General features: G+C 52.1%; 12 protein-coding genes and 2 long non-coding RNA genes across 27 annotated transcripts in view; 8 read left to right on the top strand and 6 right to left on the bottom strand.

The window, feature by feature from the left end:
- The window catches only part of SAMD4B (sterile alpha motif domain containing 4B), a 43,838-nt gene extending 4,604 nt beyond the window's left edge, over window positions 1–39,234 (bottom strand). Inside the window, exons 1-11 of one of the 3 annotated variants that reach the window (XM_021094367.1) lie at window positions 39,085–39,234; window positions 22,367–22,766; window positions 12,264–12,734; window positions 5,849–6,088; window positions 5,237–5,346; window positions 4,991–5,077; window positions 3,751–4,093; window positions 2,969–3,054; window positions 2,092–2,210; window positions 1,064–1,262; window positions 746–869 (exon numbers count right to left, since the gene is read on the bottom strand). In XM_021094367.1, coding sequence (XP_020950026.1) covers window positions 746–869; window positions 1,064–1,262; window positions 2,092–2,210; window positions 2,969–3,054; window positions 3,751–4,093; window positions 4,991–5,077; window positions 5,237–5,346; window positions 5,849–6,088; window positions 12,264–12,734; window positions 22,367–22,562 — 1,975 coding nt within the window. In that variant the 5' untranslated portion in view covers window positions 22,563–22,766; window positions 39,085–39,234. Of the gene's footprint in view, window positions 1–745; window positions 1,263–2,091; window positions 2,211–2,968; window positions 3,055–3,750; window positions 4,094–4,990; window positions 5,078–5,236; window positions 5,347–5,848; window positions 6,089–12,263; window positions 12,735–22,366; window positions 22,767–39,084 lie in introns of all 3 variants that reach the window. The other 2 variants (XM_021094366.1, XM_021094368.1) reach the window with 2 other exon arrangements.
- Window positions 44,628–51,719, top strand: GMFG (glia maturation factor gamma). 2 transcript variants are annotated; one of them, XM_003133210.6, is made up of 7 exons: window positions 44,628–44,734; window positions 45,150–45,246; window positions 45,360–45,409; window positions 45,867–45,916; window positions 50,729–50,811; window positions 51,293–51,366; window positions 51,540–51,719. In XM_003133210.6, the coding sequence occupies exons 1-7, from the start codon at window positions 44,732–44,734 to the stop codon at window positions 51,609–51,611; spliced, it is 429 nt and encodes a 142-aa protein (XP_003133258.2). In that variant the 5' UTR covers window positions 44,628–44,731; the 3' UTR covers window positions 51,612–51,719. The 2 variants fall into 2 exon arrangements, with proteins under 2 accessions (XP_003133258.2, XP_013845962.1); XM_013990508.2 differs by having other exon boundaries at window positions 44,706–44,734; window positions 45,074–45,246; window positions 51,540–51,718.
- On the bottom strand, window positions 60,366–78,343 carry LOC102160572. 4 transcript variants are annotated; one of them, XR_002344655.1, is made up of 3 exons: window positions 78,264–78,343; window positions 67,914–68,082; window positions 60,366–60,450 (listed from the first exon to the last, which is right to left on the bottom strand). It is a non-coding gene; the product is annotated as an uncharacterized LOC102160572 (long non-coding RNA). The 4 variants fall into 4 exon arrangements; XR_299472.3 differs by lacking the exon at window positions 60,366–60,450 and adding an exon at window positions 64,941–67,589; XR_002344654.1 differs by lacking the exons at window positions 60,366–60,450; window positions 67,914–68,082 and adding exons at window positions 75,236–75,600; window positions 76,370–76,484 and having other exon boundaries at window positions 78,264–78,334.
- On the top strand, window positions 60,428–70,690 carry LRFN1 (leucine rich repeat and fibronectin type III domain containing 1). The gene is given in 7 exon segments (XM_021094364.1): window positions 60,428–60,876; window positions 61,605–61,680; window positions 63,040–63,094; window positions 63,493–64,130; window positions 64,133–64,207; window positions 64,210–64,933; window positions 68,961–70,690. Coding segments are annotated over 4 exon segments (2,301 nt in total). The 5' UTR covers window positions 60,428–60,876; window positions 61,605–61,680; window positions 63,040–63,094; window positions 63,493–63,529; the 3' UTR covers window positions 69,862–70,690.
- IL28B (interleukin 28B (interferon, lambda 3)) lies at window positions 88,678–90,035 on the bottom strand. The gene is made up of 5 exons (NM_001166490.1): window positions 89,850–90,035; window positions 89,511–89,585; window positions 89,064–89,207; window positions 88,865–88,948; window positions 88,678–88,776 (listed from the first exon to the last, which is right to left on the bottom strand). Exons 1-5 carry the CDS (start codon window positions 90,033–90,035, stop codon window positions 88,678–88,680), a joined length of 588 nt encoding a protein of 195 aa, NP_001159962.1.
- LOC102161030 (interferon lambda-4) lies at window positions 93,250–95,281 on the top strand. The gene is made up of 5 exons (XM_013990503.2): window positions 93,250–93,436; window positions 93,858–93,929; window positions 94,024–94,167; window positions 94,417–94,482; window positions 94,642–95,281. The coding sequence occupies exons 1-5, from the start codon at window positions 93,266–93,268 to the stop codon at window positions 94,738–94,740; spliced, it is 552 nt and encodes a 183-aa protein (XP_013845957.1). The 5' UTR covers window positions 93,250–93,265; the 3' UTR covers window positions 94,741–95,281.
- On the top strand, window positions 100,706–102,254 carry LOC110255217 (interferon lambda-3-like). The gene is made up of 5 exons (XM_021097830.1): window positions 100,706–100,891; window positions 101,156–101,230; window positions 101,534–101,677; window positions 101,793–101,876; window positions 101,965–102,254. The coding sequence occupies exons 1-5, from the start codon at window positions 100,706–100,708 to the stop codon at window positions 102,061–102,063; spliced, it is 588 nt and encodes a 195-aa protein (XP_020953489.1). The 3' UTR covers window positions 102,064–102,254.
- On the top strand, window positions 108,555–110,930 carry SYCN (syncollin). The gene is made up of 2 exons (XM_003355892.3): window positions 108,555–109,652; window positions 110,764–110,930. Exons 1-2 carry the CDS (start codon window positions 109,252–109,254, stop codon window positions 110,771–110,773), a joined length of 411 nt encoding a protein of 136 aa, XP_003355940.1. The 5' UTR covers window positions 108,555–109,251; the 3' UTR covers window positions 110,774–110,930.
- Window positions 111,999–116,081, bottom strand: NCCRP1 (non-specific cytotoxic cell receptor protein 1 homolog (zebrafish)). The gene is made up of 7 exons (XM_021094363.1): window positions 115,732–116,081; window positions 114,791–115,168; window positions 114,140–114,202; window positions 114,004–114,055; window positions 113,263–113,358; window positions 112,726–112,864; window positions 111,999–112,596 (listed from the first exon to the last, which is right to left on the bottom strand). The coding sequence occupies exons 1-7, from the start codon at window positions 115,904–115,906 to the stop codon at window positions 112,456–112,458; spliced, it is 1,044 nt and encodes a 347-aa protein (XP_020950022.1). The 5' UTR covers window positions 115,907–116,081; the 3' UTR covers window positions 111,999–112,455.
- LOC110260985 lies at window positions 114,211–127,322 on the top strand. 2 transcript variants are annotated; one of them, XR_002344652.1, is made up of 3 exons: window positions 114,211–114,855; window positions 118,250–118,365; window positions 126,444–127,322. It is a non-coding gene; the product is annotated as an uncharacterized LOC110260985 (long non-coding RNA). The 2 variants fall into 2 exon arrangements; XR_002344653.1 differs by having other exon boundaries at window positions 126,197–127,322.
- On the bottom strand, window positions 127,775–172,356 carry PAK4 (p21 (RAC1) activated kinase 4). 5 transcript variants are annotated; one of them, XM_005664597.3, is made up of 10 exons: window positions 172,147–172,356; window positions 139,332–139,405; window positions 137,787–138,042; window positions 134,635–135,096; window positions 133,990–134,421; window positions 133,109–133,242; window positions 132,848–132,974; window positions 131,526–131,651; window positions 129,519–129,653; window positions 127,775–128,749 (listed from the first exon to the last, which is right to left on the bottom strand). In XM_005664597.3, exons 3-10 carry the CDS (start codon window positions 137,988–137,990, stop codon window positions 128,594–128,596), a joined length of 1,776 nt encoding a protein of 591 aa, XP_005664654.1. In that variant the 5' UTR covers window positions 137,991–138,042; window positions 139,332–139,405; window positions 172,147–172,356; the 3' UTR covers window positions 127,775–128,593. The 5 variants fall into 5 exon arrangements, with proteins under 5 accessions (XP_005664654.1, XP_020950020.1, XP_005664655.1 ...); XM_021094361.1 differs by lacking the exon at window positions 172,147–172,356 and adding an exon at window positions 149,871–150,109; XM_005664598.3 differs by lacking the exon at window positions 172,147–172,356 and adding an exon at window positions 147,657–149,704.
- On the bottom strand, window positions 181,331–202,456 carry ACP7 (acid phosphatase 7, tartrate resistant (putative)). Of its 3 annotated transcripts, XM_003355900.4 has the most exons (13): window positions 201,707–202,254; window positions 200,729–201,004; window positions 193,021–193,221; window positions 192,537–192,719; window positions 191,537–191,660; window positions 191,226–191,288; window positions 191,003–191,117; window positions 190,810–190,917; window positions 190,662–190,719; window positions 190,511–190,578; window positions 190,304–190,375; window positions 184,850–184,987; window positions 181,331–183,192 (listed from the first exon to the last, which is right to left on the bottom strand). In XM_003355900.4, exons 2-13 carry the CDS (start codon window positions 200,844–200,846, stop codon window positions 183,127–183,129), a joined length of 1,314 nt encoding a protein of 437 aa, XP_003355948.1. In that variant the 5' UTR covers window positions 200,847–201,004; window positions 201,707–202,254; the 3' UTR covers window positions 181,331–183,126. The 3 variants fall into 3 exon arrangements, with proteins under 3 accessions (XP_003355948.1, XP_020950019.1, XP_020950018.1); XM_021094360.1 differs by lacking the exons at window positions 181,331–183,192; window positions 184,850–184,987; window positions 201,707–202,254 and adding an exon at window positions 202,285–202,456 and having other exon boundaries at window positions 189,946–190,375; XM_021094359.1 differs by lacking the exons at window positions 181,331–183,192; window positions 184,850–184,987 and having other exon boundaries at window positions 189,946–190,375; window positions 201,707–202,257.
- Window positions 238,203–238,685, top strand: LOC110261353 (F-box only protein 27-like). The gene has a single exon (XM_021097542.1). It carries the CDS (start codon window positions 238,203–238,205, stop codon window positions 238,683–238,685), a length of 483 nt encoding a protein of 160 aa, XP_020953201.1.
- On the top strand, window positions 250,105–254,669 carry LOC100518491 (F-box only protein 27-like). The gene is made up of 7 exons (XM_021097541.1): window positions 250,105–250,111; window positions 250,382–250,753; window positions 250,886–251,003; window positions 251,082–251,177; window positions 253,414–253,673; window positions 253,727–253,761; window positions 254,214–254,669. Exons 1-7 carry the CDS (start codon window positions 250,105–250,107, stop codon window positions 254,388–254,390), a joined length of 1,065 nt encoding a protein of 354 aa, XP_020953200.1. The 3' UTR covers window positions 254,391–254,669.

The raw sequence follows: 278,751 nt of genomic DNA, 5'->3' as shown, positions 1-278,751 counted from the left end.
CTAGTCGGATTCGTTAACCACTGTGCCACGACGGGAACGCCACTTTTTTTTTTTTTTAAGGGCCACACTTTCAGCATATGTAAATGACCAGGCTAGGGGTCAAACTGGAGCTGTAGCTGCCACCCCAAGCCACAGCAACATGGGATCCGGGCTGCATCTGCAACCTGCACCTCAGCTCACAGCAACGCTGTATCTTTAACCCACTGTAGAGAGGCCAGGGATCAAACCCACGTCCTTGTGGATACTAGTTGGGTTCATTACCACTTAGTGGCAACAGGAACTCCACACTTTGCCCTCATTTTGATCTCCCATCTCTAGGCTGGTCTGTGGGCAGAGGGAAGACAGCCCTTCCACCTCAAATACCCTTTAGTGTAGAACCAATCCAAGAATTGAAGTCTACTGGTTCCTGCCTGGTCACCTGGCTTCTGCAAGAATGCCAGTGGATGGATAGCAGGACTCCCCTCCATAGAAACCTGGCTACTTGTCTCATCCTCTCCATCCCTTCCAAACTGAGTACTTAATGATCCTTGAAAGAGATGGTGACAGAGACCAAAGTGAACACTAAGATTCCGACACAGGAAGGGAGAGAGAGAGAGAGATGGGTGGGAATAAGAGGTGAGAGGAGATGGTGTGGCAGAGGGGGAGACAGAAACAGAACATAAGCAAAGACAGTGTGTACAAGACCCAGAAGAGAAATGAAAGTCCAGCTAAGGATGCTATTCAGGCACAGTCCCAGAGTCCTTACCTGGAGGGAACATGAGAATGGCCTGGGGCGATGAGTGGACCGGGAGCGAGTGGGTGCGCTGCACAGAGCTGCGGCTCTGGCTCGGCATGCTGTTACTGCCTCCGGGGTTGGCGAACCACAGGTTCTGCATAGGGCACGAGGAGAGAGAAAGCACTGGGTGAGTGGGGAAGATGCCAAGACCCAAGAGTGGTGGCGTTGGCAGAGGAGTTCCCTCCCCTCCAAGCTGGGCTCAGACACAAAGAGATGGACACACATTATCTCAGGCACCATCACCCCCAACCCCAAAAGTACCAGGCCCTCTGCTTCCAGCCAGCTCACCTGTCGGCCCTGGCCCCCAAGGCTGGGGCTGGTGAGGGCATGTCGGGGGGAGATGCCCCCAATGCCCGAGGGGCTCAGAAGGCCCATCCTGCCAGGTGGAAGGGCCCGGGGAGGCATTGGGAACTGTCGCTGGGTCCGCCGGGCCACCCCCATCCCCACAGAGCCAGCTATGGGGAGTGAGTTGGAGCCGAATGCCCAGCTGTGAGAGAGCAGAAGGCAGGGTATCAGTTTAGGTGGATGGGGCCCATCTGATCACCTCTTCCTCGTACCCTTCCTCCCCAATCCCTCATGGGTAGGACAGAACACAGATCTGCTCTGAGCAAGGATTTCCTGTTCAAGTCCCTGCACTGTACATTCTGTCTCTTCCTGCCCTGAAGGTACTCCCAGGAAGGTTTCCTCAAGTCCACTCAAAGCAGTTCTGCTAACTTCAATTCTCTCTTTTTTTTTTTTTTTTTGGCCTTTTTCTAGGGCCGCTCCCACAGCATATGGAGGTTCCCAGGCTAGGGGTCCAATTGGAGCTGTAGCCGCCGGCCTATGCCACAGCCACAGCAATGTGGGATGCAAGCCATGTCTGTGACCTACACCACAGCTCATAGCAACGCCAGATCCTTAACCCACTGAGCAAGGGCAGGGATCGAACCTGCAACCTCATGGTTACCAGTCAGATTCGTTAACCACTACACCACGACAGGAACTCCTAACTTCAATTCTTGAGTGCAGTATCTGCTATTTGTTTGGGGTGAGAAGGGACTTCAGAGCCCTCTGCACACAGGTGAGGAGAACAAAGGATAGGCAAGGGGCCAGCTATTGGGATATGGGCTGGTTTTGCCAGCTCAACACTCTATGGTAAGAACACCCTAATTTTCTTATGGGAAAGTCTTCACTGGGTGACTTACATAAGGTAACCCAGTGACTGAATGAGTACAACTGGATTCCCAGCTCAGAAAGCAATCACTCCTCTAAGTACTACCTGTCAACCAACAAAGGCCTAGGGAGGGAAGGTCCCTGTGCCCCAGCCACCTGCCTACCCTTTTTGCTGCCGGTAGTTCTGCATCTCTAGTGCAGCTTTGCGTGGGAAGGTCCGGAGGAGCTTTAGCACTTGCTGTTTCCAGGACAGCAGCCGTTTCTTCTGCGTCTCCGTGAAAGCCTAGAATGAAAGGGGTGAGGGGGTGTGTGTGCTTCTTTCAAATCTGCCTTCCATCCATTCATTTTTTTTTTTTTTTTTTTTTGCCTCTTAGTGCCACATCCGCGACATGGAAATTCCCAGGCTAGGGGTTGAATCAGAGCCGCACCTCCTGGCCTATGCCACAGCCACAGCCACACCAGATCAAGGCCGCATCTGTGACCTACGGCATAGCTCACAGCAACATCGGATCCCTGACCCACTGAGCAAGGCCAGGGACTGAACCTGCATCCTCATGGATACTAGTCAATTAACCTGCTGAACTGCAATGAGAACTCCTCGCTCACATTTTTATTAACTGCCTGCCTTGTGCTGGGCAATGTCGGGACACAGAGGTGACCTATGCTCAAGGAGCTTACAGTTTAGTTGGGGAGAAGATACACACTCAATCCTGTGACAAGTGACGTGAGGGAGAAGCACAGGAGGCATAAGGAACCTGATGTTTGAGAGGGCTGGGGAAGGCATCCCTGAGATACAGATATATGAACAGAGAGCTGAGGGGCCAGCAGGAGGGAGGGGGACTTATTCCCCAGAGAAGGATTAGGGACTTAGGCTCTGAGGACGAGAGCTCAGCACATCCACTGAACCAAGAGTGGTAATGATGAGGGCTGGGGAAGGGGGCAGGTGCCAGCCAGGCAGGGCCCTGTTGGTCACATAAGGAATGCTGGTCCTGAGTGATGGGACAGCCTTTCCCTCCTTGGGAGCCCTAGAGAAGGCCTCACCTCATGAGTCAGGCACTTTTCGATGAGCTGGAGGTAACTGGTGATGTTCTCCTCGTCTGGTCGGGACACCAGCAGCTGGGTGCACACTTGGGGACATGGGAAAGGATAGGAGGTTAGCATGTCCTCTGCCATGTTCCAGTTTCCCTGGCCCCAGCTGGGTGGCACAGAAGGTGGATCAGGAAACTCATGCTGGATGAGTATTAGCTATGTGCCAAGCAATATACCTAGCTTATCATGAGGACATAAAGTGCCCACCATAGTGCCTGGCATAAGGCAGATATGAAGTCAATATCTTTTCTCCCTTTAAGTCTTGCAAGTCTCATCCATGGAGGCATTTTTAGCCTGAGGAGCCTGAGGCTCAGAGAGGTTGAGTCTCTTGTCTCAGGTCACAAAGCTAAAAGAATCTAGACCCAAGTGTAAAGGTGCCTATGCCATGCTGCCTGAGTAAAGGCCGAGCCCATTCACCATCCCCATCTCATGGACTTCAGTCCTCTCTGAAAGAACCAAGGGATATGTCTTATCTGATCCCTCTTTATGCATATAGTTTCTTTTGCTCAGGCTGGAGATGCTTTGAGGGTAAGGATTGTCTCCTACCATCAGCCTGGAGACACCTGAGGGCAGGGGTCTGGTCATTCTGTCTTAGCCACTCTGTAGTGCTCTAGTCTCTGGGGTGCTTTATAAAAAGTTCTGTTCCCATCGCTGAAATTGGACTTGACCTTTGATGCCAGGGTTCACTTGAGGTCCTGCCCCAGAACTTCTTGCTAGGCCCTGGGTGGTCTCACCTTTGCCCATCACCCGTGTAAACTGGCTGGGGATGTCTCCGTCAGCGACGGGAGCCGGGGCTGGCTCACTGCCATCAGTGGAGGCTGGAGCTGGTGGAGGAGGGAAGCTCTCTGCAGCTGGAGGGTCCTTGGCCTCACTGCCCTTGTCTGTGCCGGGGTGAGCCAGGGGAGACTCAGCACCTGGCAGCGGTGGCTCCCCCCGGCCCCCATCCTTGGCAGGAGGGGTGGTGGTGGCACCAGCAGCCACAGTGGCCTGGAGGACACTGTAGGCCTTGATCGGGGTGATGATGATCTGTTGCAGCTCCTGCAGAGCGTTTCGCAGATTTCCACCTTCCAGCACATCCTGAGTGGGGAAGACACAGCCTGGGTCACACACCAACCCCCAAAGCTATGTAGAACTGCACAAGTGGGATCAGACAACCCTTGTGAAGAGCTGGCAGGACCCAGGGTTCCAGGTGGTAAGAGCACTGCCAGAGCATAAGCGCGCGCGCGCGCGCACACACACACACACACACACACACACACACACACACTCTCTCTCTCTCTCTCTTCCCCTGTTCAAGGTGGAGTTCCATGGAGCTCAGGAGAAGGTAGCCTAATGCTGGGGGCCTCGGGGATCCCATCAAAGACAGACCCAGATTGGAGTTCCCATCGTGGCGCAGTGGTTAACGAATCCGACTAGGAACCATGAGGTTGCAGGTTCCATCCCTGGCCTTGCTCAGCCTGGGAATCTCCATATGCCGCAGGTGCAGCCCTAGAAAAGGCAACAAGACAAACAAACAAACAAAAAAACAAAAGACCCAGATTCAGACTCAGAGATGTGGACTAAGATACCAAAGGGGGCAAAAACCAGAAGGTAAGCAACAAGGAAAGGGAAAAAAGAATGCAAATCAAGGCAGATATGGGAAGAGAATGAGTAGTTGAGAAACAACTGGAAGAGAGAGAATGTACACTGGGGAGATAGCCCTTCTCTATCAGAAAGACCTGTTAGAAACAGAACAGTGAAAAAGAAGAGAAGGAGCTGAGTCAACAGATTCTGGAGACACAGACCAGAACCAGGACAGACAGGGAGGAAAGCCTCTTAGTCAGCCCTGTGATCTGACTTGTACTTGGTCCCTGGAGCCCGGATCCCCAGGGCTGGGGAGGCCCCTTGGGCAGCAAGGCCAACCCAGAGCCTTCAGCCACTGGCACTATTGGGCAGCCAGCTGGTCTTGGGGATGCGGATACCAGGTCCTCTCACCTTTTCCAGGGATTTGAGGACGCTCTGCCTTTCACGCAGCTTCTGGATGCTCAGGGCTATCTTGTGGCGGGCACCTTTGGTGACATTCTGTGGTGGGGCAGAAGGGGACAGGAAGCTGGAAACGGGAGGCTGAGGTACTCAAGGTGCCCCAACAAGGCCCGAAGAGATGGAGGAGGCTCAGGCCGAAAGGGTATTGTCAAAATGGTGCTGCTGCCGACCCCGCCATGAAGGTCCCCTCGGCTTCACCTGAGATTCCAAGTGCTGCTCAGTCAGTGTCATCATCTCCTCATAGCTCATCTGTGAGAAGAGGGCCGCGTACTTGTGCAAGCGGAGGCTCTTGAGCCACGAGGGCACGTCTGTGGAAAAGAAGGAAGGACAGAAGCTCAGGAGTCTAGCCCTGGTGGCAGCTGTGAGGAAGGACTAGGCATAAGCCACTGGCTGTAGAAAACTGGAAGGGGGCAGGGAGAAGCCGAGGGTCCACAAGCTACTTTTTCTTCTGCCCAGCTGCTCCGCTGGAAGTGTACTAGCATGACCACTGATGTCTTCAAAAGTGTTCCTGGAACCTCTGCGTTCCATCAGTTACCTCTGTGTCCTGGCTTTCTTGTCAGACAAGGGTGTCTGGGGACAGGGGATTCTCCTCAATCAGACCGGGGCCTGTAGGGGTCTCCTTGCTCAGTCTTGAGCCCTAACGGCAGGGACTGTCTACTCTCCTCAGACCTGTCCCCCTTCTCTGCTGGGGGCAGGGGGGAGAAGAGTCGGTTGGGGAAGGACAGGACAGATGGGGTGGCAGCTTCAAGTTCCCTTCTGGTCTTTCAAGCTCTGCAGAAGCCTCTGGAGGAAGGTCCTCCCCTGCCGTACCTTTCATGCCACTGCCGTCCTCCTGGAAAGTGTTCCGGCTGGAGCCCTGCTCCTCCGTCTGCTCACTGCCAGAGGAGGCCACGCTGCTTTGGGGTGAGAGAGGCGCGTGGTCTGGCGTGGTGAAAGTAGCCCGGGCCACAAGCTCCTCTGGACTCGGCCACTCGCCAGGGGCCTGGGGGCTCGTGGGGATGAGCGACATGGAGCGCTTCAGTGGGCTTGGGTGGATTTGGCAGGGGAGACCTGGCCAGAGGGGAAGAGAGGCAAGAGGTCAGGCTTGGGGATTCTGGCCACAGGAGACCATGGCCCCCGACCCTTGTCAGTGCCAAGGACGGCAGCTCCGCTCTAGACTCCAAGGGGAAGGGACCCTGGGGGTACTGCTGGTTCCCTCACCCTCAACATCCCTAAACGTCAGCAAGCTGCCCGCCACGTCTCTGAACCTCTCTACTTCCTCTGCTAACACCCTGGGCCAAGTCCTTGGCATCCCTGGCTGGAATTACTGCCACAGGTGCCTCACTGGTTTTTTGCTGTCATTTTTGCCCTTTACAGTCCATTTACCTCACCAAAGCCACACTTAACCTTCTTAAAATGCAAATCTGACCCAGTCGGTCCCTGCTTAAGTCCTACCTGTAGCTTCCCTTCACACTGAGAATACAATTCAAACTCTTCTCCCTGACTCCCCCACCCCCAAAACATACAAGGCCTTATAGGACCAGGGCCCGACTCATCTCTGATTTCTCATCTTCCGTAACTCATCCTTTGGTTCAAGCCTTTCTAGACTTTGCTGCACTCCACCCTCAATTTGTTCCTGGAACACTCAAGCTTGCTCCAGTCTCAGGATTTCTGCTCCTCCTTGTTCTCCTAATCAGATGGCTCCTCCAGGTCTCATCTCAAGCAAGCATCCCCCTCTTCTGAGGGCTTTTCTGAACCCTCAATCAGAAGTAGGTGCCCCCTACCAACCCTGGTTACTCTTAGCATTTTACTGTCGTATCTTTCTTACAGCACCCAACACAGCTTGAAATGACCATATCCACTTATTTGTTGACTTGCTTACTAACTGTACACTCCTCCACAAGATCTGGGACAGCAGGGCTCTGTCCTGTCTTAAATATCATTGAATCCTCAGCAATTACAGTGGGGCCTCACTAGGAGATTCTTCACACCTACTTTTTCAAATTTTTTCTTTTTTTTTTTTTTCCCCTAGGGCCGCACCCACGGCATATGGAGGTTCCCAGGCAAGGGGTCAAATCAGAGCTACAGCTGCCGGCCTACACCAGGGCCACAGCAATGCCAGATCCTAGCCACGTCTGCGACCTACACCACAGCTCATGGCAACGCTGGATCCTTAACCCACTGAGCAAGGCCAGGGATCAAACCTGCCACCTCATGGTTCCTAGTCGGATTTGTTAACCACTGAGCCATGACAGGAACTCCTCAATTTTTTACCTTTTACAACCGCACCCATGGCATATGGAAGTTCCCAGGCCAGGGACCGTGAGCCACCGCTGTGACCTACACTGCAGCTGTGGAAACACCGGATCCTTTAACTCACTGCACTGAGCCAGGGATTGAATCTGCATCTCTGCAGTGACCTGAGCCTCGGCGGTCGTATTCGTAACGCACTGCGCCACAGAGGGAACTCCATTTTCATGACTATTTTTAAAGTAAGTGAAGAAGTACATAAACTTCTTTCTCAATATCTCTGTTATCGGGCTTCACTACCTCCCAAAGATTGTTCCTGTACTGAGTCCAAATCAGGGTGAATCCATCCTCTTCCACGGGATGTTTCATATCCTCCATCCATCCCATTCCCAAGAAAGAAAAAGGGATCCAACCAGATTTTTTTTTTTTTTTTTTGGTCTTTTTTATGGCCACACCCATGGCACACAGAAGTTCCCAGGCTAGGAGTCAAATCGGAGCTGTAGGTGCCGGCTTATGCCACAGCAATGCCAGATTTGAGCAGCGTCTGTCACCAACACCTCAGCTCACGGCAATGCTGGATCCTTAATCCACTGAGTGGGGCCAACAATCAAACCCCCATCCTCACGGATGCAAGTCAGGTTCGTTACCACTGAGCCACAATGGGAATTCTCCAACTTGATTTTTAACCATTTTCAGGACAGGGCAGGTTCCCATAAACTTCCAGACCATTACACATGCTATTCCCCCTGCTTAGCTCACCTGCCAGCCACTTCGGCCTTCACTCCTGGCTCAAGTGTTCCCTCTTTTGTCATACATTTTTCTGCATTCCCTGAGCCCCTGTGCTTTTACTGCAAGCCCAGCACTTACTGCCACCTTCACTAGCCTGCCTCACACTGGACTCAGGGCTTGCGGCAAGCCTGTCCTATCATTTCTGCATCCCCAGCCAGGGCATGATACACAGAAATCCCAAGTTTTCATAAGTCCAAATGGAGGGCACTCACCAGCCTAAAGGTGCTAAGGCGGCCTCTGAGCTGACAAAGGAAATCTAGAAAGTTTTCCAAGTCAAAAAAGAAAAGGAAACAAAGCCAAAAAAACCTCACCTTGGGTAGGTGAGAACATCTAGGCCCAGGGAACAGAAGTCCTTCGCCCCAGTTCCCACAAGGAGTTGGGAGACAGAGACAGAAGAACCCCAGCCTTATTGTTGATGGATTTTTTTTTTTTTTTTTTTGCTTTTTAGGGCCACACCCACAGCATGTGGAGATTCCCTGGCTAGAGGTCTAATCAGAGCTACAGCTGCTGGTCGCCACAGCCACATCAGATCCAAGCCACCTCTGTGACCTACACCACAGCTCATGGCGACGTCGGATTCCTTAACCCACTGAGCAAGGCCAGGGATCAAACCTGCAATATCATGGTTGCTAGTCCAATTTGTTTCTGCTGTGCCACGATGGGAACTCCGGCTATTTATTTTTTGCCTTTTTTTTTTTTTTTTGTCTTTTTAGGGCTGCACCCACAGCATATGGAGGTTCCTGGGCTGGAGGTCTAACTGGAGCTACATCTGCCAGCCTACACCACAGCCACAGCAATGCCAGATCCGAGCCGCATCTGCGAACTATACCAGAGCTCACAGCAACACCAGATCCCCAACCCACTGGGCGAGGCCAGGGATCAAAATCTCAATCTCATGCTTCCTAGTCGGATTCGTTTCCACTGTGCCACAATGGGAACTTCTATTTTTTGCTTTTTACCTTACTGCTGATGGAAAGGCTGGGTTTCCCTGTCAGTGCTACACTGACATCCTGCCCTGGAAGGATGACCAGCCTGGTACAGGCCCCAAAAGCACCTTCCTTCATCTGTGACCAGCATCTATTCTCCTAACCTAGAAGTCACCTGAAGGACAGGGCAGTACACTGACCCGCCCACTAAGGCCAGCTTCCACCCCTATCTGTGATCTCTGGGGTCCTCTGCATAGGGCTTCTCCCCAAGCCTCTTGACTCCCAGAAGAAGAGGGCACCTTCCACAAGGCCTTTTTTGGCCTGTCTCGGTGCCCTGGCCTCCTCCTTCCTCCCTTCTCAGCCAAGAAGGGGGCAGGCGAGGCTGAGAGGGCAGGAAATTACCCTGATTGGAACGATTGTGCAGTTCCTGAAGGAGCCCTGCTTGGCCCCACACTGGGGTGGAGGCTGGCCACAGCAAGAGAACTATGAAAACTGGAATGCCAGCCAGAGATCCAGGGCTGCACACTCTCCAAGAAACCCTGGTCTGTCCTTGGCAGCACCCCAAACCCACCCTGCCTGCCCTTACAGGCCAATCCTTGCTCCCCACTCAAAAATATTTTAGTGGTTTCCCTTTTCCTGAAACTGCTTGAAATTGAAAAGCTTCATCTTATTCTTCAAGCGCCCCCCTTCCCCAAATGGCCCTAACATACTGAGATCTGAGAGTTAAGACAGACCTGAGTTCAAATTCTGGCTCTGTCACCTATTAACTTCATGATTCTGGGCAAGTCACTTCATTTTATCCCTCTGCCTCCACTTCCGTGTTAAGTCTTTGGCACAGGGGCAGACAAATGGTAAACATGAATATTTGTTACTACTGTAACTCATTTAAATCCTTGCTCCTCTCCATCCTAGCCAGACCTGTCTACATACTGTCCCCTCCAATTTGAAACCCCTATACCTTCAATTAATGCTGTGCCCTCAATCTGGAACATCCAATTCCTTTCTCTCTTCTGGTTCAAATGCCCTCCCCAACACTGCTGCAGTTGGTCTTTCTTCCTTTTTTTTTTTTTTTTTTTTTTGTGGCTGTACCCATGGCATGTGGAAGCTCCTGGGCCAGGGGTCAAAGCTGTATCAGAGTGGTAACCTGAGCCGTAGTAGTAACAACACTAGACCCTTAAGCCACCAGGAAATTCCCCACCTTGGCCCTTTAAAAGCCACTGTCCCATCACAGGGAAGAAAGAATGTATGGGCACCTGCATGGGTGACCTCTTCCCTTGACGAGGTCTGAGCATCTTTAGGAGGGTCACTTTTAGGTGGGGGGCAGTGTAGCACAGGAGTAAAGAACATGAGCTGTGGATTCAGACTGCCTGGATTTTAATTCTGGCTACACCATCTTGGGCAGGTAACTTTTCTGTAACTCAGCCAATGAATTTACAGGTATAAAATCTGCAGAATGGCTTGTGGTAAAGATTATGCTGAATTACATCTTACCTAGAATGATCATTATTAATATACCCTCCCAATCTGAATCCAGAAACTGTCTCAGAGGAGACTGGAAAATCAGGCCCAAGACACCCTGGGTTGCTAGAGTTCCCAGAAATGCACCTCTATCCCTCTATCTTCCCCGATTCTGGCCAGCACCTGGGAGGGAGACAGGTGACAAGGACATCCATATTCAACTAGGGAAGAAAGAGGCTTGGGGATGACTGATATGTACCAGGTACCACACAGCTGGGTACCAAAGACCCAAGGGTTACTCCACCCACTGGCACAGAAGACATTTCACTTTCACCTGCTCCTGGCCTGCTTTAACCAGTGCCTGCAGAAGAGGGGCAGCCACCCTGACATTAAATCTTGGAAACCTCTTGCCTTTTTTCTTTTTTGGCCATACCCGAGGCAGGTGGAAGTTCCCGGGCAAGAGATCAAACAAGTGCCACAGGAGCGACCCGAGCCACTGCAGTGAAAACACCATATCCTTAACCACAAGGTTGCCACAAGGGAACTTCCGGAAATCTTTTGTCTTGAGTCAGGCCACGTCACCTCATCAATCCTTGGAAATGGCACTCTCCCTTACCCTCTTCATTTCAACTAATTCAGAAGCTCACTGGAATACCAGTTTCTCCTGCTCACCCCAGCCTTTGGGGGTGCTTGTTAAGAGAGCCCTTTCGAGATGACTTAATTGGAGGATGGCGCAGTGGTCAGAGGCAAGCTTGATATCAGACTGCTTAGGTCTAAACCTTGGCCAGTTCTATTACTTGTTATGTGACCTTGGATACATGACCTTATCTCTTGGTGTATCAGTGCCCTCATCTGCAGAATGGGGCTAATGATATGGTTGTCATGAGTTAAATGAGATCCTGTCTGAAAGGTGCTTATAAAAGAGTACCCGGCCCAGTCAATGCTCAACAATGTTACTACTACTAGTGCCTTGCAGCAGGAGTTCCATCTTACATGAACAGGCTAACAAACACACGTTTCTCAGAAATGAGTCTGTAAAGTGAGGCCAGATACAAGCATTCAGAATGTCTGAGCTGGAAGGGACCTCAAATTATGGTCATTAACTCAATGCCTTCAGAGGTCAGGCAGGTTTATCACACATGCCCAAAGTGGGGCGGGAGGGGCAGAGGCAACTGGGACACGTGTGCAGGGTCTAAAGGCGGTGATCAACACTCAACTCCACATTGTTGCCACCAGGAATACAGGCCTTGAGCTGCCAGATCTTTTGACTTTTCAAGAGAAGCTGAAATCTTGATTTTTAGGGAAAATTTCCGATTTCTTATGTTGCTGAATTTATTTAAAAACATAACAAAACAGTTTTGTTAAGTCTGGGATCAATATATAACATGTGCACAGGTCAGAAATAGCTCTGGTGGGAGCTCCCATCGTGGCGCAGTGGTTAACAAATCTGACTGGAACCATGAGGTGGTGGGTTCGATCCCTGGCCTCGTTCAGTGGGTTAAGGATCCGGCGTTGCCGTAAGCTGTGGTGTAGGTCACCGATGCAGCTTGGATCCCGTGTTGCTGTGGCTCTGGCGTAGGCCAGCAGCTACAGCTCCAACTGGACCCCTAGCCTGGGAACCTCTTTATGCCCTAGGAGCGGCCCAAGAAAAGACAAAAAGAAATGGCTCTGGGAATGCCAATGTACAACTTCTGTACTGCCTCATAAAGCTGAGACCCTGGGAGGCTATGTGATTACCCAAGGTCATAGAGCAAGTGAAGAGAGAGAGCCCAGTCTGACCCTTTTCAAGTAGGCATGGCCTCCGGGGACTCCCACCTCCTCACCTGCATTTGCGTTGCTCCCAATACTGTTGATGGCTGGCGGCACTGAGCTGGGTGGGTGGAAGGGCACGTGTCCATTTTCCCGGGGTGGTTTGTCCTGCCAGCCTGGTCCTGCCTCCCCAGGGCCCAGCTCTGCAGGGCCCCCCCACTCATCAGAGCCCTGGCGTGAGTGGTAGCTGGGCTCAGGCCGGGTGCGGAAGCCGCTAGCTAGCCGCTCTTCCAAGTGGCTTAGCCAGAGGGCCAGAGCATTGCGGTCCTCCAGTGTGGTGGCCGGGTGGATGAGGGCATAGGAGAGCAGCTGGCGGCTCTCCTCGATGAAGGCATTGCTCTCAATCGAGTAGGCCAGCACCTTCTGCAGCAGCCTCATGTACTCCGACTTGGCCTCTGTGTTGCCCGGCTGGAGCAGGGGCAGGTGGGACAGCAGGAGGGACACCACCTTCTCTTTGGACTCCTGCTGCCACTGGCTGACGATGGCTGCAGAGGGGACAAGAGGGAATGTCAAGGAAGCCGGGCTGGGGGTCTCCTATAAAACCAAGAGAGGTGCCCATAGCCTGCTCCCTCAGCTCCAATCTCACTTCTCTTCTCTTTTCATGACCCCGACTTCATCCTTTACATAGGTGATATCAAACACACCCAGCTTGCTTCCAGAGTCATTTTCTCTGGTTCCATCACTCCCACTCTCCGAAACCTGCTACACTCTGGAGTCTGAGCTCCTCCTGCTGTCCCTAGGCCTGCTCTTTGCGCTGTATCCCCCCTCTTTATCATCATGGCCTCTACCCCCTTCCCCCAACTATTAAACCAGGCTCTTTCCTGACTTGGAGGACAATAAAGTATAATAGTTAAAAGCTGAGGCTCTGGAATCAGATGGTCTGGACTCTCCAACTTACTAGCTAGACCTTAGAAAAGTCACTTGAATCTCATAAAGCACTGATTTCCTCACTTGAAAAATTCTGAAGATAATTACAGTACCCAATTCACAGTGCTGCTCTGAGATTCAATGAGTTAATAAAGAATGGAAAAGTGGAGTTCCCATCGTGGCTCAGTGATTAACAAACCCAACTAGCATCCATGAGGACGCAGATTTGATCCTTGGCCTCGCTCAGTGTGTTAAGGATCCAGCGTTGCTGTGGCTGTGGTGTAGGCCGGTGGCTATAGCTCCGATTAGACCCCTACCTAGCTTGGGAACCTCCATATGCCACGGGTTTGGCCCCAAAAAGACACACACACACACAAAAAAAAAAAAAAAAAAAAAAGAATGGAAAGTAGCCTAGCATATAGAATATACTTAAAATCTTTTTGTTGTTTTTTACTGGACTCAGCCTTTATCTTCACCCCTCCCAATTCATCCCAAACATCCAGATGGATTTTTCTTCCTAATGCACACCAGGATAACATTCTCCTGACCAGAAGCTTACAATGGCAACCAGCGCCAAAAGACTCACGTTCAAGAGCTCCTAGCCTAACATCACCTTCATTTCCAGGGCACTCCTCTACCTTCCTTTCCTCTACATAAAGACTCGGTTTAGGATAGCCCCATTTTTCCTGGAGCTCTCTCCATGCCACACTCACCCATGCTTCTACACTCAGGCTGAGCTGTGATTCAAGGATTGCCTGCAAGTCTCCTTCCTCCTATCCAAATTCGAAGTCTTTGATGGACTGCTAAACCCGCCCTTCTCCGGCAGGTGTTCTCTGGCTATTTATTCCATGCCCTGGTGATGTGGCGACATCTTCTTCCCCTCCCATAGTGTGAGGGACTGTCTGTCTTGTGAAGATAAGTGAAGCTTTCTCTCTCTACCCAGAAGTATATACCCCAAGAATAAGGCCCCATAAAGGAGGCCTCAGGAAGGAACTGTTACAGGTCGGATTGTCCTCCTTGAAAATCTTACCACCTCCACAACTAGCTCGATGGAGTGGTGGATGATGGGTAATGCTGACGGAGTAAGGGAAAGAGACAAAGAATACTAATATTTGAGAAAAGAGACAATGATCAGTGACTGGGGCCAACACTGTCCTTACTCTTGAGCAAGTGAGCTCATTCTTGTAGCCACGGTGACTACTGTTTTTTTTTTTTTTTGGCTGCACTCAGGGCACATGGAAGTTCCCCAGATAGAGACTGAATGTGGGCCACAGAAGTGATGATGCTGCATCCCGAACCTGCTAGGCCACCAGGGAACTTCATGGTGATGATTTTTGAACACCTAACAAGGGAGTTTTGAGAGCTGAGTTACTGGGCTGTTGGTGAGGTCTTGGTAAGGGACAAAGGAGCTGGCTCTAACCCAACAGAGCTAGGACCCCAGAAGGGTGAGTGATGAAAAAGAATAGGCAAAAATGTGGCTTATGTCCCTCTCTCCCACTTACTAATGAAATATGGTCACTTCACTGGGCTCAACTTTATCTGTAAAGTGGTGCTCAGAATCATTCCCACCTGGCGTGGATGCTATGAATTGATACCAGGCACAAAGTAGAGCACAAAGTTAAGTCCTCAGTCAACATCACTGGCCATCATTTTTTTGGGGGGGAGGGGCACGCCCACAGCTTGCAGAAGTTCCTGGGCCAGGGATCGAATCCAAGCACAGCAGTAACAACACTGAATCCTCAATTGCTAGACCACCAAGGAACTCCTCAGCTGTCATTTCTAACACCATGGATCTTACAGTGGCTCCTTCCTTTTGAACAGCCCCAGAGATTCTAAAGGCACAAACCAACTCCTGGACTAGGAAACAAAGAAGCTAGGAAGAGGCATATATATAAGGAGGAACTTAGAATTCTAGGCATCTGGATTTCAAGTGAGCCCTGGTCTAGATCCCTCTGCCTCTGATGGTGGCTCGACCCAATTTCCTTAAGGCTGACATTCCAAGGACTTCTGGTCTCCTCTGCCCACACTACAAGTGGGACGCTGGACACCTGGCCACTGGAAGGCTTGCACAAAATCCTGAGGAATACTTTTTTTACACATCTCTTCCTCTTTATGACCTGTTTGGAAATCTATGACCTGGAATTCACATAAACTTCTAATTCCTACACTTACAGCTCTAAGAAAACGAATTACATACAACCCCCAACTCCTGGCCATGTAAGTGCACATTTTCTTGGCCTGGGTCCCTCTGCCCCAAGCTTCCTAGAGAACCCCTATTTAAGTGCTCAAGGGCTGATCCATTTAGTCATAAATTCATGCTATGCCCATAGTACTGGCTAAAACAGGACAATAATATCACACAATCATAGTAACAATGGGTAGTATTTATTGAGCATTTACTATGCACCAGACACATGCTAAGAACATGATCATTTTTCATCCTCACCTCAGCCCTGTTTTAGCATCTCCATCTTGTACATGAGAATAATAGATTTGGGAAGATGATATGACTTCTTTAAAGTGACAGAGCCAAGATCTGAACCCAGATCTCTCTGCCTCCAGAATTGGGAGGAACTTTTATCTACAACCCCCACCCATCTCTCCAATGCCACAGATCTTCTTCTCCCTGTCCCTGGATTTCCAGATCGCTTTCAGGACCTTCCACTCAAAGCTAGGAAATCTCACCCACTCCATCTTCTCCTGAACCAGCTCCCCGTGATCACAAAGCTATCTCTTAGGTCATCTCCATATTTAAAGGGGACAAGCCTTACTGATTCCAGGGAGCCTTCACCTTTCTATCTCTCCCACCCCCACCTGGCACTAGATCACGTGGAAAGGAACTTCCTAGTACTCCGTTTCCCTGACTTAGTCCCTGAGTTTTTAGTTCCTGATGAGAAGGAAGAATACATATGAGTGATTAAGGTTAGGGACAGAAAGTCAAGGACTTGCTGTGTAGTTCAGGTGCCTGGGCTATGTGCTTCATCCTCTGTAAAAAAGGGATTACAGGGCTGCTGAGAGGATTCAGGGAGACAATGCATGTAAAGCACCTGACAGAGTCTGCCCACAGTACGCACTCAGTATGTGACTCGATTGGTATTCTTCTCCCTTCTCCAGCAATAGTCCTATCCCTTTAGTTCTACCCTGATGCTCTCAATTGCTGTTGTTTAGGCCTTGCAGGGTAGCCAGAGGCATCTGGGACAGAGAGAAGCCTTGTCTAGTCCCTCCCCCACCCTAGAGTACTGCCAGGACCCCAGGGCTAAGGGACACAGCTTCTCCTATGGTACTGCCAGGGGATGTGACAGAATAGCCCCAAGGGTTGGGCTCAATGAAGGACCTTATTCTACTGCAGAGAAAGGGGAGAGTGGTTTTGGATGAATGGAGGCTGACTCCAGGGAAATGTGTGTTCATGTGTCTGTGCAGCGGTGTGCTGGGAAGGGTGGGCCTCTCATGACTGGGAAGCATCAGTGAGCGCTGGAACTGATCCAAGAACTCTGCACAGCCTCGAGCCCCTTGGGGTGAGTCCAGCTGTAGCTGCAATGATGGGTGTGGATGAAACTTCCACTTTCCTGCCCAGATCAGAAAAGTCTGGCCCAGAGTTGAGGCATGGCAGAGGCCCACTGAAAACCTGCACAACTGAACCCAGAGGGTCCCCTGGAATGTAGTGGTATCTATGTGTGTATAACGTGCCCTCTAGGATCCCTTGGCCTCAGGTCACCCTAGCTCATGTCCTAGCAGAGTATACTGAGTAAGAGCACAAATTCAACAGGTAAACTTGCCTGGCTTTGACATCCAGCTCTGCCTCCATGACTTGGGCCAGTCCCTTAACCTCGCTGAGCCTGTACAATGGGGGTAGTTAAAAGCCCCTACATCACAGGGTTGTTGTAAAGATTCAATGAGACATGGAGTTCCCGTCGTGGTGCAGTGGAAACGAATCTGACCAGGAACCATGAAGCTGCCGGTTCGATCCCTGGCCTCGCCCAGTGGGTTAAGGATTCGGCATTGCTGTGAACTGTGGTGTAGGTGGCAGATGCAGCTTGGATCTGGTGTTGCTGTGGTGTAGGCCAGCAGCTGTGGCTCTGATTAGACCCCTAGCCTGGGAACCTCCATATGCTGCAGGTGTGGCCCTAAAAGCCAAAAAAAAAAAAAAAAAATTCAATGAGACAATCACGCAAAGCACCTGTGTTAAGCACACCATGCATTTCAACTACTATTGTTGTTACTCCTGGTTAAAGATCTAGACCCTGAGCTATCTCGGGGCTGGAGGGAGCAAGTCACATAGGAGGGCACATCTGGGTCTGCCCCTTAAGATTCCTGACAAGGGTGGGGAATTTCATGCAGTTATTTACCAAAAACAGACACGTCTCTGGTTCCTCTGAGCTACAGGCACAAGCAATGATGAAATTCTAGAGGTGGGTGGATGGGGGAGGAGATGAGGGAATGCCATGACGCCAATGACTGCTTCTCACCAAGCTGCAAACCCAGACTCCAGAGAGGACATAGGAGACTGTGCATATGAGTGCTCTCCTTGGCCCGGTGACCAGAGCTAAGTAGGTCATGACCCCGGGTGCTGGCAAATCACAGGAGCCAAATATATATTGGAGATTGCCACAAGAACAAACCTATTTTTAAATGCTGAGCTGTTGCAACAATCGTGGCAGCCTTAAGGCACCAGTTAGAGGGGTTGGGGTTTGGCTCCAAACATGCCCCTCTATGCTCCACCCCAGCTTACACAAAACACAGGGGAGGGTTGGGGGCTCACATTTTTGTTTGATGAACCGTGTTAGCAGAGCTTGAAAAGGGAGGGTGGAGGCACCAGAATTGAGCTCCGGTGACTCACTCCGCCATAGCCCACTCTTGACCTCAGTTTCCCCACCCAGATTCAGTGAGCCAGAGAGGGAGGGGCTTAGACCTGCTGGATGTGGGGACTCTGACTCAGAAGACAGGAGGGAAGATATGCAGGAAATGTGGCCCAGGAAGCTTTACGACCAGGGAGCGAAGGGGATTTCAGCTTCCTTGGACCCACCCTTCTGGTCTAAGTCAGCATTGGGGGGGGGGGGGTTAGAAAGGGCCAGGATTACTATTACAGCTCCAGGCAGGCCAGGAAGATAGCACTGAGGGAAGGAACAGGGATAATGACTAATGACAAAGGGAAACCTGTGGTTTCTCTCTCTCTGTTCCAGAGCCCCTTGAGGTGCTGCTTCTTATTTCCAGGTGTTGTCTCAGACTCTGCTTCCACAAAACCAACGCTGGCTGCCTGGCCTGGGGGACTTCCCTATACTCTCCTAGCTACTTAAGAGGAAGGGACGGCCTAGACCAGAGCCCTCTTCCAAGCCCCCCACTCTCCACTCCCAGTAGGGTCATGTGATGGTACCCTCACCACCTTCCTGGGTCCACCTAGAATCAGTATAAGCATCAAGACCAGTAGTTTCCAGTGGATGCACACAAGAGCCAAATAGAGAGCTTTAAAAAAAACCCAACGAAACCCAAAAAATTGCTAGAATCTCTGGAGATAGGACTCAGGCTTCAAGTTCTTTTTATAAAGTGATTCTGACATGAAGCCAGTTTTGGGACCCACTCACCTAGATGGAGGCTTACTGTACCCCCTGCCCTTTCTGGGAAGGAAATGGGTAGGTGGGTAGCTCTGACCCAGACCCAAACCTGAACCCAGGGTCCTCCTGGGATAACAGAAGGAAGTAGCAAGGTCGGGTAGATGGGACAAGGAGTAAAAACCCAGAAAAAGGCAGAGAGAGGATCTGCCTCATTGTTTTGTCCTCCTGGCCTGAAGGCATCTGAAAGGCTGAAGAAGAGCTTCAGACCCTGTAACAGGCTACCTTTATCCATGAATAGATGGATCGACTGAACTCAAGATGTGGTTTGGGAGGTAGGGGTGCATCTCGGTGGAGAGGAGGGACAGATTCTCTGAGGGGCCCATCCCATAAAATACTAAGAATTACTGCTGTACCTGGAGAGTATCTCGAACAATCCCCTCATTGTCTTGATGTGAATCCTCAGGCCCAAGAGGGGTGGGGCTAGCCCAGGTCACAGAGGTATGAGTGGCAGAGCTGGATCTGAACTCCTGGGTGTCCTGATTCCTATTCTCATGTCCCATGACAAATGAATCATCCAGTAGAGCACCAGCTCACAAACTGCTTGGTCAGCAGAAGAACCCATTACCAGGCCTCTCCTCTCAGGAGTCTGATTTAGTGGGTGTGGGTCAGAGGCTCAGGAATCTGAATTTTAGGTCATATTCACTCCCCACCAGATGATTCTGATGAGGATGATGCAAATGTGGGAAACACAATAGAATGGGAAAGCCGTAATGAACAGAGGAGGCAAAAAAGAGGATGCAGGCCTCCAGACGCAGGAAGCAGCTCCGTCCTTCACAGTAGGGTGGGACAGCTGCTCTACTTGAGGGTAGGTGTGTGAAAGGAGATACAGGCCTCCTTAGTCATGGAGCCCTGATGTCTATTAGGAAGAAGCAGTCAAGGCCCTGGAGAATTTACCTCTGTGATCATTTCTCTCTCCATTCATGCTTTTGCTCTAATCCTGGCAGGATTTCTGCTAACTCTGGAACAGACCTCCCTCTCTTTCCTCATTCAAAGTGTTCCCATCCAAGTACTAACTTGGTTTATTCTTACCACCTAACATGGGGCTATGGATAAAGACCTCGGTTCATACATTCATTCGTCAGGTCATTCCACCACAGTTCTTAAGGACAGGCATTATCCCCAACATCTCAAGTCTGAGATGGGTCTCAGGTTCTTGGTATAAGGTGTATGATGTCTTTCAAGGGCAACAGGGTAACAGCAAGTGTTTTAAACATGTATTAACTTCACACTAGTAGTTCCACAGAATTCTAGGAATTTATCCTAAAGATGTTTAAAGGGTACTTAGTAGAACACTACTTATAAGAGTAAGACCAAACATAACAAGTATTAAAGAACCCCAAAGTCAAATTCCAGCTCTACCTCTGACCAGCTGTACGACCCAGGGCACATCACTAACCTCTGCAGACCTCAGTCTCATCTGTAAAATGGGGGAGTTATAAGAACTTGCTTCCAGAGCAGAGGTGAGGGTTATAAGTAACAAAGGTAAATCGTTACTTGACAGACAGGGCAGGCTCTCTGTTACCTTACTGTTCCATCAAGCAGTCATTAACAACAATGAGGAATATATATGTATGTGCTGAATATGAACTGATCTTCAAGTTATACTGTTAAGTGAAAAAACCAAATTGGTCAATATGCATGATGTTCTGCTCTGTGTGTTAAAACAATCAAAACAATAAAAAAGCTGGAGGGAGAACGTGTGTCTGTTCATACGTGAACAGAGTATCTCACAAAACGTACACAAACTAGGAATGTCCAAGTCTAGAAGGGAAACCTCACTTTTCATCTTTCATATGCTTTTATTTTACTATAAAATTTGAAAACAAAAGCAAAAAATCAAACTGCTTTGATAAATAAATAGCAGTAATTATCAGTGGGACTCTGATATACAGCCAGGATCAGCAGCCAGTGCTTATCCAACTGCCTGCTCAGGATAGGGTGGTGGGATACGTAACCAAGATGCATGAGACACGGGCCTGACCCAGAGGAGCCCCCCAACTCTGGAGGCACAGCCATATCACAACCTCAGAGCCCATGCCCTGGTGCCAGAGCAGAGGGGAGCCCTTCCTGGTGCGGAAGATGGGAGAGTTGTGAAATGGCTGAACTCTGAGCCTGCTGTAGCCAAGCTGGGATCCTGCTGCCTACTGTCTATGAGACAGGGACTTAAGCTGATGGGACTCCTGGCCTGAGGAACTATCTTCCCTACAATCATGGCATTTCTGTAAATTGTACATAAAATTTCAGAAAAATAAAGGTGACTGTTGCTAAGGCAGGTTGGCCTGAGAAGATGAGGGAAGCAGCTCTGGGGGTCCCCAAATCCCAATCCTAGCAGCACATGCTGATTTCCTCACCTACAAAATGGGGACAACACCACCACCTCCCTCATAGGGTTGCTGTGGGGACTAAATGAGTTGCTGACAATAAAAGTAACTGACATTTCCTGAATCTTTACCACATGCCAGGCACTATTCTCAAAGCTCATAACTAACCTAGAACGTCGGCAGCGTTACTGTCCTGACGATAAAAATGAGGATGGAGTTCCTTGTTGGCCTAGTGGTTAAAGGATGTGGCGTTGTCACTGCTATGGCGCGGGTTTGATCCCGGCCTGGGAACTTCCACGTGCCACAAATGCAGCCAAAAAAGAGGCACAGAAATAAAGATAAAGAAACCAAGGCTCAGAAAGGTTAAGGTACTTGGGTTATAGAGCAAGTGACAGAAGTGGGATTCAAAACGAGTCTGACTCTAGAGCCACCAAAGAACACCGCTTTTAAAGTTACTACACCAGTACCTGGCTTGTTGTAGGGACTCAACATGAACTGTTACCACACGGAAGAAGGTGGGAAAGGTCTGGACACTCCACAGTGGGTCCTGGGGTTCCCTCCAAAGCTAATTTTCAGGTACACATACCCCCCTCTTCTTTGGCCTCCATCTCTCCCTCCTGTCACCGAGGTCAACAGCTTCGTGAAGGTCCACAAGGCCAGAATGGCTTCAGCAGTGCCTCCTGGAGAGAGTTCTCTGGACTGACTCTTTTCTATGCCTGGGGCCTGAGCTAGAGGTTCTAGAGAAGCCTACCTTACCCATCCCAATGCCAACCTCATGGGACAAAGAGCACTTCTCTACTGAGTGCTCCAGGAACCGACAGGGACCTTATCTAAATTTTAAAACTCTCTTGAAGCTGTTTATGCCTAAGACCAACCTATCTTTGGGGGAAGGGGTGGGGGGAGGGTGTAGAATAGTAGATGATTTAGGAATTTGGGGAGAATTCTAAAATTCCTTTCCAGCTCTGAAGTCCTGGAGCTTGAGAAATGAATTAATGCTGATCTTTCATTCCTCTTTCACAGGTAATGGCTTTAGTCTGTTCCTTTCAGCAGCCCAGACAAGCCACTCTATGTGATGGGTGGTTTCTAGTTTGCACTGCACTCCCCCAGGATTCCCCCATCCCATGTCTGAGAATTTCTGGCAACAAAGCCCCAGGAAAGCCATGATGATGACCTGGGAGATCAAGGACTGCCCACCGACAAACAAGCCTAGAACCGCATTTCTTAGCACCCTGCTGGGGAGGCCTCCTCAGCCACCTGACACCTGTTCCTGTTCCAGGTTTCCCTCCTGTTGTGCTCCCATCTCTGGGGGTGGAGACTCACCAGCACTGTTGGCCTCCGACTCCAGCAGGTGAATGTCATTGCAGTCTGCCAGTGAGTGCTCCAGGCAGAGCTGCAGAAAGCGGGCCTGGGTGCGGGTGACTCGCTTCAGAAGTGACAGCAGGGCCACTGTCTGTTCACACTCATTCCAGCCCTTGAACCAGCCAGCAAGGATGCCCACCTGGTCTCGGAACATCATGGTGCCGGGCCTTGGGCCAGGGTGGGGGGGACGGCGGTGGCAAGGGCCAGCGCCGTCACATGGTCTCGGCTCCGGGCTCTGGTTACCTCTCCCCTGAGGGCCAGGGCTTGAGGACGTTCCCTGGCGTGGTGGCAATGGGTGATGGGGGGAAGACACCTGCTCACATCGGGAGAGGTCTTGGTCCAGCCACACCTCTCCAGGCTCCTAGAAAAGGAAGAAAGGGGGTCAGATAGAGGGAAGAGGCTGGAATTAGCCTGGTGAGTTTGGGTTGAAGGGCTAAGGAGGCCTCATAACTTCCTCTTTTAGGGTACATTCTCTGCTGAGCTCCTGGGAGAAAAATGAAGTCAATATCAGATACTAAACCAACTCTTCCTCCAATCACCAGATCCAGAGAAAAGGCTTGACTGGGACTCAGAAACCTAGACAAAGAAGAGAAAATGCTACCCCTCAGGTCTGGCTGTCATAGGGCCAAAGGAAGTGGATTTAAAGCAGAGAGTAAGTTGTTAAGATTTTTCTAGAAAGGGGAAACAGGAGAGGCTGCACACAATGGGAAAAGATCTGAATTAATGGAGACCAGGCCCTAGAAGACATGTGATCCTGACCACATGTCCTAACCTTGCTGGTCTTCGGCTACTGCCTCCGGAGGGCTGGACGGAATGATTGCTCACCTGCTAAAAGGACCCTATCGGCTCTGTATTATAAAATCCGCAAAGCTAGGACATAGGTGAGTGGTGATCCCGGTAAAGATCTCAGGCATGACCAGCAATTGTCTGGGCACTTAAAGGTAGGGGCAGAGGCCCTCTCAGAGGTATCCACAGGCTGCAGGGAATCTCATCTCCTCCAGTCCAGCTCTTCCACTCTGATCTCTAAGATCCCACCATTCTCTGTATCTCTCTCAGCTTTCTTCCTCATTCCCTTGAAGGCTACTCCTGACCCAAGTCCCCTGGGTTGGGAAGTCTCCTTGGCTCCCAGAAATGCCAGCCTGTCATTTAGACTCATAAAAGCCAAGAGGATACTAACCTGAGGAGAAGGGAACTCATTAATGTCAAAAACTCCCAAGCAAGAAAGCATCCAAATCCTCCTCTTAGGCAGGAACTACACAGGAGCTGTGTCAACTGGGCAGACAACAGGCCTTCTTCAACTGACTGGTTTCTGGACACTATTCTGAGCCTTTTTCTAAGTGCCTCCTGCTCCAGGTCTCCACTCATATTTCCCATCTGTCTCTCTCGCAACCAGTGCTCTTGGCTCCCATCCCCAAACCACCACTCGGCTCCATGCTCCTCTGGCTGCCAAGAGGACTGAGAATTCCACACAAAGACCCATTGAACTTGCTGGGCTCAGGTCTTAGGGAGCTACTGCCATCTTCCTGAACGTCCACGTTCCTGCTGAGGAGGGCTGAGAGGCGCACCTGACAATGGCTGTGGCTCACCTCACATCCTTGGTGGGACACCTGAACAAAGCAAACTAGCCTGGTTGTCAATCCCTTTGGATCTAAGAAACGAGGAAAAGTGTGGGGAGAAATGAAACCTTGTGCCCAGGTAAACAAGCCTCCCAGAAATCTTTTTTAAAAGCCAAATCAAATGTTGCATCCCTGGCTTAAAATCCTCCGATTTCCCACTGCATTTAAAGAAAATGCCTATAGGGCCCCCTACAACACTCCTGTGGCCTCTCCAACCTCATTCTGTTCCAAGTTCTTTCTTGTTCACTGGACCTATCCATGGCTTTCCAACCTACTGCTGGCTCCTACTTGTCACTCAAGTCTCACCTCAGTCCTTATTCAGATATCTTCCCTGATCATCTACCAAAGGAGTTTCTTGCTTTCATTTTTTTTTTGCTTTTTAGGGCCCTACCTGCGACATATGGAGGTTCCCAGGCTAGGGGTCAAATCAGAGCTGTAGCTGCCGGCCTACACCATAGCCACAGCCCTGCCAGATCCAAGCCAAATTTTCGACCTACACCACAGCTCATGGCAACACCGGATCCTTAACCCACTGAGCGACGCCAGGGATCGAACCCACAACCTCGTGGTTCCTAGTTGGATTTGTTTCTTCTGCGCCACAACGGGAACCCCTCTCTCAGTCATTCTATTATATTAATGCTATTTCATTTATTCTACATAATTAGGCACCTTCAGATATCATCTTATTTATGTTTGTTGATTCTATCTTCCCATAAAAATGCAAACTATACAGGTGCCCAGTGCTGGGAACAGTGACTAATACACAGAAGGTACTCTCACTCTCTCAATATTTTTTTTTTTTTTTTTAGGGTTGCACCCATTGCATATGGACATTCCCAAGCTAGGGGTCAAATTGGAACTACAGTTGCTGGCCTACACCACAGCCTCAGCAACCTGGGATCCAAACCGCGCCTGTCAACCTATACCACAACTCAAGGCAACACCAGATCCTTAACCCACTCACTGAGGCCAGGAATCGAAGCAACATCCTCAGGGATACTTAACCTGCTGAGCCACACCAGGAACTCCTCAATATATATTTAGTGAGTGAATGAATAAAGAAGGTAAGTATGGAAGCCACACTCAGGACTTCTACAGCCTTGGGGAGAAGATGATAGAAGAAGGAAAGGCCTAAAGGATGATAAAGAGATTTGGAAACTTTGTCCTAACAGAAAAATTTGAAGGTACTAAGGAAACCTCCTCTGAGGAAGAGAGGATTCAGGAAGAATGGCATAACTGACTTCAAATATCTGAAGAGGTAGCACAGAGAGGAATCAGACTTGTTTACTCCAGAGGAGAACGAGGTTATGTGGCTCTAAGAAAAGCATCATGAGATATGGGAAATGTTGAAAGTCAAGAAAATTCAGTTCTAGTCCTGCCCCAGCCACTATTTCACTTTAATCTTTGAGCTAGTCTGTTTCCCTTCTAGAATGTGTAAGATAAGGAGCTAGACTGGATCAGACATGACAAATGGGTTTTACCTCACAGGCTAACTCCAAATGACTGGTAGTGGATGCCTGGAACACTGTGGTGAAAGGGACCCTGAAGAAATGAAGCAATGGGGAAATCCTGTTGTGGCTCGGCACTAACAAACCCAATTAGTATAAATAAAGACGCAGGTTCAAGCCCTGGCCCCACTCAGTGGGTTAAGGATCTGGCACTGTTGTGAGCTGTGGTGTAGGTTGCAGACATGGCTCAGATCCCGAGCTGCTGTGGCTGTGGTGTAGGCCGGCAGCTGCAGCTCCGATTTAACCCCTAGCCTGGGAACTTGCATACGCAACAGGTATGGCCCTAAAAAATGAAAAGAAAGAAAAAAGAAATGAAGCAATGGAAATACCCACTAATGGAGAATGATTAATAATAAATCGGAGCATACCTCTCACAAGGGGATATTATGTAGTAATTAAAAACATGGCTGACCCAGATAGCAGAATTCAAATGATATATCTATACCTATGTATGGTGCTTTAACTACCAACCTGGAGGAATGTCCATTAAGTACACAGTAAATTGTACAATAATGGCATTTTTGTAAAATGGAAAAAAAAGAGCCATATACAAAAATTCTCATTTATCTTTTTTTTTTGGCTGTGCCCACAGCATGTGGAAGCTTCCAGGCCACGCATCAAACCCAGGTTACAACAGCGACAACACCAGATCCTTAACCTGCTGCACCACAAGGAAACTGCTATATATCTTACATATGAATGCCTACATATGTATATAGAGAAATGTGTAGAATATACACCCTATGCTGTTCACAATGGTTACCTTGGAGAGGAGGAGGAATTAACACTCTTTATATAACTGGCTGTACCACAAGGAACTCCTACTTCAGTCATTTTTAAAGATAAATGAAAAAAAAAAAATTAAGGCTGTATTCTACTTTCTGGCTCAGTGAGAAAGAGTAATGTGATCAATTATCAATGTTTGCCCTGGATGCAGCACTGATGAATGGCAGTTCATGTGCCTGAAAAAATCAGTTTCTCTTCCTAGCTCCAACATTTTGTGGCTTTTAGTCCCAAGGAGACAGCAGCTGCCTCAACATAAGGAAGAATTTTTAAATAATGTATCTCTCCTAGAATGGAACTGGCTGCCATGTGAGGAGGTAATAAGCTCCCTGGCTGCTGGAAGTGGTCAAGCAGAGGCTGGATGAATATCCCTCGGGAGTGGGAGGGATTCCTCTACTGGGTGGCAACTCATAAGACAGGACACGTTACTATTTCGGGGGAACATTTGTGACGGGAGGTCTGCTATGCCAACAGCATTTATGGCAAAAAGATGACCAAATCCATAAACAGACTAAAGTTGTGCATACTCTTTCCTATAAACACTTAGTGGGTTGTTACTTTTCCTAAGCAACAGCACTGTGTCCCCCAAATAAACTGCTGACTGAATACTGACCCAGCTTCTTCAGCCAAGCCAAATGCTAGAAGCAAAGCCCTGGGACACAGCAGGATCTCAAACATGGTGTTTGCAAGGCCAGGGTTTGAATGGAGCAGACTGGTGAGGACTACTGTGAGCTGGAAACACATACCCTGTCTAAAGGGAGAAGTTACTATGCTTTAATCAACTGCTGCCATGTGAGAATGTGGGTCCAGTATGGTTAGATCTTAGAATTTTTTTTTTTTTTGTCTTTTGTCTTTTTGTTGTTGTTGTTGTTGTTGTTATTGTTGCTATTTCTTGGGCCGCTCCCGCGGCATATGGAGGTTCCCAGGCTAGGGGTTGAATCGGAGCTGTAGCCACCGGCCTACGCCAGAGCCACAGCAACGCGGGATCCGAGCCGTGTCTGCAACCTACACCACAGCTCACGGCAACGCCGGATCATTAACCCACTGAGCAAGGGCAGGGATCGAACCCGCAACCTCATGGTTCCTAGTCGGATTCGTTAACCACTGCGCCACGACGGGAACTCCCTAGAATTTTTTTTGTTTGTTTCTGCCTTTTCTAGTGCCGCTCCTGCGGCATATGGAGGTTCCCAGGCTAGGGGTTGAATCGGAGCTGTAGCCGCCGGCCTATGCCACAGCCACAGCCACATGGGATCTGAGCCATGTCTGCGACCTACGCCGCAGCTCACAGAAACACTGGATCCTTAACCTACTGAGCAAGCCAGGAATCAAACCCGAAATCTAATGGTTCCTAGTCGGATTCGCTTACCACTGAGCCACGATGGGAACTCCAGAATTTTTTTTTTTTTTTCCAAGAGGAAACAGGAGTTGCCTTTCTGGCTCAGCAGAAATGAATCTGACTAGTAACAGTGAGGACACAGGTTCGATCCCTGGCCTTGCTCAATGGGATAAGGATCTGGCATTGCCGTGAGCTATGGTGTAGGTCACAGATGGGGCTTGGATCTGGCATTGCTGTGGCTGTAGTGTAGGCCAACAGCTACAGCTCTGATTAGAACCCTAGCCTGGGAACCTCCATATGCCATGGGTGTGGCCCTAAAAAGATACACCACACACACACACACACACACACACACACGAGGAACCAGAAACCTGGACTTTTAAGAAAAAATCCCGTGTGTGTATATATATATATATATGTGTGTGTGTGTGTGTGTATTTTTTTTCTTATTTTCTTTTTTTGGGGGGCGCCCACACTCAGGGTATATGGAGGTTCCCAGGCTAGGGGTCTAATCAGAGCTGCAGCTGCTAGCCTACACCATAGCCACAGGAATGAGGGAACCGAGCCGCATCTGCAACCTATACCACAGCTCACGGCAATGCCAGATCCTTAACCCACTGAGCGAGGCCAAGGATCAAACCCGCGACCTCATGTTTCCTAGTCAGATTTGTTTCCTCTGTGCCATGACGGGAACTCCTTTGTATTTATATATAAACACGTTCGCGCAGGCGCGTGCGCGCGCGCGCACACACACACACACACACACACACACACACATTTTAGAGCCATACCCACAGCATATGGAAGTTCCCAGGCTAGGGGTTGAATGGGAGCTGTAGCCGCAGGCCTCCACCACAGCCACAGCAACTTGGGATCTGAGCTGTGTCTGCAACCCACACCACACTTCAGGGAAATGCCAGATCCTTAAACCACTGAGTGAGGCCAGGGATCCAACCCGCACCCTCATGGATACTAGTCGGGTTTGTTACCGGTGAGCCAGGACAGGAACTCCTTCCCGTGTTTTTAAATGTTGGAAAATAATTCACATTAAAACAGCAACAATGAACCACTACACAGAACAAATAAAGCCTGTAGCCTATGGTCCTTAGATCAGCTAGGCGCTAACAGGAAAAAGACTAGTAAGTCCAATAACTATTCCTCCCCAGGGCTAGAGAAGGTCTTATACTTTCAAACATGATTGGTAGAGAAGATTTAGTGCCCAATGGTGGCTTGGACAGTCCTCAGGAACGACCTGGGCTTTAGGTAACAGCCACTTTTAAGAATATATTATTAGGAAAGGGATAAACTACAAGTTTGGGATTAGCAAATACAAACTATATACTAATTAGATAAACAACAGGGTCCTACTGTAGAGCACAAGGAACTATAGTTAGAATCTTATAATAAACCATAATGGAAAAATATATGAAAGAGAATACATGTATATATAAACATAACTGAATCACTTTGCTATATACCAGAAACCATCCCAACATTGTAAGTCAACTACCTTCAATGACCATAAATAAAAATCATCCCTAAAGGAAGTGTTCCTATGTTGGGGCAGAAGAAGGGTGCTGGATATTTGGTCTGGATGGCAACTGGAGAGGAAGACTGGATGGCTTCTTCCATCAAAGGGCCAGAGGCCCCCAGTTTCCTCCTGGGTGCTTGGCAACAGTGAGAAAGGAAGACCTGGCTTGGTGAGACTGGCCAGAGAAGAGGCATCAACACCATTTCAAGGCATCTTACTATGACAGATTCTGGTCAATTTGCCTGCCAAACATTCATGACCATTTTCTGATACCAGGACCCTAAATTCCTTTGGAGAATTAACTGTCTTTCTTGGATCCAGGTGTAGACATGGAGTAAAGCCTGGCCAAGGAAAAATTATCCCTGGACTTTTGCTGAAACTAATGGGAAAAATAAGTTCTTGGTTAGGGTTGCTCAGATTATACATTTCCTGATATTTCTGGTTGCCATGTCTGCTACCTCGGTCAGAGCCCACTTCAGAATGAAGTCAATACAGATGAAAGCAGAGTCAAAAGAGGGAAGAAAAAGGGAGATTTGTTCACATCATTTGAACACCAGTCTCCAGCCAGCCTGAAGCCTCCCACCCTACCTCCCCATCCCAGACTTTTCAGTTATACAGACCAGTAAACTCCTTTTTGATGAGGTCAGTTTGAGTTAGGATTCTACCACTTTCAACTTTAAGCCTTGACTGCTCCCCTACAAGAAAATTCACCACTGCTCTAGTCTCTTTATCCTCATGTGATCAAAAATGACTCCCCACCTTTGAGAAAAGATACTAGAGGGGAAACCCTATGGTAAAGTCTCTCAAAATGCCTACCAATGTGGCTGCCATATTTGGTCTCTAAGAGACCAAGTAACCTTCTTTATTTATTTATTTGTCTTTCAGACATTTCTTGGGTTGCTCCCGTGGCATATGGAGATTCCCAGGCTAGGGGCTGAATCAGAGCTGTAGCCACTAGCCTACACCAGAGCCACAGCAACGCGGGATCCAAGCTGCATCTGCAACCGACACCACAGCTCACGTCATTGCCGGATCCTTAACCCACTGAGCAAGGCCAGGGATGGAACCCGAAACCTCATGGTTCCTAGTCAGATTCGTTAGCCACTGAGCCACGACGGGAACTCCGCAAGTAACCTTGAGAAACACCTTCCAACCCTAGAGGGTGGGAAATGGAATAAAAAATCGGCCAAGAGGTTCCAGGAAAAGCTGTCCATTGGGTTCTTTCCTTGGCTCCAAATAGACCTAAGGTACCTACAGAAGCAGCAGCACTGTGAAGTCAGTTTGACCTGGCTGAAACCTGAGCTCCCCTACTGATGCTTGCTGTGGTGACCTTTGGCAAGTAATTCAGCTTCTTCCTCAGTGAAGCTTGTTGTAAGAATGAAATAAAATGCAACAATGTATATAAAAATACCTAGCATGATGCTTTGCATGTTTTCACACAGTCTATTGTGTCTGTCAGGTGCCAGGCTTATGCTAACAGCTTTCCAGGGATGAGATCATTTGCTCTCAAAAACTATGGACAAACACCGACAGACACATATGTATATGTGTATATAGGTACTAATATGAGTATATAACAATATCCTCATCTTTCAGATGAAGAACCTGAGGCACAGAGACAGTTAAAGTTACTTACCCAAGCTGGGATTTTCAAGGCCAGGCAGTCTGGCTTCAGAGCTCATACCTGTTCCTGAGAATAATGCTACAACCTCTTGTAAATTCCCTTCCACTGCCTAGAAAGTTGGACCAATTGGCCCTTTAACGCCAACATTTCTGTACAGATAAGGGAGGTGGGGTGGGGTCTTATTAGCCTTCCCACCTATTTATAGCCCTTCTAGGGCACCTATCTAAGCCTTTGAGGAACTTGCTCACTTCATGAACAAGGTAACAGGCTAGTTATCTAAGTTTAACTCACTATCCTGACTTAAGAAGAACAAGAGAATATCTAAAGCCAAGGGAGCCCAACTTCGCTCTTGTGAAAACCATTATTTGCTGTCACTGCATGGCTCTGGTTGCTGCTGTGGTGCAGGTTAGATCCCTGGCTCAAGAGCTTCCATATGCTGCAGGTAGAGCCAACAAAACAAAAACAACCATTACTTTCAGAAACCCCTGAAATACATATACAAAATATGTGTATTATTGCCTCGGCTAAGAAAGAGGCTTTTGTATGAATGGTTCTAGAAAAGGGAGCAGGGGAAGGGAGAAGCTAGGCAGGGAAGATAACACAGCCGGGAGCTTGGGGAAACTTGCATAATTCGAGACAAGTGTTTTCACCTCGCTGTGCTTTTCATCCATAAAATGGGTTTAATAATAATACCTACTCACAGTTGTGAGGCATAAATACTCTCATAGAGCTGTTAGCTAGTATCATCATCCTTGATTCCCTTCTCTAACCCCAACATCAAGTCCTGTTTTCTCTATACCCAACGTGTGTTTCCATTCACTCCATTTTTACTTCCATCATATTCAAATCTCCACCCTTTCTCATTTGGACAAATGTACTGCCTCCTGCTTCCATTTCTGCCTGTTTTCCTTGCGGAAACCAGTTCTCTCTCTTTAAAAAGAAACAAACAAGATCATGTGACTGTCTTGCTTTAAAAATCCTTACTCTTTAGTGAAAATGTAAACTCCTTACCTTGGCCCACAAGGCCCCACACGATCTAGCCTGTGTCAACCACTCCAAGCCCCTGTCCCTTCTGCCTCAATTATGCTTTAGTCACACCCATCTCCTTGCTGGTTCTTGAACACATCTCAGGGTTTTGGTTCTGGCTGATCCCTCTACCTGAAATGCTCTCCCCCAGATCATCACTTGGCTGGTTCCTTCTCATCAATCAAGACCTGGGTCATGTGGGCCCCAATCTTCCTCATCTCCACAGCAGGAAGGAGTCTTTGCTCAAAGGTGTTTCTACAAAGGCTGCAAGTCTTCCAGAACACCTCATCTGTAAGACCCATGAAGGAAAGGAGGACTACGGTTGTATTATTCGCTGCTACATTTTCAATTCCTGGCATCGTACATGGCACACAACAGACCCTCAAAAAACATCTGTGAAAACCTTCCCCACATTGCAACCTTCTCTCTTCACATGTAACAATGCTTTAGATTAGAAATGCCCAGATCTTCTCACAACTGGTGCCTTCTCATCCTTCAGATAGTCAGGCTCAATTGTCACTTCCTCAAAAAGGCCAATCTGACCACCATGTATACAGTGGCCAACCCCCCAACCCTTCACACTGTTTTAATTTGTTCATAGCACATATCACTATCTGATTTCTTTTGTTTGCTTATATATTTTTCCTCCATCAGAATATAAGCTCCAGGGAGTTCCTGTCGTGCCTCAGCGGTTAACGAATCCGACTAGGAATCATGAGGTTTCGGGGTCGATCCCTGGCCTTGCTCAGTGAGTTAAGGATCCAGTGTTGCCGTTAGCTGTGGTGTAGGTTGCAGATGTGGCTTGGATCCCAAGCCTGGGACCCCTAGCCTGGGAACCTCCATATGCCCTTGGAGCAGCCCAAGAAATAGCAAAAAGACAGAAAAAGAAAAAAATATATATGTAAGCTCCAAGTGTTCCAAGACGTTGACTGCTTCATTCATTGCTGTAACTCTTGTACCTAGAAAAAATACCTTCATAAACTGTTTAACTGCTGAAGACACTTGAGACATGCATACTCTATACATTGTGGTTCTGTTACTTGCCCTCAATCAGACCCTATTCAACAAATTTACCCTAAAATAAAACTCTACTCATAGTAATCTACTTAATCCTCTTCTAAAGTTCTGAGCCCTGAAAACCCAAAGCTGAGGTAGGGAACTGAACACCAGTACTCCTGGATTTCACTACCCCAGGGCTACAACCAACCCAGGCCAGTCATCTGATTCCTGTCTCTTCCAGTGAGATTGCAAAAAAAAAGTCTGGTTGGGTCAGACCAGCCATAAACTCTCTCTGGATCCAAACAATCATAGAGAAGAGAATGACTGGGTTTAGGGAACAGAAAGGTCCTGGGATGGAATCAGTCTTATCTGGTTCAACAAGCAAAAGAGTTTCAGGGTGAAGAACCCAAAACATATCTCTAAGAATCTTTTGTCACCATTTCACTTATTCAGAGAAGAAACTTTTTTCAAGCTGGGGCTTTCAGGAAAGGGTTCTCTTTCCACTATAGCTACTAAGGAGGTAGGGTTTAAGCCTAGGGGATTGCAGAGGGTCATCTGTTGCCACAAAGCAGAATCCACTTGAGGATGAAGCTAAGTCAGTGGAGAAATTACTGGCAAGATTGTTTGAACTCCTGGATGCAGCTAGGTCTAAAGCCATACTAGTTCTGGATTTTTCAGTACATAAGCCAATTACTTTTCTTTTTTAAAGTTTTAATTAAATCAGTTTGAGCTCAGGTTCTGTCACTTACACCTTTATCTAGAGTCTTGGCTGATATGAGCAATATTTTTTTTAAGTTTTAAAAATTAAAAAAATTTTTTTTTTGCTAACACTGAGTACTTACACACAGGGGATTGTTCTAAGCACTTTATACATATGGGCTTATTTAATCCTTATAATAATTTTATGAAGTAAGATATCATTACCTTCATTTTTTAGCTCTGGAAACTAAGGGCCAGAGAAGTTAAATAACCTGTCTTAGGTCACAAAATGGGTAAACAATGATGTGGGGTGCAAATCCTGCCTGGTCCCCAAAGTCTGCATATTTAATCACTACACCACAATGCCCCAATGCACCCAATCCCATATGAACAGAAAATCCAACATTGATTCCAGACACTGTCATCTTGGGATGGACAGAGCCCAGAGACCTTCTATTTGCGCCACCTGTCCTCAACTTCACCCTCTGTAAAATGAGGATAATCATAGTTTACCTACCTCATTGGATTCCCGTGAATATGAGACCTGACAATACATGTGAAGCACTTAGGCGGTGACTGGAAGATAATAACTACTCAATAAACGGTGGTCATATTTAATATTATTACTCTTTGAGTCACTAAAATGCAACTGGCAAATACAATGCAGATGAAAGGATCTGTTTTCTCCCCCCCCCTTTCTTTTTAAATTTTTTTTTTTTTTGTCTTTTTTTTGTCTTTTGTTGTTGTTGTTGTTGCTATTTCTTGGGCCGCTCCCGCGGCATATGGAGGTTCCCAGGCTAGGGGTCGAATCGGAGCTGTAGCCGCCGGCCTACGCCAGAGCCACAGCAACGCGGGATCCGAGCCGCGTCTGCAACCTACACCACAGCTCATGGCAACGCCGGATCGTTAACCCACTGAGCAAGGGCAGGGACCGAACCCGAAACCTCATGGTTCCTAGTCGGATTCGTTAACCACTGCGCCACGACGGGAACTCCTCCCCCCCTCTTTTAAAGGCCATACCCGCAGCATATGGAAGTTCCCAGGCTAGGGGCTGATTTGGGGCCATGTCTACGACCTATACTGTGGCTCATAGCAATGCCAGATCCTTTACCCATGGAGTGGGGCCAGGAATCGAACCCGAGTCCTTATGGATACTGGTCGGGTTCCTTACCACTGAGCCACACAGGAACTCCGAGATCTGTTTTCTTTCATCTCTGTCCTTTAGGTGAAAGAAGAGATGCCATGAGTTTAAGAGATGAAGTCTTTCTTATCTTTGACCTACTGTATAAGCTGCTTTCTCTGCCTGGAAAGCCATTCATACTTGTCCCTACTCTTGTGGAATGGCACAATACCACCTTTTCTATGAAGTCTTTCCAGATGAAGGGTGCCTTCTCTCACTGCCAAATTTCCACAGTATATAATCTGAACCTCACGTCCTACTCACATACCAACCCCTCTACTGTACCGTGAGCTCCTTGTAGGCAGGCCCCAGCATTTACCTTATGATCTGTTCACTCTTCTTACAGAGAAACAAAATCCCTTGAAGAAAGCTGAGACCCTGTGGAGGCCCCAGACCTATACAGGCTGAAGGGGACTGAGAAGCCAACTAGGATGGGATGAGACAGATCACCAGGAATAGGATGTTGGGTTGCTCAGAATCAGGAGACAGCACAAAGTTCCAGACGAGAGAAGGTAAGACAGACAACCTCTCCTAGGAGAGGCAAAGGGGGCTGGATAGAGAGAATAAAGGAGGTGAGAGAAGGGGTGGGGAAGGTGTGGTAAACCTGAATGGGAAATGAGATCTAAGGAACTTAAGAGATTTCTGGCCAAATGCAGGAAGAGCTGCCCATTTACTCCTGATTCCCAATAACTTACAGAGGGCAGATTCCCCCCTTGTGGGATTCAGAGAGGAACAAATTACATCCCAGTACTTTACAAACTCCATTCCAGTGAGGGTGAGTGGGCCAAGCACATGAAAAACAAGGGAGAAGGTGAATGATGCTGTAAGAAGTACAGTGGAGGGCTCTGGGTTATGAGACACAGAGAACAAAAAGACTGGAAGGTGCCTTAAGGGGAGGGTGCTTACGTGGAGAAGGATAGATGAGGAATAATGAGAAGAGACGGACAGGTGTGTTCAGGGAGGGAGCAACTTGAAACAGAAGCACCAAAGGCCAGGAGATGGTACAGAGGGGTGGAGGGGAAGCCAAGAGAAAGTGCTGAGGAAGATCTAAAAGGGAACCATTCAAAGGCAGAATCTGAAGTAACTGCTCAGAAGGTGGAGGAACCTTCTGAAGAAGCCAGAAATCTTTCAAGGAGGGTATGGAAATCTTCTGGAGGGTGGACATCTTCGCAAAGGGGACTCCTGGGAAGATGGGGGTGGGCAGTAGGTCACACAGGCATACCCTGAGGTATCTTTCAGGGGGCTTTCTATAGGGAAAGAGAAATCTCTTAGAGGGCAGTGGTTCTCAAACTTGAGCATGCATCAGAATCACCAGGAAGGTTCCTAAAAACAGACAGCTGGGCCTTACTCCCAGGTTTTTTTCATTCAGTAAGTCTTGGTCGGACCCAAGAATTTGCATTTCTAACAAGTTCCCAGGTGATACTTATGTTGCTGGTCAAGGACAACACTTTGAGAACCACTACTATAGGGGAGAGGAATTCTTTCATGAGGAGGCCCTCAAAGGGGAAAGAAAAGGCTTCTGAAAGGAAAACAGGGAGAGTCGTTAAGAAGAGTCTAAGGAGTGTGCTAAGGGTCTCTGAAGGGAAAATCTACAAAGACGGAACCTAAAAAAAAATGGTCTGAAAGATCTCTGAGGGTTGGGATTTCCAGGAGTGAGGATATCTCTTGAGAATCTTTTCTTTTTTTTTGGTCTTTTTGCCTTTTCTAGGGCCGCTCCCGTGGCATATGGAGGTTTCCAGGCTAGGGGTCTAATTGGAGCTGTAGTCACCAGCCTACGCCAGAGCCACAGCAACATAGGATCCAAGTCGCGTCTGCAACCTACACCACAGCTCACAGCAATGCCGAATCCTTAACCCACTGAGCAAGGCCAGGGATCGAACCCGCAACCTCATGGTTCCTAGTCGGATTCATTAACCACTGAGCCATGTCGGCAACTTCAAGAATCTTTTTAATAAAAGGGGACATAGAGCTCTTGACAGGGGGAGTCTGGAGGATGTTGGAGGCCTATGATGGGGTAATGGGGTAAGGAAGCTCATATCTAAGAAGGACTGCTAAGCTGATTTTAGACGAGAATGGAGGACATGAGAGGGTGTAAATGGGGGTTCTAAAAGGACCCAGAATAAGGTTTCTTGGGGATATGAGAGGGAGAATCTGGAGAGTTCAGAGGAAGTCTCACAAAGTGCTGGGGGCATGTTTTTTATATTTTTTTTCTTTTTAGGGCCGCACCCAAGGCATATGGAGGTTCCCAGGCTAGGGGTCAAATCAGAGCTACAGCTGCTGGCCTACACCACAGCAAATCCGGATCCAAGCCGCGTCTGCGACATACACCACTTCTCACAGCAATGCCAGATCCTTAACTGACTGAGCAAGGCCAGGGATCGAACCTGCATCCTCATGGATACTAGTCAGATTCGTTTCCGCTGCGTCAGGACAGGAACTCCAAAGTGCTGGGGTTACTGATGTACAGCAGTTTTGGAGAAAATTCTCTAAAGGATGTCTGGGGAGGTGTGGTCTTCCGTGGAGATCTTAGATTTACTGAATCAGGATGACAACAGATCTTTTTAGGAACAATTCAGAGAACTAAGAAAAGAAATCTCTGAGTAAAATCCTCAAAAGAATGTATGAGGACGGTGGGTCTTCTGAGGGGACTGTGGGACTATCAGGGCAGAGGGTTTTTCAGAAAGAATTCTGGGACTTTCTAAAAAAGGAGCTCAGTGTTATCTTGAAGGAAGACTGAGTGGGGGGGTCTTCTACAGAGGGTTCTAGAGGATTTGAGGGAAACCCAGGGAGCGTTTTCAGGAAGGGAATTATGCAGGAAGTCTCTTAGTAAGGCAGGAGGTCTCTGAGTGGAGACTGAAGGGGTTCTGGGAGGTGCTGGAGAGGTCTTGGGAAGGATTTCAAGGGCATACCTCAGACTCGAGGGTGTCGCTGGGGTCTCTGAGAAGATATGAGGAGGTCCTGAAAAACTATCTCAGAGAGGTCGTGAAGAGAAGGTCTTAGGATTTTGGGGGGGGGTTATGAGAAGGATTTTTAGCTTATTTGAAAAAAGTTCATATAGGAGAGATTTTTGAAAGGTTATCTAAGGGGGGGGTGGTTCTATAAAATTTCAAAGAGAAACTATGAGGAAAACTGTTGGAATCCTGAAGAAGCAATTTATGGAATATTTCGCGTGGGTTACTGGGAAAGATTCGGGATACAAAAAAGAGGTTCTGGAAGAGGCTTGTGGAATATGAGAAGAGAATTCTCTGCAGATTTCAGGGCATCTCTGAAGGAGAATTTTGGTCTGAGGTAGTCATCAGGGGAAGATTTTAGGGAGGCGTGAGGGTCATCTCCAGGGCATTTCAGGGTGGTGGGATTTGGGGTACATGAGGAGGTCTTTAGAAGAAATTTTGGGGGTCTGTGGAAGGGTCCAAAGGTATGGATGACTTCTGGGATATGTGAGGGGGGGAGCGTAAATGGGAGGTGGATGTTGCGGAAACGCGGGGGTGGGGGGGGAAGTCACCGGACACGGGACCTCCAGGTGAGCTGTGGGGATCCAAGAGTCTCTGAGGAAGATTCTCAGGGGCTATCAAGGGCATTCTGGAGGATTCCAGGGGGGAGGGGCTCTGAGATTTTGGGGCTCTGAGTGGAAAATCTCCAAGGTGATTTCTGGTATGGGGGTAGGTGGGAGAGAAAATTCTTGGGATGTGTGAGAAGGAAATCTGGGGGAGATTGTTGGGACATGCTAAGTAGGTCGCTGGGGGAGATTTCTGGAATGTACGGGGTCTGGAGGGGATTTCGGGGAGTCTCTGAAAGAGATGTTTAGGGCTTATAAGGGAGGCTCCTAGAGACGATATATGACACATATTGTTGGTACATGAGTGGCTTCGGGGAAATATTTTTGGTCACGGGAGGAGGATGGGGGATCTGGGGCCACGGGGGGGGGGGTCCTCTGAGGAAGATTTTTGAGGCGTATGACGGGGTCTGGAGCAGACGTAGAAATACCAGAGGTGGTCTCTCGAGGTCTTTCGCCTCGTGGGAGGGGAATGGAGGAGTTGGGGCAGACTCCGGGGATCTGTGGGCGTGCCCGCCAGGGAGGTGTCGGAGGTAAACCTGGGGGGGTCACGAGAAAGGGCTGCGGGCCGGGCCCCCCGACCACCCCGAGGAGCGAGAATTTCGGAGAGAGCTCGAGAAGCGGCCTGTGCGGGCGACTCAGGAGACCGGTGTGGGGGATTCTCTCGAGGGCCGGGAGTCCCGAGGCCCGCACTCCGCGCCCGCCACCGCCCGGGGTCCCTGAGGGGGCGGGGCCGCCCGCGCGGCCTGGGGCGCCCCGAGGTGAGCCCCGCGCGCCCCGACCCGCCGCCGCCTCGCGTCCGCCCGGCCCTGCCGGCCACTCACCGCCTCGGCCTCTGCCGCCGCCGCCGCCGCCGTCCAGGCCTCCTCAGGCCGCCGCCACCGCCGTCGCCCCCTCTCCAGCCCGCGAGCTCCCCTCCCTCCTCCCGCACCGACCACCGCCGCCGCCGCCGCCGCCGCCGCCGTCGCGCTGCGTCACCGCGCCGTGCGTCACCGCCCCTGGCCCCGCCCAGGGACCGCAGCGCGCCCGCATTAGCTGATGCCAAGGTGATGAACAGCGCACCCACCAATGGGCGGCGAGGGCAGCCCGAAGGGCGGGAGGTGTGCGCGGAGAAAGGCGGGGTCGCGGTGGAGAGGGGGGCCACGGAGGTGGAACGAGGCCCACAAGACCCGCCCCCTGCTCTGTGGGATTGGTCGGCTGCGCGACTGACGGGCAGTCGGCTGGCGGGCGGGGAAGGGGCGGGGCGCGCGCGGCGTTGCTATGGGCAACGGGCCCGGCGGAGTCTGGGATTGGGCCTCCAGGCCCGCAGGGGGCAGTCTCGTGCCGGTCTACCTCACCGGCCGCGACATAAGTCACAATTCCTGATTCTGGCGTTCAAGGACTGGTGGCGCGTCCCGCCAGCGCACCCCGCCAGCGCTCCCTGCTCTAGGCCTGGGCCCGGTTGTGCCCTGACCCTCCAGGTTGCGGGTCGGCGCTCGGGCTGTAGGAGTCTCAGCTCTCTCACCAAACCCTTCTCTGCGTCTGTTGCCTTGTCTCTCAAATGGGATTAGGATCGAAAGAGACGATACATATATAAAGTGCTGGACACCAAGCAGACCATCAGTAAATGGGGGTTGTTGCTCTGACTGTTGTAACCTTTTTATTTCACACACTGTCCTGGACCGGTGTCAACTAACCAGAGTGGGGGCCCTCAGAAGGCTTCCAGGTGACCATGGTTGGTAGAGGAACTCAAAGAAATGTATTCGGAGTGGAAAGTAGAATTTAAGGCAAGGAGTGAAGGGAAATGAGTCACGGCCAGAACTTTGGCCACTTGAGAGAGTTGAGACTCGTCCCCAGGGCACTGAGAAGCCATGGCAGGGCTTCAAGCCAAGGAGAATCGGTGGGGGTTTGGAAAGGTGTTCCCGGCTTCTATATGGAGGATGGATTGGAGGGAATAGAACTGGAGCCATTAGTCCAGGGAAGCAGCTGTGGTGGGAGAGGGGCGTTTGCACTAGGGTGGGACTATGGGAAGGGAAGGGGGCATTGGTGGGAGGGATGGACGCCCAGGAGGCCCGTGAAGCTGCCCTGGGACTGGTTGGCCCCGGAGGGGGAGGGAGGGAGGAATCCAAGACAAGGCCTTCTGGCTGGAAAACTAGGGGGTTTGGGGGCCTTCCCTGAGAAGGAGACCCAGAGGAGAAGCAGGTTTGGAAGGTACTGAGCCCAGTGTGGGCCACCTAGCATTGGAGTCCAGGAGGCTGCATAACCCCTGGATCTAGTGCTTAAGAGAGGAATTGGGGTTGGAAATCAGGATTTGAGGATAAGCAAAGATGGTAATTAGGAGTTCCCACATGGCACAGTGGGCTAAGGATCCGGTATGGCTGCAGCTGTAATATAGGTTGCAGCTGCGGCTTGAATTCAATTCCTAACTGGGGAACTTCGATATGCTGCAGGTGTGGCAAAAAAAAAAAAAAAAAGATTGTTATTGAAGCTGTGGGAGTTAGTGACCTAGCTTGGGGAAGGTTTGGAAGGATGAATGGAGACAAGGACCAGACAGAACCTTTAGGAGGGGAGACATGTAAGGTTGGAGTAAAGGAATTGACACTCGACAAAGATTGAGAAGAAGCAGCCACAGAGAGAGAGGCCATGTCATCTTAGACATGATCAGGAAAGGCCATGGGTGTGGGGATATCACAAACCCCAGACACTACACCTTTCATTTAAACAACTTTCACCTCATATGGAATGGTTATGCTCCAAGGACGCTAGTTCATTTATTCATTCACTGATATTTCTTGAGAGTTTCCACTGTGACACAGTAGGTTAAGAACCTGGTTGCAGCAGCTGAGTTGCAGCTGCAGCTTAGTTTCAATCACTGGCCTGGGAACTTCCATATGCCATGGGTGCGGCCATTAAAAAAGTAGATACACATACTTTTATACCTTTTTTTTTTTTTTTGGTCTTTTTGTCTTTCTAGGGCCACACTTGGGGCATACAGAGGTTCCCAGACTAGGGGTCCAATCGGAGCTGTAGCCGCTGGCCTACACCACAGTCATAGCAACGTCAGGTCTGAGCTGAGTCTATGACCTATGCCACAGCAACACCAGATCCTTAACCCACTGAGCAAGGCCAAGAATCAAACCCGCAACCTCATGGTTCCTCGTTGGGTTTGTTTCCGCTGCGCCATGATGTGAACTCCTCCACTTTTATACTTTGGTATATATATTTCTTGAGTACCTTACATGTGCCAGGCACTGTTCAAAGTGCTAAAAATTCAACAGTGAAAAAGATGGGCAAAAATCTCTTGTCTTCATGAAGCTTACATTCTACTTGGACAGAAAAGAATGATAAATATTTACAGTGTAACTTGGTGATAAGTACTATGGAGAACAACAAAGCCAGCTAAGGGGATGGAGTGATGAGGTCAGCGATATTTTAGGTGGAGAAAGGCATCTTTGATCAAAGGTCAGTTGAACAGAAATCTGAAGGGCGGAAGGGGTAAGCCATGAAGGAAAGAGGGTTCCAGAAAGAGGAACCAGCAAGTGCAAAGGCCTGGTGGCGGGATCATTTGCAGAGCCACAAACAGGCTGGTGTGGACGGAGAGGAGTGGACAAAGCACAATACTGAGAGACAGGATCCAAGAGGTCATGAGGAGGGGTGGTGGCAGGTAATGTGGAGCTTTAAAGGCTGCTATAAGGGCTTTTGCTTTTACCCAAATAATATGGGAACTATAAGACGGCTTCGAGAGAGCGGGTATGTCATCTGACTTGGGTTTTGTTAGGACCTCTTTTATTAGGGTCTAGTCTCTGTGAAGAATAGAGCGTTGGGAAGTTATGTGGTGCAGCGTGTTAAGGATCTGGTTTTGTTACTGCAGTGGCTTGGGTTGCTGCTGTGTTGCAATTTTGATCTTTGGCCCAGTGGCAAGAAAAAAAAAAAAAAAAGAGTGCAGGGAGTGGCGTGGGAGCAGGGAAACAGGGAGAAGCTGCTGTGAGAGTTCAAGCAAGGGTTGAAGGTGGCAGGACCAGAATGTGGGCTGTGGAGGAGAGGTGGGCTGGTTCTGCTTATATTTTGAAGTTCAGAGCAGACAAATTCTGAGGTACTTTGACAGAGGAAAGAAGTGATTCAAGGATGCCTCTAAGACACTCAGATGGAGGAATTCCTGTTGTGGCTCAGTGGTAACGAACCCGACTAGCATCCACGAGGTCATGGTTTCAATCCATGGCCTCGCTCAGTGGGTTAAGGATCTGGCGTTGCTGTGAGCTGTGGTGTAAATCACAGACATAGCTCAGAGGATCTGGCCTTGCTGTGGCTGTGGGATAGGCTGGCAGCTGCAGCTCTGATTCGACCCCTAGCCTGGAAAATTTTAGGGAGTGGCTCTAAAAAGACCAAAAAAAAAAAAATATATATATCCAGATGGAGATAAACAATACGGTCCTACCATAATAGCACAGGGAACTATAGTCAATATCCTCTAATAAACCATAATGGAAAAGTATATGAAAAAGAATATGAAAAAGTATGTATATATATGTATAACTAAGTCATTGTGCTGTACAGCAGAAACTAACACAACATTGTGAATCAGCTACACTTCAATAAATTAATGTAAAATAAATAATAAACAACTGAATAAGACATCCTTATGGAGAAGTCATGCAGGCAGCTGGCTATAAGAGCCTAGAGTTCAGGGAGAGGCCCCGGCTGAAGAAATTCTAGGCTATCCCCTTTGACCACCAAGAGACTGATGCACTCAGGAAGAGGGGAAAGTGGATGGGAGAGAGAAAGGGACAAAAGCCTGAGCCCTGGGCCCCTCAGTGGTTAAAAGGAGGCTGAGAAGGAGCGGCCAGGAGAGCCAGAGGAAAACCAGGCCAGAGTGCTGGCCTGGAAGCCAACGGGAGAAAGCGTTTGGGGGCATAGGGAGCGATGGGTGGTGTCGGATGTGGCTGACAGGGCACAGCAGATCAAGGTTGAGAATTGACCGTCCTCGATGGCCCTGACCAGGTATGTCGCTGGAGAGGGACAGGAGTAAAGGGGCTGGGAGAGGGTCGAGCAAACTGGGAGGAGAAATTGGAGGCAGCAAGTGTGGACAATATTTTCAAGAAGTTTTGCTGAAAAGGGAAGGAAATGAACGGGCAGTGGCTGGACGGAAGATAGGGTTTGTCGTTTCTAAGGTGGAAGAAATGACATCGCCTGTGGACTGAGGGGAAAGCTCTAGCAGAGATGAGGACCCTGGGGGCACGGGGAGAGGGAGAGCCTCGGCACCAATGCCCTTGAGGGGGTGAGAGACAGGGTGGGACCCAGAGCTGGAGCAGAGGGGACAGGAAAGTTCTGCCCGCTGCTATGGAAGAAGCCAGCACAGCGGGCCGACGCCATGGGGCTGGGTCCTGTGAAAATTCTCTCTGGTTTGCTTATATTTTCTCATGGAAATACACAGGGGTTTCTCATAAATTACTTTCCTTTTATTTCTCCTTTATATCACATTTAGAACACTATACTGTCTTGGGGGGGATTTATGTCTATAAGTAGGTTACATTATCTAGGAATTTCATTTCAGGATGAGAACAGGGTGAAGGGGGGCAATAAAAATGCTCTTAATCAAAAAGGAGGTACTGGGAGTTCCTGTCCTGGCTCAGCAGAAATGAATCCGGCCAGTATGCATAAGGATGCGGGTTCGAACCCTGGCCTTGCTCAGGGGGTTAAGGATCTGGCGTTGCCGTGAGCTGTGGTGTGGGTCACAGACATGGCTCGGATCTGGTGTGGCTGTAGCTGTGGTGTAGATCGGCAGCTGTTGCTCCAATTTGACCCCTAGCCTGGGAACCTCCATATGCCGCAGGTAGCGGCCCTAAAAAAAGAAAAAAAAAAAAAAAGAGAGAGAGAGAGAGAGCGAAACAAGGTACTGGTCTGACAGGACTGAACGTCATTGTTGTAGGGCCCATTATAAGGCCCATGAGGTTGAATAATTGCAGGAAAAAATTCACAATTACCTGGGGCACCGTGGTGATCCCTCTCTATCTTCCATATCCCCATCAGTATTGTAAGTGGCCATTTGACCAGGAAACATCTCTAAGCTCCCCCTTTCAGCTCTGGAATTGAAATAGTCCAGATGAGGGAAATCCAGGAGGCCTTCCTGGAGGAGGGACAGAGCTAAAGAATTCATCATTACCTACTGCCTAATGAATGTGTCCACCATGCTGGGAGACATGCGAAGCTATTTTATCATGAATCAGAGAGGTGAAGTTACTTAGCTAGGGTCACACAATAAGGCAGCATCCAAACCCAGTCGGGGTGATTGCAAAGCCTGGAAGGTCTGAGCACATGAGGGGAAGGAAAGAGGGGGAGGAGCCCTCTGTGACAGTTGCCCAGAATGGGCATAAACAGGATGTGGTGTTGGATGAAACCTTCCCCCTACCCCACACCCCGCCCCCAGTAGCCCTGGTCGCCACCCCTAGAAGATAGCGGAACCCAGAAAAGAAGAGGCTCGTGGACAGAAAAGTCATGGTCAGGGGCCAGGGTCTATGGGAAGGGCTAGGGGCTGGAGTGGGGCTGGGGCTGGGAGGATGCCTGGGTGAAGGTCAGGCCGAGGAAGGGAGGTCTGGCGGTGGGGGTCCCACTGTGACAAAGGCCCTGGCTGGGGGAAGAGAGATTGCAGTTCTGGGTTCAGTCCCAGGCAAGCAGATCCCTGGGTCTCCCTGGGCGTTTCCTAAGGGCACCTGCCGAGAAGGCCTGAGCCCAGCCTCTGCTTTGCAAGGAGCAGCATCTCCCCTGAGGAAAGGCTGCCTTTCCCTAATGCTCACGAAGGCAAGCTATGAGCTATCAGGGCCTCCTCTTCATTGCTAGTTGGAGAAACCGATGTTCGGGGAAGGGGGCAGGGCTGAGGCCAGGCGACTCTGCTCTTACTGGGCTCCTCCGGCAGTCCGACTCCCTGGTGGTGTGCGAGGTGGACCCAGAGCTAAAGGAAAAGCTGAGGAAATTCCGCTTTCGAAAAGAGACAGACAACGCAGCTATCATAAGTGAGTGTCATCTTCCCCCGGAAGGATTGGGAGTGGGGACATGCGTTAGGGCTGGGCTAATGTCACTGATGGAAGGCAAGGGTATCTAACTCCTGTGTGCCATCCCTCCCCAGTGAAAGTGGACAAAGACCGGCAGATGGTGGTGTTGGAGGAAGAATTTCAGGTGAGGGGTGGGGAGGGAGGTGGCAATGGGACCCCTGAGAAATGCAGGGTGGAACCAGGAGACCCAAGGGGCTGTGACTAAAAACCTGGCATTGGGGGCCAAAAAGACCTGAGGTCACATCCCAGCTTAGCTATGACCCTGGGTGAGAGACTTGGCCTCTCTGGGTCTCTGCTTCCTCATCTGTGAAAAGGGGATAATGGGACCTTCCTCTTAGTGTTGTCTGGGGATTCAGTGATTTAATCCTGGTAATGGGTTTAGAAGAAGGCAAGTGTCTTAACACCTCTGACCTCAGTTTGTTCACCTATAAAATAGGGGTAATTATAGGACCTACCTCTCTGGGTTTGGGGAGAGGCCAATGAGTTAGTCCATGTGTGTTTCTTGGACCAGCGCCTTGGCACATAGGAAGTGTTCATTGAATGCCAATCTTGCTTCCTCTATTCCTCCCTAACCCCTACAGAATATTTCTCCGGAGGAACTAAAAATGGAGTTGCCAGAGAGACAGCCAAGGTATGGGGGGTGGGGGAGGAAGGGGAAGGTCAGGCCGTGGGGAGTGGGGTGATGATGCAGGAACAGACTGAAGGACCATTTGGGTTTCAGTCCTATTCACAGGCTCAGAATCTATATGTTTAAGGTCAAGTGTTCCTACCCTAGGACTTTGGGTTTGTATACTAATTAAAAAAAGATTTTTTTTTTCATTCTTAGGGAGTTCCCATTGTGGTGCAGAGGAAACGAATCCGACTAGTATCCATGAGGATGTGGGTTTGATCCCTGGCCTCACTTAGTGGGTCGGGGATCCGTTGTTGCTGTGAGCTGTGGTGTAGGTCGCAGACACTGCTCAGATCCCACATTGCTGTGGCTGTGGTGTAGGCTGGCAGCTGTAGCTCCAATTTAACCCCTAGCCTGGGAACCTCCATATGCCATGGGTGTAGCCCTAAAAAACCAGCAAAAAAAAAATTTATTTTTATAAATAAAAAATGCCTTTGAGGAGTTCCTGTCGTAGCGTGGTGGTTAACGAATCCGACTAGGAACCATGAGGTTGCGGGTTCGGTCCCTGCCCTTGCTCAGTGGGTTAGGGATCCGGCGTTGCCGTGAGCTGTGGTGTAGGTTGCAGACGCAGCTCGGATCCTGTGTTGCTGTGGCTGTGGCGTAGGCCGGTGGCTACAGCTCCGATTAGACCCCTAGCCTGGGAACCTCCATAGAGCGGCCCAAGAAATAGCAAAAAGACAAAAGAATAAAAAATAAAAAAATAAAATGCCTTTGAAAGCCAGTGTATATTTACATTTACACACACCTCAGTTTGGGGGCGCCATTTTTTTCTTTTTATGGCCATGCCTGCAGCATATGGAAGTTCCCGGGCTAGGCATTGAGTCGGAGCTGCAGCTGCAGGTCAACATCACAGCCACAGCAACTCAGCATCCTTAATCTACTGAGTGAGGCCAGGGAACGAACCCGTGTCCTCCATGGATACTAGTCCGGTTCTTAAGCCGCTGAGCCACCCTAGGAACTCCTGTGTGCTAACATTTTATTACAGAATTGGACACTAATAGTCATACATGATGTTAGAATTTGCTTTTTTTTTTTTTTTGTCTTTTTAGGGACGCACTTGTGGTATATGGAGGTTCCCAGGCTAGGGGTCAAATCAGAGCTGCAGCTGCCGGCCTACACCACAGCCACAGCAACGAGGGATCCGAGCCTCATCTGCGACCTACACCACAGCTCATGGTAACGCCGGATCCTTAATCCACTGAGATAGACTAGGGATTGAACCCATGTCCTCATAGATACTAGTCGGGGTCATTACCACTGAGCCATGATAGGAACTCCCCAAAACTGGTTTCTTTAGATTTTTCATCTTGACCGGGGTGAATTTTAGGTGCCCTAGGACTTTGAGCCTCAATACCAGGCTCTAGATCTCAGCCAGCACCGCTTCCTGGGCATCTGACAAGTGCAGTCACACAGGGCCCCATACCCAGAAGGGAGCCTCGAATGTGGGGCTTGATGCTGCACAGCTGTCCACTGTGTTGCAGTTCTTTACTGTTTTATCTCTCAGTCTGCATTTTGTGTGAAGTCTGATGGGACAGTGGAGCATGTGCTGTGGGCTTGGAGCCTCCCTCAGCTCACACGTGCCCCCACCTCTAACCCTGCTGGGTTCTCAGCTACCCCCTCCCTGCAGGCCCGGTGATGGCTGCTGCCCTCTGCCCCAGGCCAGGGGCCTGAGTGCAGATTCAGGGAGAGGCAGGCTCAGGGTCAGCACCCACCGCCTGTGTGGCAAGTTCCAGGTGTGCCTCTGAGCATCTCCACTCCCCACCCTGGTGCGTGTCCTTATGCCCACAACAGCATGACTTTAAGTAGCAAAAAAGGTTTTTTTGGCTACACCTGTGGCATGTGGAAGTTCCAGGCCAGGGATGGAACTTGTGCCACAGCAGCAACCAGAGCCACTGTGGTGATGAAGCCAGATCCCTAATCTGCTTAGCCACTAGGGAACTCCTTTAAATACCAAATTTTATTTTATTTTATTTATTTAATTTTTTTGGTCTTTTCTGGGGCTGCACCCATGACATGTAGAGGTTCCCAGGCAGGGGTCTAATTGGAGTTACAGCTGCCGGCCTACACCAGAGCCACAGAAATGCCAGATCCCAGCCGCATCTGCGACCTACACCCCAGCTCACGGCAACGCTGGATCCTTAACCCACTGAGCAAGGCCAGAGGTCGAACCCGAAACCTCATGGTTCCTAGTCCGATTCATTAACCACTGAGCCACAACGGGAACTCCTAAATACCAAATTTTAAAAGACCATGATCAGTCTGGAGAGAGACAGTGAAACTGAGGAAAGAAACTTTCTCTTGCATTGATAATAAGGGGCCCTACATTTTCATTTTGCGCTGGGCTTGGGAAATTATGTAGCTGGCCCTGGTCTCAGCTCAGGGTTCTCAAGCACAGTGGTTGAGCATGTACACTCTAGCACTAAATTTTCTGGGTTCAGAGCTATCCATAGAACCTTGGGCAAGTGACTTCACCTCTCTGGGCCTCAGTTTTTCCATCTGTAGTATGGGGATAATAATAGTACCTACATCATAGGGTTCTTGTGAGTCAACTAAGCACTTGATATTTAAAAAAATTATTATAGTTTATTTACAATGTTCTGTCAATTTCTGCTGTACAGCAAAGTGGCCCAGTTTTTTTTTTAATATATACATATATATATCTTTTTCCTATGTTATCTCCCATCATGTTCCATCACAAGTGATTGGATACAGTTCTCTGTGCTAGCACTTTTTTTTTTTTTTGGTCTTTTTAGGGCCACACCTGAGGCATATGGAGGTTCCCAGGCTAGGGATCCAATCAGAGCTGTAGCCACTGGCCTACGCCACAGCCACAGCCACGCAGGATCTGAGCTGTGTCTGCGACCTACACCAAAGTTCACAGCAATGCTGGATCCTTAACCCAATAAGTGAGGCCAGGGATTGAACCTGTGTCCTCACGGATGCTAGTCGGGTTTGTTAACGCTGAGCCACGATGAGAACTCCTAGAACTATTTTTAAGCCACTTTAATTTTTTTTTTAGATTGTGATATAGTTTACATATAATGTTATATTAGTTTCAGGTGTATAACTTGATGATTGATATTTGTATCTGTCACAAAATGTTCACCACAATAAGCCTAATTAGCATCGGTCACCATGTGTACTTAGAAAAAAATTTTTTCTTACGATGAGGATTTTTAAGATCTGCTCTCTTAGCAACTTTCAAATAGACCATGCAGTGCTATTAACTATACTTACCATGCTGCACATTAGATTCCCTAGGATTTATTTTGTAACCGGAAGTTTATACCCTCCCTTCACCCATTTTGCCCACCCCACCTCAGACAACCACAAATCTGTTCTCTGTATTTATGAGCTTGGTGGGGGTTTTGTTTTTATTTTTAAAAATTCCACTTATAAGTAACTTTCTCTGTCTGACTTATTAGATTTGGCATAATGCCCTCAAGATCCATCCGTGTTGCAAATGCCAAGATTTCATTCTTCTTTATGGCTGAATAGTATTCCATTGTATATATGTTATATATACCACATCTTCTTTATCCTCTCATCCATCAATGGACGCTTAGGTTTTTTTCCATATCTTGGCTGTTATAAATAATGCTGCCTTAAACATGGGGGTGCATATATCTTTTCAAGTTATTGCTTTCATTTTCTTTGATAAGTACCCATTAGTAGAATGGCTGGATCATATGGGAGTTCTATTTAGCATTTACTATTATTATTATTTTGCTTTTTTTTAGGGCTGCACCTGAGGCATGTGGAGATTCCTTGGCTAGGGGTCAAATCGCAGCTGCAGCTGCCAGCCTACACCACAGCCGCAGCAACACACCACAGCTCATGGCAATGCTGGATTCTTTTTTTTTTTTTTTGTCTTTTTGCCATGTCTTGGGCCACTCCCACGGCATACGGAGGTTCCCAGGCTAGGGGTCGAATCGGAGCTGTAGCTGCTGGCCTATTGCCAGAGCCACAGCAACTCGGGATCCAAGCTGCGTCTGCAATATACACCACAGCTCACGGCAACACTGGATCCTTAACCCACTGAGCAAAGCCAGGGATGGAACCCTCAACCTCATGGTTCCTAGTCAGATTCATTAACCACTGAGCCACGACATGAACTTCATGGCAACGCTGAATTCTTAACCCACTGAGCGGGGCCAGGGACTGGACCCAAATCCTCATGGATACTAGTCATGTATACCATCGGAAATTGGGATTTACATTGTGCCTTAGTGGGTTATGAACCCAACTAGTATCCACGAGGACGAGGGTTCCATCCCTGGCCTCCCTCAGTGGGTTAAAGGATCCAGCATTGCCATGAGCTGTGGACTCAGTCTGCCATGAGGTTGTAGACTCAGCTCAGATCCTGTGTTGCTTTGCTATGTCATAGGCTAGCAGCTGCAGCTCTGATTCTTCCCTTAGCCTGGGAACTTCCATTGGCTGCACCTGAAGCCCTAAAAAGCAAAAAATAAATAAAATAAAAATAAAAATAGTACTCACTTTGAGAGCACATATCCTAAAATTGGAATGATACAGAGAGGATTAGCATGGCCTTGAGCAAGGATGATACCCAAATCCCAATTGTAAAATAACTATTCTTAAAAAGAAAATAAAAAGCATTCATTTATTGTGTTTGATGCCAGCACCCTGGGTCTCGGTTGTTAACCCTAGGTTCTCAGACTCAGGCAAGATTGCAGGGTTGTGGACTCAGTTGATGGGCATTGGGCCTGGGCTCCAGGCCGAGTCCTGAGTTTGAATTCCCTTTCACTGCTGTAGGTTCGTGGTTTACAGCTACAAGTATGTGCACGCTGATGGCCGAGTGTCCTACCCCTTGTGTTTCATCTTCTCCAGCCCCGTGGGTGAGACACAGCTCTACTCATCCTGAGAAGGGGGTCTGTGTGAGGGGTGTGTAAGCACGTGTGTTTGACTCCAGGTATGTGTGCATGTGTGACCAGTGATTGTGTGTGTGTGTGTGTGTGAGACTGTGTGAGCGTGTGGCCTGTGTGGCGTGTGGGTGCTGGGAGGGCAATGGGGAGGAGTTGGGAGCTCAGAGTCCTTGGGAGCTGGCCCATCCTCCTTAGTTCTGAGGCATGTAAGCAAGTCCACCTCTTTCTTTTACCTAGAAACCTCCATCTGGTCCCTAAACCATCTCCAGGGACCCTAGAATAAATTCAAGGCCCCAAAGAAACCTGGAGACTTTGCTTATGGCTTCCAGGGACCTCCTTCAAACAATCCCTGGGACCTTTAGAAAACTTCTGGAGGCCTGCAGGACATTACTAGGGCCTTAGAGAATATTCTGGTGTCTCCCAGTTACGTGCCCTTCTCCTCTTTTCCATGCAGGCTGCAAGCCCGAACAACAGATGATGTATGCAGGGAGTAAAAACAGGCTGGTGCAGACAGCAGAGCTCACAAAGGTCTGAAGCTCCAGTGTGAGGGAGGAGGGGGCTAAGGGCCAGGACTCCTGGTCTGAGGGGGGCAGGGAGCTGAAGATCTGGGTTCCTGGGTCTGATGGAGGAGGGGGCCGGAGTCCCTGCCGTTTCAGTTCCTGAGCACAGGCAGCGTAACACCGAGCCCTTCCTCCGTCCAGGTGTTTGAAATCCGCACCACTGATGACCTCACCGAGGCCTGGCTCCAAGAGAAGTTGTCTTTCTTTCGTTGACCTCGGGGATGGAAACCTGATTTCCTGATGTCTGAGTCCCCTCTGGGGACCCCTAGGACCTGAACATCTGAAACCTTAAAGGAATTAAAATGCAAGAACTCAAGAGACCCTCTGTTCTGCTTCAGTTTCTGTTTCTCATTTGCGGGCACAAGGGGGCAACCCTGCAGTACCAGCCGTGAGCCAGCAGAGGGCAGGCAGACCCAGAGGACTCCCGCTGAGTCCGGGGAGGAAAAGGATACCTGTTTCTCGGAAAGGAAAGGAGGGGCCTTGGCGGTTTCCCTCGGGAGAAATGAGGGAGGCCTGGGTCTCCTGGAGGAATTGGGGGAATGTCTGAGTCTGCGGAGGAGCCACTCCCAAGGAGAACAAGGACACCCAGGTCCCTGAGAGTAAGGGAGGCAGGGTGCCTGTCACCCTTCCTCTCCCCTTCCCTCCCTAGCAAGTATTAGCTTGCACCTATGCTAATTTTCTCAGTAAGCCCCCAGGCAGGAACATTTTAAAGGCAGAAAAGTTGTTGAAGTTGTTATAAATGTCAAATATAATAGCTTCAGGGGCTGGGGAGTTGCTGGCAGTGGGTGGTTTGTGTGGTTGGGTTGGCCAGAGGGCCCAGGCCTTGGAAAGATGAAGAGCATCCAGGACTCTCAGTGGACCCCTGAGGAGTATGAGGTTGAGGAGGCAGGAAAAAAACACTACCCGTCCCTGTCTGGAGATTTTTCTTTCTTTCTCTGTCATCTCTGGGCATTTGACTCTCTCAGGCTTTCTGTTTCTGAGGGACATTTATTGAGCACCCCAGTGTACCAGGCTCTGAGGATGCTGAGATGGTCAGGTCTTCGCAGAGATGAAACACTCTCTCTCTCCCTGCTTCTCCTCCATGTCTCTGATTGTTCCTCTCTGCGTCCCTAGATTCAGGGACCTGGGAACTCCCTCCCCCCATGCCTTTCCAGGTTCCCTGTTGAGAGGTGGCTGTTGCCATGGTAACAATGACACAGTGACCTTGGGCCCAGGCTGCCCCTCCCCTAGCCCTGTCGTTCCTGGGGGAGAGTCCACAAGCCCAGCTCCAGCCCTTTTCCCTCCCTCCCAGCCTTAACACAAGGCATACTCATCACCTCATTCTGCCCCATATCTTACCCCCTTGTCCCCAGTCAGGACGAGCCCTTGGCCGGAAGGATTCAAGACAAGAGTCACTCTACAATGGGCCAGAGACATTCCCCACTGCTCTCAGTTTTCTGGGGGTGTTGGGTTGAGCTCCTCTCTTCTTTTTCACCCATGCTGGGGCCCCCTCCCCCTATTTCTCTTCCAGGGATGTCTTTACTCCTCCCTCTGATCACAGCTTAGTCCCTCAAAGCTAGATATGAGAGGACAGGAGGGGTCATTCAATGAAGAGGTCAAGCAACTCCTGGTCTGCAGAGGCCAGAGAGGCAAAAGGACTTGTCCAAGGTCATGAATCTATATGCTCAAATGGATCATAGTGGCTAAGTCTCTGAGAGCTTCCTATGTATCAGGTACATCTATAAATATTTTACAGGTATTAACTCATTTAATTGTCATGTAACCCATTTAGAAGATACCGTTATTATTCCCAGTTTACAGATGAAGAAACTGAGGCACAGAAGCCAAAAAGAATTGCCCAAAGCCACACAGCTAGTGGTCTTTACGGTTAGAACTCTAACCCAAGGCTATCCTGTGGTCAGTGGCCATTTCGTCTTCTAGGCAGGGGATTTAGGGAACGTCCTCTTCTTCACCTCCTCTCCTCCTCTTCCTCCCCCTGCCAGCCACCCACCTAACCAGTAGAAGTGTGGAAATCCAGGTTCAAGATTGCAAATAATCCAATCAGAAAGAGGCATGTACAAAGACTTGCCCAATCAGGAGCAGGGAATTTGACAAGCAGGGACCAATCAAAGAGGGTGACTCTGAGGGGCGGTCCAATGCAGAGTAGGTTTTCTAGAGGGCTTGTGGACAGAACCAATCAGAGAGGTCATAACACAATACCGCTCTACAAGGAAGAGTGGGCACAACAGGGCGTGGCTTTGGGCTTGAGGACCTGTCTTTGAGGGGCGGTACAAACTGGGAAACACCTCCTCTCTTTCCACCAACCTCTCCTCTAGGTTTCCACATATCCAGACTCCCTAGGTTTTCCCTGGGGCACTTCTCCCTGCTAACCTTGAATGTGAACGGAGCTTATGTTGGAGAGGCGAAGACTGGACTTTAGGTTGAAGTTGAGAATGGGGTATTCAAACTAGGCCTGAAGGGCCAGTACCTAGGCTGAAAGCTTGAAGCTTTTGGAATGGAGCGTAAGGTGGAGGGGTGGGGCTGGGGCGGAGGGATTGGGGCAGCCCAAACTGAAGAAGTCTGAATATTAGTTTGAGTCTAAGGTAAAGGGGTGGGGCTCAGGCTGTGAGGGTAGGACCTAGGCTTGAGGGTTGTTATTTATTTGGGTGAGATAGGGCAGGATTTTTGCTGTAAGGCGGGGCCTTAGAGACAGAGGGTGGAGCTATGCTGGGGGCGGGGCCTAAATTACAGAAGAATTAGATTGGATCTCTATTAGCTGGTCTGGGTTAGGAATTAGGGCTCCAGGGAAATAATCACACTCTTATCGACTTCCACCTGCTGCTCTCTTTTTCAGGCCAACTCATTCCTTGAGCTCACGAGGCATTCTCTCTGCCTCGGTGGTACATCCGTCCACTTCTGGTGACCCCAGGCTGGGAGATCATGTTTATTCTTGAGTGTAGGCTCTGCAGTGAGTCTGCAGCAGACCTAGTTCCCAGGCCCTCTCCTAAGAGGCGGTCAAGAACACATGTTTACCGAGCACCTAACTGGGTGCCGATTACTATTCTGGACACTGGAGAAAATTAGTGTCCTTGCCACTTGTCTCAGGTGGCTTACATTTCAATGACTAGACAGGACGCCATAAACAAATGAATAAGGAAACAATAATAGGTAAACAAACAAGCAAACAAGAGCATTACCAAAATAAGGGCTATGAAGGAAATAAAATGAGGTGATGGGATAGAAAAAAATGGTGGGGCCTGTTGGGGCTATTTTTTTGTTGCCTCTTTCATCTCTAGAAGAGTGCTTTGGGTTTCTCCCACTTACATGTATCATGAAAAATTTCAAATGTGCAGCAAAGTTGAAATAATTTTACAGCAAACAGCCATATACCCCCTGCCTAGATTCCACCGTTAACGTTTTGATAGTACTTGCTTTATCACATAGTCCTCCATCTATCCATCCCTCAATCTATTTTATTTTTATTTTATTAAAAAAAAATTATGGGGCTCCCGTCATGGCTCAGTGGTTAACGAACCCGACTAGGATCCATGAGGATTCGGGTTTGATCCCTGGCCTTGCTCGGTGGGTTCAGGATCCTGCGTTGCTGTGGCTGTGGTGTAGGCTGGTGGCTACAGTTGTGATTCAATCCACCGGCCTGGGAACCTCCATATACTGTGGGTGTGGCCCTAAAAAAAAAAGGTAAAAAAAAAAAGAAAAAAGGGCCACACCCGTGGCACATGAAGGTTCCTAGGCCGTGGGTCAAATCAGAGCTACAGCTGCTGGCATCATAGCTCACAGAGTCTTAACCCACAGAGCGAGTGTCAGGGATCAAACCTGCAACCTCAAGGTTACTAGTCGGATTCGTTTCCACTGTGCCATGACGGGTACTCCTAAGAAAAATTTCTTAAGGCCACACACCTGAGGCATGTGGAAGTTCGCGGGCTAGGGGTTGAATCAGAGCTGCAGCTGCTGGTCTATACCACAACCATGGCAACACTGGATCAGAGCCACACCTGGGACCCATGAGGCAGATTGTGGCAATGCAGAGTCCTTAACCCACTGAGCAAGGCCAAGGATTGAACCTGCATCCTCACAGACACTCTGCTGTGTTCTTTTTCTTTTTTGAGGCCACACCCGCGGCATGTGGAGGTTCCCAGGCTAGGGGTTGAATGGGAGCTGTAGCTGCTGTCCTAGGCTGTAGCCACAGCAACATGGGATCCAAGCCGTGGCGTCTTCAAACTACACCAGAGCTCACAGCAACGCCAGAGCCTTAACCCACTGAGCAAGGCAAGGGATCGAACCTGCATCCTCATGGATGCCAGTCAGATTCATTTCCTCTGAGCCACGACGACAGGAACTCCACTATGTTGTGTTCTTAACTGGCTGAGCCACAACGGGAAATCCATATTTTTAAAGTATTTCAAAGCAATTTGCAGACGTCAGGACGATTGGTTGGGGTGGGGGCGTAAATTGGTCAGGGAAAAGGAAAGGCTCTCTGAAGAGATTACATTAGAATTAAAAATCAAATGAAAAGAAGGAATCAGCCATGGAAAGGGAAAAAAGTGCAAAGTCCCAGGGGCTGCAATGAGCTTGTACATTGGAGGAATAGAAAAGTCATTACTGAGGCTGGAAGACAAGAGTGGATGGGAGTGTGGTCTAGAGGTGGGCAGGGCCAGAGCGCACAGGCCCAGGTGTGCCCTGCGAGTGAGCTGTCTCTGCGGGAGGCAGGCTCTTTGTTTCTCCACCTCTGTGTACCTCTTTCATGATCATCTTCTTTTTTTTTTTTTTTTTCTTTGTCTTTCTGTCTTTTCTAGGGCCGCACCTGCGGCATGTGGAGGTTCCCAGGCTATGGGTTGAATCGGAGCTGTAGCCACCAGCCTACACTAGGGCCACATCAATGAGGGATCCAAGCTTGTCTTCGGCCTACACCACAGCTCACAGCAACGCCGGATCCTTAACCCACTGAGCAAGGCCAGGGATCGAACCTACAACCTCATGGTTCCTAGTCGGATTCATTAACCACTGAGCCATTATGGGAACTCCCATGATCATCTTCTCACCCTCCTCTTTTCCACTCCCACCCATCCCCCAGGCCTGCCTTCATCCTCTTTCCCCTGAACCTCCACCCTCTCTGCCATTTCCTATCTGTATGACCTCAGACAAGGGACTCAACCTCTCTGTGGCTCGATTTTCCTCATCTGTAAAATGGGGATAGTAGAAATCTCCTCGTCTGACTGCTGGGAAGAGTGAATGAAGTCATATCTGTGAAGCTCTTAGATCCATTCCTGTTGCATAGTAGTGCTGGACACGTGTCCACTTTTGCTGTTGGTGCTCTTATTCTCCCCCATCTGTCCTCCTGGTCCTGGACCTCCATGTCCCGGCAGGAAGAATCAGGAACCAGAGTGAGAGGTGGGGATGGTGCCTGGGTGGTGGTGGTGATGGTAGTGGTGATGGTGAAATCTGGAGCCTAGGGGGTGGGGTGGGATTGTGAGCATCCTCAGGGGGTATCTAACAGTCGTGAGTGGTTCTCTAGAGGGAGGCCCTCAGAGGTGCCTTGGATCTGGGGGCAAGGCAGGCTCTGTGTGATGATGTGGCTAGGAAGAATTTAGCGAAGGGCTTTAGGGAAAGACCTTGACACAGTGGGATCCAAAGTGGGAGGGGTTTGGGCCACTAGGGATCTGTGGGATTGCAATAAAACAGATTTTGAAGGGAGGACCTGCTGGGTTTCTCTCTTGCTGAATGAATAATGTCAAAAAGAGGTGGAGAGTGGCTTGAGATACTCAGTGGGGTTTGGGGAGAGGGGCTGGGGGTCAGTTATTTCATAGAAGTTGGGCAAAGAGTCTGAACAAGGAAGGAACAAGGAGTCCTGGGCTCCACAGAAGTCCCAGGAAAAGGGACGGGCCTACAGGGTCCGAGAGAGAGAATAGGAACAGGGAGAAGGCAGGGGCCTCACAAGGGGAGCACAGGTGGGAGGATGATCAGGAATCTGGGTCAATTTGGGCCTTCCGGAAACTGAGGGGGCCCTCGGAGGAGAGGATGGTCTGGGATCTAATGGGGGAAAATTTAAGGTCTCCCATGGGAATAAGAGACATGTTTGGGCCCCCTAGGAGTTACAAGTCCTACAGGGTAGAAGGACATAGATGGTCCCCCGGAAGCTGTGGGCTATGGTTTGTTGTCCCGAGTGGTTGTAGAACATGGTTTGGGACCCCCAAGGGAGCAAGGCACGATCTGGGGTCTCCCTGGATTCTGACACATTGTCTGGGTCCTCTCTGAATGTTGGGGTATGATCTGCGGTCCCTGAGGGATGGGGTGTGGTCTAGGGTCCACTTGAAGATTGGGGCATGATTTAGGGTCCCTGATGGGGCCGCTGTGGAGCCCCTTGGATGCTGATATAGTCTGGGGTCCCCCTAGATTGGAGGGTGCAGTCTCGGGTCCCTAATGGGTGTGGGGCAGAGTCTGAGGTCACCAAGGAGAGTAGGACATGGTTTGTAGTCCCGGGTGGTCGTGGAACATGGCCTGGGTCCTCAAAGGAGATAAGGCATGCTCTGGAGTCCCCCTTGGGTATCGGGACCTGATCCCAGGTCTCCACTGGGGGCTTCGAGGGTCCCCATGCCAGTCGGGGCGTGGTCTAGTGGTCTCCGGGGAAGCCTGCTGGGCTGGAGGTGGGGCTGAGGAGGGGTTGGGGGCGGGCCGGCGGCTCCGCAGTGGAGAGGGGTCTGCGGCGGGCCCCCGGGCGGGGGTCGGGGGCGTGTGGCCGCCCCGCCCGGCCCCTCCGGTCGGCGCCCCCTCCCCCCTTGCGGCGGTGGCGGCGGCGGCGGCGGCGGCGGCGGCGGGGCCGGGGCGGCGGGCGGCGCGGAGGGCGGAGCTCGGCGGCGGCTCTGGAGGGAGGGCGGGAGGCGGGAGGCGGCCCCGCGGCACCGCGCCCCCTCCCCCGGCCCTCCCCCCACCATGGCGCGGAGCGAGGCGGCGGCGGCGGGGCCGGGCCCGGGGCCCCCCCGGGCTGGGTGAGCGCGGCCCGCAGCGGCCGGGGAGGCGGCGGGCGGGGGCGCCTGTGTGAGCGCGGGTGTGAGCGTGTGAGCGTGTGAGTGGTGTCCGCGGCGCTGCGGCGGGCCCGGCGTGCGCTCGCGCGGCCCTGTGTGTGCCCGGCGCCGGTGTGTGCGGCGCCCTGCTTGTGTGGCCATCCGGGTGTGTGCCGGTGTCGAGCCGAGGTGCTGTGTCCGGCCGTGCGTGCATGTTCCCCCGAGTGGTTGCCCCTCCGGCGGTGTGTCTGGGGGGCTGTCGCGCACCCATCGAAGGGGCTGTGTGCAGGTGTGTGTGCGTGGGTTGTGTGCTCAGGTGTGGGCCTCCCACCCCCCTCCAGCGAGTGTGTGCGCGCGGCTAGCTGCGTTGGATGTTTGTGTCCGGGTTGGATGTCCATCCAAGGGTCTGTGTAGCCGGGTGTGCCCGCTCGGGTGTCCATCTGTGTGTGTGTGTGTGTGTGTGTGTGTGTGTCTGCGGGTTGTATGTCTCCGAGGGTGTGTGTCTGTGCGTCCATGTCAGGTTCCGGCCTGGGGGCTGGGGCTCAGCACCTTGTGGGGCCAGGCCTCTGTATGGGTTTGGGGGAGGCGAGTTTGCCGCTCCCTCTGTCCCTGTCCGTGTCTATTGGGGGGGGCTTCGGCGGTCCTTGGGGGAGACGGCCATGTCTTCCCCTTCCTGGTGGCTGGTTGGGGGGATGGGCAGCCGGTAGGTGGACAGATGGAGGGATGAGAGGCCGAGGGATGGACAGATGGGCCTTGAGGGGAGGGACACAGACTGGGTCCTTCCCCACCCACCCCACCCCAACCCCCACTGGTCAGATCTCCGCAGATGGGGCCAGAGTTGCCTGCATCCAGACGGCCGGGCTGGGGGACCTTTGGGCTGCTGGTGGGAGGATTGCCTTGAACCAGTGCTCTAGGACTCAGCCCCCAACCCCTGAGATTTGACCTGCTGAACTCTGACCTGGCTGGGGATGGGGGGGCTTGCTGGGAGGGAGGGATGCTGGGATTTCTTTGGCTTGGGAAGTAGGTGGGGCGGGGGTGCCTCAGGGCTGGGAGGGATGTGTTCGTGACTGTGTGTGAATGGGAGTCTGTGCCTATCTGTTGACTGTGCCACTGTGGTTCAATATTTTGTGGTGTTTATAAGTGTGTAAATACCTCCCAGGGCTGTTGTGTGAGCATGTGTCTGTGATAAGTGAATATCTCGGAGTATCTGTGCAAAGGTGGATCTTTTTGTACCCGTGTGCTTGTTGGAGTGTGTATCAGCCTTTTAAGTGTCTTTGCACATTGTAGTTCTGTGTGTATGTGTGATGTGTGTATCCGCTAGTGTGTGCATTTATGCATCTGATGGTGTAGGAATATATCAGCTTTGTGAACATGTGTCCTGGGGATATGTGAGGTTGTAAGAGTGTGTTTGGGCACTTAAGAGCATGCACATATGTATCTTTGTGCAAGTGAGCATGTTATATGTGCATGCCCCTGTGTGTTGGCGAGTGTGCAAGGGTAGATCTGTTATAGGTGCATGCACCTGGGGGTAAGTGCATTTCACTGTTGTGTGTGCATCTGTGTTTAAATGTGCAAGGGAAAAGGCAGTGTTGTGTGGTTGTGTGCAGGTGTGTCAACCTTGAGGGTATACGTCTATGTTGTCTCCATTTGTGTGTCCATGTTGGCCTCTGGGGGGTGGGGTTGGGTGCGTTCAAATATATATGTGCAGGGTGATGTGCACACAGGTGCCTGTGTCCCAGCACAAGGCTGACCCCACTTCTGAGCCCAGTGAGACTGGGGTCCCTGTGACGTGACCTGGGGTCTACTGGGGTCCATGGACACAGTGTGTCCACACCTGGGACAGGAGTCAATGGAGGGCAGGGGACACACAGATCCTGCTGCTGTGTCCATGGAAATCCAGATGTAGAGTCATAGGTTGTGGGCCCATGTAGGTTCTGGCATGTCCACACATGTTGGTGTGACAGAGGTGTGACGGCGAACATGGGAACTTCTGGTCCTCTTCCAGCTCCTGGTACTGTTCAGGTCTTTGAAGTTGGGCGACTGGGGTATGGATTCTGGAAAGAGGAAGCTGGGAGCTTAGAATCCTGGGTTTGAAGGAGAAGGGGGCTGAGGGGCCAGACTCCTGGGTCTTGAGAAAGGAAGGGCCTGAGACCTGGACTCTTGAGGGGCAGGGGGAGGAGGGTGGGTTCTTGCTTCTTGAGCCTCCAAAGGACAAAGGACAAAAGTCCTAGACTCTTAGGTTTTGGAGGGTGAACAACAGTCAGAGGCCTGGAATCCTGCATTTGCAGAAATGACTTCTTGGGTCCACTTTAGCCTGTGGAGAACCTGCAGCAGGAAGGCTAAGAGAGTGATCACACCAGGGACGCCCTTGGCTAAGATGGTCTTTCAGGCAGGTCTCCAGAGAGGAGCCAGAAGGATGCTAACCGTGTGGTTTTGTTCCTTTGCAGGGACTGGCCCAGGCCCTGACTCCCTGAAGAGAGGTGAGTGGGGCCCCTCAAGCTGGGGAGAGAGAAATGGAGTGATTGGGTTTGTTCTGAGCCAGCCAGAGGCCTGGAGCTCTGCCTTGTATGGATTTCTGTGGCCGGTATGGCAGTTTCCTGAGGGGCAGGCGCCCACCCAGGCTGGGGGTGGTGACCAGGTCAGGAACATCATGTTTGGGTAAGGGCTTGATAGAACCAGGGCACAGGGTGGGGGTGGGGGTCAGTGGGGCAGGGGTGTCTCAGGCCTGGAGGTAAGATGGGTAAGGTGGTTGGCAAAGGGAAGTCTCCTCTTTATCAGTAAAGGATGCAAGAGTTTCCTGACATGAAATGAGCCTGCATTTGGAGAGCGGCATGAGGATGCTGTACCATTTAGTGTGTGTATGTGCATGGATGTGGGAAAATCTGATAGTCAAACCTGCTAGTGGCTGAGAGAGAGCCAGAGAGAATGATCAAGCTGATGGCAGCTCACATTTATATAGTGTTTCCTGGGTCAGCAACCACTCTAGGTACTTTCCAGTCTATTATCTCATGTAAGACTCATAACAGCCTTATAAGATAGGTGTTATCACCCCCATTTTACCAATGAACACACTGAGGCATAAAGAGAAGAAGTCACCTGACTAAAGTCAGGCATCAGGGCACTGGGATGTGAATGGGGCAGCAGGGGGGCCCAGGTTCTGGTTCCATTGTTATTATTACTGTTTCAATTTGCCCCCCCTACCCCCCAGCTATGGGAAGATTTCCTGTTTCACAGGTTGCAGCTCTGAACCCTGGAGACCCTACAGCCAAGCAGGTGCAGAAAAGGTGGGTCTCCTAACTCAGGAGCGCCACCTCCCAGACCAGGCTTTTCTGTCCAGCATAGAGTAGTGTCCCCTAGGGAGTGCACGACAGGTTAGGAGGGGGCCTCAGAGCTAGTGGGACACCCTGACTCTGCCTCTGCTTCCTCTCTCCAGCCCCATCCCTGCCTCCCTCAGTCTCTCTGTTGCTTCCCCTCTTTGTCGGTCTCTCTAACACTCGTCTTCACTCTCCTGTCTCTCCCTTACGCCGTCTCTTTATCTCAGTCCCTCTTCGCTGCGTGGGTCTCGTCCACTCAGTTTTCCTGTCTCTCTCTGCTTCGGGCTTGCTCCCCAGTCTCTTCGCCTCTCTTTCAGAGTCTTTCTCTTTTTGTCTCTTTGTCTCCCCCTTGTCTCTCCCTGTCTCTTTACCTCTCTCTCTGCCTCTCCTGGTCCCTCCTCTCTGTGTCCACAGCCCCCCCATGGGCTGAAGGATCAGAGCCACCTCAGGCCGCAGCCCCGCACTGCAGATTCCCAGGAGGTGGGCCAGCAGGGACAGGTGTGGGGTGGGGTGGAAACAGTTTCAGGGACGCCCCCTTCCCATCCTTTCCTCTTCACCCCCCCCCACCCACCCTGTGTTGTGATGGGAGCTGACAGGCCGTGGGCTGCAGCTGCCGCGGGGGGAATCCCCGCCGGAAGGTTTTGCCTGGAGCAGAGGCACAGTGTGTGTGTGTGTGTGTGTGTGTGTGTGTGTGTGTGTGTGTGTGTGTGTGTGTCTCTGGCATGTATGGGGCCTTGTGTGTGCCCATAAATGTGAGCCTGAAAGTCTGCCCCTTGCCGGGGAGCTTAGCAGAGCCCAGGATGAAATGAGGCTCAGAGAAGGAATTCCCAAGCCTGAGCAGGGAGACTGATGTTTTTCTCATCACCTCCCACCTTCAGACCCCTCTGCCATTGCCAAAGGTGGGGGGTGTTACCCTTAACATTTATGGAATACTTACTGCGTGCCAGGCGCTATGCTCAGTGACCCCTATGAATGAGCTCACTGAACCTTTGCAACACCCCAGAAAAGACGGTACAATTACCATACCATTTTACAAATCAGGAAATTATGGCCTATTCAGGAAAAGTCATTGGTTTGGGGTCACAGAGCTAGCAAGTCTGGGAGCCAGGACTTGAACCTGAGTCTGTTTGATTTCAAAACCCTTGCTCTTGATACTAGTGCCCATTTCTATGCCTGGCACATATTGGACCCTTGGTGATGATCATAACAATTACATACTAATATGTATTGAACACACGTTATGTGCCAGGCACTGTTCTGAGTATACCATGCTCATTAATCCGTTTAATCCTCACAGAGGTAATGCCTGTTTTTATCTCCATTTTCCAGATGAAGAAACGGAGATTCAGAGAGGTTCAGACACTTGCCCGAGGTCACACAGCTAGTAAGTGTCAGAGCTGGAATTTGAATCCAGGAAGTATGGCTTTGAAATCTATGACTTTAAACCCTAGTTAGCAGTGATTTTTCAGAATATTTAGTGGGTACCGGAAAGCCCAGGCTGGCCCAGATGTCATCCCTCTGGTTGGGGGATTATGAGAAGTCTGGGAGCTCCTAGAACAGGGGTCGGGGTGGGGGTAGGATGCTCAGAGGTGGGGCAGTGGTCATTTACCAAGTAGCGTTATCTATTAAGTCCATGGCCACAAATGATGGGTCTTGTCACTGTCCCACAGGACCGGGTTGTCAGGAAAGGAGGGATCTGGGTCAGACCCTTAGCAGGACATCCCAGGGTGGCCAGGTTGGTGGTCAAGCCCTACCCCTGGGTAACCTTTTCCTCCCTTGCAGATCTCACCTCCCACTCTCCCCGCCTCCTCCCTGCACCATGGCTCCAGGCCCTTTCTCCTCGGCGCTCCTCACGCTGCCGCCCGCTGCCCTGCCCTTTCTGCTGCTCCTCTGGGCGGGGGCGTCTCGAGGCCAGCCCTGCCCGGGCCGCTGCATCTGCCAGAATGTGGCACCCACGCTGACCATGCTGTGCGCCAAGACCGGCTTGCTCTTTGTGCCGCCGGCCATCGACCGGCGCGTGGTGGAGCTGCGGCTCACCGACAACTTCATCGCGGCCGTCCGCCGCCGCGACTTCGCCAACATGACCAGCCTGGTGCACCTCACCCTCTCCCGGAACACCATCGGCCAGGTGGCGGCCGGCGCCTTTGCGGACCTCCGCGCCCTCCGCGCGCTGCACCTCGACAGCAACCGCTTGGCCGAGGTCCGAGGTGACCAGCTCCGCGGCTTGGGCAACCTCCGCCACCTGATTCTTGGCAACAACCAGATCCGCCGAGTGGAGTCGGCCGCCTTCGACGCCTTCCTGTCCACCGTGGAGGACCTAGATCTGTCCTACAACAACCTGGAGGCCCTGCCGTGGGAGGCCGTAGGCCAGATGGTGAACCTGAACACCCTCACACTGGACCACAACCTCATCGACCACATCGCGAAGGCACCTTTGTGCAGCTCCACAAACTGGTTCGCTTGGACATGACCTCCAACCGCCTGCATAAACTGCCCCCGACGGGCTCTTCCTGAGGTCCCAAGGCCCCGGGCCCAAGCCGCCCACGCCGCTCACGGTCAGCTTCGGCGGCAACCCCCTGCACTGCAACTGCGAGCTGCTCTGGCTGCGGCGCCTGACCCGAGAGGACGACCTGGAAACGTGCGCCACCCCCGAGCACCTCACCGACCGCTACTTCTGGTCCATCCCCGAGGAGGAGTTCCTGTGTGAACCTCCGCTGATCACTCGGCAGGCGGGCGGCCGGGCCCTGGTGGTGGAGGGCCAGGCGGTCAGCCTGCGCTGCCGCGCCGTGGGTGACCCTGAGCCCGTGGTGCACTGGGTGGCACCCGATGGGCGGTTGCTGGGGAACTCGAGCCGGACCCGGGTCCGGGGGGATGGGACCCTAGACGTAACCATCACCACCTTGCGGGACAGCGGCACCTTCACTTGCATCGCCTCCAACGCCGCCGGGGAAGCCACAGCACCGGTGGAGGTGTGTGTGGTGCCTCTGCCTCTGATGGCGCCCCCGCCAGCCGCCCCGCCACCTCTCACCGAGCCCGGCTCCTCGGACATCGCCACGCCCGGCCGACCTGGGGCCAACGAATCGGCAGCTGAGCGCCGGCTCGTGGCGGCAGAGCTCACCTCGAACTCAGTGCTCATCCGCTGGCCAGCCCAGAGGCCCGTGCCTGGCATCCGCATGTACCAGGTCCAGTACAACAGCTCCGCAGATGACTCCCTTGTCTACAGGTGGGTGCTGCAGTCCCAGGGCCTCCTCCCACCCCAGGGGCCCTCCCTCCCCTGCGCCCATGCCCTGGGCCTTCTCACTCAGCGGAAGCTCTCACTTGCCCTGTTTTTCTTCTCTCTTTCTCTCTCACTGTCTTTGTTTTTCATGCATCTTACAAATCTTCCTTGAGCGGCCGCCAGAGCCAGACCAGCGCTGGGCACTGGAGTTAGAAGAGTGAATGCACTCAGTCTGATCCTTGCCCTCCTGGGGCTCATGGTCTGCATCAGCGCTCACCAAAGCTGTTTGCATTCCTTGTCAGTTAAACACCTCAGAGCAGGAAATATACTCACATACATATATATTTACAGTTACAGTTATATTTAGAAATTATATACCAGTGCTACTGTATCAACACATTGGGTACCTTATGGAAACAGAAAACTATGAGAAAAATACATCGATATAAGTCATTTCCACCATCCATTGGGTTCGAAGCCCTGGTGTGGATACACCTGCCATGGTATAGACAGACATTAAAGAGTTAACTTTCTCCCACTATCTCTGTTCGTATCTTGCTCTCACCTCTGTCTCTGTTGGTCTGTACCTCTTTTCCCTCCTGCCCTCATGAAGCTCTAAGCCCCTGCTCTGTGCTAGGCCCTGCTAGGCGCTGGGAACACAGGGAGCTCACAGCCCAGAGGGAGGAGACAGACAGTACATGATGAATAAGATGAATTACTGCCTTGGCCTTGCATTATCACTCCATGTTGGTAGTTTTTTTTTTTTCCTTGCCATACCTGTGGCATATGGAAGTTTCCAGGCCAAAGACCGAATCCGCACCACAGCAGCCACCCAAGCTGCTGCAGTGACAAGTCAGATCCTTAACCCACTGAACCACAGGAGAACTCTGTCTCTTTCTGAATGTGGCTCACAGCCACAGACCTGTCCCACAGTGGGCGCTTGGAAAGTGGTTGTGGGCTCTGTGGCCATTGCCCTCTGCCTGGCTCTGCCTCCCCTGCACACTTTGTAGAGCGCCCGCTGAATGCTTAATCCTGTGTTTGGCTTCACGTGGGGGCGCCAGAGCCCCAGCTCTTGGAGGTGCTCAAACCCACACTGAGAAGCCTGCCTCCTGGCCTCCATCTTCACCTCACCCAGCGTCTGCTGGGTCACAGTCCTGGCACACAGTAGGTGCGCTCCTATTGTTGACTGAATGAGTGAAACGCCTCTTTTCTCTTGTCTCTGATATCCTTGTTTTCTTCTCTTTGAATCTGGTCACCGAACACTGAATAAATGCCCACTGCTTGCCAGCTGCCAGTCTGGGCCCTAGGCCTACCAAGATGCATCAGACACTGGCCCAGTCTTACAAACATCAGGGCAAACAAATGATCAAAAACAGAAACCTTTCTAAGGTACTGCCAAGGATGCTACTCTCCATTCCATATTCCCAACTCTGCTGTGAAGCAGCAATGATCCCCCTCCCATTTTATAGACAGGGAAACTGAGGCTCAGTGGGGGGAAGTCACTTGCTCAAGGTCACACCGAAAGAGGCAGAGTCAGGATTCCAGCCCTTACCCTTCTAACTCCTAATTCTGCCCTTTTACATTGAACACTCATTTATCGAGCACCTACTGTTTGTCAGGCAGGGATTAGGGGAGATGGATAATACATTTCTGTAAATAGCTCTTGGCTTCTGTGATTCTCCACCTCTCTCTTTCTCTTTTTCTTTCTCTTTCCTGTCCATGGTCACTAGCTGGCAGGGTGGTGGGAAGTTCCCAGGCCCCAGTCCCGGCATGTATGCAGATACTGATGGTCCTCTAGCCCAGCTGGGCAACAGACCCTGGGACTCTTCCCTTCCCCGTGGGACCGCAGTTCCAATCCTCCATCGCACACTGCAGACACCTGTGCTACAGCACTGAGGGGGTTAACTTCCTCACTGCTGCCATGGGCAGAGGTGACAGCCAACCAGAATCCAGCTCTGCTGCTTGCTTGGGTCTTACAGCCAATTAGAGACACATGGGCTCTAGCTTTCTTAAGGAGCTAGCCTCTGTCCTTGAAAAGGGGGAGTCCCCTAGCAACTGGTTATTTTGGGGGAAGGAGCAAGAGGAATCCAAGGCTCTTTGAGAGGGGGGAGGTGAGAGGAAGAGGAAGACTTACAGCCAGAGGCCCAAAGTTGGTTGGGATGGGAGCCAGTGGTCTGTGAAACAGGCAATGAGGAGAGTCGGAGAGGTGGTGGGCCTTTATGGGGGAGGGCTGTACTTGAGGGCTTTTTGTGGGAGGGTGGCTCTTGGTGGTGGGGGAACTAAGGTGGGCTTCAGAACCAGCGGGTAGCCTGGCTGAAGGGAGGGAAATGCTTCTGAGAGGTAAGAGGCCTGTGGAGATGGGGGAGTGGCCTTGAAAGTAGGTGGTGCTCCTGCTGCATGGTCCCCATGAAGATGAGGAGGTGGTTCTTGTCTGGTGACCCACTAAGAGCTTTGTAGGAGAGGAGAGCTTTGAGGTTGAGTGCGGAGCCTGCAAATCCATGTGGATGTGGAGGTCCCAGGTTAGCCGAGGCTGGACGTAGACGGGATGTGCCCAACAGAGGAGGGGCAAGGCCTCATGGGAATGGTCTCATAGATGGAGGCAACTGGTGATAGAGTGTGAGCCACGGCGAGGGTGACTGGCCAGCTTCAGGAGGGATGCATGCTATTAATGAAATTAGTAAGTGCCAGGCTCTGGATATGTTAACTCATTCATACTTCACGCCATCTCTGCAGTGTAGGAATTCTTAATACCCCCTATTTGGGGGAGATGAGACACAGAGAGGTTAAGAAACTTGCTTGAGGTCACAGAGCTAGCAAGCAGCAGAAGAGAAACTCAAACCCTCCTGGCACTGTGGCTCTCAGACTTTGTCAGCTTAACCACTTCTCTCCCCTGCCCCAGGAGGGGAGAGGCGTGGAGGGCAGGGGCCTGGAGCAAGAAAGGAGCTGCTTTCTTGGCTACATTTGCCCAATTATGGATGAAACTTACCTGGGTGCATGATCTGGTGACTTCAGTCAGTATGGAGCAGGGTGTGCACACTGAGTGGTTGCCTCTGATAGCTGGGTTGGGAGCAGGACATGCAAAGAATGGACATGGTCCTAGGCACAGTAGGGGAACGTCACCAGTGGGCCACTGTGAGGTGTGGCTTAAAAGGCACCTGTCAATAAAAAGCGAAGTAGCCTTTAGCCTTGGCCCCGCAGTGGGCAGGACTATTTAGTTGAGGGCCTTGGAAATTGTCTTAGAAGATAGATACAGCTAGGAGAAGTGTCTAGTTAAAGGTAGGATATGCAGATGAAGGGGCAAGGTCTGTGTCAAGGTTTCAGGAAAGTGCAGGAATATATAGAAGAGAGAAACCAGAAGAGCATCCATTGCCCCTGTCAGTAGGACAAGGGATTTGGGAGTTCCCTTTGTGGCGCAGTTGCTGTGGCTGTGGCGTAGGCTGATGGCTACAGCTCGGATTTGTCCCTGGCCTGGGAGCCTCCATATGCCACAGGTGCAGCCCTGGAAAAGAAAAAAAAAACAAAACCAAAAACAACCACAAAGGATTTGAGTTGACCTCCACCTCCACTTGAGTGAGGGTGGGGCATGCAATTAAGGGGGCGTGATCTGTAGCGTTTGTCCCTTTAAAGGACGGGAATATGAACGTAAAAGCACTTGAATGGCAGTTCTAATAGCGATGAGAAGCTTCTTGGGGGGTGTGCCCCCTGAGGGCAGGGCTTGAAAGCTGTAGCATTTCTCCCAGGCGGGAGCCAGGGTATGTAGATGAGGGGACATGAATAGCTGAAATTATCTTGGTAGGTGAAGAGACTGGGAAAGGAGGTGGGTCTGAGGGTGGGGCATGCAGATAAGGGGCGTGGCCCATAATAACAATCCTGAGGGGCTGGTGATTTGTTGTTTGAATGGCTGCTGTTGTCTCCGTAGAGGGTAAGATTTTGGTAGGGAGGCATGGTTTGGTCCCCTCGCGTGGGACTTGGAAGTGAAGCCGAGTGGTTCAGAGTGGAGCTAACCCCGCGCTGATCCCTCCTCCTCCCGCAGGATGATCCCATCCACCAGCCAGACCTTCCTGGTGAATGATCTGGCAGCGGGCCGTGCCTACGACCTGTGCGTGCTGGCGGTCTACGACGACGGGGCCACGGCGCTGCCGGCCACACGAGTGGTGGGTTGCGTGCAGTTTACCACCGCGGGGGATCCAGCGCCCTGCCGACCGCTGAGGGCGCATTTCTTGGGCGGCACCATGATCATCGCCATCGGGGGCGTCATTGTCGCGTCCGTCCTCGTTTTCATCGTTCTGCTCATGATCCGCTACAAGGTCTACGGCGACGGGGATGGCCGCCGCGTCAAGGGCACCTCCAGATCGCCTCCGCGGGTCAGCCACGTGTGCTCGCAGACCAATGGCGCAGGCGCAGCGCAGGCCCCGCCCCCGCAGGACCGTTATGAGGCGCTGCGCGAGGTGGCTGCTCCAGCTGCTGCGGCCGTGGCGGTCGAGGCGAAGGCTACCGCAGTCGAGACGGCTTCCACAGAGCCAGAGGTGGCCCTTGGACGCTCCCTGGGCGGCTCGGCCACCTCACTGTGCCTGCTGCCGTCTGAGGAAACCTCTGGGGAGGAGTCCCGGGTCGCGGCGGGCCCCCGGAGGAGCCGTTCGGGGGCCTTGGGACCGCCCGCTTCGGCGCCCCCCACGTTAGCTCTGGTTCCTGGGGGAGCCCCGGCCCGATCGAGGCCGCAGCAGCGCTACTCTTTCGATGGGGACTACGGGGCGCTCTTCCAGAGCCACAGTTACCCGCGCCGCGCCCGGCGGACAAAGCGCCACCGGTCCACGCCTCACCTGGACGGGGCCGGAGGGGGCGCGGCCGGGGAGGACGGAGACCTGGGGTTGGGCTCCGCCAGGGCGCGCCTGGCCTTTACCAGCACTGAGTGGATGCTGGAGAGTACCGTGTGAGCGGCGGGTGGGCGCCGGGACCTGGGTGCGGCGGACCAATGCCCAGCCGCCCAGACTCGCCGGGGTAAGGCTCGGAGAGAATGCGCTGAGCCATCAAGTCTGACTGGAGGGGAGACGCGCTCTTCTCCCTGGAGGGGGCGGGCTGCCTGGGCTGCGGCTCGAGGCCACGCCCCCGCGCCCCGGCGGTTTGAGGGCGGCCCGCGGGGCTCCGCCCCCCCACGGACTTTAAGCCCCACCTCCTGCCCCTCCCCCCGCGCGCTCGCGGACCTCGCTGGAGCCGGTGCCTTACACAGCGAAGCGCGGGGAGGGGCAGGGCCCCCCCGACACTGCAGCACTGAGACACGAGCCCACTCCCCCCCGCCCGGGACCCGGGACCCGGGGCAGGGGCGAGGGGCCCATTTCTTGTATCTGGCTGGACTAGATCCTATCCTGTCCCGCGGCGGCCTCCAAAGCCCCCACCCCCACCCCATTCAATTCCCTGGTCCCGTCGGGTCTGGCTTGGGGTCCCCCTTCCTCTGTTCCCTTCGTTTGTCTCCGTCCTTCCCTCTATCGTCTCTGTCTTGTGTCCTTCCCTTTGTCCCAATTTTCTCTGTCCTGTCGTCCTCTCTTCTCCCTCTGCCGTCCTGTATTTCGTCCAGTCTCCTTGTCTCTCCTGATTCTCTTCCCAGTACCCATTCTCCGGGGCAGGTCCCACTGGAAGGACCAGACTCCCCTATTCCTCTTTCCCCCAAATAAATCCCCACATGAACAAGATCCAAAAACAAATCCCCCTCCCTACCGGAGCCGGGACCCTCCGCCGCAGGAGAATTAAACTTTTTTCTGTGTCTGAGGCCGCTCTGCTGACCTCTGTGTATCGTGTGTCTTGGGGCAGGGGTAGGAGGAGGGTGACCTAGATTACAGCATAAGGACTCTTAAGTGAGACCGAAGGCAGGGTGGCTAACTGGGACCAGGGACATTTGCAGGCAGTTTCCTACCCTCTGAGAGACTACGGAGGTGGAGAATAATTAAAACAGAACAACTCACGAAAACAATAGCTAACGTTTAGTGAGTGCTTATTATGTGCCAAGTGCTTAAATCCTCTAATCCTCAGGACAACCCTAGGACATCAGCACTGTTTTTCCATTTTATAAAGGAGGCAGTTAAGGCCCAGATGTTAAGTAACTTGCCCCAGGTCACATAACCAGGCGGTGAAATTGGGATTTTAAAAGGCCGGCAACCTTTGGAGTCTTTAGTGCTGAGCAACCATGGTATGTTCCCGAACACACAGGCGTTGTGCTGACCACAGCTTCTCTCTCTAAGGTCAGACAGCAGTTTGAGGTAGATACGTTTGGCCCCATTTTACAGATAGGAATCCGAACCAGGGAGAAGTGAAGTCACTTGCCCAAAGTTCCCCCGGTGAAGCAATCAGAGAGCTGGCAGCTGGACCTCAGTAATTCATTCCTCACCACCACACGAAGCTGCCTGTGGTGTCTCTCGAGGCTGGGGGATGGCCCCAAGGACCTTAGTTAGCAGAGTTTGGGTCTCCAAAGCCAGCCTGGGGTGGGGGTGGGGAATGGGACAGGGCTCATTGGTCAGGCTGTCTGGAATCTGAGGGACCTTAGGTAGAGAAGGGGGCTGCAGGGAGGGGAGTTTCTCAGGTGAGGGCGTGGGCTGCGGCTGGGGTAGGGAAGTTGTTTTGCTGGGGGGTGGGCCCTGCAGTAAAAACTCTTTCCTGATCCTGGGGAAGAAGGAAAAGGCTTCATGCCAGCCAGGGGCTCCCTGAGGCCTAGAGAGGAGGAGAGAAAGACAGAAATAGAAACGGAGCCAGAGGGAGGAGGATGGATCTGGGCAGAGAGGGTGGGAGGCAGCAAGGACAGAGGCACCAGAGAATCACAGGCCAGAATCACCCAGTGGCCCAGCCACACTTATCTCAGTCATCACGACTCCTGGGTACTGAGGGCTTCCCACACACCCGGCACGGTGCTCACAAACCCTCCTTGATACATGAATAGAGAGCATGCAACTTGGCCCCTGGAACATAACGCTCACAAAATAGAGTTACTCAGATAGTAAGCCTGATCGCATTTATACTCTGCAACAGATGTGTGCAGTGTGTGCGCCCTCTTTTTCAGATAAGGAAACTGAACATCAGAGGGGTAAGGAGCTTGCCTAGAATCACACAGCCAATAAACGGCAGAGCCATGATTAGGAAGTTTACTGCCTGCGAATCCTGCACACCTAGCCATCTGACTCTGTCTGATTCACCTGGTAAAGCATTATTGAGCATGTATTATGCACCTGGCCCACCTCAGGGGATATAGCAATGAACAAAACAGACAAGGAGTTTTTTGGTGGCACAGCAGTTTAAGGATCCAGCATTGTCAAGGCAGCAGCTTGGTGGTGGGGGTTTAATCCCCGGCCCGGGAGCTTCTACATGCTGCAGCCACGGCCAAAAAAAGTGTCTGTTGAAAATGTCATGTTGAGAATGAAAACAGGATGATGGGACAAGGAATGACTGAAAGGCCAACTTTATTTATTTACTTATTTATTTATTTTATTGTGGCTGAGCTGGCAGCATGTGCAAGCTCCCAGGCCAGGGATTGAACCTGCATCACAGCAGTGACCTGAGCCACTGCAGTGACAGTGCTGGATCCTTAACCCGCTGAGCCAGGCCAGAGATCAACCCAAATCCTCATGGATCCTATTCAGGTTTGTTACTGCTGAGCCACAACGGGAGCTCCTGCTTACTTTAGATTGGGGGTTCAAGAAAGGTGATGCTGGAGTTGAGGAAATCCACTGTGGGAAGAGCCAAGAAAGAGCATTCCTGGCAAAGAAAATAGCACGTGCAAAGGCCCTGAGGTAGGTGTGCTTGGTGTTTTGGAGGTAGTATGTCTCAAGTGGAATAAGGATGTTACTAAACTCAGGTTCAGCTGCTCACCACTCAAAAGCCAATAGTTTAAGAGGCAAGTGTTAATGGAAAGGAAAGGTATAATCAGAAAAGCTGGCAATCTGGGGAGACAGGGTCATGTTCCAAGACCAACTTGAAGATCCTACTCAGTCGTGACAGTTTTAAAAGGGAAACAAGGGGAAAAATCTCAGTGAATCATTGAGGCAGGAGGTTGGCTTCTGCATCATTCTCCATTTTGTGCAGACTAAAGCTGACTTTTCAAATGTTACCTTGCCTGTGTGATCTGTCTGTAGGATTGCTAGGGGAGCTGTTGAGGGTTAAGAGATAGCCTTTTTTTTTTTTTTTTTTTTTGCATTTTTTAGGGCTGTTCCTGTGGCATGTGCAAGTTCTCAGACTAGGGGTCAAATCAGAGTTATAGCTGCTGGCCTACACCATAGCCACAGCAATGCCAGATCCAAGCCACGTCTGCAAACTACACCACAGCTCACGGCAACACTGGATCCTTAGCCCACTGAGCGAGGCTAGGGATCCAACCTGCAACCTCATGGTTACTAGTCAGATTCGTTTCCACTGTGCCACAATGGGAACTCCCAGATCTAGTCATTTTTTAACTGCTGAATTCTTTATTCCTGTTTTTGTTTTTGTTTCGGCTGCACCTGTGGCATATAGAAGTTCCCAGGCCAGGGATTGAATCCGAGCCGCAGCTGGGACCTACACCACAGCTGTGGCAATGCTGGATTATTAGCCTATTGCATGGGGCCAGGGATCCATCCAACCTGATCTGCCATGGAAACAACGCAGCATCCTTAACCCACAGCACCACAGCGGGAATTCCTAATTCTTCATTCCTCTTTTTTTTTTTTTTTTTTTTTTTGTCTTTTTAGGTCCTTACCTGCGGGATATGGAGGTTCCCAGGTTAGGGGTCTAATTGGAGCTGTAGCTGCCATCCTACGCTGCAGCCACAGCAACGCTGGATAGGAGCCACATCTTTGACCTTCACTCATGTGACAACACCAAAACCTTAACCCACTGAGCAAGGCCAGAGATCGAATCTGCATCCTCATAGATACTAATCAGGTTCTTAACCCACTAAGCCACAACGGAGACTCCCACCCCCTATTTTTTTCTGTTTTGTTTTGTTTTTGTTTTGTTTTGTGGCTGCACCCAGAGCATATGGAAGTTCCCAGGCTAGGGGTCAAATCAGAGCTGTAACCACTGTCCTACGCCAGAGCCACAGCAATGCAGGATCTGAGCCACATCTGCAACCCACACCACAGCTCACTACAACGCCAGATGGTTAACCCACTGAGCGAGGCCAGGGATCAATCCTGCAACCTCATGGTTCCTAGTTGAATTTGTTTCCACTGCTCTTTGTTAGGCCTTGGTATCGCCAAACAGGCATTTGCAATCTTAGTTCAATTATAGTCCTTGTACTGAAAAGGGTTATATGCCTGATCTCAGACATATCCTACATGATTAAGATTTTTATTATCATATAATAATTGGCCACTTTTTTCTCTGTGGGTTCTGTGTTGGGCATAGAGATGGATTTTTTTTCCTTTGTTTGGCTACACCAAGACCTGTGAAGTTCCCAGGCCAGGGATCAAATCCCAGCTGCAGCTATGACCTATACTGCAGCAGTGGCAACGCCAGATTCTTAACCCACTGAGCTAACCTGGGGATTGAACCTGCACCGCCACAGAGGCAACGCTGGATCCTTAACCCACTGCACCACAGTGGGAACTCCCCAACACTACTCTTTTTATGTGTGGTAATAAATTCATTTCTGTTCTACCCATTTGAATGGGATTTCTGACACATTATAGGATAAAGCATCCTGATTGACGTAGATTTCCATTTATCCTAGGTGCAGAAATGCTCGGCTCTGTAGCCAGGCCAAAGGAGTAATCCTGGCTGAGATTTGTAAATCAAAAAGGCTACTAGCTTTGAGTTAAAAAGCATGAGTGGGAGGGGCCGGCTGCTGAGCCAGGTTTGCTGACAGGTGTGGGTGGGTCAGGTGAGCCCAGAGCTGCGCCAAGAAGGAAAGAGAAACTGAAAGCCCGGGAGGGAGCGTGGGAAGTTTCTGAGCCTAGTTTAGGAATCCCTGGGCTGCTGGGGAGCCCCTGATTGAGGCTGAGGCCGGAAGAGAGATGGGAAACCGTCGCAGCAGGGCAGGGGCTGGGGCGGGGTGTACGTGGGCAACGCCCCCCCCCCCCCGCCCCCGAGTGGCCCGGAGGGAGCTTCCGCCATTGGTTTAACCGTTTTAGGAACTCATTCATTTTTTGCTCCGAACATTCCCATCAGTAGTTTTTTTTTTTTTCTTTTTGGGCTGCACCCGTGGCATATGGAGGTTCCCAGGCTATGGGTCAAATCAGAACTGCCCCTGCCAGCCGACGCCACAGCCAACGCAACACGGGATCCCCGGCTCCCAGCTGCGTCTGCGACCTACACCACAGCTTGCGGTAACGCCGGATCCTTAACCCACTGAGTGAGGCCAGGGATCCAACCCGAGTCCTCATGGATGCTAGTGAGGTTTGTTACCACAGCCACGAAGGAGCTGCCCATGAGTAGTTATTTTTATGATCATCCTGATTTTACCAGTGAGGAAACTAAGGCATATTAAGGCAAAGCGATTGGCCCAAGGTCCCACAGGTGTTTATTCTATGTACAACCAAAGCGGAAGACGGGACCCTCTGGGACTCACAGAGGCCCAGCTTTCCTTTCTCTCTCTCTGGGTAGCATGAAAGGGTAGGGACCTCTTGCTGGGGACTGGAGGGGCTGCCTGGAAAGAAGGCAGTGAGCAGGGCTTCCAGAAGGCAGGCAGAGTCTGGAAATTTTGCTCTCATCACCCCCTGCAGTAATAATAATTGCGTAGTGAGTAGAGAATTGCTCTGATGTGCAGGCACTTCATATTTTTCATTTTTTTTTTCTTGGCTCTTAGATGCAGAAAGATCACACTCTTCAGACCATAATATAGAATAATTGGCCCATGAAATACTTTCTAAGGTTTTATCCCTGGCCTCAAGTCCAATCCCCTGCCCACCCCCTCCCCTTCCCAGACACCCATTTTATTTTTTGCTTTTTAGGGCCGCACCCGTGGCCTATGGAAGTTCCCAGGCTAGGGGTCAAATCAGAGCCACAGCTGCAGACCTACACCACAGCCACAGCATTGAGGGATCTGAGCCGTGTCTGTGACCTACACCACAGCTCGAGATAACGCCAGATCCCCAACCCACTGAATGAGGCCAGGGATCAAACCTCATCCTAATGGGTACTAGTTGGGCTCGTTTACACTGAGCCAAAATGGGAACTCTTTTTTTTTTTTTTTTTTTTTTTTTTTTTTTTTACTTTTTTGGCCACCCAGCAGCATATGGAGTTCCCAGCATAGGAAGCAGATCTGAGCTGCAGTTGTGACTTATGCTGCAGCTGCAGTAAGGCAGGATCCTTTAACCCACTGTGCCAGGCTGGGGATTGACCCTGCATCCTGGAGCTGAAGAGACACCAGTAGTCCTGCTGCACCACAGCAGAAACTCCAATTTTTTTTTTTTAAATTGAAGTATAGTTGATTCACAAAGGTCTGTCAATTTCTGCCATACAGCAAAGGGACCCAGTCATACATACACATCTTTCAGCTCATTTTCTCGCTCACTTGGACATGTGTTGGGGAGTTCCCACATGCGTTGACAGCTTCTTAACTCTTGAGCCCATATCTGCTTCTCCATCTGAGGTCTTTCTCCTGTCAGTGTGCAGAACAGACTGGAAGTACCAGGACTGATCCCCAGGGCAGTCTTCAACCAATGAGGGTCAGGAGCCTGTGATTAAATACTTCGGCTTCCCTTTTCCTCAGTGGTCCTTTCTTTCTTCCTCCCTTCCTTTTTATTTTATTATTATTATTATTATTTTTTGGCTGCACCTGCAGCGTGCAGAAATGTAAGATACCATGCCGGGGTCAAACCCTTGCCACAATGACAACACCAGATCATTAACCCACTGAACCACCAGGAAACTCCCAATGAGTCATTTCTGAGGTATGTTCCATATGATTCCTCTACTCCTTTGAGGGTCCCCAGCACGAATGAGCTCTGGTTGCTCACAGTGGTTGCCCTTTTGGGGCTGGGACTAGGGTGAGGAGGGCAAGTTCTAGGGTGCAAAGTTTAAGGAGGTGCCCCCCTCAGGTTTGGGCAAGCACCTTTACCTCACTCTAGTCCAGACTCTGCACAATTTATTGGCTTTTTTTCTCTTCCATTCCCAGTTTTCCTACTCACATTTCCTGGGGGTACCTCCCAGATAAATCACCTGTACTCATGCTTTTGGGAGGTCCCAAACTAAGACATTTATTAGGAGTTGGATTTCTGAATCATAGGGCACACCTGTACTGACCTTGTCTACTCGGCACTATTCCACAGAATTTTCTGCAATTACAGGAGAGGTCTATATCTGTAGTGTCCAATAGAGTAGTTACCAGCTACACCTGGCTGTGGAGTGCTTAAACGTTGGCTAGTGCAATGGGGGAAATGAATTTTCTGTGTCTTTCCTTTTTCTTTTTCTGTTTTTCATGCTTTTTTCCTTTAATTTTTTTTTTTTTTTTTTTTTTTTTTTTTTTTTTTTTGTCTTTTGTCTTTTTAGGCCTGCACCCATGGCATATGAACGTTCCCAGGCTAGGGGTCCAATCGGAGCTGTAGCCACCAGCAACCTCGTGGTTCCTAGTCGGATTCATTTCCACCATGCCATGACGGAACCTCCTTTTTTTTTTTTTTTTTCTTTTGTCTTTTTAGGGCCGCACCTGCAGCATATGGAAGTTCCCAGGCTAGGGTTAAATCACAGCTACAGCTGCCTGCCTACACCACAGCCACAGCAACGCGGGATCCAAGCCTCATCTGCAACCTACACCACAGCTCATGGTAACGCCGGATCCTTAATCCACTGAGCGAGGCTAGGGATTGAATCCACGTCCTCATAGATCCCAGTCAGGTTTGTTACCACTGAGCCAGGATGGGAACTCCTCTTAATTTAAATCTGATTGCTCTACATGACTGGTGGTTACCATCATGGGCAGTGCAGTTCTAGATACTCATGTATTGTTCTCCCAAATATTTGCACCTGCTTCATTCCCTTCAGATGTGCTCAAGAGATCACAGCCCTGCAGAAGGTGGCCTCCTCCACACCTGGCTCTGATTAGATGATGGGGCCCCAGACTTTGACTATGAGCCTGATGCAAAATAGATGAGAGTTTTGAGGCCAAGGAAAGAGATGAGTGAATTTTGCATGTGGCAGGAATGTAAATATTTTATGGCCAGAGGGCAGATTGTAGTAGTTTTAAAATATGTCTTCAAAACCTTTGACCCTTTCCCCATCTTGAGAAGTGGGTCCGTCCTCTTCCTTTCAACCTGGGTTGGCCTTTGCTGGGCTGTGCCCTGCAGGCCTGCAAGTCCTCTATGTGCCCAGCCTCAAGACTGAGAAAAGGCTCAGAGTCAGTGACAGAGACCTCAGTGGTTTAATGGATGGGAGATCCTACCTGTCTGAAGCGTGGTCTTGGAGTGACACCCCACTGTGTGCGGTAGATGGTGGGCAGGACATAGCAGCAGCAGTCTTGGCTACTGGAGACAGGGAGGGGGAGGTTACTAGTTATAGAGGGGAATTGATGCTAGGTTGGCTCACAGGTTACCATGGAAACCAGAAGAGGCTCACACCCCTCACCTGGATAAGCCATCTTGGTGGAGACATTCTGATTTAAAGATTAGAATAATCACCAGCTGGATTGAGGGCAAGTCTTTAGGCATTTCCTGATTAGGCTCTGTGATTAAGAGGGGAGGTCAGTCAAGTAGGTAGGGCGTAGCTGAAGCAGGGACTGGTTGAACAGGGGAGGTCCAGAGAGCAAGAGAACAGTCATCTTGGATGGCCTGATCATACAGCCTTAGTGGCTCATGTGTAACCAGAGATGCTGCATGACCTCTGGGTCCAAGTCAGAAAAGTCTAGGCAGCTTTGGGGAGTTCCCATCATGGTTCAGCTTGTTAAGAATCCAACTAGTATCCAGGAGGATGCAGGTTCAATCCCCAGCCTCAATCAGTGTGTTAAGGATCCGGTGTTGCTGTGAGCTATGGTGTAGGTCACAGATGCGGCTCAGATCTGGGGTGGCTGTGGCTGTGGTATAGGCTGGCAGCTTTAGCTCCAATTAGACCCCTAACCTGGGAACCTCCATATGCCATGGGTGCGGCCCTGGGAAAAAAAAAAAGTAACCTGCCTTAGACCACACAGCTCATAGGCGGTGGAGTCAGATTTAAACCCAGGTCTACCTGACTCCCAAGCTCACTTTTGTAACCCTCATGGGGGAGACTCACAAAGCCAGTGGCCTCCTCTCCAGAAAGGTGGGTGCCTGCGACTAGAACTTCACAGTGTGGCAGTCTCTTCAGGTGTGTGGGCCCCCGAGGTGCCACCTGGACCAGGGCCAGACCTGTGGTCCTACCTGTTGGATGGACAGATGGAAGGGGTAAGGACGTGGCAGGGGGAGGGGAGTCAGGGCTGGGCCGTGGATTGGGTGGTTGGATGGATGGATGGGTGGAGGAGGTTGACCAGGGCAGGGAGGTCTGCCTCTCTGAGCTTGGCCTCTAGCTTCTGGCTATGGAAAGAGTCGGGACTTGTCCTCTGTGGGTGTATTTTTCCTGGAGTCTCTGTCTCCCCCACTGGGTAAGTCTGGGCTCGGCTTTTGATTTCTTGGGTCTCAGTCTCAAGTGCTTTGCCGCTGTCAGTTTTCTGGCTCTGGCCTCTATCTTGGTGCCTGCATCTCCATTTCATTCTGATTCCACACTTTTATCAATATCTCCATGGCTCCTGGGGTCCCAGGGGGCAGCTTTTAGGCTTGCTCAGTGTTTTTAAGCCTCAGCGGCACATTAGAAACACTTGGGGAGTTGATAATAATCATAACAGAAATAGCAAATATTTATTTGGTGCATATCCCATGCCAGGCACTGTTACACTTACATTAACTCATTTAATCCTGACTCTGACTCTATGAGGTCGGTATTACTCCTCCCCCATTTTACAGAAGGGGAAACTGAGACCTGAAGAAGATGCTTCCAAGTTTCAGAGTTAATAATAGGTAGAACTGTGAGCTCCCGCTGCGGTTCAATGAGATCAGCAGTGGCTTGGGAGTGCTGGGACGAGGGTTCCATCTGCAGCCTGGCACAATGGATCCAGCATTGCTTTGGCTTAGTTTGAGGCTGTGGCTTGGATCTGTTCCCTGGTCTGGGAGCTCCATATGCCTCAGGGCGGCCAAATAATAATAATAATAATAATAATAATAATAATAATAATAATAATATAGTAGAACGGGGAGTTCCCTGGTGGTCTGTGGGGTAGGATTTGGTACCTTCACTGCCGTGGCCCAGGTTCAGTGTCTGGTCTGCGAACTGAGATGCCGCACCTACTACTACAAGCTGCAGCAAAAAAAAGATTGAACCCTGTACCTGGACCTCCTTAGATTTTAACGTATGTTTGAATCACCTGGGGATTTGTTAAAATGCAGATTTCTTTCTTTTTTTTTTTTTTTCTTTTTTAGGGCCACAAGTGTGGCATAGGGAAGTTCCTGGGCTAGGGGTTGAATGTGAGCCGCAGCTGCCAGCCTACGCCACAGCCACAGCAATGTGGGATCTGAGCCGAGTTTGCACCTACACTGCATCTCACAGCAATGCCGGATCCTTAACCCACTGAGCAAGGCCAGGAATCGAACCCGCATCCTCATGCATGCTAGTCGGGTTCATTCCTGCTGAGCCACGGCAGGAACGCCCAAAATGCAGATTTCTGATTCAGTAGGTTGGGCCTGAGATTCTGCATTTCTAACACTCTCACAAGAGGCTATTAGTTGTCTGTGGTTCACACTTTGAGGAGCAAGAGTTTTAACCATTACGTGTCTTTTCTTTGTCTTTTTGCCATTTTTTGGGCCGCTCTCGCGGCATATGGAGGTTCCCAGACTAGGGGTCGAATCGGAGCCGTTGCCACCAGCCTATGCCACAGCCACAGCAATGTGGGATCCAAGCCGTGTCTGCAACCTACACCACAGCTCCCGGCAATGCCGGATCCTTAACCCACAGAGCAAAGCCAGGGATCGAACCCGCAACCTCATGGTTCCTAGTTGTTAACCACTGCGCCACGACGGGAACTCCAACCATTTCATGTTAACTGCCTCTCTAGAGAGCAGTGGTTCTCAAGGTGTGGTCCCTGGGCCAGCAGCATTAGCTTAACCTGGGAACTTGTTAGACATGCCAGTTCTCTGAGTGACCCTGAATCAGCAATTCTGGGCGTGGGGTCCAGCCATCTATGGTTTAGATAGACCTCCAGCTGGTTCCAAGGCACATTAAAGTTTGAGAACCACTGATTGATAGAATGTGGCAATTTAGGACAATCAAATCTCTGGGACTGCAGCCCAGACCTTGGTGTCTTTAGAGGTCCCCAAGCGATTGTAAAGCAAGCAAAGGCCGTGAGGCACTGGGTTGGACGGAGGGACAATCCCGGTTTATGTAAGTAAACAAACACACACACCAGTTGGATTGGAATTTGCTGGCAGGGTTTGGGCAGGCCAGGGGAAGCTCAGATGGGCAGAGGCTAGGGGAAGACAAATGGGAAATTAAATTTGGAAGAGTACCAGAAGGGAGGCTAGAACAGGGGGGCTGGAATTCATCGGAGAGACCCGACCAGCAAATCCTTAGAACCCATGGGTTGAGGGGAGGGGAGGAAGTTGCCCTGGGGCCCCCCTATTTCCCCCTTTCGAGGGACACAAAATAAGGAGGTAGATGTTTTTGAAGAAATGGGGGCATAGTGGAGGGCTTTCTTGGAATCTGAGGGGACACATGTAGGGTTTGGGGGGAACTAAACCGAACAAAGATGATGGGTTTAGAGGCGTTGTCTAACTGACACAGGGACAGCATCTTGGTCTGTGATGAATCTTCAGAACCTAAAACCATGTCTGGCATTTAAGAATCATAATTTCAAATTTTATTTCAACAGAGACGAGCAGCTATTTTTTTATTTTGTCTCTCATGTAGATTTTTTTATTTTGTCTTTTTGTCTTTTTAGGGCCGCACCCGTGGCATATGGAGGTTCCCAGGCTAGGGGTCGAATCAGAGCTGTAGCCAATGGCCTACGCCACAGCCACGTAAGATCCGAGCCGTGTCTATGATCTACACCATAGCTCACAGCAACACCAGATCTTAACCCGCTGAGAGAGGCCAGGGATCAAACTGGCAAAGTCATGATTCCTAGTTGGATTCGTTTCTGCTGAGCCACAATGGGAACTCCCCTAATTTTTTATTAGAGTATAGTTGATTTACAGTGTTGTGTCAATTTCTGCTGTACAGTGTAGTGACCCAGTTGTACATTTATATACGTACTTTTTCTCATACTATCTTTCATCATGTTCTACCCCAAGAGTTTGAACATAGCTCCCTGTGCTGGACAGTAGGATTCTATTCTTAAGATCTTTTTTTTTTTTTTTTTTTCTTGGCTGCATCCACAGCATGGAGAAGTTCCTAGGGCCAGGGATCAAATCCGAACCACAGCAGCGACCCAAGCTGCTGCAGTGACAATGCTGGATCCTTAACCTGCTGTGCCACAAGGGAACTCCCTGAAGGTCATTTCTTTATTATTATTTTGTTTTCATTTTTTAAAGTTTTATGGAACTATAGTTAATTGACAATGTTGTGATCATTTATTTCTGCTGTACCACGAAGTGATTCAGTTCAGGTCACTTTTTTTTTTTTTTTTTTTTTGTCTTTTTGTTATTTCTTGGGCCGCTCCCGCGGCACATGGAGATTCCCAGGCTAGGGGTCCGAATCGCAGCCATAGCCACCAGCCTACACTAGAGGCACAGCAACGCGTGATCTGAGCCGCGTCTGCAACCTGCACCACAGCTCACAGCAACGCCGGATCGTTAACCCACTGAGCAAGGCCAGGGATCAAACCCGCAACCTCATGGTTCCTAGTTGGATTCGTTAACCACTGCGCCACGACGGGAAATCCTCAGGTCACTTCTTGATTCAATGTGGATGCTGGAGCCCAAGCAGAAATTACATGGAAGGAGGAAAGGGCATTGAGGCACCTGCCAGCTGCCTGTTCCCTTCCAGAAACTTCCCTGGAAGCGCAACACTCTGACATGAGGGGTTTTTGTTTGTTTGTTTTAGCTATCCTCTCTTCAAGAGAGGCTGGTAAATATCTTTTAGCCTGCTGCATTGCCACCTGCAATTAAACTGCAGTTCTGCTCTTAAAGAAGTGGAGAATGGGTATAGCCTAGCCTGGTAGCAGTCTTTGCCACACACTTATAGCCAGATGGTGAGTGTGCTGGTGTGGAGAATGACAAATGTCAGGTTGACATTAGACTAGGTTGACCACCAGGCTGTCGAAGTTTTGCCGCTGCAAGGATTTTTATGTGTTTATTCATCACTGCTCATGGAGTGCTGAGAACAAGGCCTAACACATGATAGGCACTTGATAAGAATTGAATGGGAGTTCCCATTTTGGCTCAGCAGGCTAAGAACCCCACTAGTATCCATGAGGATGCAAGTTTGATCCCTGGCTTTGCTCATTGGATGAAGCATCCTACCTTGCCACAAGCTGCAGCCTAGGTTGAAGATGTGGTTTGGATCTGGTACAGCTGTGGTGTAGGCCAGCAGCTGCAGCTCCAATTCCACCCTTAGCCTGGGAACGTCCATATGCCACAGGTGTGGCCCTAAAAAGAAAAAGTAAAACACAAAAAAACAAACAACAAAAAAGAATGGAACGCATGCACCTCCGGCTAATACTCTAAGGAGCAGGGAAAAAAAAAAGCTCATAATTGTCTGAAATGTGATAGAAGTATTAAAAAATTCTTGTTGACGTGCCACCAATTTTTTTATCTTAAAAACTTTCACTCTGGAGTTCCTGTCGTGGCTCAGTGGTTAGTGGATCCGACTAGGAACCATGAGGTTGTGGGTTTGATCCCTGGCCTCGCTCAGCGGGCTAAGGATCCGGCGTTGCCGTGAGCTGTGGTGTAGGTTGCAGACGAGGCTCGGATCCCGTGTTGCTGTGGCTCTGGCGTAGGCCGGTGACTACAGCTCCGATTCGACCCCTAGCCTGGGAACCTCCATATGCCGTGGGAGTGGCCCAAGAAATGACAAAAAAAAAACAAAAAAACAAAAAAACTTTCACTCTTTCAGAAAGGTTATAAAAGTAAGACAATGAGCACTCACATACCCTTCACCTTGAGTCACCAGTGTTAATATTTTGCCTTCCTTTCTCTCTCCCACTTGAAAGTAAGTTGCATACATCACAATGCTTCCCACCCAGACACTATCTCTGAAGCTCCCAGAAACAAGGACATTTCTTACATAAATCACAATACTCCACAATTTTAATTTTGCAGTAACAGGATCAGCACTGTATTATCTAATATGTACTCCATATTAAAATGTATCCAGTTATACCAGTAATAACTTTGTTCTTGATACATTTTCAAATTCAGGACCCAGTCCAATCGAGGCCTGTCAATTGCATTTATTTATTTACTCTTTTTTCTTTTTCCTTTTTAGGGCGGCACCTGAGGCACATGGAAGTTCCCAGGCTAGGGGTGGAATTGGAGCTGCAGCTGCCAGCCACAGCCACAGCCACAGCAACGCAAGATCGGAGCCACATCTGCGGTCTATGCCGCACCTTGTGGGAATGCTCAATCCTTAATCTACCGATCGAGGTCGGAGATCGAATCTGCATTCTCGTGGATACTGGTTGGGTTCTTAACCCACTGAGCCACAGTGGGAACTCCTGTGCATTGCATTTAGATGTCACTATCATGTCTTCTTCTGGAGCAGTTCCCATGGCCTTTTTGTTTTGTTTTATCCTTTCATGATGCTGACATTTTTGAAGACTTCAAGCTAGTTGTTCTAGCGAATATTTTGGCTTGGGTTTGTTTGATTCTTTATTCATGATTTAAATTCAGGTTAAACGTTCTGGCCAAGAATCATTCAGAGATGACGTGGTGTCATCAGTGCATCACAACCCAAGGAAACTGATGTCCATTTATCTCCTTTTTGGTGAGTGGGTTTAGTTGGTGTCTGCCAAATGTCCCCATGGTAAAGGTTTCTTTCCTTCCTTCTAATAAATAAGTCATCTGTGGGATGATGCTGGAGACTGTGAGTATCCCGTGCTCCAACAACTTTTCATCCAAAGGTGTTAGCATCCATTGATTGTCCTCATCTGAATCAATTATTCCACTGGTGATTACAAAATGCTTCGAAGATTTTGAAATATCAATTTTTGTTCTGGCATAAACAGTACAGATTTTCCATCAAGATGGGAAAATGTTTCAGCAGTATTCTTTGACAACAGCACAAAAATAAACTTTTCTCCCTCTTTTCTCAAAATCTTTTTGTAGCTAGATTCCCCCACATCCTGAATCTATTTGTCTGTTTGTCTCTGTTTCCCATACTTATTTATTTTTCCCTCTCCTGGTTTAGAATTCTTTGGAAAGACTAGCCAAGAGGCCTTATATTCTAGCCTTTGTGGAGAAATTGTTAAATTTGAGTGGGTGATAAATTTTCAGGACCAGAGTTCCCATCATGGCGCAGTGGTTGACAAATCCGACTAGGAACCATGAGGTTTCGAGTTCAGTCCCTGGCCTTGCTCAGTGGGTTAGGGATCTGGCATTGCCATGAGCTGTGGAGAGGGTTGCAACCAGCTCGGATCCCTTATTGCTGTGGCTCTGGCGTAGGCCGGTGGCTACAGCTCTGATTACACCCCTAGCCTGGGAATCTCCGTATGCTGCGGGAGCGGCCCTAGAAAAGGCAAAAAGACAAAAAAAAAAAAAAAAAAGTTTCAGGACCATGGATAGGTGATGTGGGTGATGATGATGCTAATTAACATTTATTGAGCACAGAGGATGTGCCAAGAATTATTCTATGATTTATATGTATTAAATAACTTCAGATTTTCAATAACCTTAGGAGTGAGGTGTCATTTTTATCCTTAGTTCAGAGGAAAGTGAGGTACAGAGAGGTTAGGTGATTTGATCAAAGGCGCACACTACAAAGTGACAGATCTGGGACCTGAATCCAGTGATCTCACCTGAGATTTATCCATCTGACTTACCTCAACTTTAACAAAGAGAGAAAGACTTTGAAGAAGCTAACAAGTATCCTGCGAAAAACTGATACTTACATCAGTCAGGGTTCACTTCTGGAAGAAATAAACCACTCTAGCAATTCTAAACAGAAAGGAGTTTAATAGTAACAACTAGGCATTTATCATGATGGTTAATTTTATGTGTCCACTTGGCCAGTCCATGGTACCCAAGTATTTGGTCAAACATCTTCCTTCCTCCCCCCCCTCTTTCTTTCTTTCTTTCTTTCTTTCTTTCTTTCTTTCTTTCTCTCTCTCTTTCTCTCTCTCTTTCTCTCTTTCTTTCTCTCTTCCTTCCTTCCTTCCTTCCTCTCTCCCTGTCTCTCTCTTTCTTTCTTTCTTTTCTTCCTTCCTTCCTTCCTTTATGGCCACACTTGAGACATATGGAGGTTCCAAGGCTATGGGTCAAGTTGGAGCTGTAGCTGTTGGCCTACAAACCACAGGCCCACAGGCCACCACTACGTCAGATCTGAGCCACTTCTGGGACCTACACCACAGCTCACAGCAACACCCGATCCTTAACCCACTGAACCCGCAGCCTCATGGATCCGAATCTGGTCCGTTAACCACTGAGCCATGACAGGAACTCCTTCTTTGCCATCTTTGGATTTAAGTTCTGCCAGAGAGAGAGAAAAGGAGTGTAACCGAGGAGGACCCTGGGAAGCCTTCCCAGAATAGACCCCACCCTCTGCCTGCCTCTTGGCTGTAGAAGAACTTTAGTCAGAGTATACATTTAATCAGAGAAGTGAGAAAGTGCAGAAAGAAAAAAAACCAGTCAAGTAAGACAAATAAAATACTTCAGCTATTAAACACAATCAATCATGGACCTTTAGTTCTTCCTCAAGGACTATAGGTTGTTTTTTTTTTTTGTTTGTTTGTTTGTTTTTTGTCTTTTTGCCTTTTCTAAGGCTGCTTCCTGTGGCATATGGAGGTTCCCAGGCTAGGGGTGGAATTGGAGCTGTAGCCACTGGCCTACGCCACAGCCACGGCAACTCGGCATCCGAGCCACGTCTGTGACCTACGCCACAGCTCACGGCAACGCCGGACCCTTAGCCCGCTGAGCGAGGCCAGGGATCAAACCCACAACCTCATGGTTCCCCTCATGGTTCCTAGTCGGATTGGTTAACCCCTGCGCCACGACGGGACCTCCGGCTGTAGGTGTTTTGAGACAGGTCTGTGGAGCTGTTTTGCAGAGACGGAAACCCCCACCAGGGGGAAGAAGTGAACTGGACGCTGCTCACAACCCAGTCGACCCCAGACCAGTGGGAACCAGAAGGTCCTAATTCCCTCACCACCCACCAATCAGAGGAATGTCCACGAGTTATCACACACCCCAAACCCCCTCCCTCACCCCGGAAAAACTGGAAAACGAAAAAAAGAAGTGTGTAGGAAGAAGGCGAATGGGACTTCCTGGTGGGGCCAATGAGCCCTCTCAGAGGGAGCGACGATTCTAGTTGGATATCTTTTCAAAAAGTTTTATTGAAGTAGAGGTGATTTGCAATGTCATGTTAATTTCTGCTGTACAGCAAAGTGACTCAGTTGTGCCGATAGATCTCCATCCCCAGATAGGTTACCACAGATTATTGAGCAGAGTTCCCTGCGTTATAGAGCAGGGCTCCGTTGACCACCACACCACGTGCAAGAGTGTGCAGACGCCAAACCCAAGCTCCCAATCCATCCGTCCCCCGTGATCTAGTTAGATCTTAAAGGAGAAAGAAGACTGTCTGAAACTCCATAAGGACAAGAAAGGGTCTGTCTCATCATCGCTGTAACTCCAGTGACTAGTGCAGGGACAGATGCAACCTCACAAATACTTACATAAAAGAGTAAATGCTGGGGAGTTCCCGTTGTGGCTCAGCTGTTAAGGAATCTGACTGGCATCCAAGAGGACGCAGGGTCATCCTGGCCCCGCTCGGTGGGTTAAGGATCGGGTGTTGCCATGAGCTGTGGCGGAGGTCGCAGACGCGGCTCGGATCCCTCGTGGCTGTGGCTGTGGTGTAGGCTGGAGGCTGTAGCTCGGATTCAACCCCTCGCCTGGCAACCGCCAGATGCCATGAGTACCACCCCAAAACCAAGACCAAAAAAAAAAAAAAAAAAAAGGGACTCTGCTGTTTTCTAGGAGGCTGTTTCCATACAGAAAGCAGGCCCGGGTTCAGTCACCAGGACTCTTTTGACTGCGAGTTGGCAAGTAACTGAAAACCCTGTGTCCCCTGGGCTTAGCCATTAGGAGAACCTATCTTGTCACAGTTAAGGAGGCTAAATGTGTGTGCTTCTGGAGGGTAGGGAGGACATTTGAGAAGATCAAGGAAGGATGAAGAGCTTAGATTTCTTCCTTCTGTCTGATCTGAGTGTGGAAGGGGATCCCTCCCAGAGCCCCCCAAACCCTCCCACCAGCCACACTTTGACTCAGCCTTGTGAGACCACCGCAGGGGAACTAGCCCCGTCCACCTGGACCTCTGCCCCACAGCACCCTGAGACAAGGAATCTGTGCTGTGTTAAGACACTCCTCTGGCCAGCGATCGTTATGGCAGCAGAACAAAACCAACACACACACACACACACACACACACACACACACGTCCCACACCACAAAGAGCATCTTTTCCTCATTGTTTATTTGCACAATTTTTATAAAAAGTAGAAAAAATAAACAGTTTCTTGCAACTGAGTATGAGAATGTACACACATAAATACAAAAATAGTGATTTGGAGGCAATAAATTAAGAAGAGGGGTGCTGAAGCATAAATAACATCCAAGACGCTGGGACAGGGTGCAGGCCGGTGTCTGGGGTCAGACACACAGGTCTCCACTGGCGACACATTTCAGGTCCCGGGTGAGGAGGCGGAAGAGGTTGAACATGACAGAGGCTTCCAGGCAGCTCTGGGGCTCCTGTGGGGAGGGGGTGGCTCGGTGGCTCCGTGTCTGGGCTCCCAGCCGCCCGCCCCCAGACATCCGCTCTCCCTCCCGGCTCACTCACCTTCTTCTGGGCCTCCTGGAGCCGGTGCAGCCAGTGGTGGAGGCGGCCCCGGGGCCGGGGGCCTGCCATGGGCTGAGCTGGGACCTGTGGGCAGAGGAGGGTGGTGAGGGGGTGTGAGGCCGGGCCTGGGGCGAGGGGACACACGGGTGGTCAGAGCCCAGCCGAGGCCCGGGCCCCCCCCTCCCCGCCGAGCACTCACACAGGCCTGGAGCTGGGCGTGGATGTGGCGCAGCGTGTGAAGGGGCTGGTCCAGGCTGCTGTGCAGGGATGAGTTCGCCAAGGAGCCCAGGACGCTGAGGGTCAGGGCCACCTCGGCCTCCAAGGCCACGGGGCGCTCCCACACCTGAGGAGGAGACAGAAGCCAGGTGAGAGCGGCGCGTGAGAGAGAGCAGGTGCGGAGCGACAGCGGAGGGGGCCAGGGGAAGGGACAGGCAGAGGCGAAAGCCACCGCCAGGGGGGAGGCAGGGCCAGGGTGGTGCCCTGAGGGGCGGAGGTGGGGGGGTCTGTCTGCTGAGGAGGCCGAGGGCGGGCCAGGCGGGGAGGGCCAGAGCCGGAGGGGCGGGGCCGGGCGGGGGCGGGGCCTGTGGGCGGGGCCAGGTGAGGGCAGGTGAGGGCAGGGGTGGGGGGCCTGGCTCTCCCAACTCACCTGCAGCTGCTTCAGGTCCCTGCTCCTGGGGAAGATGCGGGAGCTGCAGTTCCAGTCCTCCAAGAGGGACTCTTCCTAGAGGGCAAGGGCAGGTCAGCCCGCAGCAGGGGGGACGACGCAGGGCGGACCCCAGAGAGACTGGAGGCTGGCCAACGACGGCGGGAGGGGAGGTGACTCTCCAAAGGGACAGTGGAGGCAGGTGCGCCCCAGGAGGACAGGAGTCACCCCTGGGGGGAGGGCAGAGCTCGGCCCAGGGACCCCCGGGACACCGCGGGGTCGGGGCAGAAGAGGGTTGTGGGTGGAGGTTAGCCCACCGCAGGGGGGCTTGAGGAGACTCACAAAGGCATCCTTGGCCCTCTTGAAGGCCTGCAGCGCTTGTGGGGACAGAGACTTGAACTGGGCCAAGTGGCAGCCCCTTGCTCCTGGGAGGGCCCTGAGGGCTTCAGGGACAGGCACCGCTCCTGTCCTGGGTGGAGCCACCGTCATCAGCACCAGCACCAGCACCAGCGAGCCACCCAGGGCCATGTCTGTGCCAGGGAAGGACAGAGAGATGAGGGGATGGAGCCCATCGGGGTGGTCGGGGGTGGGGGGGGTGAGGGCGGGGCCCCGGGGAGCTGAGGGTCCCGCACAATGACTGAAGGCTCACCCAGCTTCCTTCCTCCTGCCTGGTGTCTCTGGTCTCTGTCAGCAGGTGGAGGATCACGTGTCCTCTCTGAGGCTGAAGAGAGTCTTGGTAGGGGGCTTCGGTCTTGTCAGGCGTCTCTGACCTCAGCCTCCTGGCCTGGATCTCTGCCCGTCGCTCTGTCTCTGTGTCTCTGAACGCCAGGCTCCGTCGGAGGGCTGAGTCCTGCCTGAGCTCCATGCTGCAGCTTTTAGCTTGTGCCGATGGGCAATCCCAGCTGATGTAGGAAAAGTGAAAACCCAGCCAGAGGCTGCCACTGGCCACCAGGCGAGGCCCCAGGCTGGGAAAGCCCAGAGCAGGGCGGGGCCTGTGAGCCAGGTGAGCCGCTGAGGGAAAGAGAAACTGACAGGGAGCCAGCACAGCTCACCTCCAAGAAACGGAGCTCTGGGGACACAATCGGAGCTGGGGCAGCTTCAGCCCCACAGGTGGAGGGGGCAAGGTGGGTTCTTGTGGGACGCCCAGCCTAGACCTAGGACCGGGGTGGGGAGGGGACAGGGGGACTCCCCGTGTGCAGATACACCTGGAGGAGGTGCTGCCAGGAAGAACCTGGAACTTTCAGGAGGGAGGCCATTCAGGGGATGGGGAAGATCCAGGGCTGCTGCTGGGGGTGGAGGAGAGACGGACAAAACACTCACACATTAAGAGAGAAGGAAAAGAAAGAACGAGACTTTCAGGGAGGATACGCCAATGAAAAGTCAAACATTTCCCCTGGTGGCTCGGTTTGGTAAAAACTCAACTACCTAGTCCCTGTGAGGATGCGGGTTCAATCCCGGGCCTCGCTCAGTGGGTTAAGGACCCAGCGTGGCCACAGGCCGTGGCCTAGGTCACAGATGCGGCTCCGATCTGGCGTTGCTGGGGCTGTGGTGTAGGGCTCAGCTGCAGCTCTGACTCAGCCCCTGGCCTGGGAATTCCATATGCCATGAATGGGGCCAAAAGAAAGAAAGAAAGAAAAGAAACAGAAAGAAAATCCAAACATTTCTTAAAAATTAAATCCATACATCAACCAGTAAAAGAAAGTCAAAAATGAAACTCTATTTTAGGGCCATTACAAAAAAAAAAAAAGAAAGAAAGAGGAGAACACGCGAGTTGTCCCGTCTGCAGATGACATGCTGCACCCAGAAAATCCTGATGCCACTGTCCCCACAGCCACAGAGCTCATCAGTGACTTCAGCAAAGTTGCAGGATGCAAAGTCCTCATACAGAAATCTTGTGTTTTTCCACAGGCTGACAATGAACTCTCAGAAAGAGAGAGTCAGGATACAACTGCATTTCTAATCACATGCAACAGAATAAAATACTTAGGAATACACCTACCTAAGGAGGTAAAAGACCTGCACTCAAAAATGTCTAAGACACCGATGAAAAAAACTGAAAGCAGCACAAACCAATGGCATGATAGTCCATGTTCAAGGATTGGCAAATTAATATCGTTCAAAGGATCTTATTACCCAAGACAATTCCTATCAAAACACCACTGGCATTTTTCACAGAACTAGAAAACAGGTGTTTTAATTTGTCTAGAAACACAAAAGCTGCTGAATAGTTAAAACAGGCTTAAGAAAGAAGAACAGAGCTGGAAGGATCTCGCTCCCTGACCACAGAAAGGGTATGACGTTGGCAAAAGACAGGCACACAGATCAACGGGACAGAACAGAGAGGCCACAAATAAACCCGTGCATTTATGGCCAATTATTCTACAAAAAGGGAGGCAGGGACACACAAGGGAACAAAGACCGTCTCTCCAATAAGTGGGGCTGTGAAAACCAAACGGCTACCTGTGAAAGAATGAACTCAGAACACTTTCTAACACCATCCAAAAACATAAACTCAAAATGGATTTCTAACTGTTAGACCAGAAACCATAAAATTCCTAGCCGAGAACATAGGCAGAACACTCTGACATGTATTGCAGCAATGTTTTTTTCCCCATCTGTCTCTTAAGGCAAAGGAAACGAAATCAAAAATAAACAAATGGGACTTAATTAAACTTATAAGCTGATGCACAGCAAAGGAAACCATTGATAAAATGACAAGACAACCTACTGAATGGGAGAAAATGTTTGCCGATGATGTGACTGATAAAGGGTGACTATCTAAAATATAAAAACAGCTCCTACAACTCAACATCAGAAAAACAACCTGATGAGAAAATGGGCAGAAGAGGCGTTCCTGTAACAGCTCAGTGGGAATGAACCCGAATAGTATCCATGAGGAAGCAGATTTGATCCCTGGCCTTGCTCTGTGGTTTAAGGATCTGGCGTTGTGAGCTGTGGTGTAGGTGGCAGTCGTAGCTCAGAAGACAGAATTGGATAGAGAGAAGGAGGCCCTGAATCAGATATTTAGGGGTAGTGATGGCTTGGAGATCAAGCTTTGAAGCTGGACAGTGTGTAGGTTGATCTCCCGTCTCTGCCAATTACTGACTATATATTGTGGAAAAGTCTCTTTACTGTGCCTCAGTTTTCTCATCTGTAAATTGGAGGTAGAGCAATTCCTGCAGTGTTATTTCTTTTGTGCATTAAAGGAGGGGATACATATCAGATACTCACTTTCGAAAGAAGGTGAGAGGATTCAGAAAGAGACAGAGACAAAAACTGGTGACAGAGAATTGGGTTAGAGTCATTGCTGGCACTGTTGCCCAGGAGGGTAAAGTCCTCACAGCCCTGCCTGCCCCCTCTGGGCTGATCAATGGCCAGCAATGACATTGGGAAAGCTTCACCTGCGCGGGGAAGCCCGGCTCTCATCATCCTCAGCTGGGCACTTAAAAGCCACCATGGAGGGTCAGGCACCGCTGTCACAGGTGGACACCACTCCGGACACCACTCAGGACAGTGGAAGGCAGGCCCTGCAACAGCACGAGGCACCAAAGACACATTGCAGGTGAGGAGTGAGGGGAGAGAGAAGATGAGGGGAGAAGGGGGGTCCCGGCCCAGCCCGTGTCTCTCCCCCTGCATGTCCTCTGCGATTGTGCTCGGAGCATCGGTCCCTCTGGGAGTTTAACCAGAGGCGGGGTGCTTGGGCTTGGGGGCCTTCTCCTTGGGCCCCCTGATGTCCGTCGCCTCTTGTAGGAACAGGGATGGGACCACGTGGCACAGCCGCGGTGGCTATGGGACTGTGGGTCTTTGTGACGGCGGTCTTCGCGTTGGACCCTGAAGACGTGGTGGTGCCCGGTCGCTGCGTCCTCTCTCACTACCGCTCCCTGGACCCTCAGGCGCTGGTGGCCGTCAAGGCGCTGAGGGACCACTATGTGAGTGATGTCCAGACGCCCGACCCCCGGATCCTGGGCCCGCCGGGTTCAGAGACCACAGTCTTGATCCCGCGGGCGCTCCAGTCCTAGCGTGCAGCAGGAGAAATTCTCAGGGTCCAGAATAGTGACCACTGTCATCTTCCCGGCCGCCCTGGCCCTCGTGTCACACATGGCCTGGGTGCCTATCACAGAGGGGCGCCCCCTCCAGGTGGACTCGGCTCCACACCGGGGCGCAGGCTCCGCCCGGGGAGCACGAGTGTGTTTCAGGCCTGGCTCACGCCTTCGGAGAGCTGCCTGGTAGGGACACCGTAAGCACAAACGTCCCCGCCCGTCCTGATCTACGTCGAGCAATCCCCGATGTTCCAGAGCTTCGGGGGCCCTGGCGAGTAGGCCCAGGGTCACCCCGGCCCTTGTCCCTCAGGAGGAAGAGACGCTGAGCTGGAGGCCACGCAACTGCTCGTTCCGCTTGAGGAGGGACCCTCCGCCGCCATCGGTGAGGCCGGAGGCCCGAGACCAGGGAGGGGTGGGGTTGGGGCTGAGGCGAGCGCAGGGCGCGGCCCCGTCTGACGCCCTCCGGGTCCCCGCAGTCCTGTGCGCGGCTCCGCCTGGTGGCCCGCGGCCTCGCCGACGCCCAGGCGGTGCTGAGCAGCCTGCCGAGCCCCGAGCTGTTCCCCGGCGTCGGCCCGACCCTGGAGCTGCTGGCGGCCGCGCGGCGGGACGTGGCGGCCTGTGTGAGTGAGGCCCTCCCTGGCCCCGCACCCCCGCCGGCTCGCGCTGGGCCCTCGCGGCCCCCCACCCTCACCCCCGATTGCCCGTCTGTCCCGCTGAGCCCCGAAACGGGCGCAGGCACGATTCGCCTAGTCTCGGTGTCCCCAGCGCCGGCCTTCGCTCTGCAGCGGGGAGGCTGAGGGGCGGGGGCACGTGGCACCGGGAATCGGTTCTTCGCCTTCTTCATCACCTCGTGTTTCCTCCCCATCCAGCTGGAGCTGGTCCAGCCAGGCTCCGGGAGGAAGTCCCTGCGGCCGCCCAGGAGGCGTCACAGAGCTGTGAGTGGAGCAGGCGCCAAAGCGGTTGGACCGCAGGGGGGCGGCGTGAGGTCGAGAAGGGACGCGAGCGGGTTTGGAGCGTTGAGCGCCTGGAGGGGAATCTCTCTTGGGAAGGAGATTCCTGACGCAGCCGCGCTCTGCCTCCTTCCTGGGCTCCAGGACTCGCCTCGGTGCCACGAAGCCACCGTCATCTTCAACCTGCTGCGGCTTCTCGCGTGGGACCTGCGGCTGGTGGCGCATTCGGGGCCTTGTCTGTGACCCCGCCGCGGCTGCGCGGGGACCCGAAGCTCTGAGGATGCCTGGCTGCGGGCGCGGCCCTGCTGCATTGCCCAGAGGACCAGGCGGATCTTTCAGTCTCCCTGCCTGCGCCAGTGCCAGAAGCGCCCTTTTCCCAAGGACCAGAAGGAGTTCCCCTCAAGCAGTGACATTCACGTGGGATGCATTGCCTTACGATATTCCAGAGCCGGGCCTGGCAGGCAAAGAATGCAGTCCGTGTCTGCCTTGTCACTGACCACCTCTTACCTGGAGCAGTTTCTACTTCTGTGGTTCCAGGAACCCCTTGTCCCATGATAGGTTCCAACCCCAGCTTGGAACCTTCGGTGGCCGCTTTGAGATGCCGTGAATATGGGACGCTTTCCACTGGGGAGGGGCTGCATAGTGAAAGGGCCCAAAGTCCTTCTGTTCAGTGGCTTTTGAATTCCGTTACTTGCATGTGTGTTGTTCTTGTGAAGTTCCTATGTATATCTGCTATTCTGTCTTCTGATGTTAATTTATTGCCAGTTATTAAATATTTTTTGTATTTGCATTGGTTCTTCCCCTGTGATCATTTTGAGGGGAGCTGTTCAGCACCAAATAAATGCTCAGACAGGGAAATCTGGTGACCTGAGTTTCAATTTTGCCCCTGCCACCTAATTGTCCCAGATCTGGGCAAATGTCTTCTCTCCCGGCGGGCCTTGGTTTACTCATCTATGGCATGGCATCATTGCCCTTGCCTTGTAGTGAGTAATGCACATTGAAATAGTATTTCTGAAGCTGCCAGCATTCCAGTTACAAAATGGACTTAGTAAATGGTCTCCATGAAATGATCATACACATAAAAGCACAAACAAGTGCACTTTTAAAATTGTCCAAATCTGTGGATGGCCAATATTTGGGGCCACCTGCAAAGCCTGTTTTCTCAAGGTCACACAATTAGGAAGTGTCAGAGCCAGGTCTGAACCCCAGAATCTTTAGCTCTAGATCCCTTGTGCCTAACCAGTGGCCTGCACTTCTTTTCTAAGAGAAACAGAAGGGTGTTGAGGGATTTTGAGATAATGGGTCAATTTTCAGGGGTCAATTTTTGCAATGTCTCCTCCCCTGAGGTGAGGCTCCTGCAATTGACAGAAATTGACCAGGACACTGATAGGTGACTTGGGCACATCCCTGCTGTTGCTTTGGAAACATTATGGAAGGGGCTCAAACTGTTCCCAGCTGAGGGCTTCTGTCTACCCTCTTCCAGGAATTATGAATGAGGTAAAGACGGGACGGAGGAATTGTCAAAAAGACCTGGACACCTCCTGTCCAAGAAGCCTGTCAGCTCTAGGTCCAGGAGTTCCAGCTGCACCAAGATGGGAGAGTATAGTATTTCTCGGTTAGGAGTTCCCCTTGCGGCTCGGCAGGTTAAGAACTCAAGTAGTGTCCATGAGGATACAGGTTCAATCCCTGGCCTCGCTCAGTGGGTTAAAGGGTCTGGTGTTGCAGTGAGCTGCAGTGTAGGTCATAGAGGTGGCTCAGATCTGGTGTTGCTGGTAAAATTCGCCTGAAATCCTATTTGCTGTTATTTGCTGTGTGACCTTGGGCAAGTCTCTTAACCTCTCTGGGTCCCTGCAGTTTCCTCTGTACTTGAAATGTAGGCAAAGCTCAGGATGTCCTTGGTGCTATCATTGGTATTCAGAACCACATTGTGGCAAAGCCTCTGAGACAGGGCGAGACAGAGCCACGCTCACAAAGGAAGGGGCTGTCTCTGTTTTCCTTCTGCACTGACTGTTCCCTTTTTGCGGAAGGCTCTCCCTCCGATCTCCCCCTAGCTCCCTCCCTCACTTCCTTTAGGTCTTCCCTCAAATGTCATTTCATTACTTCATTTACTGGAAACCTCCTCTCCCACTTCGTTCTCATCCCTGCTTCCTTTCTTTCATTTTCAGTTACCTGATGTCACACACACCGCATGTCTCACTCCCCTGTCCCATGCTATCCGGTTCTCCTCTCCAGTACAAAGCTCCATGAAGGATGGTTTTATGTCTTTTTTTTCCAGTGCTGAGTTTCTGGCACCTTGATGAAGATCTGGCCCAAAGTGGGGAGTGAATAAAGCTTTAAAATCAAGTTAGTGGAGTTCCCCCATAGCCTGGAAGTCAGAGGTTAGGGGTTGTTGCTGCTGTGGCTTGGGTTCAGTCCCTGGCCTGGGAGCTTCTGTATGCAGGCAGGAGCTGCCCACTCCCCCGAAAAAAGTTTTCCTCCTCGAGCCTTGCTCATTTTAGTTAAAAAAGTTTTTTAATTTTTTGGAAAAAAAAAAAAACCTTTTTCCCCAGGCATGTGGAAGTTCCTGGCCAGGAACAGAACCGGAGCCACGGCAGTAAACAGAGCCACAGTAATGACAACGTTCGATCCTTAACCCACTAGGGTAGCAGAGAACTCCAATTCACAAATTTTAAAGGCTAATCTCCTTTGATAATCATCTTGAAATATTGGCTATATTCCTCGTGCTGTGCAATAGATCCTGTAGCTTCTTTTATAGCGGTTTGTACCTCTCGATGCCCTACACCTACCCGCCCTTCCCCTCCCTCTCTCCACCAGGAACCACTGCTTTGTTCTCTGTATCTGTGAGTCTGTTTCATTTTTACAAAAATTTGGTTGAAGTACAGTTGATTTACAACGTTGTATTAATTTCTGCTGTATAATTATACATATATATTCTTTTTCATATTCTTCTCCCTTATGGTTTATCACAGGACATTGAATATAGTTCCCAGTTCTTTTTTGTTACATTCACTGGTTTGTTAATTATCTATCTATCTGACTATAATCTATCTATCTATCATGGCCTCACTCAGAGCTTATGGAAGTTCCCAGGCCAGGGATTGAATCCAAGCTGCTGCCCCAGCTGCCACAACACTGGATCCTTTAACCCACTGCACGGGCTGGGCATCACACTCCAGACTCGGCCTTGACCTAGCTGCAGTAGTCGGATTATTAGCCCAGGGTGCCATAGCAGGAACTCCTGTTTTATTTTTGGATTCTATGTATAAGTGGATGTCGAAGAGTGATTTTATTACTCTGACTTATTTCACATAGTCTAATATCAGGTCCACCTATTTTATTGCGAATGGCAAAATTTCTATCTTTTTATGGCTGAGTGGTATTCCACTGTGTGTGTGTGTGTGTGTGTGTACATGCTTTTGTTTTCCTCGGATTTGTACCCAGGAGTAGAATTGCTGGATGATATGGTAGCTCTATTTCTATTTTTTGAAGAACCTCCATGCTGTTCTCCACAGTGGCTGCACCAATTTACATTCCCACCAATAGTGTACCAGGGGTCCCTTTTCTCCACTTCCTCACCAACATTTGTTATTTGTGGTCCTAGGCTAGGGGTCGAATCAGAGCTGCCACTGCCAGCCTACGCCACAGTCACAGCCACAGCCACAGCCACGTGGGATCCAAGCTTCCATCTGCGGACTACACCACAGCTCATGGCAATGCCAGCTGCAACACAATGGGAACAACCTGTGGGCTTTTTGATGCTAGTCACTCTGACAGGTGTGAGGTGATAACTCATTGTGGCTCTGATTTGCATTTTTCTGATGATTAGTGACGTGAGTATCTTTTGTACCTGTTGGCCATTCATAGGTCTTCTGTGGAAAATTTCGATTTGGGTCTTCTGCGCATTACTCATCAGGTTGTTTTTCTGATGTTGAGTTGTAGGAGCTGTTTTTATATTTTAGATAGTCACCCTTTATCAGTCACATCATCGGCAAACATTTTCTCCCATTCAGTAGGTTGTCTTGTCATTTTATCAATGGTTTCCTTTGCTGTGCATCAGCTTATAAGTTTAATTAAGTCCCATTTGTTTATTTTTGATTTCGTTTCCTTTGCCTTAAGAGACAGATGGGGAAAAAAACATTGCTGCAATACATGTCAGAGTGTTCTGCCTATGTTCTCGGCTAGGAATTTTATGGTTTCTGGTCTAACAGTTAGAAATCCATTTTGAGTTTATGTTTTTGGATGGTGTTAGAAAGTGTTCTGAGTTCATTCTTTCACAGGTAGCCGTTTGGTTTTCACAGCCCCACTTATTGGAGAGACGGTCTTTGTTCCCTTGTGTGTCCCTGCCTCCCTTTTTGTAGAATAATTGGCCATAAATGCACGGGTTTATTTGTGGCCTCTCTGTTCTGTCCCGTTGATCTGTGTGCCTGTCTTTTGCCAACGTCATACCCTTTCTGTGGTCAGGGAGCGAGATCCTTCCAGCTCTGTTCTTCTTTCTTAAGCCTGTTTTAACTATTCAGCAGCTTTTGTGTTTCTAGACAAATTAAAACACCTGTTTTCTAGTTCTGTGAAAAATGCCAGTGGTGTTTTGATAGGAATTGTCTTGGGTAATAAGATCCTTTGAACGATATTAATTTGCCAATCCTTGAACATGGACTATCATGCCATTGGTTTGTGCTGCTTTCAGTTTTTTTCATCGGTGTCTTAGACATTTTTGAGTGCAGGTCTTTTACCTCCTTAGGTAGGTGTATTCCTAAGTATTTTATTCTGTTGCATGTGATTAGAAATGCAGTTGTATCCTGACTCTCTCTTTCTGAGAGTTCATTGTCAGCCTGTGGAAAAACACAAGATTTCTGTATGAGGACTTTGCATCCTGCAACTTTGCTGAAGTCACTGATGAGCTCTGTGGCTGTGGGGACAGTGGCATCAGGATTTTCTGGGTGCAGCATGTCATCTGCAGACGGGACAACTCGCGTGTTCTCCTCTTTCTTTCTTTTTTTTTTTTGTAATGGCCCTAAAATAGAGTTTCATTTTTGACTTTCTTTTACTGGTTGATGTATGGATTTAATTTTTAAGAAATGTTTGGATTTTCTTTCTGTTTCTTTTCTTTCTTTCTTTCTTTTGGCCCCATTCATGGCATATGGAATTCCCAGGCCAGGGGCTGAGTCAGAGCTGCAGCTGAGCCCTACACCACAGCCCCAGCAACGCCAGATCGGAGCCGCATCTGTGACCTAGGCCACGGCCTGTGGCCACGCTGGGTCCTTAACCCACTGAGCGAGGCCCGGGATTGAACCCGCATCCTCACAGGGACTAGGTAGTTGAGTTTTTACCAAACCGAGCCACCAGGGGAAATGTTTGACTTTTCATTGGCGTATCCTCCCTGAAAGTCTCGTTCTTTCTTTTCCTTCTCTCTTAATGTGTGAGTGTTTTGTCCGTCTCTCCTCCACCCCCAGCAGCAGCCCTGGATCTTCCCCATCCCCTGAATGGCCTCCCTCCTGAAAGTTCCAGGTTCTTCCTGGCAGCACCTCCTCCAGGTGTATCTGCACACGGGGAGTCCCCCTGTCCCCTCCCCACCCCGGTCCTAGGTCTAGGCTGGGCGTCCCACAAGAACCCACCTTGCCCCCTCCACCTGTGGGGCTGAAGCTGCCCCAGCTCCGATTGTGTCCCCAGAGCTCCGTTTCTTGGAGGTGAGCTGTGCTGGCTCCCTGTCAGTTTCTCTTTCCCTCAGCGGCTCACCTGGCTCACAGGCCCCGCCCTGCTCTGGGCTTTCCCAGCCTGGGGCCTCGCCTGGTGGCCAGTGGCAGCCTCTGGCTGGGTTTTCACTTTTCCTACATCAGCTGGGATTGCCCATCGGCACAAGCTAAAAGCTGCAGCATGGAGCTCAGGCAGGACTCAGCCCTCCGACGGAGCCTGGCGTTCAGAGACACAGAGACAGAGCGACGGGCAGAGATCCAGGCCAGGAGGCTGAGGTCAGAGACGCCTGACAAGACCGAAGCCCCCTACCAAGACTCTCTTCAGCCTCAGAGAGGACACGTGATCCTCCACCTGCTGACAGAGACCAGAGACACCAGGCAGGAGGAAGGAAGCTGGGTGAGCCTTCAGTCATTGTGCGGGACCCTCAGCTCCCCGGGGCCCCGCCCTCACCCCCCCCACCCCCGACCACCCCGATGGGCTCCATCCCCTCATCTCTCTGTCCTTCCCTGGCACAGACATGGCCCTGGGTGGCTCGCTGGTGCTGGTGCTGGTGCTGATGACGGTGGCTCCACCCAGGACAGGAGCGGTGCCTGTCCCTGAAGCCCTCAGGGCCCTCCCAGGAGCAAGGGGCTGCCACTTGGCCCAGTTCAAGTCTCTGTCCCCACAAGCGCTGCAGGCCTTCAAGAGGGCCAAGGATGCCTTTGTGAGTCTCCTCAAGCCCCCCTGCGGTGGGCTAACCTCCACCCACAACCCTCTTCTGCCCCGACCCCGCGGTGTCCCGGGGGTCCCTGGGCCGAGCTCTGCCCTCCCCCCAGGGGTGACTCCTGTCCTCCTGGGGCGCACCTGCCTCCACTGTCCCTTTGGAGAGTCACCTCCCCTCCCGCCGTCGTTGGCCAGCCTCCAGTCTCTCTGGGGTCCGCCCTGCGTCGTCCCCCCTGCTGCGGGCTGACCTGCCCTTGCCCTCTAGGAAGAGTCCCTCTTGGAGGACTGGAACTGCAGCTCCCGCATCTTCCCCAGGAGCAGGGACCTGAAGCAGCTGCAGGTGAGTTGGGAGAGCCAGGCCCCCCACCCCTGCCCTCACCTGCCCTCACCTGGCCCCGCCCACAGGCCCCGCCCCCGCCCGGCCCCGCCCCTCCGGCTCTGGCCCTCCCCGCCTGGCCCGCCCTCGGCCTCCTCAGCAGACAGACCCCCCCACCTCCGCCCCTCAGGGCACCACCCTGGCCCTGCCTCCCCCCTGGCGGTGGCTTTCGCCTCTGCCTGTCCCTTCCCCTGGCCCCCTCCGCTGTCGCTCCGCACCTGCTCTCTCTCACGCGCCGCTCTCACCTGGCTTCTGTCTCCTCCTCAGGTGTGGGAGCGCCCCGTGGCCTTGGAGGCCGAGGTGGCCCTGACCCTCAGCGTCCTGGGCTCCTTGGCGAACTCATCCCTGCACAGCAGCCTGGACCAGCCCCTTCACACGCTGCGCCACATCCACGCCCAGCTCCAGGCCTGTGTGAGTGCTCGGCGGGGAGGGGGGGGCCCGGGCCTCGGCTGGGCTCTGACCACCCGTGTGTCCCCTCGCCCCAGGCCCGGCCTCACACCCCCTCACCACCCTCCTCTGCCCACAGGTCCCAGCTCAGCCCATGGCAGGCCCCCGGCCCCGGGGCCGCCTCCACCACTGGCTGCACCGGCTCCAGGAGGCCCAGAAGAAGGTGAGTGAGCCGGGAGGGAGAGCGGATGTCTGGGGGCGGGCGGCTGGGAGCCCAGACACGGAGCCACCGAGCCACCCCCTCCCCACAGGAGCCCCAGAGCTGCCTGGAAGCCTCTGTCATGTTCAACCTCTTCCGCCTCCTCACCCGGGACCTGAAATGTGTCGCCAGTGGAGACCTGTGTGTCTGACCCCAGACACCCGCCTGCACCCTGTCCCAGCGTCTTGGATGTTATTTATGCTTCAGCACCCCTCTTCTTAATTTATTGCCTCCAAATCACTATTTTTGTATTTATGTGTGTACATTCTCATACTCAGTTGCAAGAAACTGTTTATTTTTTCTACTTTTTATAAAAATTGTGCAAATAAACAATGAGGAAAAGATGCTCTTTGTGGTGTGGGACGTGTGTGTGTGTGTGTGTGTGTGTGTGTGTGTGTGTGTTGGTTTTGTTCTGCTGCCATAACGATCGCTGGCCAGAGGAGTGTCTTAACACAGCACAGATTCCTTGTCTCAGGGTGCTGTGGGGCAGAGGTCCAGGTGGACGGGGCTAGTTCCCCTGCGGTGGTCTCACAAGGCTGAGTCAAAGTGTGGCTGGTGGGAGGGTTTGGGGGGCTCTGGGAGGGATCCCCTTCCACACTCAGATCAGACAGAAGGAAGAAATCTAAGCTCTTCATCCTTCCTTGATCTTCTCAAATGTCCTCCCTACCCTCCAGAAGCACACACATTTAGCCTCCTTAACTGTGACAAGATAGGTTCTCCTAATGGCTAAGCCCAGGGGACACAGGGTTTTCAGTTACTTGCCAACTTGCAGTCAAAAGAGTCCTGGTGACTGAACCCGGGCCTGCTTTCTGTATGGAAACAGCCTCCTAGAAAACAGCAGAGTCCCTTTTTTTTTTTTTTTTTTTTGGTCTTGGTTTTGGGGTGGTACTCATGGCATCTGGCGGTTGCCAGGCGAGGGGTTGAATCCGAGCTACAGCCTCCAGCCTACACCACAGCCACAGCCACGAGGGATCCGAGCCGCGTCTGCGACCTCCGCCACAGCTCATGGCAACACCCGATCCTTAACCCACCGAGCGGGGCCAGGATGACCCTGCGTCCTCTTGGATGCCAGTCAGATTCCTTAACAGCTGAGCCACAACGGGAACTCCCCAGCATTTACTCTTTTATGTAAGTATTTGTGAGGTTGCATCTGTCCCTGCACTAGTCACTGGAGTTACAGCGATGATGAGACAGACCCTTTCTTGTCCTTATGGAGTTTCAGACAGTCTTCTTTCTCCTTTAAGATCTAACTAGATCACGGGGGACGGATGGATTGGGAGCTTGGGTTTGGCGTCTGCACACTCTTGCACGTGGTGTGGTGGTCAACGGAGCCCTGCTCTATAACGCAGGGAACTCTGCTCAATAATCTGTGGTAACCTATCTGGGGATGGAGATCTATCGGCACAACTGAGTCACTTTGCTGTACAGCAGAAATTAACATGACATTGCAAATCACCTCTACTTCAATAAAACTTTTTGAAAAGATATCCAACTAGAATCGTCGCTCCCTCTGAGAGGGCTCATTGGCCCCACCAGGAAGTCCCATTCGCCTTCTTCCTACACACTTCTTTTTTTCGTTTTCCAGTTTTTCCGGGGTGAGGGAGGGGGTTTGGGGTGTGTGATAACTCGTGGACATTCCTCTGATTGGTGGGTGGTGAGGGAATTAGGACCTTCTGGTTCCCACTGGTCTGGGGTCGACTGGGTTGTGAGCAGCGTCCAGTTCACTTCTTCCCCCTGGTGGGGGTTTCCGTCTCTGCAAAACAGCTCCACAGACCTGTCTCAAAACACCTACAGCCGGAGGTCCCGTCGTGGCGCAGGGGTTAACCAATCCGACTAGGAACCATGAGGGGAACCATGAGGTTGTGGGTTTGATCCCTGGCCTCGCTCAGCGGGCTAAGGGTCCGGCGTTGCCGTGAGCTGTGGCGTAGGTCACAGACGTGGCTCGGATGCCGAGTTGCCGTGGCTGTGGCGTAGGCCAGTGGCTACAGCTCCAATTCCACCCCTAGCCTGGGAACCTCCATATGTTGCAGGTGGGGCCCTAAAATGATGGGAAAAAAAGGAATTATATAGAGGGAGTTCCCATCATGGTGCAGTGGAACCGAGTCTGACTAGGAACCATTAGGTTGCGGGTTCGATCCCGGACCTCGCTTAGTGGGTTAAGGATCGGGTGTTGCCATGAGCTGTGGTGCAGCTCGCAGAGCAACTTGGATCTGGTGTTGCTGTGGTTGTGGTGTAGGCTGACTGCTGTAGCTCTGGGAACCTCCTTATGCCACAGGTGCAGCCCCCCCCAAAAAAAGAATTATGTAGAAATAGGAGTTCCCATCATGGCTTGGGGAAATGAAACTGACTAGTGTCTATGAGGACGCAGGTTCGATCCCTGGCCTTGCTTAGTGGGTTAAGGATCTGGTGTTGCCATGAGCTGTGGTGCAGATCGCACACTTGGCTTGGATCCTGCTTTGCTGTGGCTGGGGTGTAGCCGGCAGCTACAGCTCTGATTAGACCCCTAGCCTGGGAACCTCCATATGCCGTGGGACTGGCCCCAGAAAAGGCAAGACAAAAAAAAAAAAAAGAATTACATAGAAATGATCCCCCCCCACAAAAAAATGATCCCAGTCAGAAGTGTAATCCTTTCCAGTTATCCAGTGTGCATTTAAATACTGATCTGAATATTTTCCTGTATTTATGCAATAGATTTAGCATTTTCACTTAAATTTTGTGTCACCTATAATGTTATTTATGTTCAGATTCTAGCCTGATTGAGACAATTACTTTTTTTTTCTTCTAGTGGCAGTTTCACGTGTGTACCAATCTCCTCTTTTATGGTCTGATGAAAAATGTCAAATCAAGGTGTGAGGTCTAAAAAAAGGATTTTTTTCCTATTGTACAAATCAAAATACATCGGTGGATGGTTTTTAAAAAACCTGCTGTTCTTCCCACTGCATTCCCAGAGTCCTTTGCGATGCCCCTGTTATAACTCTTTTCACATTGTGTTCGAATTAGTGACTTACCATCTGACTTTTCCTCAAGGGCAGGACATTCTTCCATTTGAAAAAAAAAAAAAGCAAGGAGATGTTTGTTTTTTGACGGTCTGTCCAGCGTGCACTATTAATAGTGAGGAAATCCTCTCTGGATGAAGATGCCTGGCGGGGGGTCCTTGCCTGGGCGTGGCAGTCCTGCACGTGGGGTTTTGAGATTTCCCGGGTGGGAGGTGGAGTGGTCGAGGACTGCGGTTTGTGGGGTTGTGGGGGATGGTGGGTGTGGGATTCTGCTGGGGGGGTGTTGTCTGAGGCCGGGTTCCTCTGGGGCTGTGTATGAAGCACGTGTCCATACTTGATGCGTGCAGTCTTCTAGAATCCACCAACGAGAATTGGTGATTAGCAGTGGTCATCTGTGTCACTGTGTGAAGGGGTGTCCCGACCCCCCCGCCCATGTGTGTGTTCCTGGATTAGGGACTCGGTGCCCATGCCCCGGGTCCCCGTGGGTTCTCTCTGACGCGGGCTGTGTCCTGTGGCCCAGTGGGTCCTGTGCTCCTGTCCTGGGTCTGCCTCCCTTTCAGGGTCTCCTCATTTCCCAGGTCGCTCACCGTGTGTGAAGCTCATGGCCCTCCTGGGTGGCGGGGGCTCAAGGTGACTGTGTCCATCCCCGAGTCTGCTGGCCCTGGCAGAGCCGGGAGGGTGGGACTCTGTGTCCCCGAGGTTAAGGTGGCCTGCTGGGAAGTTAGCAGCTGCAGATTAGATTTCGCAGGGTCCTGAGAGAAAGGAGGGAGAAGGATCCAGGTGGGGCTGGGGGCGGGGCTGGGCCAGGTCCAGGATCTCAAAATCATTATGGGAATAGAGTTCCCATGGTGGCTCAGTAGAAACCAACCCGACAAGGACCTGTGAGGACGTGGGTTCAATCCCTGGCCTCAATCATTGGGTTACAGATTAGGCATTGCCTTGAGCTGTGGTATGGGTCGCAGATGCGGCTCGGATCCTGCGTTGCTGTGGCTGTGGTGTAGGCCAGCAGTTGCAGCTCCATCTCGACCCCTAGCCTGGGAACCTCCATATGCTGCAGGCGCAGCCCTAAAAAGACAAAAAAAAAAAAAAAAAAAAGAAGTCCTGGAGTTCCCGTCGTGGCTCAGTGATTAACGAATCCGACTAGGAACTATGAGGTTGCGAGTTCGATCCCTGGGCTCACTCAGCGGGTTAAGGACACGGCGCTGCTGTGAGCCGTGGTGTAGGTCAAGACGTGGCTCGGATCTGGCGTTGCTGTGGCTGTGGTGTAGGCCGGCAGTTGTAGCTCCATTTAGACCCCTAGCCTGGGAACCTCCATATGCTGCGGGTGTGGCTGTAAAAAGCAAAAAGCAAAAAAAAAAAAAAAAAAAAAAAGAGGAGTTCCCATCGTGGAGCAGTGGTTAACGAATCCGACTAGGAACCATGAGGTTGCGGGTTCGGTCCCTGCCCTTGCTCAGTGGGTTAATGATCCGGCGTTGCCGTGAGCTGTGATGTAGGTTGCAGACGCGGCTCGGATCCCGCGTTGCTGTGGCCCTGGCGTAGGTCAGTGGCTACAGCTCCAATTCGACCCCTAGCCTGGGAACCTCCATATGCCGCAGGAGCGGCCCAAGAAATAGCAAAAAGACAAAAAAAAAAAAAAAAAAAGAATTCGTAAGTGCTCCCGTTTATTGAGCACATACCATGTGCCAGGCACTATAAGTCATGCTTTATATTTATACTGTTTCTATATTATATTTTCACTGTTATTTATAAATATATTTATACCATAGTATTTATCACAATTAACTATATTTATAAATAATTATGTGAATTTTTCCTAATTTTTTTGTCTGTGCCTGTGGCATGCAGAAGTTCTGGGGCCAGGGATCGAACCTGCCCCACAGCAGTAACAATGTTGGATCCTTAACTCACTGAGCCACTAGGGAACTCTGTTCCTAATGTGTTTTAATGATATTCTATTTACATAGTAATTTTATCATGTATACATTACTATTTATTTAGTAATTTTATTATCGTTTTTCTATTGCTATTATCCTTTTCTATTACCCTGTGGAAGGTAGGAGGAACTTCAGAGAGGTGAGTTCACTTGCCCAAGGTCACTCAGCAAGGGGACAGAGTCAAAATTTGAACCTAGTTCCAAGTGTCTCCAGCCTTTGGCTCACAACAACTGCATGACTCTGGCCAAGGTGGAAGACAGCATGTGGGGGACCAGGAGGGAGGAGGGTGAGCTGAGCGGCTGTGGATAACAGCAAATTGTTGTTGGTGTCTGGTTGTGCTGGTCTATGTTTACTGAGCCCTTACTGTGTGCCAGGCACCATGCTAAGAGCTTTCATGATAATAATGCGGCAAATGCTCATATGGCACTTAGCAAGGGCCCTACTTTAAGTGCTGTTTCGTGGGTTGATTCATTTACTCCTTACACCGGCATCCTGAGCTGGATACAGGTGGCCTTAAGGTGGAATCACATGGGAAAGCTTGTGGAGGATCTGGGATCCGGCTCCAGGCGGTTAGGCTCCGAAGGCCTAGTATCCCTATTATTCCTTGGACTCTTCACAACTCTCCTAGAGTGTACGAAGACATTTCACCCATTTTACAGATGAGGAAACTGAGGCCCATACTTGGAATCACCCACACAGCCACAAACTTGAACCACTGTCTGATTAGCTCATCCACACCTCTGACCCTGTTCTCATTTGGCAGGAGGCCAGGAGCTCCAGAGAGCCTCGGAAGGGCCTTGGCCTGACTCCCAGATGCCAGGGGCCCCATCTCTCCCTCCCCAGTCTCCCTAACCTTCTTGTGCAGCTCCTTAAATTTGCCTTTGGTTTGTACCATTTCTGCCTGCCGATAAGTAAGCACACATAGCAGTTTACAAGAATGGTCTATTTCCCTCTATGTTAGGTTTTTGTTTGTTTGTTGCTGTACAAAAGGTTTAAGGTTCTTTGGTTGTTTGGGTTAGTTTGTTTTTCGTTTTTTTTTTTTTTTTGCCACGCCCATAGCTTGCAGAAGTTCCCTGGGCCAGGGAATGAACCCTCGCCACCTGCACCCATCCCTGCAGTGCCAATGCTGGATTCGTAACCCACTGTGCCACAGGAGACCTCCCAAAAGGTTTAAATTTTACACAGTTCCACAGGTTCTTTGTTTAATTCAGAGATGCAAGATTTCCAATCTTGGTGAAGAGAATTTCCCAGGAGTTCCATGGCACAGTGGGTTAAGGATCCTGCATTGCCCCAGCTGTGAAGCAGGTCGCAGCTGTGGCTCAGATTCCATCTCTGGCTCAGGAACTTCCATAAGCCTCAGGTGCGGCTGATAAAGAAAAAGAAAATATCCCAGCTATTTGGGAGTGGGAATGGGGTGGGGGAGGTTGGCAGCCTCCTCTTCCCTCCATCTCCGTCTCTTTGGCTTGGTTCTTCTTATGGGGTGGGGGTGGGGGTGGGGGTGGGGGGGTTATTTGACATTTTCTTATCAATCTGTAAGGCTAATTTTACTCTGTCCCAAGTGTTGCAAGTTCTTCCCCAAGCCTTTTGTACATTGCCTTGTGATGTTTTTGTTTGCTGTTTTTTAGGGCCTCACCTGTGGCACATGGAAGTTTCCAGGCTAGGGGTCCAATTGAAACTCCAGCTGCTGGCCTACACCACAGCCACAGCAAGGCGGGATCCCAGCAGGTCTGCCACTTACACCACAGCTCACAGGCAACGCAGGATCCCCTGGATCCCAGACTCACTGGGTGAGACCGGGAATCCAACCTGCACCCTCATGAATACTAGTCGGGTTTGTTACAGCCGAGCCACAATGGGAACTCCCTAGGTTTTGCTATGCAAGTACCTCTAATATCTCAGCCTGGCTTAGGAAGCTCTCCTCCTGGGGAGGCAGGGCTCCCCCTCTCCATCTCCTCTACTCCCCTCCCTTCCCTTCCCCTCCAGCGTCTCTATCTCCGATTTTCATTTCCCAAGGTCCTGCCTCCGCGGAAGGGGACCTGCCCAGCCCGGAGGCCCAGCACCCTTCCCTCCTTTGGGCCTCTCTGTATTTAGAAGCAGGTGATTCCATTCCTCGTCCATGTTTAAGAGCTCCTCCTATCTGTACCTATTAACCTACGCTACCCTCTGCATTACAAGCCTCTGGTCCCGTTACGTGCCACATGAAGTCCGAAGCTGCTGAGTTTTTACCAATACGTCTGTCTTTATTCATCGGTTTGGGTTTCCAACCTAAGTGAGGAAGGGCTCTCGGTTCCTGGGGGAGGGGCGCCCTCCCCTGCCCTCCCACCCCTCCCAAGTCCGTATCTCGCAGCTTCTCTCTTCCCACGGATCCGGCGCATAAAAGGCGAGGGTGCGCGGCCCCGCAGTATCACAATGTCCCCGCTGAGCCGACTGCTGCTGGCCCTGGCCCTGGCCCTGGCGGCGGTCCCCGGCATCCTAGGCGCCTGCCCCGCGCCCGCCGATCTCAAGAACGAGGACGGGACGCGCACGTGCGCCAAGCTCTACGACAAGAGCGACCCCTACTACGACAACTGCTGCAGCGGCGCCGAGCTGTCGGTACAGCCGGGCACGGACCTGCCCTACTTGCCCTCTGATTGGACGAACGTCATCTCGTCGCTCGTGGTGGCCCAGCGCTGCGAGCTCACCGTGTGGTCCATCCGCGGCAAGGCCGGCAACACCCACAAGTTCTCGGCCGGCTCCTACCCGCGCCTTGAAGAGTACCGCCGCGGCATCTTCGGCGACTGGTCCAACTCCATCTCTTCGCTCTACTGCAGGTGCCCGCCCGCCCCAGAGCCCGCACATCCTCCTCCCAAGTGCCCAACCCCTGCATCCGAGCCCCAGCCCCACCCCCCAGACCTCTGAGCCTCTGACTGGAAATGGGCGTCCTCAGAACCAGTCCTGGAGTTCCCGTCACGGCGCAGTGGTTAACGAATCCGACTAGGAACCATGAGGTTGCGGGTTCGATCCCTGGCCTTGCTCAGTGGGTTAAGGGTCCGGCGTTGCCGTGAGCTGTGGTGTGGGTCGCAGACGCGGCTGGGATCCCGCGTTGCTGTGGCTCTGGCGTAGGCCGGCGGCTGTAGCTCCGATTCGACCCCTACCCTGGGAACCTCCAAATGCCGCGGGTGCAGCCCTAGGAAAGGCAAAAAAAAAAAAAAAAAAAAAAAAAAAGAACCAGTCCTGGAGGTACCCCCTTCTCACCCCACCCCCAAGCCCACGCCCCTGGATTCTGGACCCGACCCTGGGATTCTCAGACTCAGAAGCTGACCCATTCCTCTAGCCTCCATCCTGGGAGCGCCCCCTCCAATCTTCCTGAGGTGTCCACCCCGCAGTACAGTGGCACTCTCCAGGGAGGGCAGACTAACTCCGGAGTCCCCGCTTGGGGACGGGGAGCCATCAACCCTCTCATCTTGAAGGCCTCTGGACCAAAGCCAGTCCTCCCACCTTCCCCTAGATCATCAGACCCAAGGCTGGGACTCCCAGATTCTAAACTTGACCTGGACTTCAATACCCCAGACCTAATTCTGGGGACAGCCTAGCTATGCATCATACTCCACTCTCCTAAACCCTCTAGATCAGCCTTGGCCTCAGAGTCCCTGTTAAGGTCCTGAAGACTCCAAACCCAACTTCGGAGGCCCCTGGGCCCCTGGACTCACATATCCAAGCTCACCAAGCCTGGGGCCCTGGCCAGAGCACCCTGTAAAGCCAGCCTACCTGCCCCTCCAACCTGAAGAGCCCCCAGCTCCCAGGCCAGGACGCCTGAGACCAACCAGAACTTGGAGACCGACCCCAGTCCCCCCAGCCTATCTCGGGCTTCCAGACCCCTCTGCACCTTACATCTCTGAGGCCCTGGCACCTCTGGGGTCATAATTTTTGATTCTGTTGCAGTTGCTACTGATACCCTAGAGGTGCCTCATCTCCATCCTCCACGATGTGCTGAGCCCCGCACTGGGCCTTGTCTGTGGGATCCGCTGAAGGCCCTGAGACCCAGAAGAAGAGAACTTTCCGCTTGCCCCCACCCTGCCTTCCCTGTAATACAGCCCTTGTAAAAATTGTCCCTGTCTGCCGTCTACTTGTGCTTGGGATTCAAGTCCACACAGATGCAGGTCGGGAGGTAGGAGAGAGCAGGCATGCCTGGGACAATGCCGTGGATGGGGACACATCCGTGGACCCTGACTTGGACTTAGGTGTCCACACATGTGCACTCCCAGGACAGGCAATGGTCTTGCTGGCTGATGGGTAAAGGCTGAAATGCTTCCCAGACTTTTTGGCGGAGAGCTTTTCTCTGACTGCCCCTCAGCTGTTCAGCTCGCCAGAGACCTCGGGACTCCCTCAGGATTCATGCACAGGACAGAAGGAGGACTTCAAGGACGCTGGGTCTGTTTTGTGATCCTGCCAACAGCCCAGGACCTATGGGTTGGTAAATACATTCAATGCTCCCCCTCCCAACACACAGAGAACGCTTTCGTTCTAATTTGCATATTTCTGAAAATTCAAATGTGCAATTTACTTCTCCCAAGGATAAGGGCCCTTGATGGATACCTGAGTTTTAGGGGCTTTGGGGGAGCGAGAAGAGAAATGAGGGATCTTGCAGGGAGAGAAGTAGGGAGCCAGCTCCGGGGGATGATACCTGAGGCTTGGAGGAAGGGAACTGGGGAGATTCTGAGAATTAAGAGATGTGGGGAGTTCCTGTTGTGGCTCAGTGATAATGAACTCAACTAGTATCCATGAGGACATGAGTTCAATCCCTGGCCTCAGTCAGTGGGTCGGGGATCCAGGATTGCTGTGAGCTGTGCAGGTCGCAGATGCAGCTTGGATCCCGAGTTGCTGTGGTGTTGGCTTGCAGCTGCATCTCCAATATCACCCCTAGCCTGGGAACTTCCGTATGCCATGGGTGCCACCCTATAAAGACACACACGCAAAAAGAGAGAGGGAGATGTGGGAGAAGAGGAAAGCAGAGATGCTCTGAGACTATAAATTGGGGCTGCTGTGAAGAGATCAGAGGTGCAGGGAGGTGCACAAGGTTCAGGGCCTGTGAGGTGCTGGAAGATGGATTCGAGGATGTGCAAGTGGGGAATGAACTCGGGGAAGTTCTAAGGCGCAAACACCAGGAAAACAGCATCCTTGGGCACACGTATTTATTCATTCAGTCGACAAAGATTTATTGAGCTCCTACTATCTGTGAAGCACTGACTCAGGAAGAAGTGGCCAATGCCCTCAGGGAGCTCAGAGAGTGCAGGGAAAATGCCAGAGAGTCAGAGTCCAAGATGCGTGACGATGTCAAAAAGAGGTTTCTGCTGGGTCCCAGGCAGGCTTAAGGGGTGGGGGAGGTGGTACATGACCCAGGAGCAGCTGAAGGGTCGTGACGGTGTGGAGGGGGCGGGGAGGTGCCAAGAGAACATAGTGGCGCTTAAGGGTCAAGGAGGGGCTCAGGGTCAGGGCCTTCCAGGGTCAGGGAGCTGTTCTGGGGTTGGAGAGATGCTAAGACATCAGAAGTGGCCAAGGAGCACGAAGATGCTAAGGGAGGTGTCAAGGGCTGGGTAGATGAGACAAGGGTCAGAACGGGCTGGGATCGGCCAGTCACTCCCGGAACTGCACAGACACGGAAGAGTCGGTCGCCCTGGTCCGCCGCAGCCCGCCACGCTCCATCCGGTTCTTGGTCTTGTGCAGGAAGTGGACAAAGCGGACGCCGGGGCCATAGTGGCGGAAGACGTGGGACACCTGGGGCAGCACCAGGGGCAGGAGGAAGACGTCCTTAGCAGGGGCCCATAAACCCTGCCGTCCACCCTCCTCCCTCTGTCTTGGGACAGGAACACATGTATGGATCGAAGCCAGGGTCGGGAGTCTCACCTGGACCCAGCGGCCTGGGGGGCCTCTCCCAGAGGTCCGGGGAGCCACGTGGTGCTGGGCGATGACTGTGCGGCGGTCAGCTGCCAGCAGCCAGACATGCAGCTCATACACACACGTGTCCAGCTGGCTGTCCTCATACCTGGGGGTGGAGACTAGGTCTACAGCCTCGACCGAAGCCCCAGCCTCCTAGGCCCAACCCCTAGCCCATCACCATTCAACACACCCTTGCTGGCACCTGCTCTGTGCACCAGGGCTGGGTGGTGCTGGCAACACAGCAGTGACCAAAACAGCCCCACGCCCTGCCCTCATGGGTTTCATGGTCCAGTGGGGAAGGCAGACATGCCACCAGGCAGTGACAACCAGGAACAGTCAGGGCCAGGCTGGGAGAAATACAGGCAATGGAGCAGAATGCATCTGACCCAGCTTGGGGGTGGGGAGGGCTGGGTCCTGCAGAGGCAGGAGGGTCTTGGGGAGGATGAGGTGAGGCGTGCATGTGCGCAACCTGGCTGGGCAGGTGGGTGGGGCAGGGGTACGCACCAGTCCATGACAGTGATGTGTGGCTGCTCATCATCCAGTAGCTCCTCCCACAGGCCCTCGGCCAGAAGGTCCACACACTGCTGCTTCACTGTCCAGCTGTGAGGGAGCGCACAGGGGAGGCGGGGTCTGCCACCTGCTGGGATTCTCCAGCATCCCCCAGGGTGGCCTGCCCCAGGAAGCAGGCCACCCTGATCACTGCGCTCTCCCAGTGATGTCAAGGGCACTGGCCTTTGGGCGCTGAAAGCTCACTCAGAACCTCACAATCTCGGTTCCCCACCAGCTCCTTGGAGGGTGATGCGTTTTGAACCCTGTGTTGCAGACGGGGAAACCGAGGCTCGCCAAGAGAAGTGATGTGCCAAGATGAAGCAGCAAAGAAATAGCAGAGCTGGGATTCCAGCTGCATGTGACTCGAGCCCCTGAGTTACGCCATTTCCCCCGCTGTGCAGAAGCAGGGCTTGGTTTAATGGAGGATAGCTGGTGACCTGGCTGACTCTCCCTCCCATGGAAAGAGGCTGAACACAGGAACAATATTAACGGATCTTTATTGACCACCTACTATGTGCCAGCTCCTCCTAGCTAGACCCTATGCCTTGAGTTTTATGGACATTCTCTCTTATGACTAATCCTGTTTACAGTGCAGGAGGCTGAGGTTCAAAGAGGCAAAGAGTTTTTCTCGGTCCCACAGCAAGGAAAGCCAGAGCGGGAAATCAAATGCTGGCCACGCAGGCCCTGGCCACTTACCTGAGGTTCTGTTGGAGCTTCTCAGTCCTAATGTGCCACCCGCGGAAATTGCCTGGCGGGCGGAGGAGCAAAGGATTAGAATGTGGCCCTTCTCCAGGAAAACCCCCTCCCCACCAGGCTGCCACCAAACCCTTACCGAGCGTCTCCAGAGGCTGCTGGGTGGGACCAGTAGGGGGCGCAGGCTCATAAATGTTGATGCCTGAAAGGCGCAAGGAAGGAGAGCCTCAGGCAGGGCAGAAGCTGCCCTCCTTCCTCATGCTCCCCTCTCCCTACCCCAGGGCTCGACTGGAAAAGCAGGCATCAGTGCCTTGCCTGCCAGGCCAGAGCAGCCTGACACGGATGAGTGAGTCAGGACCCGGGGAGAGCCCTGAGTATGTCCTGAGAGCAGAGGGACAATGCTCAGAGGGGCTTGGCATTGTGGTGATGCAGAGGGACAGAGAGAAGCCCCAAGAGAGGCGAAATATTGGCAGAGGGGGAGAGGGAGAGGCACAGTGTGAGCCAGAGAGACCCGGGGAGAGTAGACAGATACATGAGATAGAGAGAGACGGAAACAGAGACACAGGAGGGACAGAGAGACACAAGGAGACAGAGGCACAATGATGGAAAAAGACGGAGAGGGATGTAGAGAAATAAAGAGGCAGAGTCAAGGATGGAGAAATAGAAGAGGGAGACAAGGAAACGGACGGAAAGAAGAGACAGACGGTCTGAGAGCGCGAGCCTAGGGGGAGAAGGCGGAGACGTGGCGAACTCCCGGCGGCTCCTGTCTCGCGAGGACCCCGTCGCGCACCTTCGGGGTTGGGCGAACGCAGCAGGTTGCGGTACAGCGGCCGCCGGAGGAAGAGCAGCTTCCAGGTGAGGCGCGGGGGCAGCTCCAGGCTCCCGCCCGGCGGCGCCCACTCCTGCAGCAGCAGCTGCCGTGCGTAGGCTTCGGTCGGCTGCTCGAGCGTGGGGAGCCCGGGGGTCTCGGGGGCCGCGGGCGCCAGCGGCGACGGGGGTGGCGGCGGCGACGGCGGCTCCTGGGGGCTCGCGGGCTCGTCCGCCTCCATCCCGCCGCCAAGCGCCTGTGGGTCCCGCACCTCCTCCATCCGTCGGGTCTGGGCAACTGTCCCGGCTCCTCCGCCAGGCTCGGGGTTAACCCGGGGCGGGAGAGGGCGGAGCCCGTCGACTGGCATTTCAGAGAGGGGTGTGTTGGGGGACGGATCGGGGCCCCCGGGCCCTCCTCCCTCAGACCCGGGAGTCCAGGGCCCAGCCCCTCCTTCTCTCTGAAGGCAGGAGTCCAGCCCCGGACCTGTTCCGTTTCCCAAGCCTCCTGCCCCAATTTCCCAGGGCCGCTGAGGATCCAGACACCAGCCCCGGAAGAGGGGTGTGACACAGGCAGGCACTAATGCCAGGGCTCTTGCTCTCTAATAAGGCCCATCCACCTCGTTAAGATCCCGCATGGCCGAATTAGAGGTTCATTAATGAAGCCCCCTCTTTCTCCCCACCCCCACTCTCAGCTAGGCGGTGGGGGTGGGAGGAGAAGCTCTGCCTCTGCTACTTCCTTCTCCTCCGCCCTCACCTGGGACCCAACCTTGGGACCCTGACGTTTCCTGTTCCGGAAACCTAGTGGGGAGGGGGAGGGGCAGTGGAGGACAGAGAGAGACCTGGAGCCAGAGATGGGGCCTCCCAGAGATGCCAGACCCCAGGGAGACCCGGAGACAGCATCGGAACAGGAAGCGGCTACCCCACCTGGGTAACAGGGTGCCTGGCACCCCTTTCTGGGGCTGCCAAAGCCGCCAGCCTCGGAGGTCATAGGGAGTTTGGGGTGAGGGCTGGAGCGATGGTGGGGGCAGGAGGCCGGGGTGCGGTGCGATGGAAATGGCCTGGCGGAGGAACCTGTAGGGCCAGATGCCCATGGCCACATCCTGCCCAGGCCACATCCCACACTCTGCCCAGGTAAGCACAGGCAGAGTTCCACATGGGTTACTGGTAACAAGCACCACAATAAGTGCTTTCTGCTTGCTGGGTCCTGTCCCAAGTGCTTACAGGTTCATTTCATCCACTAATGGGGTCGGAGGGGTGGTGTGTGGTTTAAGGATGAAGTTGCAGAGTTCCTGTCCTGGTGCAGCGTAAACGCATCGGACTAGGAACCATGAGGTTGCAGGTTCAATCCCTGGCCTTGCTCAGTGGGTTACGGCTCTGGTGAGCTGTGGTGTAGGTCACAGACTTGGCTCGGCTGGCGTTGCTGTGGCTCTGGCGTAGGCTGGCAGGTGTAGCTCTGATTCAACTCCTAGTCTGGGAACCTCCATATGCCACAGGTGTGGCCCTAAAAAGCAAAAAAAAAAAAAAAAAAAAAAGACGTGTTGCTACTGTTAAGGACCTTTTTATAGATAAAGGAAAGATAATATTGAATGTGTGTGGAGTTGGGTTCCATCCCCATGAGCTCCAGCACCTGTGTGACTGCACACCAACCCTAAGTGGGGAGCTGCTGTTACCCCTAATTCACGGATGAGGAAACACAGGCCCCCCCCTGGGAGGCCCAGTCTCCTACTATCCCAAATCACCCCATGCACTTCCATGGGTTCTTCCTGCCCCAGATTCCCAAAAGACGCCAGGAGCCGCCTGCTGCAGGCATTGGGAGTTGAACTCACACCCGAAATTGATGCTCCTGTAATTAAGGGCAGCCTGTGTGCTAGGCATTGTTCTAAATTTCTTTAAGTGGCGTAATTAATTCAATCTCCACATCATCTGTAGGAAATAGAGGCTATTGTTACTCCGACTTGGCAGATGAGGAAACTGAAACACAGAGAGATCTAGTAACTCACCCAAGGTTGCACAGCTGGCACGTGAGCAGTTGGACACCTAGTCTCAAATGAGATACGCAGGGCTACAGATTCAAATTGCACCCCCCCCCCCAGTATGGGGGAGAGTGGCTCACAGAAACCGATAGGGGATAAGGGTTACATTTTCTTTTTTCTTTTTTGAGGGCCGCACCTGCAGCATATGGACGTTCCCAGGCTAGGGGTTGGATCAGAGCTGCAGCTGCTGGCTCACGCCACAGTCATGGCAACTCGAGCTCCTTTAACCCACTGGGCGAGGCCAGGGAGCAAACCCTCATCCACATGGATACTAGGTGGGTTCATAACCTGCTGAGCCACAACAGGAACTCCAGTGGTTACACCTTTTTGAGTGTCTGTCTTTAACTCATTACATCTTACAACCCTGGGAGGGGGGAACCCCATTCACAGGTTGGGAAACTGAGGCAGGAGAGGTGAAGTAAGTAACCTGACCTGGAAAACTTAGGAATTCGTCAGGGGCCTGGGGGGGAAGGAGGACCCATGGGAGGGGGCGAACCAACTAATGCGAAACAGCCCCGCTGCACCTGGAAGCCCCCGGGAGATTCCCAGACAGACACCGGCAGGAGTCCATGACACACGCATAACCAGAGGCACTCCTGCAGCCACTGCAGGCACACAGACCCACACCCACGTCTGGCCGCCTGCCACCTGCCTTCACTGGAGGAGCAGGAGGAGGAAGGGGCAGCGTCAGGAGGAGAAGTGTCTGTCTAGTGGAGTCAGAGCTGTTCCTGGGTCAGAATCCAGGGCAGGGAGTGGTTCAGAGCCAGAGACCTACACAAAGGAAGCCAGTCTGTAGATGGAGATGGACGCCTGTCCGCCTGTCCTTTGCCTGCCCCCCGCCCCCCTGCACCTGCCACGGTTTCTGCATCATCTCCTTCTTGGGATCCTCACCCCCTTCTCTTACACACACACACAAACTCCTCAGCCAGAGGGGTCTTATGAAAGCTGAAACCCAAGCAGTCACTCTCCCACTTAAACTTGCCATGGCTCCCCAGTGCCCTTGGGAGGAAAAAAGAAAACCAGCCAGCTCTTTGCCAGTGTTTGAGGCCCTGGATTGCTGGTCCCTGTTCTCTCTCAGGTCAGGGATTTTGCCCTGGAGGTTGTTTCCACTCAGAATGCCCTGCCCTCTCTCCATGCTTCTGGTTCCTAAACCTTAGAACACATCAGATTCACCCAGGGACTTATTCAAAATGTATATTTTCAAGCCCCACAACTAGGAGTCTAATTCAGTCCCTCTGGGCCCCAGAATCTAAATTTAAGAAGCACCTACCTCATCGCTCTATACTATGAGAACTGTTTTCACTTAAATCCGAGGGATCCCGTTGTGGTGCAGTGGAAACGAATCTGACTAGGAACCTTTGCCCTTGCTGTTCCCGCCTGAACAAACTGCGCTCTTTCCTCCTCTTCAGGTCTTTGCTCAAATGTCACCTCCTCTGCAAAGCCTTCCCTGACTACCAGCTAAAACAGGCTTCGCACCCGCTCTCCTCTTCCCTGTCATCACAGCCTATTCTTCACCGTCAAAGAGGTTAGTGCTGCTTGTCAATTCGTTACTTGTTGAATTGGGTTTTTGTTTTTGTTTTTTTGTTTTGTCTTTTTGCCATTTCTTGGGCCGCTGCCACGGCATATGGAGGTTCCCAGGCTAGGGGTCGAATTGGAGCTGTAGCTGCCGGCCTACACCACAGCCACAGCAACGCCAGATCCTTAACCCACTGAGCAAGGGCAGGGGTCGAACCCGCAACCTCATGGTTCCTAGTCGGATTCGTTAACCGCTGAGCCACGACAGGAACTCCAGGATTGTCTTCTTATCTCAAGATTCCCAGCCTAGGCAAGGATCTGACTTGCCTCTGTGGCATTGCCGGTTTGATCCCTGGCCCAGCACAGTGGGTTAAGGATCTGACATTGCTGCATGTGTGACATAGGCTGCAGATGTAGCTTGGATTCAATCCCTGGCTGGGGAACTTCCATATGCTTCAGGTGCAGCTGAAAAAAATAAAAGATTCCCCAACCTAACTATAGCTACAAACACCCTTTTTCCAAACAAGATGACACTCATAGGTTTCAGGGATTTGGGCAGGTGTGCGCATACATTTTGGGGGCATCACCACTCAGCCCAGAGTGAGCAGGGATCCTTCGTAGGGCATGAGAAAAACTTGGGGAGGCAGGAGAGCCCAGCTCAGTGGTTCTCAAAAATTTTTCCTGGCTCGTTGGAATCCTCTGGAAGGCTGGTTAAAGGCAGGTTGCTGGGCTCCACACCCCCGCGCCCACCCCCAGTTCCTGGTTGGGTAGTTTTGGGGTGTGCCTGACAGATGATGCTGATACTGCTGGTCTGGGACCCCACACTGAGAACTACTGTCCTAGTGGTAAGGCCGAAGGCTGCCTGAGTGCAACGGTCCTTGGGCAAAGGATTCTTCTCCCCAGGCCTCAGTTTCCCAGCCATGAAATGGGGCTACCACCTCCCCACCATGCTGTTGGAGGTGGCCCACACCCTCCTCGCTCACCATGAGTCCCATATTTTTGCTGGTCCTTGACCCTCCAATTTCCTTCCCACCTCAGGACCTTTGCACATGCTGCCCATTCTGCCTACAAGGCCTTGGCCTCCACAGATGCCTCCATCTCCATGCAGATGTCACCTCCTCATAAGGCACACGCCTTCTTGCTCTACTCTACCTAACAATATGTCATGGTGATTGTTCCCTGTTGATTCATATAAAGCAACCCGGCCCCTCCCCCTCCAAGGTCAGTCTCCCACCCCCTGCTCTTCTGTCACTACACCCTGTTCTTTCTTAAACTCCATGTGATTTGCAAATACCTATGAGTATGTGGGTTTGTTCACTTGGTCATGAACTGTGTCACCCGATGAGAATGTCAGCCTCACCAGGGCAGGACCTTGTGTGGGTTTGTTTATTTTTGGTCCCCAGATCCGGGCTGACACAGACTGATTGCTCTGTTTGTTGAGCAGGGAGGAGGGCAAGAAGGCCGGGTCCCCAACAGGAGGACGAGGCTCTGGCGCAAGAACCACATCCAACCTGCCCATGTCTAGCTCCCACGGCTCCTGCTGCCAAACCAGCGTCACTCTCAGGAGCATCAGAGCCTCCCCAGGGCCCAATGAGAGGGAAAGGCGGCGTCCTGGAGGGCAGGCGCCAGGGCTTGGAGGAGCACATGGTGGCCTCTCCATCAGGGCTGCAGGGGAGAGGAAAGCCCGGGCAGGCCAGGAGGAGGTTGAGGGTGGGGAAGGGTATTCGAGATCGAGTGAAACATGTCCCAAATATAAATCATTGGGCTCGGGAGTTCCCTCTGTAGCTCAGTAGTTAACGAACCTGACTAGGATGCATGAGGACTCAGGTTCAATCCCTGACCTCAATCAGTGGGTTAAGGATCTGGCTTTGCCATAAGCTGTGGTGTAGGTTACAGACTCAGATCCGGCGTCGCTGTAGGCCAGTAGCTGTGGCTTGAATTTGACCCCTAGCCCTGCACATGCGGCCCTGAAAAAAAAAAAAAAACATTGGGGCTCTGAGGTGGGGGAGTATGTTGAGTCAGTTTCACCCTGCAGGGGGTGACAGAGAGACAGGGATGAGTTAGAGTGAAGGTGGGAAATGAGAACAGGTAAAGGGAGAGGTGGAGGAGGATGCGGAGGGAGGAAGGCGAAGCATCATCAAGACAGAGGTGAAGATAAAGACTGAAGGAAAGAGAGGTGGGAGATCTAGAGAGGCCGAAGCAGAAAGACTAAAAGAGAGATGCTTACAGAGACAGGGATGGAGCTGACCAGAGCCAGGGAAGGATCCAGAGGGTCAGAGATACCCAGGACATTAGCTGGGGCAGAGGGCAGGCGTGCGTCCAGGATAGGCAGGAGAGGAGGCAAGGCGCATGCATACCAGATAGATCTGCCAAATAGGAAGGACTGCTGAGTTCCCCGGCGGCACAGTGGGTTAAGGCTCTGGCGTTGTCACTGCTGTGGTTCAGGTTGCTACTGTGGCGCAGATTTGATCCCTGGCCTGGGAACTTCTATGTGCCATGGATGCAACCAAAAAAAAAAAAAAAAAAAGAAGAAAAAAAAAAGGGGAGTTCCTGTCATGGCGCAGTGGTTAATGAATCCAACTAGGAACCATGAGGTTGTGGGTTCGGTCCCTGCCCTTGCTCAGTGGGTTAACAATCCAGCGTTGCCGTGAGCTGTGGTGTAGGTTGCAGACGTGGCTCGGATCCCGAGTTGCTGTGGCTCTGGTGTAGGCCGGCAGCTACAGCTCCTATTCGACCCCTAGCCTGGGAACCTCCATATGCCGCGGAGCAGCCCAAGAAAAGCAAAAAAAGACAAAAAAAAAAAAAAGGAAGGACGCGTCCATGGCATTGTTTACAATAGCAAACAACCGCAAGCTTCCTGAATGTTCATCAACAGGGGCTGTTTCAGTGAATCATGGTGCATCTGCACCATGGAATACTACCCAGCCATTAAAAGGAGAGGGAATGCTTTTTATGTACCAACTGGGACTGACCACCAGAATGCACTGTGAGGTCGCAAGAAGCAAGATGTAGAAGGATGCATACATTATGCTAACCTTGCCTCGAAGCAGAACATCTATCAGTGTATGCAAGGAGGTATCTCCTGGCACAGGCATACTCTTGGAAGGAGATATAAGAAACTTGTAGCGAGGTTCCTATCATGGCGTAGTGGTTAACGAATCCGACTAGGAACCATGAGGTTGCAGGTTCGATCCCTGGCCTTGCTCAGTGGGTTAAGGATCTGGTGTTGTCACTGCTGTGACTCAGGTTTGATCCCTGGCCCGGGGAACTTCCACATGCAGTGGGTGTGGCCAAAAAGAGAGAGAAAAGATTCAAGAGCTTTCACACAATAACAGGAATTTCTTGAGGACAATCAGAACATTTGGCATCATTGGACCAAATTCCCCAACGCCAAGGTGCCCTGTGAAGTGAGTACCCTGCAAAGGGGCATGTGTGCGGCCACTTTCCCACTGCCTGATGTCACTTGCCTGGCTTTGGGGCATCAGAATTGGAACCTCCTGAACCAGATATCATGCTCACTGTTGCAGCCCCACCGCCCAGCCCAAGCCTGGTTCAGAAAGCCCCAGAGGGACCCAAGACTTCAAGCCCGGCCCTCGTAGGCCTTGTGACCGTGGGCAGGCCCTTCCCCTCTGGAACCTCAGTCCAGACATCTGTGAAGTGGGAGACGGCATGAGATGATCCCTGGGCCCTTCTCATCATGGGGCCTGGGCAGAAGGCGGGCATGAAGTTTGAGGCTGCCAGTGACTTACTGTGGCAGACAAACTGCCATTCTACCGTTCTCAATCCTGGCTGCATGTTAGAATTGCCTGAAAAACTCTCATTTAAAAAAATAATTTATTTAATTCTCATTTTATCTTTTTTTTTTTTTTTTTCTCATGGCCGCACCCACAGCATACGGAGGTTCCCAGGCTAGGGGTCAAATTGGAGCGGCAGCTGCTGGCCAGCAGCACAGCTACAGCAATGCCAGATCCAAGTTGTGTCTTCAACCCACACTGCAGCCTCTGGCAATGCTGGGTCCCCAACGCACTAATCAGGGCCAGGGATGGAACCCTCATCCTCATGAATACTAGTCGGGTTTGCTATCACTGAGCCACAGCAGGAACTCCTTAATTCTCATTATAAATACCTGTGACCAGACTCCCAATCCACACCAAAGTGTTTTTTGTTTTTTTTTAGATTTGCAAAGCAGGTGTTGATTATTTTGACCACATTCATTTAATTTTGTTGTTGTTGTCTCCTTTTTTTGGTCTTTTTAGGGCTGCACCCACAGCATATGGGGGTTCCCAGGCTAGGGGTCTAATTGGAACTACAGCTGCTGGCCTATGCCACAGCCACAGCAACTCAAGATCCGAGCCGCTTCTGCGGCCTACACCACAGCTCATGGCAACGCTGGCTCCTTAACCCACTGGGCAAGGCCAGGGACCGAACCTGCAACCTCATGGTTCCTAGTCGGATTCGTTTCCACTGCGCCACGATGGGAACTCCACACCAAAGGGGTTCTGCCCTTTGCTTACAGGACAGGTCTTCATCTTGGCCTTCGAGGCCTTTATTCCTCCTAAGACCCCTCCCTTGTTCATTCATTTCTTTCCTTTTGTCCCCCTCCATCTCCCACCCTCAATGAGCACCAGTCTATTATGTAAATTAATTCCCCCCTCCCGCCCCCCCCCCCCCCCGACCTTGCAAAAGAACTTTTTTGGTTGTTTTTTTTTTTTTTTTTTTTTTTGTCTTTTTGTCATTTAGGGCCACACATGCGGCATATGGAGGTTCCCAGGCTAGGGGGCCATTTGGAGCTGTAGCCACAGGCCTACGCCACAGACACAGCAACGCGGGATCTGAGCCTTGTCTGCGACCTACATCACAGCTCATGGTAACGCCAGATCCTTAACCCACTGAGTGAAGTGAGGGATCAAACCCACGTCCTTATGGATGCTAGTTGGGTTTGTTAACTGCTGAGCCACGACCGGAACTCCAAGAACTCTTCTTTTTTGTCAACAGTTTTTAATGTACACACCTGGCCTGGCTCCCCTTTCCCAAGGGCACACAGGTCCCTGGATCCTGACAGCTACACAGAAGCCGGTGGCTTGCGGCCTCAGCTCCCTGCGTAGATATCGCTGGCCACCACCTCACTGGCCTCCCTCACAGTCTGGAGGGAGGGTTTCTTTGGGAGGTCCCTCAGGAGCAGAATTATTAGATTTGACCCAATAGGACTTTTATATTTTTACCAGGTTCATAGCGTTACAATGACAGCTCATTGCTGGGATTTGCTTTTCTCTGATTGCTAATGACCTGTGCACATCCCTGTTGGCCTTTTGGATTTTTTTCTTCCATTGAAAGTGGGCGGAAGATATAAAGAGGCAACTTTTCTTTCTTTTGTCTTTTCTCTCTTCCTTCCTCCCTTTCTTTCTTTCCCTCCCTCCCTTCCTTCCTTTTTCAAGAAAAGATGCCATGGGCAAATGTAACAGGTTTCAGAATGGGAGAAAATATTTACAAAGCCTAACACCTTTAAGATTTTTTTTGGCCGCACCCACAGGTACATGGAAACTCCCAGGCCAGGGATCAAACCTGAGCCACAGCAGTGACCTGGGCAACAGCAGTAACAATGCAGGATCCTTAACCTGCTGCACAAGAGAACTCTGGAAGCACTTCTTCTTGTTTTAAAAATACCTTGGGGTTCTCTTGTGGCACAGTGGATTAAGGACCTGGCATTGTCACTACAGTAGCTGAGGTCACTGCTGTGGCATAGGTTCAATCCCTGGTCCAGGACCTTCTGAAGGTGCGTGGGTGCAGCCAAAAAAAAAAAAAAAAAACTTAAAGGTGTTAGGCTTTGTAAATATTTTCTCCAATTCTGAAACATATTACATTTGCCTATGAGGTCCTTTCTTGAACAAAAATTTTAAATTTTGGCATAATCAAATTGACTTTTTTCTTCATAATTTGTTCTTGTGGGGTTTTAAGAAATCCTTCTCTGGAGTTCCCGTCATGGTGCAGCAGAAATGAATCCAACTGGGAATCATGAGGTTGCGGGTTCGATCCCTGGCCTCGCTCAGTGGGTTAAGGATCCGGCATTGCCATGAGCTGTGGTGTAGGTCGCAGACGCGGCTCGGATCTGGCATTGCTCTGGCTGTGGTGTAAGATGGCAGCTGTAGCTCCATTTAGACCCCTAGCCTGGGAACCTCCATATGCCTTGGGTGTGGCCCTAAAAAGCAAAGAAACAAAAAAAAAAGTCCTTCTCTGCCCCTAGGTCATCAAGTGTTTTCCTCTATCAACTCGAAGTTTACCTTTCACAGTGATGTTTAATCCAGCTAGAAAAACATTGTCCAACAGAACTGACAGATAATAGAAAGGTTTCCTATCTCTAAGCCTCAGCCACTGGCCCAAAGCAGCAGCTGAGCATGTTGCGATGTGGCTTGTGCAACTAAGGGTCAGAATGCTTCATTTTCTTTTAGCTTAAAAGTAAACAGGCACACATGGCAAGCGGCTCTTGCCCTGCACAGCACTGATCTGGGGTTCCCTTTTGCTATATTTGGTAGTGATTCAGTTTTGTTTTTCTACGTAAAATGAACCAATTTCCTCAACACTATTATTATTATTATTATTATTAGTCTTTTTGCCTTTTCTTGAGCCGCTCCCGTGGCATATGGCGATTCCCAGGCTAGGGGTCTCATTGGAGCTGTAGCGGCCGGCTTACGCCAGAGCCACAGCAACTCAGGATCCGAGCCGCGTCTGCGACCCACACCATAGCTCACGGCAACGCCAGATCCTTAACCCCCTGAGCAAGGCCAGGGATTGAACCCGCAACCTCATGGTTCCTAGTCAGATTTGTTAACCACTGCGCCGCGACGAGAAGGCCTCCTCAACACTATTATTAAGCCATCTATTTCTCATCGATTTGCTTCTGCATATACTTGGGTCTGCCTCTGGGTGCTCTGGGGTGAAGCCTGGACGATCTAGTGAATGGCAGGGATGGAGGATCATGACTCTATAGTCATAGAAGTTTAGACACACAGTCCCCGGGGTGAGGACTACATTTCCCAACCTCCCTTGCTGCTGGGTGTGGCCGCGTGACTCAGCTCAGGCCGTGGAGGCAATGGCGAAGCCTTTGGGTCGTGTCCTTAAAGGGTGGGGAGTGCCCTCCACTTCACCTGGGAGGGGCAATAACCCTACGGTGGAGGGGAGGCGAGAAGGAAGGCGGCTGGGATCTTGCTGACGGGGCAGGGCTGAACCCCACGCTCCTTGGCCTCTTCCACGAGAGCAGCCCTAGACCTCAGTGCTCCTCAGACCTGAGTGGGCATCAGAATCCCCTGGAGGGCTTGTTAAAATACAGTCTCTGATTCAGCCTGGGGTGGGGCCTAGGGATTTGCATCTCCAGCAAGTTCTCAGGGATGCTGCCTGTCTAGGAACCACACTTTTGAGAACCACCAGTCTGACTTGTTTCAATCACTCCTTTTGGGTTTCTGTAAACACACCTCTGGCCCACAGCCAAAACATCCCTGACTCCCCTTCCTGGGCGTCTGCAGTTAGACAGCCACCCACAGCACCCCCTGCTGCAGTGGAGGAGACGTTTGGTGCGAGCACCTCATCTGGACAAAGTGCATCCTCCAGGCCACAGGGCTGTGTGGCAGGTGTCACCACACTCAGCTTCTAAGAGATCTTGAATTCCGCAGAGGCTGGAAGCCTGAAAACCCTTCCTGTGCGACTCCCTCGCCAGAGGGGATCCTTAGGTCCTGGCGGTAGGACAGCAGAGGACGGGAAGCAGGGAGAGCCATCCTGCTCTGGAGATGCCAAGACACGAGTGGACCTCCGGGGTTCAGGTTGTGCCACTGACCACTTTGTTCCTCCAGCCCCAAGCGGTGGCAGCCTCCTGCCTTTCACGACTGCTGGCTGGGTCACTGGCCCTCTGGCTCCTCCAGCCTTCCCGGCGCGGTGGACATCAGCTCCCTGGATTAAACCCCACCTCCCACCCTGGGAAACCACTGGAGGGTTGGACCAGGAACCTCGTCTGCCCGCGTGGGCAAGTGCAGCAGGAGGGAGGGAGGGGTCTGGAGGAGGAGGCCCCCGCACCACCCAAAACCATTCTCGAAACTGCAGATGGCGACAGCAGGCAACACGAACAGCAGAATCTCTGTGAAACCAGACAGATGCCCCCACCATGTAAAGTGACCAGGCAAGTGACTCTGCCCCTGAGCTGCTCTAGGCGCCCCATGAGATCAGGGCACCGAGGCTGGGAGTGGAGCAAGAGCAATGTCCTCTCCAATGCCGGCCTTACCTGGTTCTGGTCTCTTGGGCATCCCAGCCTCCTGAGAGGAGCCGGGCAGCTATCCCAGTTTCTGCCACGACGTGTACAGGACAGGAATCACCTGACCCAGCCGGCAGAACTCCTCTGTAAAAGCATTCAGGCTCAAGGCTGCGTGTGTGTGCTGGGGGGTGGGAGTGGGGGGTGTATTTCAGTCTTGTGTTCTATTTCTCCTTATGCCAGTTTTGGCATTTTTTCCCCAGAGACATATCCACTTCATCTAGGCCTCAAACACTCGTCAGATGCAGCAGCAGCTGCCTGCGCTGGTGAGTCTTAAATCTCTGTGATTGTCCATCTAGGTCATACATGTACCTGGCCAGGCTGTGGCAGAAATAGTGCCTGATTCTTAGGGGACTCGGGGCCTGTGGGCATGGGCGTGCTGGGGGCAGGTGCTGAGGGCGGGGAGACAGGACCGAGCTGGATTCTTTGGGCCCGGTCCCCACCCCCCCACCTCCCGCTCACAAACCAGGCCCAGGTCCCTGGTGCCACTGCCGCCTGGAAGGCTCTGGGGAGAGGGGTTCAGTCCTTGCTCTCACAGTGTCCCCAGGAGGCTGCTGCTGCCCGACACCTCCCAAGGGGGCTGGGAAGGATGAAGGCAAAGGGAATGCAGAAGCAGCGCTATCACCTGTCAGGTAGCTTCCTGTCCCTCTGAGACCCGCCCAGGCTCAGCCCGGACCTCCCCTCAGCCTGGAGGGAAGGACTCGGCCAATGGAAAGTTCCGGAGGCTGCCAGCTCCAGGTGTGCCCGCCTCAGCTGACCCCCAGGAGCCCATCTGCCGCCTGACCAATTTCCTACCGTCAGCTTGCACAGGATCAGTTCCTACCCACTGAACACACTCCTGACAACCTTAAGTAAGTTTCCAGCAAACCACGAACGGGCCATCCCGGCACATGGGCTGCTTAACTGACTGCTTCCGGGACCGTGTGTGCGAATCCTGCCACCAGCTTACCGGCTGTTTAGAGCTGGAACTCCCGCCCACCCAGACACATGGCCCTGGCCCGGAGCGGGGCTGGGACCCTGGGTTAGCCAGGCCGCCCTCTCCCAAGCCCAGAGCCCCCCCTCCACCAACCCTCCCCCCAAATGGCGGGGGGGGGGTCTCTACACACACTGCGCGCGGGCACACACACAAAACAAGAAAATGTTTTAATTGTAAAACTAACTTGACGGAGGAGAGGGCGGGGCTGCTCCGAGGGGGCAGGAACCTGATTCTTCAAGCAATAGTTCTGTCCCCAGTGCCACCCGGCGGGACAGGGCCCATCTGGCCCCAGATGGGGGCTCGAGTGTTATAAAATGGCAATATAAATAGACTTCTAGAAAAGAGGAGGCTGTCCAGGTGCAGTAGTCATGGTCTGCAGAGGCTGGGGGTGGGGGGAGCCCCGACCCCCGTCTCCCCATCCAGCCACGGAAAGGGGCACGGGGCGAAGGGAGAAGGCCGCTCTTCAGACATTCATGATCGACCCCCGCAACGGCTCGGGGCGGGGGCTGCGTGTCAGGGGAGGTCTCGGAGACACCCACGCACAGGCGGGATGACAGGAGCTGGACCTTCCGCACGCACACACGCATGTGTATACACACACACACACACACACACACACACACCCCTCTTCTGTAGTGTTGTCTCCCCCCCAACAGCCCCCACTGCAGATTTCCAGTGACGGGAGGGCCGCCTGTCCTCCTGGAGACAGGAAAACACCAGGGCGGGCCTGTCCCAGAGGCGGGGGTTCCTGGGAGCCCCACTTGCTCCCACAAGTCCCTGTGTTTGTTTAAAGTCACAAAACCAAAACTGGAGTTCAGTAGTAGGGTCCCGCACACCCCGCAGCAAGGAGGGCGGTGCCACGCAGAGTGTCTCCCGGGCTGGGAGGAGCAGGGGCAGCTCCCCGGCGGGCCTCTGGCAGGGCGGGGGTGACCCAAGGGGCTCTTTGGTTCAGGGACAGGGCGCTGGGCCTCATCTGGTGCGGTTCTGGCGCATGAGGGGCACGATACTGGCAGGCGGGCCTGCTTTGGCCAGGAACGGGTGCTTGAGCAGCTCAGCCGCCGTGGCCCGCTGTGCCGGGTCACGCACCAGCAGGCGGTCCAGGAAGCCCTTCAGGGAGGGTGACACCTGTTGGAGACAGGGTCAGGGGGTCTGAGTGCCAGCTCCACTGCTCACTTGCTCTGGGGCCTCAGCTTCCTCCTCTGTCAAATGGGCTGATGACATCTACTGCCCAGGGCGGGGGGAAGAGGCCCCAAGCATTCAGAGCTTGGCCCCAGGGGCTCATCTCATTTTTCTTTTTTTTTTTTCTTTTTAAGCCCGCACCTGAGGCACATGGAGGTTCCCAGGCTAGGGGTCTAATCGGAGCTGTAGCTGCTGGCCTCTGCCACAGCCACAGCAACACGGGATCTGAGCTGCGTCTGCGACCCACACCACAGCTCGCGGCAACGCCAGATCCTTAACCCACTAAACAAGGCCAAGGATCAAGCCCGAGTCCTCATGGCTCTTAGTTGGGTTCGTTACCGCTGAGCCACAACAGGAACGCCTCATCTCCTCCCCATTTTTGAGTTCGGCAGCAACTGGGAGCAGCTGAGCCCAGGAGGCACCCGGTTCTCACCAGGCGATTCTCCACCAGGAGGGCCCTCCCCGTGTGCGTCCAGGCAGGCAGCCTAAGTGCCGCCTCTGTGGGATGGCGAGGGCACACAGCTTACACAGACGCTTGAGGCCTGGGGGACACGAGGGCAAGCCCAGCACGCGGCAGGCGCCACCTCAGGGGCCACCAATACCCCAGTCCTGTCCGCACCCAGCGTTCTGCCTGCATCCAGGGCTGGCTGGCGCCCGGCCCCCTGCCTGCCTGTGGGTTGTCTCCCTCACCCCCGCCGCAACGGGAGGTGCTCACCTTGTGCAGATTCTTCAGTCGGGGCGGCAGGTTGTCCCGAATCATCTTCATGGCTTTGAGGGGTGGCTCGTTGAAGTAGGGGGGCTCCCCGTCCACCATCTCGATCACCATCACCCCCAGAGACCAGATGTCCACCTGCAGTGGGGGAGGGGCCGCGGGGCCGAGCTGTGCACGGACGGCCAGGGCTCGGGGGACACCCGCAGAGGGGTGGTCCTGGCTCTCTGCTCCTGGAGTCCTCGCGCCCTGAACACCCTCCGTGCCAGACCCCATGCACGCCTCACCTCTGAAAGGTTCTGCCCACCCTGCACCCAGCCCCTTCTTGGTGCTACCCCACCCCACCCTGGGCTTCCTCTGGGGGACCACCTCCCGCCGACCCCAGTCCATGGAGCATGACCCGGTTGCCTCATCAGCAGAGTAGGGACACAGTAATTGGACCAGGACTGGGCATGTGACCCAAGCTGAGCTCATCACAGTCAACCCTGAGACTTCCACCAAAACAGGGAAACAGCAGTGCTCAGAGGCGGGGAGGGGTGTCCCGGAGCTGCCAGGGTCATTGCTGCTCTGACCAGGTGTGAGGACCACACAGAGAACACCAGAGCCGGGAGCAATAGCGCACACGGAAAGCTGGGCTGAACTGCCACCCGACCCCCTGCCCCCATCTCCACGGTCCTAGGGACCCACATCTTTCCATTTTGCAGGCAATCCTGACTGCAGTGGCCCCTCCGAATCTCACAGAAGCCTCCCTCCCAGTGTGACCTCACTCCTGCCCGAGGTTCCCCCTGAGGATCCCCCAAGATAGGCTCCCAAGGGCACGTGGGCCAGGCACTGGGTCAAGTCTCGTTGACTGATGTGGAAGAATGAACTCTCAGGGCCACAGGCCACAGCTCAGAGACCCCAGGGCCAGGCAGGTAACAGCAGTGAGTAGTGCAGGCAATAGAGATGGGTGGGGACTGTGAACAGGACGAAGGTGGCCCTGCCCTTCCTAAAGTGGAGCAGGGAGTTCCTGTCATGGCGCAGTGGTTAACGAATCCAACTAGGAACCATGAGGTTGCGGGTTCGATCCCTGGCCTCAGTCAGTGGGTTAAGGATCCGATGTTGCCATGAGCTGCGGTGTAGGTGGCAGACGTGGCTTGGATCCCCCACTGCTGTGGCTCTGGCGCAGGCCGGTGGCTACAGCTCCGATGAGACCCCTACCCTGGGAACCTCCATATGCCATGGGAGCGGCCCTAAAAAGACAAAAAGATAAATTTAAGTAAATAAATAAAGTGGAGCAGGCCCTCGGCACCCGCTGACTGTCACAATGGGGGAATCTGGCCTCTGTGGGACCAGATCTTTTGATTTCCCAGAAAAATGCAATTCTTATGTGAGTGTTTTCTTTAAAACATTCCTTTTGCCCTGGCATGTAGCTGTGGAAGCACCAAGTCCTAACCACTAGGCCACCAGGGAAATCCTGAGAGCTCCTTTTTTTTTTTTTTGTCTTTTTGCCATTTCTTGGGCCGCTACCGCAGCAATATGGAGGCTACCTAGGGGTCTAATCGGAGCTGAAGCCGCTGGCCTACACCAGGGCCACAGCAATGCGGGATCCGAGCCGCGTCTGCCTCCTACACCATAGCTCACGGCAACGCCGGATCGTTAACCCACTGAGCAAGGGCAGGGACCGAACCCGCAACCTCATGGTTCCTAGTCGGATTCGTTAACCACTGCGCCACGATGGGAACTCCTGAGAGCTCTTTTTAGGACGCTTGCAAGAACACCCTCAGATCACACCAGCTAGTCTGCGGCCTCCGTGCCAGGCTGTGAGGCAGGGCCAGGGCCACTTCTGCTCAGCCTCCTGTTCCCACTGCCAAGCACTGGCCTGGCCCTAAACTAGAACCTGGGCAGTGACGAGGGCATGCTTGCCTACTTCTCCCCCAAACCCATCCCCGGTGACCGAGGCCGCCGCCACCCCCAGCAGCCACAGCATCAACCAGGGCCGACAGCAGGACAGACAGGCTGCCTCCGGCTCACCTCTGGCCCGTAGGGAAGGCGGGAGATGAGCTCCGGGGCCATCCAGTAGGGCGTGCCCACCAGGGACTTCCTCCGCGGCACCTCCTTGCTCACCTGGGCGCAGAACCCAAAGTCCGACAGCTTCACCTAGAACGGGGTGCAGGCAGTGGGGTCAGAGGTACTGGTGGGGGCGGGGTGAGCAGAAGCATCCACCCATTTCATTCCCTGGCCTGGGAGGCGCTGGGTCTCCCCTGGGCCGCCCCGCAGTTAGAGCCAGACCACTGGGTAGCTCGGCCATTCCCTGCTGGGGCCTTGTCACCCACCCAAGCTCACACCATCTGGCTCACGGACAGGGTCTCGACTGGGCTCTTTGGGGAAGTGGCCCGAGTTCCCTGGGTACTCAGCTGCCTCCCGCTGCCCTGCAGGAACCGTCTTCAGTCGGCAGATGGGAGGTGCACAATCCTGCCCAAGGGCGACTGCTGCACCCCGAGAACCAAGAAGTCACACCTTTTGTCTGCTTGGTGCTGAAACCCTGCATTGATAACCTTTCCCCCCCGCCCCATCTCTGGATGCCCCGTGGCACATGGAGTTCCTGGGCCAGGGATCAGATCCAAGCTACAGTCGCAACATAAGCTGCAGCTGCGGCAACACCAGATCTTCAACCCTGTGTGCCAGGCTGGGGATCCAACGTGAGCCCCAGCGCTCCCAAGATGCTGCTGATCCCGTTGTGCCATGGCAGAGCTCCCGATACACCCTTTTTTTTGAATTGTGGACCCTGTTCAGACTCCTGAGGACGTCTCTGGACCCAACTGCCCCCAGGGAGCGCGCCAGCGCAATGCGGGTGCAATTCCACACTCACACGTGTCTTCAGAACACACCCGTAGAAATCTTCAGGTGTTCTTGGACTCTGACTGAGATGCCCAGAGAAATGGAGCACCTCCCCCCCCGCCCCGCCCTGCACCCTCCTTCCCCGGCCAACTGGCTTAACTTTCCCTGGGGGTGGGGGTGGGGGTGGGCAAATCGCCCAACTAGAATTTGGTGAAAGTCAAGGGCCCTCCCAGGAGAAGCATGTCCATTCTTGGAACATAAATGCAGGCTCTGGAGGCGGTGAGGCTCACCCGTGGACTGGGGTCCACGGCTGCACTACATTTCTCAGCGGCCTGGGCTGCCGGCAGGGCCCCCACCAGTCTGAGCCCCCTGACTGAGGAGCAGGGCCGCCCACTCACCTGGACCCCTGACAGCTGTATACAGAACAAATCACCTTACTAGCCCTCAAGGCACATCACTGGGGTCAGAGCCCGCCCACCAGCGGAGGGGGACCTGCCGAGCCACCCGCTCCTCACCCGGCCATCATGGGTCAGCAGGATGGAGTCGCTCTTGATGTCGCGGTGGATGACGCCCTGGGCGTGGAGGACGGACAAGGCCTGCAGCACGGCCAGGCACACGGCGGCGATCTGCTCCTCGTTCATCCTGTATGGGGGAGGGCGGGGAGCGACTTGAGGCCCCGTGGCCCCAGCCCAAGGGGTTGGCCGGGGATCCGCGCCGTCCTGGGGGGCTGGGGGAGACGGCAGCCTGGGGTGGCGGGGTCAGCTGCCTGGCAGTACCTGGTGTGGGTGACAATGTCGGTGAGGGCGCCTCCCTCCAGGAACTCCATCACCACCCAGAGCTCGTCGCCGACCAGGTAGCTGTTGTACATCTCCACCACGTTCTCGTGCTGGTAGTCCCGCATGATCACCACCTGGGCGCGGGGGCGGGTCAGCGGGGCGCAGGGAGGACCCCCCCACCGCGCACGGCCGGCGCCCTCCCGCCTCCCTCCCTGGGCCCGGTTCCGCCACACTGCAGGCCCGGTTCTGCCCATCACTCCTGCTCACTGGGGTCACCCTGCACCGACCCAGGGCAGGGGCCAGGCCTTTATCTGAGGGCACCAGGAAGTGCTGCAGAGGGCAGGAAGGGGGGGTGGCAGCCCTTTGGCTGCGGTGTGGGGAGTGCCCGGTGGGGGCCAGGGCAGCAGAGCGTGAGCTGTGTTGGGGCAGAGCAAGGAGTGACAGGCTCAGGGCTGACGGGCTGGGGTGAGGACGGGGAGGTCCGGGGCTCTGGCCTGGGGACAGGGCTGGTGGGGCCTCTCTGAGACAGGGATCCAGGAGAGGTGGGTTTGGGGGAAACAGTTTGGGGCCCACTTGGGACCTGGTGGGTGTGAGGGGCCTGGAAGATACGCAGAGGTGGGGTTCAGCAGGTTGAGGGGGCCTGGAGTGGGGGTGGGCTTGGCCAGGAACAGGACAGATGCGGCTGCAGGTGTCCTGGGGACAGACAGGAGCCGGAGCCAGCCCAGGGAGGCTGAGCTGTGAGGAGAGGAGCTGGGCCCGGAGCCCAGCCTGGGGGATCCCCAGCCCCGAAGGGCCTTCGAGCAGCACAGTGGAGGAGCCCTGGCAGGAGGAGCCTGGCGGGGGGTGGGGGTGGGGTGAGCTGGAGGCGGGCGCAGGCCCACCTCATTGAAGAGCAGCTCGCGCCTCTGCTGCTTGCGCAGGTCCATCTTCTTGACAGCCACCAGCCTGCCCGAGCTGCGCACGGTGGCGATGCACACGATGCCTGTGGAGCCCTCGCCGATCTTGATGAAGTTGTCCAGGTAGGAGCGCGGGTCGCCGGGGTCCACCACCAGCTGCAGGGCGGCCCGGAACTGCTCATGGGACACTCGCTGGGGTTCCCGCTGTGGCGATCGAGGGCCAGGGGGCCCAGGGGCAGGGGGTGCGGCAGGGGCGGCTGGGGTGCGGGCTGGAGGGGCCAGCTGGGGCTCGGAGGCGTGGGGGCCCAGCACGCCTGGGCTGGGGGTGCCGCGGGCTCGAGCGGGGGGCCGGGAGGACTGCGGGACAGCCAGGCCCCCCACCGATGGCCCATTGGGGGCCACGTTGTGAGGCTCCCCCTGCAACAGAAAAGAGAGGTGGCTGTTGGTGGAGGGATCAGGGGGCCAGCTCTGCTCCCTGAGCAGGACAAGGCCCCCGGCTGTGGGACAAACACATGGTGGTCAGGATGGAGATGGACAGTGGGCTGGGCACGGGTGGGAGCTGGTGGGTGGGGCCGGGGAAGCTCTGGGCGAGGGGATGGGGGGGGGTCCTGGAGCAGGGGGATGGGTTACCTGGGCGCCCCGGGGTGGGTGGTCCGTGTCAGCCCGCGGGTACGTGTTAAAGGGCCGGCCAGCCGCCACTTTCGCCCCGCTGGCCAGCCCGGCAGGCTGGTCGGGGGTGCCGACGTCAGGCCCTGAGAGGGGGCGCTTGTCCCGGGAGGACTCCTGGGGGCCCCCTGAGCCCTCCCTGGAAGACTTGAGCCTCTTGTCCGGCCCCGCCCGCCGCCTGTCACCACTGTTGCCACCCGTCTCGCTGCGACCGGCCACCCGGCCTTGGCCACCCGCCTTCTCTGGGCCCCCTCTGGCCATGGCGGCCTGCTCCGCGGGCATCCCGTTTTCCTGGCGGGCACGGGCAGGTGGCGGCGGGCTGTCTCTCCGCAGGGAGTTGGAGCGTGTCACCGACATGTTCTCAAATTCGTCGAGCAGCAGCGTGAGGGCCCCATCCTTGGCACCTTTGCTGCCCCGCACGATGGTCTGGGGTCCGGGGCAAAGGCAGGGCAGGGGCCGGGCAAGGAGGAGGGGGACACAGGACGTGTATCCGACACACAAGGACAGGACGACACAACACACACAGAGACAAGACAGAGACGGAATGAAGAAATGCCATGGGGTGATGATGGGGCGGGGCGGGAGTGGCAGGACTAGGGAGGCCCCGCAGCCCCTCCCGGCACCTGGCCACGTGTGGCGGGAGGGCAGCTGCAGGACAACCTCCCCATCCGTCAGGCTGTCGCCCCCCCAGGATGGAGGCCTCCTGCACTCTGAGAGGCACCCCCTGCCCTTCCCTTGCTCTTCAGGCTGGGGGGCAGTCCCTGGCCGGGGAGGGGTGGAGGGGAAGGCGGCCGAGGCCACGCCACCCCGTAATCAGCCCCTGAGAGCAGCTAATTACAGGAGGCTGGGGCGAGGGCCCAGCTTGGCACTTCTTCCCCTGCAGCCTGCCAGGGCTGCTAATCCCAAACCCGGCTCTCTGTTCCCCTGGAGGCTCAGGGTGGGGTAAAGGGAGAGTCGGAAAGGTTTAGGCCCAAAGTAGACCCAAAGCAGAGGGCACGAGTGCCCCAGAAGCCAGGCTGGCAAATGAGAATACCCATGGAAAGTGGGTCCCGAATCCACTCTCATCAGGCACGGCCACCCACCCTGATCCAGGTCACAGCCTCCAGGGTTCACCCTGCCCCTCACTCAGCTGCAGACACACGGGCCTCCTAACTGCTCCTCAAACACACCAGAGGCGCTCCAATCTCAGGGCCTTTGCACTGGCTGTTCCCGCTCCTGGAACACCTCCCCAGCCTTCAGGTCTTTGCTGGAAACTCCACTTCTCAGAGGTATGCTTTTGCTGGCTGCCTGTGGTCTACAATGCCGTCCCCCTGTCACGCTCTGTCCTTCTTTTCTCTGCAGCACTGACAGCCAGCGACTTAGAGCAGGCGTACAGCCGTCCGCTGTGCAAAAAGCCATGGTTTTGTTCCTGTTTCTGCTCTGACTACGTCAGCGCCTGGTATGCAGAAGGTGCTCAATAAACATGTGCTGAACCTGTGAGTGAGGCAGGCTGGGAGGAGGCTGAGGGGAGCAGAGGCTATGGGCCCCCCAGCCCTGTCCTGTCAATGGGGTCCCAGACATCCTAAAGCCAGAAACACGGAGCCCACGAAACCCACTTACAGGCCGCCGTGGCCCTGTGGGGCCAGCCCCTGCCCCCTGCCTCACCCGGGCCTTGGCTGCCAGCCTGGAAGCCTGGCTCTGCTCAGAGACCTGGTAAAGCAGAGGCCAGACTTGGGTGCTGGAGAAAGACATGGCGAGTCCCTGGGGGCGGGAGAGACTCTGGGAGGACTAGGGAGAGGCCCAGCTGAGGGCAGCAGACACAAGTGCCCACGGGGCCCCAGTCAGGACAGTGCCAGCCCATGTGGCACTGTGGCACTTCCTGTGACTTAAGACAAGGTGGCGGACACAGTCCCAGGTAGGGCTCATGGCTGGCAGGCTGAGCGGGGGGCTTGATTTTAGGAGGTGCCAGAGTGGGGACAGAACCAGCAGGCAAGCAGCCATGGGCCAGGCAGGGGATGGAACTGAGGTGAGCTGGGTGGGGCCTGCGGGCCCAGGAGGGTCAGCACCCCGCCTGTGCCTGCAGAGGCAGCCACCCCTCCAGTGGCCCCAGCCAATTTGCCAGAAGCTAGAAATAAAGATCGGGATACGAAGTCACTTGCTTCTTTAAACAGAGGCAGAGATGTCAAAGCATCCAGATGCCCCCTGCACAGGGCGCACGAGCACCTCAGGGGGCCGCCAGATGGAGACGCTGGGGGACAGTGTCCGCATTCCTGTCTCTGCCCACCTTGCCCACCACCTGGGGCCCACCCCCACCAGGCCCGCACTGGGCACCGGGAGAGGATGAGTCAGCCGCAGGCCTGCCCCTGGGCGCTGAGCCTGCTGCCCGGCACGCCCATCTCCACCCCTCGGAACAACCCTGGCTGCGTTCCCCTGGCCCGCAGCCCTTCCTGGTTCCCGCTGCCCTTTGGATACAGCCCGTGCTCCAAGAAGGCCGGCTTCCAGGCTGGGGGCCGCACCCCCGACCAGACCAGCCTCACCAGAGGCCGCACCCGGGAGCTTGGACCACAGAGGCAGGAGGGGGATTAAGAGCATGGGCCTTGGAAGCAGACCTCCACTCAAACCCTGGCGCTGCCCTTTTTGCTCAAGACGGCAAAAACCCCAAAGACACCCCAATGCTGCATGGGGGCTGCTCCTTCCACTAAAAGCCCTGTCTGCCTACCGACTGCCTCAGTGACGCCTCCTCATCCTAGGCTGTCAGGGCTCCGCTAGGGCGGCCCCTGTTCCAACAGGCCAGCCTGGCCCCCAGGGCTGAGTTAGGCGACCTCTCCAGCATCCCCAGCCCAGCCCTGACCACTTGGCAGGGCAGGGGGGAACCCGCCTGTCCCACCACCTGCCATAGGAGCCCTGTGAAGGCCCAGGAGGAGTTGGTGGTCCCGGGGACAGGAGCACAGAGCTCAGGGCGTGAGGTTCCAGGTCAGCATGGGGGGTCAATGGTGGAGGGTGAGGTGAGGGTGGGGGGTGGGCAATGTCTGTCTGGAGGTCGGCAAGAAGGGGAGGTGCTGGCTGCAGGGTCAGGTGTGGGATCGTCCCGGGGGTAGGTGTGGGTTGGGAGAGGTGGAGAGTAGGTGCCAGTGTACCTTGGGGGCCCCGGGCTGGATGGAGGTGATGCAGGCGGGGTCAACAAGGGGCTTGGGCCGGCGAGCCGACTCCTCGATCAGGCTCTGCCACTGGCGGGGCAGCCCCGTGAACTTCTGCTCGTTCTGGTCGAAGCCCGTGTGCACACGGTGTTCAAAGTTCGACGGCGCTGAGATCTCAACCCGCTTCTTCTTCTTCCCGAACATGGCGCCAGGCTCTGTGTGATGAGGGCACGAATTTGCGCTCCTAACAGCAGGCCTGCGGGAGAGGGGGGAGCTCACCAGAACCTGCCCTTTCTCCCCCTCCAGTCTGTCCCCACACGCAGCCCAAGGAGTCAGGTCCCTTGCTCAGAGCCCTGCCCCATCGCCTCCCCTTCTCGTGCACACTGGCTTCCAAACCTCAGGGCCTTTGCACTGGCTGTTCCCGCTGAGGGGAACACTCTTCCCTGGCATCCACACAGGGCGCTCTCCCTCCCCTCCTCAGGCGTCAGAGCTGTCAGCGACTCCTTCTCTGAACGCCCCACACCCCAGGGTACTCCCGTCGCATTTCGGAGCGTGTTTAATGTCCGGAAATCCTCTGTTCGGTCCTGTGCTTATTAGTTCACTGTTTTCACCCCCCATCATCAGACCCTCAGGGCCACGGGCCAGGTCCCATCTGCCCAGCTTTATGGTGTCCCACCCCCATGCCCCTGCACAGAGGTTGTGCTCAGGGGCGGTTCCCAAACGCCCGTGACCCCCGTCCTGCTTTCCCGCCTGGAATCTGGGCTGCAGACACCACAGACCTTTGGTGACTCATTCAACCAGTGGTTTCTAAGCCCCTGTCCTACGTGTGACATCTAGGTAGCCTCACCGCGACCCTCCCACGTTATGGATGAGGACACTGAGGCTCAGAGAAAGGAAGCGCTTCAGCAAGATCAGCCGGCGGGGAAAGACCCACTTCCTAACGGACGCTTACAGACCACACAGTCCCTGTCTGGCTTTTCGACTGAGCCCGTGGCATGCAGAGAAGTTCCCGGGCCAGGAATCAAACTCACATCATGTCCCAGCAGCGATCTGAGCCGCTGCAGTGACACCACTGGATCCTGGACCCGCTGTGCCACAAGGGAACTCCCAACAGTCCCTGTCTTTAGGGTCTGTGGTCTTCCGTCTGCTCCTCAGTACAGTACCAAGCACTAGGTAAATGCTCCATGAAAGCTGATTTGAGAACGAAAGGGGCCGATGGGGACACATGTGATAGTGGTGTCCCACAGGGGGACCAGAGAAATGACGGGCAGGGGAGCCAGGCGGCCAGGGTGCAAATCTCTCAGCCGCCTACTATGTGTGACCTTGGGCAAGTGACTTAACCTGTCTGTGCCTCGGATCAACCCCATAAGGCTGCCAGGAGGATTAATGAGCTCACAGGAGCAGAGCCGGGCGCTGGGCTGGGCACGAACGGAGGGCGTTTGCTCTTCTGATGCTCAGGATTCCTCCGAGCAGTGCCTGAGAGGAGGGACCCTGGGGACTCCCCCCTGTCCCTGTCCCACACATGGGCCCTGGGGTCTCACAGACCTGGTTTGATGCTGGTTGTGCTAGAAGTGCCCTCGGGCAGGTGACGTCTCTTGTTGGGGCTTCGGGTTACTCATCTGCAAAACGGGAAGAAAACATCATTCCCCCGCTCATGCAGTCACTCGCCCGGTTTTAACGCACTCCTCTGTGCCCAGCTTTGCGCTGGTCAGTGCTTGGGACACAACGAGACAACCAACAGCCCAGTGTCCTGGGGCTGGGGGCACAGAACACCAGACTCAGCCTGGAGGGATGGCAGGGTGGGGATAAGGGGGGCTTCCCAGAAGAGGGGCTACAGCAGTGGAGACCCAAAGACCAAAGGGAATCGCACTGGGTGAGGACTTCTGTCTGGTTGGTGGCTGGCTCCCCAGCACCTGGCAGAGTGCCCCGTGCAGGGTCAGCCCCAAGCGCCATAGGTCTCGTGACTGAGGATGCTCATGAGAGTGTCTGGGACTTGGCCTGCAGCCTGTGGTTTTCCTGCTGGCTCTGTCCCTGCAGGAGCAGCTCTGTGTGGTGAGGATGAGGAGGCCATCCCTAGCCCAGAGGTAGGACCATCCGTGGGCGGCCATCCAGCAGAACCAGTCTGGCAGCCAGACCCAGCAGCCAACCAGTCTCAACTGGCCTGGGCCTCCCGGCCAGCAGGTGGCCAGCCCAGGGCTCTGCCAGGGGTCCAGGTTCCCTGCGGCTGCCTAGATGTGGGGCCGAACAGGCCTGGGGGGGGGGCTCCGCCTCCACCCCTTCTCTGACCCCAACCAAGCCAGGAGCCCCTGCAGTGTTCGTCCTCCTTCCGGCCCCCAGAACATGGTCCGGCCTGCCCTCCCAGGGGCCCTCCTTCCAGTGGCCCTGACCTCCCGGCTCTCTCTCCAGGCTCCTCTGTCCGAGGCTCTCCTCCAGTTCAGCTCCCCCGGTCCAGCTCTAGCCTCGCCCCTGCACCCGCCCCTCCCCCATCCTCCCTGCCCCACGTCCTGCCCCCTCCTCACTGTCTTCTCAGGTTTGCCCGCTTGGCCCCCAGCCGGGCCTCGGCCTCGGCCTCGCTCCTCACCTCTCACTGTGCCTGCCCATCCTCCACCCCCAGCCCATGGCCTGCGGGCCCCAAGGCAGCTCCAAGCCCTCTGCAGGAACAGGATTAGCTACATGACCCCTCGTTAAACCCAGGAGAGGGAGGAGCTCAGGACCCAGACAGGGTGGGCAGGAGGCAGCCTGGCAGATGGGGTAGCCAGCCCAGAACCCTCACCCATAAAGCCCCAGACCACCTCTGCACACGGCTGTCGGGCGCCCCTCGCCCCGGCCCCGACTGCAGGGGAAGGGGACAGAGGGGCACACCTCCGGATATTTGCCTGGGGCCACCCCTTCCCTCTGGGCGCTGCTTGGAGGGCAGGACAAACAGAGGAACTGAGCGTGTTTATAGCGATCAGGCGGGAGCCCCACCCAGGGCAGCTCTAAGCGCTGCCCAGTGCTGCCCAGAGCTCCCTTCCCACCAAGGCCCCAAGCTCCTGACTTGATGTGGGCCACGGAGGGGAGGAAAGGAGCTGCTCCCCATGAGGGGAGGGGCCCGACACAGGGTGGGCACTGGGGGTTCCACCCAGGCCGGGTACTTGGGAGGCAATACCGCCCAGGGCCCAGAGCCCCACTCCGCCACCATGCACTGGGGCCCCTGGTTTGCAACTACAGTGCAGGCCCCTCTTCTCGGCACTCGACCTGGGATCCCTCATTTAATCTGCACCCCTGACTCTGGAGGAAGGGGCCATTATGGGCCTCGTGTAACAGACAAGGCACGGAGAGGGCATCCCACTTGGCTGGGGCACACAGCTTGGGAAACAGGAGACGTGAGACTCCAGGCCTGTCTAAGCCAGAGCCCAGACCCCACCACTTATCAGCACTAGAAGCAGCAGCAGCATCCTTGCAGCCCTGCTCCGTGCTGTGTCTAATCGCATTCCTTCATCGCCGCCGACCTGTCATACGGGCCCTCTCGCCACCCCCAGTTCACAGATGAGGAGAATGAGGCCCAGTGAGGGGAATCCCTTTGTCTAGGGGCACCTTAACTGAACCCAGACAGTTAAGGACCAAAGTCTAGGCTCTCACCTGCCTGGCGGCCTGCGGCTGTGCTTTTCTTCTTGTCATCACCACCGTCACCACTATCATTGCCACCATCATGGCCAAGGCTGGTTCTGGCCTCCGTCCCTTTCCGGTCCTCCCCGCCCCCGTCCTCTCTGTCCACAGCCAGACCTTGCTCTTCCTCTCCTGCCCTTCACCCTCCTGGGGGGGGGAACCCCACCTCCTCTGGCCCGTCCTGGTTCCCCAGGGGTAGTGGGAGGCTGCACCAAGTGGGGCTCCGCAGCCCTCACCCGCCCAGGGCTCCCTGTTCACCTTCCCCACGGCCTTTGGCACGACACTGCACGATGGAGAAGACCCAGAACCAGCCCCTGCCAGCAAACGTGATTTACTGGGGCTCAGTCCCACTACTCACACCATCACCACCACCATGGGGGGACCCTCAACCCTGGACACATGCTAATGCTGAGCACGAGGACTCCCCTCACTTCAGTGGAGTGGCTATTCTCACCCCCATTTTGCAGATGTGGAAACTGAGGCTCACAAAGGTGAATCTCTTCCTAAGGTCGCCAAGCAGAGGTGAGCCTGGGAGATGGTCCGATTTCCTGCAGAGTCAACATCCTTAAACCCTTTGCTCGCTCCCCAAGACTCCTCCCCACCGCCCACAAGGTCCCGCACCATCTGCCCTTCGCCTTTCCTCCCACACGCTCCCTGGCTCACACCGCCCCAGCCAATAGGGTTCTCACTGGTCTTCAAGCCCCAGCCACGTCCCCACCCCAGGGCCTTTGCACTGGCGGTTTGCCCCAGTTTCCATTTCTGTTGGAACTTTTCTCACTGATCTGCACATGGCTTCCTCCCATGGCTCCAATGTCTCTGTTCCTGTCCTGTCACCCTCTATGCCCCTTTCCTTGCTTTATTTCTCCTCACTGCACTCCCCACACACTCTACACGTGTGTGTGTGTGCGCGCGCGCGCGCGCAATTCTTCCGTGTCTGTCTCCACGAGGGCAGGGCCTGTCCTGTGCCTTGCTCCTCACAGTACCCCAATGCCATGGACCACAGCAGGCATTCAAGAGCATTTGGTGAACGGACACATCTGTATCAGCCACGCTCACCCCTGCTCGGACACGTCAGACTCTGCCCAGGCAGTATCTGTGAAACTGGCAGAGAAAAGCCTGGAACCCAGAGGCGGAGGGTGAAGCAGTGAACCCAGAGACCAAGGAGGACAGCGTGCAGCCTGTGGCTACCAGCCAGGATGGAGATGCCTCTGAAACTCAGGGTTCGAGCCCCCAAATGCAGGCACATTTCTATCCTACTCCAAAATGTTTATTTCAATTCAAAAAAAAAATTGTTTTTTGCTTTCTTTCTTTCCTTTTTTTTTGCTTTTTTTAAGGCAACACCTGTGGCATAGGGAAGTTCCCAGGCTAGGGATGCAATCAGAGCTGTAGCTGCCAGCCTACACCACAGCCACTGCAACGAGGGCTCTAAGCTGCTTCCACGACCTGACCTACACCGCAGCTCACGCCAGATCCCTAACCCACTGAGCAAGGCCAGGGATTGGACCCGCGTCCTCATGAATACTAGTCAGGTTCTTAACCTGCTGAGCCACAAGGGGAACTAAAAAAAGGACTTTTGATTTGTTTAACACGTGGGATGGGCAGTTTCCAACCTGTCCCAGCAAATCACCACATTTTCCAGTCACCCCCTGCACTCACGTGTCTACCCTCTGCACTCGTCAGAACACAATGGCACTATCTATCCTGCCTCTCCCCCCACCAAGGAAATTAGTGCAGGTGGAAAAGCCAGGGCTACTAGCATGACAAAGCTGGGTGTGCGTGTAGTGCGTGTGTGTGTGTGTGTGTGTGTGTGTGTGTGTGTGTGTGTGCAGGTGGAAAAGCCAGGGCTACTAGCATGACAAAGCTGGGTGTGCGTGCAGTGCGTGCATGCGTGTGTGTGTGTGTGTGTGTGTGTGTGTGTGTGTAGACCGCAGACCTTCCTGCTTCCCACCCGCCCACACAGGCTCTGAATAAAGCTGCCCTGGGGCAGTGGAGGGAGCTGACCCAGCTGAACCCAGGGGCCCAGGGGCAGAGCGGGAGGTGGCAGGGGTCATGGCTGTCCCTTCCCATCCACTGAAAAGACCAGGCAGAAGTGCTTGCTGTCCCCACTCGGCTTCCACCGCTGGCTCCCGCCCTTCAACCCACTCTCCTGCCAGCCAGCCCGCCAGCCCTGAGCCCGGTTCCTCCGAGGAATCCTCCAGCACCTTGTCCCCAGCACCCTGCCTGAAGCTTTGGGACTGACATGTCCCCCAGCCCCCTCCTTGGCGACCACCGACTCTACCCACAAAGGACCCGCCACGCTCACCGGCCTGCCTGCCTATCCAATCGCCAGGGTCTGCTGAGGGCGAACTTCTGCCAGGCCTGGGCAGGGCCGACACAGAGGCCAGGACGGCTGGGAATATCCCTGCCCTTGCAGAGCACATGCTCTAGGGGAAAGGAGTAGCTGGGGTAAATCAGAAAAAGAGCTCGTAAGTCAGCTGACAAGTGCCAGGAGAAAAATGCAGCAGGGAGCAGGAGAGCGCGGGGTAAGGGCCGGTGGGAGTTTCCCATGACGTGGTCAGGGAGGGCCTCAGGGAGGAGGTGCCGCTAGAGTGGGGACCTGGGTGGGGAGAGGAGAGGGAGCCCCACAGGTAGACAGAGGAGCACCCGGGCCATGCCGACGATCCGTGCAAATGTTCTGGGGCAGGACCATGCTTGATGTGGTCACAGGGCAGCAAGGCGGCTAAGTGGCGGGGCAGGTGAGCGAGGGTGAGGGGGGCGGGCAGACGAGTTGGTGCCTGTGGGCCACAGGGTGGGGTCTGGCTTTTACCTGAGTGAGATGGAGCCACGGGACCCTCTGAGCAGGGGAGGGACCTGGCCCAACTCAGGTGTTCCCTGGCTCCCTCTGGCTGCATGTGGGGACAGACTGGGGGCAGGACGGGGCAGAGGGACCCGGGAGGGGCAGGAGGATGGTCCAGCAGGAGAGGGTGGACGGGACCACGGAGGCCCGCGGAGGCAGAGGGAATGGGCAGGTTCTGGGCGCCTGGTGGAGGCGGAGATGGCAGGGGCTGCCGAGGGCCCGCAGCGCCCCTTCTCACAGCTGGGAGGGCGGAGAGTCCTCTCCCCTCCTGGTTCCCAAACTAGGAAACTGACGCCCGGAGAGGGGAAGTCACCGGCCAGGGCACGAAGGCGTCCACTCTGACCAGGGAGAAGGCCTCGTCACCGCCCTCCTGAGGCTCCTGCTTCCCAGAAATCCTGGCTTCAGCCCAAGCTTCTACTCCACACAAGGGACCTCAGAGGGTTAAGGGACAAGAACACGAACATACAACTCTACTTCCCCCCCTTTTTCTGGACTGCATCCGTGTCAAATGGAAGTTCCTGGGCTGGGGACTGAACCTATGCCCCGATAGCAACCCGGGCTGCTGCAGAGACAAGGCCAGCGGATCCTTAACCAGCCGCGCCACAGCGGGAACTCCAAGACCACTCTACTTCTGAGACCAGAACCAAGGTCAGAGAGGCTGCCCTGGGGAGGCGGGAACCTGAAGAAACGTCACAAGGGCTTCCCAGCCGATGAAACGTCCCTGCCACGTCCCTGCCCGGCTCTGGTGAGACCTTGCCTCCTGCCTGCGCCTCCCCCCAGCCACACTGGCCTCCTCCTCCTTAGTCTCGGACACAGCAAGCTTGTTGCAGCCTCCGAGACTTTGCACCCACTCTTCCCTCTGCCTGGGCTGCGCGGCTCCACCTTTCTCGATACTCAGGTCTTAACACAAATAAAACCTGCTCTGAGAGGCCTTTCCTGACGCCCTGACAAAACATGCACCCTGTTTTATGCTTCTCTGTGGCATGCACTACCATGGGCATTACATGTCTGTGGACTGTTGGACCCCCTCTCCCCCGCCCCCCAGGAGAACAGTGGCCTTTTCTTGTTCTTGCCCTACCCCTGGCATCTAGAGCAGGGCCTGGCACACAGCGGGCACCCAGTAAATATCTGTGCAACAAATGAGTGATGCCACTGCCAAAGTGACAGGGCTGGACCCTGAGGAGGAGCAGGGAAGGGTGGTGGGCAAAGCGCAGATGGGAGTCCCCAAGGCCTGTCCACACTGCCTGGAAGTCTGACCCTGAAGCCTGCCAAGGAACCAGGGACCACGTCATTAGAGACTGAACCTGGCTATTTAGTGAATAACCTGGTGTGTGTTCCAAACACCATGAGAGGCGCCCGGCTCCGAGCCCGCTTCCCCAGGCCCTGCCCAGCCTGTGGCCCCCCTGGCCGCCTGAGGAAGGGCGGTGTATCTGGCTCCAGGCAAGGGGCAGATTGGACCAGGCATCGCCGCCAGAGATCTCTGAGTCCCCAGATGAGCGAAATCTCATAAAAAGACACAGACTCGGGGGTCACCCTGGCCTTGGGGAGCAGGGCTCAGAGTCGGCCTCGTGGGGAGGGAGGCGCAGGCCTGCTCTCCGTGTTCTGGCCACGCCAAATGCCATCCTCCCCCCAGGCGGCCCAGGCTCAGGCGCCCGCTCCACCCCCACCCAGCTGGGTGCCGGTGAGTGAGGGACCGGGCCTCCGTGTCCTCATCTGAGAACAGCGGGTAATGATGGTCCCTACCTCCCCAGGGTGACAGGATCGAACGAGATGACCCAGGCAAGGCGGTGAGAACAGTGCCTGGCTGGTCTCCTCACCAGAGACCAGCTGCTGTTATTATTACTGCCACTGCTGTTGTTGCTGCTGTGGAACCAATGAAGGAAAGAGGAGGCTGGCGTCGGTCCTCCCCGGGCCAGAGCAAACACGCCAGACATACTGCCTCGGCAAAGTCTTTTTCTCCAGGGCCGGGGTGGGAGCATAAAGAGGGCCTGGCTCAGAGGACGCTCTCAGAATGGAAGGGCCGGGACACCGGGGAGCCCACAGCTGAGACCCCGATATGTCACAGACCCAGGAGCCTCTCCACAGACCCTGTGAAAACCCACTCACCCCCAACCTCTCTGGCTGGACTCAAAGGACAGGGCCTGGGGCCATCTCAGTGGCCCTGTGTCCCAAGCCCTGCCCAGCACAGGGCAGAGCAGGGCTCAGAGAGTGTGGCTGAATGAAAAGGCAGTGCTTCCTTTACCCACTGCTGCTGCACTGAGCCCCAGGGAGGCCAGGTGGCTCCCATGGCAGCCCCGGGCTCAGGAGCCCCCCTCCTGCCTGGGCAGGCTCAACAGGGCACATGCACAAAGGACACTATCGGTGTCCCTCACCCCCCAGGGGCGCCCAGGGTAGGGATGGATGCCACAACAAACCTGAGAGTGTGGGCCAGCCCCCAGGGACCAAGGAAATCAGATTAGACTCCATTCATTCCTCCTCTGAGGCAGGGCCGGAAGGAGGGAGGGGGTGACAGGCAGAAAAGAGGCTCCAGAGCCCTCCCAGGCCCCCCAGCCTAAGCCCTTCTCTGCCATGGAACCCCCCACCCCCAACCCCGCAAGGAAAAGTCCCCGAGCAGCCTGAGATGGGGCAGCCACCTGGCCCCCACCCCTGGGTACCAGTTCCCACCCCGGGCGGGAAGAAAGTGTGGGGCGTCAGTGGGAGAAGGTGGGGAGGGGGGCCTGGCTCAGGACGCTCTCAGGACGGAAGGGCCAGGACACCGGGCAGCCCACGGCTGGGACCCAACCAGTCATGGATCCAGGAGCCCCTCCACAAATGCTGTAAAGACTCACATACCCCGGAGATGCAGGGACTCAGGAAAGAGAACCCCCCCCATACAAGGATCCTGGGGGAGCCAAGTGACACAATGATACAGACTTTAGCCACCCCCTAGAAACACAGCCACAGGCGTGCACACGCACCCAACCCCACAGATGCTGGACTCACCTAGGAAGGCAGACCCCAAGACCCCCCACACACCTAGGACCCTCCCGAGACAGACCATGAACCCACACACAGCAGATGATGAGACCCACGGCAGACCCACGACCAACTCCAGGGTCCCCCAGTGACCTTTGGAGCCACCCCCATGCAAACCAGACCCGAGGAGCGTGCTCCCCCAGAGATGTTCGGGACCTGTGCCGAGGCACCGGCCAGCCCAGCAGACACACACCTGCCACCACCACCTACACAGAAAGGCATACCGCGACCCCGCCCGGCCCCAAGAAAGGTGTGGCCCCTTGCACACGTGCTCACGCTGACTCAAGGTGGCCAGGGGGCGGGACAGCCCTCCCCGACGCCCAGGCGGCCCTCCCTCTCCCCCCTCCTGCCTGAGGCCTGGGCTAGCTCACCTCCACCATCCTCTTTCCTCTGTCCTGGGCCACCCGCAGTGGGACAGGCCAGCAGAGAGGCTTCCAGCTGGGAGCTGGGATCAGGGGGTTCTCCCGGCCCTTTCTGTGAGCGCCCACTGAGGAGAGCTGGCTGGGCTCTGCGCCCCAGCCTCCCTGGCAGCGGCTGGTGACGCGGCCCTGCTCTGGAAGGCGTTGAGCTTGGCTGGGGCGGAGGGCGGGACAGAGGGAGGCGGGGCTGAGCCTGGAAAGCCCGGGCCACAGGGCCCACAACTGTCCCGCCAGAGGGAGGGGCTGGGCAGGGACACAGGAGCAGGGGATCCATGACAGCCCGCACTTCAGCAGGTCAGCCTCCCACCACACAGGCACACGCACCCCCACTCCCATCTCACTCCCACGCAGGCTGGGGGCCAGGAGCCAGGGGCCAGGGGCCAGGGCAGCCGTGGCTGCACAGCCCGGGGTGGAGCGCCTGAGAGGGCTGAAACATCGGCTGGGGCTGCGGGGCAGGACAGAGCGATGCGGGGGTGAGTGGCCTCTCTGATGCAGAGGGTGGCCGGAGGCCTGGGGCTTGCTGTGTTCCCCTCGCCCCCCTTCACTCAGGCTGTGAGTCCAAGGAGAGCTCCAGAGGGTGCAATGAAGGGGGCCTCTCCCCTCTGCCCCACTCACCCCCCAGGATGAACCTGAGACTTGGGGTCTCACCAGGGGGAGATCACAGCGAACCCCCACCATCACCATCTCTGGGTGTGAAAGTGGAGCCGGGAGATGAGGGTGGTGGGAACTGGGGACAGAAAGGCGGGGAGGGCTGGGACTTCCGCATGCCATGCTGGTGGCCTTGCCAGGGTGTAACTGACCCTTCTGAAAAGAAGTGGCCCAACTTCCCGGAGAACTTCCTCTGGGCCAGGTCCTGCTCTGAGCACTGACACGCGGTAGCTCACCACCGCCCTAAAGGGGCAGGTGCTTCATCAGGCCCATTTTTACAACAGAGAAAACTGAGGCCCAGAGAGCCTGAGTGGCTTGCACAAGGCACCCAGCAGGGAGGTCAGGGGGCGGGCTTCCTAGGCGGGCCATCACCCCAGTACCTGTGACCTAAAGCAGCCACTCTAAGCATGAGGCGAGCTGGCTCAGAAGCCCCGTTCCAGAACAGGAGGAAAAGCTCAGAGAGAGGGAATGGAGAAGCGAGAAGCGCCTGTGCTGCCGCCCCGCCTCTGCCGCACACCTCCTCCCGTCTCAGATCCGGCCCAGGGCAGAGCTCACTGTGAGAAATGCTTTTCTTTCTGTCTCTCCAAGGACAGGGACTTGGGGGACAGGGATTGGGGCTGCCTGGCTCCTCCCTCTCCCCCCGCGGCCCCACTTGAGGCCCCTCCTGCACCCCACGCCTGGCTGCCCCTCAGGCCGTCACAGTCTCTGACTTGTCTGCCCCCCACCACCCATGCACACAACTGCTGAGCTCCCGCACAGACCAGGCAAGCCTGTGGGAGGCCTTGGGAATTCAGCTGTGAACAAACGGAGCAAAACTCCCTGCCCCGGGGCTGTCAGCCCAGTAGCACTGCTCCCTGATGGGGGTCCTGTGAGGTCCTGTGAGCGGCAGTGACTGAGTTCCAACAGATGCCTGGGCCCCGGGCAGGTGCCCCACTGAGAACAGAGTAAGCGGCCTGGGCGGGCAGGTGGACAGAGACACCTGTATCCTCCCACTGCCCCTGGTCTCCCCAGCATGCTGCCCCCACAGCCACCTCCTCCACGACCTCATCACGTGGACTGGGGGAGGACCGACTGGCTCAGAGGGCCTGGAAATACCACCTACCACACCCTTCTGTCCACTACCTGCCCCCTGAGCCAGGGGCTTCCAGCAAGGGGCGGGGCCTCAGCAGGGCAGGTCGAGAGGGAGCTCCAGAGGTCCCAGACCCCAGGCTACCCCCTCCCCCATCAAGGTGGAGCACCTGTCAGGCAACCACCCAGAGAGAAGCCAAATGGGGCGGGCTTCCCAAACCGGACAGGCTGGTTTGGGCTCTGGTGGGGGAGGCGGTCAGGGCTGGGCAGTTCTGCTCCGCCAGGGAAACTAGGTCCCAAGGTATGGGACCGGGGTGATGGGGGGAGGGGAGATGGGGGGCAGCAGGCAACGAGCCCCCTCCTCCAGGAGGAAGTCTCCCTGGAAACAAGAGGGCCTCCCAGGGACAGGCTTCAGGGGCAAGGAAAGGTCAGTTCAAGACCCTCTCTTACCGCGACAGAGCTCCGGGATCAAACTTGAAAATACGCCCCAAACAGAGATGAAGCCGATGACCTATAAAACCCATCACTCAGATTCTCAACTGTTAACGTGCTGCCACCTGAGGGCTTCATCTGCCCCTGCCTCCCTTTCCTTCAGCCTCGTCGCTATAACAGGAACACAGTTCAAAAGCCAATGGCACCAAATGGTAAACAGTGACGGCGCGGCCCTGGAGGCGACCTCTACTAGAGGTTTTCTTTCTGTGTGTGTTGTGTGTGGTGTGTGTGTGTGTGTGGTGTGTGTGTGTACAGAGAGCTTGCACACACATTCAAAGAAAAACATAAACGGCAGCACACCACACACACTGCAGTGCACCTCGCTTTTCTTTTTTTTTTTTTTGCACCTCGCTTTTCTTAACACACTCCTTGGCTCCACCGCGCCGCTGGCCCCGGGAGGAGTCTGGCAGCATCCAGTGGAGGTGAAGACACGCTCAGGAGCTGGCAAGTGCTCTCCCGGGCCCATTCCCAGGGACGCACGTGGGAAGGTTCTCGCAGCACAGTCTGAGTCGGCGGGAGACTGGAAACAACGCAAATGCTCGTCCACTGGACGCTGATAATGACCTGCGATTGACCAGCTCCCCGGAACAGTACAGGACAGGGAGGGTGAATGCCACACGTGGGCGAGTATCAGATGCCACGTTAAACAGAAGCCGCAGAGCAAAAACCAACACAGCCCAGGACTTGGTTCAGGAAAAGTTCAAAACCAGACGAAACGAAATATGCCGTTTAGAGATGCACAAGAGGAAGCAAACCAAAGAGGAAAGCAAGGCAGCGGCTGCCTCAAAACTCAGGGGAGGGACTGCCTCTGGGGGAAGGAGGTTTTCAGAGAGGCCTGGGGCGGGGGGTGGGGGGCTGTGTCTTCACCTGGAGGGAGGTGACGTGGGTCTTCCCTTTATAGTAATTGGTTGAACTATACATTTATGCTTTATACACTTCCCAGCATATAGGCTAATAATTTTAAAAGTATGCTAAAGAAAAGAAAAAATAGGAGTTCCCTCTGTGGTACAAGAGGATCAGAGGTGTCTTGGGAGGGCTGGGATGCAGGTTTGACCCCTGGCCCAGCACAGTGGGTTAAGGATCCAGCGCTGCCACAGCTGCAGCTCGGATCTGATCCCTGGCCTGGGAATGGGAACTCCATGTGCCATGTGCATGGGGCGGCCAAAAAGAGAAAAAGTCCTAGTGATCTTTCCATGACTCCATCTCTCCAAAGCACAGCCCTGCAGCTTTAGCAGCTGTGTGGAAGAGCCATGATGCCTTGAGCCAGTCCCCACGGGGCCAGGTCAGCGGTGTCCAGGCATTTGCTCTTCCAAATGGTGCAGCAATGATTATCGTGTGCAGGTGTCACTTCACAGGTGTGCCGGCGTGTCTGTGGGCACCTTGCCTCGGAGTGGGATTGCCAGGCAAAGTTCAGCACTGCCAAGCTGCCTGCTCTCAGCCCCTCCCTTGGCCTCACAGCCCAGGCTGCTGTCAAAGTCTCTGATCTTTTTTTGTTGTTGTTGTTTTTAAATATATATATATATTTTCATCATTTTTAAAAACTTTTATTGAAGTATAGTTGATTTACAACGTTGTGGACAATTTCTGCTACACATCAAAGTGATTCAGTTATCCATGCACACACATCCATTCTCTTTCGGATTCTTCTCCCGCATAGATGATCACAGAATACTGGGGAGAGTCCTGTGCTGTTCAGCAGGTCCCTGCTGGCCAATCATTCCACAGACCTCAGGGTGCACATGCCAATCCCAAACCCCCAGTCCATCCACCGCCCCCTTCGCCTGTCCCCTTTTCAAAGTCCGTGAGTGTGTTTCTATTCTGCAAATTTCATCTGCAACCTTTTTTAGATTCCACATATAAGTGATATCACATGACGTTTGTCTTTCACTGTCTGACTCACTTCACTTACTATCAGGATCTCTAGGTCCATCCATGTTGCTGCAAAAGCCTGTGATCTTTGCAGGCCAGAGAGGTGAAGTCTGGCCCCTCTCAGCCTGCTTTTCCCATGCAGTTTTCTACTCAGTAACTGCGCCTCCTTTCATATCAAAAACCCCATCAGAATTCCTTTGTTGCTAAATGTGTCTTCAAAATGTTTGCCTACTTTTCTGCGAGGTCAGGAAGACCTTTGTCAACCCACCCCAGCTACTCCCACTTCTCCAGCCTCATCCTCACTCCCCAGCCCTGGCTCCTTCCCACGCCTCTCTCTGGATTCTGTCAACAGAAATGCAATGCGTGTCCACCACCTGCCATCCAGGCTGGGGTGGGGGCGCAGCATGGTCCCTGCCCTGGGGGGCTTGTGGTCCAGGATCACAGATGAGACGCGAAATTCCAGCTGAGACGGGCTGGCTGGAGGGATGAGAGCACGAGGAAGCCAGGCTGGAGGAGGGCAGGAGCCAGGCCACGGGGTAGGTGGGGAGCCCAGGCAGGCACTGGGGACGGACCTCCATTTGGAAGATGTAACTCTGGCTGCCTTGCCGGTGGAGGACGGGATCAAGTAGGTCCCGAGAGGGCATGGGGACAAGTGGAAAGACTAATGTGCTCCAGACAACTGAAGGAGGCGGCACGACGGCTGGACACGGAGAGAGGAGCGCAGACCAGAACTATGTTTGTCAAAAGAAAAAAGCAGCTCCTGCGGATGAGTCAGATACGGGGGCTGAGGGCAAGGCAGGTGCCAAGGGTGACTGTGAAAGTGGGTTAAGCCGCAGTGCCATCTTCCACACAAGGGAGCCTGAGAGGAGCTCCCAAAATGCCACGCCCCAGGCCCCAGAATCTCAACTGTGAAAAAGATGGAAAGTGAGACACCGACAGTAAGGCCCACTGCACTGCTATGGTCATCAGGACAGCGGTGGTCAATACCCTGGCCAGTGAACGAATGGAGAACCCAGACACATGCCCACACAGATGCACCCAAGGGGGTCTGAAAACATTGATTTTTTTCATTGTGGTAAAATACACTTAATGCCTGCCATCGTAACCATTTGCGAGGTGTACACTCCAACAGAGTTACATACACTCACAGTGTCGTACAACCACCATCACTGCCTGTACCTCAAACTCCGTCACCACTTCCAACCAAATCCATGTGCCCATTAAACAACAGCGCCCCATGCCCTCCTTCCCCATGGCCCCTGGGAACCTCGGGAGGTGGTCAGGACATACTTTCTCTATGAGTTTGCCCACTCTGGGTACCTTATATAAGTGAACTCTTACCATATTTCTCGCATGTCTGGCTTATTTCACTGAGCTTAATGCTGTCAAGGTCCATCCACACTGCAGCACACATCAACACTCCATTCCTTTTTAATGGCTGAATAATATTCCATTGCGCAGAGGCACCAAATTTTGTTTATCCATTCGTCTGTTGATAGATACTTGAGTTGTTTCCACTTCTGAGCTATTGTGAATAATGCAACTATGAACGGTGGTGTACAAATACCTGTTCAAGTCTGTCCTTTTTATTCTTTTGGTTATGTACCCAGGACTCAAATTGCTGGGTGATACGGTAGTTCTATATGTAACCAAACTGTTTTTCCCACAGCGGCTGCACGATTTTACATTCCCACCAGCAATGCACAAGGGCTCCAATTTCTCTACATCCTCATCAATACTTGTTATTTCCAATGTTGGGGGGATAACAGCCATCCTGGTAGGGGTGAAGTGATATCTCATGCGGTAACTTATTTTTGACAATGAAGCATAAGCAATTCAACAGAGGAAAGACAGCGTTCGAAACCAATGGTACTGGAACAACTGGACATCCACGCGCTAAAACAGGAACCTCCATCAAAGCCTCACACTTTGCACAAATTAGCTCATGACAGATCACAGACTTCAACGTAAAATGTAAAACTTGAAAACCTTTAGAAAACATGGGATGGAGGGCTAGGTACAGAATTCTTAGACTTGACACCAAAAGCACAACCCCAAAGGAAAATTAATAATGCAGACCTCATCAAAATGAAAAACTTCTGCTCTGCTCTGCAGAAGTCCACGTGAAGAGGACAAAAAGCTACCGATGGGGAGAAAATATGTGCAAACCACGTATCTGACAAAGGACTAATATCTAAAAGAGTTAAGGAACTCTCAACTCTCAACAGTAAAAAACCCAAACCATCCAATTAGAAAATGGGCAGCAGACATTTCACCAAAGAGGATACACGGATGGCAGATAAGCTCGTGAAAGGATGCTCAACAGCATCAGCCCCTAGAGAAAAACAAATTAAAGCCACGATGGGTTATCATGATACGACTATTAGAACAGCTAAACTAAAAAAGAGCGTTAACACCAATTGCTGGTGAGCATGTGGTAAAACGGATCGCTCATACACTGCTGGTGAGAACATAAAACGGTACCGCATTCTGGAAAACAGTTTGGCAGTTTCTTTAAACATGCTTCCCAGCACTTGCACTTGTGGGCATTGAAAATGAAAATTTACATTCCCACAAAAGCCGGTATGAGACTGTAGATGGCAGCATTATTTCTACCAGCCCCAAACGGAAACGCCCCAGATGTCGCTCAGTGGGTGAAGGTTCAATAAACGATGGCACATCCAGTACTCAGCAAGAAAAAGAATGAACTACTGACACAGGCAACAACCTGGATGAATCGCCAGAGAATTATGCTGAGTGAAAAAAAGTCAGCCCCTAAAGGTTACATACAGTGTGATGCCACTTACATTATCACTGCTGAAAAGACAGAATTATAAAAATGGGGAACAGATAGGAGTGGTTGCTGGGAGTTAGGGAAGGCCAGGGGCGGCGGGGGGAATGTGGCTGCAAAGTTCAGCAGGAGGATTCCTGACATGGCCTGTTCTCTATCCTGACTGCATCTACGTCAATATCCTGGTTGTGGTCTTGCCCTAGCTGTCATTTTGCAAGATGGTCCCATTGGGGGAAAAGGGTGAAGGGTCCCAGGTCTCTCTCTGTCTTATTTCTTACAACACCCAGTTAATCTACAATGATCTTAAAATGAAAAGCTTAATTTAAAAGTCACAATTTATTAAAAATGCCAAACCCTTTCTCACCTTAGAATATGCTATTCATTCTCCTTGGCACACATCATCTTCCACACACTAACTCACTCCTAGTTCTCTTAAGAGCGCTCAGCTCAGATGTCTCCTCCTCCAGGAAGCCTTCTCTGATTTCCTAGGCTGGAGCCAGAGCTTGCCACAGTCTTCTGGGCTTCCAACCAAAGTCTTGACACTCTGGCCTGTGCTTTCCTCCAGGTCACTCTGGGCTGTGTCTGCCTCCCTCACTGGACATGAGCACAGGGCCTCGGGCAGAGAGGGCACCAGCCTGTCCCAGGCATCAGCCAGCACAGGGCTGGACTCAGAAGACGCAACACAGTGGTTATGCACAAAATGAATGAGTGAACGGCAGTACGACAACAACACTGACAGCTAGTACTCGCTAAGAGGTTTCTGTGTGCTAGCTCTCTTCGGCGTGCTTTACCGGGATAAAATAACCTTTGTAACAATCCCATTTTACAAATGGGAGATTGAGGCTAATGGGGGTGGGGGGTGGGAGGGGGAGGAGCCACGTGCCTAAGGTCTCCCTGCTAGTAGGTGGCAGAGCTGGGTAGCAAACCCAGGCCTCTGGACCCAAAGCCTTTGACAGTAATCTCTGCCCCACAGGGCCTCTCCGTGAAAGGAGGAGACTGGCTAACAGGAGGGGCGGGGGGCAGGGGGAGAGGAGACCCTCCTGCCCCAGCCCCCAATCCATTCCCTTCTCCAGGGACAGCTCCTCCATGGAACGGACAGACCCGGGATGGTGCCAGAACCCCTGCATCCCTTACACGTGTCAGGGAAGGCCCCTTACATGTCAAAGGCCTGTACCTGAATCCCACGTCAACCTGGCCAGCAGTGCCCTCCCGGGACAGGAAGTGCCCACCTTCACTTGGGGCAGTGATGCCAAACCCGGCTGGCACTAGGGGCTGTGAGCCGAGAGGAGCCCCAGAGCCCCATAGCCACCACATAGCCCTGCGGCTCCACCAGGGCAGGGCTGCTTTCCTCTGGCTCTGGGAGAAGGTGGCGGGGAGCTCTGACCCACGCTGGGGAGCGCTCCTGCTGGCAGGGGACTCATTTACAATCCTACCCCGGGAAACCTCAAGAGCAAAATACTGAGAGCAAGCTGCAGCGAGCGCTGGTGGCCTGGTCTCATTTACATACAGTTTGAAACCTGCAGAACAACACGGATACTGCTTAGAGAAGCAACAAGGAACCGCAGTAAGGCCTGGGTACCTGCGGGAGGGGACCCAGGGGACTTCAACCATGGCGAGCGTGTTTTCTCTCTTAGCTGGGCAGGGGCCCAAGGGAGTCCATCAGATGATTCTCTGATCTCCTGGGGGCACCTGAAATCTCTCCTAATTCACAAATGAAGAGGCAACAGTTAAAAGGAGGAAAAGAGGGCTGAATTTATTTGGTAACGCTGGAAAGAGTGCAAGGAGGAGGGGGCTCCTAGGGTGCTTATCGTCTTGGTCCTTAGAAGGGCGCGTGCTTTGTAATCACTCACTGAACCGAAAAGGGAGGTTTTATGCACTTTTCTGTACACGTGTCACATTTTACAGGCCCGGGCAGGAAGCACCAGGGGTAGCAATTCCGACAGCTGGAAGCTCCCTCCATACCTGCAGGTGCCCGCAGACAGGCAAACTTTTGCTCGCTCTATCACACACACACACAGACACAGACACAGACACACCCACCCACCCAAGCCTGTAATTGCGGCTGGGAGCAGCAGCCCTCCTAACAGCTCTTGGCCTGTTTCCTGCAAGGGAGACAAAGGCCTGGAAGCAGCCAGACTCAGACTCAGCCCAACACCCAGGTCTGTTCACATCCCTCGCTCCGGGGTCCCACGTGCCGCACACTCCCCACGGAACCTTTTTGGCCCCAGGAACACATCCATCCACGGAGGCCCTGTCCTGGGGCGCCCCAGCCCGTCACCCAGAGTGGAAGGAGTTCGTTCAGATCTGGCAGGACGGCAGGGGCAGTCCTGGCTCCCTCGTCTGTGCCCTGTGCTGGAGACGCAGGACGCCAGCGAAGCCAGCGATGGAGGCTTCGGTGTGCGCGAGACGTGGCAGTGAGCAGAGCTGGCGCTGCGAAGACCCCACGTTGCTGAGGAGGAAAGCGAGGCTCACAGGGAGGTGCCAGCCCGAGGTCACACCCCGCGTGTCAGAGCCAGGACTCCACGGCAGGTCTGACCCAAGCCGGAGTCCACTCGCTCAGCCTTGGTCACGCACTCAACGATCCCCCTTTTTTTTTTTGTCTTTTTTTTAGGGCCACACCCGAGCATGTGGAGGTTCCCAGGCTAGGGGTCCTATCACAGCTGTAACCGCTGGCCTACGCCAGAGCCACAGCAACGCCACATCCCAGCCGAGTCTGCAACCTATAGCCCAGCTCACGGCTCAGGGGGTTAAGTGGACCCTTAACCCACTGAGCGAGGCCAGAGATCGGACCCACATCCTCATGGATGCTAGTTGGATCCATTAACAGCTGAGCCATGACAGGAACTCCAAACAATCCTTTACTGTGCACTCAGTGTGTGCCAGGCACTGTTGTAGGCACGGGGGACCCGGCAGTGAAGACAGCCCCTCCTTCCTGGAGCCGACAGTCCTGTGAGGGAGACAACATGCAGGTAAACAAGCAGGACAAGTGCGAGGGGGACAGAGAGTTGGGGGCTGGAGGGGGGATCTGGGGGTGGCATTTGAGCAAGACCAGAAGTGAGGGAGCCACATGGCCTCGAGGGAAGAGCATTCAGGGTGGAAGGAACCACCACCGCAAAGGCCCGAGGACTGAAGTCGGCGGGCACATTCCAGAATGTGCACAGTTGAGGTCAAAGCCATCGACACCAAGTGCAGAGGAAGAGCGCCTCCCGGGGCCCAGGCCTCCTGACCACAGCCCTCCCAGGGAGGTGGAGTGCTTCCCGGGGTGGCCTTGCTGGCAGAGCCAAGCAGGCAGGCGCCCCTAAAGCTTAACCACCAGGCCAGGCGGAAGGACGGGGTGGGAGTGGCGGTCAGGGAAGGCTCTCAGCTTGGGGGGGCCTCTGGTCCCAGCAAAGCAGGAACTCACATCGGGCATTTACGACCGAGGGTCACTGGACGCCTAGGACTCGCACACAGCCAGTCACTCTGCAGTGCAGTCCTCAGGCCCTCCTGGGCCCACTCTGCTAGATCTGGGAGCAATGAAGAATTTTTTTCCCCCAATCTACTCACTTAAAACCCCCCCCAAAACAAACAAAAAACCCCACTTGAATTTATTTTAAAAGTCACCCAGACATGACTGTTGGCCTGATGTTCATACAGAACACCACCTAGGAAAGGTCGGAATCTGACCCGGCAGAGACCTAAGGCTTAATACACAGCAAGCACAGGGGACAGAGGAACACACGAAACTGACACAAGGAGGAGTTCCTGCTGTGGTGCACTGGGTTAAGGATCTGGCACGGCTGCAGCTGTGGTATATGTCGCTGCTCTGGCTCAGATTCGATCCCTGGCCCAGGAAATGTGCCTTGGGTGCAGCTGAAAAAGGGAAAAAAAAAAAGATGCTCGGCCAGATCCTGTGGACAACTCCAGAGGACAGAGGACCTACCGATTGGCTTTTGATAGATCAGTGACCCAACCAGCAAGCAAGGAAAAGAGGTGACGGGAAAACTCTACAGACTACAAAAAACTCAGGGGCCTATTCACCAAATGCAAAGCAGACTTTGTCTGGATTCCAAGTCAAACAAGTTGATAAAAAGGATGATAAGAAAACTGGGGAAATGTGAGGATAAATCAGGAAGTACTGGTTCTTTTTCTCCTGTGACAGTGGTATTGTGTGTGTGTGTGTGTGTGTGGTGTGTGTGTGTGTGTGTGTGTGTGTGTGTGTGTTTATTTATTTATTGGGTGGGGCCCCACCTGTGGCATATGGAAGTTCCCAAACTAGGAGTAGAATTGGAGTGGCAGCTGCCAGTCTGTGCCACAGCAACACCAGATCCGAGCAGCTCATGGCAACCCGGATCCTTAACCCACTGAGTGAGTTGAGGCCAGGGATTGAACCTGCATCCTCACGGATACTAGTTGGGTTTTTAACCCGCTGTACCACAACGGGAACTCCCGTGTGTGTTTTTATTTAAAGACTCCTTATCTCTTACCTGCAAACAATCAGAGATATTTATGGCTGCAGTATATGACGTTTGAGAACTGCTTCCAAAGAGTCAGGGAAGTGGGGGTAGGGTACAGCTGAAAAAAACCGCTAAGGCTGCCGACAGGGCTGGGGACGTGGGGAGGGCATCAGACTGTTCTTCTCATGTGTGTGGACACTTCCATTATATAAAGATATTTTGGGTTTGGTTTTGTTTTTGGCTGTGCCCACGGCGTGTGGAAGTGCTGGGGCCAGGAACTGAACCGGTGCCACAGCAGTGACAACGCTGGATTCTTAACCTGCTGAGCTACCAGGAAACTCCTAAAGGTTTTTGTAAAAGGAAATGTGACCTAGTCATAACAACAAGGAATTATGGATTGCATACCCTTGGGACCTAAATTACTAAATCCACACTTGTATCCCACCTCTGATAACTCAAACAGTAACCAGAGCAACAGTAATGACAATGACGTCATGACGGCAGCCCCGTGCTGAGCGCCCCCCCATACACACTGACTCACTTAATCCTCCCAGCCACCCTGGGAACCAGTGCAGAACTCCCGGGGCTCAGGGCCTGGCCCAGGTCCCCAAGGAAGCTGTGCAGGAGCCAGGCGGGCCCGTGGGGGAGCTGGGTGCCTGGCCTTTGCCCAGAGGGGATGGTGGGGAAGAGGCCAGGGAGTCCTTGGTGAGCGGGGATGCACAGGGGCACTGGACTCTCAGCGCCCCTTGTTCCCATCAAATAAAAACAGTTCCTGCAATGCAATACTCACAAACCTCTGCTGAAATGAAACCACCAGCCATGCCATGGGAGCCTGAAATGGTGACTAGCAACAGATGACAACACCAGATTTGGGGGCCCACAGGATTTGTTAGGGTCCGCCCACCTGGAGAGCCTGCCCCACAAGGTCACGGAGCCCAGTGTCCCGCCGGGGCATCAGCAGGATGTGTGCCCTGCCCCCCACGGCCCCCACTCCAGGTGCTGGGAGCAGCAAGCAGGGTGACACCAGCATCCTTCTTGTCCTCATCCTGGGCCCATAGAAACCAACTCCCCTCTGTAGCTCCAGTGGGATCCTGGTTCTAAACAGGGAAGCAAAGAAGCTTCCATAGGGAGGAGGGAAGCAGAAATTGAAGGAAAGAGGGAGGGAGACAAGAGGCAGAGAGAGAGGGAGGCAGGAGGAAGGGAAGGCGTAGGGAACAGAGAGAAGCTGCCCAGACAAGGGCCTGGCAGCCCAAGGATGGGAAGACAGGACAGGGCAGAGGCCACGCTGCCAGGCACAGTCGCCTTGTGGGCCTCAGTTCCCTCGTCATCATAGCATGGGAATAGGTCCTACCTTCTCAAAGTGTGGCTGTGGGGGTAAAATGACTTAATCACACCATTCAGAGGTCTAGAAAGTGCCCCAAAGTGGCAAAAGTTAATATTCGATTTCTATCATTTCTGTAGGCCAGTGGCTCTCTGTCGGTTCAGAATCCACCTGAGTCAGCCAGGGAGCTTGAAAAAGCCCACAAACCCCAAAGCTCCGGCCCCGCGCCAGAGGTTTGGATTCAGATGGTCTGACCTTGGGCCCCTGCATGTCCGCCTGTACCAGGCAACCCTAACCTGCCGCCACCCGGGGGAGGAGAGGGGGGAAGCCGGACACAGTCCCAGGCCGGAGCCCACCAGGGAGGTGCCGTAAAGTGAGACAGACTGATGGGGGGACGGGGCAGAAAGGGGAAAGGAGGGGAGAGGGCCAGGGTAAGGCCTCCTCTCTGCCTGCCCACCCTCCCCCACCCGGGGCCACCAGAGTCTGGGGCCTGCTGAGGAATGCAAGGAATGCAGCCAGGCCTGGCACGGCCATCTCTGGGTCCCCTCCCCCTCCCATCCACAGTCGGGTCCCGGCCAGGTCACCAACCCAGGTCACCAGCCGCCTCTCCCAGAAGGCTCCAGCAACCACTCAGTCCTCCTGGCCTGAACGCCTTCCCCCCTGGCCCCCTCCTCCAAGTGCCCGTCCTGAACCCCTTCTCCTCTGGGGCCCCCACACCTCCAATGCTGGACCACAGGGCGCAGCCCAGGCATCCCAGCACGAAACCCTTATCGGTGGTGGAGTGAGTGACAATGACAGCCGGCATGTGGCTGGCAGTTTATCACCTGCCCTGGAGGCAGGAATGGCCTGAGACGGCTTCCCAGAGGTGGTGACCTTTAGGCCAAGACGCAAAGAAAAAAGGCAGTGAGAGCCCTAAACAAAGGCCAGCAGAGCAGCAGGAGGTGGAGGGGGGCAGGGCCTTCCGACCAGAGGGGGGTCCGGCCCCCTCCCAGGGCAGTGGGAGCCATGGAGGACTTTAAGGGGGGAAGGGACCCACTCGGACCTCCAGGGCACCAGCAGTCCTCCACCCGGCTCTCTCCCAGGGATGGAAAAGCGGAGCTGGCCCCCCGGGGGGCCGGGGTATCCCAGATCCTGCCCGCCACCGCCACCGGCTGAGGGCCGGGCCCTGGCTCCTTCCTGCCAGGCCGCGACGAGACCCCAGCAGAGCTGCTTCCTGCATCCCTGAGCCTCTTCCCCGATAATTAAACCGTAAGCTGATTAGTCAAGGAAAACCTTTAATTAGCCCTTGAAATCATTCAGGAAAATTATAACCTCCTCTCCGGGCATCCTGCCGCCCTCTGCCAGGGCCTGGGCGGTACCGCGAGGAAGCAGGGAGCGGGGGAGGTGGGCTCCTGCCTCTGCCGGGAGAGCCTCGCAGGGCCGAGCCGGGCCGGGCCAGGCCCGGGGAAGTGAGGCGCCTCGCGGGGGAGGAGGCCACGTCATGAAGTACTTGGGACCAGGTCCAGCAAGAGGCGGGCATGGCCTGGGCTGGAACAGGAGGCTACTTTGCTGAGACACGTCACAAATAAATGGAGAGAGAGACCAGGCTCATGGCCTGGGAGAGGCAATGTCACGTCTGTGTGTGAGGCAAGATGCTCATCTCATGCCTAAATCGAATTACAAAAAGCCAAATGGCCAAGACACCCTGGAAGGCTCTCTACAACACTAAGGCTGAGCAACTGGGGAGACAGTGGGGTGCTGATGCAGGAGCAGGCAAAGGGCACGAGGAAAGAGGAGGACACCCGAAACGGACCCATCACACACACAGGGATGTGTACATGGATGACTGCGGATCTGGACGGAAAATATGAAACTGGGTGCCTACCTCACCACCCCCAACACCACACACACACACACACACACACACACACACACACACACACACACACACACACACACGAACTGCGGATCAAAGAAAGACTAAATGTGAAAAACAGACCTACAAAACGACAAAGGAAATGATGAGAAATGTGACTAGGATAAACTAAGTGCTTCTGCTCATCAAAAGACAGAATAAAAAAAGTGAAAAGACAAGGCACAGACCGAGGGCAGGCAGGAGAACCACCTTAGAAACACTCAGGTTCTCGGCCAGATCTGAGATTTAACTCACAGAAATTCAAAATGAAGATGCAGACAGCCCAGAGGAACACCAGGCAAGTGACTTGGATGGGGTGTCACAGAAAGAAGGGTGTCCCGGGGGCAGAGGCTCAGGGAGGTGAGAAAGGCTGCTGGCACCAGCTGGCAGGCCGGGCCCAGCACTGCCCCTTGGCTCCCCACCCCCCATCTCTGAAATGGGCCGAATCTCTCTAGGAAGGACTGGGCAGAAGCAGGGTGGGGTCCTGTCGGGCACTGGGCCTCGCACAGGCAAACGCTCACTTGGTCTCCCTAGCAATCAGCCTCGGGAACGCGGACTCCCCAGGCCCAAGGTCACTTCAGATCTGGGAGGTTGGGGTGTGGCCGGAAGGCTAAGAGTCCAAGAGACAGGCTCCAACAGGGTCATAACTGGGTCTGTTTATCCACCAGTGCGTCCTGCGAGGCCATGAAGGGCCTGGCACGCCACACTATTTATTGAGAACCAAAAAAAGCCAATCACACTCATATTTCTATGCCAGGCACCGGGATAAGTAGGTTAGCAGCAGAACTTGAGACAGGCCCTAGGGCACCCAGAGTGGCCTCGGTCCTAGAGGGGAAGCAACTGAGACGTGGAGAGGCCCGAGTGGCTGCCACAGCTCGAGTCCAGAGCAGCGGGGAGATCTGAACCCGGCTTCCTTCAGCTCCTCAAAAGCCCCTTGCCTTCTGCACGGAACCTCTACCCAGGCGGCTCCCTCAGCCCACCAGGTGCTCAGCCTTCAAGTGGCATTTCCTCCTCAGGAAAGCCCGGCCCTCAGCCTCGCCTGAACTGGGGGGCAGCTGGGGGGGCTCCCAACATACACTCCAGCAGTGCTGCTCACCACTTACCACAGCTCATTCATTCAGCCCGCCAGCGTTTATTAAGCGACTACGTGATGACACAGCAAGGGACACAGCGAAGGGCCCCCCCCCGCCCCTTGAGGCTACATCTTGGGGGATGGGGAGGACATAACCTCCTCACCCACCGTCATGATGGAGCAGAAGCAGCCAAGAAAACCAACAGGGGAAGAGAGGCAAAGAGAGGGACTTTCACTGCTGTAGACAGGGGCTCGGCAGAGCTGGCCCAGGAGCTTGTGGGGCCTTGGAGGTGTTCCCCCAAAGAGATGAAGCCGCGGGAGGGTCCCCAGCAGACTCACCCCAGTAGGGCCTCGACGTGATCTGACCCAGGCTCCCTCCAGCTGGGCCTCGGGACAGACTGTTGGGGCAGCCAGGGAGGGGGTGTGAGGAGGCTGCCACAAAGGTCCAGGTAGGAGTTGGGGGTGCCTGGAACTGGGGGGTGATCACAAAGAGAGGGAGGCACCGGGTTCTAATCTAAAGGAGGGCAGCACATGACAACGTGGATGTGGAGGAAGAGGCCAAGAGGCAGGATGACGCCAGCTTCCCGGCCTGATCCAGAGGTTGGACAGGGTGCTGGGAGCTAGGCAGGGTGCTGGGGGAGAAGGAGGCTTGGGAGTCTGGTCTATTTTGCCTTTCTCCCCATCACTCTTTGGTCAAGGTCTGGGTCGCCTGCTAGATTGTACTCAGCTGTGTTGACCCCTAGGTCCCGTGGTCCCAGCACAGGGCATATCAAGGAATAAGCACTTGCCTCCCAGGGGCAGGATGGGTAAGAGGTGGCAGGGAGAGGCACCCAGAGAGAGAGGAGCACATGACAAAAGGTTCACCTTGGTGCATAGGTTACCTCTGCAGAAGAAGAGCAGATAAAATGCTCCAAGGTCAATTAAAAAGTCTGACAGACCCAGGGCTGGGGAGGAGGTGGAGCCGCTGCTGGGTGCTGCAGGTGCCACTTGGGACAGTTGTGTGTTCTGATAAAGGTGACAAGACCTGAGCCTCTGACCCGAGCACTGCACCCTGGATGTGGGCCCTGGAGGAGCCCAGCAGATGTGTCAGGGAGACGTGCACACCTGTGCGGCAGGAGCAGAGACATAAGCTATGGTTTGTGTGCACAACAGACACCACACAGCAACGAGGGGGAACGAAGGACTCACCTCCCACCGCACGGGGTCATCCTCACAAACTAAGGATGAGAGGACAGACAGACAGAGGACATGCTGGAAGGGTCCGTGTGCATGAGGTCCCAAAGCAGCCCCGGTGGCGGGCTGTAACTCGGGGGCACACCTGGGAAAACCTCCAGAAAAGCAGGGACCCAGTGACCTCCATGGTCAGGGAAGTGGCTGCTACTGGGGTGGTGATTGAGAGGGCGATGGGGGGCTCCTGGGGTGCTGTGTTCTCAGTCTCGTCCAGGTGTGGCGAAGGGCTGTCACCTGAAAGTGACCTGACAAACGGCCATGTGCAATGATGCACTTTGTGTAGGCATGTTATGATGCACGACTCTCTTTTGAAAAATTTTTTAAAATTAAAGAATAGTTGATTTACAATGTCGTGTCAATCTGTTGTGTCAATTTCTGCTGTACGGCAAAAGTGACGCAGTCCACACACACATTCTTTTTCACGTTTCTTTAAGGTTTAAAAAGAGGTGGAATTACAAATGTACATAGACAGACAGACAGACACACACACACAGCATTTCAGAATCAACTAATCCAGGGCCAGGCTGCTGGGAAGATTCTTCAGAAGAAAGGGGGACAGGGCTGTGGCAGAGGCAGCAGAGGAGGCGTCCCAAGGGAGGGGGGCTGGGGGAGGTGCCCTCACCTGGGGGAGGCAGGAGCCCGGTCTGCTCCCCCATCCCCAGCACCAAGGAGGAGGAGGAGGAGGAGGGCGGGAGGGGCGGGGGAGGCCCAGGCGCAACCATCTGGTCTGTAGGAGGGGCTGAAATCCGACTGGGGCGAAACTGCCACACAACGCGGCTTTATCAGGAGTTTCCAGGGCCAGGATGGGGCGCTAGGGGTGGGAGCAGGGAGGGCCCAGGAGGGGGGCCTGTGCCCCTACCTGCCCAGGTGGGCCCCTCCGAGCTGTGCCTGGCTGCGCTGGGGAGGCGGGCAGAGAGAGTGGGGGGGTCCAGAGCCGGACCAGGCACCAGGGCTCAGCTCCCAGCCTGCTGGCTCTGTGACCCCAGGCCAGTCCCCCGGGATTGTCAATGCCTTCTCCTTAAAAAAGAGCTAATGAGAACATCTACATCTTGGGGTTGCTGGGAGTTTGTAATAAACTGGTTCCCTGAAAACACCCAGAGGTGCGCCTGCTAATCCCAAACACTAGAGAGCAACGCCTTGGGGACGAACCCTAGCAGTGAATGGGCTCTGAGCACTTCAGTGCATTCTGCCCGATGAGCAGGCGTTCGTGTCCTCAAAACAGCCCCGTGAGGCGGAAGAGTATGCCCCACTTTGTAGATGAGGACACGGAGGCAAGAGAGTTGAAGTGACTTGTCTGGGGTCACACAGCCAAGTGTGACAAAGCTGGCTCCAGAGTCTGTGCCCTTGACTGCTAGGGTGTCAGACAGGTTAAGAGCGCCCGATGGGAGCCAGGCAGGCCTAGGTTCGAGTCCCAGGCTGCCACTCTCTCGCTGTGCCTCGGTTTCCTCTTCTTAGGGAAAGCAAAAATGTCCCCAGTGGACAGGAAAGGAAGCCCGGTAGTTTTCAACAAACACAGAGCTGCTTCTCTTCATTCATATTAAAACCCGAACCATGCCGGGGACCACCCGGCACCTCACTGTCAGAGGTCAAAGCATCAGGTAACACCTGTCCCCAGGGCGAGCACAAGAGCAGACCCCGGTGCCACCAGGCACAGGTTCTCGGGCAGGCTGAGACACTCCCGGCAGAGCTAGCGGGACGCACAGCTGGGAGCCCTGAGCACCCCCAGAGGTACGGGGACACGTCACGCCGCTTAACTTCACGCAGCCACGGGAAGCACAAGGAAGCCTCCTACATCCTGACACAGAACTTGAGTGAAAAATGCAGGGGCAGGACAGAATACAAACATGGGAAGTCCGCTCCATCTGAGCAAAAACAAAAGCGGCGGCCGGGGTGGGGTGGGGGGAGCACGTGCAGAACCAAATGCGTAGGAAGGGAAAGCAAGGGGAGCAAGGCCGCCCCTGGGAAGGGGCCGAGCACCGGGTGGGAAAGAGGCTTTATCACGCTCTGCCCTTCTGCGCGGTGCGCGGTTTCTCAACTTCAAATAGGTAACTCATGCAGACGGGGCAAAAATGGGCCTCCCTAAACTGAAAATGCAGGAGAAGAGAAATGAGGTTAATAACACCTTCTCCTTGGGGGCTGGGGCCGCGCCACCGCAGGATGCTCCGAACCTCACATCTGGCGCCTGGCACGGGAGCCAGGGGCGGGCGGGGAGGAGGCTGCAGCCCAGAGGGGACATGGCCCATGAGCTTCCTGTGTGCCAGGCAACGTGCTCAGCACTTGGCAGTACGGTCTCCTCCAATCCTCCCAAGAGCCCATTGAACAGGAGAGGGAGGTGAGGCCCAGAGGCTCCGGTTCTTCCCTGGTCCCCCGCCCACCAGGGGGTCAGGCTGAGGGATGTGTATGGAAGGTGTGGCCCTGGCAGAGAAGTTGCTGTTGTTGGCTGGCAGGGGGCAGTAGGTGACCTGGCACCCTGGGGAAGGGCAGGACCAGAGGGCCCCAAGACAAGGGCTGCAGTGAGGGGTGGCTTCTGCCGCATCTGTCATAGCTGGCTCCCCAGCGACCTGGGAAAGCGCCCTTTCTGACCCTTGGTGCGCCCCCGCCGCCGCCCTCCGTTCCAAGGCAGCGGTCAGATAACAAGCCCCAGCCCCGGATGGGTGGCTGGGGCGGGAAGGGTCCCATTTCCCTGGCCGTGACTTGGAAGGAGTCTGCTTCCTGCTGGCGGCATCTGCGGCCGCCCAGCTTGGGAGATGGGAGAAACAGCTGCTGGGGACACCCCGAGCGGCGTCTGGCCAGGAAGTCTGGCTCACTGTGAGCCAGCACGACGGGGGGCGGGGGGGGGTGAGGTAACCGGCAAGAAGGGGAAGGGGGCTGTGGGGGGGCCCTGAGGGAGGTCAGGACCCAGTGCTCGCCCGGGTTGAACTGGCCCCCAAAGAGTTTTCCATCTAAAGAGGAGCCCGGGTGAGAACAGGAAGGGGCCTTGTCTTACCCAAATCACTCCCAGATCCTTGCAGGGCCACTGCAACAAGCAGTGACTCTAGAGCTCAAAGTCCTGGCGTTCAAGTCCTGCCTCTGCCATTTGCCTGCTGTGTGACCTCAGGTCAGTCACATACCTCTCAGGTCTCAATTTTCTCATCTCTAATGTGGGGCTGATAATGGCACCTACCTCACAGGCTGTTGGGAAGATCTAATGAGTTCACGCGGGTGAAGCACTTACAACCCCGGCCAGCACACAGGGCTCTCCTGCATCACTGCCACCCCCTTCTGCGTGGACGATCCCAGCAGCCCACTCATGGGTCCCCCTGCCGTGATCTGTTCCCCACATGGCAGCCCAAGCAATCGGTATAAAAGGGAAAGCAGACGTTGCCCAAAGCCCTCTGATGGCTCCCTCACACACAGTGAAACCCACACTCCTGCCCATCCCACAGCCTCCCCACCTCCTAGACCCCACCACCTACTCTGCCCATCAGCCTCCGAGACGGGACTTGAGCATCTCAAGCCCATCTGGCCCTCAGGGCTTTGCGCTTTCCATACCCACGACCTGATCTATTCCTTCCACCGAGGCCTGACTCACTCCCTCCATCAGACGTCTCCTTCCCCACAAGGCTCCCCCGCTGGTCAGGTGCCTCCCCATCCCAGCCTGACCATTCTGGGCTGTCACTGTCTGGGGACAGGTCTGTGTCCCTCACTGTACTGTAACCCGGTGAGGGCGGGGCTTGGGTTGTGCTGGTCCCCACTGGGACCAAGGGTCAGACACACACGAGTGTATCAAGGCTTTGCCCAACGCTTTCTGAGCTGCGCCTGCTTCCTCTTCCCCTCCTTCCTGAGGAGGTTCAGGTCAGTACCGTGCCCTTTCCCAAACGCCAGCCCAAGGAGAAGTGGGCCTAAGTTGTACCCACTGCCCTAGATGCCCTAGAGGGCAAAGGTCAAGGCCCTCCTCAGCCTGCCTTCTCTTCTGGGTGTGGGGGCTCAGTAGGTGGCAGGCACCAGCCAAGCTCATCATGTGAACCATCTCCCTGCTTCCAACCAGCTGGGGGGGCAGCAGGTACAAAACCTATCAACTTGGGGCTAAGGACACCATTTCATCAAGGGCCGCCAATGCCAGAAGCAGGATGAGGAGCCACGGGAACCCTCAAGCACCCTGGTACAAAAGCTTAGGGGAACAATTTGGAAGGTCCAGCATTGCCACTGCGAGGCATATACCCAAGAGAGACTCGCCAGACTACACCAGGAGTCACATTCTAGAGTGTTCATTGCAATGCTGTTTGTTCCAGTCCCAGGGGGAACCACTTATTAAATGGCTCACAAAAGGTGAACGGGCAACTCCTGTGTGCAAAAAGGGAAAACGAATGACCTGCCCTGGACCTGCCCATGGCCATGTGGAGAAAGAGCCGAAAGAACAAATAAACACTGCAGACGGAGCAGGCTGTTTACTATGGCACCATTTATCCGATCTGTAAAGTGGGAGGCGCGACCCTGGGCAGCCATGAGAACCACGTGCTGGGCAATCTGAGCCAGATCCTCCAGGGCACGCCTGGGCAGCAGTATTTTTGAAAGCTCTCCAGGTGACTGCAATACACGGCCAGGGTTTGGTGCGATAGCTCTGTAGTTGTGAATCCACCCGAAGGTAGTAACAGCAGAGGAAGGCTGGACACCCAATCCAGCCCCTGGGCTACAATCAGCAGAGAAGGTGGGGAGAGAGGGGGCAGAGAAGAGGGGCCTTTAACTGTATCCACTTGGTGCTCCGTCCCAGGTTGGACACTGGAAACGTGGGTGTTTTGCTACAATGAAAGCCCCACTTTTTTCACTGCACTGAAATGTATCACAAGGAAAAAACTGGCAAAGAGAAATCATTTGCCCAAGGTCCCACGGCTGGTAAGTGATGGGGCAGGAACCTGAATGTGTGTGTCCAGGGCCAAAGCCCTATCACCACCCCCTTATCTGTGCTGAGCCCTGAGATGCCGAGTGAGCTGGCACCACCAGGCCCCGAGGCTGGCCGGCCTCATAAGGCTGCCTGGCCATGTGCCCACACAGTGACCCTGCCAGAGCCAGGTGGGGGCAGGGTGGCTGCCGGAGCAAGCCGGGAGGCTGATGGAGAGGCTATGCCACCACCTCTGAGACCCTCCCCAGGGAGCTGTAGCAGCGGCAGCCTCAAGACTAGTGCTAATCCGGAGTTCTGTTGTGGCTTAGCAATAAAGAACCTGACTAGCATCCATGAGGACGCAGGTTCGATCCCTGGCCCTGCTCAGTGGGTTAAGGGTCTGGCATTGCTATGAGCTGTGGTGTGGGTTGCAGACGCAGCTTGGATCCTGCTGGCATACACCAGCAGCTACAGCGCTGATTCGACCTCTAGCCTGGGAACTTCCATATGCCGCAGGTACAGCCATAAAAAGAAAAAAGAAATTAGTGCTTACCCAGTTCCTATTTTGTTCCAGGCCCTAGGCCTAGCGTTTATGCTCTGCACCCTCACAGCAGTTCTACAGGGTAGCCACTATCATTATTCCCATTTTGCAGAGAAGGAAACAGGCCCAGCCTACAGTCACACAGCCTGTAAGTGATGGAGCTGGGTGTGAGCCAGGCACCCTTGCTCCAGCATCCTCTCGAATTACTCCCTAGTACCACCCCAGAGTGCCACACACGGGGCAGCTACTCATCGGCCCCTGCCCAATGCCCCCACCAGGCTGGGCAGCCTAGGGGTCTCACACAGGCCACACGCTGCCCACAAGCCCCCAACTCTGCATCCCTGGCCTCCACTCACACCTTTCCTCCTGCCTGGCCAACGCTTTCCCATCCCCCTACTCGTCCTTCAGAGCTTGCCCAGGGACAGAGTTCTTGGCCCCGGTTGGACATTCTCCGGGTCCCCGGAACATGTCCTCGCAGGTGGCATCACCACTGGTAGAGATGGAGCCATGTATCACAGGCTAGGGGTCTGGGTCCAGTCTGCTCCCACCGAGGGACACTGAGGGCCCTCAGGGGCCAGGGGCTCTGTGTATTTTGTCCACTGCTGCAGACTCAGCACACAGCACCCAGCCCCGTGCCCAACATTCAATCCCCACCGACCAGCATCCTCTGCAGACTCTGCAGACGAGGCAGTGCTTCAGGTGGAAACTCAGGGAAAGGACAACCTGGAGAAATTCCTGCCCTCGAGGGGCCCAGCATCGAGATAGAGAACAATAGCGAGATAAGGAGTGTCTGGGGGCAGGCTGGTCAGGCGCAGGTTCCAGATTAGAGGCAACTGGAAAGTCAAAGACCTGGAGGGAGGCATGAGCCCATGGAGCTGAAGAGCAAACAGGCCGGTGTGCTTGGACCTTGGGGAGGGATGGGGAGAGCAGTAGGAAGTGGGATGGGCGTGCCTGAAGACCATGATGAGAGCCTGGGGTTTTAAATACAGAGAACACCCGACTCTGTCCAGGGTACCGCCCCAGGACCCCCGCCAGAAGCCTGTCAGACTCCCTCGGACTCTGGGCCACCCACAAACACCCCATCCCACAGGCCCAGGGGAGCCTCTCCTCCCAGATCACACCCCTCCATGGAGGCCAAAGAGACAGCCCTGCCCAGCCCAGCCCCCTGCTTCCAGGAACAGACCTTCAGCAAGCTACGATGTGGTGACTAGGGCCAGGAGCTCTGGGGTCATTCAAGATTCAGCTTGGAATCTGCTTCTGTCACTCAGTAGAAACTCTTTGAGCCTCACTTTGTCTGTCTGTAAAGTGGGTCCATCTGGTACCCACTTCACAAGATTATGGTATAAGTCCGGGCACACAGGGCGCTGAGTACAATGTTAACTCTCATTAAGCATCAACCAACATCATGAGAATCTGAGAGCCTGCGGAGCCTACAACTCTGAACCCCGAGTTCAAATCTGAGCTGCACCACTTACTCATGAGAAGACCCTGGGCAAATCACTTAACCTCTTAATAATGGCACCAAGCCCATAAGGTTGTGTTCACGATCAAAGGTAATGTAAAGCATTTAGAACAGAGCCTGACACACAGTAAGTGCTCTAGGAGTGTTTGCTCTTATTTTCATCATCTGTGGGAGGAGGGCTTTCTCCTCTTCCCCTCCCCCGCCCCCCCCCGCCCCCGCAGGAAGCACCCTTGACCTTGTTCTTGAATGTCCTACCCCTCCTCTTCAGCAACACGTCCCACCTGGGTTTTAACTTCTGACCCCTGAGAACATCACCTGTCGGGCCACCAGGTTCTGATCTTTGCCCCCTTTGGTCAGGCCCCACTTTTGATCCCATACAGATGTCCCCCAACCTAAATCTCATTCATTTGCTCCACTAGCTGCTGCCCTAAACCTCCAACTCTCAGACCCTCGCAGGCACATCCTCCCTTCAAATTGACCCCCATTTTTTTAGACATTCGCCCCCCTGCCCCTCCAACACGCTCCTACTTCAAATTTCCAATTTTGCACCCCTTCGCCACGCCCCCTTTGCTACCACGACCTCTGACCTACTCTACACCTCCCCCCTGTTCAACGTAGACCCGCGACCCACCCACGACGCGACCCTTTCCTTCGCGAGTCAACTTTGACCCCAGCGGCCCCGCCCCCTATTCCCGTAAACGCTCTCCCACCGCCATCGCCGGACCCCCCCCACGTCGCCTGGCCAGATCGCTTATCCTACCGGCTCGGCACCGCAGTCGCTCGCGGCCTAGCTGCTCGGCCCGGAACTTGGCGCGCTCACGCCGCCCTCAGCTCTCTTGCGCCGCCGCCACCACGGCCACTGCTGCCGCCATGTTGAATCCCCAACGAACATCCGGGGCTTTCCCCCCTCGCCGCCCACCAGTCCCCATAGCAACGGGGCTGACCGGCCCGGGGCAGGGCCGGCTCAGGGGCGGAGCTGGGTGCCCGGCAGGGTCCGCTCCAGCCTCTGATTGGTGAAGATCGTCCAATCGGAAACCTTAGGGAGGAAAATGCCAAGCCGGGATTGGAAAATTTGGAAAGGGTGCGGGGAGGCTGGCTCCAGCCGGCTGAGATTCTTAAAGGGGAAAATGGTTAGGCGCCTGCAACAGTCCTTCCCACCTTCTCTCAAAAGCAGTCATGGGGGGTAGAAGGCAGGCATGGGTGATTATGGCCAGAAACAGCTTTTGAACTTTTACTATGTGCCAGACACCCCGTCAAGTGCTTTACTTGCATTATCTTGCTGAATACTCGTCACAACCCTGTTATTAATATCCGTTTTACAGATTAAAAACTGAGGTTCAGCGGGGCGAACTAGCTCAGTTGGGATCATAGTCAATAAATAGTGAGTTTGGACGACCTTTGTCTGTCTGAGTCCGGGAACTTGACCTGGAACCAGGACACTGATTGATCTTAATCTTTTTAATAAGTTTTTTCAAAAGTATTTATTTGATTTGTTGGAGTTCCCGTCGTGGCTCAGTGGTTAACGAATCCGATTAGGAACCCTGAGGTTGCGGGTTCGATCTCTGGCCTTGCTCAGTGGGTTAAGTATCTGGCCTTGCTGTGAGCTGTGCTGTAGGTTACAGTTGCTGTTCGGATCCCACGTTGCTGTGACTCTAGTAGGGCGGCATCTACAGCTTCGATTCGACTCCTAGCCTGGGAACCTCCATATGCCGCGGAGGGGCCCTAGAAATGGCAAAAAGACGAAAAAAAAAAAAAAAAAAGAAGTAATTGATTTGTTTAAAAAAAAAAAAAAAAAAAAGGAGGGGGAGGAGGATGGGAAACCCCCGTAAACTAAACATTTTTTTCCTGGATTTCACTCACTGGTCTCCAGCCACTTTGCTAAAAAAAAATCAAGTACTCATCTACCTCAAGGTCATTGCATTGACTATTCCTTTTGTTGGGCATAGACTCTCCCCCCTGGTACCTTCATGGCTCCGTCCCTTCTCTTCTTCAGGGTTTTACTCAAATGTCACCTTATCAGTGGGACTGTTCCTGCCCACCCTGACTAAAGCAGCCAAAGTCCCTCTCACATGCTACTAAACCACTTACCTTCTCTGCTTTTTCTTATTTTTTGTTCCTCTTATCACGTTCTAACAGGCTAGATGATTAGCTAATCATAGTTATTGTTTTTCTCCTGCTGGAATGTCAGCTCCATGAGAGCATGGATTTTTGTCTGTTTTGTTCACTGTGGGCTGCCCATTTGTTGAATGGATGGTTGGATGAGGTGTAAAGCCACTTTTTCAGAGATACTCTTAAATGTTTAGTGCATCTTCCCTGCCCTAGCACAGTGTCTAGCGCATGGTGGGCATTTAATTAACATCTGTAGCAGCAATGAATGAGTGACTGTGTAATGAGGTTTTTTTGTTTTTTTGTTTGTTTGTTTGTTTTGGCCACCCAGTGGCATATGGAGTTCTGGAGTTCCAGGGCCAGGGATCAAATCTGAGTCACAGCAACATCGGCTCCTTAACCCACGATGCCGGGGATCAAACCTGTGTCTAAGTGCTCCCAAGATGCCCATGATCCCTTTGTGCCATAGTGGGAACTCCAATGAGTTTTTTTTTTTAAACCTATACCTTTATCTACTGTTTTTTGTTTGTTTGGTTTTGGTTTTTTTCTCCCTGTTTTGGCATATCCAAGGCATAAGTAGTCTCTGAGCTGGGGATCAGATCCCAGCCTCAGTTGCCTAGGCCATAGCTGCGGCAATGCCAGACTCTTAACCCACTGTGCTGGACCTGGGATCCAACCTGTGTCCCAGGCTCCAGAAATGCCACCAGATCTTGTTGAGCCACATCAGGAACTTTATCTAAGTTTTTTTTAAAAAACTGGTATTGGAAACACACATTTATAAGGAATTTTGTATCTTTTAAACACAAGATTATAAATATCACCAGTATCTTTCCGTATCGTTAAATATTCTCCAAGAACATTCATTTTAATGGCTGCATAAGATGCCATTCTACCAGTGAACAGCAATGTGTTTGAACCATTCTTTCTTGCTGCACATCCAAACGCTGATAAATATTTTGCTGTTATAAATGAGTCACATACACCCCTATCCAAGTGGCTAAATATTTGTGCACATCTCTAATTATTTCCTTTGAACAGATTATCACAAATGGTACAGCTGGGTCAAAGGAAATGTACGTCTTTAAGCTTTAATAATAGTAACGATTCCCAGGCTTCAAACATTTCTATGCACCGATGCATGGTGCTAAGCCGGGTAAGTTAAACAGCAGGGGCTGTGGTTATTCCTGCTTTGCAGAGGAGGAAACTGAGGCTTACAGAAGTAACTTCATTTGCTTAAAATCACACACTGGACTCATCCCCCGCTTTGACGCCCAGGCATGGCGCTCGCTAACTGCCCTCTGCTGCCTCCCCATGGCCTGGGACACACATTGCCAAATTGCGCTGCAGGGATTCGGATCAGACTCCTGCCTGCGTGGAGGGAATATGCCCTTTAATGTATCCTCGCTCCAGCATTAAACATTCTTGCTTTTCTGTTCTTTTGAAGTCTTTATGTCTTACCAAGTCTCTGTTTTCAAAAAAGCAAATCTAGTAACTGAGATGACAGCACTTTATTCAGGTGAGGGAGAATGGCCAGGTGCACCCGTTGCCTGTTCCATGCCCTGCACACAATTCAGAACCGTGTTTGGGGAAGCCCTCTCGTGACTTAGTTGAGCATCTCAGGCAGAGATCAGAGCCACAGAACAAGTCTAGTGGCAGCCTTACCCCAAGGGCTTCCTCAGGGCCATGAGAGAGATCAGGCCCCAAAGAGCCTCCTTTTTTATTTTTATGTTTTTATTTTTTGGTCTTTTTAGGGCCACACCTGCGGCATATGGAGGCTCCCAGGAGTCAAATCAGAGCTGTAGCCGCCATTCTACACCACAGCTCATGGCAATGCTGGATTCTTAACCCACGGAGTGAGGCCAGGGATCAAACCTGCAACCTCATGGTTCCTGGTCGGATTTGTTTCCACTGCACCACAATGGGAACTCCCAAAGAGCCTCCTTCAGAGGGTTTCCTGGAGGCGTTGGTGAAGAGGTAAGAGCCAATGAATGGAAGGTGAGGAGAGTGAGGAGGATTTGGCCTCATAAAAATGATAAATTTCAATACATCAAGGAAAAAAAAATCAATATAATAGCAAGCAAAGCTTTTCTGTCCTTTATATGTAAAGAGCATTTACAAATCGATAAGAACATATGATAGAAAAATAGGCAAAGAACAGGAGCCCAGATTTAAAATGCAGACAATGAATAAGAAAAAAAACCAGAATTGGAATTCCCATTGTGGCATTGCCCTGAGCTGTGGTGTAGGTGGCAGACGTGGCTCGGATCCTGCGTGTTGCTGTGGCTGTGGTGTAGGATGGCAGCTGTAGCTCTGATTTGACCCTTAGCCTGGGAATTTCCATATGCCAAGAATGCGGCCCTAAAAAGCAAGGAAACAATTTAAAAAAAGAAAGAAAGAAAGAAAAGAAAAGAAAAAAAGAATTGGAGTTCCTACTGTGGTGCAATGGATTAAAGGTACAACTCCAGGGAGTTCCTGTTGTGGCTCAGAAAGTTAAGAACTCAACACAGTGTCCGGGAGGATGCAGGTTCAATCCCTGGTCTTGCTCAGTGGGTTAAAGATTCAGCCTTGCTGCAAGCTGTGGTGTAGGTCGCAGATGCGCCTTGGATCTGATGTTGCGGTAGTGTGGTGTAGACTACAGCTCCAGCTCCCATTCGCCCCCTGGCCATATGCTGAAGGTATTGCCTTAAAAGGAAAAAGAAGGGAGTCCTATCTTGGCTCAGCAGAAACGAATCTAACCAGTATCCATGAGGATGCAGTTTCCATCCCTGGCCTCACTCAGTGGGTTAAGGATCTGGCGGCGTTGCCACGAGGTGAGCTGTGGTGTAAGTCACAGATGCAGCTCAGATCTGGTGTTGCTGTGGCCGTGGCATCAGACGGCGGTCACAGCTCGGATCTGACTCCTAGGCTGGGAACTTCCATGTGCCATATGGGAGGGTGCGGGCCTAAAAAAGATAGAAAAAAAAAAGGCATTTGTTTTGGTCTCTCAGAAAAATGTTTAGTTAACATTCTAATCAATGCTGATGAGAATGCAAGATATAACACTGCTTTCATATCCAACTTGTCAGGCTGTGATCCTGGGCAAGCTGTTGGCAATATTCATCAAGAGACTTAGCGATGCTGTATACCCTTTGATGAAGCAATTTTACTTCTAGGAATTGTTCAAGGGAAAGAAAAGCTGTAGACAAAGGTGTGTATGTGAAGACATTCGTCATTGGTGCTACTCGAGGAAGACTTTTTTACTCACCACTGTTTTCTAATTGTTGATTTATCATAGTGTACTGAACGATACTGACGATATGCAATTTCCTCTATTCTTGCACAATTCAGTCGCTTCCAGCTTTTGTTTTGTTTTGCTTTGCTTTTTTAGGGCCGCACTTGGGACATAGAGAGGTTTCCAGGCTAGGAGTCGAATCGGAGCTGTAGCTGCTGGCCTACAGCACAGCCCCGGCAACTCAGGATCCAAGCCGAGTCTTCGACCCACACCACAGCTCACAGCAATGCCAGATCGTAACCCACTGAGCGAGGCCAGGGATCGAACCTGCATCCTCATGGATGCTAATCAGATTTGTTTCCACTGCGCCACGATGGGAACTCCCCCAACTTTCGTTAATGTCAGATGCTCTGTAAACATCTCCATGGTCTTCTCTAATCCTCCCCACTTATCTGTTAGATGGGATCCTTAGCCCCATTTAACAGACCGAGGAAACTGAGGCCTGGTAGTCGGGTAGGAAGTGAAACAACGCCGACTAGTATCCATGAGGATGAGGGTTCGATCCCCGACCTTGCTCAGTGGGTTGGGGATCCTGTGTTGCCGTGAGCTGTGGTGTAGGTCACAGACGCGGCTCGGATCCTGTGTTGCTGTGGCTGTGGTGTAGGCCAGCACCTGGGGCTTCAATGTGACCCCTAGCCTGAGAATTCCACATCCTGCGGGTGCAGCCTAAGAAAGCAAAAAAAAAAAAAAAAGATAGGATGTCGTAGTATTTGCATAAAGCCTCCACACCTCCCTCCCCGTGTGTGCTTTAAATCATCTCTACATCATTTATAATACCCCATACAGTGTAAATGCTAGGTAGATTTGAGGCTTGCATTTTGGAACTTTCTGGAATTTTTTTCCCTGGATAGTTTCTATCCATGGTTAGTTGAATCAGAGGATGCAGAATTGTAGCTGACTCTATATGGTTTCATTCAGAGCATTTTGGGAAAAGTAAATCTGATCTACAGTGACAGAGAGTAGATGAGTGGCTGCCTAAAGCTGGGAGACAGAGGGAAGGATTAACTGCAAAGGTACGTGCGGGGTTGGGAGGGACTCTTCGGGCTGCTGGGCATGTGTTGCATCTTGAGAGTGGTGGGGATTTCATGGGAATACGAGTCTGTCAGAACTCATCAAATTGTACACCTTAAGAGGGTGCAGTTAACTGTATTAAATTATATCCCAGCAGAGTTATAAAGTGTTTTTTAAATGCAGTAGAATGAAGTATGGGATTTAACTGAGTTCTCTCTGGGGCTCAGCAGGTTAAGAACCCAACTAGTATCCATGAGAACTCGGGTTCCATCCCCGGCCTCACTCAGTGGGTTAAGATTCCCGAGTTGCCACAAGCTGCGGCAGAGGTTGCAGACACAGCTCGGACCTGGCATTGCTGTGGTTGTGACTGTGCCTGGCAGCTGCAGCTCTGATTCGCACCCTGGCCCAGGAACTACGTGTGTGGTTATTTATATAATGATATATAAAAAGATCACTATATATGTATGCAATGTTAAAAATTAAGACTAGGATAGCCAGGAGTTCCCTTGCGGCACAGCAGGTTAAGGATCCAATGTTGTCCCTGCAATGGCGTGGGTTGCTGCTGTGGCATGGGTTCAGTCCCTGGCCACATGCCAGTTGTGGCCAAAAACAAGAAGAAAGAAAAGTATAAGATAGCCAGGAAATTTCCAGTTCTGCTTTGTTCTTTTTGTGTGTTTTTGGTTTGTTTTTTCAAGACACACCCATGGCATGTGGAAGTTTCCAGGCCAAGGATTGAACCTGTGCCACAACTGTAACCAGAGCCACAGCAATAACAACTCCAGATCCTTAACCTGCTGAACCACAGGGGAACTTCCATTTTAGGCATGGTTTGAATTTTATTTTTTTCTGACAATGAATGTGTTACTTTCTCTCTGGAAGTAAAAGACAGGCATTATTTTATTTTATTTTTTTTTTTGTCTTTTTGCCTTTTCTAGGGCCGCTTCCTGCGTCTGCAACCCACACCACAGCCCACAGCAATGCCAGATCCCCAACCCACTGAGTAAGGCCAGGGATCAAACCTGAAACCTCACGGTTCCTAGTCGGATTCATTTCCGCTGTGCCACAAAAGGAACTCCTCACGGCTGTTTCTTAAACTCACAGTTTCAGTCTTGACTCAGGGTCTTTGCACCTGCTGGTCCCTCTGCCAGGATCACTCTTCCAGTCTTTACTTTGACCGACTCCCAGTCCTTTGACTCAAATGTCACCCCTTCAGCGAGGCCTTCCCTGGACGCCACATCTAAAGTATGCTTTCCTTTCCCACATTTTAATTCCAGTGTATTTTCTTCACAGGGCTGATCATCACCTGCAATTATCTCACGATGGTATGTTTGTCTTCCAGGTTCCTTCTCTACCTCCCCCAGACTTCATAAGGGCAGAAACGCCGTCTTGGCCACTGCAGCGTCTCCAGCACGTGGCTCATAGTAGGTGCCTGGTTCTCGCGTGGTTTTTGGTTGCAATTCACAGAAACCATTCCTGGCTGAATTGAGCAACGAAGGACTTCGCTTTGTTGATGAATGCATGCAGACGCCCGAAGCCTCCTCCTTGTCTCTCCACAGCGCCCCCAGCCCTCCTAGGAGCTCCCCAGGCCCTGCTGCCCTTTCTGGGAGCCATCGCCACCCCCCTTCCCACCCACCCTCCCAGCAACACCCCCTCCCTGCCCCCCCTGCCAGGCAGGCATCTGCGTAGCCTCCAAAAGCCTTGCTCAGCTTTGACTGCCTGAAGCCTCAGGGTCTCTGGCTGGCAACCTGTCACTTCTGTGCATGTCACATATCACAGGTGTTGCAATCAGCTGTACGTGCCCGTCTCCTGCACACCCAGCAGTGGAAGCCCTAAGGGCTGGTTCTTAATCTGATTCACCTAAATCACTGTCATTCCTGCTGTTTACCTGCTCCCTCAGCATCAGGTGCTGCGCTAAGCATTTTACCTGTATTTCTCCTGCCTGCCTTCATTTAGTCTACCACTGTTTATTGAGCAGCTACCATGTAATCAGGTGCTGGGGCTAACAGGGGTGAGCGGAACCAGCAGAAACCCGTGCACCCTGGAAGCTCATATTCTGAAGGAGGAGATAAAGAATAAATGATCAGAGAGTTCCCGTTGTGGCTCAGTGGTAATGAACCCCTCTGGTATCCATGAGGATGTGGGTTCCATCCTTGGCCTCCATCAGTGGTTAAGGATCCAATATTGCTGTGAGCTGTGGTGTAGGCCAACAGCTGTGCCTCTGATTTGATCCCTAGTCTGGGAACTTCCATATGCTGCAGGTGTGGCCAAAAAGAAAAAAAAAGAAAAAAAAAAGAATAAATAATTGGGAGTTCTCGCCGCGGTGCAGTGGGTTAAGAATCTGACAGCAGTGGCTCAGATCCCCAGACCGAACACAGATTAAAGGATCCAGCGTTGCTGCACCCATGGCATTGGTCTCAGCTGTGGCTGGAATTCAATCCCCGGCCTGGGAATTTCTCTATATGCTGGGTGTGGCTATACAAATAAAAAGAATAAATGTTTAAATTTCCATCCAGATAGTAGGTCACAAAGTCGAAGTGCTCTGAGGGAAAATAAAGCAGGGAAAGGGGATGAAGGGGGCTGCTGAGGATGCTGTTTTATTTATTTTTTATTACGTGTTTATTTTTTGTCTTTGTAGGACCGCACCTGTGGCATATGGAGGTTCCCAGGCTAGGGGTCGAATCGGAGCTGTAGCCGCCGGCCTACACCACAGCCACAGCAACATGCAGGATCCGAGCCACATCTGTGACCTATGCTGCATGCAGGTTGCAGCAACGTTGGATCCTTAACCCACTGAGCGAGGCCAGGAATCGCACCCTCATCCTCATGGAGACTACGTTGGGTCCTTCACCCGCTGAGCCTCAGTGGGAACTCCTGGATAGGTTTTTAAGTCAAGGCCAACAGCATTTACTACCTAATTAAAAGTGGGACATGAGAAAAAGAGGAGTCAAAGACAACAACCAGGCTTTCAACCTCCTTTAATCCCAAGGATACCCCACAAAGTAGGATCATTCTTTCATTGCAGATGACAAAACAGAGGTTCAAAGAGAAGAGTGGCAGAGCTGCGATTCGAACCCAGTTTCTCCCTGGCTCCCAGCGCTAGGCCTTTGCTATCTGTGGACCCACTGCCCAGGGCCCATTTACAGCCTCACCCGACAGAACGTGCCAGGCCCATACGGGTAGCTTCGTCTTTGGCCGTAGCATGCAGCAAATGGTTCCCCCATGGGTGATGTGATGGGTTCGGGGCGTCCCTCTGTGACATTCCCTTGCTGCTTGTCACCAGTATTGGGTAACCGCACTTCCCTGCCTGCCCTTGAGCTCTCACAGGACCTGATTGGGCTGATTCATTGCTGTCCCTGTGCTGCCTTCTCAGAGCCTGACACATGGCAGCCTTCTTTAAGGCAGCAAATATGTGTTTATTTATTGAGATTTTTAGGGCCACACCTGTAGCATATGGAGGTTCCCAGGCTAAGGGTCCAATCAGAGCTACAGCTGCCAGTCTACACCTCAGCCACAGCAACACCAGATCAAGCACATCTGCAACCTATACCACAGCTCATGGCAACACTGGATCCTTAACCTACTAAGCAAGGCCAGGGATCGAACCTACATCCTCATGAACACGAGTCAGATTCTTAACCCGCTGAGCCACAATGGGAACTCCAGCAGACACTGAACAAGATAACAGGTCAATCAGTGAGAGATTGGCCAAATTCGAAGGGCCAGGAACAAAGTAAAAGAGGGTGGGGCAGAGAGTGACGGTGGTTATTTTATCCGGGTCATCGGGGAAGGTGGAGGTGCCCTGACGCCAAGAAGAGGCAGCCCCGGGATGAGCTGGGGTGGGGGTGGGGCATTCAGAGCGTCGGGAGCCAGGGCACTGGCTCCGCAGTGAGAAAGAGCTCGTTGTGCTCAAGAAATTGCCAGGGGCCCGTGGGCCCCGCTGCGTGGAGGGCTGGCTGCAAATAGGACATGAGGAGCCGAAACCACACGGTGCCCTGGAGGATCAGCTGTGCCATCAGCCTGCAGAGCTGGGAACTTTAGGGCTTCCCCATGGAGGCCTGAGCCCCAAGGCCAGAGCCCTGTCTTTGCTTAGGACCTCCTGGAGTCAGATCCTGCCCATCACCAGCTCAGTGCCCTCCCTCAGCTCCATCTTGCTCAGGATAAAGGACAGAGTCCTCCCCGAGATCCACAAGACCCCACACGCTCTGCCCCGGTCACCTCCCTGCCCGCATCCCTTCTCTTGCCCTCCCTCTCTCTGCCCCCGGCTATACTGGCCTCCTCTCTGATGCTCCGACAGGGCAGGTGTGTTTCTGCCTCAGGGCCTTTGCACTGGCTGTTCCTCCTCCTGGACTGCTCATGTGGCTCCTCCGTCAGACCCCTTCAGACCCAGTGTCACCCTCGGCGAGGTCTCCCTGAGCCTTCTCATGAAAAGCACACTGCCCCCCAACTCTCCACCCCCCTCCCTGCCTTTTCTGTGCCCTTATCTCGATCTACCCTGTTGTGTATTTTACTTATTTATTGCGTTCGCTGTCCCACACCCTGGAGAGAACGGCGGCTCCAGGAGGGCAGGCAGCTCTGTGTTGTTCACAGCATGGAGAACGGGTCCTGGCACATGATAAGTGCTCAATAAATAACAGTCGAATACAAGAGAAGAAGAAAGGGAACGGAGGGGAAAAGAAATTGAAAAAGGGAGGAAAACATCAGCTCCGTGAGCTCCTAACTTGTCAGCTGTCCCAGCTAGAAGGTAGGAGTCTTAACACTCCCCCCGCGCCCCCACTCCCAGGATAAGTCACGGTCAAGCTGGGAAACTGAGGCACAAGGGGGACGCTGGGTAGCACTCCTTGGGCCATTGGAGCCAGTCCTCTGGTTGGCACCAAGGGCCGGCCAGGAAGAGACAGTCACTGGTGCCACCTGCTGGAGATCAGGGTCATGATGGCTGAGCCCACCCTGCAGAGTTGGGGCTGGGACATGCCCGTGCCCTTTGCTCAGGAGAGATGGCCCAGCGGGGCATCCCCAGCAGAAGTTCAGAGTCCACGGAGCCACAGCCATAAGCCTCTTTATTCCTGAGGCCCTGTGGGCACGCCGCCCAGGCAGTGCCATGCAGGACAGCAGGGCTGTGTCACCCAAGACTTGTCTTGCTTCGCTCTGCCCCTGCACCTGCTCTCCCAGTGCTGCTAGTTGGGACCCCCACCTCTCCGGGAGGGAAAAGCTGCTCCAGGCTCCTCTGGGCTGCATCCACCCCATGGGGGGCTGAGGGGGGTACAGGAGTTGAGGCCCATCCTGTCTCTCCTATGCCTGGGCACCCCAGCCAGGGTAGCCAGGCCCAGGGTGCCTGATGAGAGCTGTCCCCCATCCCTAGTGGTACATCATCCGGCCAAGCAGGGGTCTCACCACCCAGACGTCATCGACAATCTTCCCGTCCTGCAAGGAAAAAAAAGGAGACGAGGTAATGGGGGCTGAAAGCCCAGACTCTGGGGCCAGATTGTCTGGGTTCAAATCTCAGCTCTGGGAATTCCCATGGAGGCTCGGCAGAAATGAATCTGACTAGCATCCATGAGGATGCAGGTTTGATTCCTGGCCTTGCTCAGTGGGTTAAGGATCCTGCATTGCCATGAGCTGTGGTGGAGGTCACAGACATGGCTTGGAACTGACATTGCTGTGGCTGTGGTGTAGGCCAGCAGCTGTCGCTCCAATTTGACCCCTAGCCTGGGAACCTCCAAATGCTGCAACGGCGGCCCCACAAAGAAAATAAAAAATCTCAGCTCTGCCTTTAATAGGCTGTGTGACCTTGGGCAGGTTGCTAGACATCTTGAGCCTCCAATTTCCTCATCCGAAAAGCAGGGATGTTAGTAACAGTACTTACTTGATAGAAGTTGTGGGAAATAAATGAATATTGGAAAAGGCTAGAAAGGGAGCCTGGAGCCTGGCACATGGCAAATACTCAGTAAGCATAGACATTATCATTAGAGCACAAACCCTGGAGTCAGACATAACTCACTTTATGACCCAGAAAAGCCACTCTCTTTGTGGCCTTCAGCACATGCCCCAACGCTGAGCCTAACTTCCACATTCTATAAAGTGGGAGAACTGAATAGATAATACACACAAGAGCCTGCCCCTGGGCCATGCGCTGCTCAATAAACGGTGATAATTATCATTTTTTTCTTTTTTTGTCTTTCTGGGCCGCACCTGTGGCATATGGAGGTTCCCAGGCTAGGGGCCCAATCAGAGCTACAGCTGCCGGCCTATGTCACAGCCACAGCAACTCCAGATCCAAGCCACATCTGTGACCTACACAGCACAGCTCGTGTCAGTGCCAGCTCCTTAACCCACAGAGCGAGGCCAGGGATCAAACCCGCAACCTCATGGTTACTAGTCAGATGTGTCTGCACTGCACCACAACGGGAACTAATTATTTATCATAAAAGTAATATGGTCTTTGGAGTCAGATCCCAGCTTGGCACCCCTTGGCTATGTGACCCTGGGAAAATTACTTCCCCTCTCTGAGCCTCCATTCTCTTAGCTGCAAAATGGGAAGAATATTTGTCCCATAGGATTGTTGTGGTGATTAAAGAGACTAAATATAAGGCAACTAGCCTCGGGTCTGGTCTGCAATAGATGCTCCATCAATCACAGCTATTAGCATTATTTTAAAACTATAATAGGAAAAATAAAGATGAGACACGATTATTTGGGTCCATCTAACCTTAAGCCACCCCGACCCCACACCGTTATACTGGTTTCCTCTCTCTGCCTCCTGCCATCTACCTCCTTCCCGGCCCCCAACCCGCTTCATGTTGATAGAATTTACCGTGTTTTAGAAACTGTTCTTAGTACTTTTCATATAAGAAGTCATCCGCCCCCCCCGCCCCCCGCCCCGTACAATCCTGTGAGGTAGAAACCATCAACAGATGGGAAACCGTGCCTCAAAGTTGCTTGAGGTCACCCAGCTGGTAAGTAGCCGAGGCAGGATCTGAGCCTAGGATTTCCAGCTCTCAGGTCCACCTTTTAAACCACTCGGCTCCAGAACATGCTGGGCCTGGTTACCAGGCAGGCGACTGGGCCACCGCTCACTGACCTGGTCGTCAGACACCTGCTGGATGTGGACGTGGGTCCCATTGAGGATGTGCAGCCGCGTGTAGCCGTACTCCTTCACGCGCACGGCGCTCCAGGGCCGAGGGAAGAGGGTGAAGGCGGTCAGCCGCTCCTCACAGCCCTGCCGAGAGAATCACTTAGCCCCAGGGCTGGGGCAGGTGGAACAGAAACCACCTGCCAGCCCCAAGGACGACAAAGTCATTTAAGACTTGACTTCCAGGCTCTTCTACCTGTGTTTTACTCTTCTCTCTCTCTCTCTTTTTTTTTTTTTTTTTTTTTTTTGGTCTTTTTAGGGCCGCACCTGCAGCACATGGAGGTTCCCAGGCTAGGGATTGAATTGGAGCTGTAGCTGTTCCACCACAGCCACAGCCACAGCAATGCTGGAACCAAGCTGAATCTGCGACCTACACCCCAGCTCACGGCAACACCGGATCCTTAACCCACTGAGTGAGGCCAGGGATCAAACCTGCAAGCTCATGGTTCCTAGTTGGATTCGTTAACCACTGAGCCACGACGGGAACTCCACACTTTCTTATCTCTTAATAAAACTTGGCTGTGCTTTCTCCACACCTGTCTTCCCTATTTTCTCTCTTTAAATACTTATTCACCTTGCTTAAAAAAACAAAACAAGACTTGACCTCCATAATGCTTAAGATTGAGTGGTTTGACCCAGCCAAGCCTCCTGTGCCCCGGGTCTTCGACTTTTAGAACAGTGCCTGGCTGTCCAAGACTGTCCACTGCAGCATTTTCTATAAAAGCCCTGAGTTGGAAGCCAGTCAAATGCTCATCAGTGGGGGTCAGTTAAATAAATTATAGTGTAGCCATCCCAGAGCCGGGCAAAGTAGAAAGACGGCCAATACAATTTTTTTTTTTCTTTTCAGGGCCACACCTGTGGCATATGGAGGTCCCCAGACTAGGGGTCAAATCAGAGCTACAGCTGCCAGCCCACACCACAGCCACAGTAACGCAGGATCTGAGCCGCATCTGTGACCTACACCACAGCTCATGGCAACTCCAGATCCTTAACCCACTGAGCGAGGGCAGGGATCAAACCTCATGGATACTATCAGGGTTGCAGCCCGCTGAGCTACACCGAGAACTCCCAAGATGTATTGCTAAGGGGAAAATACAATTCACAGAATAGAAGAAATCATCAAATCATTGCCTGGGAGAGAGGCAGTGCTCATCCTTGCAGTAGGAAGCCAGGTGATGTGAGCAGAAAGGATAGGAGAGCTCAAAAAAAAAAAAAAAAATCACCATTTTGCAGCCATCATTGTAATAACTGGTTAAAGCAAGAATCGTCAATGGATGATAACAGCAGTGGCAGAAATTTGAGGAATAACAGGATATTTGCATCGTCTCAAAGTATCTCCAGGAGATACTTATTAATTATAAAGGGGAAAGTTGTAACTATGGAAGAGGCGATGTATAAACTAAGACTTACAGGGGCTAAAGGGATACCAGGCGCCTCCTCATAGGAGGCCCTGGGAAGACAGAAGGTATTGTTTTGGGTACTCTTACCCCCAATGAGTAATTTCAATCTAATTACCAGCAAACACCAGACAAACCCAAACTGGAGAGATAGCCTACTTTGCTGTATTCTTCAGATTTTTCAAAGTCATGAAAAATGAAGAAAGAGCGAGGAAATGTTTCCAATTAAAGGGAGAGAGGAGTTCCTGTCGTGGCGCAGTGGTTAACGAATCTGACTAGGAACCTCGAGGTTGAGGGTTCGATCCCTGGCCTTGTTCAGTGGGTTAAGGATCCGGCGTTGCTGTGAGCTGTGGTGTAGGTCGCAGATGCAGCTCAGATCTGGCGTTGCTGTGGCTCTGGTGTAGGCTGGCAGCTGTAGCTTCAATTCAACCCCTAGCCTGTGAACCTCCATATGCCATGGGAAACGGCCCTAGAAAAAAGGCCAAAAAGACAAAATAAATAAATAAATAAACAAAAATAAAGGGAGAGAGACAAGACACTAAACAGAAAATACGACCTTGGACCAGGTCCTGGACCAGGAAAAAAATCTGTACTGTAATTTAAAGGACACAGGGAAGGAGTTCCCACTGTGGCTCAGTGGGTTAAGGATACAACTTGGTCACTGTGAGGATGTGGGTTTAATCCCCGGCCTTGCTCAGTGGGTTAAGGATCCAGCATTGCCACAAGATGTGGCATAGGGTGAAGCTGCAGCTCTGATTCGACCCCTGGCCCAGGAACTTCCAGGAACTGCAGGTGCAGCCTTAAAAATTAAAATAAAATAAAGGACACAAAGAGGGAGTTCCTGTTGTGGCTCAGCAGTAATGAACCCAATTAGTATCCATGAAGATGTGGGTTCAATCCCTGGTCTCACACACTGGGTTAAGGATCTGGCATTGCCATGAGCTGTGGTGTAGGTTGCAGACGAGCCTCAGAATCCCGCATTGCTGTGGCTGTGGCGTAGGCTAGCAGCTACAGCTCCAACTCAACCCCTAGTCTGGGAACTTCCTTGTGCCACAGGTGCGGCCCTAAAAAGCAAAAATCAAATAAGATAAAAGACACAAGAGTTCCCCAGTGGTCTGGTGGTTAGGATTCAGTGCTTTCACACGGCATGTGGAAACTCCTGGGCCAGGGATTGAATCTGAGCCACAGTTGTGACCTATCAACATTGGATCCTTAACCCACTGCATGAGGCCAGGGATTGAACCTGAGCCTTTGCAGTGACCCAAGCCACTGCAGTCAGATTCTTTTTTTTTTTTTTTTTTTGTCTTTTTGTCTTTTTTGTTGTTGTTGTTGTTGTTATTGTTGCTATTTCTTGGGCCGCTGCCGCGGCATGTGGAAGTTCCCAGGCTAGGGGTCCAATCGGAGCTGTAGCCACCCGCTTACGCCAGAGCCACAGCAACGTGGGATCCGAGCCGAGTCTGCAACCTACACCACAGCTCACGGCAACACCGGATCGTTAACCCACTGAGCAAGAGCAGGGATCGAACCCACAACCTCATGGTTCCTAGTTGGATTCATTAACCACTGTGCCACAATGGGAACTCCATGTTTTTATTTTTATTTTTGCCCATACCTGTGGCATGCAGAAGTTCCTGGACCTGTGCCACAGCAGTGATAATACCAGATCCTTAACCCACTGAGCCATCAGGGACTCCCAAGTTTTTTTATTTTATTTTATTTATTTTCTCATTTTCAGCCACGCCAAGGCACATGGAAGTTCCCAGGCCAGGGATGGATTGCGAGCTGGAGCTGCAACCTATGCCACAGCAGCAGCAACTTGGGATCATTAACCCACTATGCCACAGCGGGAACTCCCACACCGTTTTTGAAAAGTGGGTGATGCAGTAACACATCTTTGTTGAGACAACTACTGATTTGCATAGGGAGAAAATATTCTAAAACGCCACCGAACACATAACTGTCGACAGTGGGACTGAGAAGCATGGGGACTGGTTGGTATCCTGCCCTCTGTACTGTTTGAATTTTTGGTTTTTGGGGTTTTTTTTTTTTTTGTCTTTTTGCCATTTCTTGGACCGCTCCCGTGGCATATGGAGGTTCCCAGGCCAGGGGTCGAGTCGGAGTTGTAGCCACCAGCCTACGCCAGAGCCACAGCAACTCGGGATCCCAGCTGCCTCCATGACCTACACCACAGCTCACTGCAACGCCAGATCCTTAACCCACTGAGCAAGGCCAGGGATTGAACCCGCAACCTCATGGTTCCTAGTCGGATTCATTAACCACTGAGCCATGACGGGAACTCCATGTACTGTTTGAATTTTTATCATGAGAGGTTCTTACTTTGATCTCGTTAATTTGTAAGAATCAGCTTAAAAAGTGAGCCCCCTCTTCTTGCGGAAATGATGGCTTCCAAGGCTGGGGCAGGGGAAGGCAAGATGATCCCGGAGGACCTTAGAGCCCACTAAATGACAGGAACACAAGGAAAGGACACGGGGTCTGATTTGCAGAGTTCCCAGGCGTCAAAGTCAGAGCAATCTGAGCAGCAGCATAAACAGCAGTAGTTTTGGATTACAGCCCACGGAATAAAAGAATTACCCAGGAGTCCATACTGGTATAAACCCATAACTAAATAACCAGATAAATGGGGCAGAAGGGACAACGCTTCCTCGTGGGAGGAGGCTAATTAATAAAGCTAGGCGGGATGAGGGAAAGAGAAGGTCCCCAGCAGAACATCACAGTAACCACTGCTGCAGACTAGAGCCACTGATGGATTCAAAAATCAGCGGGTGATGGGGTTCCTGTTGTGGTCCAGCGGGTTAAGAAACTGACTAGTATCCTTGAGGATGCGGGTTCGATCCCTGGCCTCACTCAGCAGGTTAAGGATTGCCATGAGCTGTGGTGTAGGTCCTGGAGGCAGCTGGGATCTGGTGTTGCCGTGGCTGTGGTGTAGACCTGTGGCTACAGTTCCAATTCAACTCCTGGCCTGGGAACTTCCATAAAGAAAGAAAACGAAAACAAAAAACAGTGGGTGAAAGTTGAGAAGCAGGACATTTGCAGGGTCTAGAAGCATCTCCCCTGAGATACTGATTAACTAAAACAGGAAATACAATCCCTTTCTGGTGGGAGAACCCAGCAGACACTTCCTAAAGCAGGTGATGCAGAGAAACCCCTCCAAGAATGAGACAGAGTGAGGATGTGTAACCCCTGGTGGGAGGTGCTGAGGACACGGCGCCCCTTGCGAATGTCTGGCCCCAAATGCATCATCTGAATCTCGGCATGAGAAAATGTCAGATAAACCCAAATCCAAGGGCATTCTGAAAAAAAAAACAACTGGCCAGAATGAAAGATAAGGAAGGACAAGTCACAGGAGGAGGAGACTGAGAAGACGCAGTAACTAAATATAGTGCGGGGAGTTCCCGTTGTGGCTCAGCGGTTAACCAACCTGACCTGAATCCATGAGGATGTGGGTTCGATCACTGGCCTCGCTCAGTGGGTTAAGGAGCTGATGTTGCTCTGAGCAGTAGTACAGGTCACAGATGAGGCTCAGATCTGGTATTGCTATGGCTGTGCTGTCGGCTGGCAGCCGTAGCTCCGATTCGACCCCTAGCCTGGGAACTTCCATATGCCGCAGGTGCAGCCCTAAAAAGCAAGATAAATAAATAGGTAAGTAAGTAGGTAAATAAATAAAGGGTGGGATCCGGCAGAGAGAAAGCTGGTGCAATGTGAATAAATGTGAATAGTCTGCAGTCGGTTACAATGATAACAATAGGCCCCCTGCCCTGGATCTAACCAGGAGATCTGAACCTGCGACTTTGAATGAGTAGTTGACTGTCCGAGCCGCCGCTTCCGCATCTGTACAATGGGCATGCCACAAGGTGCACGGAACCCCTCGGGTTGAGAGCTTGGACGTGGCGGCTATATAAAGGACAGCATGGCACCCAACCGGGAGCAAAGCCCACCCTCCATAAACAGCATGAGGAGAGAGGCCCAAGGCGCCTGCTCTACTCACGGCAGATCCGGTGATGATGTGGACGGGGCCCCGAGGGTTGGTGTAGGGCGTCTCTTGGCTGCCGTTAAATACCTGGAGGTGGGACAAAGGGGAGGGGCACGTCACAGCAGGCCAGCACCCCCACCCCCCACCGCTGCCCCAGGAGGGGGAGGTCTGATCGGTGTGGGGTGGGGGGGTGTCCGGGCCTTAGCCGGCCCTGGGCCTCACCTGGTAGTTGTAAATCGGCCACAGACGTTCATACGAGTGCTCGTGAGCCCACAGCTGCAGGTCGACCCCTGAGACACAGCAAGAGCAGGGTCAGGCCCCTGAATCCCCAAGAGGTGGGAGGTGGGGCCAGGGACTCCCTGGGGTCACGCACCGTATTTGTAGAAAAGATCCTCCAATCCATATAATTTGCCCAGGAGGCCTTTGCGAACCTGGGCAGGAAGAGCAAGGAGGTGAGGGGGGACTCCGGCCAGCCCCACACCTGGATTTCAGCACCTTGGGGGGGGTGGGGGGGTCCTCACCTTGCTTTCATGCCAGGTACAGTCATCCAAATCGGCATTGGAACAGTACATGGGCCGGTGACCCATGGTAATGATCCAGGGCCGGGCTGCCCGGTTCTTATTGGCTTTCTGGAGAGAGGACCCAGAGTGAGGGGCGGGGCTGGAGAGGGGGAGGGGAGGCAGGTCCAAGGGGGACCTCCCCCACCCCCCTTACCTGGAGGTCCCTCTCCAGCCAATGAAACTGTCTCTCCACCAGGTGGTGGCCGTAATGGAGGAAGAAATACACCTCGGTGGAGAAGGAGATGATGTGTGCCGGGCCCAGGTCCCAGCTGGAAGGGTCAAAGGGCAGGGGTCAGAGCTGGGGGGGGTCCTCCTCGGCATCTCCCATCCTCCAGGGGCAGGAGGCCAGTCTCCTGGCCCCACCCCTCCCAATTTACCTGTACCACAGGCCTTGGTTGTCCCCTGGCATGCTGAAGCGAGCCTTGTAGTTGGAGAAGTTGCTGGAAAGGGAAGTAAGAGTGTTTGGCGGGGGTGGGGTGGGCGGGGGTGGGGTTTGGGTGACACCTGCCCGCCTCCACCTCCCACTGTCAGGCCAGGCCTGGCTCCCTGCTCAGCCCTCATCCCTCATCCTTGTCTCTTCTGCTGCCACAAAATGAGCTGCTGCAGTATGAGAGACTAAGGTGAGACACTAAGAAGGACTGTTCGTGTTGCTTGGGCCCTCGCCCTCCCTGAAGCCCTCGGGCCTCACTAGCGTTCTTCGTGATTCCCAGGGCACGTCATGTACGGCAGGCTGGCGGCCACAGGTTCGATGAGCCTCATGAACCTGTCCCCAACGCGGGCGTTGTCCTCATCCATGTTGTAGGCAAAGTCTCCTGGGGGCAGGGGTGGGGCGGAGGAGGGATTGAAGACCCAGACCCCCTTCTGCTCATGCGAGAACTGAGAGGCCTGGTTGGCCAGGCGTGGGCTGTGCAAGCCCTGGCCCCCAAGCCATCCTAGTTCTCCGATCCCTACCTCACACCCACCCGAAGAGGCCCTTGGAAGCGTTTCCTGAACCTCTGGACCCTGAGGCCCCCGCAGAGGCACGCCGGTCTCCTGTGCCCGGATCATACCAGCCCCCAGCTCTGCCCACCATCTCACCCCTTCCCAGAGCAATGACACCATTCAGGCTGAAATAGTCTGGTATGGGTTTTGTACCAGGCGCAGTTCCAAACGCTTTACATATTTGATCATCTGAATCTTCAAAACACCCTCTGAAGCAGCTATTAGGATGATCCCCACTTCAGACGGGGAAAGAGGCCCAGAGGGGTGAAGTGCTCGTTCAAGGTCACAGGGCTGGTTAGTGAAGATCCAGGCATCAAATCCTGGGAGTCTGATTCCAGAGTCTGTGGCCTTGAACTGTATGGGCCCCAATCTCTAGCTCCCATGTGGTTCCTGTCCTCTCAAATCACAGCAACAACGACAAGGACAACGAACACCAACACTTAGGTAGCGCTTACAACATGCCAGGCAATGTCAACTTATTTAGTCATCACAACAGCCCTATGAATTCAGAACTCCGCTCTCAGAACCAGAAAGCAGGGGAGAAAACCAGCGCAGGCGTCTCTGTCAGAACTGATTTTCACGTGGGCAGCCTGTCTCACCGCCATCTCCAGGGCCAGCTTCCGAACCATGCTAGCTCAGGTTCCCCCCCCACGGTCCTGGCGCTGCCTCCCACCCAAGCCCCCTCCCCATCCTGGCCGATGCCTCACCCACATGGAGCACAGCGTCGTACATGCCCTGCTGGGTGTCCCTGCGCAGCCGGGGTAGGGCTTTGGGATTGTCAGCCCCCAGGTCCCCAAACACAGCCAGACGGGGGCTCCAGTGCGGCCCATTCTTCAGCGCCCGGAATCGGAACCGCCGGCTCCAGCCCTGAGCACTGCCGCAGCGGTAAACTGAGGGCGAAGGAAAAAGTCGCGGTCAGTGGGGGCAGGGGTGGGGTGGGGGTTCCAGGACGTCTGCTTCACCGCATCCATCTTCCACGGGACTGAACGCATCTGACCCAGGGCCCCTTCTGTCCACTGCACCCCGGTCCCCAACACCTTCCATTTTCACACCAGCGGCTCGTGCCCTAGGCTTGCAGATAAGCAGAGGGTTAGCGGCCCAGCCTGAGCCACCTGCCAATGGTAGCTTCCAGTCCATATCCCGCCCCTCCTCCCATGCCCTCTCCACGCCTGGGCCCAGGGGTCTTCTCACCGTACTGGACCCCGGGCAGCAGCTTTTGCAGTGTGACCCGGTGTATGTAGAGCTTCCGCCGGAGGATGCCACCATCCACAAAGGGGCTGACGGTGCCCTGAGCCCGGAAGGGCAGGGGCCCTGAGAGCTGCAGCCCAAACTGCACTTCAGAGGGGGTTGGGACCCATGTGGTCCAGGTTACAGTCATGGAGCCCGGCTCCCCTGGAGAGAAAGGAAGAGGGGGCGGGGCTGTGAGGCCCGGGCCTGGGCGGGAGGGGTGTGCAGGGGTGGGGGGGTGTCTCCGAACATTGGGTAGTGAAGGACACAGGTTCTGCACTTCCCAAGTTCCATCCCAGCTCCACCATTTCCAAGTTGGGCTTTTCCTTGGGCAAGTCATTGCATCTCCCTGAGCCTCAGTTTCCATATCTGTAAAAGGGGATAATAACAGTATCTACCCTATAGGATTCTCTGAAGCTTAGACAAATAAATAAAAGTAAAGCACTCGATGGAGCTCCTGTTATGGCTCAGCAGGGAAAGGACCCAACTAGCATCCATGAGGATGTGGGTTCAATCCCTGGCCTCGCTCAGTGGGTTAAGGATCTGACATTGTGGCAAGTTTCAAGGAAGGTCACAGATGTGGCTCAGAGCTGGCGTTGCTGTGGCTGTGGTGTAGGCCGGCAGCTGCAGCTCCAATTCGACCTGGGAACTTACATAGGAAAAAAGAAAAGGGAAAAAAAAAAAAAGGAGAGCTCTGGAAACTGCCTAGTATGGTCGTGGTTATGTGGATGAAAGAAGACTACTATTAGTATTATCAGTGGTGGTGGTGCAGGCCTGTGCCAGACATTTGACACATGACACCATTGAGGGGTTGCAAACTCGGCTGTCTAGAGGCCAGCTAGGTGACAGAAACGGGAACAAGGGCCAGCTGTAAGGAGCAAGGTAGCCAGGAGACGTGGAATGTGTGGCAAACTGAAGAGCCTGCCCTGGCTGAAAGGGGCAGCCATGGTTCAGCCCTGGGAATGCCTGCCGGCAGGAAGCAAACCCATTGCCATCCACCTATCAACTTCCAGAGCAAACCCTTTTTTGGTAGCCACAGCAGGTAGAAGTTCCCAAGCTAGGGGTCAAATCAGAGCTGCAGCTGCGGGCCCAAGCCACAGCCACAGCCACAGCCACAGCCACAGCCACAGCCACATGGGATCCAAGCTGTGTCTGTGACCTATACCACAGCTTACAGCAATGCTGGATCCTTAACCCACTGAGCGGGGCCAGGGATCAAATCCTTGTCCTCGTGGATACTAGTCAGATTCGTTACCTCTGAGCCACAAAGGGACCTCCCAGAGCAAATCTTTATACGGTGGTTTTTCTGTCCCAAGAGCATATATACAGGTAGATATATTAACCTTCAAATTTTTTTTCTATTGTATTTCATTTTATTCCACACATTTTTCTCTTGCTAGTTAATACCTACTATTGTTGATTCTTCTCTATTATGGTTTGTTGCAGGATATTGAAGAGAGTTCCCTGTGCTGTACAATGGGACCTTGTTAACGCTGTTGGCCAAGCCCGCAGTATATGGAAGTGCCCCAGCCAGAGATCAAACCCACACCATAGCAGTGACTCAAGCTGCGGCAGTGACAATGCCGGATCTTTAACCCACTTCTCCGCAAGAGAATTCCAAGGTCCTTGTTGTTTATGCATCCTACATATAATGGTTTGTATTTGCTAATCCCAAACTCCCAATCCCTCCCCCCTCCTCCTACCTTGGCAACCACAAGTGTTCTCTTTGTGAGTCGTAAACAAGTTCATTTGTGTCATATTTTAGATTCCACATATGATTTCATGTGATATTTCTCTTTCTGACTTAACTTCACTCAGTATAATAATCTCTCTCTCTCTCTCTCTTTTTTTTTTTTTTTTTTTTTTGTCTTTTCTAGGGCTGCTCCCTTGGCATATGGAGGCTCCCAGGCCAGGGGTTGAATCAGAGCTACAGCCGCCGGCGTCCACCACAGCCACAGCAACAAGGGATCTGAGCTGCATCTGCGACCTACACCACAGCTCATGGTAATGCCAGATCCTTAACCTACTGGCAAGGCCAGGGATCCAACCTGCAATCTCCTGGTTCCTAGTCGGATTCGTTAACTACTGAGCCACGATGGGAACTCCTACCTTTGGTTTTTTGAGGAACCTCCATACTGTTCTCCACAGTGGCTGCGCCAATTTACATTCCCATCGACGGTGAAGGAGACGTCCCTTTTCTCCAGAGCCTCCCCAGCATTTATTTGTAGACTTTTTAATGATGGCCATTCTGACCAATGTGAGGTGGTACCTCGTTGTAGTGTTGGTTTGCATTTCTCTGATAATGAGTGATGCTGAGCATCTTTTCATGTGCCTATTAGCCATCTGTATGTCCTCTTTGGAGCAATGGCTATTTAGATCTTCTAAATTCTCTTCATTTTTTGATTGGGATGTTTTCTGTTATTGAGTTGTACGAGCTGTCTGTAAATATACAAACTATTAAGTGATAGCTCCAAATTCTTAAACATCAGCCACCAAATTAAGGTTTTAAAAATACCATTTGGGAGTTCCCGTTGTGGCGCAGTGGTTAACGAATCTGACTAGGAACCATGAGGTTGCGGGTTCGATCCCTGCCCTTGCTCAGTGGGTCAGGGTTCTGGCGTTGCCGTGAGCTGTGGTGTAGGTCGCAGACGCGGCTCGGATCCCTCGTTGCTGTGGCTCTGGCGTAGGCTGGCAGCTACAGCTCTGATTCGACCCCTAGCCTGGGAACCTCCATATGCCGCAGGAGCAGCCCAAGAAATGGCAAAAAGACCAAAAAAAAAAAAAAAAACCATTTGGGGGAGCTCCCGTTGTGGCGCAGTGGAAACGAATCTGACTAGGAACCATGAAGTTTCGGGTTCGGTCCCTGGCCTTGCTCAGTGGGATAAGATCTGGCATTGCTGTGAGCTGTGGTGTAGGTCACTGTGGCTGTGGTGTGGGCCGGCAGCTGTAGCTCCAATTCGACCCCTAGCCTGGGAACTTCCATATGCCTCCAGATTCAGCCCTAAAAAGAAAAAATATATATATCATGTGATATACTCTGATGTTAAGAGCCTGAGTTCTTCCTCCTGCAACATGTGCACAAAATGCACAAGAACAAGTTTATTCATCGCATTGCTGTTTGTAATTGCAAAATATCAGAAACCTCTGACACGCCCACACATAGGCGAGTGACTGAATAAACCATGTAACATCCATACCATGGAGTACTATGCAGCTGCCAAAAAGAAAGAGAATAAACTCTAGGAGCTGATAGCAAATGACGTCCAGGACACAATGTGGAAAGAAGCACAAGAGTCTATAGTCATATACTCGTCTTGTAAGAAGACAGAAGAAAATACACAGATATCTGCACATTTACTTATACAGAAGAAACAGAAGAATACACCCGAAGTTTAGGAGATGGGTTACTTATATAGGGTGGATGGGGAAGGGGTAGAAAAAGGGGGAATGGGAATGGAGTCCGTTAGTCGGACGCAGAGGGAGAACCCTTATCTGAGTCTGTCTTTTTCTTATAATCCTGACTCCCAGAGCTCTAATCATGTTTCATATTTTCTTCACACATTAAAACTACCCAGCTTGGGAGTTCCCATCATGGCTTAGCAGAAACGAATCTGACTAGTATCCATGAGGACGTGGGTTCGATCCCTGGCCTCGCTCAGTGAGGTAAGGATCCGAGTTTGCTGTGAGCTGTGGTGTAGGTCACAGATGGGGCTTGGACCCTGCATTGCTGTGGCTGTGGTGTAGACCAGCAGCTGTAGCTCTGATTTGACCCCTAGCCTGGGAACTTCCATAGGCCGAGGGTGTGGGCTTAAAAATAAATAAATAAAACCCACCCGGGTTGTGAGGGGGAAGACACTATGGAATAGAAACACTAACAAATGGCCATAACTCTATTCCAAAAAATCACACCACCACACTGAAGAGGTGGGGAACAAAAGGAACCGTGGGCTAATGCTTAGATGAGGCAGCAAAACTCCAGAGAAAAGGTCGGCACGCACATACCATCACCGAGGATTTCTCACAGGGGATGCGGGTAGGCCATTCAGCAACCAGGTCATCCTTATGCTAGCACGGACAAGTAAGTCAGTGCTTCCCAGTGCTGGGGAAAGGAGTTACAAGTGAGGAAGAAGGCTAAACTAAGCCCTTCCTGATGGACTGAAATCAGAGGTCTCAGGATGATCTCATGGCATCTTACATATACGTAAACATACATACCTATACACACACACATATACACACGTACGCATATATACATATAGGGAAATACAGAAAAACGAGCATGTACCTATGCATACCAACATGGGCACGTTGTATTTGCCAAGCTCAGTGAGAGGGCCTGGAAGCAGTGACACCTCAGGAGCAAGGAGCACACCTAGGGCTCAGATGTGACTTTCTATTTTTATTTTTCTGCTTTTCAGGGCCGAACCTGCGGCACATGGAGATTCCCAGGCTAGGGGTCGAAGCAGAACTACAGCTGCTGGCCTACACCACAGCCACAGCAACGCGGGATCCGAGGAGGTGTGTCTGTGATCCACACCACAGCTCATGGCAATGCTGGATCCTTAACCCACTGAGCGAGGCCAGGGATCGAACCTGCATCCTCATGAATCCTAGTCGAGTTCATTAACTGCTGAGCCATGAAGGGAACTCCAGATCTTAGTTTCTAAATACCTCTTCTCTGATGCAAGGAACCAGGGCTCCTTAGAGAAGTAGTTGATTCCAGAGAGGAGGCCGGAAATGTACAAGATGATCCTGGAATAATTAGTGATTCCAGAAAGGGAAGCAGCTCAATGCATGATTTGGGGAAGGGTTGTTGAAAGAACACAGAAGCCCATCTGGAGGAATTCCAAAAGACCAAGTCAGGCACAATTGGAGCCACAAAATAAACAGTGATTGGATTGGACTGGATTTAATCCAGGGAATACAATATATATCCATGAGTCCATACTGAAAGAAATAAATAGTTGAATAAATCAATAAATCAATAAGTGGAGAGGGGATGGACAGTCCTTCCTTACAGTAAATTTCAATGAGACAGAGAGAGGAAATTAGAAAATGTACAAAATCACGAGTAGGCAAACTCCACACTAACAATTGTTGCAGCCAAGATCCAAGGACAGATGCTAAACTGAGTGGGTGAAAATTTCAGGAGAAACCTGATTTGCAGAGTCTTAAGGAGTCTCCTGCAAGATATTTATGAACTCCAAAGGAAAGACTCAAAGCCCTACAGGGGAGAGAGCCAGCAGGCACCATTCTAACCACGCGATGAAGGCTAATGTCACCCCCGACAGCAGTGAGCCGCGTCAGTGCCAGGAGCCCTCTGGTGCCGCGTACTGAGAAGGACGCTACAGTCCATCTGACACAGTCTTGCCAGAAAAATGCACAATCCAGTACACTTCACTGAGAAACGATCAGATGAGGGCTATCCAGCCAAAAACAAACTCAGACAAACAACTGCTCCGTACTTAAACCTGTCAAGATGGTAACACGAGGAGAAACAGGGTGACGGGGGACATAGGAACTCTCATATTTTCGTGCATTTTCTGTTGAATCTAAAATGAGTACAAAATTTGAAGTTGTTTTTTTGTTTGTGTGTGTGTATTTGTCTTTTTAGGGCCGCACCCGTGGCATATGGAGGTTCCCAGGCTCGGGGTCGAATCGGGGCTACAGCTGTCGGTCTACGCCACAGCCACAGCAACATGGGATCTGAGCTGCATCTGCAACCTACACCACTGCTCACGGCAACGCCAGATCCTTAACCCACTTAGCGAGGCCAGGGATGGAATCTGCATCCTCATGGTTCCTAGTGAGGTTCATTTCTATGGCGCCATGACGGGAACTCCCAAAATTGGAAGTTTTAAAAACAAATACAGCAGGCTCTGGAGTCAGCCTGCCTGGGTTCAAATTCCAGACAGTGTGACCTGGGGTCAGATTCTTCACCTCTGTGACCCTAAGCTGACTCTCTCGTAAAACGGAAGAAACAAATAGTACCTGGCGCCCAAGGTCTAATATGAGGTTGAGTGAGTTTTCCTTCTAAAGCACTTATAAAATATCTGCTATTATCATTGTGTGGGCCAAACAAAGGACAGCTATGATCTCACTGGGTTGTCACAGCAGCCCTGTGAGATAGGTTTTATTTTTGTTCCATTTGACAGAGGCCTCCAGGCAAAGGGCCTTGTCCAAAGTCACTGGGCCAGCAAATGCCAAAGCCAGTTCCATGTTGTGGTTTCAGATTCCGCATGGCAACTAACCTTTAAGAAACGACGTGGGGGAGTTCCTGTTGTGTCTCAGTAGGTTAAGAATCCGACTAGTATCCAGGAGGATGCAGGTTCAATCCCTGGCCTCGATCATTGGGTTAAGGATCTAGCGTTGCTGTGGCTGTGGTGTAGGCTGGCAGCTGCAGCTTTGATTCCACCCCTGCCTGGGAACCTCCATATGACACAGGTGCAACCCTAAAAAACAAACAGAAAGAAAGAAAGAAAGGAAGAAGGAAGGAAGGAAGGAAGGAAGGAGGGAAGGAAGGAAGAAAGAAAAGAAAGAAAGAAAGAAAGAAAGAAAGAAAGAAAGAAAGAAAGAAAGAAAGAAAGAAAGAAAGAAAGAAACTACTTTGGAGTTCCCTTGTGGTTCAGTGGGTTAAGTAGGCAATCAATGCCACTCTTCCCACTACATTTCTTTTCTTTTGTCAAGTGTAGTTACTCTTCACAAAAAACGTCATTTACGGAGTTCCTGTCATGGCGCAGTGCTTAACAAACCCAACTAGCATCCATGAGGTTTCGGGTTCGATCCCTGGCCTTGCTCAGTGGGTTAAGGATCTGGCCTTGCCGTGAGCTGTGGTGTAGGTCGCAGATGTAGCTTGGATCCCGCGTGGCTGTGGCTCTGGTGTAGGCTGGCAGCTGCAGCTCCGATTGGACCCCTAATCTGGGAACCTCCATATGCCAGGGGTGCAGCCCTAAAAAAAAGACAAAAAGAAAGTCATTTACCTTGCTGCTGAATGGGTTTATTATTGTTCATTTTAAATGATTTAATGTATATTTTTAAATGTCTCCATTTTCATTTCTAATGGCAACTATGATGGCTATAACTCGCCTCAGAGAAATTTCTCTGAGCTCCTATATAATCTTTACTGTGCAAAAGCCTCCTGAGACAAAAACACGTGAGAACCACTGCCGCATGTCAAGATCTGTTTTGCTGCTTCACAGGTAAGATCTCATTAACTCCTCACCCTGGTCTCACTAATATTACCCCATTGTCCAGATGAGAAGATTGAGACCAAAGGAGTTAAGTCCCTTGTCCAAAGTCATACAGCAGACAAGTCGCAAAGGTAAGACTAAAACCCAGAAAGTCTGGGTGCAGAGGGTCCAGAGTCCCAGGTCTTAACACTCTGTGCCCTACCCCCCTGTCCCGAGATCAAGGATGAGGAGGCAGCTTTGTGGGAGCAGTCACACAATGAGTAAGGACAATAGCAGCCCCCTTATGTGAGCGTGGACCAAAGACACCAGAATCATTTCCCCCACACAGCCGCATGCAGTCTGTTTATAATCTGCCCTTAAGAGAACTGGACAATCCAGGTTCAGGAAGGCTAGGGTTCCCCAGCAATCAGTGTAGGATTCCTGAGCGCCGGACCTCGAGGGGAAATGCCTGCAGGAGAGGTCGCAGGGTCGCAGACACTTACCTGGGTAGGACAGGTGGACTTGCTCAGGGGCAGCACTAGGATTCAGGGACCCCTGGACTCCCAGGGAGAAAAAGAGGAGCAGACAGCAGCAGGACCAGCAGGGACGAAGGCAGCACATGGTAGACGGAGGGAGGGGAACCGAGAGGGGAAGGGGGAGGGGTCCGGAGGGCTCAGATTCCTTCAGGGACTGCAGGAGGGGCTGGGAGGACAGAGCCTGCAGGTGGATCAGGCAGCGTCTTGGGGAGGGAGGTCTTCACAGGGAGGCTTATCCAGATGCTGGAGGACAAACAAAAATAATGATCACTCCTAGAGGCAAATGCCCTCAGCTTCCCTTTGTGCTACGCACTTTGCATAGATTAACTCACGGGAGCCTCAGGACATTCCTATGTGTGGTGGCCACTGCCACCATCAGCCCCGCATGACGGAGGAGGAGGCTGAGCAACAGGGTGATTCAGCTGCAAGAGCTCAGGTGTGCTGGAGCGGTGATTCAAACCCAGGGGTCCTGGCACCAGAGCCTTCGCTCTTAACTGCAGCTCACTCTCGGTGCTAGAGGTTTGGGATTGGGTGGGGGACCTCGGTGTAGGAAGTGGCCTCTGACAGCCCCATCCCCAGAATTCCACCCTGTCCTCAGAGACCTCATCACTCTCCTCTCCATCCTGCAGCCTTCCAGTTTTGTCTTTGTAATCTCCACAAAGCCCACTCCATCCCTAGATTCCCCCAAGAATTCCATCCCACCTGGAGCCGTGCCATCTCCTCTGCCCCCTCCCCGGCATCCCACCTTGCCTTTAGTGACCCCAATTCTCTGGCATCTCCCCCCCGGCTCTGCACCTGTATTCTCACCCTCTTTCTCCCTAGCCCTTCCCCTCCCCATCCAGTTCTGTCTCCTGCTCATCCAGGACCTTCCTTCCCCGACAACAGAGCCGGGCAGAGACCGGCTGAGAGCTGGGGCCGGGGGCTCCCTCCCGGTCCCTGGCTCACCCTCTGGGCACCAAATGCCTGCACGCGCTCGTCTCTGGCCACCAGGGCGACGGCGGTATTTATGAGTTTGCAGGTGCCAAGACATCCTGCCGCCCACAGCTGTTCCAGCCCCGGAAGAGCCTGTCGTCTCGACGTGACAGCCTCCCCAGACAACCAGGGCCCCGGGTCCCACAGGTCCGGCCGGTCCTGGGCGCCCCACGCCCACCCGCTCACCGCCCCCAGGGCGGGGCGAGGGAAAGGGGACCCAGGAAGTTTTGGTCCGTCACAGCCGCCACCTCCGAGCTGGCCATTAGTGGGCACCGGGACAGGTAAGGCTGCGCGCGCCCCCCTGGAGCTCTACCCGCAACTGCGGAGCTCCCAGGTCACGGCCCTCGGCCCCCCCTCTCCTGGCCCTGCGGGATGGCGCGGTACCCAAGTGTGTTGGCACCAGCGCCTGCGACCGGGGGTATTTCCCCGTCCCCTCCCGCCGCCCTGCTTCCTATTCTTTGCAATTCCTTCCTTCTGCCTTCCTCTCTCCAAGCTTAGCCTACTTTGGCACCTCCCCAGCGGTCCCCCCCTCTCCCCCCGCCCCTCGCAACCTGCTGAAAATGGAAAGTAAAAGTCCACCGAAAGACCGTGCTGCTCCTGAGCTGTGCGTCCTAGGCCGGCTACTCGACCTCTCTGGGCCTCCGTTTCTTCACCTGTGAAATGAGGGTGATGAGAGCAGGTGCACAACGGGCTATTGTGAGGACTAAACCAGTTGACGCATGAAATTTCTTGTGAGGACTAATCCAGTTGACACATGAAATTTCCTGTGAGAACGGGGGCCGAGGGGGGGGGCGGGGGCGCTGACCCAGAGTAAGGGCTAGATAAGAATCAGCTGTTATTTTTACTATTATGAATGCTTGAGTTCCAGAAACCGCCCTGGGGTCAGGGTGGGAACAAGTGAGAATTTTCTCTTGGTAAACCTTTGGTGAGCTGTGTGCAGGTTGTGAGCGCTGGCCGCAGGGCAGCAGAAGTCTGGGGTGGTCCAGGTTTTCAGCTGAGATTCTCCTGCCTGTTTGCTAATAAAATGACTTGACCCTTTGTCTTTGTAAATTCAGGTACAGCAGTGCCTTCGGATTGGGGACATGGTTTACAGAGACTGACTGAGGGTGGGGATTCAAAATGGGCTTTTGTATTCTTTGGCTCCCCCCCCCCACCTCCAGGGAGTCTCCATTACATTAAAAATGTATTAAAAACAACTCTTAGGCATACTCAAGTACCCTCAAGACCCCACCCACCCTCACCAACTGTAACTTCCCCTTAGTTTTAGTTTTTCTGGTGGTCTTCCAGGAGCTGTGTTTCCGAACTGTTTTTTTTTGTTTTGTTTTGTTTTTTAATTTATTTTTTACTTTTTAGGGCCACATCCGCGGCACATGGAGGTTCCCAGGCTAGAGGTCAAATCAGGGCTTCAGCTGCTGGCCTGTGCCACAGCCACGGCAATGCCAGATCCAAACCACGTCTGCGACCTACACCAGAGCTCACAGCAATGCCAGATCCTTATCCCACTGAGTGAGGCCAGGGATCGAACCCACAACCTCATGCTTCCTAGTTGGATTCGTTTCTGCTGCACCATGATGGGAATTCCTGAACTTTTTTTTTTTGGCTGAAGTCTCCTGTGGTAGGCTGGCGAAGTCCTCCAAGTCATGTTTTTACCTGCATGAAACACACACAGGATACAAAGGAAACTGGAGGTATTGAATTACACATACACACATTTTTTTTTTTGTATACCTAGTACAGGAATAGATGTACTTCTTTATCGATGCATGAAACTTCAAGATCTAGGGACAGGTTCAAATATTATGGTCGTTTAGAAGGTGTGGTGACTGTACAGATGTTTGAGAGTCTCGTGACGACTGCAGTGGGATTGGAAAACATCTGTGATTTCTTCTGGCGATAAAGCCAGAAGTCTGCTAACCATGGTGTGACCGGCCCCCCATCCCCCCATGGCGGAAGGACAGGGTAAATTTCAATGGCAGCAGCAGTTCTTAAACTTCACCCTCTTAAACCTCCCTGAGGACCCCAAAGAGCTTTGGTATATGTGGGTTATACCTATTAGCATTTTCCATGCAAGAAAAGAAAACTGGGAAGTTTTTATTTATTTTTTGCCTTTTAGGGCTGCACCCACAGCATATGAAGGTTTCCAGGCTAGGGGTTGAATCGGAGCTACAGCAGCTGGCCTACACCACAGCCACAGCAACGCCACATCTGAGCCGAGTCTGTGACCCACACCACAGCTCACGGCAATGCCGGATCCTTAACCCACTGAGCAAGGCCAGGAATGGAACCCGAGTCCTCATGGATGCTAGCGGGGTTCGTTTCTGCTGTGCCACGAAGAGAACTCCCTGGGAAGTTTTTAAAACACAAAAATATGCATGCACACGTCCCATTAACCAGCACAGCCTTGAAGCTTCTAAAGAGTGACAAGGACAAACACATCTTAGTATTATTATGAAAATAGTTTTGGTTGGTCCCAAACCACATTTGTCGAGCTGAAGAACTGTAAAATCAAAATTGTTTTTCCAATCCGAGGTCTTGCAGTCCGAATTCCATCTGCCAAGTCAGGTTTAAAAAGAACCCCCCCCCCCCGGAACTGTACCTGTTGATACCTGATATGGTGCAAGAGGCGCATAGCTCACGTACGGCCCCTCGTCCATCTCCTGCTCCTACACACGCCCTTGGCTGCTCTCAGGACACTATAGAATTACTTATTTCTACTTTCTCTTTTCTATAGCTTTGTGTCTTGAGAAACACACTTCTACTTTCCCATTTCTTACCCTCTCCTTCGAAGAATCTTATGGTGGTGACCAAAACCAGAGCTCTGGGGCCAGATGGGCTGCGTTTAGCTCTAGCTCAAGCGATGAGCCGCTTAGGTGAATTAGTAAACCTCACTGCCCCTCAGTTGCTCCACCTGTTAAGTGGGGATAATGATGGTAACCTTCTTAGAGGGTTGTTGTGAGGGTTAGATAAGGAAATAGATATAAACCACTTACAATAAATGCCCAGGACAGAAGAAATGCCACACTCATGTCTTCCAAATTATTAGACCTTTGACTTTTTTTTTTTGGTCTTTTGTCTTTTTAGGGCTGCACCCGCAGCACATGGAGGGTCCCAGGCTAGGGTCCAATCGGAGCTACAGCTGCTGGCCTACGCTACAGTCACAGCAACAACAGATCCGAGCCATGTCTGCGACCTAAACCACAGCTCATGGCAACACCGGATCCTTAATCTACTGAGCAAGGCCAGGAATCGAACCTGCAACCTCATGGTTCTTTTTTTTTTTTTGTCTTTTGTCTTTTTTGTTGTTGTTGTTATTTCTTGGGCCGCTCCCGCGGCATATGGAGGTTCCCAGGCTAGGGGTTGAATCGGAGCTGTAGCCACTGGCCTACGCCAGAGCCACAGCAACGCGGGATCCGAGCTGCGTCTGCAACCTACACCCCAGCTCACGGCAACGCCGGATCGTTAACCCACTGAGCAAGGGCAGGGACCGAACCCGCAACCTCATGGTTCCTAGTCGGATTCGTTAACCACTTCGCCACGACGGGAACTCCCAACCTCATGGTTCTTAGTCGTGTTCGTTTCTGCTGCGCCACAATGGGAACTCCAGACCCTTGACTTATAGTCTGCCTAGTTTGTAAGTTACTGCTTTTTTTTTTTTTTTTTTTTTTTTTTTTTTTTTTGCTTTTTAGGTTTGCCCTCGAGGCACATGGAGGTTCCCAGGCTAAGGGTGGAATCTGAACTGCAGCTGCCGGCCTACACCACAGCTACAGCCACAGCCATGCAGGATACCTGACCCACTGAGCGAGGCTGGGGATTGAACCCAAATCCTCATGGATACGAGCTGGATTCATTTGCACTGCACCACAACGTGAACTCCTGTAAGGTAGCAACTTCTTCTTTTTTTTTTTTTTTTGTCTTTTGTCTTTTGTCTTTTGTTGTTGTTGTTGCTATTTCTTGGGCCGCTCCCGCGGCATATGGAGGTTCCCAGGCTAGGGGTTGAATCGGAGCTGTAGCCACTGGCCTACGCCAGAGCCACAGCAACGCGGGATCCGAGCCGCGTCTGCAACCTACACCACAGCTCACGGCAACGCCGGATCGTTAACCCACTGAGCAGGGGCAGGGATCGAACCCGCAACCTCATGATTCCTAGTTGGATTCGTTAACCACTGCGCCACGACAGGAACTCCGGGTAACAACTTCTGGTGAACCTCCTTTCCTAGGTCTTTTTTTTTTTTTTTTTTTTGTATTTTTTTAGGGCCGCATCCACAGCATATGGAGGTTCCCAGGCTAGGGATCCCAACGGAGCTGTAGCCACCGGCCTACACCACATCTCGCGGCAGCGCCGGATCCTTAACCCACTGAGCAAGGCCAGGGCTCAAACCTGCAACTTCATGGTTCCTAGTTGGATTCATTAACCACTGCGCCACAACAGGAACTCCACCTAGGTCATTTTGAATGGTTTAGGATGGTCCACTTACTGCATGACAGCAAAGGCACTTGTTACCAGCACTCGGGTGAGGACAACAATCCTCCCAGCCTTCTGCACACCTGCCTCCTCCCAGGCTCTGTGTTCTCCCTCCGCGTGATGGTACCCACCTCATTGACTTCTACCCAGTTTAGGTTTAATGTACAGACCTTCCATTTTGCCCATTTCCCCCCATGACATAAACAGAATTATATACAGCCTGAACCCTGCGTCTGGCTTCTTTCTCTCAGCAGTGTGATGGTGCCATTCTTCCAGGTCGTGTGTGTAAGTTCCATCCATTGCTTCTCATGGCCAAGTAATATCCGTGGGTGAAAACACCACCGTTTGCTTATATACCAAACCGTCGATGGAAATCTGAGTTCTCTCCATTTTTCCCGCTCTTGCAAATAGCATTGCGCTTAAATTCTAGTGCATAGTTTGTTCTAGTGCATTCACAACGCTAGGAGAACTCCTCTGCATATTTTTCATGGGTATAAACCCAGGAGTAGAATGGCTGGGTCGTGAGAGAGCTGAGATATAGGTGCTGCCAAAGAGGGCTCAAAAGTGTTGTAATCATTCCTTCTTCTCCTTCCAGCCGTGATAGGGCACGTCCGGTGCCCCAACACTTGGCCGTGTCAGAAGTTTTGTTTTTAGCCATGCTGGTGTATGTGTCGAGGTAGCTCAGGGTAGTTGTCATTTGCATTTCCCTGATGGGTGATAAAATTGAACACCTCTTCATTTGCATATTGGCCTTTTGGCTATCCTTTATGGTGATGTGCTTGTTCAAGTGCTTTGCCCAATTTTCTTTTGGATTGTTTTTTATTGTTGTTTACTCCCATGGGGATGCAAAAGTTCCCAGGTCAGGGATCCAAGCCGAGCCACAGCAGTGACAATGCCGACTCCTTCACCACTGGGCCACCAGGGAACTCCTGTGTTGTTTATTTTTTTTTTTTTTTTTGCTTTTTAGGACGGCACCCATGGCATATGGACGTTCCCAGCTTAGAGGTTGAATTGGAGCTGTAGCTGCCAGCCTATACCACAGCCACAGCAATGCAGGATCTGAGATCTGCCGGACTTACACCACAGCTCGTGGCAACACCGGATCCTTGACCGACTGAGCAAGGTCAGGGATCGAACCCGCAACTTGATGGTTCCTACTCGGATTCGTTTCCCCTGTGCCACTACAGGAACGCCTTTTTTTTTTTTTCTCATGGGTTGTCCATTTTTAAAATAGGTTTGCTCTTCATATATTCTGGACACCAGCCATTTGTTAGTTGCATGGACTATGAATATCTTTTCCTAGTCTGTGGCTTGCTTTCTTAACTCTCTCCATGACATCTTTTCATGAATAGAAGGTCTTAACTTTAGCACCATTCAATTTCTCAATTTTTCTTATGGATACTTATTTTTACATCTTATTTAGAAAAGATTCCCCGAGATCCCTGGTGGCTCAGTGGGTTACGGATCTGGTGTTGTCACTGCCATGGCATGGATTTGATCCCTGGCCTGGGAACTTCTGCATGTGCAGCCGAAACATAAAAATAAAAATAAAGAAGAAATTAAAAAAGAAACATTCCCATGCCTCTAAAACATACTTATATTCTCCTCTTATTTTCCAAAAGCTTTATCATTTTGCATTACATTTAGGTTGCAGTCGATCTGGAACTGATTTTTGTGCATTGGCCTGAGGTGGGGTTTTTAATTATATTAAACTAATACACTTGGCTAATAAAATAAAGATAAATGAGTCTACTTTCTTAAGGAGAATTTTATTATTATTATTATTATGCAATTAAATCGTCTTTTTGGGGGTGGGGCTTTTTAGGGCCACACCTGCAGCATATGGAAGTTCTCAGGCTAGGGGCAAGGCCCGGGATCAAGCCTGCATCCTCATGGGTACTAGTCGGGTTCTTAGCCCAATGAACCACAACAAGAACTCCAAAAGTAAATCATTTTATTACCAAAAAATAAGTAGAAAGAGCTAGAAAGCTTTTAACATCTCAGGGAACTGAGAAACCTGGATTTGAATCCTGGTTTTGCCATTTGTTTCTTTCTCTCTTTCTTTTTTTGGCTGCACCTGTGGCATGTAGAAGGCAGAAGTTTCCAGGCCAGGGATTGAACCTGTGCCACAGCAGTGACCTGAGTCTCAGCAGTGACAAGCCGGATCCTTAACCTGCTGAGTCCCACGGGAACTCCTGGTTTTGCCATTTCTTGGCTAGGCAGCCTTGAGCACGTCCTGCCCTTCTCTTAGCCTCAGTGTCTTAATCTCTAAAATGGGTTTAGCAGTGGCTACCTCATAAGTGCTTGGAAAGTTATGGCATGTAAAGCCTTTAATACAGGGTGGAGCACAAAGAAACAGCTCAGTTCATGGTAGCTACGATTATTAACCAAGTATTTCATTTAATCACTCAGTGTCCCTTTACCCCTAAGCTACCATTGGTAACAGTGGGTGGTCCTTCTTGGAGCGGTTTTTCGTAGACACTGGATCTGGGCTGAATCGTGATCATCTTATAGGCCAGTGTTATTTTACAGACTCTTCTAAACATTCCTTTCTACTGACTGCATGATATTCTGTTGTGATACTTCACCCATTCTAAGGAGAAGAAAAATTAATGGGTGAAAACCAGGTCTTTGAAGCCAGACGGCCTGGATTGAACCCCAACTTCGACATTTAGCAGCTCTAAGATCCTTTGGCTCTCAGTGCCTCCATGTTCTCATCTGTACAATGGGGACAAGAGGCCAGACTGCATACCTGGCATATTTTAGAGAATTGCTGTGACAGTGAGACCAGTGAATGGATGTAAGAAACTAAAGTATTAGAAAGAGTGCATGGTGTAAACAGAGTCCTTAAAAATCAAAGCAGAAATGTTTCAGGATTTCGTTTCTTTGTTTATCTTCTTAGGTCCGCACCTGTGGCATATGAAGTTTCTGGGCTGGGGTTGAATCCGTGCTTCAGCGGTCAGCCTACACCACAGCCACAGGAAAACTGGATCTGAGCTGCATCTGCCACCTACACCACACCTCACGACAACACCGGATCCTTAACCCACTGAGCAAGGTCAGGGATCAAATTTGAGTCCTCAGGGATCCTAGTCAGGTTTGTTACCACTGAGCCACATGGGAACTCCTTTCAGGACTTTTGAGATTCATTATAAAAAATAAAACGGATTGATGGGTGGATAGAGGAATCATGGATGTGTGATTTAGCAAATGTAGTAAAACGTGAATGCCAGAGGAGTCCCTGCTGTAGTGCACTAGGGGTTAAGAATCTGACTGCAGTGGCTGGAATCACTTTGAGGGTGTGGGCTGGATCCCTGGCCCGGTGCAGTGGGTTAAATGATCCAGCATCGCTGCAGCTGTGGCACAGGTCGCAGCTGCAGCTCGAATTCAATCTCTGACTCAGGAACTCCCATATGTCGTGGGTGTGGCCATTAAAAAACATGTGAATGATAGAATCTAGGTGGTAGATATGTGTTCCTTAGAAATTGTTTTGATTTTCTTGTATGTTTGGAAATTTTCATAGTAAATGTTGGGAAACTATTTGAGGAGATCCATGTGTCTATTGCTGTTAAAGATCTTGATGAAAAACAGAGCAGCAGTTGCTTCCTGAGCGCTGCTGTGTGTATCGGAAATAGTTCATTTAATGGCCCTGACAGTCTGTACGGCAGACTTTAGGAGGCCTATTTTACAGGTAGGGAAACGGAGGTTTGGCCAGGCTTAGCACCTCAGTGGGTGGCCTTCAAGTCACTGACTTGATGGGCAGCAGGGGAGGTGAGTGGTGGAGGGACAGCTCCCTTCCAGGAGAGCAGCCTACCCCTCAGGGGCAGTGACCTGGGCAGACAGGTGTTGGGGTACCACCTGCGGAGTGATGCTCATTATCTCAGCTGCCTCGTTTGGAGCACCGTCTACGTGCCAGACACCATTCTGAGTGCCTGGCACGAATGGGCTCATTGCTATGGCACCCTGGTTATTAACCCCATTCTACAGATGGAGAAACTGAGGCTGAGAGAAATCGAGCAACCGAGCTAAGATCATAGAGCCTGTATGTAGTCAAGCTGGGACTAAGACCCTGGTGTCTTTGATGGGAAAGCCTGGGATATGGACACTGTTAGGAGAGATTTCTTCCCCAGTTAGGATTTTCTCTGTTGAAAAATGCCGTCTGCCCCACCCTCACATTTATCCAGAATCTCCCCACTTCCCTCCCTTCCCCAGCATCTGCCCCTCACCTCCTTCCTGGACTATGGCAGCAGCCCCATCCCTCTCCCATCCGGTCCCCCGAAGACTTCCCCACATGCAACCTATGGACCTTGAAACCCCCAAGCCAGATCCCATCCCCACCCTACCCAGAGCCCTCCTGTGGCTCCACATCGCTGGGCTGTCATCGACAATACGTAACTGCTTTAAAATTTTTTTTTCTATTATTAAAGTATAGTTGATTTATAATGTTTTGCCAATTTCTGCTGTCCAACATGGCAACCCAGCCACCTGCATATATGCATGTCCTTTCCTATGGTATCGTCCATCCTGGTCTATCCCAAGAGACTGGATATAGTTCCCTGTGCTACACAATAGGGCCCTATTGCCTATCCATTCTAAATGTTTGTATCTACTAACCCCAAACTCCTAGTCCATCCCGCTTCCTCTTCCTCCCCCTTGGCAGCCACAAATCTGTTCTCTATGTCTGTGAGTCTGTTTCTGTTCTGTAGATAGGTTCATTTATGCCTTTTCTTTTGGGGGGGTCACCCCACAACATACGGAGTTCCCTGGGCCACGGGTCAGATCCAAACACAAGCTCCTGCAGCTGCGGCAACACTGGATCCTTAACCCACTGTGGTGGGCCGGGAATCAAACCTGAGTCCCAGTGTTTCCAAGACACCCTTGATCCTGTTGTGCCACAGGGGGCACTCCCATTTGTGCCATATTTTACATTTTATGTATAAGTGATATCATATGGTATTTGTCTTTCTCTATCTGTGTTAATTCACTTAATATGAGAATCTCTAGTTACATCCATGTTGCCGCAAATGGCATTATTTCGTGCTTTTTTATGGCTGAGTAGTATTCCGTCAGACAATAAGTAACTGAATGAGCATAGCCATGTTCCATAGAAACTTTATCTATGGACACTAAAGTGTGAATTTCATGCAAATTTTGTGTCACAGAATCTCATTTCCTTTTCCTAACCATTAAAAGATGTAAAAACCACGCTTATCTTGGGAATTGTACAAAAACAAATGATGGGCCAGAGTTTACTTGGGGGGCTGCAGTCTTGCGACCCCTGCCCTAAGCCCATCCTGCCCAATATTTTCACACGGCGCTCACCACCTTCTAACAGACCGTCGTGTTTATTCCTGTGTTATGTTTATTGTCTGACTTCCTCACTAGATTGTCAGCTTCGGGAAGGCCTGGGGTGTGTCTGACTGGCACACGGTAACACACAATAAAGAGATGTTAAATGATTGAGTACTTGAATGAATTTTAACAATTAGTGGAAGCATGAACCTCCTCTTTATTTTTTAAAAATTATTTATTTATTTGTCTTTTTGCCATTTCTTGGGTCGCTCCCGCAGCATACGGAGGTTCCCAGGCTAGGGGTCCCATTGGAGCTATAGCCGCCGGCCGACGCCAGAGCCACAGCAACGCGGGATCCGAGCGGCATCTGCAACCTACACCACAGCTCACCGCAACGTGGGATCCTCAACCCACTGAGCGAGGGCAGGGATCGAACCTGCAACCTCATGGTTCCCTGTCGTGATTCGTTAACCACTGAGCCACAACGGGAACTCCTGAACCTCCTCTTTATTGCCACCATCTTCCTCACTGGGGTTCCCAAGGCCAGTGACCACACCCAAGGGCCCTGCTGCTTTGGGAGGGACCCAGCTAAGGGCTGGGTCCAAGAATTTGAGACTGGGAGTAAGAGGTGACCAGAGAACCATTTCCTTTCGTTGGATCTTCAGGCTCCATGATTTCATCCTGACAGTGATGTCACAGGTCCTGGGACCTGTGAGCCACCGGAGGTGAGAGGCGTGCCCAGGGCACAGCTCACCTCCTGGGAGATGCCACCCTACCTCAAATTACAGCAGGGAGGAAGGGTGATTCATGCCCTCCAATGAAGCTTCTTCCAGCAGACTCTGGGCAGCCCCTCTGAACACTCCATCCCCCGCCCACCTGAAGCTCCATCCTTGTAACCAGGGCCACGCGTGTGACTGCGTGGATTCCGCAGCGCTCCCCATCCTCCCATTTTCTGGAAAAGGAAACAGAGGCTCAGAGAAGTGAGCTCATTTCTCTGAGGTCATGGGTAGAAGGAAGAAGAGCTGGGGCTCATTCCCGGGGCACTCCGCCTCCAGGGCCTCGACCCCCAGACTCCGCTGTTTCGAATCCATCCCTCTGCCCAGAGACGTCAGCCATCGCATCCTGGATTTCAGGCCTCACCTCAAAGCCAGTGGCATCTCCTCATGCTGTCCCATCATGGGATGGGAGTGATGGTCCCCCAAGACCCAGAACTGAGGCCTGGGACAGATGAACCCTCAGCAAATGGGAGCTCATCAGTATTTGCCCAACTATTTATTGTACTCTTGTTTGGCTACATTTTCCATCAGAATCGCCCTGAGAGGTAGAGGAGGATTTTATCTATTTATTTTTCTTTCTTTTATTTGTTATTTTTTTTTCGCCATGCCTCTGGAAGTCCCCGGGCCAGGGACTGGACCTGCCATAGCAGCGACCCCAGCCACGGCGGTGACAATGCCAGATCCTTAACTGGCTGAGCCACATGGGAACTCCAAGGAGGATTTTTAAGTCAATAATAAGAGTTAAAAGCAGGAAGTTCCTGGAATTCCTGTTGTGGCTCAGTGGGTAACGAATCTGACTAGCAACCAAGAGGATGCAGGTTCAATCCCCGGCCTTGCTCAGTGGGTTAAGAATCTAGCATTGCTGTGAGCTGTGGCGTAGGTCGCAGATGCAGCTCAGATCCCGAATGGCTGTGGCTGTGGATGGGCGGGCAGTTACAGCTCCAATTCGACCCCTAGCCTGGGAACCTCCATATGCCTCGGGTGCAGCCCTAAAAAGACAAAAAAAAAAAAAAAAAAAAAAATCTGAACCATGATCTGGTTCAGAATACCACTGAACATGACTGGCTTGCATCGAGGATGTATGACAGCTTGCAGGTACGTATTATCGTATACTAGGATAATACTTACCAGAAGAAAAACGTTCATACTATGAGAAGGAAAAACAAAATCATGAAACACATGCTTATTGTGTGAAATAGCCGTTAGGGAGTTGAATTTGTTTGGTAAGGAAGAAAGCAGAACTTAATGCCTGTTACCCAAATATTGTGTTCTCTCTAATACAGCATAGGACAGAATATAAAACCCATACGTACAGCTTAAAGAATAACAATTTAAAAAAACCTGTACGCTGATTCCCTCGGTAAGGAACCACTTCATTACCAGTGCCTTAGCCACACCTGTGTCCCACATCCAAGTCCCCTGGAACCATTATCATGACTTCTGTGTTCATTATTCCCTTGCTTTGCTTTGCTTTTTCTTTTCTTTTGTTTTGCTTTTGGGGGCTGCACCTGCGGCACATGGAGGTTCTCCAGCTAGGGGTGGAATGGGAGCTACAGCTGCCGGCCTACACCACAGCCACAGCAACTCAGGATCCCAGCTGCATCTGTGACCTACGCCACAGCTCAGGGCAACGCCAGATCCTTAACCCACTGAGCAAGGCCAGGGATCGAACGGCAACTTCATGGTTCCACGTCGGATTCATTTCCCCTGCGCCACACTGGGAACTCCTCACAGCATCTCAAAGCCAAAACATTGTAAGCTGAACCATTGTTAAGTCAGGAACTGTCTGTACATGTTAGGAAAATCATGTATTTTTCCTGTTTTGTGAGTGTTAATTCTGGATCGACCAAGTTTAGACATCAACTACTAGCGTCTCCTTAACGAAAGATGAAGGTTTAGATTTCTTACCCTACCAGCCCCTTCTCCCCTCCCTGTAATTTCCATCATTAGAACCTATAGCGACCATGTGGAAGACTCTTAACAAACCCGAGCTCCTGACGGGCAAGCCTCTTGGGGAAAGCCAGGATGTTCTCATCACATTTGACAAGGTTGCTGCAAAAGAATCAGAAATTATCAAGACAATTATGTGAAAGGGAGATTTGCATCCACCACCATCAGTGAAATTTCTGCCCTGAGCGGGTATTACGCTGCAAGATGGGCCAACATTTTGAAACTGGCCACTCCCGTTTTAGAGTCTGTTTTTCTTTTCTTCTCTTTTTTTTCTTTTTAGGGCCACACCCATGGCATATGGAAGATCCAAGGCGAGGTGTTGAATGGAGCTGCAGCTGCCAGGCTACACCGCAGCCACAACACCTCGGGTTCTGAGCCACGTCTGCGACCTACACCACAGCTCACGGCAACCCTTAACCCACTGAGCAAGGCCAGGGATGGAACCCACTCCTTCTGGGTAACGGTAGGGTTTGGTTGGTTGGTTGTTTGTCTTTTTGCCATTTCTTGGGCCGCTCCCGCGGCACATGGAGGTTCCCAGGCTAGGGGTTGAATCGGAGCTGTAGCCACCAGCCTACACCACAGCCACAGCAACTCGGGATCCGAGCCGTGTCTGCGACCTACACCCCAGCTCACGGCAACGCCAGATCCTTAACCCACTGAGCGAGGCCAAGGAGGGCGCCCGAATCCGACTAGGAACCATGAGGTTGCAGTTTGGATCCCTGGCCTTGCTCAGTGGGTTAAGGATCCAGCATTGCTGTGAGCTGTGGTGTAGGTTGCAAACACAGATCCTGTGTTGCTGTGACTGTGGTGTAGGCCAGGGATCCAAACTGCAACCTCATGGTTCCTAGTCGGATTCGTTAACCACCAAGCCACAACACGAACTCCCCAGTAGAGTTCTTCACCCACCGAGCCACAACGGGAACTCCAAGAGTATGTTTTTCAGATTCCTGTGACCATAATTCAGAAACAGCACCAAATTCACATCACAGCCCAGCACACACACAGATCTGTAATTAATTGAAAGTTTTCTGTAACTTGCGCAAGATCCTCAAAGCAGCGCTTATCCCCGGCAGTGCTCACGGAAAAGGTCTCTTCTGTTATATTTCACTTTTGAATTTCGGTGCCTGTCCAAATCCACTTGATCGATTTCAAGGCCTTAGCAGATCTCATGCCTCCTTTCTCCAACAGATACATATTTTTAAATTTTACGAAGGATATGTCTAAATTTATGTTTTATTCAACATGAGTGAGGTATAATTTACATTACAATTACAATGAATGCTCTCACTGAAAGTGTGTGGTTTGATGAGTTTTGACAATTGTACCCCACCCCAATCAAGGGAGAGAACATGCCATCATCCAGAAAGTTCTTTTGTGCCCCTTTGCGGTCCATGCTCTCACCACCCACCACTCCTGGGTAAATACTCTTCTGATTTTTATCACCACAGATTAGGATTATCATAAATATTTTCTATGCTCCCTTTACTATCCTGAAATGAAATTTTGGGATAATATAACCCACCCACGTACAATTTTTGTTTTGTTTTGTTTTACAGCCGCACCTGTGGCACATGGAAGTTCCCAGGCTGGGGGCTGAATCAGAGCTACAGCTGCTGGGCTACGCCACAGTCACAGCAACAGCAACGTGGGATCCGAGCCACATCTGCAGCTTACACCACAGCTCACGGCAATGCCAGATCCTTAACCCACTGAGCGAGGCCAGGGATCGAATCCGTGTCCTCATGGATACGAGTTGGGCTCATTACTGCTGAACCACCATGGGCACATTCCCCCCACCAATTTTTTTTTTTTTAAATCAGAGTGTCTTAATTGTAACCTACAGGCAGAAGACGAGGAAAATACTGCATAGTGCAAAGCTGAGAGGGTCAGGTCTGATTAAACTTGGAGACATAATGGTGGGGTTAGGGGTCTACACTAGGGGCAGAATATTCAGGAATGCTGTCTGGAATGAAGACCAACACAGGAACACTCTGTTTGCCGTTAAAGAACAGAATGGTGGGCCTCGAACAAACATCCCTTGTTTTACCCACTTAGGTGCATTCCCAGGAAAATTTTTACCTTTGTTTAAGAGTAAAATGGAGCTCAGAACAGGACTTGGGTAATTACAGCAGGTGCTTTACCTCCATGAGTGTCTCATGGGATGTAGGGTGGGGCTGTCCATCTGGGGCACTGTGGGACACCTCCTGGGACATGTAGCATCCTGGTCCCCTCCCAGGATGTGCAGGTGACACCCCCCCTCCCTGTAACAAACGCTTCCTCCAGTTTCCCAGACACTCCCAGGTGAGCAGTGGCCACCCCAGGAATTGGGTCTCTATTGCAGTCTGAAAGCACAGCTTTAGAAAACAGTCTGGAGTTCCTGTTGTGGCTCAATGGTTAATGAATCTGACTAGTATCCATGAGGACTCAGGTATGATCCCTGGCCTCACTGTGGCTTAAGGATCCAGTGTTGCTGTGAGCTGTGGTGTAGGCTGGCAGCTACAGCTCCGATTAGATCCCTAGACTTGGAATCTCCATATGCCTCAGGAGCAGCCCCGAAAAGTAAAAAAAAAAAAAAAAAAAAGGAAAGAAAGAAAGAGTCAGGTCAAGGACTGAAGAGCTCCACTCTTTACTAGCTGAGTGGCTTTGGGCACATTTATTTTTCTTTTCCTTTTTTGGTCTTTTTAGGGCCGCACCCACAGCACATGGAGTTTCCCAGGCCAGGAGTCTAATCGGAGCTGTACCCGCCGGCCTGCACCTCAGCCACAGCAACACGGGATCTGAGCTGCGTCTTCAACATACACCACAGCTCACAGCAATGCCAGATCCTTAACTCACTGAGGGAAGCCAGGGATCGAACCTGCAACCTCACAGTTCCTAGTTGGATTCGTTTCCGCTGCACCACGATGGGAATTCCTGGGCACATTTTTTTTAACACCTCCTGACCTCCACTTCCTCAAAGGAAAGATGGAGGAGGATGAGCATAGTTGTTCAAAAAAGAGTTAACTCAGGGAGTTCCTGCTGAGGTTCAACGGGTTAAGGACCTGACATGGTCTCTGTGAGGATGCGGGTTCGACCCCTGGCCCTCTCAGTTGGTTAAGGATGCAGTGTTGCTGAGAGCTGCGGTGTCGTTTGCAGATGCAGCTCAGATTCAGTGTTGCCGTGGCTGTGGCGTAGGTTGGCAGGTGCAACTCCCTTTCAACTCCTAGCCTGGGAATTTCCAAATACTGCAAGTGTGGCCTTAAAAAGAAAAGAAAAAAAAAAAGAGTTAACTCAGCAGACCTGAGCTACTCAAACCCTGCGCCTTCCCAAGGAGGACGTGCTGTTTCGACTGGCCCTCAGCCAACATCTGGGAATTGTGCTCTTTGAAGGTTCTAGTAAGAGTGCTTTGTCTTTTTTTTTTTTTTGCTATTTCTTGGGCCGCTCCTGTGGCATATGGAGGTTCCAGGCTAGGGGTCTAATCGGAGCTGTAGCCGCCGGCCTACACCAGAGCCACAGCAACGCAGGATCCGAGCCGCATCTGCAACCTACACCACAGCTCATGGTAACGCTGGATCGTCAACCCACTGAGCAAGGGCAGGGACCGAACCCGCAACCTCATGGTTCCTAGTCGGATTCGTTAACCACTGCGCCACGACGGGAACTCCTACACCTGTAGTCTTGAGCTACACTGTGCCAGTTTGTCTAGTTTGAGCAAATGATGTCATTGGTGGTGGAACAACTGCTTTCCTTCCGGGAGGTCTGGAGCTTCAGTAATGATGACCAATCAAGGAGTTCCCATCATGGCTCAGCGAAAAGGAATCTGATTAGGACCCATGAGGATACAGGTTCAATTCCTGGCCTTGCTCAGTGGGTTAAGGATCGGCATTGCCGTGAGCTGTAGTGTAGGTCACAGATGTGGCTTGGAACCCACGTTGCTGTGGCTGTGGTGTAGGCCGGCAACTACAGCTCCGATTCAACCCCTAGCCTGGGAACCTCCATATACCACAGGTGCAGCCTTAAATAGCAAAAAAGAAAAAAAAAAAAGATGACCAATCGAGCATGTGTGTCTCCATGACCAAACCCCAATAAGAACACTGGATTCTTAAGCTCAGGCGAGTGTCCCAGATACACAACACTGCACAGGTGTCATCACACATCACTGCTGGAGGGATGCCATGCTTCCGGTGTGACTCCACCAGGAAGAAGAATCTCAGAATCTTGCACCCAGTTTCCTCCAGATTTCTTTCCCTTTGCTCACATCCTTTCACTATGATGAACTATAGCCCTGCGTACTACACAGCAAAGGGAGCATGCTCAAACGTGTCATAACAACTTTGAGGACAGGTGGTTCTAGACTTATCACGATGATCATTTCACAATTATGCAAATGTCAAATCAAAGTAGGCTGAAACTAAATATCATTATGTCAACCGTATTTCAATAAGAATAAATAAATAAAACTGAAGAGAAAAAAAAAAAAAAAAACCTCTGAGTATTACAACTTCTGAGTCCTGTGAGTCCTTCCAATGCATCACCGAAGTCGAGGATGGTCTGCTACCTACACCGCAGTTCACGGCAATGCCGGCCGGATTGTTCAACCCACTGAGTGAAGCCAGGGCTCGAAGCTGCTTCCTCAAGGATACGAGGCAGTTTCGTTACTGCTGAGCCGCAGTGGGAGCTCCCTGTTCTCTCCACTTTTCTGCATGTTTGAAACTTTTTAGTAAAAAGGAATTTTGGCAGAGTTCCCCCTGTGGCTCAGCAGGTTAAGGACCTGACATTCGTCTCTGTGAGGATGTAGATTCAATCCCCGACCTCACTCATTGGGTTAAGGATCTGGTGTTGCTGCAAGCTGCCGTGTGGGTTGCAGATGCAGCTCGGATCTGATGTTGCTGTGGCTGTGGCGTAGGCCAGTGGCTGCAGCTCTGATTAGACCCGTAGCCTGGGAAACTCCATATGGTGCAGGTGTGGCCCTAAAAAGGCAAAGAAAAAGAGTTCCCATCATAGCTCAGTGGAAATGAATCTGACTAGCTTCCATGAGGATGCAGGTTCAATTCCTGGCCTCACTCAGTGGTTAAGGATCTGGCATTGCCGTGAGTTGTGGTGTAGGTTGCAGACATGGCTCGGATCTGGTGTTGCTGTGGCTGTGGTGTAGGCCAGCAGCTACAGCTCCAATTAGACCCCTAGCCTGGGAAACTCCATACGCTGCAGGTGTGGCCCTAAAAAGGAAAAGAAAAAAGACAAAGGGAAAAAAAATGGAAAGAATAGTGTAATAAACACCTATTACCTCTCTCCAGATGTAATCATTGTTAGTAATTTGCCATGTTTGCTTTTTCAGGACTTTTTTTCTGAACCATTTGAGAGTGAGTTACAAACATAATGATTGTTCACTGTATTAAAAAAAGAAGCAACATGGAGTTCCCATCGTGGCTCAGCAGAAACGAACCTGACTAGCACCACGAGGACACAGGATTGATCTCTGGTCTTGCTCAGTGGGTTAAGGATCCGGCGTTGTCATGAGCCGTGGTGTAGGTTGCTGTGGCTGTGGTGTAGGCCAGCAGCCACAGCTCCGATTCAACCCCTAGCCTGGGTACTTCCAATGCCATGGGGGTGGCCCTAAAAAGACAAAAAAAAAAAAAAAGCGAAGGCACCAAATGGGGTCACTTGTGCTAGGCCTCATGTCAGCAAACCAAGGCTTAATAACTAACCTCATTGCAGTTTTCATGCCCTGGAAATGCAGTCTTAACTGGTCAGTCTGGAATTTCCTGGGCAGCACTAGTGAGGTCATCCACCTGATAGCCCCTGTCCATCCCCAGAGAAAGGTGAGACCCTCCCTCTCCCTGTTCCTGCCCGTCTCTGCCTATAAATCCTCCCACTTTGTTCGGCAATTTCAAACTCCTTTCTATTTGCTCACTGAGATGCCGGCCTGTTCACAAATTGATGAGTAAAGCCAATTTGATTGTTAAACTTAGTTGAATTTTGTTTTGTTTTGTTTTTTGTCTTTCTTGTCTTTTCTAGGGCTGCACCTGCGGCATATGGAGGTTCCCAGGCTAGGGGTCGAATTGGAGCTGTAGCTGCCAGCCTACACTACAGCCACAGCAATGCCAGATCCGAGCCGCATCTGCAACCTACACCACAGCTCACAGCAACACCGGATCCTTAACCCACTGAGCGAGGCCAGGGATCGAACCCGTAACCTCATGGTTCCTAGTCGGATTCGTTAACCACTGAGCCATGATGGGAACTCCTTGTTTTGTTTTTTTATCAACCTTAAATAACTAAGCTCATGTCTCCTAAGACTCAGGTCCTTCTACGCAACTTCACTGCAATTATTCCACCTAAATCCATAAGATTTTCTACTTGGTCCATCTTGAATTTCCCTACTAATCTCAAGGTTGTCTTTTACAGTGTTTTCCTCCCTCCCGCCCCTTCTCTTCTCATTTTTTCAAATCTGAGGTCAATTAAGACTCACAGGAATTCCTGCCATGGCTCAGCAGTTAACAAACCTGACTAGGATCCATGAGGATGCGGGTTCGATCCCTGGCCTCACTCAGTGGGTTAGGGATCTGGCCTTGCCATGGGCTGTGGTGTAGGTCACAGACATGGCCCGGATCCTGCGTTGTTGTGGCTCTGGTGTAGGTTGGCAGTCTCAGCTCCAATTAGACCCCTATTGGAAGCCTGGGAACCTCCATATGCTGCAGGTGCGGCCCTAAAAAATAAAAAAGAATGAAAGAAGAAAGGACGGTATGGCCGAGAAAGTGACAGGTGAGGCCGTTAAAAAGACAAAAAAAAGTCCAGGATGGTTGTTTTTACAGCGTCCCATGTTCTGGATTTGTTTATTCTGATGATTTCCTTATGGGGTCATCTAATTTGTCTCGCTTATGGGTTTTAAGCCCTCAAAGCATTTTATATGCCTTATCTCGCCTAGTTCTCCTAGTACAGGAAATAGGTTTCATTATTAGTCATTTTACAGATGAGGAAGCTGAGGTCAGAGAGATTAGGTAGCTGGTCTGCATCACATGACGAGTATGTGGTGAAGCCTGGATTTGAACCTAGGTCTTTCCCCTGCTGCAGCCCCGCCCCCACCTATGGGAGGGCACTAAGGAATGGGCGTGAAGCACCGCCTGTGCCTCTCCATCCGAGGTTTCCTAAGTCTCAGCTTCTTTTGAATCACGGTCAATGTGATCTCTCTGAAGGCTGCGAACAGAGAGATACGGCTGCTTGGTGACAGCCATCAACCTTCACCTTGGCTTGGACACCCAAGCATATGAAGAGGTGACCCTTCATAGGAGAGAAGGGAGACTCTCAGGGCCCAGCCACACAAACGGGGGACTGTCCTCCTCGAGGAAAACAGTGCTGCGTTTCTCTAAGGTCAAGTTTACCAAACTTCAGGAGCCCAGGTACCACTTGATTTTTAGCCATCTTTGAAGACTTCTGGAACTAGGATTTAGTCAACATTTTTTCTTTAAACATTTGTAGACCTCACTGAGCTTGAAAGGTAACTTTATGTTAACACTATAAAGGGAAAATTAGCAGCACTTATTATTATTATTATTTAGGGCTGCACCCACACATATGGAAATTCCCAGCCTAGGGATCGAATCGGAGCTGCCGCTGCCGGCCTACGCCACAGCCACAGCAACGCAGGATCTGAGCCACATCTGCAACCTACACTGCAGCTCATGGCAACACCGGATCCTTAACCCACTGATCGGGGCCACATCTTCATGGGTGTTCGTCAGGTTCATTACCACTGAGCCACAATAAGAACTCCCTTAATTTGTTTTCGAAGACAATAAGGAGCTATTTACAGAACAAAGGTTTTTTTGTCCACCTAAAATCTTCACCAGCGTCTTCCACTCTTTGGGAAGTGCTGCTCTGAGAGGAAATCAGTGGAGTTCCTGTTGTGGCTCAGTGGGTTAAGAACCTGATTAGTATCCATGAGGATGTGGGTTCGATTCCTGGGTTAAGGATCCGGCATTGCCGTGAGCTGTGGTGTAGGTCGCAGGTTCAGTGTGGATCTGGCGTTGCTGTGGCTTTGGCGTAGGCTGAGGTTACAGCTCTGATTCAGCCTCTAGCCTGGGAACCTCCATATGCTGTGGGTACAGCCTTAAAAAAAAAGAAAGAAGAAAGGATGATATAGCTGAGAAAGTGACATTTGAGCTCAGTCAAAGGAGGAGAGGGAGGGAGCCACAGGGACCCCAGGGGAAGAGTGTTCCCCCGGGGGAGAGCAGCCGGTGTGAAGCCCCCCGCAGGAGAGGATGCTGATGCTTGATGTGGTCGCAGCAAAGCAAGGAGGTCTGAGCGGCTGGGTGAGCAAGGGGGCTGGTGGGAGGTATGGGGGCAGAGCAGCAATGGGGCAGATCAGGGACCACAATAAGGACTTTGGCCTTTTCTCAGAAGAAAAGGATTGTGGTCCAGGCGGGAGATGAGTGTAGACATGACCCGGTGGCAGCCATGGTGAGGGCAGAAGGGAGTGGGTCCCAGATAGATTTTGTGAATTTGGAGGTAGCAGCCTTTGCTGAGAGGTTGGATGTGGGCGAGGGAGAATGCCAAGTGAGACATGGGGCCCAGGCGCCTGGCAGGCCTGGGGCACAGTCCACGGTGAGGTCACTGGAGCCAGCAGCAGGAGATCATGCTTCCTGGGAGGGGGGGGGGGTGCATTGGCCCACAATGGGCTGTTTCTGGATGGCCCAGGCAGAGTGACACCTTCCTTGGAGAGCCTCTCCCATGGGTCCTGGTTTGGGGCCCTGCAGGGCTACCATCACCTGGACTGCATGGGGCTGGGGCCAGCTGGGTCTGAGCAATGCACATAAATAGCTGGAATTAGCCCTGGGGCCCCCGGGGTGGCAGAGATGAGACCCTTCTGCTTCCTGATTCCTGGGGGAGGAAGCCTCAGGGAAAGCCTGACCCAGGATGGAAGGGGAGAAATGGCTGTGCCAGCAGACACACGTGAGCTTGGACTCCAGACTGACTGATCTCTGCCGCCTCCGCAGTCTGAGGCCTGTGCAAGGGCTTTCTGAGCTGCCTCTTGCTCCTCCTAAAACAGGATCAGGGAGTTCCCTGGTGGCTCAGTAGGTTAGGGATCCAGTGTTGTCACTGCTGTGGCTCGAGTTCAATCGCTAGCCCCAGAACTTCCTCATGTGTTGAAAGTTAAAAAAATAAGAGGGCGTTCCCATTGTGGCTCCATGGGTTAAGATCCCGACTTATATCATGAGTATGTGGGTTTGATCCCTGGCCTCACTCAGTGGGTTAAGGATCCGGCATTGCCACAAGCTGCCGTGTAGGTCTCAGATGTGGCTTGGATCTGGCATTGCTGTGGCTGTGGTGTAGGCCAGAAGCTGTAGCTCCAATTTGACCCCTAGCCTGGGAACCTCTGTATGCCACAGGTGCAGCCCTATAAAGAAAAAAAAATTAATTAAAAAAAGAAGGATCAGAATGTCCATTGTTGGGAAGAGTCAATGGGATTGTTTACAAAACGTTCAGCCCTAGGCCTGGGACATCAGAAATGCTTGAATGTGGTCCTTCACTTGGGGTTGGGGTAGGCAGTGTCCCCTGGGGGCTGTGGGACCAAGTGGGTTCACAGCCTTCCCCTGCACCTTTGGTCTTGACTTTCCTGAGCCTCAGCTTCCTTCATCTCAAGTCCTGATTCCTCACCCTCTCCCACCAGCTTCTTCCCCATACTTCCTACCTCGGTTAATGGCCGAGAAAATCTCTATCCTTCTTGGACCGGAAACCTTGGTGCCCACGTGACTCTCTCACACCCCATTAGGTGTATCCTTATACCAGGAGGTGGGCCCTGCCTTCTGGACCACTTTCCTGGAAGTTCTCTAAGCCAGGATGGCAGGGCTGTCGGGGTAGGGCCCCCTGACTTTTTATTTTTCTTTCTAGGGCCGCACCTGCGACATATGAAAGTTCCCTGGCGAGGGGTTGAATCGGAGCTGCAGCTGCCGGCTTATACCACAGCCACAGCCACAGCCAAGCCAGATCCGAGCCACATCTGCGACCTACACCACAGCTCACAGCAATGCCACTTAACCCACTGAGCGAGGCCAGGGATCGAACCCACATCCTCATGGTTGCTAGTCGGATTCGTTAACTACTGCGCCACAACGGGAACTCCTTGTTGCTTTTTTTGTGTGTGATGAGGGCTATTAAATTAGTCAGAAATGACACATATGGCAATAAAGAACATGTAGAGAAGATATTTGGACACCCTGAAGAATCTCACTGGCTGGGGTTGAAACATAACCAAATACCTAAGGATCTCTCTCTCTCTCTAGCTGCACCAGAGGCACGCAAAAATTCCCAGGCCAGGGGGTTCCCATCATGGCACAGTGGAAACAATCCGACTAGGAACCATGAGGTTGTGGGTTCAATCCCTGACCTTGCTCAGTGGGTTAAGGATCTGGCGTTGCTGTGAGCTGTGGTGTAGGTCAGCAGCTGTAGGTCCGATTTGACCCCTAGCCTGGGAACCTCCATGTGCCATGGGTACGGCCCTAAAAAAGGACAAAAAGACAAAAAAAAAAAATTCCAGGCCAGGGATCAAAACTTTGTCACAGCTGGGACAACAGCAGATCCTTAACCTACTGAGCCACAAGGGAACTCACAGAACACACCTTTTCAATGAAATCATTTCCTTCTTTCTTTTTATTTTTTGCTTTTTTTAGGGCCGCACGTGTAGCCTATGGAAGTTCCCAGGCTAGGGGTCAAATCTGAGCTGTCGCTTCTGGCCTACACCACAGCCACAGCAACACAGGATCTGAGCTGCATCTGCAACCTACACCGCAGCTCACAGCAATGCTGGATCCTTTACCCACTGAGCAAGGCCAGGAGATGAAGGAGAGTCCTCATAGACATTATGTTGGGTTCTTTATCTGCTGAGCCACAATAGGAACTCCCCCTTTTTTTAACGGCCACACTCAAGGCATATGGAAGTTCCTGGACCCGGGACTGAGTCTAACCCGCAGCTGTAGCTTAGACTTACGCTGCAGCTGGGGCAATGCCAGTTCCTTTAGCCCACTGCACTGGCCAGGGACCAAACCTACACCTCTGCAGTGACCCAAGCCTCTGCAGTCGGATCCTTAACCCCCTGCCCCACAGTGGGAACTCCCTGAAATCATTTCTAAAAACAAAGACTCCACAGGAAAAAATAGTTGCCTGAAGGCCCACACATCCTCCGTGTGGCTCTGCAGCCCACACCCAATTCTCCACAAATCCGGTCAGCTCCACTTTACAGCTCTATCCAGAACCCATCGGTTTGTCCCTTCTGCAGTGGCCCTGCCCTGGTCTGGCCCACCCTCCTCCCTGACAACTGTATCATTCAGCATCCTTCTTCCTCTGCTTCCTCCTCCTCCAGCCCCAAGGTCTGTTCCCACAAGCAGCAGGGGGCGCCCGTGAGCAGCTAGGTCCAGGGGCATCCCTTCCCGGCTCAGAGCCCTCTCCCGGCACCCTCTTCACAGTGTGGAAAGGGCAAAGTCTGTGAGATAAGGACTCCCTAAGGGGAAAAGTTAAGGGCCCCACAGGCCATGCCCATCACCTCTCCGAGTACATGCTTATCATCTCCCACTTGCTCCCTGTGCTCCAGCCACACAGTCCTTCTTGCTCCTTTCTCCTGCCACAGGGCCTTTGCACTTTCTGTGCCCCCTTCCAGGAATGTTCCTCCCCCAGGCAGTGATATGATTCAATTTCTTATTCCCCTCTGACTTCAGCTCAAATAGCAACTTCTCCGTGAGGCCCCTGACTGCCCTGGCCGGAACTGCAACCTTTGCTTTCCATCTTCGCTTCCCCTCTACTTACCCTTCTATAATCTACTTATTTACAGCTTTAAAAAAATTATTCCAAACCAAAAAACAAACAAACAAACAACAACAAAAACACCCCTGCTTTCAATTCTTTTGGAATATATACCCAGAAATAGAATTGCTGGATCATATATGGAATTTAAATTTTCTTTAACTTTGAACTTTCACACACACACACACACACACACACAAAAGCAGAGAAAATAGCATAATAAAACCTCACATCCCCATGGCCCAAGTTCAACAGTTATCAACTAAGGGCCACTCTCAATTTCTGTATAAACTTTTTTTTGCAATGAAATTATTTTTTCTTTTGTTTCTTCGGGTTTTTTTTGTTTGTTTTTTGTCTTTTTAGGACCTCGCCCTTGGCATATGGATGTTCCCAGGCTAGGGGTCCAATCAGAGCTCCAGCTGCCAGCCTACACCACAGCCACAGCAATGCCAGATCCTTAACCCACTGAGCAAGGCCAAGGATCGAACTTGCATCCTCATGGATACTAGCCAGGTCCTTAAACCGTTGAGCCACAATGGGAACTCCAGGAAAGGGATTTTTTTCTTTTTCGTCCACCCCCACAGTAAATGGAAGTTCTCAGGCCGGGGATCAAATCTGAGCCATAGCTGTGCCCAAGCTGCAGCAATGCTGGATCATTAACCACTGTACCTGGGCTGGGGATGGAACCAGCGCCTCCACAGAGACAAGCCAGATAATTAACCTACTATACCACAGTGGGAACTCCTGGAACGAGATTTGATTTGAGCCTGCTTTAAGCGTTTTAACTTTTTTTTTTCCTCCTTTTTTTTTTTTGTCTTTTGTCGTTGTTGTTGTTGCTATTTCTTGGGCCGCTCCCGCGGCATATGGAGGTTCCCAGGCTAGGGGTTGAATCGGGGCTGTAGCCACCGGCCTACGCCAGAGCCACAGCAACGCGGGATCCGAGCCGCGTCTGCAACCTACACCACAGCTTACGGCAACGCCGGATCGTTAACCCACTGAGCAAGGGCAGGGACCGAACCCGAAACCTCATGGTTCCTAGTCGGATTCGTTAACCACTGCGCCACGACGGGAACTCCTTTTCCTCCTTTTTTAGGGCTTTGCCCATGGCATATGGAAGTTCCCAGTCTAGGAGCTGAATCGGAGCTGCAGCTGGGGGCTGCACCACAGCCACAGCAACTTAGGATCTCAGCTGCATGTGAGCTACACCACAGCCCACGGCAACGCCAGATCACTGACCCACTGAGAAGGCCAGGGATGGAACCGCATCCTCATGGATACTGGTCAGATTTGTTCCCGCTGCACCAGCCATGATGGGAACTCCCTTAACTCTTTTTTAAACCATTTTTTAAGCACATGATTGGATCATGATCAGTTTTCATAATCTCATTATCAAAAAGACTCCCTCCCACAGCTTAGAAATGACATCAAGAAATAAACGTTTTATGAGGGACAGAAGGGCACGAGTTCTCAGATGTGCTTCCAGGTGTCGGGGGTGGGGGGCAAGTGGGTGGGAGCCAAGAGGAACCCAGCTCGGTCAGGAGCAAACTGTTGGAGCCGGTGCACCGTACCCTGTGCCACTTTGGGATCTGCTTGAAAACCTTAATAGTAAACATTTTCTTGAAAACGTACACACTGAGGCATTCCCACTGTGGCACAGTAAGTTAATGACCCTGCTTGTCTCTACAGAGGGACGGTTTGATCCCTGGCCTGTCACATTGGACCCAGGCGTTGCTGCAGCTGTGGCATAGGTCTTGGTTCCAGCTCAGACTCTATCCCTGTCCGGGGGAGCTTCCATAGGCCAGGGGAGGCCACGGGTGGGGTGGGGGGTATGCATATTGACAAGACATTAGGCGCATATTATAGTTAATCCATCTCCCGGAATTCAGGGTCTGCCACTCAGGCTGCTTTGGCCCATCCCACTGCTCTGCTGTTTTCCCAGAGCATTGACCACCTAACACGACATAACTCACATGTCCCAAGTCACTGCTCATCATGGCCCATGGGAATTAACGTCTGATTGAATGCTTAGTCAATCATAAAACTGTTTTATTCTTTGCCCCATTCGTGGAGAAGATTTTGGGGGGTTGGTAGCTTTTTTGGTTTTTCCTTTTTCAGCCACCCCCACGGCACATGGAGGTTCCCAAATTGGAGACTGGAGATCAAATCCAAATTGGAGCTGCAACCTAAGCCACGGCTGTAGCAACCCTGGATCCTTAACCTGCTGCGGCTCCTGTGTTGGGCTGGGGATCAAACAGACACTTCCAGAGAGACAAATCAGACCATTAACTTATGCTCCACAGAAGGAATTCCCAGGACATTTTCTTTTTAATGATTTCCCCAATAGAATCTAATTTGCTTCTTCTGTCTCCTGCTCCCCCCATCACTCTCCCTTAGAAGGTAAGTTCCATGTGGTCAAGAACCTGTGTCTAGTTTTACTTGCTGATATTTTAAAATGAAATGTGTGGGCAGTTCCCTGGTGGTACAGTGGGTTGGATCCCCAGCCCGGCAGCAGTGGGCTTAAAGGGTTTGGTGTTGTTGCAGCTGCGACTTATGTGGCTTGGATTGGATCCCTTCCACAGGCCACAGGTACAGCCGTTAAAAAAAAAAAAGAAACAAAACGATGGGAATTTTCCAGGACCTAATGGATACGAGGCCTCCCACCCAGATATCTGACCAAAATAACAGCGGTGGTTCAGCAACCTGATTAGAGACACGAGAAAGAGCCACGAATGTGGACCACGAGTGACAGACTCTGGATCTGTCAGCCATCCCCTCCCCCTTCTGAGGCCTCAGATGATGTTGGGTCCAAAAGAGCCAGAAGGCGTGGATGCCTCGAGAAAAGGGGTGGGGCCAGGCTGGGAGGGGCCGGCTTGTAAATGAGGCAGGATGGGGAGGAAGGGGCAGCCAGGCTGGTCTGAAAGGGAGGAGGGGGGAGCAGGTCTAAAGCATTAACAGGGGAGGGGCAGGTGGATAAAAAAAGTCAGAGAGGAGATGGGGGGGGCACGTGACACACGGTGAGGGGCTGCCTGCCAGGAGCACGGGCTGAGATGCCCGGTAGGACTGGTGGCAGGGAGGGCATCAGAGGGTGGGGGCAGCCCGTGAGGCCACGGAGGGGATTGGCTGCCTGTGCAGTGGTGCCCATGGTGGTGAGGGGTGAGCTGGGAGGCTGGCAAGGATGGATCAGGAGTCTGTGGGCTTGAGGAGGGGGGCTGGGGGTGGAGAGGATGAGGAGGCGCTGATTGGGTTTAGGGACCGACAGTCCTAGGGTACAGCTGACAGGGGTGGACATGGCTTCAGGTCCCTGACCTCTTTTTCTTTTTGCTTTTTTTTTTTTTTTTTTTTGGTTTTGGTTTTTGTTTTTGCTTTTTAGGGCTGCACCCACAGCATATGGAGGTTCCCAGTCTAGGGGTCGAATCGGAGGTAACAGCTGCCAGCTTACACCACAGCCAGAGTTACGCCAGATCTGAGCCTCAAATGCCACCTACACTACCCGCTCAGGGCAATGCCAGATCCTTAACCCACTGAGGGAGGCCAGGGTTCCCCCAACCTCATGGTTTCTAGTCGAGTTCAGTGCCACAACAGGTACCCAGGTCCCTGACACCGTGACACTGCCTCTCCTGCAGTGACAACTGGACCTTGTGAGACCATGGACCACTCGGCCTCCCTGGGCCAGCCCCGTTGGTGTCCCTGTGCCAGAGCTGGAAGCAGAGGAGGCTCTGGGCCTGAACCAACTGCCATCGGAGCTGCTCCTGATGCTGCTGAGCCACATGCCCCCACGCACGCTAATCCGACACTGCTGCCCGGTGTGCCGGCGCTGGCACGCCCTGGTGGACTGCCAGGTCCTGTGGCTGATCATCCTGGCCTGGGACCACCACGCCCTGTGGCCCATCCTCCAAACCTGCCTGCCGCCCATCGAGGACACCAAGCCCTCCATCCTGGGCCGCTTCTGCGTTTGCAGACCTGTAGGACGAAACCTGATGAGTAGTAACCCAGAGGGTGAGGTGGGATCCTGGGAAGGGGTCCTCCAGGGAACCTATGGGAGAGTCTGGAAGGGCCTGACCTCAGGGGACATGCAAGGGACCTCTCCATGGGCGGCTGGCGAGGAATCTGATCCAAATCTTTGTCATTTAACAGAATGCTTCCTGAAACCCGTGGTGCATGGTTGGGAAGCCCGGGCTGTGGAGGGAAACCTGGAGGTCATGCCCAGGGTCCATCTGCAGATCTGCTTCCTGTCTGCCTCCAGGGAATGCCCTGTACACCAGGGCCGGGGCAGGGGTGAGTGCTTGCTGGGGATTTTTTTTTTTTTTAGGGACACACCTGCGGCATATGGAAGTTCCCAGGCTAGGGGTCTAATCGGAGCTGTAGCTGCCGGCCTACACCAGAGCCACAGCAACACAGGATCCGAGCCACATCTGCAACCTACACCGCAGCTCAAGGCAACGCCGGATCCTTAACCCACTGAGAGAGGCCAGGGATCAAACCCGCAACCTCATGATTCCTAGTCAGATTCATTTCTGCTGTGCCACAGTGGGAACTCCTCGCCGGATCTCTTGACCTTTCTCCCTCTTTCCTAGGTGGTATCACAAAGAAAAACAAATCTTGGACCTTCAGGAGGAGGGTCTGTGGCCAGAGCTCCTGGATAGCGGCAAGTTGGAGATTTGTGTCTCTGACTGGTGAGTGTGATGAGAAAATCGGCCCTTTTTGCTAAGGGCTAACCCTTTGCATGGTGACTTCACTGAGGCCCCCTAACAAGCCCCTAGGGTAGAGCGGGTGGGAAGTGACTGGACCCCCATCATAGCTCTGGTACTCAGCAGAGCACACCCCTCAGACCCCCTCGCCTCACCCCCACAGGGACCTACCTGGATCAGAAGATGCCGGGTTGGTGCCAACCCAGAGCCCTTGGGCCCAACCCAGTCTTGCGAGTGAGGGGCCAGAGGGAGCTGCTCTGGAGCCACCCCTCCCAGGTTCCCATCCTGGCTTCCCAGCTTTGTGTCCTTGGGCACATCAGAGGGTGTCTCTGTTTCCCTGTCTTTTATAAGTCAGGGCTCAAGGCCAAGCACGCAGCCAGTGCTTTGAAGTGTGAGCTGTCTGAGTATCCTTCGTGATCCTTGCTCCTGGGGGAAGAAAGTGTCTTTTGCCACCTCAACCTGAGAAGTTGAGAAAGGGGAGGTGACATCCCCTGGAGGCACAGCTGGGGCTTGGCGGGACCTGGCCCAAGGCTCCTACTTGTGTGACTCCCTAGCTTATGCTCCACAGTGATGGTCCTGAAACTGGGGTCCCTGAGGCCCTTCCAAGGGAAACGGGACCCAGATGAGTTTAAGGGAGGCACATTCCGAATCCTCTGCTTATTTATGCTCCCTGTTCTCCAAGGGATCAGTGGGAGATCACATGTATGGTGGGAGCAGCCTTGGTTACACTTGCCAATTCCCATCTCACAGTCCTTCAGTTTCACAAAAATATCCTCTCGCTATGGTGTATGGTCCCCAGAGGAAAAGAGCTCTGGGGAGACTGGCAAAGTGATCATTTGAAATTGCAGGCTTAGGGAGTTCCTGTCATGGCTCAGTGGTTAACAAACCCAACTGGCATCCATGAGGACACAGGTTTGATCCCTGGCCTCGCTCAGTGGGTTAAGGATCAGGCGTTGCCGTGAGCTGGGGTGTAGGTCGCAGATGGGGCTCGGATCCCGTGTTGCTGTGGCTCTGGTGTAGGCTGGTGGCTATGGCTCCGATTCAACCCCTAGCCTGGGAACCTCTCTGTGCTGCGGGAGCAGCCCAAGAAATGGCAAAAAGACAAAAAAAAAAAAAAAAAAAAAAACTTCTATAAGATGTAAGATTCCAAGGGTCCAGAGATTACCTCCTAGAACCAGAGGGTAAGACCATACATTTGGACAAGCTATGGGAAGACGTACCTTGAAGAGCAGTCCTCTGGGTCACAGCAGACCAGGTGGGTAGTTTGTTTGGTGCAGATGAAGCCATCGAGTATGCAGAGGTTCCAAGCTCCCAGGTCACACCGATCCATGCTTGTTCCTGGAACAACATTTGGGATTTGCCTACATGCAGAGGGCATTCAGGTGGAGCAGGTTCCCAAGGCAATGGGAAGGCAAATACACCCTTCAAGGCCTCCATCCTCCTGCAGGTGGAATGGCCAACAAGGCACTGATGATCTGTACCATCTAATTGTCCAACTTCCAGACGCCAACCGCTCCATCTTGGGTCATTTCTATGCCTTTTCCCATCCAACAGTGGAGAAACCGTGTCTCCTTTGAGGTGAGTCTCTGACAGCGGCGTGAGGAAAGGACAGTGGAGGCTGTGATGGACTCTCTGCTGCATAGCAAGTCACCCCCACGTTTTGTAGCTTGATATCAACAGCAGGGACGTTTATCCCCTTTCTTGGTTGCTGTGAGTAGGGCTCTGTTGGGAGCTTCTGGCTCCAGTGTCTCATGTAGTTGCATTCAGACCCGGGCTGGAGCTAAAGGGCAGGGTAGGGTGTGAGTGTGTACACAGCAAGGAGGCAGCGGCTGGCAAGCAACTCCTGATTTAGTCTCAGAGCTTGGCCATACCATCTCTCTGCTTGGTCTAGTGTGGGCTTCCCCACAGCATGGTGGCTTCTGGGTACTCAGGCTGCTTCCTGGTGGCTCAGGGCTCCAACCACGAGCGTTCTAGAGAAGCCAGCCATGGATGAGGAAGGGCATGACTCTAGAAGTACATATGGAACTGGGGACAGTATTGTGGCACCCATCTATGAAAGTGCCACTTGCCAAAGGCCCCACCTCTACTTTTGAGAGGAAGGGACACAATGGGACGCACCTCTTTTTCTGCCTACAGGCCAGCCATGTGTTCTCCAGCTTCAAGAAGGGTGTCCACTTTGTGTCTCTTGAACACTGGGTCTGGAATCTGTCCTTGTCTGAGCGGTATCAGGTCTACCTGTCCAACTCCAGTGCGATTGTGCGGGTCCGTCCATCCTCATTGAGGCCTGTCTTTGCAAAACAACCTGACCCCGCCTTCTAGAAGCTCCAACGAGGAGCTCCTGTCATGGCGCAGTGGTTAACAAATCCAACTAGGAACCATGAGGTTGCGGGTTCGGTCCCTGCCCTTGCTCAGTGGGTTAACGATCCGGCGTTGCCGTGAGCTGTGGTGTAGGTTGCAGACGCGGCTCGGATCCCGCGTTGCTGTGGCTCTGGCGTAGGCCGGTGGCTACAGCTCCGATTCAACCCCTAGCCTGGGAACCTCCATATGCCGCGGGAGCAGCCCAAAGAAATAGCAAAAAGACAAAAAAATAAATAAATAGAAGCTCGAACTATTGGCCGGGGCATCTCGTTAATCAAGGGTTCTTAGATCCCTGGCATCCCGGGATCTCTTAGGTCCAGTGGAAGGTCCTATTGGTCCCTGTCTTTGGGTTCTTGAAGCTTCTAGAAGAAAGGTCCTCCACCACTTACCTCCTGCTGTGCTAAGGCAGCCATCGCTCTGCTGAGCAGAGACCCGTGGGTGAGCACAGGGAAATGCCCTCGTCTCTTCTGGTTTCTGCTTCGGAGGCTCTATCGATCCCTTCCGGGAAGTCCCTCTCCTCAGGTCTGAACTAGAACCTCCTCCCTGTGGCTGAGCAGACTCCAGCCCACATTGGATGGTGAACTTAACCTCCCGAGGTTTCAAGACTGGGACCAGGACTCGCAGCTAAAAGTCGAGTCGCTCAAAACACATTTGGAGACAGAGGGTTCTGCCCACCCGGTGAGAAACAAAATGTCCCCTGAGCCCAGCCCTACCCTGAACGGTATGGTGTATAAAATTATTTCGTCTGGAGTTCCCGTCGTGGCGCAGTGGTTAACGAATCCGACTAGGAACCATGAGGTTGCGGGTTCGGTCCCTGCCCTTGCTCAGTGGGTTAACGATCCGGCGTTGCCGTGAGCTGTGGTGTAGGTTGCAGACGTGGCTCGGATCCCGCGTTGCTGTGGCTCTGGCGTAGGCCGGTGGCTACAGCTCCGATTCAACCCCTAGCCTGGGAACCTCCATATGCCGCGGGAGCGGCCCAAGAAATAGCAACAACAACAACAACAGAAACACAAAAGACAAAAAAAAAAAAAAATTATTTTGTCATATGGAGTTCCCATCGTGGCTCATTGGAAAGGAATCTGACTAGCATCTATGAGGATGCAGGTTCAATCCCTGGGTCTCGCTTAGTGGGTTAAGGATCCAGTGTTGCCGTCAGCTGTGGTGTAGATCGACAGACACGGCTCGGATCTGGCGTTGTGGTGGCTGTGGTGTAGGCCGGCGGCTACAGCTCTGATTCGACCCCCAGCCTGGGAACCTCCATATGCCGTGGGTGTGGCCCTAAAAATATACACACAAAATTATTTTGTTATGTTGAAATTCTTCTGAAACAGGGGAAGAATAAACCTGGAATATATCCATCATTTGTTTGTAATAAGTGAATTTTGACAAACGTGTCTCAAGTCTTTTTTATTTATTTATTTATTTGGTCTTTTTGCCATTTCTTGGGCCACTCCCGAGGCATATGGAGGTTCCCAGGCTAGGGGTCTAATCGGAGCTGTTGCTGCCAGCCAATGCCACAGCCACAGCAACGCCAGATCTGAGCCGTGTCTGCGACCTACACCACAGCTCACGGCAACGCCAGTTCCTTAACCCACTGAGCAAGGCCAGGGATCGAACCCGCAACCTCATGGTTCCTAGCCGGATTCGTTAACCACTGCGCCACAACGGGAACTCCGTTTATTTCTGTTTAAAATGACAACTCTTTTTACTTATTTCTTTTCTTTCCTTTTGGCTCTGCAGTGCTCTGCGGTTAGATGTGGGACCTCAGTTCCCAGACCAGGGATTGAACGCAAGCAGCAGCAGCGAAAGCACCAAGTCCTAACCGCTAAACCACCAGGGAACTCCCCACCCACTTTAAAATTTGATAGCAAGGCAGATGTTTGATAAACAGGACGATTGAACTGGTGGGATGAGTCTTACAGGCCTGGTCCAAGCTTTTGTGTCTGTTGTTTGCTACTGTTGTCTTTTTCTCAACCTAGCTTGGTGATGCTTGTCTTAGTTGAAACCAGGTGGTAGACAGTAGGCAAAGTCCCTTCGGGTAGGCAGGCCTTTTTAAAACGAGATCCCTGGCCTCGCTCAGTGGGTTGAGGATCTGGCATTGCCGTGAGCTATGGTGTAGGTTACAGACACGGCTCGGATCCCACGTTGCTGTGGCTATGGTGTTGGCCAGCAGCTATAGCTCCAATTCGACCCCTAGCCTGGGAACCTCCATGTGCCATGGGTGCAGCCCTTAAAAAAAAAAAAAGATGTGAATCCATGAATTAATATCTCTCAGTTTGGCTGTACATGGATTAGTTAAGAGCTGATAAGTTTCTTTCCATTGTGGCTGTAAAGACTCTTTTATTTGATGTCCTTTCCAATAAGCAGAATCTTTGCAATGTAACCCATGATCCTTTTCATCCCCTCAGAGCTGTTGTGAAAGTAGTTACCAATTTTTTAAAAAAATATTTCAATAAGACCTTGCCAATAATGTAATATATTTCCTTTGAACCATAGTGGGTAAAAGTTTCCAAAATATTGTTTTCACCATAAAACTGTTTTCTCAGATGCCCAATGGGTTGAAAACTATACATGCTGGGGTACTGGTAATTTAGTTTCTTTTTTTGTTTTTTTCTGCTTTTTAGGGCCGCACCCATAACATATGGACGGTCCCAGGCTAGGGGTCGAATGGAAACTGCAGCTGCCGGTCTACACCACAGCCTACACCACAGCCGCAGCAACACAGGATCCTTAACCCACTGAGCAAGGCCAGGGATCAAACCCACATCCTCATGGATACTGGTTGGGTTCATAACCTGCTGAGCCACAGTGGGAACTTCGGTAACTGGTTTCAATAGATACTGTAAGTTTTGTTTCGTTTTATCAGCTTTAAACCATATTTGGGTGCTGGGGTCAAAATTCCCCTTTTTTAGCGGCGATTTCTTGAGTCGGCAGAGAGACATCTTTTATTGGGTTAACAGGATTGATGGAGAGCAGTGGACATTTTTGAGGCTGTACAGGATGAATATTTATTTATTTATTTATTTGTCCCAGGATGAACATTTAACATTTGTCCCAGGATGAACATTCAACTCCCAGAATATTTAAAGCCACAGGTTTGGAGTTCCCATCATGGCTCAGTGGTTAACGAATCCGACTAGGAACCGTGAGGTTGCGGGTTTGATCCCTGGCCTTGCTCAGTGGGTTAAGGATCTGGCGTTGCTATGAGCTGTAGTGTAGGTCACAGACTCGGCTCGGATCCAGTGTTACTGTGGCTGTGGTGTAGGCTGGCAGCTGTAGTTCTGATTTGATCCCTAGCCTGGGAACCTCCATATGCGGTGGGAGTGGCCCTAGAAATGGCAAAAAAAAAAAAAAAAAGACCAAAAAAAAAAGTAAAAGCGTTCCCTGGAATTCCCATCGTGGCTCAGTGGTTAGCGAACCCGACTGGCATCCATGAGAACTCGGGGGTTCAATCCCTGGCCTCACTTAGTGGGTTAAGGATCTGGCGTTGCTGTGAGCTGTGGTGTAGGTCGAAAATTTGGCTTGGATCCTGCGTTGCTGTGGGTGTGGCTACAGCTCCATTTGGACCCCTAGTCCGGGAACCTCCATATGCCTCAGATGCGGCCCTAAAAAGACGAAAGACAAGAAAAAAAAAAAGTAAAGGAGTTCCAATTGTGGCTCAGTGGTAACAAACCTGACTAGTATCCATGAGGATGTGAGTTTGATCCCTGGCCTCGCTCAGTTGGTTGAGGATCCCGTGTTGCCATGAGCTGCAGTGTAGGTCACAGACGTGGCTTGGATCCCACGTCACTGTGGCTGTGGCGTAGGCCGGCCGTTTTGACCCCTAGCCTGGGCACTTCCATGAGCTGTGGGTGTGGCCCTAAAAAAAAGTAAAAATAAAAACCTCATTATTTTCATGGCATTCCAAAGTTGTATACCACTCCTAAAACAGCGACTGTCCTGTAAATATCCCTTAGCTGGTCTTTAGCTGATTGACAAGCTAGGGTCAAGGCAAAGCTTTCAATTACCTCCACTCTGGGGACCAGAGTACATCTAGTTTGGTGATATCCGGCTCATCTCTTATGTAGGACCCATCTGTAAATCTAATTACATCGGCCTTATCAATGGGGACCTCTTATAAGTCATTCCTGGGAGCAAGAAGATCCACTGTTAGCAAAATGCAGTCGTGGTGGTCTTCTTCCTGTGATGCTGGAAGCAAAGTTGCAAGATTAATGTTATTACGTTAAAGCAGGGTGGTATTCGGTGCAGAGAGCAGCAATACTTCTTAAGAAGGTGTTTGGCTTACAGAATTGAGCTGAGGGTGGTGAGAGTTTAGAAGAGACTCAACTGACTGTGGGACCTAAATAGTTAAAGGGGAGCTTATTATAACTTCTTCAGTAGCTTTCCATCAGAGATCCCTTGCTGAATAAAACCACATCACAGGATCTGAGCCGCATCTGCAGCCTACATCACAGTTCATGCAACGCCGGATCCTTCACCCATTGAGCGAGGCCAGGGATTGAACCTGCTTCTTCATGGATCCTAGTCGGGTTCGCTAACTGCTGAGCCACAAAGGGAACTTGTGACATACAACATTTTAAGATAGTAACTAGAATTAAGACTGATGGACTACCAGGATATTTCATCCTTTAGGGACTTCATGCAGTTTCTAGAACACTTACATTGTGAATATCTGATGGAAGAGGTGGGATTTGGTTCCGTATTAACCCCTCAGACAGCCTCAGGGAGGGAGTGTCTAGAGCGGGGGTGGGGGCAGGCAAGCCGGGGAGTCAGAGGGAGGGTGGGGCTGGGGGGTGTGAGGGCGGGGCTGGGGTGTGAGGGCGAGGCTGGGTATTAAGAAGGGAGGAGCCCTGAATATAAAGGGCAGACATGGGGCTGGGGGCCAGTAAGCAAGGTGAAGGGCTGCCTGTCAGGAGCACTGGCTGAGATGCCCGGTAGGCAGGGGTGCCCATGGTGGTGAGGGATGAGCCGGGAGGCTGGCAAGGATGGGTCAGGGGTCTGTGGACCTGACCCCCAGGCCTGGGGATGGAGAGGATGAGGAGGGGCTGACTGGGCTTGGGGACAGACAGTCTTAGGGTACAGCTGGCAGGGGCGGGTTGTCCATGGCTGCAGGTCCCTGACATCTTGACACCGACTCCCCCGCAGCAGCAGCTGGGCCGAGTGAGGAGACCATGAACAGCTCGGTGACCAGGGCCCAGCCTGTCGGGGTCGCCCTCCCAGAGCCAGAACCTGAGGAGGCTCTGGGTCTGAGCCGCCTGCCTCCGGAGCTGCTCCTGATGCTGCTGAGCCACGTGCCCCCACGCACGCTAATCCGACAGTGCCGCCGGGTGTGCCGGCGCTGGCGCGCCCTGGTGGACTGCCAGGCCCTGTGGCTGATCATCCTGGCCCGGGACCACCCCGCCCTGTGGCCTATCGCCCAAAGCCGGCTGCCATCCGCCCGCAACGATGCCAATCCCTGCATCCTGGGCCGCTTCTGTGAGCGCAGACCGATAGGACGCAACCTCATCCAGAACCCAAAGGGGGAAGGTAGGGAGCCCAGGAAGGGGGACCTCGCCAAGGGAGACCCTGCAAGCAGCCTGAGGGGCGGCCTTCCAGGGACTTGGTGGGCGGGGCAGGAGCTGGAGACACAGGACCCCACGGGAAACCGGGAGTAGGGTAGACGTGGACTTATCCTTGGGCTGGCGGGGCTGGCGGGCTGGCGAGGAACTTGTGCACAAACCTCTTTTTTTGTTTTTCTTTTTCTCCACGTGTTTGTGTTTTTTGCAGTTTTTTTCTTGTTGTTAATTTCCAGTCATATAGCGTTGTGGTCGGAAAAGATGCTTGATATGATTTCAATTTTTTTTAAAGTTACCCAGGTTGGATTTGTAGCCTAGGATATAATCAATCTTAGAGAATGTTCCATGTGCACTTGAGAAGACTGTGTATTCTGTTGCTTTTGGATGAAATGTCCTATAAATATCTATTAAGTCCATCTGGTTTAATGCGTCATTCAGGGTCTGTGTTTCCATATTAATTTTCTGTCTGGTTGATCTGCCCATTGCTGTTAAGTGGGGTGTTCAAGTCCCCCACTATTATTGTGTTATTGTCAATTTCTCCTTTTAAGGTTGTTAGCAGTTGCCTTACACATTGTGGTGAACCTGTGCTGGGTGCGTAGATATTTAAAATTGTTATATCATCTTCTTGGATTGATCCTTTGATCATTATGTAATGTCCTTCTTTGTCCCTTAAAATATTCTTCGTTTTAAAGTCTATTTTGTCTGATATGAATATTGCTACTCCAGCTTTCTTTTGATCCCCGTTTGCATGAAATGTTTTCTTCCACCCTCCACTTTCAATTTGTATGTGTCCCTAGAAGTGAAGTGGGTCTCTTGAAGACAGCATATATATGGGTCTTGTTTTTGTATCCATTCAGCCAGTCTGTGTCTTTTGGTTGGGGCATTTAGTCCATTAACATTTAAGGTAATTATTGATGTGTATATTCTTATTGCCATTTTATTAATCATTTTGGATTTGTTTTTGCTGCTCTTTTTTCTTTCTTTCTTCTCTTGTTCTTTTCTGCCTATAGAAGTTCCTTTAGTATTTGTTGTAAGGCTGGTTTAGTGTTGCTGAATTCTCTCAGCTTTTGCTTATCTGTGAAGGTTTTGATTTCTCCTTCAAATCTGAACGAGAGCCTTGCTGGGTAGAATAATCTTGAGTGGAGGTTTTTTCTTTGCATCACGTTAAGTATATCATGCCACTCCCTTCTGGCCTGCAGAGTTTCTGTTGAAAAATATACCAATAACCTTATTGGGGTTCCCTTGTATGTTATTTGTTTCTTTTCCCTAGCTGCTTTCAAGATTTTCTCTATGTCTTTAATTTTGGTCAGTTTGATTAATATGTGTCTCCCGGGTGTTCCTCCTTGGGTTTATTTTATATGGTACTCGTTGTGCTTCCTGGATTTGAGTGAGTGATTCCTTCCCCATGTTAGAGAAGTTTTCGGCTATTATCTCTTGGAATATTTTTTCTGTCTCCTCTCTCTCTTCTCCTTCTGGCACCCCTATAATATGGATGTTGGTGCATTTAACGTTGCCCCAGAGTTCTCTGAGACTCTCTTCATTTGTTTTCAATCTTTTTCTCTTTTCTGTTCTGCATCCGCAATTTCCACTAATCTGTCCTCCACCTCGCTTATTCATTCTTCTGCCTCCTGTGTTCTGCTGTTAGCTGCTTCTAGTGAATTTTTTATTTCAGTTATTGTATTTTGCATCTCTTTTTGTTTAAGTTTTATAGCTTGTATCTCTTTGGTCAGTGTTTCCTGTAAGTTATCCATCTTTGCCTCCAGTTTATTTCCAACGTCTTGCATCATCTTCAGCATCAACAGTCTAAAATCTTTTTCTTAGAGGCTGAGAATCTCCTCCTTGCTTAGCTGATTTTCTGGGGTTTTTCCTTTCTCCCTCATCTGAGTTATAGTTCTCTGTCTTTTCATTTTTATAGGTTTTTGGTGTGGTGACCTTCTTATAAGGTAATAGGGTTGTAGTCTCTCTTACTTCTGGTGTCTGCCCCCCTTGTGGCTGAAGTCCATGGGGGCTGTAGGCTTCCTGATGGGAGGGGCTGATGCCTGCCCTCTGGTAGGTGGAGCTGATTCTAATCCCTCTGGTGGGTGGGGCTTAGTCTCTGGATGGGATTAGAGGCAGCTGTGTGCCTGAGGGGTCTTTCGGTAGCCTGTTTACTGAGGGGCAGGGCTGTGATCCCACCTGGGTTGTTGTTTGCCCTGGGGCTTCTCAGCAGCTGACTGACTTGGGTGGGGCCAGATTTTCCCAAAATGGCCCCCTCCAGAGAAAGGTAGCTGCTGAATATTCCCGAGAGCTTTGCTTTCAATGTCCTTCCCTCACAATAAGCCACAGTCACCCCTGTTTTCTCAGGATGTCCTCCAAGAACTGCAGTCAGATTTGACCCAGATTCCCTTGGAGACTTTGCTTTGCCCTGGGACTCAGTGCACGTGAAAGTTTGTGTGCCCCTTTTAAGAATGGGGTCTCCCTCTCCCCCAGTCCCATGGAGCTTCTGCACATAAGCCCCACTGGCCTTCAATGCCAGATGCTCCAGGGCTCTTTCTCCCTGTGCCAGATCCCCACACATGAGAGTTTGATGTGTGGCTCAGAGCTCTTACTCCTGTAGATGAGTCTCTGTGAACCAGGTAGTTTTCAATCTGTGGAGCTTCCCACCCGGGAGGTATGGGGTTGTTTATATCATGAAATCGCCCCTCCTACCTCTTGATGTGGCCTCCTCTTTTTCTTCTGGAGTAGGATAGCTTTTTTAAGGTTTCCGGTCCATTTGGGTGAAGAGTGCTCAATCTTTAGTTGTGAATTCTGTTGTTTTTAGGAGAGAAGTTGAGCTCCAGTCCTTCTATTCTGCCATCTTAATCCCCTAAAAAACTGTTTTTTTTTGGGGGGGGGTCTTTTTAGGCCCTCACCCAGGGCATAGGGAGGTTCCCAGGCTAGGGGTCAAATCAGAGCTGCAGCTGCCTGCCTGCACCGCAGCCACAGCAGTGCAGGATCCGAGCTGCATCTGTGACCTACACCCCAGCTCACGGCAGCTGAGCAAGGCCAGGGACCAAACCTGAATCCTCATGGTTGCTAGTTGGGTTCATTGCCGCTGAGCCACAATAGGATCTCCACAAATTTTTTTTTTTTTAACAGAAGGCTTCCTGAAATGGACAGTGCTGACCAGTGAGGATGGCTGGGCAGAGGAGGATGAAGACTTGAAGCTCATACCTAGGGGCTGTATGCTGACCAGCTTCCAGTCTGCCTACTGGTGAGTGCCCTGTCCCCAAGGGCAAGGGCCGGGGTGAGCGCTTGCTGGTTCTCATGGACCTTCCTCCCTCTTTCCTAGGTGGTATCACAAGAAGCAAGTGGTGGACCTGGAGGAGGAGGGTCTGTGGCCAGAGCTCCTGGATAGCGGCAAGTTGGAGATTTGTATCTCTGACTGGTGAGTGTGATGAAAATCAGCCCTTTTGCAAAGGGCTGGACCTTTGCTCTTCCTTGACTCAATAACATGTTTGTAAATTCATCCATAATTGTATGTAGCTGCAGTTAGTTTACTTTCATGGTGGTATAATATTCCATGCTGTGAATATTCATAATTTATCCATTTAGCATTGATGGACATGAGATGCTGTTTCTTTGAATGTTTTGGGGTATCCCATCACCACATTTATTTAGATTCCCCTGGATCCTTTGAAATGACTGATAAGAAAATCAAATATTGGAGTTCCTTCTGTGGCCCAGTGAGTTAAGAATCCAACTGCAGCAGAGGCGGGGCTTTGACCCCTGGCCAGTGGGTCAAAGGATCCAGCATTGTTGTAGCTGATGCTTAGGTCACAGCTGCAGCTTGGATTCAATCCCTGACTAGGGAACTTCCATATGCTGTGGGTGTGGCCATAAATTTTAAAAAGATTGAGGTGGTCTCGTTGTAGCTCAGCAGTAATGAACCCGACTAGCATCCATGAGGACATGGGTTTAGTCCCTGGCCTCCATCAGGGGGTTAAGGATCCAGCGCTGCTATGAGCTGTGGTGTAGGTCACAGACCAGCTCAGATCCCGAGTGGCTATGGCTATGGCATAGGGCAGCAGGTGTAGCTCTGATTCAACCCTGAGTCTGGGAACCTCCATATGCCACAGGTGTGGCCCAAAAAAGCAAAAAAAAAAAAAAAAAAAAAAAGAAAGGTTGACTTTTAAAATGTGAACATTGTACACAATGGAAATGACACTTTTGCCCCCGCAGAGACAGAGAATGGGACATAATACGGAAAGAGGTACCTGGAAGAGCCCTGCTCTAGGTCATTGTGTGTGACGTGAATTGCACACAGACCAGCGGGGAACCTTGTTTAGTGCGGGTGGATCTGCTGGGTATGCGGTGGGGCCAGGTTCCCAAGGGACACTGACGGTGCTTGTCCTGGGGACCGCAGCGCCATTCTGCATTTGTGCACACGACGAGGCCATTCAGGGGGAGCGGGCAGCCCCCAAAGAGATGGGGAGGCAAGTTCAGCCTTCAAGGTCTCTCTTCTCCCATAGGCGGAATGACCAACAAGGCACTGACTGTTTATATCAGCTATGTGTCCAGCTTCTAGATGCCGAAAAAGCCATTCTGGATCATTTCTCTCCTGTGCCTTTTCCCATCCTGAAATGGATAAACAGTGTCTCCTCTCAGGTGAGCCACAGATAGGGGTGTGGGGAGTGGACAGTGGGATCGGGGGTGATGTATGGCTGCATAACAAATTGTCCCCAACTTTCACGGCTTGGTGTCAACAGCAGTGATTTTATCACCTCTCTGGGTTGCTGTGAATAGAGAGCTGCCCGGACCTTCGGGCTCCCGTGTCTCATGTAGTTCCATTCAGGCCCTGGCTGGAGCTGAAGCGCAGGGTCAGGTGTGAGTGTGTATACATCAGGTGCAGCTGGCCAAGCAGCTCCTGATTTAGTGTCAGAGCTTGGCCGTGGCATCTCTCTGCTTGGTCTAGTGTGGGCTTCCCCACAGCATGGCAGCTTCAGGGCACTCAGGCTGCCTCCTGGTGGCTCAGGGGTCCACCACCGTGAGGGTTCCGGAGAAGCCAGCAGAGGCTGCATGGCCTTCCTGACCCGGCCTTCCTTGGGCGTTTCTGGCAACCATCACTCCGCATCACTCCCACCAGCCACACTCTTGGTAACGAGGAAACCTGCCCAGATTCCGGGGACAGGAATTAGACTCCGTGCCCGGATGAGGAGTGGCCTGGCTCTAGAAGTACATGTGGAACTGGGGACATTGTTTGCAGCAGCCACTTATGGGAAAGACTCTTCCTTCCAGAGGCCCCTACCTCAGCTTTTAACGGGAAAGGCCACGGCCCGATGGGACTCACCCCTTTCTCTGCCTACAGGTCAGTCATGTGTTCTCCAACCTCAAGAAGGGCGTCCGCTTTGTGTCCTTTGAACAGTGGGTCTGGAACTTGGAATTAGGGAACGAGCAACATGGACTCTCTCTGACCAACTCCAGTGTGATCGTGAGGCTCCTTCCATCCTAGTCAAGGTGTGTCCTTGCAAAACAGCCTTGCTGTGCCTCCGGGAGCCGGGCCATTGCATTGATCGAGGACTGGTAGTTCCCTGGCATCTTGGGATCTCCTGGGTCCAGTAGGAGGGACCACGAGGCCCTGTCTTCCGATTCTGGAAGCTTCTAGAAGAAAGTTTCTCCATCAGATTGACCTGCTTCTGCTGCTCTAAGGCAGCCCCTGCCCTACTGAGCAGAGATCCATGGGTGAGCACAGGGAAATTCGGGATCACTCACACTCACCCTGACCCTCTGGTTCAGCCCAGTCCCCTCTGCCCTTGTCTCCTCCTGTTTCTGCTTCAGAGGCTTTATTGGTCCCTTCTGTAAAGACCTCACCTCAAGTCTAAACTACAGTGTCACCCTACGGCTGAGAAAATTCCAGCCCATAGTGGGTGGTGAACTTAACCTCCTGAGGTTTGAAGATTGGGATCAGGACTCACAGCTGAAAGTCAACTCGCTCAAAAATATGGGAGACATCGGGACTTCCCGTCATGGCCCAGTGGTTAACGAATCCGACTAGAAACCATGAGGTTGTGGGTTCGATCCCTGCCCTTGCTCAGAGGGTTAAGGATCTGGCATTGCCGTGAGCTGTGGTGTAGGTCACAGATGCGGCTCGGATCCCACGTTGCAGTTGTTGTAGTGTAGGCCGGTGGCTACTGCCCCGATTAGACCCCTAGGCTGGGAACCTCCATATGCCACATGTGCGGCCCTAGAAAAAGGTTTAAAAAAAAAAAAAGGGAGACATGGAGTTCCTGTTGTGACTTAGTGGTAATGAGCCTGACTAGATTCATGAGGACTTGGGTTCGATCCCTGGCCTTTGCTTAGCAGGTTAAGGTTCTGGCATTGCCATGAGCTATGGTGTAGGTCGGCTCGGATCTGGTGTTGCTGTGGCTTGGCCTATGCTGGTGGCTGCAGCTCTTATTCAACCTCTAGCCCAAAAACTCCCATATGCTGAGGGTGCAGGCCTAAAAATATATATATAGAGAGAGACACACACACACAGCTCTGTTCACTCTGTGCAAAACCAAGTGATCCCCTGAGCCTGATCTTGCCCTGAATTGTACGATGTATAAAATTTTGTTATTTTAAAATTCTTTCAAAACACGGGGAGTATGCATCAGAAGTATAACTGCCAATCATGGGTAATAAATGAATTATTCTGTCAAACGTGTCTCGGGTCCTTGAGACACACAGTCTTATACGTTCAGTGGTACCGCCTTCGGAAGAGTGTGAACTTAAACTGTTTTAGGAGTTCCCACTGTGGTCCAGCGGGATTGGCTGCATCTCTGCAGCACCAGGACACAGGTTCGATCCCTGGCCTGGCACAGTTGGTTAACAAGTGCAGCACTGATCCAATTTCTGACTCAAGAATGCCGTAGCTGCGGGGCAACCAAACAAAAAAACAAGATAAAACAAAACAAAAGTGAAACTATAGTTTTACAGGGTTACTGCAACGGTGTTTGGTGCATAGTGAAGATTTTTGTGCTCACTGATTTTGCTTATCTGAATTTCTCATTTTCTGTGTGTGTGTGTGTGTGTGTAAGAAGAATATGGTATTCTAGACAAATATAAAGCATTTTCTAAGGCAAACACCCTTTCCAGAAATAACCACATTTATTTATTCATTTATTTATTTACTGGTCTTTTTCAGGGCTGCACCTATGGCATATGGAGGTTCCCAGGCTAGGGGTCAAATTGGAACCATAGCTGCTGGCTTATATCACAGCCGCAGCAATGCGGGATCCAACCCAAATCTGTGACCTACACCACAGCTCACAGCAATGTTGGATCCTTAACCCATGAGCGAGCCCAGGGATCGAACCTGCGTCCTCATGGATGCTAGTCAGATTCGTTTCCACTGAGCCACAATGGGACCTCCAGAAATAACCACATTTAAAAGGCATCTTTGCTGACAGAGGTTTTTATGTTGCTAGAGAAAATTCTAAATATAAACAAATGTAGAGAGAAGAGTATTGTAACCTGTGTATCTATTACCCAGAAACAATTATCAACTTGTGGTCAGTCTCCAATCCACACCTCTGTCAGTTCTCCCCTTTTCTATATATTTTTAAATATATTCTTATTCTGACACAATCTCAAAGAAAAGCTGTAGGTATGGCACACAGAGCTTTTTTCCTAAAACATTTAGTTCGTACATTTCCAACTTGATGCACCACAAACATCACTGCAGAATCCTTTGGTGTGTATTTTCTACAAACACGGTCATTCTCCTACATAACTCCAATTCAACCATTGGACTCAATACTGATTAAATCACTGCCTGATGGGAGTTCTCGTTGTGGCTCAGCAGGTTACAAACCCAACTAGTATCCATGAGGTTGCAGGTTCCATCCCTGGCCTCGCTCAGTGGGTTCAGGATCCAGCATTGCCCTTAGCTGTGATGTCAGTCCCAGACAAGGCTCAGATCCCATGTTGCTGTGGCTGTGGTGGAGGCCGGCAGCTGCAGCTCTGATTAGACCCCTAGCCTGGGAACTTCAATATGCCGCGTGTGCGGCCCTAAAAAGAAAAAAAGAGTAAGAGAACCAAGCCAGGTTCCCAAGTTGGTGGAGCTTCTCATGTCGTTGGAATTATTTGTGCAGCCTGCTTCCCAGTGCTCCAAGGTTCAGAAATGTTCTCCTTCTCCAAACTGGACTGGTAGGTTTTTCTCCCAACTTCCCAACCATACCTCTGGGTGAGAGATGCACCCACATCCCCACGACACTTCCCTGGCCAACCTTGTGGCTTCACGCTGTCAGAGCCAACCGTCCCCCCTCCACCGGTCTGTAGTGAATAACTTTCCATGCAGCCTTTATCATCCTGAAATGAAGTATTTAAATAATGAAACGTACTTCCATAGAGAATTCTGAAATATTAATAAAATTATGTAACAGTTTCAAGATGGAAGAGAAATTTATAAGTAGAAGAGAACGTGTTTGAACATTCACATGATGCTTGGCCTCCATCCCAAGAAAAGTCAGCTTCTCAAAGGGTGGTCCATGGAGTACAGCCATCAGCCTCCCTTGGGAATTGTTACAATGCAGACCTGACTGAGTGTCCAGGTTTTTACTCTCTCCCCAGGGACTCTGAGAAATCCCCAGGATGTTCAGACCTCTGTGCAGATCCCTTTAGCTCCATAAGACTCTCTGCTGGCCCTGCCTTGCTGAAGCCATCTTGAGCTTTTCTGAATTGGAGCATAGCTACTCAAGCGCCCACAGAGCCAAGAACCATCTTCCAACTGGCCCGGTAACCACATTCCTGGCCCGTTCCGGGTCTGTACACCTTACACTTACAAACTCCAACTGGGTTCTAGGCTCAGATGAACAGGCTTTCCTCTTCCAGGAAAACACGCAGAACTTTATCCTTTTGCAGCGCAGCGGGTTAAGGATCTGGCCTTGTCACTGCAGGGGCTCGGGTCGCGGCTGTGGGACAGGTTCGATCCCTGGCCCAGGAACTTCCACATGCCCAGGGGGCAGCCCCAAAAACCCCAACCGCTCAGGACATGGACGAGGTGGGAGGATCCAGGACAGCCCTCCGCTGGGCGGCCCTGTCCTGTGCTCAGCTTCCCAATGGCACCCCCATGACTGTGACAGCCAAAATGCACCGTGACTTTCCCAAGAGGCCCCTGGGAGCTTTGTAATCCCCTCTCCTGGGAGACTTTACTCTCTAATTCCTTTCTTCTAGGCAGTAAGCCCTTTAGGAACCCAATTATATTTTTTCTTTTCAATCAGATTATAGGAGGGGAGGTAATTCCAAAAATTATCAGAGGTTGTCTCTGAGAAGGAAACTGAAGAATGGAGAAGAAGACCCTTGTCTGTAGCTGCCCTGTGATCCTATTTGAAGTGTTTTCACTTTTTGAAACTCTTTTTTGGAACATATGATTGGATCAAACACAATTTCCATAATCTCATTGTCAAAAGGATTCCACGGCTTAGAAATGACATTAAAAAATAAATGTCTTAGGAGGGACAGAAGGGCGTGAGTTCTCAGATGTGCTTCCAGGTGTCTGGGGGGGCAAGTGGGTGGGAGCCAAGAGGAACCCAGCTCGGTCAGGAGCAAACTGTTGGAGCCGGTGCACCATACCCTGTGCTCTGCCACTTTGGGATCTGCTTGAAAACCTCATTTTATTGAAAATGTACATATTGAAAAGAAATTAGGCACATATACTAGTCAATCCATCTCAGGATTCAGGGTCTGCGCATCCAGACCACTTTGGCCCATTCCCCTTTGCTGCTTTTTTCACAGAGCATCAGTCACCTTCTGACACACGACGTAACTCACATGCCACGGCGCTGCGCTGCTCATCACGGCCCATGGGAATTACAGTCTGATTTAACACTTATTCAATAATAAAACTTTTTTGGAGTTCCCAAGAGGCCCCTGGGAGCTTTGTAATCCCCTCTCCTGGGAGACTTTACTCTCTAATTCCTTTCAGGGCTCAGGGGAACGGAATCTGCTTAGTATCTGTGAGGATGAGGGTTTGATCCCTGGCCTTGCTCAGTGGGTTAAGGGTCCAGCGTTGCTGTGAGCTGTGGTGTAGGCCACAGATGCAACTCAGATCCTGCGTTGCTGTGGCTGAGTCGTAGGCCGGCAACTGTAGCTCGGACTGGACCCCTCACCTGGGAACCTCCACATGCCGTGGGCGCGGCCCTAAAAAAGGGCCAAAGGAAAAACCCCTTTTATTCTTTTCCACATTTGTCAAGAGGGTTTTGGGGAGTTAGCAGGAGATTTTCTTTTGATTTATTTATTTTATTTTTTTGTCTTTTTAGGGCCACACCTGCGGCATATGGAAGTTCCCAGGTGAGGGGTCAGGTTGCAGATTTTTTTTAATGATTCCCCCAGCAGGATCTAATTTACTTCTTCTGTCTCCTGTTCACCATGTCTCCCTCCCTTAGAGAGTAAGGTCCATGTGGGTAAGAGTCCCTGCTGGTTCCACTTGCTATTTACCATCGTATGTGGAGGGCACGTTTCATTGTTATTGGCTAGAGTTGGGATAGAGGCTGAAAGCAAGGATTCTCGAGCCAGCCTGGCTAGGCTCAAAGTCCAGGTCTGTCCCCTACTAGCCAGGTGAGCTTGGACAGGACACTTGGCCTCGGTATTCTCACCTGCGTTGTGGGGACATAGCAATACCTACCTTCGGGGGGCTGCTGTCCTGCCTGGCAGTGAAAGGCTCCATGAAGGCTGGCTCAGGCCAGCATTGGTTAGAGCACCATTTAGAGAGTCAAATAGAAATGCACTTGGCAGAGTGCCCGTTGTGGCTCAGCGGAAACAAATTCGACTAGGAACCATGAGGTGGCGGGTTCGATCCCTGGCCTCGCTCAGTGGATTAAGGATCCGGCCTTGCCTTGAGCTGTGGTGTAGGTCGCAAACACAGATCCTGCGTTGCTGTGGCGTAGGCCGACAGCTGTAGTTCTGATTGGCTCCCTAACCTGGTAACCTCCATACCGCCCTAGAAAGCAAAAAAAAAAAAAAAAGAAGAAATGCATTTGGCTCCTTCTGGAGCCTGTGTTCTCCTATGAAATGATCTCCAGGAGAGTGATGCCTGCGGCCCTTCAAGGTGATGAGAACCGTTACAGGAGCTAAGGGATGGGAGGCCTTCCGCATTACCAGCAGCAGTTCTGCACCAAGTCCTTATAGCTTGGCTACCGACACTCCACTCCGAGGGGTCTCTGGTGAGGAGGATGAATGACAGACTCTGGATCCCCGGACCCCGCCTGCTGTGCAGATTCTGTTTGGTAGTTACCCCACGGGTCAGAATAAAGCCCAAAGGCGCAGGAATCTAAGAGAACGGGGGCGGGGGGGAGGGAGAGGCGGGGCTGGGAGGGGCAAGGCTGAGGGAGGAGGGGGCGGTGACGTGAGAAGGGAGGGGCCGGAAGAGAAGGTAGACTCAGAAACAGGGTGGGGCGGGGGCGGGGGAATGGTGTAGGGTATTAAGAAGGGAGGGGTACCGCCTATATAAAGGACAGACTTGAAGATGGGGTCTTTTGAAGACAGGTGAAGGTCGGCCCGCAAGGAGCATATGGCTGAGATGCAGGGTAGGACTCTGGGTCCGCGTGGCTGTGGGGGCGATGGTGCCTCTTGGGGAGAAGGGATCCGCTGGGAGGTTGGGAGGCTAGGAGGCTGGGATACTTGGGAGGCTGGGAGGCTGGCAAGTGCGAGTCTGCAGACCTGAGGACAGGACTGGGTACGGAGGTGACTGGGAGGAGCATTGGGATTTGGGGGCTGATGGTCTTAGGGTGAGGATGGCAGGGGCGGGCTCTTGGTGGCTGCAGGTCCCTGACGTCATGACACTCCCTCTCCTGCAGTGGCATCCGAGCCCCGTGAGCAGACCAGATGTGCCTTGGCCTTCGAGGCCTGCTTCGCCGCCGCTGAGGAGCCGAAACCCCAGGACACCCTGGACTTGAGCCAACTGCCACCAGAGCTGCTCATGATGCTGCTGAGCCACGTGCCCCCACGCGTGCTGCTCGGGCGCTGCCGCCAGGTGTGCCGGTGCTGGGACGCCCTGGTGGACTGCCCCACCCTGTGGCTGATCATCCTGGCCCGGGACCACCGTGCCCTGTGGCCCGTCCTCCAAACCTGCCTGCCGCCCGCCTCGGACGCCAGGCCCTCCATTCTGAGCCGCTTCTGCGAGCGCAGACCCATAGGGCAGAACCTCATCCAGAACCTTAAGGGCAAAGGTAAGGAGCCCAGGAAAGGGCTCCTCAGGGAGACCCTGGGAGCAGCCCGAGGGGCGGGAGAGCCCAGAGATCCGTGGTCCTGGGAGAGTTGATGGGCAAAGATGTTGGAAACAAACGTTTTTTGTTTAACAGAAGCCTTCTTGGATTGGTTTGTGTTGAGGGAAGAAGCAGCGCTGGTGCTGGAGGAAAACTGGAGGGTAACCCTCAACCGTAGTGTCCATTGGCAAGACTGCTTCCTGTCTGCCTACAGGTGAGTACCCTGTCGCCAAGGGCAAGGGCCGGGGTGAGCGCTGGCTGGTTCTCATGGACCTTCCTCCCTCTTTCCTAGGTGGCATCACAAGAAGAAAGTGGTGGACCTGGAGGAGGAAGGTCTGTGGCCAGAGCTCCTGGATAGCGGCAAGTTGGAGATTTGTGTCTCTGACTGGTGAGTGTGATGAGAAAATCGGCCCTTTTTGCTAAGGGCTAACCCTTTGCATGGTGACTTCACTGAGGCCCCCTAACAAGCCCCTAGGGTAGAGCGGGTGGGAAGTGACTGGACCCCCATCATAGCTCTGGTACTCAGCAGAGCACACCCCTCAGACCCCCTCGCCTCACCCCCACAGGGACCTACCTGGATCAGAAGATGCCGGGTTGGTGCCAACCCAGAGCCCTTGGGCCCAACCCAGTCTTGCGAGTGAGGGGCCAGAGGGAGCTGCTCTGGAGCCACCCCTCCCAGGTTCCCATCCTGGCTTCCCAGCTTTGTGTCCTTGGGCACATCAGAGGGTGTCTCTGTTTCCCTGTCTTTTATAAGTCAGGGTTCAAGGCCAAGCACGCAGCCAGTGCTTTGAAGTGTGAGCTGTCTGAGTATCCTTCGAGATCCTTGCTCCTGGGGGAAGAAAGTGTCTTTTGCCACCTCAACCTGAGAAGTTGAGAAAGGGGAGGTGACATCCCCTGGAGGCACAGCTGGGGCTTGGCGGGACCTGGCCCAAGGCTCCTACTTGTGTGACTCCCTAGCTTGTGCTCCACAGTGATGGTCCTGAAACTGGGGTCCCTGAGGCCCTTCCAAGGGAAACGGGACCCAGATGAGTTTAAGGGAGGCACATTCCGAATCCTCTGCTTATTTATGCTCCCTGTTCTCCAAGGGATCAGCGGGAGATCACATCTATGGTGGGAGCAGCCTTGGTTACACTTGCCAATTCCCATCTCACAGTCCTTCAGTTTCACAGCAAAAGAAAGCCCTTCACTGTGTCTATGGTCTCCAGCGTGTCAGGAGGACCAGAGAGACAAGCACAGTGGCAAAGCAGCCATTCGAAATTTTGGCCTGATCAAAAACCAAACAAAAAGCAACGTCCTGTTTTTTTGTGGTGCAGTGGGTTAAGGATCTGGCATTGCCACCGCTGTGGTGTAGGTTGAACTTCCAGCTCTGATTTAATCCCTGCCCGGGGATCTTCCATATGTTGTGAGTGGGACGGATAAAGGCGGGAAAAAGTTTCAAGGCACCATAAACATCCCCCGCCTCTGAAAACCTCTGAAAACCTCCTCGGTAGGAGATGTACTTACAACCTCTATTTGTAACCTAATCATGTATCAAATTATGGTAGTGTATCTGTTTTGAGCAATGCTGTAATGATTGTGATAATCAGTGACTCCTAAATTTTGCCATACATCACCCAGACATATTTAAAACTCCCTGATTCATACTCCCGACGTGTCTGAGAAGAGAGAACCAGGTGTTAAATCTGAGAAATTCAGAGCCAACTACAAGTTACAGGGCATTATCCCAACACTACCTTCCGATGGCCAGTTAGGGGATTCCTGTGATTCCTAAGCACATCCTCAGGCTCAGAAACTCACTAGAAAGACTGAGCCACTGAAAACTATTATATGGGGGAAAGACAGATTAAAATTAGCCAGGGGGAAGGTCACAGGGCAGCCTCCAGGGCGTATCATCGAATGCCTGAATTCCATGGCCCTCTCCCAGTGGAGTCAGGGCACTGACACCTGGCATCCCTGGGTGACAGTGTGATGGACTGTTGCCAACCTGGGCTCTCCTGAGTTCTTATTGGGGCTTTATCATGTGTTTCGTCTCAGCCTCTAGGACAGCTGATGTTAGTGCAGCCGAAGTCAAACTTTATTGGCCTTCCCGGAGCCGCTGGCCTCTATTACGAGGCCTGATGGACACTGGATGTTCCTTTTTTTTTTTTTTTTTTTTTTCAGTCTTTTGTCTTTTCAGGGCCGCACCTGCAGCATATGGAAGTTCCCAGGCTAGGGGTCCAATCAGAGCTGTAGCAGCCGGTGTACACCACAGCCACGCCAGATCTGAGCCACGTCTGTATCTTAAAACCTGAACATTGTATGCAATGGAAATGACACCTTTGCCCCCATAGACACAGAATGGGACATAATACGGGAGGAGGTACCTGGGAGAGCCCTGCTCTAGGTCATCGTGTGTGACGTGAATTGCACACAGACCAGCGGGGAACCTTGTTTAGTGCAGGTGGATCTGCTGGGTATGCGGTGGGGCCAGGCTCCCAAGGGACACTGACGGTGCTTGTCCTGGGGACCGCAGCACCATTCTGCATTTGTGCACACGACGAGGCCATTTAGGGGGAGCGGGCAGCCCCCAAAGAGATGGGGATGGGATGACAAGTCCAGCCTTCAATGTCTCCTTTCTCCCACAGGTGGACAGACAAGCAATGCACTGACTGTTTATATTGCCTGACTGTCCAGCTTCTAGATGCCAACCAGGGTGTCCTGCATCAGTTCGCTCCTTTGCCTTTTCCCAGAGAGCAACGCAAATACCGTGTCTTCTTTAAGGTGAGTCTCTGGCAGGGGTGTGGGGAGTGGACAGTGGGATCGGGGGTGATATATGGCTGCATAACAAATTGTCCCCAACTTTCATGGCTTGGTGTCAACAGCAGTGATTTTATCACCTCTCTGGGTTGCTGTGAATAGAGAGCTGCCCGGACCTTCGGGCTCCCGTGTCTCATGTAGTTCCATTCAGGCCCTGGCTGGAGCTGAAGCGCAGGGTCAGGTGTGAGTGTGTATACGTCAGGTGCAGCTGGCCAAGCAGCTCCTGATTTAGTGTCAGAGCTTGGCTGTGGCATCTCTGCTTGGTCTAGTGTGGGCTTCCCCACAGCATGGCAGCTTCAGGGCGCTCAGGCTGCTTCCTGGTGGCTCAGGGCTCCACCACCGTGAGGGTTCCGGAGAAGCCAGCAGAGGCTGCATGGCCTTCCTGACCCGGCCTTCCTTGGGCGTTTCTGGCAACCATCACTCCGCATCACTCCCACCAGCCACACTCTTGGTAACGAGGAAACCTGCCCAGATGCCGGGGATGGGAATTAGACTCCGTGCCCAGATGAGGAGTGGCCTGGCTCTAGAAGTACATGTGGAACTGGGACATTGTTTGCAGCAGCCATTTATGGGAAAGACTCTCCTTCCAGAAGGCCCCTACCTCAGCTTTTAACGGGAAAGGCCACAGCCCGATGGGACTCACCCCTTTCTCTGCCTACAGGTCAGTCATGTGTTCTCCAACCTCAAGAAGGGCGTCCGCTTCGTGTCTCTTGAACACTGGATCCGGGACATGAGGTTCTTGTCTGAGCAATACGGAGTCTATCTGTGCAACTCCAGTGTGATCGTGCGGGTCCGTCCATCCTAGTCAAGGTGTGTCCTTGCAAAACAGCCTTGCTGTGCCTCTGGGAGCCGGTCCATCGCATTGATCGAGGACTGGTATTTCCCTGGCATCTTGGGATCTCCTGGGTCCAGTGGAAGGGACCACGAGGCCCTGTCTTCAGATTCTGGAAGCTTCTAGAAGAAAGTTTCTCCATCAGATTGACCTGCTTCTGCCGCTCTAAGGCAGCCATCGTTCTGCTGAGCGGAGAGCCGTGGGCGAGCACAGGGAAATGCCCTCGTCTCTTCTGGTTTCTGCTTCGGAGGCTCTATCGATCCCTTCCGGGAAGTCCCTCTCCTCAGGTCTGAACTAGAACCTTCTCCCTGTGGCTGAGCAGACTCCAGCCCACATTGGATGGTGAACTTAACCTCCCGAGGTTTCAAGACTGGGACCAGGACTCGCAGCTAAAAGTCGAGTCGCTCAAAACACATTTGGAGACAGAGGGTTCTGCCCACCCGGTGAGAAACGAAATGTCCCCTGAACCCAGCCCTACCTGAACGGTATAGTATGTAAAAATTGTTATTTTAAAATTCTTTTGAAACACAGAGAATAAAGCAGGAGTATGACCTGCCAATCATAGGCGATACATTTTTGCCAAAAAGTATCTCAGGTCTTTTTAATAGAAATACAATGTTCCTGCTCTGATGACTACTTGGTTCCGGGTAAGGAGTTGTCCCAGTTGAGGGACAACTGTCCGGGAGAAAACACCAATGGCAGGTGTTCTCCAGTAGGAAGAATGGGAGGCTTAGAACCCTATTCCTGGAGTTCCCGCTGTGGCCCAGTGATTAACGAATCTGACAAGGAACCATGAGGTTGTGGGTTTGATCCCTGGCCTCGCTCAGTGGGTTAAAGGTCTGGTGTGGCTGTGGCTGTGGCTCAGGCGAGCAGCTGTAGCTCTGATTAGACCGACAGCAGGCAGCTATAGGTTTGATTCGACCCCGAGCCTGGGAACCTCCATATGCCCCACGACCTTAAAAAAAAAAAAAAAAAAAAGCCTGTTTGTGACCTATCAAACATACCTTGTACATCTGCTTAAATATTAAAGAAAATGGTGCATTGACCAGAAGACTATCCACATTAAAAATAAAGATGAAATGCCTCCCTTCTTGACACCAGTGCTGGGTACTTCTTCCCAGGGGCCAAGGCCATGCTCACTGTATACATGCTCACATTTTCTATTTTTTCCCCCTTTTTTTTTTTTTTTTGAAATCTTGAAAAGAATGAGTCCCTGATTTGCTTGCTATTCTTCGTTTTAACAAGTTACAAAACGGTGTTGAAAACCATGCTTCTCTGGAACAGCTCCTCAGAGTTATCTGAGAGGCCAGATCCTGAGCTATAGTCCTCAGTTTGGCTCAAATAAAATTCTTTTCTATGCCTATTGTAGTTTATTGATTGTTGTTGTTTTGTTTTTTGGCTTTTTAGGGCCACACCAGAGACATATGGAGGTTCCCAGGCCAGGGGTCGAATCGGAGCTGTAGCCCCTGGCTTACGCCACAGCCACAGCAATGTGGGATCTGAGCCTCATCTGCAATCCACACCACAGCTCACAGTAGTGCGGTATCTTTAACCTGTTGAGCAAGGCCAGGGATTGAACCCACACCCTCATGGTTCCTAGTCGGATTCGTTAACCACTGAGCTATGACGGGAACTCCTGGAGACAGAGTTTTGAGTGAAGAACAGATTTTATTGCTTGCCAGGCAGAGGAGGCCACGGCAGGCCAACGCCCTCAAAACTGTGTCTGTCCCTTTGATAGGGATGGAGTAGGATAGTTACACAGGCAGTTGTAGAAGTCCCAATAAGGGGGCGGGGGGGGGGTCCCCTTCGTGCCTCAGTGGTTGACAAATCTGACTAGGAACCATGACGTTGCAGGTTCGATCCCTGGCCTTGCTCAGTGGGTTAAGGATCTGGTGTTGCCATGAGCTGTGGTGTGGGTCGCAGACATGGCTCGGATCCCACGTTGCAGTGGCTCTGGCGTAGGCTGGCAGCTACAGCTCCGATGAGACCCCTAGCCTGGGAATCTCCATGTGCCGTGGGTGCAGCCCCAGAAAAGGCAAAAAGACAAAAGTTCCAATAAGGGACCGTGGAGAGGGAAACCTAGGGAACTGCGGAGTTAATACTTGCTCAAGAAAGCCGTCAGAAGGAGGCAGGTTTGCTTGACTAAGGGAAGCACGAGATATGCCTAAGGTCATTGGCTGGGGGGTAGGATGAGGCCTGCATTCAGATTCAGACCAAGGGCAGGAGTTTAAGGACCTCCCTTCTGCTCATTTGAATAAGCACCTGACAGTCCGAGTTTGACCTTTTAGGGTCAAATACTCTTACCAGAAACGAAGGAGGAGGGGGAAGAAGCAGTCTTTTCCCACCCACACTCCCCTTGGATGATAAACATGTAGCCCACCTGTTCCTGGGGCAGAGCCTTCTTGCCTGCCTGTGGGTTGTCTTTCACAAGCGTCCTATCTTAATAGACCCACTTCTCGCCGAATTCTTTCTGTGCAGAGCCATGAAGAACCTGACCTCAGTAAGTTCAGGCACCCGGTAAGTGATCCTAATTTAAAAACCGCGGGTTCCAGTCCCAGCACATGGGTTCCAGTCCCGGTCTGGGTTCCGGCTAGGGTTCAGGCCATTAGTGCTGTCCATTTCATCCTGCGAGGGGATAGCAAGGGGTTTTACAGGTTTCGCTCAAAAAGGCAGGGCTGTTGATAAGAATTAGGGTGCCTGGAGCCTTCTTCTCCCTCCCTAGAGCATTTCCAAGTCATCAAGTTCAGGTCCAGTGACAGTTTCTTGCCATCTCTGGGGTTTTCACACCTTGACCTTCTCTCTGCGGTGAAGACTGCTCACAAAAGGGGGATTAGAGTGTTTCAAGGGAAAACACTAGGAGTGAAATGTAACACTAACTGGAAAGAAGTAATTGTTAGTAAAAGAAAGCAGTTAAGGAGGAAATGGTTTGTGAAAAGCCAGCTAGAGCATCGGTGGCCCAGGCAGCGCCTAACATCACGGGAGGCTGTTTTAACTAGTTTTAGCTGTACCTAATTAACTCTTGAGTCAGCCCTTTGGAACAGGGGAGACCTAGGAGGCTGAAGGAAAAGCCTTTTTATTTATTTTATTTATTTATTTTTTTATTCATTCATTTTTTTTTTTTTGTCTTTTTGCCATTTCTTGGGCCACTCCCGCGGCATATGGAGGTTCCCAGGCTAGAGGTCTCATTGGAGCTCCAGCTGCCGGCCTACGCCAGAGCCACAGCAACTCAGGATCCAAGCTGTGTTTGTAATCTACACCACAGCTCACGGCAACGCCGGATCGTTAACCCACTGAGCAAGGACAGGGATCAACCTGCAACGTCATGGTTCCTAGTCGGATTCGTTAACCACTGCGCCACTAAGGGAACTCCCAGGAAAAGCCTTTTAATTCAAAACACAAGGACACAGAGGCTCATGCATGGTGTCATTATCCTAGGACTTGAAGAGAAAAGAGGGTGACAGTACATTTCCTGGACGAAGAAGATAGAGGCGGGAAGTTGCCATCGTGGCTCAGCGGTTACGAATCCAACTAGTATCCATGAGGATGCGGGTTTGATCCCTGGCCTCGCTCAGTGGGTTAAGGATTGGGCATTGCCGGGAGCTGTGGGGTAGGTCTCAGAGGCAGCTCGGATCCCGTGATGCTGTGGCTCTGATGTAGGCCGTCAACTGTGGCTCCAATTAGACCCTTAGCCTGGGAACTTCCATATGCCGCAGGTGTGGCCCTAAAAAAAGCAAAGAAAACTTTTCAAAATTCTAACCCTAAGGGGGAAAGTGCTCCAAGGGGAAAACTTGGAGCTAGAACTCTCATCATATCCTTGAAATGCAAACACAGCCTACATTGCCTGAGGGACTATAGCCTGGGGTTAATTAGTAGAACCTAAAACTGAAGAAAAAAAAAGATAAAGGAGTTTCTGCCGTGGCATGATGGGGTCCGCTGTCTCTGGAGCCCTGGGATGCACCCAGCACCGTGGGTTAAGAATCCGGCATTGCTGCAGGTGCTTCATGGTTCAAGACTGCAACTCAGACCTCTGGCCTGGGAATTCCATACGCTGCAGGGTGGCCAGAAAGAAAAAAAAAGGGGGGAAGAAAGAGGATAGAAGAGAATAGCTTTTCAAACTCAAGCAGGAAACTCATGCGATCTCTCTGTGTCTATCTGGTATCTGTACATCTGTGTGTGTGTTATGAATATGTTTCTACCTCCAGCTAGTATTATCAAAGTACATTTGTAAAAGAGATCTATTTTACACTTAAAAAGTAATTCTTGAGAGTTACAATCCGACTAGCATCCATGAGGATTCGGTTTCAATCCCTGGCCTCACTAAGTGGGTTAAGGATCTGTCCTCACCATGAGCTGTAGTGTAGCTCACAGACACAACCTGGATCCCACGTTGCTGTGGCTGTGGCGTAGGCCGCCAGCTGCAGCTCCAGGTCAAACCCTAGCCTGAGAACTTCCATGTGCTGCAGGTGCAGCCCAAAAAAAGCCAAAAAAAAAAAAAAAGTAGTTCTTACAAACAAAATATTTCTAGGAGTTCACATTGTGGCACCGCAGAAACAAATCCAACTGGGAACTATGAGGTTGCGGGTTGGACCCCTGGCCTGGCTCAGTAGGTTAAGGATCTGGCATTGCCGTGAGCTGTGGTGTAGGTCACAGACTCGGCTCAGATCTGGTGTTGCTGTGGCTCTGGCATAGGCCGGTGGCTACGGCTCCGATTTGACCCCTAGCCTGGGAAGCTCCATATGCCACAGGTGTGGCCCTAAAAAGACTAAAGAAAAAGAAAATCAGGGAGAGCCAACCTGGAGCTCATGATCGTGTCTATTTTTATAGCCCAGGGAGAGAGGCGAGGTCTTATACTTGCTGACCTGCTGATTGGTTGGGAATAGAGGGGTCTTATGAGGTGCTTGCTGGTTGGTTGGCGGTGTGTAATGCCCTATGGGGCGTGATGCGGAGTGGGCCCCATAACTTGCGTCGTAGTAGAGGGTAGGAAGGTGTACAAGGTGGGGGAGGGGCGCTACAATGAGAAGGGTGGGACGATGATAAGGGTCTGGTAATTCTTGGCTTGGCCAGAGGCTTTGCCCTCCGTCTCCCAGAGGCGGGCTTGAAGTTCCAGGACGCAGACATGTCTTCGAAATCATCAATATTAAATGAAATACCTTTATTTGGTACCGTGAAATGAAGATTGGCACTTGCCACCTGCCTTTGCACGGATTGAATCATGAGCCACTGCAGCTGCTCAACACCCACGAAAGGAGCTCAGGAGGGAGCTCAGGAAAACTGGCAGAACAGTTCTCACAGTTCTTCAGACGGTTAGGTGTTTTCGAGGAGAAGATTTTATGAGCCCAATTCTTGCATCTCCTCATACCTAGAAATGTGATGACACCTGCTCCTCGTGACTGGCAGTCACTTTCACGAGACCAGCAACAACCTCCTGCAAAATGTGTCATTTTTATTAATTTTATTTTGCTTTTTAGGGCTGCAGGTGGGGCATATGGAGGTTCCCAGGCGAGGGGTTGAATCAGAGTTACAGCTACAGCTGCCGGCCTCCACCACAGACACAGCAATGTGGGATCCGAGCTGTGTCTGTGACCTACACCACAACTCATGGCAATGCCAGATCATTAACCCACTGAGCGAGGCCAGGGCTCAAACCCACGTCCTCATGGATTCTAGTCTCGTTTGTTCCCGCTGCAGCACAATGGGAACTTCCTGCAAAATGTGTTCTTGACTGCATGTACCTCCCCCTTCACCAGTCACATGGATACTGACCTGTGCACCTGCTTCTTCAGAGCCGCTTCTCAGAGCTGGCCGAGGTGCTGCCCCCACACTATAGTTGTTGTGCTGCCAAAACTCTGTGCTGAAGAGAAACACGGAGACAGTTTGGGGTTAAGGAAGGAAAAACAGCTTTTATTGCTTTGCCAGGCAAAGGAGGCCACAGCAACCTAATGCCTTAAAGACCCTGTCCTCCCTTGGGGAAGAATTACAGGGAGTTTTATAGTATAGAGGAGAAAAACAGGGTTCCAGATAAGAATCAGAGTTGGCAAAAATGCGTTCATCTTTCTTGGGGGGCTCCATAGTCACCGAAGTTGGGGTCATGAGATCTCAGCGTAAGCCTGGTGGTCTTCTGCATTATCGTATCTCAATTTCTCCTAAAATAGAAATATTTGCAAAAAGGGCATATTGATCAGAGATTAGAGCAATCCAGGAAAGTCTCCAAAAAAACGTCATGTGCTTATAATCTGACCCGCAGGTGGCTGTGCTCAGGATGCCTAATCTATATATAGCTCACAGGTGATTATGCTTAGGGTGCAGTTAAGCCAGGGGAACACAAGGGGGCCCTTCCGCTATTCAATGGCAAACTGCTCATTTCTTTTCTTTCTTTTTTTTTTTTTTTTTTGTCTTTTTTAGGGCCGCACTAGCAGCATATGGAGTTTCCCAGGCTGGGGGTCTAATCGGAGCTACAGCTGCCAGCCTACACCACAGCCACATCAAATCCAGGCCGCGGTCAGTGACCTACAGCACAGCTCACAGCAACACCAGATCCTTAACCCCACTGAGCAGGGCCAGGGATCAAACCCACAACCTCATGGTTCCTAGTCGGCTCCGTTTCTGCTGTGCCATGACGGGAACTCCTTAAACTAGTCATTTCTAAAAGAAACACAAGGAGGGGAGTTCCCTTGGGTTGTGCACCTGCTGAGCATCCATGAGGACACAGATGAGATCCCTGGCCCCGCTCAGTGGCTGGGGGATCCGACATTGCCCTGAGCTGTGGTGTACGATGGCAGCTGCAGCTCCAATTTGACCCCTAGCCTGGGAACTTCCATATGCCCACCCCCACAAAGAAAGAAAGAAGTAAGGAAATAAATAAAATAGCCTTTTCTTTTAGAGTAGTTTTAGGTTGACAGTAACACTGAGTGGAAAACACAGATCCAGTATACCCCCTCCGTACACACAGGCACAGCCTCTCCCACTATCAACACCCCTCATGAGACAGGGACACCTGCTTCAGCCCACAACTCTGCGTCGATGCATCGTTATGACCCAGAGTCCACAGTTTACTTTAGGGTTCATTCCCAGTGTCATACATTGTATGGATTTGGACAAATGCATAATGGCCTGGATCCACCCTTACGGTATCATACGGGATACTTTGAGTGCCCTAAAAATCTCCAATGACTCTTTTGTACCCATTAAACCGTAACTCCTCATTCCCCCTCCCCTCAGCCCCTGGTAACCTCTATTCTACCTTCTGTCTCTAGAAAGTTGCCTCTTCCGGGCACCACATGTGAGTGAAAATCTTACAACATTTGTCCTTTTGTGTCTGATCTAATCCATTTATCTTAACTGCTCCATGGCAGACGTAGCACCTGTCTCCTTGTTGAGGTCATCTTTGTCATCCTTTCATGAAGTCGCATAATTTATCCCCACATGAACCGGAACACCTTTATTTGACTGTTCGGGATACACTTTACTTTTTTGGTGTGTGTGTGGTGTAGGAGGATGGGATTCTTTAAAGCATTGCATTTTCTTTTTTTGGTCTTTCTAGGGCTGCACCTGTGGCATAGGGGTTGAATCGGAGCTGCAGCTGCCAGCCTACACCACAGCCACAGCCACAGCAGATTCGAGTAGCGTCTTCCACCTACACCACAGCTCACGGCAATGCTAGATCCTTAACCCACTGAGCCAGGGATCAAACCTGCAACCTCGTGGTTCCTAGTTGGATTCATTTCTGCTGCGCCAGGATGGGAACTCCTTTCTTTTTTATTTTATTTATGGCCATACCCATGGCACATGGAAGTTCCTGGGCCAGGGGTTGAACCCTAGCGGAAGCTGCAACATATGTTTCACCTGTGGTAACACCAGATCCTTTAACACCTGTGGTAATACCAGATCCTTTAACCCACTGTGCCAGGCTGGGGATCAAACCCATGCCTCCACAAGGACCCCAGCCAATGCAGTCAGATTCTTAACCTACTGCACCATGGCAGAAACGCTCAGAATTATGTTTTCTAATTGGTTACTGCTGTTATTATAGAGGTGCTATTGATATTTTTGTATGTTAATCTTTAATCCCATAGATGGCTGAAATTTCATTTCATTCTCTACAGGGAATTTTTCTAATTATCTTGAATATTTTTAAGGTTTCCAGTGGGCTTCTTATATCATGCTGATGTTCCCTTTTATCTCTAGTTGGCCACAAAAGTTTTGTTATAAATGAGTGTTGAACTCCACCCAATGCCATTTCTCCTTTAATTAGATAGTATCTCCTTTAATTAGATAATATTTTAATATAGATAATTAAAATAATCTTTTTTTAATAAGATTTAAAAAATTTAAGTCCCTGGTGGCACAGTGGGTTAAGGAGCTGGCATTGTCACTGCTGTGGCTCAGGTTGCTGCTGTGGTATGTGTTCCATCCCTAGCCTTGGAACTTTCGCATGCCATGGGTGCAACCAAAAAAATTAATTTTTTAAAAAAGTTGTTTCTTTTCTTTCTTTTTTTTTTTTTTTTTTGTCTTTTTAGGGCTGCGCCAACAACATATAAAAGTTCCCATGCTAGGGGTCGAATTGGAGCTGAAGCTGCTGGCCTGTGCCACAGCAGCAATGCCAGATCCAAGCCGCATTTGTGAGCTACACCACAGCTTTGGTCAATGCCGGATTCTTAACCCACTGAGTGAGGCCAGGGCTTGAACCCACATCCTCATGGATACTGGTCGGTTGGTTTCATTACTGCTGAGCCACAGTGGGAACTACTAAAAATTTTTTGATGTGAAATTGTCATAGGCAGGAAAGTGGACTGATCGCGATAATATGCCACCCAGACTCCCTCTTCAGGTTGGAAGCCGTATTTAACCAGCTGCCAGGGGCGTTGGCAGCTGGGCTTAGAGCTGAGCCTCTGCCTGGGCAATGCTTTCCGCTGCAGGGAACCATTTTGCTTGTGTCCCTTTCGGAGGCGCAGCCCACATTCCATGTCTGGTCAATAGGGGGACAAAAGCCTGACTCCGTGTCTCAATTAGGGACAACCCAGAAAGCCATCCCACCCCAGGTTCCCTGCAGGAGGGACTGAAGCTTTTGCTGCAGCCACATCAACTTCTGCCTGTGTCCTTCCTGCCTCTTCTCTTCTTTATAAACCTGGCCCCAGAGGACTCTTCCCAGATACCAGCTACATGTGCTGCAAATCTCTCGCTCAGAGTCTGTTTCCCAGGAAACCCCACATATAAAAAGGTGTGTGTTATGTGTGTTTATTTTTACCTTTATTTTTTGTCTTTTTAGGCCACACCTGCGGCATATGGAGGTTCCCAGGCCGGGGGTCAAATCGGAGCTGCAGCTGCCGGCCTACCCTATGCCAGAGCCACAGCAACATGGGATCTGAGCCTCATCTGCAACCTGCACCACAGCTCGCAGAAACACTGGACCCTTAACCCACTGAGCGAGGCCAGGGATTGACCCTACATCCTCATGGATACTAGGCAGATTCATTTTTGCCGAGCCACGATGGAACTCTTATGTGTGTTTATTTTTAAACAAAAATAAAATAAATACTTACGTATCCACCAATGAAGTTCGGGAATAGAGCATTACCAGGGCCTGAGAAGCCACTGTGGGTCTTTCCCTTTGCAATCTATATGGAGGTCATTGACTTCATGATTTTTGGTGATCATCTCTTGGTGTGTGGGGGGGTGTTTATCTAGTGTTTTGTATCATAGTTCATATGCACATCTTTGTTTTTGAATTATACAACCTGTATCCCGTGACCTGCTTCTTTCATTCAACCTTAATATGAGATTCATCCTTTTTTTGTTTTGTTTTGTTATTTTTTTTTCTTTTTTGCCACACAAGCAGTATGTGGAAGTTTCTGGGCCAGGAGTCAAACCTGCTCTATAGCAACCAGAGCCACAGCAGTGAGAACACAGGAGCCTCAACCTGCTAGGCCATCAGAGACTTTTGGAGAGTCTTCCATTTAAAGGAAAATTGCTATTGCTTGTTAAATTTTTTTTTTTTTTTTTTTTTTTTTTTTTGGTCTTTTTTGCCTTTTCTAGGGCCGGTCCCGCGGCATATGGAGGTTCCCAGGCTAGGGGTCCAATCGGAGCTGTAGCCACCGGCCTACACCAGAGTCACAGCAACTTGGGATCCGAGCCGTGTCTGCAACCTACACCACAGCTCATGGCAATGCCGGATCCTTAACCCACTGAGCAAGGCCAGGGACCGAACCCACAAGCTCATGGTTCCTAGTCGGATTCATTAACCACTGCGCCAGGACGGGAACTCCTATTGCTTGTTAATTTTGTGAATAAACTGCAATATGTGCATCTGTTCCACCCTTGAGGGACATGTGTGCTGTGTTCATTTAGGGGGACTATTACTCACTGCTGCAGTGACTGTTCTCATACCTGCCTCTGGGGTCATGGACACAAGTGTCTCTGGGGCAGGGTTTCTCAACCTCAGCACTACTGACATTTTGGCCTGGATAATCCTGTAAGGGGCTGTCCTGAGAGTTGTAGACCACTCAGCAAAATCCCTGGCCTCTACCCACTAGAGGCCAGTACCCTCCCCTCCCCCCACCAAATTGTGACAATCAAAAGTGTCTCCAGGAGTTTCTGTCATGGCTCAGCTGTAATGAACCTGACTAATAACCATAAGGATGTAGGTTAGATCCCTGACCCTGCTCAGTGGGTGAAGGATCCAGCAATGATGTGAGCTGTGGTGTAGGCCAGCAGCTGCAGCTCCGATTTGACACCTAGCCCGGGAACTTCCACATGCCACACGTGCGGCCCTAAAAAGCAAAAAAAAAAAAAAAAAAAAAAAAAAAGTGTCTTGAGCTGCTTCCAAATGTGTGCCCTGCGAGGGCAAAGTGGCCTGGGTTGAGAACCACTGCCCTAGCTTCCTCCTCTACATAAGGATGCCAATCACAGTACCTACCTGTTAAATCTTCACTCTGCACCACATCTACCTATAAAACAATACACACCTGCATATTAGGCTGTGTGTTAATATGTGTGATATGCTTAGAACGAGGCCTGGGGAGTTCCCATCGTGGCTCAGTGGTTAACAAATTTGACTAGGGACCATGAGGTGGTGGGTTCGATCCCTGGCCTCGCTCAGTGGGTTAAGGATCCGGCGTTACCGTGAGCTGTGGTGTAAGTCGCCGACGTGGCTCAGATCTGGCTTTGCTCTGGCTGTGGTATTGGCCGGCGGCTACAGCTCTGATTAGACCCCTAGCCTGGGAACCTCCATATGCCGCGGGTGCAGCCCTAGAAAAGGCAAAAAGAAAAAAGAACAAGGCATGGCATAGAGGGACAGCTGTTAGATTATTGTAATTATTTATTATTATTATCATATGTAACGAGAGGCACACCCTTAGCACTCGGAAGTTGCATAACTCCTCTCAGTCATCCTGAATTAGTTTCCATCTCCGAAACTAGTTTCCATCTTCCTCATGAGCAAGATCTTCTGCTTTCTTTTTTTATTTTATTTTATCTTTTGTCTTTTTAGGGCCGCACCCACGGCATATGGAGGTTCCCAAGCTAGGAGTAGAATTGGAGCTACAGCTGCTGGCCTACCCTAGAGCCATAGCAACTCAGGATCCGAGCCGCGTCTGCAACCTACACCCCAGCTCACAGCAACACCAGATCCTTAACCCACTGAGCAAGGCCAGGGATCGAACCTGCAACCTTATGATTCCTAGTTGGATTCGTTTCCGCTGTACCACGACGGGAACTCCAAGATGTTCTGCGTTCTTGAGCATTCCTGGGGGATCCCAGAGCAAACAGGGGAAGGGGCTGGGCTCTTCACTGACTGCATGGGGTTCTGGAGCAGGGCCCCTGTCAGTCAAACGAGTCCGTTAGTTAGTTAGTGTCTTTTTAGGGCTGCACCCATGGCATATGGAGGTTCCCAGGCTAGGGGTCTAATCAGAGCTACAGCTGCCGGCTTACGCCACAGTCACAGCCAAGCCAGATCTGAGCCATGTCTGTGACCTACACCACAGCTCATGGCAACACCGGATCCTTAACCCACTGAGCAGGGCCAGGGATCAAACCCACACCCTCGTGGTTCCTAGTCGGATTCGTTACCACTGAGCCACTAAGGGAACTTCCCCATGCCATTCTTAAAGAGCACAGATGCCACACCAGTGGCATCTTGGAGGATAAACGCCAACATGCTGAGGATGGAGAAACAGCCAGGCTCCTTAAGGATATAACGGAGCTTCTGGAAACCACCCTGGGGCTCAGGGAAGGGGGGATGGGGGCATTCACAGCAAGTCACAGAGCAGGTGCCAGATGCTGATGCAGTGAGGGCTTTTTTCCCCCTGTTTCCACCATGCCCCAGATCTAGGCCGGCCTCTGCAGGAGGTGGGATAAGAGAGGTGCCTGCCCCCAGCTATCTCTCAGCCTATTCACCCCTGCCCCATGCTCACACACCCTTGCTGCCCCACAGTCCCTGTCCCAGCCACTTCCCCATGATGGCTCAGCCTTGAACTCTTCCCCAGTAGCACAGGCATCCCTGGAGGGATGCTTGGGAGTCTCAGGTGCAACCTCCCACTTCCTCATAGTCTCCCCAGCCATCACCATCTCCCCCTCCAGTCACCTGAGCCATCCCTAACTGTCCCCAGGTCAGCCCCGCCCAGGGTCCCTGGTTTCCCCAGGGCAGCCAAGGTTTGAGGAGGTGGAACCCAGAACAGTGATTTTCAAATTTCAGGCCCTAACTCCGACCAGTCATGTTAGCACCTTTTTAAAAAATGAAATACACACACACACAAAAGAAATACAATAAAAAATTGATTTATCAAAGTGTATTGCACAAAAGAAGGGTAAATATTGCTGTAAGAAATTTTGTGTACTGGGAGTTCCCATTGTGGCTTAGTGGGTTAAGAACCCAACTAGTATCCATGAAGATGAGAGTTCAATCCCTGACCTCGCTCAGTGTGTTAAGGATCCGGCATTGCTGTGAGCTGTGGTGTAGGTCATAGACGTGGCTCAGATCCCACAATGCCGTGGCTGTAGGCCAGCCGCTACAGCTCCACTTCAACCCCTAGCCTGGGAACTTTCATATGCTATGGGTGCGGCCCTAAAAAGCAAAGAAAAAAAGGAAATTAAGAAATTCTGTGTACAACTATGTGTACTGATTGTTATGGAAAATATATTTTATACTCATATTATGGTTGCAACATTTAGAAAGATACTGTGCCTTGAAGTTTCCAGCACATGCCCAGAAAGCACGGATCCCGTGCCCTGAGACCTCTTCCTGAGGTTGTCTTGGGGAAAATGCCCCTTTGTTTAGCCAGTCGCTCAGACCCAAGACCCTGGTCTCATCCTAGACCCCTCTCGCTTTGTCTCTCCAGCCAGTCCCACAGCAAATCCTGCTTCTGTTCTTCCCTTCAAAATACATGCAGTGTCTGCGCCACCTCTGCCCCACACCTGGTTCTAGGTTACCTTTCACCTTGATTATGATTCATCTAGTTCTGAGTCAGCAGGACCCAGGAAGGGCACTCTGCACATAGTAGGTGCTGCACACAGTAGGTGCTCATCTCTGGGCTGACTGAACTGTCTCCTCGTCCCCTCTCAGCAGGGGTAGAAGGAATAGGGCTGGGCTATGAAGTCCCTTGGCCGGCCTTCGCTGTCCTCCAGCCCCACCTGTGATCCGATCTCCCTCCACATGGGCCCCTTGCAGCCCCTCCTCCAGACCACGGGGCCTTGGGGTTTTTAAGATTGGAGCCCAGTTGCTTCCCTGCTACCACTCCCCCCGCCCGCCCACCAGCTCCCACGCACCTAGGCTGGTCCATTTCAAGTGCACCCTCCCTGCAATCCCAACTGTTGGGACTGCTCCAGTTGATCCATCTCAGAGACAACCTCCAAGTCCAGGCTCTCCTGTCCCTGGGGGAACTTGTAAGACATCCCATGTTCATCTCTGGGTCACAACCCCGGCCAGGAGCGGAGCCAGGCAAAAGGACGCCAAGCGATGCCTTTAACACACTACACACACGTTTCTCTCTCCCCAGGGGCTGAGGCCAAGCCCGACATTGAGACTCAGGAAAGACGACAGCAGAACTGGGCAGTTACAGACGAGATGATGCCAGTCCGGCTGTGAGCAAACGGGGTAGCGCCACAGGCTTCCTCTGACGTCACTGGCTGTGCAGTGGTGCACACGAGAGGCAGCGGTACGTCCCAGCCCGGGATGCAGGCCAGGCAACCAGAACTTGGTAGCCTGTGAAGCTGTTTTGTTTGGGTAACTATTTTAAAAGAGCTCAATGGGGTTTTTCCGTAACCAGCAAGTCAGCGCTCCAGTCCCATACTTCCTGCCAAGAATCAACCTCACCTCACTAGAAAATTGTCCTTAAGAATAACTTTTAGGAGTTCCCACTGTGGTGTAAAGGGATGGGCAGCATCTCTAGAGTGCTGGGATGAACGTTCGATTCCCAGTCCGGCAGCTGCAGCTAAGTCTCAACTGTGGCTTAGATCTGATCCCTGGCGCGGGAGGCAGCCAAAAAAGAAAAGAAAAAAAAATGTCTTTTAACGCCCAGATTTAAGAAAACTTCTTTTTTTTTTTTTTCTTTTTTTTGTCTTTTTGCCATTTCTTGGGCCACTCCCGTGGCATATGGAGTTCCCAGGCTAGGGGTTGAATCGGAGCTAGAGTCACCGTCCTACACCACAGCAACATGAGATCTGAGCCGAGTCTGCGACCTACACCACAGCTCACAGCAATACCGGATCCTTAACCCACTGAGCAAGGCCAGGGATTGAACCCGCAACCTCATGGTTCCTAGTTGGATTCGTTAACCACTGAGCCATGACGGGAACTCCAAGAAAACTTCTAATCAAAAAGAGAAAGTCACCTGACCCCACAAATGAACACTTTGGTGTTTACGAGTCATCTGGGATATTTGGTATCTGGTATATTTGAAACATTGAAGAGAATCTGGCATAGGAGTGAATGTGACACATGTGTCCTGTTCACGTTAAGTCTCCCAACATAAAGTGCATAACTGGGTAATTCATTATTTTCGACTGGCCATTTTTCACTGGAATGTGAACGAGAATTTTTCAAAGTGAGTGAATGGCACTAGAATATTTAAAACATCCCGATACTCTTGTAATTTATTAGAAGAGTTAAGTACTTGAGAAGGTTTCGCTTTTTAGAAACGTCTCTGGAGCGTCCGAAGAAAATTGAACGGTTAAAATTTGTGAAAGCAGAACATTTAAGGAAATTTAATTAACTAAGATTCCAAATGAGATGCGAAGCTGTTGAAACTGGAGTTGGCTGAGCATTAATCAAAGACCTCCTGGAAAGCGACTGTGGAAATGTGCTGGATTTATAAATAGGATAATATTTGGAAGTAGAACTTTGAAGCTGAATAAAGAGGAGGATTATTTTTCATTGGTGGCTTTAATAGTGGAAGACAAATTTTAAAACATGAAGTAATGGAGTTCCCATCGTGACTCAGCAGAAACGAATCTGACCAGCATCCATGAGGACGCAGTTTCGATCCCTGGCCTTGCTCAGTGGGTTAAGGATCCCTTGTTGCTGTGGCTGTGGTGTAGGCCGGCAGCTACAGCTCTGATTGGACCCCTGGCCTGGGAACCTCCATATGCCCTGAGAAGACCAAGAAAAAAATAAAAAATGAAGTAATGGGTTTTTCCGCACACACACTCTTCACCCCAGTGACATCAGCGAGCTTGCACAGACACTGCCTCCTGTTGGTGACTAGAAGGCTTCCCCTCACCGGTTACTGCCTTTCCCTTAGAGAAACAGAGCGAGATACAGAGATAAACTCTGTCCCCAACTCCACCTGCAGTCGGTCCGTAGTTGTGAGAGGCAGCCTCTGAGATGGCCCCAAATGATCCCCGCTGTGTATCCTCTGCACAAGCCCCTCCTCTGGAGTGTGGACTGGACCTAGTGACTCACTTTGAATGAAGAGAAAATGGCGAAAGTGCTGGGACGTCCCTTTGGAGATTAGGCTACCAAAGGGCTTTGACTTCTCAGGTGCTGGCCCTCTCTCCCTCTCTCCTTTGCTCTCTTCCTCAGAGAGGAGCCACACTCTGAGCTGCCCTGTGGAGAGGCCCGCTTGACAAGGAAATGTCCCCGGCCAGCAGCCAGTGAGAACCTGAGGCTTGACAGCAAGCATGCCACCAAGCTTGGAAAAGGATTGTCGTCTTTGAGGGGACCTAACCTCTGGCCAACAGCTTACTTGTAGTTTGGGAAGACACCCTGAGCCTGAGGCACCAGATTCCTGGCCATAGAAAATGTAGATGGTAAGTGTTTGTTGTTTTAAGTCACTAAGTGTTGGGGAGGGGTCATTTGTTACCCAGCAGTAGCTAACTAATACAACTGTAATAGAATCTTATTGGGCATAAGCTGCTCCAGAAAGAAAACCTACATTTCCCACACTTCCTTGCAGCCAGGTATGGTTGTGTGGGGTGTGGTCATGGTGACAAGCCTTCTGAGCCCACAGACAAGACCAGTACCTAGAAGAAACCAAGATCCCTTGGCTGACTTCATGGAGCAGAGCTGTTTTATCAGACTGGAGAGAAATAGGTAGAGAAAAATAAACTTCTAACTTGGATCTCTGTTAGAACAGCTAAATCTCAGTGTTTCCCAAATCCCCATGTCAACTTTTTGTTTCTTCTTCTTTTTTCTTTCTTTTTTTTTTTAGGACTGCACCTGCGGCATTTGGAAGTTCCTGGCTAGGGGTCGAATTGCAGCTGCAGCTTCCAGCCACAGCCACAGCCACATCCACAGCCATGCCAGCCCCATCTATGAACTACTCCACAGCTGGCAGCAACACCGGATTCTTAACCCACCAAGCAAGGCCAGGGATCAAACCTGCATCCTCATGGATCCTATGTCAGGTCCTTAACCTGCTGAGCCACAATGGGAACTCTTGCCCAGATCATCTTTTAATTGCTCTTTCAATCTTTTAATCATCTCTCTCTCTCCCTCCCTCCCTCCCTCTCTCTCTCTCTCTCTCTCATTAGCCTCATCTTGATCAATGACAACTGAGACCTTATAATTTGGTGTGCTTGGTAAGCGTTTCTAGTCCCCCCCCCCAGTTTTGCAATTGTTAACAAATACACATTCCCTCCTAGGCTTAGGGCAGCTCACCACTAACGCCATCGGCCATGTACATGCTGCTTTTCTTTTTCTTTGCCCCAGGGAAGTACTGCTTATTGAAGTTTAGATTCATATACATATTGCCTTTCAAATTCTCTTCTCAGGAGCCAGCAACCCTCTGGCAACCCACAGGCTTCTGGTGCCTCAGCTGGCCAGCTTGACAAAAGCCGCTGGCTGCCTTTCTTCCTAAGCCTGGATCTTCAAAGGCGATCCAGGTTCCAGTCACTTGAGATTTGGCAAACACTGCCTTAGAGGAAACCAAGCCCGTGATCCCTTGGAAGCAGGACGCGTGTAGGCGCGACCCAAGCCTGAGGCTTTCTGAGATTCCCCGATGTGTGCCCGGCACCCGCAGGTAAACCCACTGTCCTTAGCTCTCTGATTCAGCAGGGCCCATCCTTGGGAGGGGGGGCAGGTGGTGGAGGGGGAGGGGAGTGGACTTCACAAAAGGATGGCAGGAAGGAGGAGTTTGTGGAGGAGCCCACACGGCAATGAACCAACGTTCAAGATTCAATGCATAGAAGCCTGAGCCGACCTCTGCCCAGGGAAGGGGCCCCTGGGGGTGACTGCGGTTCTCGGGCTCGTAGGTGTAGGCGGGTCAGACCAGGATGCGGATGATGGGCTCCCGGGTCAGCACCCAGCTCCTCCCCCTCCCTGTGCTGTCTCTGCCCGTATGGGCAGGACAGCAGTGGTACCTGCCTGGAGGGTCACTGGGAGGAGTGGATGAGATGCTGTACCTTGAGCCCTTCGCCCAGCACCTGGCACATAAGATTTTAGAGCCAAAAATTATAGAACCTTGCAGTGTAATAGCTGTCAGGATAATAGCTACTATTATTATAAAAGAACTATGGTTTGTGGGATGCTGAATAATGACCCTCCCTCAATGATCTAGGTGTCCTTATCCTTGGAACTGGTAAGTGTCCCCTTATCGGGCCAAAGGGACTTAACAGGGTTTTTCTTTTTTTAATCTTTTTATTAGAGTTGATTTACAATGTCCTGTCAATGCTGTACAGCAAAATGACCCAGTTACACACATACATTCTTTTTCTCATATTATCTTCTGTCATGTTCTATCACAAGTGATTGGATAGAGCTCCCTGTGCTGCACAGCAGGACCTCATTGCTTATCCATTCCAAATGCTATAGTCTGCATCTACGAACCCCACACTCCCAGTCCCTCCCACTTCCTCCCCCTCTGCCTTGGCAACCACAAGTCTGCTGTCCATGTCGGTGAGTCTGTTTCTGTTCTGGTAGATGGATATCTGTGCCGTATTTTAGATTCTACATATAAATGATATCATGTGGTATCTGTCTTTATCTTCCTGACTTAGACTTTACAGGGTCGTGAGATGGGACGTGGGGCCTAAATGTGATCACCCGTGTCCTTGTAAGGACGGCAGAGGGAGATTCAACTCCAGAAAAGAAAGCGATGTGGGAGTTCCCGTCGTGGCTCCGTGGTTAACGAATCGGACTAGTAGCCATGAGGATGGGGGTTCGATCCCTGGCCTCCCTCAGTGGGTTAAGGATCCAGCGTTGCTGTGAGCTGTGGTGTAGGTCACAGACATGGCTCGGATCCCGAGTTGCTGTGGCTGTAGCATAGGCTGGCAGCTACAGCTCCGATTCAACCCCTCACCTAGGAACCTCCATATGCCACATGTACAGCCCTAAAAAGACAAAAAAAAAAAAGAAGGAGATGTGATGAAGGAAGCCAGGGTTGGAGTGTTATGGCCACGAGCCAAAGGGCACCGGCAAGGGGTCTCTGGAAGCCCGAAGAGGCAAGGAACAGATTCTCTGGAGTTCCTGTTGTGAGCTGCAGTGTAACTCAAAGATGAGGCTTAGATCCAGGCATTGCTGTGGCTGTGGTCTAGGCCAGTGGCTACAGCTCCATTTGTACCCCTAGCCTGGGAACCTCTATATGCCGAGGGTTTGGCCCTAAAAGAATGAATAAATAAATAGACAGATTCTCCCCTAGGACCCCCAGAGGGAATGAAGCCCTGCCCACACCTTGACTCTAGCCTACTGAAAACGGTTTTGGACTTCAGACCATCAGAACACTAGAAGGCTTATGTGTTGTTTTATTTTTTTAATTTTTAAAATGTTTTTGCTTTTAGGGCCACACCCGTGGCATGTGGAGGTTCCCAGGATAAGTGTCTAATCGGAGCTACAGCCGCCAGCCTACACCACAGCCACGGCAACGCCAGATCTGAGCCTCATCTGATAGCTCAGGGCAACACCAGAACCTTGAACCGCTGAGTGAGGCCAGGGATCGAACCCGCAACCTCATGGTCCCTAGTCAGATTCGTTTCTGCTGCGCCATGATGGGAAGTCCGTCTGTGTTGTCTTAAACAATCAATTTGGTGGCAGTTTCGTTCCAGCAGCTGTCGATGATCCGACAGGGTGATGATGCTGGCAGATGCGCGTGTGGCAGAGGGAGCGAGGGAGCAGGCCCATTCGACACTGTGTTCCCGCCACGAACTCCAGGGCCAGCCCGCCCTCAGCACCGATGCTGGTGCAGAAGCCAACCCGGCCCCGGCCCTACAGAAGGGGTTCTCTCCAGGTGGTGCCTGCATTGAGAACACTGCCTTGGAACGGTCCACTCTAGACACGTTCCTACAGATCTGCACTGTGTATCTGCATCCGTACCTGAGCTTGTGGATCTATGCCTCCAGCTCTGCCTCCACCTACGCCTCCACCTCCACCTCTACCTGCACCTCCACCTCTGCTGACACCTAGACTTAACCTACACCTAAGCTCTACCTACACCTACGCCTCTTCCTCTGCTTACATCTATACCTACATCTATGTCTCTGCCTTTACCTATATTGTGTCTGTCGTTTTGTGCCCTACTGTCCCCAAAATGGGTGTTTTGTGTGGCAGAGGAAGACGTTTTCCTTGACTTTCGCAGGGTCCCCAGCTGGGTCTGAAAATTAAAGTGACAAAGACAGACTAATGGGAGCAAAGGCAACCTGTTTATTAAGTTTTATGTGACATGAGAGCCTTCCTACGGAATTGGAGCCCCCAAAGAAGACGGGTGTATTTTTGGCCAAGGTTGATGTGGAGAGTGCGGCGTGGAGAAAGAGGGCAGGTTAGGGACTCTGAGGCGACTCAGGTAAACTGGGGAGGCTTGGCAGGGCCTGGCTGGTAGGCGTTTTCTTATTCTTACTCTGTCTTCACGCAGACTGAGGATCCTTCCCTCCAGATCTGGGGGCACCTCTCCCGTGAGGGTTTTAGGACCCATTTCAAGGAAGAAGCATGAAAAAAGGAGGAGGTCAGAGTGACCTTCCTGCTTCTGCCTTTTTTTTTTTTTTTTTTTTTTTTGGTCTTTTTAGGGCCGCACCCTCGGCACATGGAAGTTCCCAGGCTAGGAGTCCTATCGGAGTGGCAGTTGCCGGCCTACACCACAGCCACAGTAACGTTGGGTCCTTAACCCACTGAGCGAGGCCAGGGCTTGAACTTGTGTCCTTATGGATACTAGTTGGGTTCACTCCCACTGAGCCACAGTGGGAACTCCCCATTTTTCATATTCTTTCAGCTTAAAATATTCAGTGGGCCAAGGCGCCGTGTACTGGGGTAGCGGTCCTGAACCCCCTCCCTGCACCTTTCCTTTTCATTCAGAAGGTTTTCCTCGATCTGAAATATGTTTTCCTTTTAACTCTCTGACCTCCAGTTCTGCATATCATCACTGTGCAGATGCGTTTCTATTTTATTAACTGATCCCTTAGCGCCCATTACTAAGAGGAGACTGGCCATCTGTTTTCAGAGATGTCTTTTCTAACTGCTCGCAAGGTAAGGGCTCTGCAGAGCTGGACTCTGGGCTGAGTGCCCTGAAAAGCTCATTCCAGGAGCTGCCACCACAAATGCCCAAGGACCAGGCAGGTAATGGGGCAGGTGATGGGCCCAGGCACTGAATGGGGTGGGGGCCGCATATCCGTCAGAGCCGCCTCTTTTCCAGCCACTCCCCGCCATCTGAGAGTGCAGGCCAGGGCTGCCTACCCTTTCATTTCCAAGAGATGCTGGAAAATTAGGACTTCTCTGTGGTTTTTCAATGTTTGCAACCAATGCACCATTCTTAAAATGTAGCACGTGACCAGTAACCGCAGCAAAGTGGGCCAAGGTTGATGAACAGACAAACCATGGGAAAAGAAATGCAAGTGACTCTTAAACAGAAGAAGTGTTGATCACCTTCCACATCAGAAGAGAAATGCAAAAAAAAAAAAAAAAAAAACCAAACAGAGGAGTTCCCGTCGTGGCGCAGTGGTTAACGAATCCGACTAGGAACCATGAAGTTGCGGGTTCAGTCCCTGGCCTTGCTCGGTGGGTTAACGATCCGGCGTTGCCATGAGCTGTGGTGTAGGTTGCAGACGCGGCTCAGATCCCGCGTTGCTGTGGCTCTGGCGTAGGCCACTGGCTACAGCTCCGATTCGACCCCTAGCCTGGGAACCTCCATATGCCGTGGGAGCGGCCCAAGAAATAGCAACAACAACAACAACAAAAAAAGACAAAAAAAAAAAAAGAAGAGAAATGCACGAATTCCTGCTGTGTCGCAGTGGGTTAAGGGTCTGACTGCAGAGGCCCGGTTTGCTGCGGAGGCATGGGTTCCATCTCCAGCCATGCTGGATCTGGCATTGCTGCAGCCTCGGCTCAGATTCAATCCCTGGCCTGGAAGCTTCTTCCTGCTGTGGGTGCAGCCAAAAAAAAAAGAGGAGTTCCTGTGGTGGCTCAGTAGTTAATGAACCTGACTAGTATCCATGAGGATGCGGGTTTGATCCCTGGCCTTGCTCTGTGGGTTAAAGATCCAGTGTTGCCATGAGCTGTGGTGTCGGTCGTAGACACGGCTTAGATCTGAAGTTGCTGTGGCGGTGGTGTAGACCGGAACCTATAGCTCCGATTGGACCCTTAGCCTGGGAACCTCCATATGCCATAGATGTGGCCCTAAAAAGCAAAAAAAAAAAAAAAAAGGACAAAAAGAAAGAAAGATGCTCAGAACAGATATGACTCCCGGTGGGGGAATGTGACCTATCTCCACGTTCTACCTCCACCCCAGGCAGTAACCCTGACTCTTCACACTGGTTGAGTAAAATCATGCTCCCAACAGGAAAGGAGAATACAAACTGGAACAGCCCTCGTAAAGAAACAAGTTCAGGAGTTCCAGTTGTGGCGAAGTGGAAACAAATCCGACGAGGAACCATGAGGTTGCAGGTTCGATCCCTAGCCTCACTCAGGCAACTGAGCAACTGGTGTTGCCATGAGCTGTGGTGTAGGTCACAGACACAGATCCTGCATTGCTGTGGCTGTGGTGGAGGCTGGCAGCTGTAGCTCTGCTTCAACCCCTATCCTGGGAACCAACATATGCCATGAGTGCGTCCCTAAAAAGCAAAAAAAATAAAATAAAAATAAACAAATTCAAACCCGTGGTGTCAGCTCATTTGTGACACGTAGCAGTACAAGTAATTAGTTTTATAATCATAATATCACACGATTGCCTCCTCTATTCGTTAAGGTACTTATGACATTTGCAAGCATCTGATATTAGATTGGTGAAGGTTGAGGTGATTGCCTTTGGGAGGAGTGTTTAATTGGTTAGGGAAGTCTGATATGGAAGAATAGCTACTGAATGGTTTTATTAAAGAGCAAAGATGAATTAGTATTCCTGTTCACACACGAGCCCACGGTTCTGGGCTGCTGGCCTACACCCTGGTGAGTAACAGGTAATTCTGCAGCAGCAACGAAATGTTATGCACATACCTTTTTTTAAAGCATCGTGGGGTTTTTTTGTTTTTTGTTTGTTTTGCTATTTCTTGGGCCGCTCCTGTGGCATATGGAGGTTCCCAGGCTAGGGGTCGAATTGGAGCTGTAGCCACCGGCCTACACCACAGCCACAGCAATGTGGGATCTGAGCCGCATCTGCAACCTACACCACAGCTCACGGCAACGCCGGATCCTTAACCCACTGAGCAAGGCCAGGGATTGAACCCGCAACCTCATGGTTCCTAGTCGGATTCGTTAACCACTGCACCAGACGGGAACTCCAGCATCGTGATTTTTAATGAGTTAGAATTCCCATCCCCAAACAATTGATCCTTTTAACATGTATGAGTCTGTGGTTTCCAGTCTATTTACAATCTTTTGCACTCATCACGGCTATCAAATTCATCACCCCATTCTCTGCAATTCCCCCAGCCGCTGGCGACCACCAGTCTTCTTTCTGCCTCTGCAAATCTGCCTGTTCTGGTTACTCCCCTATAAATTTATTGTTTTGGCCGCACCCACGGCATGTGGAAACAGCCAGATCAGGAGTCAAACCTGTGCCACAGCAATGGCCCAAGCCACTTCAGTGATAATGTGGGATCCTTAACCCACTGTGGCACAAGAGAACGCCATTCCCATAGAAATGGAATCAGCACAGTGTGTGGCCTTCTATGCCTGGTTCCTTTACTTACAATGATTTCAAGGTCTATCCACGTGGTAGCGTGTATCCATACTTCGTTTCTTTCTCTGGCTAAATAAACCCATTCCAATAATTCCATTGTGTGGCTCTATCATGGTATGGACATTCGGGTTGTTTCCATTTTTGGTTATTATGAATAATCCTGCTATAGAAGTTCCTGTCGTGGCTCAGTGGAAATGAATCTGACTACAAACCATGAGGATGGAGGTTCAATCCCTGGCCTCGATCATTGTGTTAAGGATCCAGCATTGCCATGAACTGTGGTGTAGGTCACAGACACACCTCCTCGGATCCCGCGTTGCTGTGGCTGTGGTGTAGGCTGGTGGCTACAGCTCCGATTGGACCCCTAGCCTGGGAACGTCCATATGCCATAAACTCAGTGGCTTAAAATAACAAACGTCATACTGAGACAGTTTCGGAGGCTAGAAGTCCAAAATCAGGTTCATCTGGCATTAGGCAAGGTGTTGGCAGGAGACGCTGAACAGAGAATCTGTGTCTTTGCCTTTTTCAGGATCTAGAGGGCTCGTGGCCCCTTTTTTCTGGGCTTTCGGCCCCTTTTTTCCAGGCTTGGGGCCCCTTCCTTTATCTTCAGTGCATCGCTCCTATCTTAGCTTCTGTCAATGTCCCATTGTCCTCCCTCTGACTGACTCTTCCTGTCTCCCTTTTTTAAGGATCCTTGGGACTGTGTTCAGGACCCACCCAAATAATCCAGGTTCGTTTCCCCATCGCAAGATCCTTAAACACACCTGCAAAATATTTTTGCTATTTTAGGCAACATTCACAGGTTCCAA

This window comes from Sus scrofa, chromosome 6 (assembly GCF_000003025.6).
Source record: "Sus scrofa isolate TJ Tabasco breed Duroc chromosome 6, Sscrofa11.1, whole genome shotgun sequence".
NCBI classification, from domain to species: domain Eukaryota; kingdom Metazoa; phylum Chordata; class Mammalia; order Artiodactyla; family Suidae; genus Sus; species Sus scrofa.
Note: the sequence above shows the minus strand (reverse complement) of the source record. Positions and strands in the feature narration are given on the sequence as shown.

Coding starts and splice junctions, on each gene's coding strand:
- GMFG (XM_003133210.6), top strand. Junction 45,410..45,866: donor TGTTGGAGGAAGAATTTCAG/GTGAGGGGTGGG, acceptor TAACCCCTACAG/AATATTTCTCCGGAGGAACT. Junction 51,367..51,539: donor AGACAGCAGAGCTCACAAAG/GTCTGAAGCTCC, acceptor TCCTCCGTCCAG/GTGTTTGAAATCCGCACCAC.
- IL28B (NM_001166490.1), bottom strand. CDS start 90,035: ATGGCCCTGGGTGGCTCGCTGGTGCTGGTGCTGGTGCTGATGACGGTG. Junction 89,586..89,849: donor AGAGGGCCAAGGATGCCTTT/GTGAGTCTCCTC, acceptor CTTGCCCTCTAG/GAAGAGTCCCTCTTGGAGGA. Junction 88,777..88,864: donor TCCAGGAGGCCCAGAAGAAG/GTGAGTGAGCCG, acceptor CCCTCCCCACAG/GAGCCCCAGAGCTGCCTGGA.
- LOC102161030 (XM_013990503.2), top strand. CDS start 93,266: ATGGGACCACGTGGCACAGCCGCGGTGGCTATGGGACTGTGGGTCTTT. Junction 94,168..94,416: donor GGCGGGACGTGGCGGCCTGT/GTGAGTGAGGCC, acceptor CTCCCCATCCAG/CTGGAGCTGGTCCAGCCAGG. Junction 94,483..94,641: donor CCAGGAGGCGTCACAGAGCT/GTGAGTGGAGCA, acceptor CCTGGGCTCCAG/GACTCGCCTCGGTGCCACGA.
- LOC110255217 (XM_021097830.1), top strand. CDS start 100,706: ATGGCCCTGGGTGGCTCGCTGGTGCTGGTGCTGGTGCTGATGACGGTG. Junction 101,231..101,533: donor GGGACCTGAAGCAGCTGCAG/GTGAGTTGGGAG, acceptor TCTCCTCCTCAG/GTGTGGGAGCGCCCCGTGGC. Junction 101,877..101,964: donor TCCAGGAGGCCCAGAAGAAG/GTGAGTGAGCCG, acceptor CCCTCCCCACAG/GAGCCCCAGAGCTGCCTGGA.
- SYCN (XM_003355892.3), top strand. CDS start 109,252: ATGTCCCCGCTGAGCCGACTGCTGCTGGCCCTGGCCCTGGCCCTGGCG.
- NCCRP1 (XM_021094363.1), bottom strand. CDS start 115,906: ATGTGGCCATGGGCATCTGGCCCTACAGGTTCCTCCGCCAGGCCATTT. Junction 114,056..114,139: donor GCAGCCTCTGGAGACGCTCG/GTAAGGGTTTGG, acceptor TCCGCCCGCCAG/GCAATTTCCGCGGGTGGCAC. Junction 113,359..114,003: donor AAGCTCCAACAGAACCTCAG/GTAAGTGGCCAG, acceptor GCTCCCTCACAG/CTGGACAGTGAAGCAGCAGT.
- PAK4 (XM_005664597.3), bottom strand. CDS start 137,990: ATGTTCGGGAAGAAGAAGAAGCGGGTTGAGATCTCAGCGCCGTCGAAC. Junction 133,243..133,989: donor GCGAGCTGCTCTTCAATGAG/GTGGGCCTGCGC, acceptor CCCCGCGCCCAG/GTGGTGATCATGCGGGACTA. Junction 128,750..129,518: donor GACTGAAGAATCTGCACAAG/GTGAGCACCTCC, acceptor TGTCTCCAACAG/GTGTCACCCTCCCTGAAGGG.
- ACP7 (XM_021094360.1), bottom strand. CDS start 200,846: ATGTGCTGCCTTCGTCCCTGCTGGTCCTGCTGCTGTCTGCTCCTCTTT. Junction 193,222..200,728: donor AGTCCACCTGTCCTACCCAG/GTAAGTGTCTGC, acceptor CTTTCTCTCCAG/GGGAGCCGGGCTCCATGACT. Junction 190,720..190,809: donor GTACCTGGCATGAAAGCAAG/GTGAGGACCCCC, acceptor CTTCCTGCCCAG/GTTCGCAAAGGCCTCCTGGG.
- LOC110261353 (XM_021097542.1), top strand. CDS start 238,203: ATGAACAGCTCGGTGACCAGGGCCCAGCCTGTCGGGGTCGCCCTCCCA.
- LOC100518491 (XM_021097541.1), top strand. Junction 250,754..250,885: donor CCAGAACCTTAAGGGCAAAG/GTAAGGAGCCCA, acceptor TTTGTTTAACAG/AAGCCTTCTTGGATTGGTTT. Junction 253,762..254,213: donor GGCTGGAGCTGAAGCGCAGG/GTCAGGTGTGAG, acceptor GAAAGGCCACAG/CCCGATGGGACTCACCCCTT.